The 288,358-nt window shown below is 36.3% G+C and overlaps 1 protein-coding gene across 2 annotated transcripts; it reads left to right on the top strand.

Annotated features, from left to right (window-relative positions):
- Window positions 1-150,345: 150,345 nt before the first annotated feature.
- PGR (progesterone receptor) lies at window positions 150,346-263,149 on the top strand. Of its 2 annotated transcripts, XM_040489703.1 has the most exons (9): window positions 150,346-152,376; window positions 153,620-153,771; window positions 189,162-189,278; window positions 216,216-216,302; window positions 226,838-227,143; window positions 243,383-243,527; window positions 244,942-245,072; window positions 259,024-259,181; window positions 261,648-263,149. In XM_040489703.1, the coding sequence occupies exons 1-9, from the start codon at window positions 150,743-150,745 to the stop codon at window positions 261,801-261,803; spliced, it is 2,886 nt and encodes a 961-aa protein (XP_040345637.1). In that variant the 5' UTR covers window positions 150,346-150,742; the 3' UTR covers window positions 261,804-263,149. The 2 variants fall into 2 exon arrangements, with proteins under 2 accessions (XP_040345637.1, XP_040345638.1); XM_040489704.1 differs by lacking the exon at window positions 216,216-216,302.
- Window positions 263,150-288,358: the final 25,209 nt, after the last annotated feature.

Raw genomic sequence — 288,358 nt, 5'->3', positions numbered from 1 at the left:
TATGTTAAATTTGAAATGTCTGTGTAAAACTCAACTGGAGACATTCAGTAGGAAATTGGATATAACAAGTTTAGGACTAAAAGAGTGTCTTCCAATGGAAGTATAGCTCTAGGAGTTTTCCATGGTGTTAAGCCAAAACAAAAACAAGTGAAACTAAACTTAAAAGTTCTCTGAGTAGAGAAGTTTCAAAGACTGGGCCCAAAATTTCATGCCTGCAGTGAAGAATCGGTGAGATAAGTTTATCATGAGGTTTTACTATGCCAACCTAAAAAAGGAAATGTGTTGAATGGGAATTGGCTCATGAGAGATAAAGCTTTGTGTTGGCTGACCTAGCTTCTCAGGCAGTCCTTGGACTGTGCAGCTTTTCCTTTCTTTGGATTATGAACTTCTCAGAGAATTTCATGAAAGCTATAAATCCTTCCCCAGAGAAAAGCAGAAACACACTTCAGAGTGTCATTTCAGAGTTTATATAACCTCTAATGGTCCCCAGTTTATTTTTTTAAAAATTTTTTAACATTTATTTATTTATTTAAAAAAAAAACTTTTTTTTCAACGTTTATTTATTTTTGGGACAGAGAGAGACAGAGCATGAACGGGGGAGGGGCAGAGAGAGAGGGAGACACAGAATCGGAAACAGGCTCCAGGCTCTGAGCCATCAGCCCAGAGCCTGATGCCGGGCTCGAACTCACGGACCGTGAGATCGTGACCTGGCTGAAGTCGGACGCTTAACTGACTGCGCCACCCAGGCGCCCCAACGTTTATTTATTTTTGAGACAGGGAGAGAGAGAGCATGAACAGGGGAGGGGCAGAGAGAGAGGGAGACACAAAATCTGAAACGGGCTCCAGGCTCTGAGCTGTCAGCACAGAGCCCGATGCGGGGCTCAAACTCATGCACCGTGAGATCATGACCTGAGCCGAAGTCGGATGCTTAACCGACTGAGGCACCCAGGCACCCCGATGGTCCCCAGTTTAAAAATAATTTGGAAAGATTAATTATAATTATGACTCTTTTTCATTTCTTTCCTTTTCATCTAATCAGGTTTTTCATAATCTATCAACTAGTGACAATGGAGTTCATTGAAGACTGTAGGAAAGATTATCTTGGCATTAAGGTTGATTCCACTGTAGCATACACTCATGGTTATCCTAGACTGTCTCATTAGGTTTAGAGTAAAAAGGAAAAACTTGATTCTGTTCCTATTCCTGGGCCTAAATATTAAAAAGGCCTAAATTCCCTCTTTTTCATTTTCTTGTCTTGGCATTTATATGATGTGTTAGACTGCTATTTATAAAGCTAAGATGTCTTCCAGACTCCACTTCAGAGGCCAAGTGGCTTATTAATAGTGACAAAGAAACCAAATTTGTGTCTCTTGGATAAGGGAATTAAATGCCTATCGAGAAAAATTACCTGCTAGATTTAATCCCATGGACTGGATGACTTCCATTTCAAGTAATGAAACAATTAAAAAAAATACTAAAACCTTGGAATGGTGAAAAGTCTCTAGATAAAAAGTACATTCCTCCTCCATAGAATTATTAAATATGATAGGAAATCATGCTTAATCCAATGCATTTGTTCACTGTTAGTATGTTACTATTATTTAAACTATATTATTTTTTGTTTTTGGTCTAAAATAATGGCTTTTTCATTTTCCCCCCATAGAGTGGTAGGGGGTGGGGGCTACTCCAGATAACAGCTATGTATCCTTGAACAAATCCTTATACTTTTCTGATTTTCTGATTTGTAAACTGAGGACAATAATTTTCCTGCCTATCTGCTAAGGTTGTTTCAGGGATCAATGAGGTAAGGTACATACAAAACATTTTTGTTGAGTTTAAGGCTCAATTTTTAAACAAAGAAACTGACGGTTAGTTAAATTGTCTTAAGGAACAGTGTTTTTACAGGGTTGGCCCAAGACTTTGACTCAAATTTACTGTGGTGGAATATTGGAGCTTCTTTGTTTTATTAAATGAGTACATGGATAAACTGATTAAAGGGTGTGTGTGCAAGGATGGAGTGTGAAATGCTGCCTGTGTCCTCAAGGGACCACATGGATTAAGATTAGATGGTTGTTCTTACATGGTTGAGTAATATTCCATTGTGTGTGTGTGTGTGTGTGTGTGTGTGTGTGTGTGTATTTACACCACTTCTGCTTTATCCATTCATTGATCAATGGACACATGGGTTGTTTCTATAATTGGGCTATAATAATGCTGCAATAAACATAGGGGTGTAGATATGTTTTCCAATTAGTGTTTTCATATTCTTTGGATAAATAGAGTAGTGGAATTACTGGATCATATGGTAATTCTATTTTTAACTTTTTAAGGAATCTCCATATTGTTTTCCACAGTGACTGTACCAGTTTGCATTCCCACCAACAGTGCAAGAGGGTTCCTTTTTCTCTACATCCAGTTACCGTTTCTTGTGTTTTTTATTTTAGCCATTCTGAAAGACTTGGGGAGATATCTCATTGTAGTTTTCATTACGTTTTCCTGATGAGTAGTGATGTTGAGCATCTTTTCATGTGTCTGTTATCTAACTGTATGTCTTCTTTGGAAAAATGTCTGTTCATGTCTTCTGTCCATTTGTAATTGGATTATTTGATTTTTTGGTGTTGACTTGTATAAGTTCTTTGGCATTTGAAAAAAACATGGATGAATGCTAGCGGGTAAAATTCTAAGTGAAATAAGTCAGTTAGAGAAAGGTAAATACCATATTATTTCACACATATGTGGAATTTAAGAAATAAAAAAATTAAAAAGAAAAAGGAGACAAACAAATGAAAGCAGACTCTTAAATGTAGAGAACAAACTTGTGGTTACTAGAGGAGAGGTGGGTGTGGGGATGGGTGAAATAGGTGAAGAGGACTAAGTACGCTTATCATCATGAGTGCTGAGTAATGCATAGAAATGTTGAATCACTATATTGTACCTGAAACTAATACAACATTGTACATTAATTAGATTGGCATTGACAAAAAAAAAAAAAAAGGTTAGATGGTTGTTGAACCACTGTATAAAAGGAGAGGACCCTAATCCTAACAAATACAGGGATTTTGCTTTGTTTGTTTCATTTGTTTGTTTTTGCAAAGCATTGTTTACAAATTTGAAGACAGACCTGGGTTGCTTGACACAATGGCAGAGATATGAAAGGCAGGAGAAGGAGAGAAACCCTAATGTTTGGTCGTTAAATAAGTGCCTTTGGATGAAAACAAAAAATCAAGTGGGAAATTGTAATAAATTGTGCCATTCTGTGGTGTGAGATATAAACTTTTCTTCTCAGTCCCACATGAAATCTTTATTACAATCTCTCTTGCTCAGTGTTTCGTGGAGGTTTGCTTTAGGGGGCAATGCTACAAAGCCCTGCATTCTACATCAGGGCAGAGGCAGAACTAAACCAGAAGCTGTCCCTTGGAGGGCAGCCAGATAAGAAAGAGCTACATGAGCACTAACAGAAATAAAAAGTTAAACACAGAGGTCCATAAGTATTAGCAATTATTTTATTATTGTAACGAGCTAGTTCCCAAGTCTAACAGAGAAAAAGTAACAAATTAGCTTTTCAGAGAAGAGAGGAGTGTCTGTTATAATATATTGTCTTTCAACTCCTCACCATGGTTACAATGACTATTTGGCTCTTTAAACCTACATGGGAAAAAAGGGGACACATTCATTCAATGTGTTCTGTTTCCATCATTAAACTTTGTTTTCCCTCTATATCATTTCTCAGTCAAAATATATATCAGCCACCTCAGAATTAACTTTATAGAAACCATTCCTTCTCCTTGTTATGATTAGTTATTCATTCTAACATACCATAGCAGTAAATATCTTTCTTTGATCAGAAAATCAAAATGAGTCTATGAAGTCAGTTTAAGATAAACAACAACATAAGCATGTGAAAGATTCATCTATCAAAGCCCTTGACAGTTTTTGTGAATTTTATTTAAAAATAAATATGAATTTAGTTTTGATTATCCTTAGGATATCCAACTTTATCCACCATTCAACCAGAGTTGATGTTTGCTTTTACTTCCGTATTCCTGATAAAAATCTTAAACTAGATGTGTCAATTGGTTCATGAGGCATCCTACACATATCTTTGAGAGAACGATTATTGACCTAACACAACACTTCCTTTTTGTTATGTCTCTAACACAGATATGAAAGTTGTTGAACTTTTGGATTTTTTACAGAGACTGAGGAATACTAGGTTTAGAGGATAAGAGCTGGGAGAGACTTATGGTGATATGAGTAACAGTATTGTACAAAAAGGAATTGTCATCTCCAAATGCCAGCATGCCCTCATTGAGAGACACTCCTCTATTCTACTGAAAGTCTCACAGATACATGGGAAGAGAATTTGAACATATTAGTTTTTGACTCAGCTATGTGAAGGGCTGCAAAGATTAAACTACTATGGTCATTATGCAACCCTACTTCACTTCATAGGTGATTAGTAGGGAGTCAAATAGGATATTACCTAATCTATTGCAACCAATCATACATCATACATGATGCTGGTTCATTTATCAGGGCAACTAAATATGCCAAGACCCACATCCAACTTTATTACCAAATGAGGTAGAAACTGAGGGTCATTAACTACTTATCTTTAAAAATTTGATTGAGTTTTACTTTGAAATATTAAACCATTAAAATAACAGAAAAAGAAGAAAATTATTTTATATTGAAAGATTAAAAACAGTTAAAGCCAGTATTGTAGATTTCCTAATTACTGAAGAAAGAATACTAAAGAAAATATTTTTACAAAAATTGTTTGATGATATCCAGGGTCAGCAAGAAAGAAGTTATTTGATCAATTGTCAATGACCACTATGGATGTAGAAGGGGCACTCAGGCCTCATATTTACTATTTGATGTATTTTAAAGGTTATTACATTTCTTACAGTATGTGTTATAATCTTAATTATAGTGAATCAATAAATATATCTATAATACTATCAGATATTGCATATTATGTCTATAATAAGTGATGAATCCATTATTAAGGTAATTTTAACAGTTAATTAAATATATGATGGTAAAAATAAAACTATAAAGGATTAATTGGGATCCAAAGAGAGAGATAGGGAGGGAGAGAGGGGGAGAGAGAGAGAGAGAGAGAGAGAGAGAGAGAGAGAGAGATTTTTTGGTTGATTTAATTATTTTGGAGTAGGGAGCACAATGCCCTGGAAACAAAGAGTATTATTCTTAACCTCTGATCCATGACTTACGACTTCAGGGGAAAAAATTCTTTGCTTACAACATATATTTTCATTGATTCTTATCTTCCCAGTATTGTAGATGAAGCTTTAAAAGTAGTCACTTTAATGTTTTCAAAACCTGATTTAAAAATCCAGGATGAGTTGAAGACTTTTGGCTTAGTGAATTATTTCTGGATTTCCAGGGATCTGGAAATCTGATATTTCTGAATTTACCAGAAATACTTCTCTGATTCTTTAAAGCCTGAAATTACACTAACTTTTCTTACAGTTTAAGTAAATGCTTAATTAGACACAGTATCTTGATATTAAATACCATAAAGTTTCTCACTGGACCTCTCTGATATCCAGTAAGTTTGTTAGTTCTACTGATGCTGAATAGATAGTGAAGGAATACCCCAAAATATAATAAACAGTGAATAAGGGCAATTATACTATGAAAATATGGAATTGGTTGGCATTCCTACATTGAGATCTAGAAGCAGGTTAGTTTGAATTAAAAAAAAAAGACAATTCAATTTTATTCTAAAATTAAACTAAATATATTGGCCATTACAAAACTTAGCATTGTGATTAGGCTTACTATCTCTTACTTAGGAGTAGTTAGTATTCATTGTAAGAATGGTGAACCAAGAACATCAATTACCCAGTTAGTGAGATAAAAATGTCATTACTCTTATTTATTATCACTTGAGTGTTGACCACATACTTACCATACCTCTGAACCACTTCTAATTTATTCCCTTTCCTTTACAATTTATAATCTTTTTTTAGCCAACCTGATTCTTTTTGTCTAAGATGAGAACACTGGATCTTCAAGAGACCAAAAAAGATCTTATTAAGTGATCATCATAGGACAAATAATAAATCAGAGTCATACTAAAAACAACTATCTAAGAATGAGAAAATATGATTTTTTTTGGAAAAAAATGTAATATATCTTGGAAGTTATCTTATAGTATAAGAAAAAAATTATTAAGGTTTCCAGAGACTCTCTAATTTTAAAAATTATAAAAATTTGGGAGTAGATTTTTAACTAAAAGAATGTACAAAATGAAATTTGAAAAATTCTAAACCTGAACCAAAATACAGAATATGCTGTACTATAAATCTCATGGAAGCATTGCTTGTTATAAAATATTTTAGACATAAAGTATAAAAATAAAGTAACATACTTCTATATATTTATATTAAATAACAAAATATTATATATACAGAATACACTACATTAATTTTCCAAATCTCAAGTTCAATGTTGTTATTACTGATCTATAAAATTAATCAGAGAGTTTAAAGGAAAAGAAAAAATATATGAATTAAAATATTAATAAGATGAATCAAATCTAAATTCTGGGTGTTTATCAGAATATTCTTCCAATCAAATGGTGATTACTTTTAATTCCAGCCCCTACATGGTACTTTTAGAAGGTAGTTGGTCACAACACAACTAGACTGGTCACAATATAGGTTTTCCAGCATTTAATCACATGCCTTTGCTAAGTAGTATAAACAAAATACTATTGCTAAGATGCATTTTTATGTCTCTCAATTTATAGACTACTTCTTCTTATCTCCCTTACTTTTTCCTAAAAATATCCCTATGAGATTGCACTTGGAAAGTGAGAATCCAAGCTGTTAAGTGACTTGCCCAAGAATACAAAGTACTGTTAGGCAATAGATGAAGATCAAATAGATAATCTGCTTCTGGTTCTCATACACTCTCCACCTTATCACTCTCATCTTTGATACCTCTCATTAGCTGAGGATGCCCTGATGAGAATATTGCAATTTTTAGCGTAATGAAACAAAGCAATAAATAGAAGGTATTCTAATTCTCAGGATTCCTGTATATATTGTGGGGGTATTCATTCATTCAGTGCCTACCTGATGGCGCCTACTATTTGTCTGGTACTGTTCTTGATATTGAGGGTATACAGTATCAGCAATGAACAAAACAGACACACATTTCAGTCTTCATTTTAGTGTGAAGAGATAGATATACAATAAAAATAATAGTATAATATGTAATAAGTTAAAAAGTAGTAAGTTCTCTGAAGGAAAAAAAAATTTAAAAAGTAAAGAAGGAAATGGAAAATGTCAGGAAGGTGGGAGGTTGGAAGGTGTGAACAAAGAAGGTAAGAACCTTGAGGATATCTTGGGAATGGAATTCAAAGTAAAGCAAACAGGAAATGCAAAGACACTGAGACAAGAATATACATGGAGAGGTTAAGGAATGGCCAAAAAAACCCTATCATGATAACAAATAAAAGTTATGGTAACAGTGGGGTACTAGATAGAATGAAGCATTGTAGATTATTTTAAGAACTTTGGCATTTCAGGGCATCTTGGTGGATCAATTGGTTAAGCGTCCAACTCGGTTTCAGCTTAGGTCATGATCTCACTGTCATGGGATTGAGTCCCATGTCAGGTTCTGCACTGAGTGTGAAACCAGCTTAATATTTTCTTTCTCCCTCTCCCTCTGCCCTTCTCCCACTCATGCACTTTCTCTCTTTCTCTCTCTCTCTCTCAATCTCTCTCTCCCCCCTTCCCCTCCAAAAGAAAGAATACTTACATTTAAATGGAGTAACCTCAGAGAGAAAGGGAAACCCTCTTGCACTGTTGGTGGGAATACAAACTGGTGCAGACACTCTGAAAAACAGTATAGAGGTTCCTCCAAAAACTAAAAACTACCCTACAATCCAGTAACTTCACTATTAGGTATTAACCCAAAGTATACAAAAATAAAGATTTGAAGGGGTACATGCACCCCAATGTTTATAGCAGGATTATCAACAATAGCCAAACAGGAGAGAGCCCAAATGTCCATTGACTGATCAATGGATAAACAATATGTGGCTGGCATACACACACACACACACACACACACACACACACACACTGGAATATTACTCAGCCATCGAGAAGAATGAAATCTTGGCATTTGCAACAACATGGATGGAGCTAGAAGGTATTATGCTAAGTGAAACAAGTCAATCAGAGAAAGACAAATGCCTTACAAATTCACTCATATATAGAATTTAAGAGACAAAACATATTAACATATGGGAAGGTGGGGAAGAGGAGAGAGGGAAACAAACCACAAAAGACTCTTTACAATAGAGAACAAACTGAGAGTTGACAGAGGGAGGTGGGTGGAAGATTGGCTAAATGGGTGATAGGTATTAAGGAGAGCACTTGTTATGAAGAGCACTGAGTGTGGTATGTAAGTGATGAATCACCGAATTCTACTCCTGAAACTAACTGAAATTGACTAACTAAAATTTAAACAAAAAATTAAAATAAATGGAGTAACCTTAGAAGGAAAAAAATTATTGTCAATTAGTTATAGATATAGATATAGATATAGATATAGATATAGATAGATATATAGATCTATATCAGTTTGGTTAAAAATTCTAAGAAATGTTATGCTCCTATTCTACATTCCTAAGCTTTAAAAAGGAAGGATGCACAAGACATTATAAACATAACTCAATTAAAGGCTGAATTATAATTTAGTAGTGGTTCTAAATATGGTAATTTAATAACTTTGACTTGTAAAACAATTCTTAGTTCTAAGAATTTAGTTTAGTTAACTAAAATTTAGTTCAGCTAAGTTTATATCTCTTGAAAATAATTGATCCTCAGTAGTCAAGATGAATTACACACTAGAGGAAGCAATAAATAGAATGGATTCATTGAAATATAGAATTTATATAAGTTCATATGTGATGAAAGATAAATCAAAAGATATGGTTCAAGTCCAAGTTTAGACATATGTGTGATTCAAATCACAAAACTGAATCTAAATTCCTTCTGTTTTGTCTCACTCCAAAGAATGTCATGAAGATTAAATGAGACTCTGTGTATATGATTGTTTATGTGTGTGTAAGCACTACAAATCACTGTAGATATAAATTATTGTAAATATAGTAGTAATAATACAATTTTAAAATAAATGACAAGAAATTGGATTTATATGAATAAAGTAATTGGGATTGTTTACTCTGGCGGACTTCTCTTCCTTCTTTTTTTTTAATTTTTTTTTTTAACGTTTATTTTTTTGGGGACAGAGAGAGACAGAGCATGAACGGGGGAGGGGCAGAGAGAGAGGGAGACACAGAATCAGAAACAGGCTCCAGGCTCTGAGCCATCAGCCCAGAGCCCGACGCGGGGCTCCAACTCACGGACCGCGAGATCGTGACCTGGCTGAAGTCGGACGCTTAACCGACTGCGCCACCCAGGCGCCCCTCTTCCTTCTTCTTAATAGAGGATGTTGCCCAGAATCCTATCTAGAATTCCACCCAATCTTGCTCTCTTCTTCTCTTGTTCAGCTTACATGTTTCCCCTGAGCTCAAGACCCATACTTCGAGGAGCTTATTGAATATATCCATAAGTATATAATCAAACTAATTTCATTATCTTTCTCCCAGGCTACCTCTCCCCATGTAGTCCTACTCTTAATAAATAGAATTGTCATCTACTCAATTTCTCAAGTTCCAAATCTTGTACTTTTCCCAATCACTCAAATCCTCCATCAATTTGAAAGTACTTACTGTACACTTAGTGCTTAATGGCATGATATAGTCTTGGCTCTGCCATTTACTAGCAGTGAGACATCAGCAAAAATCATTTAACCTCAATTTCTTACCTATAAATGGTTATTAAATTTGCTACTCCACAGGGAGCTTTTGAGAATTAAATACACCCATGTGTGTGCACATGCATACAAACACCCCCCAAAAAGCTTAGAACAGTGCTATAAATCTGTTCTCTATTATGGGTATTATTATTAAATCTTATAGGTTCTACTTCAGGATGATATACTAGCTCTAACTTTACTCTCTTCACCCATTGTCATAACTTTACTGCAGGCTTTCATCATCATCTATTTGAATGACACTTGGCCTATTTTTTTCATAAGTTTTGCCACTCAATAGTGGTGGATTAATTTATTTACCTCCCTTTCTGGACAATAGGCTCACTGAGTATAGAAGCTATATTTTACTCATTTTTGTAACCTCAAAGCCTAGTACTGGGTCTAGCACAAGGTGGCTACTCAATGGATATTTCCTAGAAGGAAGAAAGAAAAGAAGAAAGAAGGGAGGGGAGGAGAAAATAAAAGAGAAAAGAAGGAAGGAATAAATCAGGGAATAAATCTTTTCTCCAAAGAAAAGTAGATAGAAAGAAAAGAAAGGAAAAGAAAAGAGTGAGAGAAGAAGAAACATGAGCTGGCTTTCTTTTCAACAGTGTTTCACTCCTGAGTCCCTCTTCCATAGTGCTATGAGAGTACCACCTTAAAAGCAGAATTATCATGTTAAAACATACATTAAGAAACTCAATTGACTCCCCATCAAAATAAACAACCAATTTATAGCAAGAAGCTTCTGTTTATTAATTATCTTTTCAAACTCAACTTCTGCTACCTCTCCCTACCCATTCATTCCATACTCTAGCCACCCTAAATATCCTGCCATTCCCTAGACCCATCAGAAACTTCCACCACTCAATGTTATTGGCAAATTTTTATTCATTATCTGCTAAATCCCAGCTCAAATATTTTCTCTGTTTTAAAGCTAGAGTTCCTTAAACCTAAGGTTTTCACCGAATTTTATCCATCCCTCTACTTTACAGTTATCCAGATTGAGTAATTTTTAATATATTAACATATATAGTCTAGTGCTTCTTGAGATCAGGAATTGTGCCTTGTTCATTTCCCCATCTTCTGACACAAAAGGAGAGCTATGTGGCTGACTTCTTGAATGGATGGATGGATGGATGGATGGATGGATGGATGGATGGATGGATGTGCTTTGGAAACTGGTCTGGATTCCCCAGGGGAAGAACCAAGCAGAACTTGGAGATCTTGGAAGAGAGAGGGTCAGGTCTCAGAGGAGATCACTCTGCAGAGGTCTGGGTCCTGAGCACAAGCATGGGGGACAATTTATATTCTGTTATTTCTTAATTCCTCATTAATAGTAATTTGGTGCCCATGGCAAGTGGGGCAGGAAGAAGAATCCGGGGGTCTTTGGGCGGGGACTGAATTTCCCTATCAATCCTGTCCGCTGTCGTATAACAGATTTTTCCTATCAGATGGATGGATGGATGAACAAACAAATGATGAAGGCACTGATTTTTCCACTTTGTTTCTATAAAGAAAAGTGACTCCCAAATCTCATTCTCTGGACAATGCAATGCTGATTCCAGATTTAATACACTTTATTATAGGTTCTAACCGTCAGAGATTCTAAATCACTAGGTCTCACATGCAGCCCAATAATCTGTCTTTTAACAAGTCTTTCGTGTAAGACCAAATGTACACATTTTTCCCTGCAGAGATGTCAGGCTAAAGAGATGGGAGCTGAAATTTACCTCAGGCTCCATTCTGTAAGCCAATTTTGTGTTACCTGGGAGAAAAGCGCATAGCTTTCACTATGTATGCAATACAGTACTGTGGACACTAGTATGGCCCTTCTCAGAGGATACTGAATTTCTACAGAGAAGAATCTATCAATTATATAAGTGATTAACCTATAACAGTATAAAAGGCAAGTTTTGGAGTTTTTTTTTAAGACAGCATTTGAGGATATTTTAAAACAGCTGCTTAAAGACAAGGTTTAAAAAAGATGTTTTTAACACATCCTGACTTCTAATATACAACTAAGTATTAATTCCACGAAACAATTATAATCTTTTTTATGTTTATGTATTTTATGTTGAGAGACAGAGAGAGAGAGATAGAGAGAGAGAGAATCCCAAGCAGACTCCATGCTGTCAGCACAGAGCCTGATGGGGGCTCTCAATCTCACAAATTGTGAAATCATGATCTGAGCTGAAATCAAGAGTCTGACACTTAACCAACTGAGCCCCCCAGGCACTCCATGTAATCTTTTTTCCTAAGGAAAAAAAAATTTATTTCACATTCACTTATTTCTCTTTTTTATTACTTATTTTTAATTTTCATTCCAGTATAGTTAACATAAAGTGTTATATTAGCTTGAGATGTATAATATGGTGATTCAATCATTCTATACATCCCCCAGGGCCCATCGTGACAAGTGCATTCCTTAAACCCATCACTTCTATCACCCATTCCCCCACCCACCTTCCCTCTGATAACCATAAGTTTGTTCTCTATATTTAAGAGTCTCTTCATTGGTTTGTCTTTTTTTCTGTCCTTATTTTTTCTTTTCTTATTTGTTTTGCATCTTAAATTCCACATAGGAGTGAAATCATATAGTATTTGTCTTTCTTTGACTGATTTATTTCACTTAGCATTATAGTATCTAGCTCCATCTATGTCATTGTAAATGGCAAGATTTCATTCTTTTTATGGTTGAATAATATTCCATTGTGTGTGACTGTGTGTGTGTGTGTGTGTGTGTGTGTGTGTGTGTGTATACCACTTCTGCTTTATCCACTCATCTACCAATGGATATTTGGACTTCTTCCATAATTTGGCTATTGTAAATAATGCTTCTATAAACATAGGGGTGCATATATTCCTTTGACTTAGACTTTTTGTACTTTTTTGGGTTAATATCTAGTAGTGTGATTACTGGATCTTAGGATGATTCTACTTTTAAATTGTGGAGGAACCTCTATAGTGGTTTCTAAAGTGGCTGCACCAGTTTGCATTCCCACCAACAGTGCAAGAGAGATCTTTTTCTCCACATCCTTAAGAACACTTGTGATTCTTGTATTTTTTATTCTAGCGATTCTCACAGGTGTTGAGGTGATATATTGTTTTGATTTGTATTTTCCTAATGATGAGTGATGTTGAACATCTTTCCATGTGTCTGTTTGCCATCTGGATGTCTTCTTTGGAGCTGTCTCTTGCTGTTTGTTGCCCATTTTTAATTGGATTATTTGGATTTTGGGTGTTGAGTTTTATAAGTTCTTTGTATATTTTTGATACCAACCCTTTATCAGATATGTTATTTGCAAGTGTCTTCTCCCATTCAGTAGGATGCCCTTAAGTTTTGTTGATTGTTTCCTTCACTGTGCAGAAGCTTTTATTTGGATGTAGTGTCAATAGTTTATTTTTGATTTTATTTCCCTTGCTTCAGATGACAGATCTAGAAAAATATTTCTATGGCCAACGCCAGAAAGAAAAACTACTACCTGTATTCTCTTCTAAGATTTTGATAGTTTTAGGTCTCACATTCAGGTCTTTAATGCATTTTTTTTTTTATTTATTTTTGGGACAGAGAGAGACAGAGCATGAACGGGGGAGGGGCAGAGAGAGAGGGAGACACAGAATCGGAAACAGGCTCCAGGCTCCGATCCATCAGCCCAGAGCCTGACGCAGGGCTCGAACTCACGGACCGCGAGATCGTGACCTGGCTGAAGTCGGACGCTCAACCGACTGAGCCACCCAGGCGCCCCTTTAATGCATTTTGAATCTATTTTTGTGTATGGTGTAAGGAAGTGGTCTAGTTTCATTCTTTTGCATGTTGTTTTCCAGTTTTCCCAGAACCATTTATTGAAGAAGCTACTTATTGATGTACTTAGATTCCTTTCTCTTTACTTTTTGCATATCTATTACTGGTTTTTGATTTGTGGTTATCATGGGGTTTGTATATAATAAATTCTGCATATAGCAGTCTATATTAAGTTGATGATCACTTATGTTTGAACTCATTCTTAATTCATTCCTCTACTTCCCCATGTTTTAGATACATCCTTTTATTTTGTGAATCCCTTGACTTGTTTTTACAGATATTTTTCATACTGTTATTTATATTTCCTTTCGCTCAAATCAAAGAGTCCCCTTTAATATTTCTTGTAGAGCAGGTTTAGTGGCCATGAACTCCTTTAGTGTTTCTTTGTCTGAGAAACTCTTTATCACTCCTATGCTGAATGATAGCCTTGCTGGATAGAGTATTCTTGGCTCAAGATTTTTCCAATTCAGCACCCAATGGCTTGTATCATGCTATTCCCTTGTGACCTGAAAAGTGTCTGCTGGAAACTCTGCTCATAGCCTTATGGGGTTTCCCTTGTATATAACTTTTCTTTCCTCTTCCTGTTTCTAGTTTTTTTTATCACATTTTTTGCCATTTTCACTACTATGTGTCTTGGGTGGACCTTCTTGGGTTGAATTTGTTGCGAAATCTCTGTGCTTCCTGGATCTGGATATTTGTTTTCTTCTTCATATTAGGGAAGGTTTTTTTGCTATTATTTCTTCAATAAATTTTCTGTCCCTCTTCCTCTCTCTTCTCCCAGAATCCCTATAGCATAACATGTATGTTATTATGCTTGATGGAATCACTGACCCTAACTATATTCTTGTTTTATATAATTATTTTTTCCTTCATTTGCTCAGCTTGATTAATTTCCATTACTCTGTCTTCAAGGTCATTAATTCATTCCTCTGCTTCCTCTAAGTTGCTGTTTATTCCATCAAGTGTATTTTTTATTTCATTTATTATGTTCTTCATCTCTGATTAGTTGTTCTTTGTTTTCCACCACTTCGTTAAGGGTCTCACTGATGTTTCCCACTCTTTTCTCAAGTCCTGTGAGTATCTTTATAATCATCACTTTAAATTATCTATCAGGCACATTACTTATATCTGTTTCATTTAGGTCTCTTGATGTGGTTTGTCCTACTCTTTCATTTGGGATATGTTCTTCTGTCTCTTCATTTTGTCTAACTCTGTATTTGTTTCTCTGTGTTAGGGAAGACAGCTACATCTTCTGCACTGGAAAGGAGAGGCCTTATGAAGAAAAGTTCCTGAAGTCTCCTTCCATGTAGTCACCCCTATTCACAAGAACTGAAGCTTCAAAGGTGTCTCCTATGTGTGATTCATGTGCCTTGCTTTTGTAAATGACCTGTTTTTTTCTTCATTCCAGTCACAATGGCTCTCTCTGCTTATTGTTGGCAGCATTTGGTCCCTGTGGTGTTAGTGGACCAGTCTGGGAATGCTATGGGCTTGAGTTGAGTCAGATCAGGTATTTGCCAGAGATGCAGTAGCACCAAATTTCAGGGTACTTTCCCTGTAATATCCCTGAAAAGCTTTCATTGGTGGGTGGGGCCTGCAGTCAGATCAGTTCTCTGCCTCTAGCCTATTACTGGGGCCTCTGTCTGAGTTTTGTGTTTGGTTATATTTCCCTCCTCCAGGGCAGGAGTCACTTTTGAGGGTCTATTTGCACACTGCCAGGCTTATGACACCACACTTTATGGGCTCTGGCTAAGAGTGTACTGGAGAAGGTAGAACTCTCAAAGCACAGTCTGGTGGCTGTGTGATGGGGCAGGAGTGCTAGCAAGCTTTGAGTGCCAAGGGATAGGCCTTGCACCAATGGAACTGAAGCGGCCCATCTGGTTCTGTGACAGGGCAGTAGTATTAGCAAGCTTAGTGCACCCTTAGTCCTCTGAGGGAGGGACATGCAGCACTGGATTGAGGCTTCCCACTGAAAGGGTGGATTGGTTGAAGCACAGAGTGTGTGGATAGGGTGGCAGTGCTAGCAACTTAGGTAGCCAATCGTCAGATGCCCATGTATTTACACTGGGGGGTGGGGTAGGGAAATGGTGCCTTCCAGTTCCTTTGTTCCTGGAGGAGTTCCTTAGCAATATCTGTTCTTCTAGGACAGGCTCGGAGAAGAATAAATAACTCTCCCTTCTGTATCCCCCAGGCACCTTTCAAATGGCTACTTATATACTGTATCTCCAGGGGCTGTTTGTTGTTGTGTCTTTTAAGGGCAGGGACTCAGTTTCCTCTCATCCTTATGACTCCTATAGCCACACCTAGTGATTTTTTTTTTTAATTTCTGCTTTTAAATCCCATCGGTTGTAAGAACTCATGAAATTTGGCCCCTCTGATTTTTAAAGCCAAATGTTATGAGAATTCATCTCCCCCTTGTGGGTGCCCTGTGTAAGGGTCTATTTCTCTTCCATCTCTGGGTGCATGGCATCCTGAGGGCCCATGAGACATCTTGCCCCACAGAAAGTCTTGTGAGTCCATTTATTTCCCAATCACGTCTTTGCCCTTCCTACATTTTTTTATGTGGCCTCTTCTCTACATTTAGTTGTGGAGTTTAATCTGCCAGTCTTTGGGTCATTTTCTGAGTTATTTGCATCACTGTGAGTGCTCTCTAGTTGTATCTGTGGGATGTGGAGACCTTAGCATCTTCCTGCTCTGCCATCTTCCCCCTCTCCCTTATATGTAATCTTCTGCTTAACACAACTCAGTTAAAATTCAGTTGTATCAGAACACCAGAACTTGAATTATAATGATTTTGAGTTTCAAAATGAAGGTTGTATGAGAATCTTTTTAAACATTAACTGAGATCAATTAATCTTCTAGGCTTCAAGTCAATTTCTCAAAATGAGACTTTCCTTTTTACTTATCTTAAGTGATTCATCAAAGTATTACTCAATTTATAACAGAAAAGCCAAGAAATGTTTTTAGAAGCTTCACATATTTAGACATATCTGAACCTATCTATCTATCATCTATCTAATCTATATTTTTGTATATCTGAACACATCAGGTGTTTCCATATGTCAATGCCTTCATAACACATTATTTACTTTGCCTAGTCAGTTCATTCTTTCCCTCTTCACCTGACAACATTTTAGTCATCCTTCAAATCCAGTTCAAATATGCAGTTAACTTTTAAAATACATGTGGCAGTAGCTTATTGATATTATTTAACAAAGTAAAAATAAATCTCTGAGAGTAGGGAGAAAGAGAAAGACAGAGGGACAAAGAAGGAGGAAGTAGAAGAGAATGGGAAAGAGAGAAAGCAAGCAATCTTCTTTAAAGTTTAAGAGCTTAAACACCTAGATCAATGAATTTTACCATGCTAAACTGTATTTTGTTAAAAAGAAAATACAGTATTATGGAGATGACTACATAGGAGCTGGACTGGATGTATAATTCCAAGTTTAATATGCTATGATTGGAAGCTGGACTTTGGAGCTCAATGATCTGCAGGAGAAGAATCTAGGGCCTGACATTTATGAATTGTGGAAGCTCAAGCAACTCACATCATATCTCTCCATTTTAGTTTCCTTAAACTTAAAATAGCATTCATATGGACCTCATTTTACATGATTGAAGGTTAAATTAGGCAATAAATGTGAAAGGGTGGTCTATGTAATACTGGATGCAAAATGGTTAAGAAATAGTCAGTGGGATGGGGCGCCTGGGTGGCACAGTCGGTTAAGCGTCCGACTTCAGCCAGGTCACGATCTCACGGTCTGTGAGTTCGAGCCCCGCGTCAGGCTCTGGGCTGATGGCTCAGAGCCTGGAGCCTGTTTCCGATTCTGTGTGTGTCTCTCTCTCTGCCCCTCCCCCGTTCATGCTCTGTCTCTCTCTGTCCCAAAAATAAATAAATGTTCAAAAAAAAGAAAATTAAAAAAATAATAATAATAAAAAAGAAATAGTCAGTGGGAGATATTTAATAATGTTAACCAGGAAGTGCCATGACATTCAGACTTTTCTTGAATTAGGAGCAATCTATTTTCAATTTTGACTTCAATAATTAAGTTACTTTTCCCACCAAAAAATATCCCAGGCAGAATGCAGAATACAGAATGCTGATCAATTGTAATGCACAGAGCACTCATGTCAGACAGTATAATGTGGAACAAGCATAAAAAGGCCATTTCTGAATAATTAATGCCAGATATGCAGAGTGGAATGAAGAAAGCAAATTTTTCCTGTTGATAAAATGAATAAGGTTTTTAAAATGAAATTGGAAAATATGCAAAAGCTCAGAATGAGTTCTTTGGAAAACAAAATCTATAACAAAACATAACTATCCTAGCACAAGTACTAAATATTCAACCTGCATTTACTGAACTCCAATTGGTACAAGACTTTGCTATACTAATGGGAAAGACCCAAGACACTTGTGGCCAAGGCAAGCCTGGAATATACAAAAAAGAAATGACAGAATCTGAATAACCAGAAAAAAAAAAAGATTGGATCCATACATCTTCTAATATGTTAGATACAACCACTTCAGTTAGACATAGCTTGTCTCATGGAGATAGAAGGAAACTTGAAATTAATAGCAACATAGTTTGTTATATATAATTTACTTTTTAATTGTCTGGTAATAGTCTGACTAGTGTTGAAACAGTTCTTCTTGATCCTTTTTCACCTTTTCCACAAAGTTCAAAGTGCAAAAATCTCCTCAAGTATTGTTATGTATTGCTCTCTGAACTAAATATTCACTATATATCTATTACAGTAACATTTTTGGTATCCAGAATAGACCTACAAGCTAAGAAATGTACAGTTAAAGAATATGGTCTGGGAAAGAAATTCTCATAACAGCATATGTGTGAAGGTCCTTCATGCAATTTGGGGAAACATATAAATTATCAAGGAATATTAATTAGCCTCATTCATTCACATCTATTCTATTACTATAGATCATATATTTTGCCCCAATTCCCAAGTTCCTTAGAGTGAGATAAATAATGGCTTAATACAAAGTTTCTAACATAGGCTGTATATAATTGACTAAAGATTGAAAAATATTTCTACCAGAATCTGGGCCCAAAAAATGTGGTTAAGAAAACAATTTGGAAGTTTCTTTGTAGCATGGCTGAAATCACTCATAGAACACCATGACCCAGGGCATTGAAAGACAGAAATACTTTAGGCAATTCCTGTTTTAAAAATATCACCAGTCTGTTTGGTTTGAAGAAGTTGCTGTTCTAACCCTTCTTCATACATATAAATAGCACAGAAAAATAAAAGATTGCAAAGTAAATTAGAAGAAGGCCCAAATGACCTTTAATATAATATTATGTGCCCAAACCACAAGGTGTTTAAATTAGTAGCTTAAAATGTTCCATTTGACACATATCATGGGAAGTAAAATCTTTTTTTTTTTTTTTTTACTTGCTTCAGCTACATTCCTCCAAATTCTTGACCAGCTGAACTGTTTGTTCCAGGTCATCAAATCCCTTAATAATTTAAATTCCCAAATCAGACTTACAAAGGATATGGCTAGGTACATACTGCTGTCGGTTCACTTAGCAGGAAAAGAATGCTACACATATATACTTGTATGTACACAATTTCCTTCAGAAGCATGCAGTAAGTTAATATTTCCACAAAGTTAAGTATAAATAGGAATTTTACTATGTAAACCAACATATGACACCTATGTCAAAGCCTGGTTTAATTTTCAAAGTCTAAGTTCTTTACAGTCTTTTCCAGGTGAGGCCAAGCTGTATCATCTCCCCTCAGTTCTCTGGAAGGCACATGGCTTTGCACCTCCACAAGCCTTAGATAAAATTACATAAGCCAGGCTTTCTCAAAATGAAATAAAAATAATCAGTTCTATAAGATGTGAGCTGTTGTCACTCATCAGGGAATAGAGCTCATGGTCAAACTGGGCAATACTTAGCTCAATAAAGCTAAATAGGTTTTCATTTCTTGTTTGCTGAGTGGTAGGTTTTCTCACAAATGTTAATGCTCGTTTTTCATAATGCTATTGTACACCGTAAAAGGAAGTAGGTGAAGAATCAATGTTAAATGTGGTGTAGCCTTTCCCAAAGTTATTTGAACATCTCATGGGAGTGGTGTTATGAAGCAAACCTGGTTGGAAAATACTTCTTCTTTGCAGGAAGCACCTCTCAGTCTTTCCCTTTGGGAATCCTTTAACCTAACCCCACTTCCCCAAATATCAGTCCTCCCACAACTCCAACAGGTTCTCTATGCCCTCATGCTGTTCTGGACATTCCTATTAGGAAAAGCTAATTCTCTTCCAAATGTAGGCAATTATTAAACTTAACTCTCTGAAGATAGAGCCTGCTGGCCTTGGCCCTGAGCTCAGTGCAATTTTTATTAATGCTGTATGCCCTGCCCAGCTACTGACTCTGTGTACCATGCCCCTGGCTGCCACCATGCTTGGGGGTGATCACCTACAATTAGCGACGACTTTTAGTACAAATTTTGCTAACACCATGTGTGTGGGCTGCCACACACATACACCAAAAGCCCCTGGCCACCACTACCACCCCAGTGTGCTATGGCCCTAACAGTCACCTGGCTGTGGGAGATCTGGCCTAGGCTTAATGCAAATTTATCTAACACCACAGACCTGCCCGGAGCCCTTCTGCTGCCATGTCTCCCTCCCCCAGCAGGCCTGCCTGGATCTCACTAATATTACAGAGATCAAGCACAGCACACAACAGGCAAACTCAGTGCAGATGTCTGGACAGAAATGAAAAGTGACTCAGACATGGTAGCAGGATGCAAGCAATTTACACAGGAGACTCCTCTGAAGTATCAGGTTCTGGTGAACAAGGGATACTGCATTACAGGAACTACAGGATCTCCTTTTCATAAAGCAACTGCTTTCAAGAGCAGAAGACATAGCTAACTTTCTCAACACACAAAAACAGACACAGAGAAGTAGACAAACTAAGGATACAGAGATATATATCCCAAATGTAAGAACAAGAAAAAAATCACAGCAGGAAATCTAAGTGAAAGAGAAATAATTAATATGTCTGATATATAATTTAAAGTAGTTATCATCAAGATACTCACTGTACTTCAGACAAGAGTAGAGGACATCAGTGAGACCCTGTACAAAGAGATAAAAAACAACATGTCAGAGACGAATAACTCAATAAATGAAATTAAAGATGCGATAGAATAAACATTAGTCTACAGGAAGCAGAGGAATGTGTCAGTGACTTGGAGGATAGAGTAATGGAAGCAAATAAAGTTGAAAAGGTGAGAGACTAATACTGTATAATGATAATAGACTTAGAGAACTCAGTGACTCCATTAAGTATGTAAACATACCCATTATAGGGATCCCAGAAGGAGAAGTGAGAGAAAAGGGGCAGAAAATATATTTAAATAAATAATAGCTGAAAATTTCCAAAATCTGGGGAGAGAAACAGATCCAGATGCAGGAGGCACAAAGATCCCCCAACAAATTCAATACAAGAAGGTCCACACCAAGACACATAGTAATTAAAATGGCAAAAAGTAGAGATAAAGAAATAATTTTAAAGATTGTAAGAGAAGACACTTACATACAAAGGAAATTCCCTAAGGCTGTGAGCTGATTTTTCAGCAGAAACTATGCAGTCCACAAGGGAGTGGCATGATGTATTCAAAATGTTGAAAGGGAAAAATCTGCAGCCAAGAATACTTTACACAGCAAGTCTATCATTCATAATAGAAGAAAAGATAAAATTTCCCAGAAAAACAAAAGCTAAAAGAATTCAGGAACACTAAACTCTTCAAGAAATGTTAAGGGAAACTCTGTGAATGGAAAATAAAGACCATAAGTAAAGTAAGAAAAATAGAAAGCACAAATTAAAAGGTTGTAAAAGATGATGCCAAATATCTTATATGTGGAGGGAAGTGGAGTAAAGAATGAATTCAAACTTAAGCCACCATCAGCTTAATATAGAGTGCTCTATGCAGATGTTATATATAAACGAACTGGTAAATACAAATCAAAAACTATAACAGATATGCAAAAATTGAAGAGTAAGAAACCCAACTTTGGTAAGATAACTTACCAAAGAAAACCAGTAAACAGCAAAAGATAAGAAAAGATCAGAGAAAAACTATAGGAATAACCATAAAAATATGACAATATGTCAATAAATACATATCTATCAATAATTATTTTGATGGGAACCTGGGTGCTTAGTTGGTTGAACATCAGACTCTTGATTTTGGCTCAAGTCATGATCCCTGGATCATAGGATTGAACACTGGGCTCTATGCTAAACATGGAGCCTGCTTTTGATTCTCTCTCTCTTTCTTTCTCCCTCTGCCATACCCCCTGTTCACACTCTTTCTAATAATAATAATAATAATAATAATAATAATAATAATATCTTTAATGTAAATGGAGTAAATGCTCCAATAAAAAGACATGGGGTGACAGAATAGATTAAAAAAAAAAAAGATCTATCTATATGCTGCCTACAAGAGACTCATTTCAGACCCAAAGACACATGCAGATTGAATGTGAGGGGATGGAGAAATATTTATTATGCAAATAGATGCCCAAAGAGCCAGAGTAGTAATTCTAACTTCAAACTAAAGGGACTTTTAAACAAAGTCTGTAAAAAGAGACAAAGAAGGACACCATATAATAATAAAGGGGGCAACTACATTGTTGTTGGGAATGCAAACTGGCACAGCCACTCTGGAAAACAGTATGGAATTTCCTCAAAAATTTAAAAATAGAACTACTCTGTGATCAGCAATTGCACTACTAGGTATTTACCCAAAGGATATAAAAACAATAATTCAAAGAGATGTATGCACTCTGATGTTTATGGCAGCATTATCAATAATACCCAAATTATGGAAAGAGTCAAATGTCCATTAACTGATGAATGGATAAAGAAGATGTAGTATAAATATACAATACAATATTACTCAACCATAAAAAATAATGGACTCTTGACATTTGCAAGGACATAGATGGAACTAGAGAGTATTATGCTATGTGAAATAAGTCAGAGAAAGGCAAATACTATATGATTTCACTCTTATGTGGAATTTAAGAAATAAAACAAATGAACATGGGTGAGAGGGAAATGAAGCAAACCAGGAAACAGCCTCTTAACTATAGAGAACAAACTGATGGTTACTGAAGGGGAGGTGCGCAGATGTTGGGTGAAACAGGTGATGGGTATAAGGTAGTAAGGAAGGCACTCATGATGAGCATCAGGTGTTTCATGTAAGTGATGAATCACTAAATCTATATCTGAAACTAATATTGCACTGTATGTAAACTAGCTGGAATTTAAATTAAAACTTGAAAGGAAAAAAAAAGGGTACAATCAAACAAGAAGATGTAACAATTGGAAAATTTATGCACCCAACATAGAATTACCTAAATACAGAAAACAGTTAATAACAAGCATAAAAGAAATAATTGATAGTAATATAATAATAATAGGGGATTTTAAACCACACTTACATTGATGATCATTCAAACAGATCATTCAAACAAATTCAACAAAGAAGCAGTGACTTTGAATGAAACACTAGACCAGATGATTTCACAGATATATTCAGAACATTCCATCCTAAAACAGAAGAATATACATTCTTTTCAAGTGCATGTAGAACATTCTCCATGATAGATCCCATGTTAGGCCACAGAACAATCCTCAACAGATTCAAATTGATATAAGTCATACCATGCATCTTTTCTGACCACAACACTATGAAATGAGAAATCAACCACAAGAAAAAATCAGGAAAGAGCACAAATACACGGAGGTTAAATAACATGCTACTAAACAATTAATGGGTCAACAAAGAAATTAAAGAAGAAATCAAAAAGTACATGGAAACAAATAAAAATGAAAATGCAATGGTACAAAATCTTTGGGATGCAGCAAAAGCGGTTCTAAATAGTAATACAGGCCTAACCCAGAAAGCAAAAAATTTTCAAATAAACAAAGTGACTTTACACATAAAGGGGATAGGAAAAGAACAACAAACAAAACAAACCCCAAACCAGTAGAAGGAAGGAAATAAAAAGATTAGAGCAGAAACAAATGATATAGAAAATAAAAACACAATAGAAAAGATCCGTGAAACCAGGTCTTTAAAACCTGAACAGAATTAGTAAATCTTTAGCCAGTCTCATAAAAAAAGAGGATTCAAAAAAAATGAAATCACAAATGAGAGAGAAGTAACAAATAACACCACAGAACTACAAAGAATTGTAAAAGAATATTATGAAAAACTGTATGCCAAAAAAAGTAGATGATCTAGGATAAATGGATAAATTCCTAGATATATCATGTACCAAAACTAAAGCAGAAAGAAATAAAAATTCGAACAGACCATTTACCAGCAAGGAGATTAAATTTATCAAAACACTCTCAACAAACAAAAGTCCAGGAGGAGATGGCTTCACAAACAAATTCTACCAAATATTTAAAGAGTTAATACCTATTCTACTCAAACTATTCCAAAAAGTGCAAGAAGAAAAATTTCCAAATTCATTCTGTGAGACAAGTATCAGATTACCAGATTCTGTGAGGCAAGTACCAAAACCAGATTAAGACACTACGAGAGAGAGAGAGAGAGAGAGAGAGAGAGAGAGAGAGAACCATAGGCCAAATTCTCTGATGAACATATAAAAATTCCTCAAAAAATACTGGTAAGCAGAATCCAGCAATATAGTAAAAAAATCATTCACCACGACCAAGTGGAATTTATTCCCAGGATGCAGGGGTGGTTCAATATTGACAAATCAATCAACATGATACATCACATCAATAAGAGAAAGGATAAAAACCAAATTATCATCCCAAAGATGCAGAAAAAGCATTTGACAAAGTACTACATCCTTTAAATAAAAACCTCAATATAACAGGTTTAGAGGAGACATACCTCAACATAATAAGGGCCATATATGAAAAACCCCAAATGAACATCATATTAAATGGGTAAAAACGGAGAGCTTTATCCCTAAGTTCAGGAACAAGACAAGGATGTCCACTCTCAACATTTCTATTCAAAATAGTACTGGAAGCCCTGGCAACAGCAATCAGACAACAAAAAGAATTAAAAGGCATCCAAATCGGCAAGGAGGAAGTAAAAGTTTCACTACTTGCAGATGTCATGATACTGTATACAGAAAACCCTAAAGGCTCCATGAAAAAACTACTAGAATTCATAAATGAATTCAGAAAAGTTGCAGGATACAAAATCAATGTCCAGAAATCTACTGCATTTTTATACACTAATAATGAAGCAGCAGAAAGATAAATCAATAATCCCATTTAAAATTGATCCAAAAATATGGGAATGCAATTTGGGGCAGCCACTCTGCAAAACAGTATGGAGGTTCCTCAAAAAACTAAAAATAGAACTACCCTATGACCCAGCAATTTCACTACTAGGCATTTACCCATGGGATACTGGTGTGCTGTTTCGAAGGGACACATGCACCCCCATGTTTATAGCAGCACCATCAACAATAGCCAAAGTATGGAAAGAGCCCAAATGTCCATCAGTGGATGAGTGGATAAAGAAATGGTATATATATATATATATATATATATATATATATATATATATACAATGGAGTATTACTCAGGAATCAGAAAGAATGAAATCTTGCCATTTGCAACTACGTGGATGGAACTGGAGGGTATTATGCTAAGTGAAATTAGTCAGTCAGAGAAAGACAAAAGTCATATGACTTCACTCATATGAGGACTTTAAGACACAAAACAGATGAACATAAGGGAAGGGAAACAAAAATAATATAAAACCAGGGAGGGAGACAAAACAGAAGAGACTCATAAATATGGAGAACAAACTGAGGGTTACTGAAGGGAGTATGGGAGTATGCATAGCCAAGGGCTAATTCAACCATATGCCATGAGAGATGTCCCTAACACTGATGGCATAAGAATATATGAGCAAAATAGAAGCGACAGAGCTGAGGGCGGAGGTGCTTGTGCATGCAGCTGCCTGGGACTCAGAGTCGGCTGTCTCCCTTTTACAGCCGCCTTTTACAGTGTTGTGGTTTTTAAAGTGGTTTCTCTTGGGCTGTGCTCTTTGGCGTTCCTCTCCGCTTGGCCCGTGTTAGCGGATGGGACTCTAACTCTCCTCAGCCCGCAATCCAGGCCGTGAGCCCAGAATGGCAGACGTCTGCAATCAACGTTGGGTGTGGGGTTCGTGTCTGAACTGCGCTAGTCCTGGCCTTTCCAGCTCCTCGACCTGCTTGTGGAAGTGAACGAAGACGCCTTGAAAGGGGCTAGCCCCGCTAAAGCGAGGGAGTCTGCCACCATCCTGTGCCTTTGGTGGAGACGTGAACGCAGGCAGGGAAAGCTTTTTAGCGACGAGCAGGAGAGGCCTCGGATGAGCCTTGGATGCACTTTGGGGAGTGTGGATGTTGGGGACGGACTAACTAAGCGGGTCATCCTGTCTGGGATGGCTTAGGGAGTATTTTGGCTTTCTCCAGTTGGCCCTAAGTGGGCCAGGGACAAAAATATACGTAAGCCGGCAGTTAGTGACCAAGTCTTGAATGTGGGGGCCTGTAGCTGGAGAGGTTGTGGGTCTGCTCTATTACATAAGGTGGGTCTGCCGGTTGTTGTGTATGCAGTCTCACTGCGTGGTAGGGCTCAGAGTCTGAGATACTCCACCTGCTGACCTACCACAGGAACCTTCCCAGGCCAGCCTGCTGGCGAGAGCCACTCTGGCCCTGCTCGAGTGTCAAAAGCTCCTGAATTGTTCCCTCATGTCTGAATTGTTCCCTCGTGTCTGGGGGTACTCCTGTGACCAGCTGTCCTTGCTTGGACTCTTCTAGGGCTAACCTCATTGGTTGCTTTACCCAACAGCCATCATCTTCTTACTTGTGTATTTCATACTTGTTAACATGACCCTGCAATTTGTAGATTCTTCCAGGAAGTCTGGAATCTGACTTCCAAAAGGAGAGTCTTGATGGAATGGGCTCGTGCCTCTTGCTGTGTTACTGAATTAGACAAAAGCCTTCTGGCCAAGGAGAAATGACAGGTCTGCAGGGCGCTTCTGGGGAAGTTTCCCTCTCAGTAATTGACATAGACCCTAGTGTGTCTCCTTTTATTGTCTCTGAACAGTGTTGTCTGCACATAATGTGTAGAACAGTACTGCCATGCCAGCACCTTGAAGAGACCAGCCCAAGGGGCAAAGTCAACATGCTGAGAATGGCAGAGCAGAAAGATCTAAAGAACCAGAGTTACCGAATCAACTAATATTGCCTGTGCCCATCTTGGGACTTTTCCTTATAAACGACCTTGTTTGTTTTTATTATGGAAAACTTCAAACATATAAGAGTAAGGTGAATAGTGTGATGAAAACCCATTCTTCCCTCCATGCATTTACTCAACTTCATTTACCCACCTCATTCTGTTTTTTTAAATTCATCCCCACTTACTCCCAGCCTCCACTGGATTGTTTGAAGCAAATTCCATATCATTTCACTCATAAATACCTAAGATTATCTGTAAAAGATAATGATTTTTGGCAGAATAGGAAAATCCATACAGAAAGTAAATTAGTGGTTGCCTAGGACTGGGGAAGTCTGAGGGGAAATGAGTAACTGCTAAATGGATATCAGTTTCTTTTGGGGGTGATGAAAATGTTCTAAAGTTGATTGTAGTGATAATTGTGAAACAGTAAAATAAAACCATTGAATTGTAAAAAAAAAAAAAAGACAAAGACTATATGAGCAAAATAAAGAGAACCCCTGACCCCCAAACTAAGCCATTAGCCAAATAAAAGAAAAAAGAAAAGAAGAAAGAAAGCGAGGGAAGGAAGGGAGGGGAGTTGAGAGGAAGAAAGAAAAAGAAAAATAAGTAAAGAAACCTGTATACTGGGGGAGGAGGTGAACAACAACAGCAACAAAAAACTGAAACAGATACACAATTTGACACAATTAGATACCAAATATTTACTATAAGAATATATATATAAAATAAGAAGATAATAGAGCACTGATAGGTTTCTGCACTTTGATAACATGGGTTCTAAATTAATTTTAATATCTGCTGACATGCACAATTAGCAAACATTTATGGCCTTAATACTGTGGCCCAAATTACACTTATATCGGGGTTCCACTAGATTTAAACAAGGTATCCCCTGTAATCTTAGGAGAATAAAATAGAGAACAAAGAAATATGCCTATTTTAATCATTAAAACTATTGCCTTGTCTAAATTTCCCATGGACATAAGCACCCATTGCCTTAAAATATCCTATAGTAGGCATGAATGCTCAATGAGTAATAAATTAAATAATTAATAACGAATAATAAATTAAAATTAAATTAAATCTTTCACTGTTACAAATGAGGTTGACAAAATGGGACCCCAGGGACAATCCTTCCCTAGTTAAAATAATTAATAGTGCCTAATAATTTAAAACAGAACCTTCAAGGCACTCCTGGGTGGCTCAGTCAGTTGAACCTCCGACTTTGGCTCAGGTCGTGATCTCACAGTTCATGAATTCAAGCCCCACATTGGGCTCTACACTGACAGTGTGGAGCCTGCTTTGGATTCTCTCTCTCTCCTCTCTGCCCTTCCTTCACTCATGCTTTCTCTCTCTCTCTCTCTCTCAAAATAAATAAATAAATTTTTTAAAAACACAGAGCCTTCAAGAATTAAAACCCATTATATAAGACTTATTTGGAGAAGAAGTAATTATCTCCACTGCTTCTCCTTTTAACAGCTATATTTGGGCTTTCTAAAACTTGGAAAAAAATGAATGGTGTGTCACAATGTTTTAGCACAAATTTAATGCTGTAGTCCCATGCATTAACGCCCTCATAACAAATATAACTGAAGTTACTGATTCCATCTCATCAGCCATTGGCATATATTTTGCTATTATAGATTTGGCTTGTATGTTCTATTCAGTGACTATTTCAACAGCCTCTCACTACAGTTTGCCTTTACCTTCAAAGTCTCTTATGGTCTAAACTGTGTCCCTCTAAAATTCATATATTGAAGTCTTATACCCCTTAGTACTTAGCATTTGACTATATTTGGAGATAAGACCTTTAAAGATGTAATTAAAGGGTTGCCTGGGTGGCTCAGTCAGTTGAGCATCCAACTCTTGGTTTTGGCTCAGGTCAAGGTCTCGTGGTTCATGGGATTGAGCAGCACGTGGGGGCTCTGTGCTGGCAGCATTGAGCCTTCTTGGGATTCTCTCTCTCTCTCTGCCCTTACCCTGCTCATGCTTACTCTCTCTAAATAAATAAATAGGTAATTAAGGTTTAAAAAAGGCCATGTGGATGGGTCCTAATCCAATATGACCAGTGTCCTTACAAGAAGAGGTTAGGACATGGACAATACACAAAGGGGTGACAACATGAGGACACAGCAAAGAGGCAGTCATCTACAAGGCAAGGAGAAAGCCCTCAGAAGAATCCAAACCTGAGGCACCTGGGTGGTTGCTCAGTTGGTTGAACATCTGACTCTTGATCTAGGTTCAGGTCATGATTTTGCAGTTTGTGAGTTCAAGCCCCATATTGGGCTCTGTGCTGACAGCTTGGAGCCTACTTGGAATTCTCAGTCTCTTTCTCTCTCTGCCCCTCCCCTCATCGCATGCAGGTGCATGTTTTCTGCCTCTCCCTCTCTGTCTCAAAAATAAATAAACTTAAAAATAAAGAAGAAACCAAACATATTGACAACTTGACCTTGGAATTCTAGCCTTCAGAACTGTGAGAAAGTACATTTCTGTTGTTTAAGCCAATCAGTCTTTTGTTATGGTAGTGCTAGCAGACTAATGCAACACTTTTACTGAATTTTTCAATAACCTTTCCTTGTACACAGTCTTTGCAGGTAAGATCTTACTGGCATGTAACTTTCTCCTGGAACACAGATATGAAATGAAAGTGATGCCATCCTCCTCTAAGAGATTTATTTGACACATTCATTAAAGACACAAATGCATACAAAGTAGCTACAAAAAGGTGAAGAACCATTGTCCCACCACTTCACTTAAATTCCGGAAAATTATTTGGTAATCTGTGAGAAGCTCCATCCCCGGCACTGTCAAGAAACAGCTATTTACTTTCTTAGCAACCATGATAGTAAACAAGCCAACATGTTTGAGGTCTTTTGGGGTTTTGAAGGCAACACATTCTTTATATGCCAGTATTTATTTAAGTTGCAAATTGACCTACCTATAATGAGACCCCTCCAACAAAAGGCTCCATAATTTGTTCAAATTGCAATATAATGGGCATTCCCAATAGTGCTTTCCAGAGACTCCCTCACTGTAAAGGCTTTAGAAACTTCTATTCATGCCTCCTAGAGACTCTGGCCACCCATAATGACCTTAAGTTTCCCATGTACTTCTGATGCAAGAAACTGCCCTCTCTAGCTCCCTTCTATATCATTAGAGTGGCAACTGCTGGCTACATTCTGGGCTTTCCTAAAAATACAGACTTTCACAGGCCCTGGGTCCATGACCCCCATGACCTATAGGTAGTTTCCTGGGTTACAAAAGCAGCACCCTATAAACTTAACAAGGGCACTGAAGCTGCCTTGCTAGAGTATGGAGTCAAACTTGGGTCTCCTGGCATATCCCACTTGTGAGATGACCTCCCCTATACTCAGTCTCTTGTCATGGTGCTAGAGGAGATGACTTGTCTCACAGATCCCTTGGCTACCTAGGGAGCCCTTTGGTTTTAACTGAGTGAACAGCAAAGGGAGTCCATCTTTATACATAACATATTTAGAGTTCAATGGAGAGTTACTGCTTTTCATATATCAGCTGGGATGTCAGCACGATTGGTCAAACTTCAGGCAGTTATCTTGGCACCAAATGACCTGAACAACAATTAGCTCCAGTTGCACATTTTTACAGATTCTGCCATTGTCAATGGTTTGGCTGTCTGGACCAAGAAATTGAAGAATCAAAAATTCCTTATACAAGGTTTTACCCTTTTAGGTAAAGAATCCTGGGAATCTCTTGCCTTAGATATCTAAAATATAAATTAACATTACATATGTCTCTTCACATACTAGAAACACAATACAAGGCATCAACAAGACACTCCTTATTCTGTTCAGAGTTCCAGAGTTCACTGACAGTGACCAATACACTCATTTTACACAAAACAGACAATGCTACTCTCTTGAATAAGGCTTTCAATGGAAACTCCCTTACCAGGCACACATAGCATTATAATGGCTCACTTCAGTTAAAAATCAATTAAATGAAACATGGCACATTTCAGTCATTAGTCATACAATGACTGGGGTGAATTGTAATAAAGATTCTGACTCTATTTTTTTTTTACATTTTGCTGCCGATAGCTTTTAAGCCTCGCTCCACTCTTTTCCCCTTCTGCCATACATCTGAACAACAGAATAAGAAAGCCCAGGTACTTCTTCCTGTGCCACCTGCAAGAAGTTCAAAATCATGCATAAGAAACCTCATCTATGCTACCCATAACCGACCTAAAATCTCTAAGCTAGTTTCCTTTTCTGGCTCTCTCAAGTCATTTTTAGAATGCTTGGCAGCTGTCCTGCTCTTTCCAAAAAGCCTCATTGTATAAATAATAGGCCTTCCCATACCCTCTTGGTGGTGTGTGGCATCATGATCTCAATGTCTCCACCAAATTTTTGGTGAAAGTATAATCTACTTCAGAGTGACTACAACCTCCACTAAATGAGAATATACTTATTTTTAACTATCCTCAGATAAATAAAGCTTGAAGCACAGCTCTAGAACACTTTAATAACACTCTTCCCAACTATTCTTTTGTTCTGTTCCTTTTTTAACCTATGAATAAAACAGTACTATTTTTTATTATTTCATACAGGCAATGTTTATCTACATGTCTACAACTTAAGTGCCATTTCTTTTTCAATTTCCTACCTTCTGTCTAGGGTCATTTCTTTCCTTCTTCCCTTTAGCATTATCTTTATGGCTTTATCTTTCCTTTATCTTATGGCTTCCTTTGTTGTCCTTTCTTTGTAGATAATGCACCTTGTTTTTGTGGATGCTTTGAAGAACTTCTCTTCAGTTTTATGCTGTTTCATCACACTCAAAATGTGCAGATGTAGATTTTTTTCTAATTTATCTTGTTTGGTATTTACTTTGTTCCTCTTAAGTGTGGATGCCCATATTTAATGAAATTATTTTCAGCCATTGTCTCTGCATATACAGTGACCACTTAGACAACATGAGTTTGAGCTGCACAGGTCCACTTATATTTGGATTTTTTAAATAAATACAGTGCTGTAAATGTATTTTTCTCTTATAAGTTTAATAATGTTTTTATTTTCTCTAGCTTACTTTATTGTAAGAATACAGTATGTGATACATATAAAAAATATGTTTTAACTGACTATATTATCAGTAAGGCTTCTGTCACCACTAGGCTATATAGTAGATAAGTTTTTGGGGAAATCAAAAGTTACACGCATAGGGGTTGTAACTCTTAACACCTATGTTGTTCAAGAGTCAGCTGTATTGCCTCTTTCCATTTTATCTCTTCTCATTTTTTGGCAGTTCCTTTAACTTATATTACACCTTATTCTGTCCTCCATATTTCTAAAACTTTCTTTTATATTTCCATCTTTTTGTCTTTCTCTGTACTACATTCTGAATAATTTATTTCAGTTCACTAATTACTTCTTCAATGGTGTCTGATATGCTCTTTAAACTACACACTGATTTAAAAAAAATTAACAATTATATTCCTTTCTCTGTTTTGTTCTATTTTTAAAAGCTTTCATTTAAACTCATTAGTTAACATACAGTGTAATATTAGTTTCAGGTGTATGATATACCTACAATTATATTTGATTTCTTATCAAATATTGCTGGTAATTTTTGAAATTTCTCTGTGCTTTTGTGTTTTTTACTCTTTTAAAAATATATTTAAATATTTCATTTATAGTTATATTGACAATTTCAATATCTGACATCCTTGGGGAAATCTCTCTGTGGTTTTGCTAAATTTCGGTCATGAAGGCTTGAGTGTAATCTAAAAAAATACTGCAGTCTTAACAGAATTTGCTATATTTCAGAGAGGATTTACATCAGTTTCTAACAAAAGCCAAGGTTTGATGTCAACCTGGAATCAATAGAGTTAATGATAAAGATTCTAATGAGTGAATATAAGATTTTCCATCTTGCAATGGACAGATAATTTAACTCCTTATTGCTTCACTAGCATAAGCATTTTCTTTCAAACCAACCTCCTTTTCCAATTTGTTCTCCAGTTACTGCTCACTGCTGCTACTTAAGCGTAAACTCAAAAATTTATTAAAATATTTGTCTGTCTAGGGAAAGTGCTCTGCAGTTCCATGCCACCCCAAAGACAACCCAAAATGATAAAATGGAAGAACTCTCCTCAAAATAAACTCCAGGAAGTAGCAACAGCTAATGAATTGATCAAAAATGATTTAAGCAATATAATCGAACAAGAATTTAGAATAATAGTCATAAAATTAATTTCTGGGCTTGAAAAAGGTATAGAGGACAGCAGAGAATGTATTGCCACAGAGATCAACAGACTAGGAAATAGTCATGAGGAGCTAAAATATGCTATAAATGAGATGCAAAATAAAATGGAGGTGACCACAGCTCGGATTAAAGAGGCAGAGGAGAGAATAGATGCATTAGAATATAAAATTATGGAAATGGAGGAAGCTGAGAAAAAGAGGCATAAAAAATCCAGGAGTATGAGGGGAGAATTAGAGAATTAAGTGATGCAATCAAATGGACCAATATCCGTATCATAGGAATTACAGAAGAGGAAGAAAGAGAGAGAAAGGGGCTGAAAGTGTACTTGAACAAATCATAGCTGAGAACTTCCCTGATCTGGGGAAGGAAAAGGCATTGAAATCCAAGAGGCACAGAGAACTCCCTTCAGATGTAACTTAAATTGATCTTCTGCATGACATATCATAGTGAAACTGGAAAAATACAACAGTAAAGAGAAAAATCTGAAAGTAGCTAGGGATAAACAGGCTCTAACTTATAAAGGGAGACACATAAGACTAGTAGCAGATCTATCTAATGAAACGTGGCAGGCCAGAAAGGAATGGCAGGAAATCTTTTATGTGCTGAACAGAAAAAAAGTGCAGCTGAGAATCCTTTATCCAGCAAGTCTGTCATTCAGAATAGAAGGAGAGATAAAGGACTTCCCAAACAAACAAAAACTGAAGGAATTCATCACCACTAAACCAGCCCTACAAGAGCTCCTAAGGGAAATTCTGTGACTGAAATGTTTCAAGGACCACAAAGTACCAGAGACATCACTACAAGCATGAAACCTACAGACATCACAATGACTCTAAACCGATATCTTTCTATAATAACACTGAAGGTAAATGCACTAAATGCTCCAACCAAAAGACATAGGGTATCAGAATGGATAAAAAAACAAGACCCATCTATTTGCTGTCTCTTATAAGAGACTCATTTTAGACCTGAGGACACCTTCAGATTGAAAGTGAGGGATGAAGAACTATCTATCATGCTTCTGGAACTCAAAAGAAAGCTGGAGTAGCCATACTTATATCACACAAACTAGACTTTAAATTAAAGGCTGCAACAGAGATGAAGAAGGGCATTATATAATCATTATAGGGTTTATCCATCAGGAAGAGGTAACAATTATAAATTTCTATGCACCGAATATGGAAGGCCCCAAATATATAAAACAATTAATCACAAACATAAGCAACCTTATTGATAAGAATGGGATAATTGCAGGGGACTTTAATACTCCACTTACAACACTGGATAGATCATCTAAACACAGGATCAATAAAGAAACAAGTGCCCTGAATGATACATTGGATCAGATGGACTTGACAGATATATTTAGAACTCTGCATTCCAAAGCAACACAATATACTTTCTTCTTGAGTGCACATGCAACATTCTCCAAGATAGATCACTTACTGAGTCACAAAACAGCCCTTCATAAGTATACAAGAATTGAAATCATACCATGCACACTTTCAGACCATAATGCTATGAAACTTGAAATCAACCACAGAAAAAGCTGGAAAACCTCCAAAAGCATGGAGGTTAAAGAACACCCTACTAGGGATGCCTGAGTGGCACAGTCGGTTGGGCGTCTGACTTTGGCTCATGTAGTGATCTCACAGCTCGTGGGTTAGATCCCCTCATCGGGCTCTGTGCTGACAGCTCAGAACCTGGAGCCCACTTTGGATTTTGTGTCTCCCTCTCTCTCTGCCCCTCCCCCACTCACACTCGGTCTCTCTCTCCTTCAAAAATAAATAAACATTAAAAAAAAAAACAAAAGAACACCCTACTAAAGAATGAATGGGTCAACCAGGCAATTAGAGAAGAAATTTAAAAATATATGGAAACAAATGAAGATGAAAATACACCAATCCAAATGCTTTGGGATGCAACAAAGGCAGTCCTGAGAGGAAAATACATTGCAATCCAGGCCTATCTCCAGAAACAAGAAAAATCCCAAATACAAAATCTAACAGCACACCTAAAGGAAATAGAAGCAGAACAGCACAGACACCCCAAACCCAGCAGAAGAAGAGAAATAATAAAGACCAAAGCAGAAGTAAACAATATACAATCTAAAAAAAACTGTAGAGCAGATCAATGAAACCAAGAGTTGGTTTCTTGAAAAAATAAACAAAATTGATAAACCTCTAGCCAGGCTTCTCAAAAAGAAAAGGGAGATGACTCAAATACATAAAATCATGAGTGAAAATGGAATTCTTACAACCAATCCCTCAGAAATATAAGCAATTATCAGGGAACACTATGAAAGATTATATGCCAGCAAACTGGACTACCTGGAAGAAATGGACAAATTCCTAAGCACCCACACACTTCCAAAACTCAAACAGGAAGAAATAGAAAACTTGAACAGACCCATAACCAGCAAAGAAATGAAATCAGTTATCAAAAATCTCCCAACAAATAAGAGACCAGGACCACATAGCTTCCCTGGGGAATTCTACCAGATATTTAAAGCAGAGATAGGGGCGCCTGGGTGGCGCAGTCAGTTAGCGTCCGACTTCAGCCAGGTCACGATCTCGCGGTCCGTGAGTTCGAGCCCCGCGTCGGGCTCTGGGCTGATGGCTTGGAGCCTGGAGCCTGTTTCCAATTCTGTGTCTCCCTCTCTCTCTGCCCCTCCCCCGTTCATGCTCTGTCTCTCTCTGTCCCAAAATTAAATAAAAAACGTTGAAAAAAAATTAAAAAAAAATAAAGCAGAGATAATACCTATCCTTCTCAAGCTATTCCAAAAAATAGAAAGGGAAGGAAAACTTCCAGACTCATTCTATGAAGCCAGCATTACTTTGATTCCCAAACCAGACAGAGACCCAGTAATAAAAGAGAACTACAGGCCAATATGCCTGATGAATATGGATGCAAAAATTCTCAATAAGATACTAGCAAATCGAATTCAACAGCATATAAAAAGAATTATTCATCATGATCAAGTGGGATTAATTCCTGGGCTGCAGGCTGGTTCAATATTCACAAATCAATCAGTGTGATACGTCAAATTAATCGAAGACAAGAAAAGAATCATAAGATCCTGTCAATCAATGCAGAAAAAGCATATGACAAAATTCAGCATTCTTTCTTAATAAAAACCGTCGAGAAAGTTGGGATCGAAGGAACATACTTAAACATCATAAAAGCCATTTATGAAAAGCCCACAGCTAATATCATCCTCAATGGGGAAAAACTGAGCGTTTTCTCCCTGAGATTAGAAACACGACATGGATGTCCACTCTCACTGCTGTTGTTTAACATAGTGTTGGAAGTGCTAGCATCAGCAATCAGACAACAAAAGGAAATCAAAGGCATCAAAATTGGCAAAGATGAAGTCAACCTTTCACTTTTTGCAGATGATATGATAATATACATGGAAAACCCTATAGACTCCACCAAAAGTCTGCTAGAACTGATACATGAATTCAGCAAAGTTTCAGGATACAAAATCAACGTACAGAAATCAGTTGCAATCTTATACACTAACAATGAAGCAACAGAAAGACAAATAAAGAAACTGATCCCATTCACAATTGCACCAAGAATCATAAAATACCTAGGAACAAACCTAACCAATGTTGTAAAAGATCTGTATGCTGAAAACGATAGAAAGCTTTGAAGGAAATTGAAGAAGATATGAAGAAATGGAAAAACATCCCATGCTCATGGATTGGAAGAATAAATATTGTCAAAATGTCAATACTACCCAAAGCTATCTACATAATCAATGCAATCCCAATCAAAATTGCACCAGCATTCTTCTTGAAGCTAGAACAAGCAATCCTAAAATTTGTATGGAACCACAAAAGGCCCCGAATAGCCAAAGTAATTTTGAAGAAGAAGACCAAAGCAGGAGGCATCACAATCCCAGACTTTAGCCTCTACTACAAAGCTGTCATTATCAAGACAGCATGGTATTGGCACAAAAACAGACACATAGACCAATGCAATAGGATAGAAACCCCAGAACCAGACTCAAAAAAGTACGGCCAACTAGTCTTTGACAAAGCAGGAAAGAATATCCAATGGAAAAAAGACAGTCTTTAACAATTGTGCTGGAAGAGCTGGACAGCAACATGCACAAGAATGAAACTAGACCACTTTGTTACACCATTCACAAAAATAAACTCAAAATGGATGAAGGACCTGAATGTGAGACAGGAAACCATCAAAACCCTAGAGGAGAAAGCAGGAAAAGACCTCTCTGACCTCAGCTGTAGCAATCTCTTACTCGACACATCTCCAAAGGCAAGGGAATTAAAAGCAAAAATGAATTACTGGGACCTTATGAAGATAAAAAGCTTCTGCACTGCCAAGGAAACAATCAACAAAACTAAAAGGCAACTGACATAATGGGAAAAGATATTTGCCCATGACATATCAGACAAAGAGCTAGTATCCAAAATCTATAAGAACTCACCAAATTCCACAACTGAAAAACAAATAATCCAGCGAAGAAATGGGCAGAAAACATGAATAGACACTTCTTTAAAGAAGACATCCAGATGGCCAACTGGTACATGAAAAGACACTCAACGTTGCTCCTCATCAGGGAAATACAAATCAAAAGCACAGTGAGTTACCACCTCAGGCCGGTCAGAGTGACTAAAATGAACAAATCAGGAGATTACAGATGCTGGTGAGGATATGCAGAAATGGCAACCCTCTTGCACTGTTGGTGGTAATGCAAACTGGTGCAGCCACTCTGGAAAACAGTGTGGAGGTTTCTCAAAAAATTAAAAATAGATCTACCCTAGGTCGAAGCAGTAGCACTGCTAGGAATTTACCCAAGGGATACAGGAGTGCTGATGCATAGGGGCCCTTGTACCCCAATGTTTATAGCAGCACTCTCAACATAGCTAAATTATGGAAAGAGCCTAAATGTCCATCCACTGGTGAATGGATAAAGAAATTGTGGTTTATATACACAATGGAATAATATGTGGCAATGAGAAAGGATGAAATATGACCTTTTGTAGCAACGTGGATGGAGCTGGAGAGTGTTATGCTAAGTGAAATAAGTCATACAGAGAGAGACAGATACCATATGTTTTCACTTGTATGTGGATTCTGAAAAACTTAACAGAAGACCATGGGGGAGGGAAAGGGAAAAAAAAGGTTAGAGAAGGAGGGAGCCAAAACATTAGAAACTCAAAAACTGAGAACAGACTGAAGGTTGATGGAGGGTGGTAAGGAGGGGAAGGTGGGTGAGGGGTATTGAGGAGGGCACCTGTTGGGATGGGCACAGGGTGCTGTATGGAAACCAATTTGACAATAAGTTTCATATAAAAAATAAGTAAGTAAATAAATAAATAAATATTTGTCTATTTAGAAAATGATTCTTGGATATTTTCCTTAACTCCTTTAAGTCAAGCAATTCATTAGAAAAGTATTTTTTTATTTAAGATATAGTTGGTTTGTAGTAGATGGGCCTTCAGAATTTACCTTACTCCTAGAAGCAGGTGTTTAATGATTAGAAATCCAGCCCCATTCACTGGAGAGGTTTTCAGGCACATAGGCCAGATGTGTCTCATAACTAGCACCCCAGAAGCAATTGCCTCATCCACGTATACATCATAGAAGTAGTCCTGTAACATTTAAGCAGAAATAGGAGATTCATTATGTAGGTCTTCTGGACTCCATTCTTTGCATTTTCTATTATATTTCTTTTAAAAAGTATTATTTTTAGTTTTATGTGACTGGTTATCTCTTGACTCTTTTATTTGCTTTTTCTTTCATTTTTAGGGCATTTAGTACTATTTTTTAAAATGCATCAGTATGCTGGTAATAATTACTAAAGAGATACTTTATTCAAGTTGTATGTCATGATGACAAACTAAAAACATTTTACACTCTTTGCCTGGTCTTCTCAATCTGAAAATTTCATGGACACATTGAATAAAATGGTTACTTTTGACTCAGATTTTAATTATAACTAAATTTTTATTTAATGGCTCATCTTTATGAGCTACAATTTCCAACTAGCAAAATTGTACAGAATTTAGAGTGGCTGTGTGCCACCTTGGTTGTTTAGGATATAACTAGGTTACAATTATGACAGCAAACCAGTTCTAAAAAGCAAAATTAGTTTAGTAGCAATTAAATTCAGAGAGCCATTCCAAAGAAAGCTAAGCAATAACTTTAATTGAGTTGTATATAAAATGAAAAGGGTTCCAAGCAAATGTTTCTAAATATTTTGTAGAAAAGTGACACTAATCTATAATTTTTTCATCCTTCTTTAGCCACAGAGATAAAAAACTATATATTGAAATTTTACATGAAAAGATCATAAATTGTTAAGTAGCTCACAAAAATGTCAAGGTGAACTTCATTTGTTAGTAAACTCTCAAAATACAGTTTTTCACATCTCTTAAGGGGAAAAATTAATTTCCACATTCTATATATTGCAACTTTTCAAGAGTGAAGCAAGATGAAAAAAATTTTTATGTGATTAAAATTACCAACAACTATTTCTTACAGTCTCCTGTAATAATTAAAAAGACTCCATGGAATAACTATTTTTCTCCCAGAAGGTGTTTTCTGTCTTTGAATTTTATCTTCATTAAAGTAAATGAATGCTTTATGAATTTGTTTTCATAAAAGCCCCACTTCCTGTCATAGTGGAATAACAAATAGTGAACTCACATTCCTGCTGTACACAACTCTAAAAAACGCAGGGTTTTGATTTGTGAGAAAAAAAAGAGGCACATGGCAGCACCATATTTGCCCACACATTCTCTATGAAGCTATATTCACAATATGGCATTTGGAGGTTAAGCCAAACAGACCAGTATGATCTCTGAGCTGAGACATAGAGACTGAAGTTCAGAGTAATTAAGCAGTTGGAATTAACAGGGTATATTACTTTGCTCACAAATCTGCAATGTGGGCAGAACTCAGTGTAGATATCTAATTTCCACTCCACTCAGTCATTTGGGGGAGGTCAAAAGCTACTGGTTGGAATCATCTGAAGATTTTGTTCACTTACATGCCTGGTGGTTGACACTGGAAAGATTCAAACTATTGGAGGCTGGAACAGCTGGAGCTTCTTGGGCATCTCCATCTCTGTGACTGCTATATATGTTCTATCCAGAAACTTCATGTAGTCAGGCTTCTCATATGTCAATTCAGAGCTTCCAAGACCTGTGTCTCAAGAAAGGGAAATAGGCAGAAGCTGAATTGCCTTTTCTAACCTAGCTTTAGAAGTTATTCTGCTTCTCACCTAACATATTAGAAGTGAATCACAAAGAGTGCCCAAATTCAAGGAGAGGGGAATCTTTGTAGGAGGAATATCAAAACATTTGCAGACATGTTTTAAAACTACTTCAAGATCCAGAATCACGAGATTAGTCTTAGATGGAGACAGAAATGACATTTCATGCAGAAGAAATAAATTGATAGATTGAGGTAGGGAGAGGAAGCAGTAAGAGATGGTGGTTGTCAGAAATAGATAATTGCTGGAATATAAAATTACACTGAATGCAAAATGCAGACCAAATTTCATACTGTCAGAGTTGAAGAAGCCAAAATTTCTTGAAGAGCAGGGCCTTTGGGCTATGCCTTAAGAAGGAATGATGCACAACATCTTAAGGAGAAATTAGAAAGATGAGTAAGAATATCAAATTGGGCCTTAGTGTAGCTCGAATGGTTAAGGGAGAGGGTGCAGGTAGCCACAGTGTAGTGAGAAATTAAAGCTCAGAGGTTAACTATAAAAACAGAGCACAGACAAATTTTGAAAATGGAAACATCTGGTTTTGGGTGATTTCAGTCTAGAAGGACAGTTTGAATAATGACAATACATTTGTGTAACTTTTTTTAATTTTAAGGAAATTTTTAAGGAAAATAATGCAATGCTAAAGGGCAAAAGTAGATAAATTGATTTAAAAAGTCCTATAAAATGTCTGTTTTGGTATAGAAACAAAAGAAAACAGTATAGAAAACTAAGCATGAAAGGACACAAGGAAGTGATAGAATAGGGGACAGTGACAAAGCAAAGAAAAAGAGTAGAAGTGAAGTATGATTCTCATAACCAATAAAAATAGTGAATCCTTGGGGGAAAGGAAGGAGAAATTTTATCATCAAAATATTCCACCTAAAGAGGTGTAAGAGGAAATATAAAAGGAAAAAATTTAGACAAAGTGCTCTGTTTTAATAAGCAAGGTTTTAAGGTCATCAAACTTAAATTCATAATAAATATAAAACTACAGATTCTATCAGAAATTAGTAGTTACTTGTGGGAAATACAAGGCCTTTTTCTAGTATGCAATAACAATATTCCAATACATGATATTATGCTAGGATTTCAGCATAGCTATTGGTTAATAAGATTTGCTATATATTTTTACAAATTATACTATATTTGTAAGCTAAATGCAAGAGACCGTAAACCAACATATAAGAGATTATGGGTTGAATAGATTTCTGAAAGCATATTTTGAAGTAAGCTTTAACATTTTTTACTATATCAGGGAGCCTGGGTGGCTCAGTCCGTTGAATGTTTGACTTTGGCTCAGGTTATGATCTCACAGTTTGTGGGTTTGAGCCCCACGTTGGGCTCTGTGCTGACAGCTCAGAACCTGGAGCCTGTTTCACATTCTGTGTTTCCCTCTCTCTCTGCCCCTCCCCTGTTCACGCTTTATCTCTGTCTCAAAAAAAAATTTTTTACTCTATGTTTATCATACTCTCAAATAGAATTGATTAATGAATTTTGTAGATAGATCTGTTTCTTGTTTTATGTAGAAAATAAGGGTTTCTTTTTCAGTTGCTTGTTCTGGCTTGATAATGAATTTAAAAAAACATGTAGGCACTGTGTAAAACAATTTACATGTATTATTTCTAGCCCGAACAATAACCATTCAAATAAGTGTTAATTTTATCCCTGTTTAAATCCCTATTTCGTTGAATTTTGTGGAGATTAACTGACTACCAAGACTGCATAGTTTTTAAGTGTCAGGACAAAACCTTGAACACAGCTCTGGATACTAATGATGCACTTCATCACATTAAGGATCTAAGCAAAATATGAAGTTAAGGATAAATTTAAAACCATATCTAATTAGAGACTTCTGGGAAGATGGCAGGGTAGGAGGATCCTGGGCTCACTTTATCCCACAGATATACTGAGATAACAGCCACATCAGTGCAACTATCTCTAAAAACAACCCAAAGACTGGCAGAGCAGGCATTCCACAGTTAATAGCAAAAATGAAGCCGCATTGAAAAGGATAGGAATGGCAGAGACATCGTTGGGAACCAATGAGATTAACCACAAACAGGAGAAATACCAAATCACGGAGAAGGGAAAAGTCTACCTGTCATGCCAGGCACAAGGGACTGTACTGGGAAGATGAGTCCCCATAACATCTGACTTTAAAAAGTGGTTGGGCTTGGGACATAAGGCTAGGTACTTTAGAAATTAGCAGGCTTAGCTCTGGGAGAAGCAGAGGGCAACAGGTAACTGATTCCCTGTCCTTATAGAGCCAGCATAATAAATAACCTCACCACATAAGCATAGCAGCAACAGTTTGAAAAGTGCCAGGGTATACATGAAGATTTATTTACTAATCTCAGAATGTGTGCTGGAGGGGGAGAGATCTTTAGGAGACTTCTGTAAGAAAAATAGAGTTGACAGGTATCTTTCTCCTCTCAACCTTCCAACCTAGGTAGTCAAACACTTGAAGGAACCACTGTGAACACTTCCGTTCTAACCTGCTAACACAGCCTGCTCCACCCACACATTCTCCTGTGGATCCATTCCATCCACCCCTGTCACTTAGCAGGTATTCCCCCAAAGCAGGTCCGGGCCTGACACATCCTGAAAGGATCCTGACACATCCTGGGCAAGGACATACACCATTCAAAAGTGAACACTGCCCTGGGAATAATGGGAGATAACCACATGCACCTGTGTGTCCACAATCCTAGCAAGTGACCCTTGTAGCAAGCACTGCCCATTAGTGCATCTGCAGCCCAGCAGGCATCTGGTCAGAATTCTGATTCTGCCAACAAACAAAATTCTCTCATGGGACAAGGTAAGGAGAGCACCCTACATTTTGGAGCAACTGCAGCCCTGGAAAAAGAGCTGAGGGCAGGCATCTGGTCTGCTTGCTGACAGTGCCTAACTATAAGCCTGAGGCAACCCAATACTGACCTCTTAACAGCACAGGAATCCAACCCTGTCTGGGCTAAAATGGGCCACTGCAGCTGACTGGACTTAAGGCAAACACAGCTCAGCCACAACTGTACGACACAAACAACCCACATGGGAGACACCCCTGAAGCACCTGGTGCTGGTGAACAGGGGGCATTGTGCTACAGGGCACCATAGTATCTCTTCTTCATAAGGCCACTACTTTCAAGATCAGGAGATATAACTGATTTTCCCAGTACATAGAAACAAACACCAAGTGAGACAAAATAAAAATACAGAAATATGTCTCAAATGAAAAACCAAGGAAAAAACAAAGACTAAATTAAATGGAGATAAGCAATATGCCTCATAAAAAAATAAAGCAATGGCCATAAAGATGATCACTGGACTTATGAAAAGAGTGGATGATCTCAGTGAGATCATCAAGATAGAGATTAAAAATATAAAAAGGAACCAGTCAGAGATAAAGATCAACAACTGAAATAAAAAATACACTATAAAAAATCAACAGGAAATTAGAGAAGGCAGAAAATGATTCAGCAACCTGGAAGACAGGGTAATGGAAAACAACCAAATGGAACAGGAAAAAGAAAAAAAAAAAGAATAATAAAAATATGAGAATAGGTTAAGGGAATTCAACAACATCATCAACCTAAATAACATTTGCATTATAGGGATCCTAGAAGGAGAAAATGAGATAAGAGGAAATAAAAATTAAAGAAATGATAGCAAAAAACTGCCCTAACTGGGGGTAGGAAACAGATGTCTAGATTCAGGAAGCACATGGAGCCTCCAACAAAATCAACCCCAGGAGGTCCACACCAAGAAACATAATAATAAAAGTGGCAAAAAGTAGTGATAAAGAGAGAATTTTAAAAGCAGCAAGATACAGGGTGCCTGGGTGGCTCAGTTGGTTAAGCATCTGACTTCGGCTGAGATCAAGAACTCACTGTGGGCTCAAACCCCGTGTCGGGCTCTGTGCTTACAGTTCAGGGTCTGGAGCCTGCTTTGGACTCTGCGTCTCACTCTCTCTCTCTGTTCCTCCCCTTCTGTCACTCTCTCTGCCTGTCTCTGTTCTCTCATGTTCTCTTTCAAAAATAAATAAATATTAAAAAAAATTTTTAAATAAAAAAAGCAGCAAGAAAAAACAAAACATTCACTTACAAAAGTAACCACATTAGGGTATCAGCAGAATTTTTTCAGCAGAAACACTACAGACCAGAAGGGAATGACATGATATACTCAAAGAATTCAAAGGAAAAATCCTGCAACCAAGAATACTCTACCTGGAACAATTACCATTCAGTATACAGGAAGAGATAGAGTTAACCAGAAAAACAAAAGTTGAAGAGTTCATCACCACCAAGCCAGTCTTATAAGAACCATTAAAGGGAATTCTTTGAGCAGAAAGAAAAGGCCATGAAGAGGAATAAGAAAATTATAAAAGGAAAAAAAATTTGACAAGTAAATACAAACATATACTAAGTAGTAGATAAATCACTTATAAAGCTAGTATGGAGGAAAAGCACAAAGGCAGTAAAATCAATTATATCTATAAAAATTGGTCAAAGGTTTACAAAATAAAAGCATGTAAAGTATGACATCAAAACATAATATGTAGGGGGTATAATAGCTAATTTAGTGCTTTAGTATGGGTCCAAACTTAGGTGACCATCAATTTATGTAGACTGCTATATTCATAGGATGTAATTTGAACCTAATGATAACCACAAATCAAAACAGATACACAAAAAAATAAAGAGAAAGGAATCCAGCATAACACTAAAGAAAACCATCAAACCACAAAGGAAGGAGACAAGAGAAGAAAGGAATAAAGAACTACAAACACAACCAGAAAATAACTCACAAATGACAATAACTACATACATCTCAATAATTACTTTAAATGTGAATGTGCTAAATAATCAAAAGACATAGGGAGACTGAATGGATAAAAAAGTAAGACCCACTTGCATGCTACCTACAATAAACTCACTCCATACCTAAAAAGACATGCAGATTAAAAAAGAAGGGACAAAAAATCACTTACCATGCAAATGTCAAAAGAAAGCTGGGTACCAACAACTTATGTCAGACAAAATAGACTTTAAAACAAAGACTTTAACAAGTGACACTGAAGGACACTATGTAATCATAAAGGAACAATCCAACAGGAAGATGTAACAATTGCAAATATTTACACACCCAATATGGTGGCATCTAAATACATAAAGTTACTATTAACAGTCCTAAAGAAAAAAACTGACAGTAACATAACAGTGATAGGGACCTTAACACCACATTTACATCAATGGACAGATGATTCAGACAGAAAATCAAGAAATAGTGGCTTTGAGTGACACATTGGACGAGATGGACCTGACAGATATATACAGAAAATTTCACCCAAAAATAGATGGGAAAGTTAAAATAGTGGAGTACAAGTAGGACCCTATGCTTGCCTCATGCCTTGAACACAGCTATATAAATATCAAATCATTCTGAACACCCAACAAATAGATCTCAAGACTGAGAAAACAAACAGAACAACTAGAGGGAGAGGAGAAGCCATATCATGAAAGGTAGGAGGAGTAGAGATGTGATTTGGAGAAGGAAAGGATCATGGGTGCTATGGAGGGCAGGGAGCCCTGATCACAGAGAGTGGAGAGAGAGACACATACACAGAGACAGAGAAACCCACAGGCGATCACAGAAGTGAAAGATTTCACCAAAAATATTGACTGGGAAAATAAGAGGGTCTCATTATTTTATTTTATTATTTTATTTTTTTAATTTATATCCAAGTTAGTTAGCATATAGTGAAACAATGATTTCAGGAGTATATTCCTTAATGCCCCTTACCCATTTAGCCAATTCCCCTCCCACAACCCCTCCAGTAACCCTCTGTTTGCTCTCTGTATTTAAGAGTCTCTAATGTTTTGTCCCCCTTCCTGTTTTTATGTTATTTTTGCTTCCCTTCTTTTATGTTCATCTGTTTTGTGTCTTAAATTCCTCACATTAGTGAAGCCATATGATATTTGTCTTTCTCTGACTAATTTCACTTAGCATAATACCCTCTAGTTCCATCCATGTAGTTGTAAATGGCAATATTTCATTCTTTTTGATCGCTGAGTAATGCTCCACTATATATGTACCACATCTTCTTTATCCATCCACCCATCAATGGACATTTGGGTTCTTTCCAAACATTGGGGCACATGTGCCCCTTCAAAACAGCACACCTGAATCCCTTGGATAGATACCTAGTAGTGCAATTGTTGGGTCGTTGGGTAGTTCTACTTTTAATTTTTTGAGGAACCTCCATACTGTTTTACAGAGTGGCTGCAACAGCTTGCATTCTTACAAGCAGTGCAAAAGAGATCCTCTTTCTCTGCATTCTTGCCAACATCTGTTGTTTCCTGGGCTGTTAATGTTAGCCATTCTGACAGGTGTAAGGTGGCATCTCGTTGTGGTTTTGATTTGTATTTCCCTGATGATGAGTGATGTTGAGCATTTTTTCATGTGTCGGTTGGCCATCTGTATGTCTTCTTTGGAGAAGTGTCTATTCATGTCTTTTGCCCATTTCATCACTGGATTATTTGTTTTTTGGGTGTTGATTTTGATAAGTTATCTGTAGATTTTGGATACTAACCCTTCATCTGATACGTCATTTGCAAATATCTTCTTCAATTCCATTGGTTGCCTTTAGGTTTGCTGATTGTTTCCTTCACTGTGCAGAAACTTTTTATTTTGATGAGATCCCAGTAGTTCATTCTGGCTTTTGTTCCCTTGCCTCCAGAAATATGTTGAGAAAGAAGTTGCTGTGGCTGAGGTCAAAGAGGTTTTTACCTGCTTTCTCCTCTAGGATTTTGATGGCTTACTGTCTTACATTTAGATCTTTCATCCATTTTGAATTTATTTTTGCGTATGGTGTAATAAAGTAGTCCAGGTTTGTAGGCACATGGATGGCTCAGTCGGTTGAGCATCTGATTTCGGCTCAGGTCATAATCTCACTTCTTGAATTGAGCCCCAGGTCAGGTTCTGTGCTGACAGCTTGGAGCCTACTTCAGACTCTGTCTTCCTCGTTTTTTGCCCCTCCCCCACTCACACTCTATCTGTCTCTCAAAAATGAATAAACCTTAAAATAAAGTGGTCCAGGTTCATTTTTTTTCCATGTTGCTGTCCAGCACCATTGGCTGAAGAGACTATCTTTATTCCATTGGGTATTCTTTCCTGCTTTGTCAAAGACTAGTTGGCCATATGTTTGTGTGTCCATTTCTGGGTTCTCTATTCTGTTCTGTTGATCTGAGTGTTTGTTCTTGTGACAGTACCATACTGTCTTGATGATTACAGTTTTGTAAAACAGCTTGAAGTGCGGGATTGTGATGCCTCCAGCTTTGGTTTTCTTTCTCAAGATTGCTTTGGCTATTCGGGGTCTTTTCTGGTTCCATACAGATTTTAGGATTATTTGTTCTAGCTCCGTGAAGAATGCTGGTGTTATTTTGATAGGGATTTCATCGAATATGTAGATTGCTTTGGGTAGTATTGCCATTTTAACAATATTTGTTCTTCCTATCCAGGAACATGGAATATTTTCCCCTTTTTTGTGTATTTTTCAATTTCTTTCACAAGGTTTCTATAGTTTTCAGTGTATAGATTTTTCACTTCTTTGGTTAGATTTATTCCTAGGTATTTTATGGTTTTTGGTGCAATTGAAAATGGGATCTATTCTTGATTTCTCTTTCTGTTGCTTCACTGTTGGTGTATAGGAATGCAACCGATTTCTGTGCATTGACTTTATATCCTGCAACTTTCCTGAATTCATGAATCAGTTCTAGCAGTTTTTTGGTGGAATCTTCTGGGTTTTCCATATAAAGTATCATGTCATCTGTGAAGAGTGAAATTTTGACCTCCTCCTGATTTGGATGTCTTTTATTCCTTTGTGTTGTCTCACTGCTGAGGCTAAGACTTCCAATACTATGTTGGATAACAGTGGTGAAAGTGGACATCCCTGTCTCGTTCCTGACCTTAGGGGGAAAGTGCTCAGTTTTTCCCCATTGAGGATGATATTATTGGTGGGTCTTACATTTATGGCCTTTATGATCTTGAGGTATGATCTTTCTATCCCTACTTTATTGAGGGTTTTTATCAAGAAAGAATGCTGTGTTTTGTCAAATGCTTTCTCTGCATCTATTCAGAAGATCATGTGGTTCTTGTCCTTTTTTTACTGATGTAACATATCACACTGATTGTTTTATGAATATTGAACCAGCCCTGCATCCCAGGTATAAGTCCCACTTGGTCGTGGTGAATAGTTTTTTTTAATGTATTGTTGGATCCAGTTGGCTAATAACTTGTTGAGGATTTTTGCATCCATGTTCATCAGGGAAATTGGTCTTTAGTTCTCCTTTTTAGTGGGATCTTTGTCTGGTTTTGGAATCAAGGTAATGCTGGGTTCCTAGAAAGACTTTGGAAGTTTTCTTTCCATTTCTATTTTTTGGAGCAACTTCAAGAGAATAGGTGTTACCTCTTTAAATGTTTTGTAGGATTCCCCTTGAAAGCCATCTGGCCCTAGACTCTTGTTTTTTGGGAGTTTTTAAATTACTAATTTGATTTCTTTATTGGTTATGGGTCTGTTCAAATTTCCCATTTTCCCTTTTCAATTGTGGTAGTGTATATGTTTCTAAGAACTTGTCCATTTCTTCCAGATTTCCCATTTTATTGGCGTATAATTTCTTATAATATTCTCTTATTATTGTTTGTATTTCTGCTGTGTTGGTTGTGGCCTCTCATGTTTCATTCTTGATTTCATTAACTTGGGTCCTTTCCTTTTTTTTTTGATCAATCTGGCTGGGCTTATCAATTTTGTTAATTCTTTTAAAGAAACAGTTTATAGCTTCATTGATTTGTTCTACTGGTTTTTTCTTTTGTTTTGATATCATTAATTTCTGCTCTAATCTTTATTATTTCCTGTATTCTACTGGTTTTGGGTTTTATTTGCTGTTCTTTTTCAGCTATTTAAGGTATAAAGTTAGTTTGCGTATCTGAGACCTTTCTTCCGTCTTTAGGGAGGCCTGTATTGCTATATATTTCCCTCTTATGACCGCCTTTGCTGAATTACAGATATTTGGGGCTGTGGTGTTATCATTTTCATTGGTTTCCATATACCTCTTAATTGCCTCTTTAACTTCTTGGTTAACCCCTTCCTTCTTTAGTAGGATGTTCTTTAGTCTCCAGGTATTTTTTTATCTTTCCAAATATTTTCTTGTGGTTGACTTTGAGTTGCATAGCATTGTGGTCTGAAAATATGTAAGGTATGATCTCAATATTTTTGTACTCTTGAGGGCTGATTTATGTCCCAGTATGTGATCTATTGTGGAGACCATTCTATGTCCACTGTAGAAGAATGTGTATTCTGCTGCTTTAGGATGAAATGTTCTGAATACATCTATTTAGTTTATCTGTTCCAGTGTGTCACATTGTTTTCTTTTTGATTTTCTGATTAGATGATCTGTCCATTGCTGTAAGTGGGGTGTTGATGTCCCCTACCATTATGGTAGTATTGTCAATGAGTTTCTTTATGTTTGTGATTAATTGATTTATATATTTGTGTACTTCCATATTTGGAGCATAAATGTTCACAATTGTTAGGAGTTCTTGGTGGATAGACCCCTTAATTATGATATAATGCCCTTCTTCACCACTTGTTACAGTCTTTATTTTAAAGTCTAGATTATCTGATATAAGTATGGCTACTACAGCTTTCTTTTGTCGACCATTAACATGATAGATGGTTCTCCATCCTCTTTCCATCTGAAGGTGTCTTTAGGTCTAAATGGGGCTCTTGTAAACAGCATATAGATGGATCTTGTTTTCTTTTCCATTCTGTTACCCTGTCTTTTGATTGGAGTATTTAATCCATGATGTTTAGAGTGAGTACTGAAAGATATGAATTTATTGCCATTATGTTGCTTGTAAAGTTGGAGTTTCTGGTGGTGTTTTCTGGTCCTTTCTATTTTTTGCTGCTTTTGGTCTTTTTGTTTGTTTTCTTGTTGGTTTGTTTGTTTTCGTCTTTTCCCTCCTCAGAGAGTCCCCCTAAATGTTTCTTCCGGACTGGCTTAGTGGTCATGAACTTCTTTAATTTTTTTTTTGTCAGGGAAACTTTTTATCTCCCCTTCTATTTTGAATGACAGGTTTGCTGGATGAAGAATTCTTGTGTGCATATTTTTCTGATTCAGCACATTGAAAAAATCCTGCCACTCCTTTCTGGCCTGCCAAGTTTCTGTGCATAGGTGTGCTGTGATCCTGATCTGTCTTCCATTGGAGGTTAAGGACTTTTTTTCCCTTGCTGCTTTCATGATTCTTTCCTTACCTCAGTATTTTTTGAATTTGACTCTTATACATCTTGTTCATGGTCAGTTTTTGTTGAATCTAATTGGAGTCCTCTGTGTTTCCTGGATTTTGATGTCTGTGTCTTTGCCCAGATTAGGAAAATTTTCTGGTATGGGTTGCTCACAGTACCCTTCTCCCCCTTTTTCTCTCTCTTCCTCTTCTGGGACCCTTATGATTCTGATGTTGTCCCTTTTTAATGAGTCACTAATTTCTCTAGTTCTTAAATCATGCTGTTTTGCCTTATGTCCCTTTTATTTCTGCTTCACTGTTCTCCATAAGTTTGTCCTCTATCTCAATGATTCGCTGCTCTGCTTCATCCATCCTTGCCGCCGTGGCATCCATTTGAGATTGCAGCTCAGTTATAGCATTTTTTATTTCATCCTTACTAGCTTTTACTTGTTTTGTCTCCACAGAAAGGGATTCTAATCTATTTCAACCCCAGCTAGTATTTTTATTACCATGATTATAAATTCTGGTTCAGGCATCATCTTGTATCTGTGTTGATTAAATCCTGGCTATCATTTCTTCCTGTTCTTTCTTTTGGGGTGAATTCCTTTGTTTCATCATTTTGAAGGAAGAAAAGAAGCTAATAAGGTACAAAAAATTAAAAATTAAAAACAACACAACAAAATCAAATAAAGGATGCTAGTTCCTAGGTGTGTTTTATTCTGGTTGCTGAAAGGAACTTGATAGATTATAGAAAAAAGGGAAAGATAAAAAAAGGAAAAAAAGAAAAAAGAAGGAAAACGTTTGAAAATTTGAAAAAAATAAATACACTAAAATAAAATAAAATGAAATGGCAGAAGTAAAATAGAATTATGATTATTTACAAAAAAGTAAAAATATAGTGGAAACAAAATTAAAGAAAACTTTTTTACCAAAAATAGAAAATAAAAATACACATTTTATCTTTCTGCATTTAAGAGTAAGAAAATAAAAGAAAAAAAGTGAGTATATGCACCGGCGAACAGAATGAAATATGATGAAATTACATCCATTTCCCCCTAGAAGTCAAACTACGAAGCACTTTATAGTCCACAAACTAAGCAGGCAGAGAGACTTATGTTCCTGAAGAATGAGGTTGGCCCAGTTAGGTGGAGTTTAGTGTAATGGCTCCGTTATTCACTAGATGGCCCTGCTTAGTTTACTGGGGTGGATTTTGTGGCATATGTAGCTGTGTATGAGCATGTGCAGAAAGGGTGAAAATAGCATCACCCAGCTATGCAGTCTCTAGTATCAGAACTCTGTGCTCTCCCACCAGCAATTGTCACCCTCTTTTGTTTGTGGCTTCCATCCACTCCCCACTTTTACACTGTCTGTGACCAGGCCATCAGGCTGCTAGGTGGCACCTCTCTCCTGAGTTCATCCCAGATGTGGCTGTGTTCCCAAACCCTCACTTCTGAGGGATTGTGGCTTTGACTCATTCTGTCCCTCTGAGGGAAGGTCTCACAGAGCAATGGCTGAGTGCCTGCCTGCCCCCAGAACATTTGTGAGCCCACACTGCTTGCAATGTGCAGAGACTGGAGCTAGGTGCCAGCCTGCTCCAGAAAAATTCATGGAATCATGTAGCAGCAGTGTTTCAGGGAGTAAGGTAAATCACAACACACATCTGGCACCAGGCTTCCCCCTTAATGTCCTTGTTCCAGCACCAGTGAATTTGGTTGTTCTCCAGGTTCTGCTGGGACTTTGCCTGTGGGGTGGCCACACAGCCTCTACCAAATGTCCTCCCAGCAGGGGAACTGTCTTTCCTGTGTGGCCCAAGGACCCTTCAGACCTTGCTCTCTGCTCTTGGTGATTTGCCCTTCCCACCAGAGTACTTCCAGGTATTGAGCTGCAGAGTTTCAGACTCTGTGCTTCCACTGTTTATAGAATCTTAATGGAATTTAAACCCTCTCTTTTCTCCTTTCTTACTTTTTTGTTCAGTCCCTTGTGAACTCTTTCTTTTCTCTCCTGCCACTTTTGGGGGGGAGGTTTTCCCACCCTCTCTCCCTGTAACCATCCTCTCTCCACAAGCAAAAACAGCTCCCTACCCATCGTGGCTTCTCTCTCCCCCAGTTCACCTCTCTGAACAATGTACCTGTCAAGTTCTGTGATTCACGTTGTGTAGATTGTTGTGTTAATCCTCAAATCAGTTTTCTAGCTGTGCAAGATGGTTTAGTGTTGATCTAGCTGAATTTCAGGGATGAGAGATGCAAAAAAAAAAAAAAACAAAACAAAACACTTCCATGTTGTTCCACCATCTTGGTTCCTCCAAAAGAGGGGCTCATTATTATGAGTTTTTACAACTAGCAGAGCTCAGAGACTGGAGATTTAGGAATCCAGTCTGTGGCCAGTGTAGAGCCTGGCATGTGTGGTGCTGTTCCTGTGGAGAAGGAGGGCAGTGGCCTGGGAGAAGATGGTGTGATCTGAGGATCCCCTGGGACACACTGAGAGAGGTGTTTCCTCCGTGTTGGAGTGCATCAGAGAGGGGAATCATTGCTTCTCAGAGGACAAAATACCCGGTGGGTATCATTGCACTCCCTCACTCATTAAGCACAGGTATAGAGATACATGCTTGTTGCTGTGCCTTACTCTAAAATCCAAGATCCTATGTATTGGTGTGACTGCCCTTCTTGGACAAACCAGCCATAGTGCAGTGAGACCCTACCCTAGAGGACCAGCACAGTCCATGCCATGCTGGTTATCTAAAGTTCAGAGTTTTGAAACTCCGCTGGTGTGACTGAGTTAAAAGACAGGTACACTGAATGGCCAGGTAGGCAGACAGCCCCCACACAGACAAGGTGAAGGCAGGGATCAGAGGGATACTGGAGACACACGTGGAGATATTGTTTGCTCTTCTGTGAGGGTTTCCTAGACACTGGCAGGTGTGAACTCTCATCTCTGGGGGTGACAGAGAGAGCTGATGCCTCACTCAGTACGGACTGAGTTCAGTGAGTAGAACATCAACAACAGTGGAGCCACGTACAACAAGCCCCACCCTTCTGCACTTTTAAGGTGCTTTTTAACTAGAACAAATATGCCTGAGTACCAGACCATCAAGGCCATTCCACAGAAGACCAACACAAACCTCCCTGCACATACCAAGTTTACTAACCATAGAGTGCTGAAAAGCTTCAGCTCTAATGGAAATAATATCAGATCTCTTTTAGTAAGCAGACCAGATAACACCTAGTTAAAACTTGCCACACTATGGACAAGGTTCAAACACTTTCCACTTCAGCCAAGGAGAAACTCTGAAGAGGACTGATGTGAAGGAAAGAGCAGCCAAAACACAGTAGCAGAGTGCACACAGCATACAAAAGAGACACTCCTGAAGTGCCAGGCCCTGGACAGTATATGACCTCTTCTCCATAAAACCATTACTCTCAGTAGCAGGAAACATAATACACTTTCATAACACAGAGAAGAAGACAGAGACATAAACAAAAGGCTAAGATGAAAGAGAGAACAAGAGAGAGAGAGAGAACAAGAAAAGGTCATGGCCAGGGATCTAATGTAAACATATAAGCAATATGCCTAATCCAGAATTTAAAACAGTCAGAAGGATACTTGCTGGACTTAAGAAAACCATAAAAGACACCAAGGAGTCCCTTAATGCAGAGATAAAAGTCCTAAAATCTAGTCAGACCTAAATAAAAAATGCTATAACCAAGATGCAAAAGCCACTTGCTGTAATGACCACAAGGATGGAAGAAACAAAGGAGTGAATACGTGATATAGAAGATAAAATTATGAAAATAGGGAAACTGAATAGAGAGAGGGAAAGAAAAAATCATGGATCATGAATGTAGACTCAGAGGATTCAGCAACTCCATAAACCATAATAACATTCATATCATAGGAGTCCCAGAAGAAAAACAAAGGGAAAGGGGGCAGAAGGTTTATATGAACAAAGTATAGCTGAAAATATTCCTAATCAAGGGGAAGAAGCCGACATTCAAATCTCAGAGGCAGAGAGAACTCCTATCAAAATTAACCGGAACAGACCAACACCAAGACATATCACAGTAAAATTTGAAAAAATACAGAGATAAGGAAAAAAATCCTAAAAACAACAAGGGAAAGGAATTCCCTAACCTACAAGGGAAGACAAATAAAGTTAGAAGTAGACCTCTATCAGAAATTTGGCAGGCCTAAAGGGAGTGACATGATATATTCAACATGCTGAATGGGAAAACATGTTGCCAAGAATACATTAACTAGCAAGGCTGTCACTCAGAATAGAAGGATAGATAAAGAGTTTCTCAGACAAACAAATACTAAAGGAGTTCATGGCCACTAATACAGCCCTACGGGAAATATTAAAGAGGACTATTTGAGTGGGAAAGAAAGACCAAAAATGATAAAGACTAGAAAGGAACAGAGAAAATTTCGAGAAACTACAACTTAAAGGTAATACAAAGGCACCAAGATCATAGCTATCTATGATCACTCTGAATGTAAATGGACTAAATGCTCCATCAAAATACATAAGATATCAGAATGGATTCAAAAAAATCAAGACTAATCTATATGCACCTACAAGAGACTCATCTTAGACGCAAAGACACCTACAGATTGAAAGTGAGGGGATGGAAAAGCAATTATCACACTAATGGACATCAAAGAAAGCCGGAGTAGCCATACTTATATCAAACAAACTAGACTTTAAAACAAAGACTGTAACAAAAGATGAATAAGGACACTATATCATAATATATCATAATAAAGGCATCTATCCAACAAGATCTCACATTTGTAAACATTTATGCCCCCAAATGGAAAACACCCAAATATATAAAACAATTAATAAAAACCATAAAGGAACTCATTGATAATAACACAATAATAGCAGGGGATTTAACACCACACTTGCAACAATGGACAGATCATCTAAGAATAAAATCAAAAAGGAAACAATGGCTTTGAATGACACACTGGACTAGATGGACTTAAAAGCTATATTTAGGGGACGCCTGGGTGGCGCAGTCGGTTAAGCGTCCGACTTCAGCCAGGTCACGATCTCGCGGTCCGTGAGTTCGAGCCCCGCGTCGGGCTCTGGGCTGATGGCTCAGAGCCTGAAGCCTGTTTCCGATTCTGTGTCTCCCTCTCTCTCTGCCCCTCCCCTGTTCATGCTCTGTCTCTCTCTGTCCCAAAAATAAATAAACATTGAAAAATTAAAAAAAAAAAGCTATATTTAGAACATTTCATCCTAAATTAACAGAATTCACATTCTTTTGAAGTACACATGGGACATTCTCCAGAATAGATCACATATCACAATATTTGACAATAAGTCACAAATCAAGCCTCAACAAGTACAAAAAGATTAAGATCATATCATGCATATTTGATGACCACAATGCTGTGAAACTTGAAGTCAACCAGAAGAAAAAATTTGGAAATACCACAAATACATGGAGGTTAAAAACCATCCTACAACAGAATGGGTGGGTTAACCAGGAAATTAAAGAATAAATTAAAAAATACATAGAAACATATGAAATATTTAAAAATACACAGAAAGAAAGAGGGGCACCTGGGTGGCTCAGTCAGTTAAGTGTCCAACTTTGGCTCAGGTCATGAATTTGAAAACTGTGGGTTCAGGCCCCACGTTGGGCTCTGTGCTGACATCTCAGAGCCTGATCCTGCTTCAGATTCTCTGTCCCTCTTTCTCTCTGCCTCTTACACCCTCTGTCTTCCTCTCTCAAAAATAAATAAATATTTTAAAAAAATGTTTATGACATAGAAACATATGAAACAGTATGGTCCAAAACCTTTGGGGTACAGCAAAAGCAGTCATAAGAGGGAAGTATATAGAATACAGGTCTACCTCAAAAAGGTAGAAAAATCTCAAAACTCTCAAACACAATGTAACCTTAAACTTAAAGGAGCAAGAAAAAGAATAGTAAATGAAACCTAAAGCCAGAAGAAGGAAAATAATAAAGATTAGAGCAGAAACAAATGATAGAAAAACAAACAAAAACAGTAGAACAGACCAATGAAACTAGGAGCTGGTTTATTGAAAGAATTAAAAACTTTATAAACCCCTAGCTGGACTTATCAAAAATAAAAGAGAAAGAATCCAAATAAATAAAATAAAAAATGAAAGGGGAGATATCACAATCTACATCACAGGAAAAAATTATAAGAGAATATTATGAAAAATTATATGCCAACAAATTGGGCAATCTGGAAGAAATGGATGAATTCCTATGAACATATAAGCTCCCAAAACTGAAACAGGAAGAAATATAAAATTTGAACAGACTGATAAACAGAAAAGAAGTTGAATTAATAATCAAAAATCTCCCAAAAAACAAAAGTCCAACGCCAGATGACTTCCCAGGGGAATTCTACTAAACATTTAGAGAAAACTTAATACCTATTCTTCTCAAACTTTTCCAAAAAATATAAATGGAAGGAAAACTTCCAAACTCATTTGACAAGGCCAAAATTATCTTGATTCCAACACCAAAAAAAAAAAAAAAAAAAAAAGACCCCCCGCTAAAAGGGAAAAATTGCAGGCCAATATCCCAAATGAACATGGATGACAAATTTCTCAGCAAAATACTAGCAAATTGAATCCAACAATACATTAAAAGAATCATTCACCACAGTCTAGTGGGATTTATTCCTGGGCTGCAGGAGTGGTTCAATATTTTCAAATCAGTCAATGTGATACACCACATTAATAAAACGATGATCTGTCAATAGATGTAGAAAAAGTGACAAAGTACTGCATCAATTCTTAATAAAAACCCTCAACAAAGTAGGGATAGAAGGAACATACCTCAAAATCATAAAGGACATATGAAAAACCCATAGCTACTTTCATCCTCAGTGGGGAGAAACTGAAAGCTTTTTCTCTACAGTCAGAAACACGACAGGGATATCCACTCTCACCATTGTCATTCAATATAGTACTTGAAGTCCTAACCTCAGCAATCAGAAAACAAAAAGAAATAAAAGTCATCCAAATTAGCAAGAAGTCAAACTTTCACTCTTCATAGATGACGTGATATCCTACACACACACATACACACACACACACACACACACACACACAACACAAAATCTCTAGAACTGATACAGAAATTCAGTAAAGTAACAGGATACAAAATCAACATACAGAAATCTGTCCATTTCGATACAATATTGAAGTGGCAGAAAGAGAAATATAGGAATCACTCCCAGTTACTATTGTACCAAAACCCATAAGATACCTAGGAATAAACCTAACTAAAGAAGTAAAAGATCTGTACTCTGAAAACTATAGAATGCTTATGAGAGAAATTGAAGAAGACACAAAGAAATTTTTTAAAAAATCATGTTCATGGGTTAGAAGAAAAAACACTGTTAGAATGTGTATACTATCCAAAGCAATCTACACATTCAATGCAATCCCTGCAAAAATACTACAAGTATTTTTAACAGAGCTATACAAACAATCCTAAAATTTACATGGAACCACAAAAGAGTCTGAATAGTGAAAGCAATCTTAAAAAAGAAAGGCAAAGCTGGAGGTATCACAATTCTGGATTTTAAGCTATATTACAAAAGCTGTAGTCATCAAGCACAAACACAGACATAGACCAATGGAACAGAATAGAAAACACAGAGGGGTGCCTGGGTGACTGTCAGTTAAGGGTTTGATTCTTTATTTCAGCCCAAGTCATTCATGAGATCAAGCCCAGACAGCTCAGAGCCTGCTTGGGATTTTCTCTCTACCTCTCTCTCTGCCCCTTCCCAGTACTCTCTTTCTCTCCTTTCAAAATAAATAAACATTAATGAAAAAACACAAATGGACCTATAAGGCCAACTCTTCTTTGAAAATGCAGGAAAGAATATCCAATGGAAAAAAGACAGTCTCTTCAACAAATAGTGTTTGGAAAACTGGACAACAAAATGCAGAAGAATGAAACCATACAACTTTCTTACACCATACACAAAAATACATTCAGAATGTAGAAGAATGAAACTGGACAACTTTCTTACACCATACACAAAAATATACTCAAAATGAATGAAAGACCTAAATGTGATACAGAGAACCACCAAAATCCTGGAGGAGAAAAAAGGCAGTAAACACTTTGACATTGGCTATAACAACTTCTTGGCAGGCACATCCCCTGAGGCAAGGGAAACAAAAGCAAAAATAAACTTTGAGACTTCATCAAGAGAAAAAGCTTCTGCAATCATGAAGGGAACAATCAACAAAACTAAAATACAACTTTCAGAAAAGGAGAAGATATTTGCAAATGGCATATCTGATAGTTAGTATCCAAAATATATAAAGAACTGATGCAACTCAATACCCAAAAACAAATAATCCAGTTAAGAAATGGGCAGAAGACATGATTAGGTGTTTTTCCAAAGAATGCATACAAATGGCTAAGAGACACATGAAAAAATGCTCAACATCAGTCATCTCAGGGAAATATAAATTAAAACTACGATGAGATACCACCTCACAAATCAGAGGGCTGAAATTAACAACACAAGGAAGAACAGATGTTGGAGGGTGCAGAGAAACACACTGTTGGTGGGAATGCAAACTTGTGCCGCCACTGTGGAAAACAGTATGGAGGTTCCTCAAAATGTTAAAAATAGAACTATCCTATGATCTAGCAATTGCATTACTAGGTATTTACCCAAAGAATTAAAAAAAATAGTGATTTGAAGGGATATATGCACCTCTATGTTTATAGCAGCATTATCAACAATATCTAAATTATGGAAAGAGACCAAATGTCCACTGACTAATGACTGTATAAATAAGATTTGGTATATATACACACACAATAGAATATTACCCCGCCATAACAAAAAGAAGGAAATATTGCCATTTTCAAGAACATGGTTGGAGGTGGAGTGTATTATGCTAAGCAAAATGTCAGTCAGAGAAATATAAACACCATATGATTTCACTTATATGTGGAATTTAAGAGACAAAACCGATAAACATAGGGGAAAGAAAATAAAAGACACAGACAAACCATAAAAGAGACTCTCAACAATAGAGAACAAACTGAGGGTTACTGGAGGGAAGTGGGCTGGGGGATGGCCTAAATGGGTGATGAGTATTTATGAGGGCACATGTGATGAGCACTGGGTGTTGTAGGTAAGTGACGAATCACTAAATTCTGTTATTGAAACTAGTATTATACTGTAAGGTAACTAAATAGAATTTAAATAAAAACTTGAAACAAAATACAAAAATAGTTATTCTTTGGAGTTGTTTTCTGAAGACCCCTGATACAGATGTAGCCACATCAATGTGCAAATTTTGTTTGTTGATGAGTTAGTTTATATCTAAAGCTGAGTGGGGAGAACTTTTTGGTTTCTTGTTTTCACATTAGCTTTATAGTGATTTCAATAAAAATATTTTCAGGCCCTTGAACCTTTTTTTTTTTTTAATTTTTTTTTCAACGTTTATTGATTTTTGGGACAGAGAGAGACAGAGCATGAACGGGGGAGGGGCAGAGAGAGAGGGAGACACAGAATCGGAAACAGGCTCCAGGCTCTGAGCTATCAGCCCAGAGCCCGACATGGGGCTCGAACTCACGGACCGCAAGATCGTGACCTGGCTGAAGTCAGACGCTTAACCGACTGCGCCACCCAGGCGCCCCTTGGCCCTTGAACCTTTAAAAAATTGTGAAAATGCTCATAATTAACTGTATGAAAAACACTCCTGTTATAAGATCATGTGAAAAGTCAGCATCTTAATAATTTAAAATAAATATAAAGAGAAAAGGGAAAAAAAACAACACAGAAAAATACACATTCTCTTCATGTGGACATGGAACATTTTCCAGAATAGATCACACATTACTCCACAAAATAAGCCTCAACAGATTAAAAAATATCAAAGTCAACCAAGAAATCAAATAGGAAATAAAAAAATACATGAGACAAATGAAAACAAAAACACAACTGCCTGAAATCTTTGGGATGCAAAAAAGACAGTTCAAAGAGGGAAGTTTATAGCAATACACGCTTACCTCAATAAACAAACACAAATTTCAAATAAACAACCTAATCTTACACCTAAAGGAGCTAGAAAAAGAACAAAGCCCAAATCTAGTAGTAGAAGGAAGGAAATAATAAAGATTAGAGCAGAACTAAATGAAATAGAGACTTAAAAAGCCCCTATACAACAGATCAATGTAGCCAGGAGCTTGTTCTTTGAAAATATCAATAAAATGAATAAACCTTTAGCCAAACTCATAAAGAAAAATAGAGACAAAAGTCAAATAAATTAAATCAGAACTGAAAGAAGAGAAATAACAACCAACACCACAGTAATACAAAGAATTAAAGGAGAATATTATGAAAAACTATATGCCCACAAAACGATCAGCCTAAATGAAATGAATAAATTCTTAGAAACACATAACCTTCCAAAGTGAACCAGGAAGAAATAGAAAGTTTGAACAATTACTAGCAATGAAATTAAATCAGTCATAAAAAAACAACAACAACAAACAAACAAAAAAAACTACCCATGCCCCCAAAAAAGGTCCAGGACAAGATGGCTTCAAGGCAAATTCTAGTAAACATTTAAAAAAGAGTTAATACAGGGGCACCTGGGTAGCTCATTCGGTTGAGCATCTGACTCAGCTCAGATCATGATCCCAGGGTTGTGGGATTGATTAAGCCCCGGTTAAGATTCTCTCTCTCTCTCCCTTTGCCCTGCTCCCATTCTCTGTCTCTCTCTCTCTCTTTCTCTCTCTCTCTCTCTCTCTCTCTCAAATAATAAATAGAATAGAATAGAATAGAATAGAATAGAATAGAATAGAATTAGAATTAATACAGGGAAAAAGAAGGATGGGATGATAGCAGAGGAGGAGGACCCTAGGCTCACCTCATCCCAAGAGTACAACTTGATAACACTCCCATCAGTATCAGTAACTCAGCAAATGACCCAAAGACTGGCAGAACAAACTCCACAACTAAATATGTAGAAGTCACATCAAAGAAGGTAGGGAGTGTAAGGAAGCAGTGGAAAGGTAAATAGATCACAGGGCTCTCTGCTGGAGGAAGGGACTGGCAGGCACAGAGAATGGAGAAAACCAGACTATCACACCAAGGAGCTTGCATTGGGAAGACAAATTCCCATAACAATTGGCTTTGAAAACTAGAGGAGCTGAGTTTCAAGTTTCCTGAGTTCTTACAACCAGCAGGACTTAAATCAGTGGGCTCAGTTTGGGGAGAGTCTGGAGGACAATAGGAAACTGAGTCCTTCCTTCTTTAAAGAGATGACACAGCAAACAGTCTATGAGCAAACAGCTTAGAAGTAGCAGTATGAAAAATGTCTCGGGCATGCAGAGGAGTTATTTACCAATTTCAGAATGTGTCCAGGATAGACCGAGATCTGGGAGACTCCTCCAGAAACAAAAGAGCTGGTAGGTGCCATTTCTCTACCCCACGCTTCAGCTTAAACACAGGACCATCTACGGGAACCAGCGTGGTGCTGACATTAATTATCTAACTTGCTTGTACCAAGCCCAGTCTCTCCCCCCGAGACTTTGGTGGATTTTCCCTTTCCAGTCACACTTACCTCAGTCCCAGTGCTGTTGGGTCCCTCTCCTGGAATACAGGGCATACCTTGCCAACACCACATCTCCTGACCCACCTGCTTTGTGGGACCTTGGTCCCAGTGGTGGTGATGGTGGAACCCCTCTAAGGAAGAACCAGCATACACCTTGTTCAAACTGTGTGCCCTACCCACACATGTTTTGCAGATCCTAAGTTCACCCTTCCCACATTTACAACTATGTATCACTCATATCTGAGTAAAAATAAATAAATAAATAAAACAGGGAGTAATCCAAATACTGGCAGAGGAAACTCCACTAATAAATGTAGAGAAGAAGTCACATCAAAGATATTAGAAAGGTCAGAAATAGGTGGTCTGGCGCTGCACACAGGAAGGAAGAATCTCCAGTTGAAGAGAGGGGAAAGCCCCAAATGGAACAGGAAAAAGAAAAAAATTATAAAAATTGAGAAGAAGTTAAGGGAACTGATCAACATCATCAAATAATAATTGCATTATAGGGATACTAGAAGAACAAAGAGAAAAAAGGGAAGAAAATGTTTTTAAAGAAATAATAGCTGAAAACTGCCTTAATTGGGAGTAGGAAACAGACATCTACATCCAGGAAGCACAGACACCTTCCATCAAAATCAACCCAAGGGGGTCCACACCAGGAATCCCCATAATTTCTGTCTTTGAAAACCATCGGGCCTGAATTCTATGAGTTTGTATATCAGCAGAACTTGGAACCTGGAGCTTTAAGTCAGCTGAGTCAGCTAACTTAGCCCTGGGCAAGCTGGGAGCACAGGAGGACCACTGATAGCCAGATCCCCACCCTTAAAGAGACAACAGCATGAAAAGATGCAATATAAAAGTGACAGCTTACACAACAGAAGGGTAATCCATTTATACTTATTTTTTGGGTGGACTTTTCTGAGAACAAAAGAGCTGGCAGGTGCCATTTTCCTCCCCTGACCCCCAGCATAAACACGGAGCTTTGTGGTACTGAGGAGGCAGCACTGTACAGACACATGATACCTAATCCGCTAGCAGTGTGTCCTGTACACAAGTTCTCCTGAAGATTCACCTACTCCAAGCCTGCTGGCCTTGACCCTGGGCTAAGCACAAATTTTGTTAACTCTATGCATGTCCTGCCCAGCTGATGTCTCTGTGCACCTTTCCACAGTAGACGCCTCATTTCAAGGCGTGGGATCTGGCTTGGGACTAGTGACTCAGCACAAATTTCCCTAACACCACATATGCCCAGACCAGCTGCTGCATGCACAGACATCTCACACTCCAGCCACAATGTTCCACACAGAGCTGTTGAATACACAGACACCCTGCCCTATGCACAGACACTGAACATGCCTAGCTACTGCCACTGCTATGTGCCACACTTCTGGCTGTTGCTGCACTTCCAGGGATCAGCCTAGGACTAGTTGCTCAGTGCAAATTTTGCTAACTCTGATCCCACACCCACAATTACTCCCATTACTCTGAATGGATCTCACCCATTCGGAACCACCCTGTCTGGGTTTCACTAACATCACAGAAAGCAAGGAGAGCCCACAATAGGCAAAGAGTCAATCTAGACATCTGGACTAAAAGGAAAGGCAACTCAGGTATAATAGCAGGAGTTAAGCAACACAAATAGGAGATTTCCCTGAAATGCCAGGTTCTGGTGAATAGGGGACACTGCTCTGTGGGTGCTAAAGGACCTTGTCTGCATAAAACCACTACTTTTAAGAGCAGAAAACATAGCTGACTTTCCTAACATACAGAAACAGACACAGAGAGGTAAACAAACAAACAAAAAAGAGACAGAGAATTATGTCCCAAATGAAAAAATAAGACAAAATCACAACAAGAGATCTAAGTGGAAGAGAAATAAATAATATGCCTGGCAGAGAATTTAAAGGAATGAATATAAAGATACTCACTGGACTTCAGAAAAGTGTAGAGGACATCAGTTAGACTCTGAAAAAAGAGATAAAAAATTATATCAGAGATGAAGCACTGAACAAATGAAATTAAAAATACAATAGACAAAATAAACAGGCTACAGGAAACAGAGGAATATTTCAGTGACCTGGAAGACAGTAATGGAAATGAATCAAGCTGAACAAATGAGAGATAAATAAATACTGCGTAATGAGAATAGACTTAGAGAACTCAGTGACTCCATCAAACATAAGGACAATTGCATTATAGGGAGTTCAGAAGGAGAAGAGAGAGAGGGGGGAGCAGAAAATGTACTTGAAGAAATAATAGCTTAAAACTTCCTGAACGTGTGGAGGAAAACAGATCCAGATTCAGGAGGCACAAAGATCTCCCAACAAATTCAACCCAAGGAGTTCCATACCAACACACATAATTAAAATGGCAAAAAGTGGAGATAAAGAAAGAATTTTAAAAATTGCAAGAGGAAAAAAGACACTTACATACAAAGGAAATCCCCTAAGATTATGAGCTTATCTTTCAGCAAAAACTTTCAGGCCACAAGGGAGTGGCTTTATGTATTCAAAGTATTGGAAAGGAAAACTCTGAAGCCAAGAATACTTTACCCAGCAAGGTTATCATTCAGAATAGAAGGAGAGATAAGGAGTTTCCCAGACAAATAAAGTTAAAAGAATACATGACCACTAAACCAACCCTCCAAGAAATGTCAATGGCGACAATGTGAGCAGAAAACAAAATCTATAAGTAAGAGTAGGGAAAATAGCACAAAACCAAAAGAAAGGTATATCTGTAAAATCAGTCAAGAGAAGTACAAAATAAAAGGATGTACAAAATAATACCAATGAATTCAAAATTAAGTGACAATCAGCTTAATACAGAATGCTATATGCAGAAGATGTTATATTTGAACCTAAGGGTAATCACAAATCAAAAACAAATAATAAATATACAAACAATAAAGTAAGGAATCTAAGTATATCACTAAAGAGAACCAGGAAACAATGAAAGAGAGACAGGAAAGAATCAGAGAAAAATTATGAAAACAACCACGAAACAAGTAACAAAATGGCAATAAATACATAACTATCAATAATTACTTTGAATTAAAATGGGCTGAATGCTCCAATAAAAAGATGTAGGGTAACAGAGTGGATGAAAAATCAAGAGCCATCTGTATGCTGCTTACACAAGACTCATTTCAGACCTAAAGACACCTGCAGATGGAAGGTGAGGGGATGGGATATTTATCAGGCAAATGGATGTCAAAAGAAAGCAGTAGAAATACTTATATTAAAAAAAAATAGACTTTAAAACAAGGTTTGTAAAGAGAGACAAAGGATACTACAAAATAATAAATGGGACAACCCAAAAAGAAGATATAACAATTGTAAATATATACGCACCCAACAAGCACCTGAATACATAAAACATTTAATAATAAACATATAGTGTTGGAGAAGTGGATAAAGTACGCCAAAGATGGCTGATTGGACTAAAACAAACTCTGGTCTCTAGCTTAGATACCCCTCCTCCGGTTTCTTCTTCCTTTGTTTGCTGTGTGGGTGAAAACCTCCACAGATATGGAGGCTGTCGGCTATAAATTACCCTCCCCACTTGCATTCCGGGCTCACACCTTTGGAGAAACAGTCTCCTCTGAGTCTGCCAGTGTAAAATAAGTCTCCAGTTCACCAAGATATCCAAGTGCTGCTTGTTTTTTCCACCAGTGTTCCAGCCTGGTTCCGTAACATACTTGGTTTCCTGACCAGGAAACCCAACTGTGCTGGCCCATTGTTGCCACTGGTTTGGGAGAACAGTGAAGCGGTGATGGAATGAAGGATCACAAGGGAGAGTGTGCACCCTGCCTAAATTTTGGCAGTCTCCTTCTCTGTCCCCTTCAGGCCAGCCCAGCTCTGCTGTTCCCGCTGGACTCGAGGAGACTTGGCAGGTGAGGACCTGAACCTGACGTTGGAACCGGTAAGGCTGCAGCCCAATCTAGTCAGGCCCACTCGCAAGAGTGGAGAGGGGACCTGATCACTCCCCAGGACTTCAGACGTCTGACAGGTAGGGATTCTATGGTAAGGAATATAATAACCTCTGGTGTGTATGTGAATGTGAATGTGTGACTCAGTCTAGCTTGCCTGCCGAGTTTGGTTCTGTGGCTCCACAAGCAGGCACCCTTGGGGTCCCCAGGGGTCCACAGAGTCTGAGTGGGCCCATCTGCGATTCCATGATTGATGGCGCTCGGTCTGTGGCAATATCAGAATGTTTCTGATCATGGGTCGCAGGGCTGGTACCTGTGGGCTGATCCTCACCTGAGTTCCTTCAGGACACTGCCAGGCAGGCATCTGGCTGGTCTCCTCATTGGGAAGGGGTGCCCCTGTCCCTCTGTCTTTGTGACTCCACCTCATGGGAGCATTGTCGGGTCAGAATGGAGCCACGAGAGCCAGGCAAAGGTTTTAGTCATTTCATCCAGAGACTCACGCAGGGAGCCAAAGAAGCCACCCACCGCTCCCCTAATGTTCCCCTTTTCATGGCTCTTTAGACTCCCTCCCCTCTCCCCTGAGCTTGAAACTCCTCTCCTGGTGGACTCACTGCTGCCACCGCTGATGCTGTCACCAGCCTCGCAGCCAAGATGCTGCTGGGGCAGCCGCCCATTTCTCCTCCCCTTCCAGGCCAGAAAACCCTCCCCCACAAGGCTCCCCAGCCAGATTGCGCCCTCGGCCAGGCACAGGAACTCTACAGATGCCAGTCCACATCTGCTGATTTCAAGAGGCTTTAAGGGGGATCAGAGCAGGGGGCTGAGAAGGCCATAAATATGCCTAGCTGCAAGGGGAAAAGACATTAAAAAGAATAAATGTCCCAACCAGGGAAAGTCCCAGAAACCTAGTGGAAATCAGGAGGAACCTCGAGAAGGGGACCTTATTGGTCTAGCCAAGATAGAACCAGACTAAAAGGGGACACTGACTCTCTCTCCCTGTTCCTCTGCTTAACTGATGTGAGGGATTCTCTCTCATTTTTCAGGTTAACAGCTATAATTGGAGCCAACTTTGGTTAGTCTACCTCAGGACAGGGAATTTAAGGAATATTCCCAAGAAGTTGCTGCTTCTGCCTTCCCCTCCCCGTCATGTTTCTGCACCAACTTGGGTGTGGTCCTATACCATCCTCAGTGTCTCAGGCACCATTGGTTCCTCCTTCCACCCTCCAAGTCAAGTAGCAAAGTGCACCCTCCTTGGACCACCCATTTCAGATACCTCCACTGGTGCCCCAAATGAAAATTGACACTGGGAAAAAAATTGATTGATTTTTAGGTGGATGCAGGTGAAACATATTCGAAGTTTAAACTAATTTAAGTTTATTGGAACTGTCTTAAAGTTATCAGCAAAGTCAAATAAGCTCATGTTATTTCTGTTGCAATTTGTTAATGATAGTTAATTTTGTCTGTCTCAAAGTTTTCATGGGTAATTGTTAAGTTTCAAGGTCCTTGGTAACCTGAAACTTTTCCAATAGGATGGAATGCTAAAGCTTTGAATACTGAACATAGGTTTGTGTTTTTAACTTCTTATTGCTGAGAAATTAAGGCTATTCGGACCTATTGGAAAACATGCTTTGTACTTAATTCGTTCATGAATTTACCATCCAAAAAAATTCTGATGTAAACACCTCTCAATTGGTTACTAAGTCCTCAATTGGAGACTAAGGTTTCCTAAGAGTTAAAATTCTGCTAAATGTACTTAAGACTGATGAAAATAAAGAAAGTAACTCTGTATGTAGGAAAATAGGAGGTATATAAGAAAGATATAAAGAATAGAAATACAGTTTCATTGTAGGTAGAAGAAAGTAATTTTGTCCTAAATGAGACTGGTTATTTGGATAGAAATGGCTTTGGGACAAAATTTAGAAGCAAAAGAAAGTTATAAAAGGTTGAGATGAATGGAATCTTAAAAGCACACTAGTATAAGGTTGAAATCCTGCTTTTCTCTCCGCTCAAATGACAAAGTTTTCTTGAACTGTTAATCTGCTCTTGATAATATAATGCAAACAAAGGTTTACCCTCCAGGAGAATCAAAGTTTTAGGTCTCATCTCTATCAGGTCTTTGATAACTTAGTTAAAACTTCTGAATGTTAAAGGAGCTAGGTTTTGATAACAACTGTATAATGCTATACATTCACCTTTGGGATTTTTTATTGCCACTTTAGTTGAATATATAAAATTGTAAGATTTGTAATGATCTGTAATCCTATTTAGGATGAACTTATGACTTCTGGGGTTTTAACAAACTTCTCAGGATTTAAATGGTAAATGAAGCATTCTTGACCAATTAGGTCCTTTTATTTGGGATGTTAAGTTATTTGGAAAAGCTCTGTCATACAATGGTAAACCTTAGATTGTATTGCACAGGTGAATGCTGTAACTGCCTGAATATATGCAATTCCTAAAATTTTAATGTTTTGATATAAGGTCATCACTTAATATTCTGATTACTTGAGATGTTATGTGTCACAGAAATAACCAAATTTCTTTGTCAATTGCATCATAATGAACTCTCATCATCTTTAATGATGTCTATTTCTGAGATTTTGTCATTTATGATTGTTCTTATTCTCTCACAAAATGTGTTTCCTCTTCAAGGAGATTTATAAAAAGGACTTTGGGGATAAATACAGGTATTTGACATCTTTAAGATTAATATTAAAATGGGTAAAAATTTCCAGAACTAAAAAGCTGCATTCAAATTGAACAAGAAGTAAGAACATGGGATTAAATGAACTGAGGAAGCTTATAGTTTTGTGATTCTTGTTGAAAATATTGCTGGTTCTCTAATGTTTCATCTTCCAGATTAAGGAAACTTTCTCTTAAGATATCTATAATATACAAAAATGTCATAAAGCATGCATATGTAAACTGAAGCATTTATCTTTTCTCTCTACATAATTCCCCTGAAATTCAAAACTCTCAATGAGTATTCTTTCTTTCATGGCAATTACAATCATTTGCATAAGGTCAATAAGAATCTGTTCATCTTATAACAGGTCACCATTTGGAAATACTGGTTATTTTACCAAGGCTTTGACTGGAATGTCATATTTGAGGATGACATTCATAGACTCAGATATGACCAGACAACTTTAAGGAATTAGGGTTGGCTTTATAAAACATGGAGCCATAAAGCCCCTTGGAAATCCTGCCTGGTGCCTTGCTTACAGAGTTCCCAGCAGCCTCACCAGATAAATAAAGAAGGCCACTTCCCGGCAAGTGCAGGAACCCCAGGATATCTTGGGGACCTCATGAAGAGGAATTCACCCAATTCTACAGGTGTTGCAGGCTTGTCTGATGGCAAGTATTTGGCTTGGCTTCTGGTCTGGAGAGGCTACTAACAATTCAACCTGGAGATTCCTTATAAAATGTTCCAACAAAGCAAACTTTAAAAGATCCTCATGATCAATCGTTATTCTTGATGAGTTTATGTAAATAATTAGGCCAGATTTGTGAAGACTGGATTTGTTCTACAAATGCATTGGTCTCAATTTGGCTATCTCTGGAAAGGTGGGGGAGGTTAGAGAGAACAACTATGTTTCAACAATGCACCATTATGGATGTTAAATTCTAGTTATGATTGCCTTTAAATGTTTGTTGTTTGCCTAAACTGGACAACTTGAGGTAAACTTCAGAATATCGTCACAGTATTTCATGTATATGCAATCTTCTATGCTTGTTATTCTATGGGGATAATAATAAGACCCATGGACATATGATTATTAAACAACTGAAAAACAGGATGGATCTCTAAATATGCAAACCATATCTTCCATAAACCTGATCTGACAGTTATCAGAAACCTGCCCCTTTCAAAGACTTGGAGGTGGACTTTACAGACATACAGCCAAAGAGAGGATTCAGTTTCAGGTATCACCCCATGGGTCCATCACTCCAGAGCTAAGAAGGCCAACTCAGAGGAACCCTCAAACTGGTGAAGTGATCCAGACCCCGTCAAACTGCTTAAACTGACCCTCAAAAAGACACTGGCCCCTGAGATCTCCAGCCTTGCTCCAGCCACACCCCAGAAGCTGGCTGGCCTGCACATGGCAGAAGCGCAGAAGCTTGAGGAATCAACACATGGACTGAGCCCAGGAGTTTGGATGCAACTCTGCCAGCCTTTGTCCCTTACTGGTGTCATAGCCCTGATCTTACTTCTTGCTATTGGGCTGATAGAGACTGCACCAACAAGCTGGGCATGGGACAAAAGATGCATGCCAGGTCTCACATACCTCCTCTGGATTGGAGGATTACTAAGTATTGCCTGTATATTATGATAACCTCTCTCACCCTCACAACTGCTGCTTACCCACTTTGTCCCCAGGATTGTTACATGACAATAAGGGGAGGTCAAGGGCATTCAGTGCCTTCACTTCCCTCCACAAAGAGTGCTACAATGGAAAAACACCCACTCTCTGTCAGTCACCTGGTGCCCCAAGGACTAAGTATTGGACTGTAGAGATTACCCCAAATGTTAGGAACCCATGTCACAAAAGGACCTTCAGAGGGCTTGCTACACTTACATTCCTCAATGGGGGATCTCGGGGGATCTTGGATGGGGGAGGAATGCAAGACAGGGCCCTTCAAAAGGTTATAAAGGATACCCAGGGCAGGGTAATACAAGCCATAGAGGTGACCACTCCCCTGGCAGCTTACCAGGGTTTGAACCTTTCAGCTCTAAATCAGATGCTTACCAATTCCCCACTCCAGTGTTGGGCCAACACTACAAGTCCTCCATAAAATAGATAATCACACCCAAACCTGCTGGATGTGCTTGCCCCTTAGTCAGAGGGCTTACTTAGCCACTCCCCTCCCTTTGACCGGGAACCTCCTGAAAATCTCAAAACCAACACCTCTGTCCTAATTGGACCCCTGGCCACTGGGATCCGTCTCACAAATGCCAACAATCTAATCTGTACAGGCCCAGAAGGTATAAATGCTATGTCTCTATACAGAAGAAATATAATCTTCAAGAGGAGTACAACCCTATGTTCCACCCCTGGGGTGTCCTATCTATGTTCTAATTTGGCCTACCAATGCTTAGAGGCCAACTGGACTCAGATATGTTATTCCATCTTCCTAACCCAAGAGATATCTGTATACACTGAAGATCAGCTACTAACAACCTTTAGACCCACCTCCTGGGCTAAATGGGCAATCCTGCTACCCATTCTGATAGGAGCATGAATTGCAACAGGAATAGGAACTGGAATAGGAGGCATGGGTTCATCCATAAGACTATACCATAGACTATCTCAAGAGCTAAATGAAGGCATGGAACAGGTGGCAGATTCTCTGATAAATTTACAAAGCCAAATAAACTCTCTGGCAGCAGTGACCCTCCAAAATAGGTGAGCCCTCAACCTCCTCACTTCAGAGAAAGGAGGGACTTGCATCTTTCTGGGGGATGAATATTGCTATTTCATAAACCAGTCAGGAATAATTACAACTAAGGTTAAGGAACTCAAGGAAACAATTCAACATAGCAGGAAAATATCAATCAATGAAAAGGATGGATCTCACAGATTGGGCATCCTGCCTTCCTGCCCTGGTGGGGCCCCTCCTCTCCATAATTTTACTTGTATCCATTGGCCCCTGTATACTGAATGCTATGGTATGTTTTATTGAAAACACTGTTCCTTGCCAAACTACTGCACATATCTTAACCTTCCGAGAGTACCAACCTATAAAACTGAAAGATGATGCCTACTAAAAGTTTTTTTTTTTTTAAGGCATCAAAGGGGGGAATGTTGGAGAAGTGGATAAAGTATGCCAAAGATGGCTGATTGGACTGAAACAAACTCTGGTCTCTAGTTTAGAGATTCCTCCTCTGGTTTCTTCTTCTTTTGTTTGCTGTGCGCGCAAAATCCCCCACAGATATGGAGGCAGTCAGCTATAAATTACCCTCTCCACTTGCATTCCAGGCTCAGACCTTTGGAGAGACAGTCTCCTCTGAGCCTGCCAGTGTAAAATAAATCTCCAGTCGACCAAGATCTCTGAGTGCCGCTTGGTTTTTCTGCCAGCGTTCCAGCCTGGTTCCGTAACAATAGGAACATATCAGTAGTAATACAACATTGTAGGGGATTTAAACACCCCACTTACAGCAATGGACAGATTATCTAAGAAGAAAATAAAAAACAATGACTTTGAATGACACACTGGACCAGATGGATTTAACAGATATATTCAGAACGTTCCATCCTAAAACAGCAGAATTTACATTATTTTCAAGTTCATATAAAACATTATCCATAATAGATGACATATTAGGCCACAAAACAAACCTCAACAGATTAAAAAAGATAGAAGTTATATCATGCATCTTTTCTGACCACAATGTTGTGAAATTAGAAACCAACCACAAGAAAAAATGTAAAAAGACCACAAATGCATGGATATTAAATAACATGCTACTAAAGAACAAATGGATCAACCAAGGACTCAAAGAAGAAATAAAAAAAAGTACACAGTATGGAGAGGGCCAACATGGAAGAGAAGTAGGGGGATCCATGTGTCCTGCATCTCTCAATCAAAGAAATGTAGAAGCCAAAGGACTTTGAACACAAGAGCCTTGGAGGAAAAGAGACTGAATCTACTAGGAAGAAAATGGGAAAGCTGGAAAAAAGATAGGTGGGTAACTGTGAACTGGGGGAGATAAAAAAAAGTCCACGTGGGCATGGAGGGGAGGGACCCCCTTCTGTGGAGAGACAAAAGGAATAGAAAGAGTGGCTAGGGAAGTGCAGGACTGTAGCTGGACAGGAGAAAGATCTCAGACTGAGACTGAGAGATCCGATGTCTAACTGCGGGGCTTTCTTTGGACTGGGGCCAGCTCCCTGTTCGAGCACCTAGGGAGGAAGGGAGCCAGCCCTGGGTGCGGTGGTAGGTCAGATGTTCAGTCCACAGCTGGAGAAAGTGGTTCCCTCCCTGGAGGGCTGCATGATAGCACAGAATCTGCCTGCATCCACCACCCCTGGGCACAGTGGCTAGGCTGAGAGTTCAGTATGCAGGAGGATAAGGCAGCCATTTCCCTGGAGTGCTGTGGGAAAAGACAAAGCTTGCCTGTATCTGCCACCCCAGGGGCTCCTGGCAAGGGCAGCGGCTCTCAGTCTGCAATAGGAGAAGTCGGTCCTTCCTAAAGTGCCGCAGCACAGACAAAGCCTGACAAGACCACATATCACCACACTGAGAGGCGCTTCCTCAGTGCCAGAGTGCACGGAGCTGGGATTTGAATCCTAGCCAAGCACAGGATCAGGGGAGTAGGTGGAGCAAGAACGGCCCTGTCTGCACCCACGGCACAGGGAGGATGACTCAAATGGAATCCACTGGGTCTGGCTCCATGGAGAAGAGACTGGGAGATCACCATCCACCCCTCCCCCTCTCACCAAGGCGGGTCCTCATGGATCACTCCCAGGCCAATAGTGAAGGCGGGTTCAGAATATGCCAAACCACGCCCCCTTGCACTGGGTAAATGGTATCCATCTGAGCGCCACAGACCCTGTGGACAGCTCCTCCTAACAAGCGATGCATCATTGCTTGGATTAACTATAGGTCAATTATGGATATATAGATATATTCCCCACCCCATTTCTCTTCCTTATCTCTTCCCACCCCTAGGCTGGCTACTCTGGTTATTGTCTGTCTAAACAGGCATATTTAATCCATTGTCTTGATACATGTTCTACACCTCCGTCTTTACAGTCCTTTCTCTCTCTCTCTGGAATAATCACCATATAGTTTCTCTGTCTGGGTAATTTTATCTTTGTTTCATTTTCCCTGCCTCCTTTATTTTCCTTTCTCTTTCTCTGGACTAAGCCTTTTAGTCACTCTGCCTAATCAATGTTCATTCCCACCCCCCACCTACCCCCCACTCCTGTCATTTCTCTCCTTGTATATGCTCTTCCATCAGCACCACATACACCCTCTTCTTTACTTGTAGTCGGTGTTTTTGGGTTTTTTGCTTTTAGTTTTCAGGTTTTTGTTTTTGTTTATTTGTTTGTTTGTGTTATTTGTTTGTGTGTTTGCATGCTTTTGTGTCCTGTTTGTCTGTTTTCCTTTACAGGGCTACTCCAAGGAACAAATCAAAGCACACCTGGTAGAGGGTACAAAATATTACTACAAGTAGGGTAATAAAATAACCAAAGCCACAACAGAGAGCAAGTAACAATACCTGAAAAAAACACCTCCTGAAGGGCTAGGCCCTGGACAGTGTATGACTTTCCTTTAATATAGGAGTGCTTGCAGGTGCAGAGCACACAAGCTTTTAAAACACATTAGGGACAGAAAACTAGCCAAAATGACTGAACGGAAGAATTCTCCTCAAAAGAAACTCCAGGAAGTAGCGACAGCTAACGAATTGATCAAAACCAATTTAAGCAATATAATGAAACAAGAATTTAGAATAACAGTCATAAAATTAATTGCTGGGCTTAAGGAAAGCATAGAGGACAGCAGAGAATCTATTGCTACAGAGATCAAGGGACTAAAAAACAGTCATGATGAATTAAAAAATGCTATAAATGAGGTGCAAAATAAAATTGATGCAGCCATAGCATGGATTGAAGAGGCAGAGGAGAGAATAGGTGAATTAGAAGATAAAATTATGGAAAAAGAAGAAGCTGAGAAAAAGAGAGATAAAAAAAAATCCAGGAGTAAGAGGGGAGTTTTAGAGAACTAAATGATGCAACCAAATGGAATAATATCCATATCATAGGATTTCCAGAAGAAGAGAGAGAGAAAGGGGCTAAAGGTGTAATTGAACAAATCATAACTGAGAAATTCCCTGAAATGGGGAAGGAAACAAGCGTTTAAATCCAAGAGCCACAGAGAACTCCCTTCAGACGTAACTTGAATCAATCTTCTGCATGACATATCAGAGTGGAACTGGCAAAATACAAGGATAAAGAGAAAATTCTGAAAGCAACTAGGGATAAACAGGCCCTAACATACAAAGTAGACACATAAAGGTAGTAGCAGATCTATCTACTGAAACTTGGCGAGCCAGAAAAAATGGCAAGAAATCTTCAATGTGAGGAATAGGAAAAATATGCAGCCAAGAATCCTTTATCCAGCAAGCCTGTCATTCAGAATAGAAGGAGAGATATAGGTTGTCCCAAAGAAACAAACAAACAAACAAAAAACTGAAGGAATTCATCACCATTAAACCAGCCCTACAAGAGATCCTAACGGGGCTCTGTGAGTGAAATGTTGCAAGGACCACAAAGTACCAGAGACACAACTAGAAGCATGAAACCTACAGATAACACAATGACTCTAAACCCAAATGTTTCTATAATAACACTGAAAGTAAATGGGCTAAATGCTCCAACCAAAAGACATAGGGTATCAGAATGGATAAAAAAACAAGACCTATCTATTTGCTGTCTACAAAAGACTCATTTTAGCCCTGAGGACACCTTCAGACTGAAAGTGAGGGGATGGAGAATTATCATGTTACTGGAAATAAAAAAAAAAGCTGCAGTAGCCATACTTATATCAGACAAACTGGACTTTAAATTAAAGGCTGTAACAAGAGATGAAGAAGGGAATTACATAATAATTACAGTGTTTATCCATCAAGAAGAGCTAACAATTATAAATGTCTATGCACCAAAAATGGAGCCCCTAAGTATATAAAATAATTAATCACAAACATAAGCAACCTTATGGATAAGAATGTGGTAATTGCAGGGGACTTTAATACTCCACTAACAGAAATGTATTGAATCTCTAGACAGAGAATACATAAAGAAACAAGGGCCCTGAATGATATATTGGATCAGATGGACTTGACAGATATATTTAGGACTCTGCATCACAACGGAACAGAATATACTTTCTTCTCTGGTGCACATAAAACATTCTCCGAGATAGATCACATACTGTGTCATAAAACAGCCCTTAATAAGTATAAAAGAATTGATATCATACCATGCACACTTTCAGACCATAATGCTATGAAACTTGAAATCAACCACAGGAAAAAGTCTGGAAAACCTCCCAAAGCATGGAGGTTAAAAAACACCCTACTAAAGAATGAACGGGTCAACCAGGCAATAAGAAAATAAATTTAAAAATATATGGAAAAAAATGAAGATGAAAATACAACAATTCAAACACTTTGGGATATAGCAAAGGCAGGCCTGAGAGAAAAATACATTGCAATCCAGGCCTATCTCAAGGAACAAGAAAAACCCCAGATACAAAATCTAACAGCATACCTAAAGGATCTAGAAATGGAACAGTAAAGACACTCCAAACCTAGCAGAAGAAGAGAAATGATAAAGATCAGAACAGAAATAAACAGTATAGAATCTTAAAAAACCGTAGAGCAGAACAATGAAACCAAGAGTTGGTTTTTTGAAAAAAATAAACAAAATTGATAAACCTCTAGCCAGACTTCTCAAAAAGAAAAGGGAGATGACCCAAATACATTAAATCATGAATGAAAATGGAATTATTACAACCAATCCCTCAGAAATACAATTATTAGGAAATACTATGAAAAATTATATGCCAACAAACTGGACAACCTGGCAGAAATGTACAAATTCCTAAGCACCCACAAACTTCCAAAACTCAAACAGGAAGAAATAGAAAACTTGAACAGACCCATAACCAGCAAAGAAATGGAATCAGTTATCAAAAATCTCCCAACAAATAAGAGTCCAGGACCAGATGGCTTCCCTGGGGAATTCTACCAGATATTTAAAGCAGAGATAATACCTATCCTTCTCAAGCTGTTCCAAAAAATAGGAAGGGAAGGAAAACTTCCAGACTCATTCTATGAAGCCAGCATTACTTTGATTCCCAAACCAGAGACCCAGAAAAAAAAAAAAAAAGAGAGAGAACTACAGGCCAATATCTCTGATGAATATGGAGGTAAAAATTCTCAACAAGATACTAGCAAATCGAATTCAGCAGCATATAAAAAGAATTATTCACCATGATCAAGTGGGATTCATTCCTGGGCTGCAGGGCTGGTTCAATATTCACAAATCAATCAGTGTGATACATCACATTAATAAAAGAAAAGAAAAGAACCATATGATCCTGTCAAGCGATGCAGAAAAAGAACTTGACAAAATTCAGCATCCTTCCTTAAAAAAAAAACCCTCAAGAGGGTCGGGATAGAAGAAACACACTTAAACATCTTAAAAGCCATATGAAAAGCCCACAGATAACATTATCCTCAATGGGGAAAAACTGAGAACTTTCCCCCTGAGATCAGGAGCATGACAGGGATGTCCACTCTCAACGCTGTTGTTTAACATAGTGTTGGAAGTGCTAGCATCTGTAATCAGACAACAAAAGGAAATCAAAGGAGGGGCGCCTGGGTGGCGCAGTCGGTTGGGCGTCCGACTTCAGCCAGGTCACGATCTCGCGGTCCGTGAGTTCGAGCCCCGCATCAGGCTCTGGGCTGATGGCTCAGAGCCTGGAGCCTGTTTCCGATTCTGTGTCTCTCTCTCTCTCTGCCCCTCCCCCGTTCATGCTCTGTCTCTCTCTGTCCTAAAAATAAATAAACGTTGAAAAAAAAATTAAAAAAAAAAAAAAAAAGGAAATCAAAGGCATCAAAATTGGCAAAGATGAAGGCAAGCTTTTACTTTTTGCAGGTGACATGACACTATATGTGGAAAACCCGATAGACTCCACCAAAAGTCTGCTAAAACTGATACATGAATTCAGCAAAGTTGCAGGATACAAAATTAATGTACAGAAATCATTTGCATTCTTATACACTAATAATGAAGCAACAGAAAAACAAATAAAGAAACTTCCCATTCACAATTGCACCAAGAATTATAAAATACCTAGGAATAAACCTAACCAAAGATGTAAATGATCTGTATGCCAAAAACTATAGAGAGCTTATGAAGGAATTTGAAGATGATATAAAGAAATGGAAAGACATCCCGTGCTCATGGATTGGAAGAATAAATACTGTTAAAATGTCAATACTACCCAAAGCTATCCACACATTCAATACAATCCCAATGAAAATTGCACCAGCATTCTTCTTGAAGCTAGAACAAGCAATCCTAAAATTTGTATGGAACCACAAGAGACCCTGAATAGCCAAAGTAATATTGAAGAAGAAGACCAAAGCATGAAGCCTCATAATCCCAGACTTTAGCCTCTACTACAAAGCTCTAATCATCAAGACAGCATATTATTGGCACAAAACAGACACATAGATCATGGAATAGAATAGAGCCTCCAGAATTGGACCCACAAAAGTATGGCCAACTAATCTTTGACAAAGCAGGAAAGAATATCCAATGGAAAAAAGACAGTCTCTTTAACAAATGGTCCTGGGGGAACTAGACAGCAACATGCAGAAGAATGAAACTAGACCACTTTCTTACACCATTCACAAAAACAAACTCAAAATGGATAAAGAACCTGAATGTGAGACAGGAAACCATCAAAACCCTAGAGGAGAAAGCAGGAAAAAACCTCTCTGACCTCAACCGCAGCAATTTCTTACTTGATACATGCCCAAAGGCAAGGGGATTGAAAGCAAAAATGAACTACGGGACCTAATGAAGATAAAAAGCTTCTGCACTGCAAAGGAAACAATCAACAAAACTAAAAGGTAACCAACAGAATGGGAAAAGATATTTGCACATGACATATTGGACAAAGGTCTCGTATCCAAAATCTATAAAGAACTCACCAAACTCCACAACTGAAAAACAAATAATCCAGTGAAGAAATGGGCAGAAGATACGAATAGACACTTCTCTAAAGAAGACATCCAGATGGCCAACAGGCACTTGAAAAGATGCTCAACATCGCTCCTCCTCAGGGAAATACAAATCCAAACTACACTGATATACCACCTCACGCCAGTTACAGTAGCTAAAATGAACAAATCAAGAGATTATAGATGCTGGCAAGGATGTGGACAAATGGGAACCCTCTTGCACCATTGGTGGGAATGCAAACTGGTGCAGCCACTCTGGAAAACAGTGTGGATTTTCCTCAAAAAATTAAAAATAGATCTTCCCTATGACCCAGGAATATCACTGCTAGGAATTTACCCAAGGGATACAGGAGTGCTGATGCATAAGGGCCCTTGTACCTCAATGTTTATAGCAGCACTTTCAATAATAGCCAAATTATGGAAGGAGCCTAAGTGTCCATCAAGTGATGAATGGATAAAGAAGTTATGGTTTATGTATACAATAGACTACTACTTGGCAATGAGAAAGAATAAAATATGACTTTTTGTAGCAACATGTATGTAACTGGAGAGTGTTATGCTAAGGGAAATAAGTCATACAGAGAACGATAGATACCATGTGTTTTCACTCTAATGTGGATCTTGAAAAACTTAACAGAAGACCATGGAGAGGGGAAGGGGGAAAAAAGTTACACAGAGGGAAGGAGGCAAACCATAAGAGACTCTTAAATACTGAGAATAAACTAGGGGTTGAAGGCAGGTGGGGGGGAAGTGGGTGATGGGCATTGAGGAGGGCACCTGTTGGGATGAGCACTGGGTGTTGTACGGAAATCAAAATGCCAATAAATTTCATATTTTAAAAAAAGTACATGGAAACAAATGAAAATTAAAACATAACAGTCCAAATACTTTGGGTTCAGGAAAACCTCTTCCAAGAGGGACATTTATAGCATTACAGGCCTACCTCAAGAAGCAAGAAAAATCTCAAGTAAACAACCTAATCTTACATCTAACAGGGTTAGAAAAAGAACAACAAAGTAAACCAAAAACTAGCAGAAGGAATGAAATAATAAAGATTAGAGCAGAAATAAATGATATAGAAATTAAAAACACAGTAGAACAAATCAATGAAACCAGGAGCTGGTTCTTTGAAATGATCAACTAAATTGATAAACTCTAGGCAAACTCATCCAAAAAAAGTAGAGAAAGAACTCAAACAAATGAAATCACAAGTGAAAGAAGGTAAATAACAACCGACACCACAGAAATACAAACAATATAAGAAAATATTATGTAAAATTTCAACAAATAGACAACCTAAAAGAAAGTGGGTAAATTGCTAGAAACATATAATCTACCAAAACTGAATGAGGAAGAATTAGAAAACCTGAACAGACAAATTATCAGCAGAGAGATTTAGTCAATAATTTATAAACTCCCGAGAAACAAAAGTCCAGGACCAGTTGGTTTCACAGGTGAATTCTACCAGGCATTTAAAAAAGAGTTAATACCTATGCCATTCAAACTACTTTAAAAAATAGCATAAGAAGGAAAACTTCCAAGTTCATTCTATGAGGTATCACCGTGATACCAAAAACAGATAAAGACACCACAAAAAAAGAGAATTACAGGCCCATATTTCCGATGAATATAGATGCATAAATACTAAAAAAAAAAACAACAAACAAACAAACAAAAAACACTAGCAAACAGAATCCAACAATACATTAAAAAAAATCTTTCAGCATAATAAAGTGAGATTTATTCACTGAATTTAAGGGTGGTTCAATATCACAAATCAATCAACATGATATATCACATAAATAAGAGAAAGGCTAAAAAACCACATGATCATCCCAATAGATGCAGAACAAACATTTGACAAAGTACAACCATCCATTCATGACAAAAGTCCATAACAAAGTTTTAGAGAAAACATATCTCAACATAATAAAGGCCATATATGAAAAACCCACAATAAACATCATACTCAGTGGGTAAAACTGAGAACTTTCCCCCTAAGGTCAGGAATGAAATAAGGACGTCTGCTCTCAAAACTTTTATTCAATATAATACTGGCCATAATAATTAGACAACAAAAAGAAATAAAAGGCATCCAAATTGGTAAGGAGAAGAAAAATGCTCACTATTTACAGATGACATGATATTCTATATAGAAAACCCTAAAGACCATCAAAAAACTACTAGAACTGATAAATTCAGTAAAGTCACAGGAAACAAAACCAATGTACATAAATCTGTTGTATTTTGATACACTAATAATGAAGCAGCACAAAGAGAAACCAAGAAAACAATCCCCTTTAAAATTGCACCAAAAATAATAAGATACCTAGGACTGAACCCAACCAAAGAAGCCAAAGACCTGTACTTTGAAAACTATAAAATATTCAAGAAAAAATTGAAGAGGCCACAAACAAATGGAAAGATGCTCCATGTTTATGGAATGGAAGAATAGATAGTATTAAAATGTCCATACTACCCAAAGAAATCTACACATTTAATGCAATCCCTATCAAAATATCAATAGCATTTTTCATAGAATTAGAAGACAAAATCCTAAAATATGTATATATACAGAACCACAGAAGACCCTGAATGGCAAAGCATTTGTGAAAAAGAAAAGAAAAGCTGGAATTATCCCAATTGCAGACTTCAGTTATATTATAAATCTGTAATCATGAAAACATCATGGTACTGGCACAAAAATAGACACATAGATCTGTAGAACAGAATAGAAAACTCAAAAATAAACCCACAATTAACATCTTTTCTTCAACAGATGGCATTGGGAAAACTGGACAACATGCAAAAGAATAAAATTAGACCACTTTCTTTCACTATATGCAAAATAAAGTCAAAATGAATTAAAGACCTAAATGTGAAACCTGAAACCATAAAAATCCTTGAAGAAAGCACAGGCAGTAATCTCTCTGACATTGGCCATAGCAACATTTTCTAGATATGTCTCCTAAGACAAGAGAACCAAAATCAAAAATACACTATTAAAATAAAAATCTTTTGTACAGTGAAGGAAACAATCAACAAAACTAAAAAGCAATAAATACAATATATATCAATATTACTATAAAAGAGTGAGGTTATAAGAAGAAGCATCAGAAACTAATAGTCCCAAAATAGGCAACCTATGGAATGGGAGAAGATATTTTGCAACCTGTTGAATAGGAGAAGATATTTTACAAATGACATATCCAATAAAGGGTTAGTATCTCAAGCATATAAATAACTCATAAAACACCAAAAAAATAATAATCCAAATAAAAAATTTGCAGAAGACATGAATAGATATTTTTCCAAAGAAGACATACAGATGACCAACAAACACATGAAAAGATATTCAACATCACAAATCATCAGGAAAATCATCACCTCATACCTGCCAGAATGGCTAAAATCAAAAACACAAGAAATGAGTGTTGGTAAGGATGTGGAGGAAAAGGAATCCTTGTGCACTGTTGGTGGGAATGCAAACTCTTGCAGCCACTGTGGAAAACAGTGTGGAGGTTTCTCAAAAAGTTAAAAATAGAACTATCCTGGGGCACCTGGGTGGCTCAGTAGGTTAAACCTCTGACTCTTGATTTTGGTTCAGGTCATGATCTCATGATTTATGGCTTGTGAGATTGAGCCCCACTTCTGGCTCTATGCTGACAGCACGGGATTCTCTCTCTCTCTCTCTCTCTCTCTCTCTCTCTCTCTCCCTCTCCTACTCTCTCTCTGCTCCTCCCACATTTGTGTCCCCCCCCCCAAAATAAATGAATAAACTTAAAAAAAAAAGAACTATCCTGTGATCCAGTAATCTTACTATGGGGTATGTACTGTAAAAATACAAAAACACCAATTCAAAGGGAAGCATGCATTCTTATGTTTATAGTAGCATTATTTACAATAGTCAAAATATGGAAGCAGCCCAAGTGTCCACTGATAAATGAATTGATAAAGAAGTGATCTATCTAGATATTTATGTATGTATATGTATATGTATATCTAGAGATAGAGATAGATACCTAGATATCTAGATAGAGATAGATATAGATACATATGTATGTATATACATATGTATATACATATATATGTATGTACATATATAGATATATATGTATATATAATGGAATATTTTAACCAGAAAAAAAGAATGAAATCTTGCCATTTGCAATAACATGGATGAAGCTAGAGAGTATAATGCAAAGCAAAATAAGTCAGTCAGAGAAAGAAAAATACCATATGTTTTCACTTATATGTGGAATTTAAGAAGCAAAACAATAATGATAAAAAGAGACAAACAAAAAACCCATAACCTTAAATACAGAGAACAAACTGGTGTTTACCAGAGGGAGGGTTGGTTATGGGATGGATGAAATAGAAAGGGGTTTAAGAGTACACTTATTTTGATGAGTGCTCAGTAATGCATAGAATTGTTAGACCATAATATTGCATACCTGAAACTAATACAACACTATGTTAGTTATACTTTAATAAAAAAGACAAAAAATAGAATTAGATAGTGGTGATGGTTACATAAGTGTAAATATGCAAAAAATCACTTAATTTGACACTTTCAATGAGTGAATTTTATACTATGTGAATTATATCTCAATAAAGCTCTTTAAAAAAACATACCTAATAATGGCTCTAATCTCTCTCTTTTATTTCACACAGGAACACACACAAAAGCATACTAGCAATCCAAGAGGATCAATGTTTGATAATTAGGTCAGAAAGACCCAATTAGGAGAATAAATTTACAATGTCATTTTTTTTTATGAATACAGGTGAGCTGATTTTTTAATTTGCTTGTATTTACTGTTATTCATTCTTGAAAATTCTTCCAATAGCTAATATTGACTAATATAAAGCATACACTTATAATCTAGACTGTTTCCATATATCCATGTTTCTCTCTCAGAACATTGTATATATGTATATATGTGTATCTATCAGTACATCTCTACTTGTAACTATCCAGTTATAGATTATCTATTTATCTCTACATATAGATAGATAGATATACACTCATTCAGAAATAGGTATCATTGTGAGAAAATATTCAGCAGTCTCATATTACTTTGAGAGTCATCTTTCAAGAAATATTGGTTTGTTCCATAATAGCCATCTATTATTTGAAAATTCTTATTCTGATTAAAGGTAATTGGTATGGTATATATCTGTAAAAGAGTGTATGTCTTAGGTTTACATTAAAGTAAATTCTTAGAATCAATTTAATTTTCCACTTTGCAATACACTTTCAAAATAGGCTAATAAATATGCAATTATTATCTGAGTTCATAGTAAGAAACAACTATGGCATACAATTTTTATATGTCACACACTAAGAAAGGGCTTCTAAGTGTCCCAAGAGCACATGTAGTCCAGGAAACCATAAGATGTTATTGGTTGCAAATATGAATTCTGAGTAAGTTCATGACTAGGGAAAAATGGGACCCTATTTTAAGACTAACACTTTCTAATGCTTCTTTTTACAACCCCTGCCATCATGATATAGCAGCAGAGAAAAGTAAAGCAATATTTTCTCATCTTACTTCTATTCTTTCAAAAGGATAGAGTAGGGGAAAATTGTAAGGTGATTTCTCACACTGAGTGAGAGCTAGCACTGCTCACTGAATATACCTTAATGTAATTAAGTTGGTGATGTTTTCTGAAAATAAAATCCTATTTTTCTTAAGCTGACAATGGAGGCAAGAAAGCTGTTTTGAAGCTTCACAGATTCTTGCTCACTAGACATACATATTTCCCATAATTATGAAACCAAATTCACAATGCTTCCCTCTGGCACAACAGTAGAGCATGGAAATCAGTATGAAATTTGGCATCTGATCAAAAAAATTATCATTAAAAGTGGAAGAATCATTTTGATATGGTCATAAGTAGTGCTGCTAATCACAGCCAAAGCTCCTCAACTCAGGAAATTTTTTTGAATCCTCATTCAATGCATATGACAGTGTTAGGTGGATCTACAGGTTACAATTGCATGTCATATAAAAACCCTGAAGTTCTTTGAGTTTGTAATTGTTAATTCTATGTACCATAAAATTAGGTATGTTGTACTTAAGCAGGAAATAACTCTCTAATGCCAAAAAAAATGTAAAGGAAAATATATTAAACTATTTTATTACTCTAATATATACACTGTGAGGGAAACAAAAGAGGTGGAAAGGAAACAGTCTTTCTGGTGAAACTGATGGACTTTATCATGTCCCACGTTTGTTATATAATAGCTATGAGACCTTGGTTAGTATCTGTGAGGCTCTCATATGTAAAATGGAATAATTCATATTTTATAAGACTATTGGGAGGATCATAATGACTCAGGCCAAATTCCTAAGATATAATGGGTGTACTAGAAAAGTGCAGCTATTAAATTAGATGAAATAGGGCTTATAGTTGATTTTACATTTTAAAACAGAACTTAAGGGATGCCTGCCTGGCTCAGTCCATAGAGCTGTGTTACCCTTGATCTCAGGGTTGTAAGTTCAAGGCCCATGTTGGCATGGAGCCTGCTTTTTAAAAAAACAAAAAACAGAATTTAATATATACATGGTCATTGTGTGTGTGTGTGTGTGTGTGTGTGTGTGTGTGTGTGTATAATTTCCAAATAATTATGGAAACCTTGGATTACATGTGATTTATATGTCATAAAGCTGAATTCTCTGCTTAATGCAAAATCTGATATACAACTTTCTTGAAATGAATTCATTCAGCTTCGCTTAAAGATTTTCAGTTGCTGACTTCCAAAAGGCTGCCTTTGTTTTCAAGGCAGGGATAACATTGAATTAAACATAGCTGCTTCCTGGTAGCTTTTCTATTGGTTCCAACACTTTTCTCCTTCCTTAGCTGCTACTTGAGGTCATTTTTTGCTGCATTGCTTTCCTATTTGCCTTCCAATAGAAATATTCAAGCTCATCAGTCCTGCTCTGAACCTAGCTCTGAGGACTAAATGCAATATAGATGTGGGTTGGGTCACATCACAGTTCAAGACAATTGTTAGTTAACTCTCTTTTTTTAAACATATTCTTTGTTTAAAAAAATGTTTTTTGTGTAACTGAAGGGACATTAACAATTCGAGGAACTCCTTCTTATTGTTGGTTCATGTTAAATTCCATTAACTGTATTTCTTAGTTCTTAATAGATTCTTTACTTGATTCTCTGATCATTGCCAGGTGGCAGAGAATAGAGTCATGACAGTCACTTGAGATTCCTCAAGCTCATAGTGCTTGGTATTCCTGATGCAACTCCTTCCTCCTTGAAAACAAAACTATAAAACTCTCCAGGCACAATTTGTAACAGAATGTAGTTAAATCTGCACCATAAATGTACTCTATGTCAGTGTAATTTACTCACATCACCTCTATGTAATTCAATCTTAAAGTCACTAAAATCTCAAAGATGATTCAAATGCTGGTTTGAGGAATAATTCATTACTCATTTGTGTTTTTAAAGATGTAGATGGTTATGTTATCTCCAAATGAAATTAACACATTCAATAAGCAATACAATATTAAATATCAAAGGTTTTGCCATTATGGCAAGGTCAAATGTGGTATTTTCTACTCTATTGATTCACACTTATGACCCAAATGAGGTTACTGCTTATGCACAAATGAGATTACTTTAATGCACAATTAAATCAAGGTTAGACAGAAAGACTTCTCTGGTACAAGACAGAGCACCAAGAAATTATATAGTACTCTTGAAATTTGGATTAGGATCACTCTTAATAATACATTATCTGTTTTTCTTAAATATTAACAGAGTAAAATCTTATCCCTACTATTGAGTCTAATTTCTAAACTATACATATTGATAATGTGATAATTTTAAGTTACACTTAACTGTAGCTATGTAGCGATTCACTTTTTAGAATGGACAAATGCTCTTTTGTACATTTAATTGAGATATGTAAAAAAATGAGCCTTATCAGAAAACTTCCTAATTTTTCTCTTAAAAGCCAAAATTCTGTTTAAAAATATGCTTACATTGGGGCGCCTGGGTGGCTCAGTCGGTTAAGCGTCCAACTTCAGCTCAGGTCATGATCTCACACTCTGTGAGTTCGAGCCCCGCGTCGGGCTCTGTGCTGACAGCTCAGAGCCTGGAGCCTGCTTCAGAATCTGTGTCTCCCCCCTCTCTCTGCCCCTTCCCTGCTCATGCTCTGTCTCTCTCTGTCTCAAAAATAAATAAAAACGTTAAAAAAATAAAAAAATAAAAATATGCTTACATTAAAGTGCTCATATCCTAAATTAGTTAAATATGATAAATAATATCACTAAAATATGCTTTAAAGGATAAACTATTTATACAGTAATAGATTTCAATAGATTTATATTTTTGAAAAAATAGGTATCTTACTATTTAAGTTATAATGAAATACAAACAAATATATCAAACAGTAATTTGTAAATTGTGTCATAGTGAATCAAGGATGTTTTTGTTATCTGACACTTATGTGTACATTAAAAAATAATTTTGCATATTGTTTTCCCATTATTTTGAAGCATACCTACAAAAATTACACAACTGGATTTGATGTTTAATGAATAATAGTAGTTGATCTTCCTGAATCTATATTTTGTGTTATAGTGAGATAAGTATATTGGAGTGAGCTAATCTAATTGCACTCATAGTGACCTCATTTGTAAAAAAAAAAAAAAAAGCAGCCACAGAATCATATGACACACACTGAACAATTTCATTATTGTTTCCAAATCCTGGGTTTTCTGGACAGATATGTGTCATTAGAATGGCTATGATGCATGGTGTATGCAACTGCTTATCTTAGTGTCAGCTTTCAAATGAAAAATTATTATACAAATTCCACCATTATCAGTATGACTCAGTGTAAAAATTCAAACACCTGGGAAATTTTTGCTACAGATTTGGAAATGGTAAGGAACATTTCCTTCAAGATATGCTGTCTTTTAATTCTCTCTAATCTTAGAAAATTTGCGATTTCTGTATAATGATTCTCCAATCTACATGGCCACCATTAATCTCCTCCTTAAGCTCAAGGTCTGTTGCTTGGATATTGCCACTCTGTCCATTGCCAAACCAAATTCTGTTTATTAGAAACACTAATACTTCTGTGCAAAGCTATCTTCCCTCATTCCCCCCCACCTTTTCTTTCTTTCTTTTTTTTTTTTTTACATAGACACCATTTTTCCAATCCTCCAGGTTCAAAAGTAATCATTACTTTCCTGTATTTTCTAAAATCCACTTTGTCCACAAGTGTAGTCAAAGCTTCCTCTCCAATATACAACTTGTTCTCCTTTTTCATTGCCATTTCCCTATACACGACTTTCACTAATTTACGTGCAGACATGAAGTTCCATGAGAAAAATCCAAACCTTAATTTTAAAACTTAGATCCTAATCCTGTCCAAGTTCCCAATCACAGCCTAAAAATCTTAACCTTCAAACTCAGGTACATGATGAATAATCCTTCAAAATTGTAATTAGCTCAAATAAAAGGATATTCTGAAAATAGTCAAACAAATACATGCAAATTAATTTATTTTTTCAAAGACAGTATTAGTTTGTCTTCCTAATGTGTTGTGTTAAATGTCAAACAGGGCAAAATTAGGGGAGGAATGAATAATATGGAAGTTAGATAACAGGATACATGCATTTTTAATTCTTTCTGGAAGAAGATACAGCAAAAATGAAAGAAGGGAGAAAGGAAATTAGGGATAACTAACTTTGTGAAGTTTTTATATACACTATTTATAGTATTATATAAGTGTGATATATAATATATGCAATATAGAGTATTGCAATAGCCTTATAAATCACCTTTCTACCTGTTTTCACTTCCTTCTACAATTTGTCTTGATAAATCTTCCAAAACAATGCACCGCACACATTATTCTCATGCTCAGCGTCCTTCATTGGTTTCTCATTGCCTGAAATGAAAATCTTCCTGCAAATAAAATACACAAACCTGGGTTTGGAACTTTTAAGGCTGTAATAGATCTACCCTTAATCCATCTTCCTTGTTAAATTGGTCCTAAACTGAATTAATCTTTTGGCTGCACTAACTCTTCTTTCCATAACCATAACCAGAATCACAAGGCTTAATACTTCTGTGTTATTTGCTCCTCCATAATCCATGACTATCCAATAGTAATCATGTCACTTGAATCTATTTCTTTGTTTGTATTTCCATTGGAATAGCATGCGTTATTTCCTGTGTTAAGTAGCCTCTCCCTGACTCCTGTCTCTTAACTTTCATTTTCCTATACTCAGTTTTAAGATTCATTTTCTACTCTTGGCTAGACCTTCACCTGGGCCTGTAAGAATCTCTATTTCTTCCAGTTATCTACCTTAGATTCTTGTGGTAGCTCAACCTTGGCAGAACTAGGAGTCTCTTATCTGTGTATATTCATCCTCATTGCCTTGGTGGTTCTTCTTAGATGTAATCTTTTGCTTTTCTAAGTCTATGTCACTGGCTTGCTTCCCTTCACCTAAAAAAACCTTACTGGATAGCACATTTGACCCACTTAACCCAGTACCTACAGATTCTCTCCAGAACCATTCTTCTGGCTCTTTCTTCTAGTTTTCCTCACATTATTTCTTTAGCATGAATATATGAAGCTGATCAACACTCTACAAGGTTCAAATCATCTATAAATACAATAGCTCTTTGATATCAATGACAGATTTATAATAGACAAGATGTGATCATTACTAAATTTCTTTGGAAAATCAGCTAAACCCAATTACAAATATCATGTGCTTTACCAACAAACTAAGTTTTAAAATCTCTCTCAAACTCATCCATTCTTCCTTCTATATCAATCTAAGTATGTTGAAACCTTTCTGGATCAAGTAGATTTTACTTCATCCTAACTAATTATAAAAAAACAAACAAATAAACAAAGCAAAACAAACAAAGAAAAAACAAGAAAGGGGGGCCTAGGTGGCTCAGTCAATTGAGTGTCCCACTTCGGCACAGGTCATGATCTCACAGTTCGTGAGTTCAAGTCCCGCATTGGGCTCTGTGCTGACAGATCAGAGCCTGGAGCCTGCTTCAGATTCTGTGTATCCCTCTCTCTCTGCTCCTCCCCTGCTTGCACTCTGTTTCTCTCTCAAAAATAAATAAACATTAAAAAACTGAAAATAAAAACAACAAGAAAAATAGCACTTTAAAGGATTCTGAGTTCAAAGAAAATATTGAGACAGCTTTATTACAGAGGTAGGTAACTAGGCCTGATGAGTGCTTCTGACATGCAAAGTAAGTTAATTGAATACCTACATTAAAATCTAGGCATTTCAATGTGTATATTTCCAAAAAAGGGTTGAAGTGGTGGTTATGGTAGTAGTAGTGGTGTTAATGATAGAATATTGACTTTCCTATAATTTTAATTATCTCTCATTATTTAAGCCATCATTCTATTACTTTCTAACCAGGTTCAATATATAAATATAAATATAAATATATAAATATAAAACACATATGAATATGAATATGAATACACATACTATTTTTAAAATAACATATAAGTCCTAGTTGTGACTAGATTCCTGGTGCCTTCCTTTTTCTTGGTTAAAGTAACATTTAGTGACCTTAGTAACCATGGTTACATACCTGGCTCTGGATTTGATTCTCCAGTTTCTGAAATTCTTTTCTTTCCTGATATTCAGTAAACAATCTGTCACTTTTTATATGCCTGATACCTATCTGAGAACATGTATATGTTCTATTTCACCTTTCTCCTCTCATGTTTACATCCCCCTCTTACTGCTAGTTTTACCCTAACAAAATATAGATCACCCATACTTTTTATTTGTTGTTATATAGTGATGTTTCTATATAAACTTAATTTCCCCACGCATAAAATGGACAAAAAGTGTTAAAGACTTCATGTATTTTCCAGATGAATAAATTAAAAGCATAAAAATATTTCACTAAAATTGCAATGCAGCAAGCATTGCACAGGAACTGAAATACTGAAAGAGATTAATAAGTATTTTGGGAAATTGCACTTAGGAATTGAAACAATATGGCATATTAATAATATCAAATCTTAGACAAAATACTTCTGGAAGAACAGCAAATACATTGTTTGCATATGTTCTTGGTCAATCAGATAGTAAATTTAAAATCCATATGGAATGACTTTATCTGCATAGAAGAGCTTTCTCTGTTTTGCTTACATGGGTCACATCTAAAGTTATCCAAAATTTCCTTGATTAATCAAAACAAGGAATTTTCAGGGCTAGTTTTTGGTTCTCAATCTACCTTAAAGAGACTTTTAGCATTGAACAATATCATTTTGAACACATGTATCCAACAGAGCTCATTAGATGGTAAGAGAGGTTGTTAAGGATGTGTTAAGGCTCTTACAGTGCTGTATTATTGTTGTAAGGGCATAGTAAATTTCAATCCCATCTAAAGAATTCCTGTGATGATATTGACATAAATTTTAAAGGCTTTTTCTTAGATTGACTCCAAGCCATTATTATTATTATTATTATTATTATTATTATTACTACTAAATAAACTGATCACTTACAATTTATTCATATGATGATATCATTGGCAAAGAGTTAAAAGTATCAGTTATTCTTACCACATCTAGCAAGGAGGTGAATTGAAGTAGCACAACATTCATGTAGACAAGAGGCTAAAGATACATCTTTCGAATTTTTGGTTTTATCTTTTGGGGTCTATTAGATCTTAGACTTTGAGGGGTAACTGAGTTATAACTCTGTCTCTATACCATGAGATCAGGGTGGATGACTCATTTGCTTACTTCTATATCTGTAGTTTGTAACACAATGCTTGGTGCGTAAAAGGAACTTAGTGAATAATTGTTGGAGGAGTACAGAGGAGTACATGAATGAAGGTTCATGTAGCTAGCCACAATGACCTAATTAAAAAGAGACTTCATGAAGCATTTGGCTTAAACTTCAGGCAATAAAGTTTGCTAGATTTAAAAAATTATAACTAACAAAAAGAGACACTTTACCTCTAAGGCTTTGTTTCCTCTCTCACTAACCCTTACTTATTTTTGAAGACCTCTCCAATGTGTCTTCCTCTCCAGAAATTTTTCTCTGATTCCTTCTCCAGTCTAAGCTAAGAGTTTGTCTGCTGTAAAAATATAAATCATGGTGTATATGAAGAATTAAAATCAGTTTGGTATTATTTGAAAATAAGAGAGAGTGACATGAATTGAAGTTAGAGAGTTAGAAGGAGGCCTGGCCGCAGAGGGCCTTGTCCTAATGCTAACAGGCTTAAAGATCATCCTGTGGGTGATGTAAAGTCATTGATGGGATTTACCAAGTAGAGGCACTGACATATTTTAATTCAAGATTTGGGGAAATGGTAAAAGTGGGAGAGGAAGGCGGAGACAAGATGGGCTGCTGAGATTATTTTAAGAGTCTAGATAAGCTGATAAGGGCCTGAGTAGAACAAGAGTAATAAGAGAGAACAGATTCAGTATCTATCTAGAGGGTAAAATGAAAAGTACTTGATAATGGTTTAGATTTAGGGAAAAGAGAAGGGTCATTCTAATTCATTAATTCAAGTATTTATTGACTATCTCCTATATTTTAAGTACAGTACTAGGTAGAAGAAATAGATGGTAAACAAGCACTATCCCTACTTTCAAGAAGCTTATAGTCTAGTGGGAGAGATACTAGTATTAGGTTGAGCAAGAGGATAGATAATGATGACTTTTAAGTTTCTGGCTTAGACCACTGAATGGATGATAGTGCTATCAAATGTGAAAGAAAATATAGGAGAGCAAGTAGGGAAACAGATATCAAATATTAAGAAATCAACTTCAAGGCAATGCATAAGTATATAATGTAAACTATAATCATAGAATCTCATTTATTTAAAATTAGTATTTAAAACTAAATTATCTCCTAAAACTAACTTTCTATCATTCCATACTCTTTATTTATAGGAAAATTCAAATCCAAAGCTTCAAATTAACAGAAAAAATTTTTTCATCTTTAATGGGCCCCTTTAATATCAAATGATATAATTTCTAGGAAATTTTTTAATTAATTTTTTATTTTTTTGTTCTCCAGTTAGTTAACATACATTATAGTCTTGGCTTCAGGAGTAGAAACCAGTAATTCATCTCTTACGTATGACACCCAGTGCTCAACCTGAAAAATGCCCTCCTCAATGTCCATATCCCATTTAACCCACTCCCATAAACCCTCAGTTTGTTCTCTGTATTTGAGTCTCTTATGGTTAGCCTCTTTCTCTGCTTTTATCTTATTTTTCCTTCTCTTCCCCTATGTTAATCTGTTAAGTTTCTCAAATTTCACATATGAGTGAAATCATATGATATCTATCTAGGAAAATTATTTTAAACTTTGAGCTCCCTCTAGTGAATTAAAAATGTGATTTGCCTTGTGAATTTTAGAACCCCAAAAATATTTTCAGAAATTCAACTCTCCCTTAGCTACTGCTAAATACTGAGAGAGCACAGAACAAGGAGATGATTAAAATGGAATGCATTAAACATGACTGAGACTATTGAAAGTGGAAACAAGTTCAGAAATTTAAAGAAAAATGATTGGCTAGGAACCAAGAGCTCATGAGCAACGATAAACAATGAAGTAGAATGGTCTTGAGGTGACCTCTTGATAGAGGGCTCAGAAGTGCAGACTGAGAAACTCAGATTTGATTTAATATGAAAGAAGACATTTCTATAATAATCAAGAAGATGATCTAAGCATAATGTTGGAAAAAAATTATCATGGCAGCTATACAGAAGATAGAGTAGAACTCAGAAGAATGGAAGCAGGGACACCAATGTTGTGATATAGGCAATTAGTTGACAGGATCGTGAAGTGAATAGCCAGTGCAGCAGAGGCAGTTTCAGTGACTCATTCCATGCAGGAAATGTCATCTAGAAAAAATGGGTAAGAAGGGAGTAATTTGTTGCAGAAATGTGCTTACATTTTATAGAGCTCTTGTAAGGTTATTTGGAAAATGTCACACTTGAGAGATGCTCTTCCACAAGGAAGGCATAGCAAAATCTTGGTATGTAGAATTAACATGAACAGCTTCACTGATCTCAGCCCTAGAAAACAACATATTTGTAGAAGGAAGAACAAGTGAAAAATCTTATATCTGAAAGTACTGTGAGAGTATAAAGGACTTAGTAAGATCATCTGGAATGATGTCACATTCACTGCAGAAATGTTGAGGAATCAGAAAACGATGATTACATTATTGACATAGTCACTGATTGCATCAAGAAATGCCAGGTTTTCCAGATTACTAATGGCGGAAGTAGGAACAAAAGCACAAAACATACCCTATAAATGACAACATACTTCAATGGCAAAATGTCAAGACACTAAAGTTTATGAGGTTAAGCCAAGTTTCCCATTTAATTCAACTATGCTTGATGAAGAAAAAATGGTCGTCTGGCAAATAGAATTTTAGAAAAATATATAATGTCGACTTAAATAGGGCCTGGGCACTCAATGTTAGACTGTAGTCTGAAAAACTCCTTTTCCAAAAGTTTTATCTTTTTCAATGGTGCAGAAGAAAGTGTAGATGACTTATAAGGTATCTATATGAATTCTGGTCAACTTTTTAAAAAAAAATTTTTTTTTCAACATTTATTTATTTTTGGGACAGAGCGAGACAGAGCATGAACGGGGGAGGGGCAGAGAGAGAGGGAGACACAGAATCGGAAGCAGGCTCCAGGCTCTGAGCCATCAGCCCAGAGCCTGACGCGGGGCTCGAACTCACGGACCGCGAGATCGTGACCTGGCTGAAGTCGGACGCTTAGCCGACTGCGCCACCCAGGCGCCCCTCTGGTCAACTTTTTTAGAACAAGAGTAAATAAAGCCATATTGATATTAGCTATGCTGTTAATACAAGCAACGCTGAAGTGAAACAGCTCTATTGGCCTCAGGACAGATGGGTTCTGTGTTGGCCAGATTTATACAGTGCATAACATATGGCAAGATAAGGATGCTTTTCATATTTTTAGAGTAGAAATATGATCATATAAAAATATTTATTGTATCAACAAGTAGAAAAATACCCACTTCACATGTATGCTTATATAGATTTAATTTAATATTCAAAGTGTAGCATGTAGTTTATTTACAATTAAAGAACTCCAAGTAAATTAATAAACTCAAGAGGTCAGATAGAAAAATACTATCCAGTGACTATGGAGAAACATGTAATAAGCACCCTGCTGAGTATCTGGAATTATATCAAAAAGTTTAGATATGGATAATTATCTTAAAATTGTAACAAATGTCACAGCTGGACTGACTGTACGGCCATTTGGGAACATTTTAAAAAGCCAGACAACTTGGTCCTAAGATTCAGTAGGTCTGGAGAAGGGCATAGCAATCTGTATTTTTTTAATCCCCAGTTTATTTTTATGTTCAGCCATGTCTGGCAGTCACAGGACTAGAGACCTGACTGAATAAACCAATTAAAGCTCATTAGAAGAGGTGGGCCTTGACTAGCAATTCACTCACACAATAGTCTACCAAGTATTATTCACTTAATAGTAGTTATTTGCCAGGTGCTAGGAATATAAAAATAAAAGGACAGTTGCAATAATTTACTATTAGAGCAATTGAAATGATTTATATAAAAGAGGTATACACCAGTGGTCAGGGAACTCATGAGAGAAACATTCATATCAAGCAGGATATTCAGAATCATTTCCTGGAGGAAGTGAAGCTGCAGTTGAAGCTTGAAAGACAGAGAAAAGAAAAGGGTTTAGAGAAGAGAAAGGAAATTAATGGAACAGCAAGTATGAAGAGAGCAACACTAAAAAGAAAGCTTAGAGGCAGATGTTTATTAAAATTAATAGTTTCATAATTATTAAAAATTTTAAATATATAAATCATTTCATAATTATTCAGGTACATTTTTCAAATGAAATCACATCTATTTTCATAATAGAATAGTCCCCAGAATATGTTAATGTTATTTTTGTCTTTTCTATTTTTTGGAACATTTGGGGAAATGAAAAAAATATAGTATAAAGATCTGAATCCCAACTTCACCATTTACTAACTATATATCTTCAGGGAAAACATTTACCCTCAGACTCAATTTCTGCTTTTACAAAATGAGCTTATTATTACTTCTTAACGTTTTTAAAATATGGATTTTTGCATTCACTATTTCCTCTGCACTGCCATCTCTGTTCCCAGTATCAGCAAATGGTGCCACACATAATCTAATTATCCAAACTGGAAACTGTGACATTATGGTTGATTATTACTCAGGGCAACTGATAGTCCATATGGCACCCTGTGTGATTTAGGAAAGCTCCTCCTTCCTCCTGGCAGACACAGGCCATGTCAAGCACATAATCAGGTGAGCTGGGCTCATATTAGTCTTCAACATCCACTCATCTCCTAGGCTGTCACTCTTGTGCAAGGACTCTTGTGCAAGGACCTGCAGAACTGAGTACAGCATTCATATCCCTCTTTTGCCTCAATGTCACATCCTACCATTCCCCCTAGTACTATCTTTATTGCTTTCCCAAGTTGTACACTTCTTGCTATGCCCCCAAAGCTCCCCTGCTCCAAAATACAAACCACTAATACATGGATAATTTTCACAGCCTCCTCAATACCTTTCCTCTTGCTTCTTCTGTAACCTACAATGCAGCCAGAATAAGTTTTTCAAAATCAAATACAATCAATCATCAATCTCTCTAATAAAAATCTGGCAATGATTTCCCATTGCCCCAGGAAACAGTAGAAGGCCATTTCCTGGGCATTTCAAGAGTATACAAATCCTTCATTTCTGGCTGGTTCTCTGCTTACTTCTCTGGACACCTTTACTGCCACTCCCCCTTAACTACAATTTTTGCCAGCTTCATGGAAATTGTTCTGGTTTTTCTGCTTCTTTCTTCATGCTGCTCCTTCTCTGAAGCCTTCTATCTCTTAACTTAGCCAACCTCTTCTCTTTTTCTTTTCTTTTCTTTTTTTAAAATTTACATTCAAGTTAGCATATACTGCAACAATGATTTCAGGAGTAGATTCCTTAATTCCCCTTACCCATTTAGCCCATACCCTCTCTCACAACCCCTCCAGTAACCCTCTGTTTGTTCTCCATATTTAGGAGTCTCTTGTTTTGTCCCCCTTCCTGTTTTTATATTATTTTTTTCTTCCCTTCCCTTGTGTTCATCTGTTTTGTGTCTTAAAGTTCTCAGATGAGTGAAGTCATATGATATTTGTCTTTCTTTGACTGCCTAATTTTGCTTAGCCTAATACCCTCTAGTTCCATCTATGTAATTGCAAATGGCAAGATTTAATTCTTTCTGATTGCTAAGTAATACTCCATTGTGTGTGTGTGTGTGTGTGTGTGTGTGTGTGTGTATATATATAAGTGTGTGTGTGTATATATATATATATATATATATATATATATATATATATATAATACTACATCTTCTTTACCCATTCATCTGTAGATGGACATTTGGGCTCTTTCCATACTTTGGCTATTGTCGATAACGGTGCTATAAACACTGGGGTGCCTGTGTCCCTTCGAAACAGCATACCTGTAACCCTTGGATAAATACCTAATAGTGCAATTGCTGGGTTGTAGGGTAGTTCTATTTTTAGTTTTTTGAGGAACTTCCGTACTGTTTTCCAGAGTGGCTGCACCAGTTTGCATTCCCACAAGCAGTGCAAAAGAGGTCCTCTTTCTCTGCATCCTTGCCAACATCTGTTGCCTGAGTTGTTAATGTTAGCCATTCTAAGAGGTGTAAGGTGGTATCTCATTGTGGTTTTGATTTGTATTTCCCTGATGATGAGTGATGTTGAGCATTTTTTCATGTGTCAGTTGGCCATCTGGATGTCTTCTTTGGAGAAGCATCTATTCATGTGTTTTGTCCATTTCTTCAGTGGATTATTTGTTTTTTGGGTGTTAGTTTGATAAGCTGTCTATAGATTTGGGATACTAACCCTTTAACTGATATGTCGTTTGCAAATATCTTCCCCCATTCCATCAGTTGCCTTTTAGTTTTGCTGATTGTCTCCTTCGCTGTGCAGAAGATTTTTATTTTGATGAGGTCACAATAGTTAATTTTTGCTTTTGTTTCCCTTGTCTCTGGAGACATGTTGAGTAACAAGTTGCTGCAGACAAGATCAAAGAGGTTTTTTCCTGCTTTCTCCTTGAGGATTTTGATGGCTTCCTGTCTTACCTTTAGGTCTTTCATCCATTTTGAGTTTATTTTTGTGTATAGTATAAGAAAGTGGTCCAGGTTCATTCTTCTGTATGTAGCTATCCAGTTTTCCCAGCACCACTTGCTGAAAAGACTGTATTCCATTGGATATTCTTTCCTGCTTTGTCAAAGATTACTTGGCCATATATTTGTGGGTCCATTTCTGGGTTCTCTATTCTATTCCATTGATCTGAGTGTCTGTTCTTGTGCCAGTACCATACTGTCTTGATGATTACAGCTTTGTAAGACAGCTTGAAGTCCGGGATTGTGATGCCTCCAGCTTTGGTTTTCTTTTTTCAAGATTGCTTTGGCTATCCGGGGTCTTTTCTGGTTCCATACAAATTTTCGGATTATTTGTTCTAGCTCCGTGAAGAATGCTGGTGTTATTTTGATAGGGATTACATTGAATATGTAGATTGCATTGGGTAGTATCGCCATTTTAACAATATTTGTTCTTCCTATCCAGGAACATGGAATATTTTCCCCTTTTTTTGTGTGTATTTTTTAATTTATTTCATAAGCTTTCTATAGTTTTAATTGTATAGATTTTTCACCTCTTTGGTTACATTTATTCCTAGGTATGTTATGGTTTTTGGTGCAACGGTACATGGGATTGATTCCCTTATTTGTCTTTCTGTTGCTTCACTGTTGGTGTATAGGAATGCAACCGATTTCTGTGCATTGATTTTATATCCTGAAACTTTGCTGAATTCATGATTCAATTCTAGCAGTTTTTTTGTGGAATCTTTTGGGTTTTCCATATGAGTATCATGTCATCTGCAAAGAGTGAAAGTTTGACCTCCTGGCCGATTTAGATGCCTTTTATTTCTTTGTGTCGTCTGATTGAAAAGGCTGACTTCCAATACTATGTTGAATAACAGTGGTGAGAGTCGACATCCCTGTCTTGTTCCTGATCTTAGGGAGAAAGCTCTCAGTTTTACCTTATTGAGGAAGATATTAGTGTTGGGTCATTCATATATGGCTTTTATGATCTTGAGGTATGATCCTCTACCCCTACTTTCTTGAGGGTTTTTGTCAAAAAAGGATACTGTGTTTTGTCAAATGCTTTCTCTGCATCTATTGAGAGGATCATATGGTTCTTGTCCTTTCTTTTATTGATGTGATGAATCACATTGTTTTGTGGATATTGAACAAGCGCTGCATCCCAGGTATAAAGCCCACTTGGTCGTGGTGAATATATTTTTTTTATGTATTGTTGGATCTGGTTGGCTAATCTCTTATTGAGGATTTTTGCATCCATGTTCATCAGGGAAATTTGTCTATAGTTCTCCTTTTTAGTGGGGTCTCTGTCTGGTTTTGGAATCAAGGAAATGCTGGCTTCCCAGAAAGACATTGGAAGTTTTCCTTCCATTTCTATTTTGCTTTAACAGCTTTCTATTTTGCTTTAACTAGGTGTTAACTCGTCCTTAAATGTTTTGTAGAATTCCCCTGAAAAGCCATCTGGCCTGGACCCTTCTTTCTGGAGAGATTTTTGATTACTAATTTGATTTCCTTACTGGTTATGGGTCTGTTCTAATTATCTGTTTTTTCTTATTTCAGTTTTGGTAGTGTACATGTTTCTAGGAATTTGTCCATTTCTTCCAGATTGCCCATTTCATTGGCATATAATTGCTCATAATATTCTCTTATTTTTGTTTTTATTTCTACTGTGTTGGTTGTGATCTCTCTTTAATTCTTGATTCCATTTATTTGGGTCCTTTCCTTTTTCTTCTTGATCAAACTGGCTAGTGGTTTATCAGTTTTGTTAATATTTTCAAAGAACCAGCTTCTGGTTTCATTGATCTCTTCTGTTTTTTTGGGGGGGGGGTTCAATAGCATTAATTTCTGCTCTAATCTTTATTATTTCCTGTCTTCTGCTGTTTTGGGGTTTTATTTGCTGTCCTTTTGCAGCTCTTTAAGGCATAAGGTTAGGTTGTACATCTGAGATCTTTCTTCATTCTTTAGGAAGACCTGGATTGCTATATACTTTCCTCTTATGACCGCCTTTGCTGTGTCCCAGAGGTTTTGGGTTGTGGTATTATCATTTTCATTGACTCCTTTCTGACCTGCCAAGTTTCTGTGGATAGGTCTGCTGGAAACCTGATCTGTCTTCCCTTGTAGGTAAAGGACTTTTTGCCCCTTGCTGCTTTCATGATTCTCTGCTTGCCTGAGTATTTTGTGAATTTGATTATGATATGCCTTGTTGATGGTTGGTTTTTGTTGACTCTGAAGGGAGTCCTCTGCACTTCCTGGATTTTGATGTCTGTGTCTTTCCCCAGGTGAGGAAAGTTTTCTGCTACGATTTGCTCACATAACTCTTCTACCCCTTTTCTCTCTCTCCATCTTCTGGAACCCCTATTATTCTGTTGTTGTTCCTTTTTATTGAGACACTGATTTCTCTAATTCTTAAATCGTGCTCTTTTGCCTTATCTTCCTCTTCTTTTCTGCTTCATTATTCTCCATAAGTGTGTCCTCTATATCACTGATTCTCTGCTCTGCCTCATCCATCTTTCCTGCCATGGCATCCATCCGTGATTGCAGCTCAGTTATAGCATTTTTTATTTCATCCTGACTAGTTTTTACCTCTTTTATCTCTGCAGAAATGGATTTTAATCTATTTTGGACTCCAGCTAGTATTCTTATCGTTATTCTAAATTCTGGTTCAGACATCTTGCTTTTATCTGTGTTGGTTAAATCTCTGGCTGTCGTTTCTTCCTGCTCTTTCTTTTGGGGTGAATTCCTTCGTTTCTTCATTTTGAAGGGAGAAAAGGATTTAATGAGGTAGAAAAAAATTAAGATTAAAGAATATTAAAATTAAAAAAAATTAAAAACATACACACACACAAAATAGAATAAATTGATGCTAGATCCTAGGTGTGTTTTGGTCTGGGTGTTGAAAGTGGCTTGATTGATTAGAGAAAAAAAGGGGAAAAATGGAAATCATTTTAAAATTTGAAAAAATGAATACAGTGAAGCAGACTAAAATGAAATGTTAGAAGTAAAATAGAATTTGAGAAAATTACACAAAAGTAAAGAATATAGTAGAAAAAAGTTAAAGAAAAAAGTTTTAGTAAAAATTAAAAATAAAACTGATTTTTTTCTCTTTCTGTATTCAAGAAAAAGAAAAGAAATGAAAAAGAGGAAAATTTTAAACAGGAAACCGTTTAAAAATTTGACAAAGTGAATACACTGTAGTAGACTAAAATAAAATGATGGAAGTAAAATACAATTTTAAAAATTTACATAGAGTAAATAATACAGTAAAAATAATTAAAGAAAAACATCTTTAATAAAAATTGAAAATAAAATGAATTTTTCTCCTTCTGTATTCAAGAAAAAGAAAAGAAACAAAAAAGAGAAATAAGAAAAAGAAAAAACCTAAATCATTTGAAAATTTGAAAAAGTGAATACACTGAAGTATAATAAAATAAAATTATGGAAGTAAAATAGAATTTGAACAAATTTACACAAAAGTAAACAATATAGAAAAAATATAATGAAAATTTTTTTAATAAAAATTGAAAATAAAAATGAATTTTTTCTCTTTCTGTATTCAAGAAAAAGTAAAGAAATAAAAAAGAGAAAAAATGAAAAAAGAAAAAGAAAGAAAGACAATTCAATAGATGGACCTGCTTACAGACTGAAACATCACAGAAATTACTTCGTTTTCCCCTAGAAGTGCGACTATGAAGTGCTTTATTGTCCATTAACTAAGCAGGAGGTGAGACTTCAGTTCTTGAAGAGCAAGGCTGGCCTAGTTGTATGGGGATAGTGTAACGGCTCTGTTCTCTACTAGATGGTGCTGCTAGCCTACTGGGGTGGATTGTTGTGGCTCTTGTGGGTGTGTATGTGCATGCACGGGAGTGGTGAAAATGAGATCACCCAGCTACCCAGTCTCTAGTATCAGAACACTGTTCTCCCCAATCACCAATCGCGCATCTGTCCTCTGTCTTCAGCTTTCCTCCATTCCCCTCTGTCCATGACCAAGCCCCAGGTAGTACCTCTCTTCCTAGTTTTGTCTCAGATGTGGCTGTTTTCCCTGGCCCCTTACTTCTGAGGGACTGCTGCTTTGACTATTCTGCCCCTCTGTGGAGGGTCTCACCGAGCAATAGCCGAGTACCACCTGCACCCAGGAATGTTTGTGGGATTGTGCTGCTGCCAAAGCCTGATATTGTGGCCAGGTGCCAGCCTGCCCCAGAAAAAGTTCATGAGACAGTGTAGCAGCAGTGTTTCAGGAATTATGAAAAATCACAATACACATCTGGCACCAGGCTTCATCCTAGTGACCTTGTTCCAGGACCAGTGAATGCCCCAGGTTGCCTCACAGCCTCTACCAAATCTGCTTCCAGCAGTGGAACCATTTCTCCCTGTGTGGCCCAAGAACCTTCCAGACCCCACTGTGCTCCTGGGGATTCACCCTTCCCACCAGAGCACCACCAGATATCGAGCTGCAGAGTTGCAGACTCTGTGCTCCCCCTGTTTACAGTCTTAATGGAATTTAAACCCTCTCCTTTCTCCATTATCCCTTTTTTAGTTCAGTTCCTACACCTATTTCCAATTTTCCACTTTCCCTCAGCTGCTTTTGGGGAGGGCTGCTTTTCCTGTATTCTCCCCACTGTCTCTGTTCTCTCTTCACACCTCCCTGCCCTCTGTACCTTCTCTTTCCCCAAGTTCACCTCTCCGTGCCACATACCTGCTGAATTCTGTGGTTCAGATTGTGCAGATTGTTGTGTTAATCCTCAGATCAGTTTTCTAGGTGTGCAGGATGGTTTAGTGTTGGTCTGGCTGTATTTCATGGATGTGAGAGACACACAAAAAACTTGTATGCTGTTCCACCATCTTGGCTCCCTCCCCTTGTTACAGCCTTTAATTTAAAGTCTAGTTTGTCTGATATAAGTATGGCTACTCCAGCTTTCTTTTGACTTCCAGTAGCATGATAGATATTTCTCCCTCCTCTCACTTTCATTCTGAAGATGTCCTCAAGTCTAAAATGGGTTTCTTTTAGACAGCAAATAGATGGATCTTATTTTTTTATCCATTCTGATACTCTATGTCTTTTGATTGGAGCATTTAGCCCATTTTCATTTGGTGTTATTATTGAAAAATATGGGTTTACAGTCACTGTGTTATCTGTAGGTTTCATAGGTTTAGTCATGTCTCTGGTACTGTGTGGTTCTTGCCACATTTCTCACACAGAGTCCCCCTTAGGATCTCCTGTAAGGCTGGTTTAGTGGTGATGAATTCCTCCAATTTTTGTTTATTTGGTAAAAATTTTATCACTCCTATTCTGAAAGACAGGCTTGCTGGATAAAAGATGTGTCATGTCATCAATTTAAGTTATGTCTGAAGGGAGTTCTCTGTGCCTCTTGGATATCAATGTCTGTTTCCTTCCCCAGATTGGGGAACTTCTCAGCTACAATTTGTTCAAGTACACCTTTAGCCCCTTTCTCTCTCTTCTTCTCGAATTCCTATGATACAGATATTGTTCTGTTTGATTGCATCACTTAGTTCTCTAATTCTCCCCTGGTGATCCTGGATTTTTTTTTTTTTGTCTATTTATCAGCTTCCTCTTTTTCCATCATTTTTTTCTAATTCACCTATTCTCCCTTCTGCCTCTTCAATCTATGCTATGGCTGCCTCCATTTTATTGTGCACCTCACTTATAGCATTTTTTAATTCATCATGACTATTTTTTAGTTCCTTGATCTCTACAGCAATAGATTCTCTGCTGTCTTCTATGCTTTTTTTCAAGCATAGCGATTAACCTTATGACTATTATTCTACATTCTTGCTCAGCTATATTGCTAATATCTGTTTTGATCAATTCTTTAACTGTCACTTCTTCCTGGAATTTCCTTTGAGGAGAACTCTTCCGTTTCATCATTTTGTCTAGTTTTCTGTCCCTGATGAGTTTTAAAACCTTGTTAGTGCTCTGCACATGTTAGCACTGCTATATTAAATGGGGGTCATACAGTCTCCAGGGCCTGGCCCTTCAGGAGGTGTTTTTTGGAGAGTGTTACTTGCTCTCTGTTGTTGTGACTTTAGTTATTTTATTTCCCTACTCGTAGTGATGTTTTGTACCCTCCACCAGGTGTGATTTGATTTGTTCCTTGAAATAGCCCTGGAAAAGAAAACAAACAGAAAAACAAACAGAAAATAAAAACACACAAACACACAACCAACCAACCAAACAAACAAAAATCCAAAAGCAAAAAACCAGAAACAGCAGCTACAAGTGAAGATCAGGGTGGAGGCGGTGCTGATGGAAGAGCACATACAAAGAAAAAAATGACAGGGGCGGGGAAAAAGAAAAAATAAACATTGACCAGGCAGAGAGACTAAAGGGTTTAATCCAAAGAGAGAGAAAGGAAAATAAAGAAGGAGGTGGGGAAAAAGCAAGGAAGATAAAGTTACCCAGACAGAGAAACTATATGGCTTGGTTATTCCAGAGAGAGAGAAAGGAAAGTAAAGAAGGAGGTGCAGAACATGTATCAAGAGAATGGATTAAATATATCTGCTTAAACAAATCAACAACCAGAGTAACCAGCCTAGAGGAGAGAAGAGATAAAAAGGGAGAATATATGTAAATAACAAGAGATGTCCTGGAATTTACACAATGGAATCTATTCAGCCATTAAAAAGAATGAAATCTTGCCATTTTCAACAACATGGATAGAGCTGGAAAGTATAATTCTAAGCAAAATAAGTCAGTCAGAGAAAGACGAATACCATATGATTTCACTCATATGTAGAATTTAAGAAACAAAACAAATGAGAAGAGAGAGAGAGAGAGAGAGAGAGAGAGAGAGAGAGAGAGAGAGAAACCAAGAAACAAACTGTTAACTAAAGATAACAAACTGATGGTTACCAGAGGGGAGGTGAGTAGGGGGTTGGGTGAAATAGGCGATAGGAATTAAAGAGTACACACACATAAATAAGGATAGTCCCTTTTGTGACCACAGTAAAGTTACTAACTTCAATAAGTTTAAAATATATTTAGCACTTTTAGCTAATATATCACACATAGTCAATTTTGCAAGTTGACCCAAAATGTCCTTTAGAGCATCTCTCTCTCCTTCAGTACCCTATACAGTCCACTATCAGGTATTGTGTTTATTTGTCATGTTTCTCTAGATTTATTTAAATGTACACACATACACATACACACACACACACACACACACACACACACACACACATATATATATATATATATATATATATCTTCTTTATCCATTCATTCCATTCATCTATCGATGGACACTTGGGATCCTTCCATAGTTTGGCTACTATAAATAATGCTGCAGTTTGATGGAGGGTGAGTGGGAAGGGAAGTGGGTGATGGGCGTTGGGGAGGGCACCTGTTGGGATGAGCCCTGGGTGTTGCATGGAAACCAATTTGACAATAAATTTCATTAAAAAAGAAAAAAATAATAATGCTGGAGTAAACATAGGGGTGCATATATCTCTTCAAGTTAGTGTTTCTGCATTCTTTGGATAAATATCCAGTGGTGTGATAGCTGGATTGTAAGGTAGTTAGTTATACTTTTAAGTTTTTGAGGAACTTCCATACTGTTTTCCACTGTTGCTGCACCAGTTTGTATTCCCAGCAACAGCTCATGAGAGTTCTTTTTTCTCCACATCCATGACAATACTTATTGCTTCTTGTGTTTTTTATTTTAGCTATTCTGGTAGGTATGAGGTGATATTTAATTGTAGTTTGACTTGCATTTCCTTGATTGTCAGTGATATTGAATATTTCTTCATGTGTCTATTGGCCATCTGGATGTCTTCTTTGGAGAAATGTCTATTCATGTCTTCTGTCCATTTTTTAATTGGGTTATTTTTTGGTGTTGAGTTGTTATCAGTTCTTTAAGTGTTTTGGATACTAACCCTTTAATGTATGTCATTTGCAAATATATTCTCCCATTCAGTAAGTTGTCTTTTAGTTGTTTTGAATGTTTCCTTCACTGTGTAGAAAATTTCTATTTTGATGTAGTCCCAAGAGTTTATTTTTACATTTGTTTCCTTTGTCTCAAGAGATAAATCTGGAAAGAAGTTGCTATGGCCAGTGTCACAGAAATTACTGCCTGTGCTCTCTTATAGGCTTTTTATGATTTCAGGTCTCACATTTAGGTCCTTAATCTATTTTGTTTGTTTTTGTGTATGGTGTAAGAAAGTGGTCCAGTTTCATTCTTTAGCATGTCCAGTTTTCTCAACAGAAGAGAGACTGCCTTTTCCCCTTGGATATTATTTCTGCTTTGTCAAAAATTGCTTGACCATATACTTGTGGATTTATTTCTGGGTCATCTGTTCAATTGACCTATGTGCTTGTTTTTGTGCCACTATGATACTGTTTTGATAACTATAGTTTTGTAGTATAATATCAAGTCTAGAATTGTGATACCTCCAGTTTTTTTCTTTTACAAGATTGCTTTGGCTATTTGGTTTTTTTCCTTTTGTGGTTCCATACAAATTTTAGGATTGTTTGTTCTACTACTGTGAAAAATGTTAGTATTTTGATAGGGACTGCATTAAGGAATATCTTTATTCTTAAGAAACCCTCATTAAAATATTTCAGAATAAAGATACATAATGCATGTAACTTATTCTCAAATGGTTGAGAAAAAGAAACCTAGAGTGCAAATGATAAAGCAAGTGGGGGTAATCATACAACATTCTCTATTAGTTTCAGACACAATTTCTAGTACTCATAGTTGAAACCATCTAACAAGTTTCCTAATAACAAATATTATCACCAGAGAAGCTGGCTGAGAGTCATAATATACAAAGTTTAAAAAGATAATATAGATTCTCTATTCCATTTGTTTAATGACTTGAAAGGCCAAGGAGAAAACAAAAATGACTGGAATGGAGTGTGTACACAGAAAAAAGTGATCAAAGACATCTGTCCACCTATGATTTCAATTCTATCTTCTTCCTGTATTCTCCAGGATCATACTCCCTCTTCTCCCTATATTTTCAATCTCTCCAATTTCAATGGCTCCTTCCCCTCATCCTATACACATTTAAAGTTTCTCTAGTCTTACAAGAAAAGTAAAATGAAATCTTTCTTTTATCTTGTGTTTTTAACTGCTTTCTTCCCTTTGCAATGAAAATTCTTGAGTGATCTGCTTATCCTTACTTTCTTTCTTCCAGAGTAGATGTTAAATGCCTACAATGTGTTTGGCTGTGATAAGATAAATGATAGAACCATAGATGATAGATATATAGATAGGTTATATAGATAGGTAATATTTGTATACATATATGTGTGTATATAATTAGATAAATATATAAAACATGTTATCTATATCTTTATAAATTTATATCTATGTATATCTCTCAAAGAAAGTCTTCAAACACAATGTTGTGTTAGTTTCTAAATTTATGTAATTGATATAAATCAACTTTTATAGGTGCTCACAAGTTAATAGCATCAGAGAAATGTTCTAAGTGTTGAAAATTCTTCACTGAACTTATTATTTAGAAGAAATTATGTGACTTTGCTGATTTCATAAAATTAAAGGGACAAGGTCCTAATAACAGTGATTTGATGAATCAATGGTAGGTGAGGAAATGTTTTCCCATATTTCTTTGTATCTCCCTTGTCATGCACTTAATTTTTATTTCTTATTTAATTGTTCTCATCTTCCCTGCTAGATGAAAAGCTTCATGAGAGAAGTTACTGTGCTCTTAGCACATGGCCAAACACAGCATAAGCACTTAACATCTACATTGGGAGAAATAAAGGACAACAAACAGGCCACCCAAGAGATTCAATAGGTGAAAAGATGGACTTTGGTCAAAAGAGATATATATTGCTAAGGTTAAATAAAGCAGACAATGAAATCATCACTCAAAGCTCAATTAATGCATTTACTGAACTTAATGTGTGTTCAGGACTTTGTTAAATGCTGGGGCAAGTGGAAATGGGGATAGAGACTAAAATATGTACCAAACACAGTTCTCAATAATGATGCATTAGGTTATAAAGTATGATTAGATTTTAATTACTTATTGTCTCAGAAGAGAAAAGAAAAACCTTGAAGGTATGAAAGGCTAACATATATAAGCATAATAATTCTCAGTTTCATATATATAAAGAATAATTAAATTAATAATAAATTTATTATTATATTGTATATTACAAATATAATATATTATTATAATATAATATAATAATTAATTAATTAAATTTAAATATTTAAATTAAATAAATTAAATATTAAAATAAAAAATTTTAAATATATTTAAAATATACTTTTAAAATTCAAGTAGTGATTCAAATCAGTTTATCCAAGTATTTTTTGCTCATATAAAAATGTTATTATTTTAATAACTTTTGAAGTAAAATTGACACAAAATATCCCATTTGTTTCAAGTATACATCATAGTGATTTGATACTTTTATATATTATGAAATTATCACCATGATAATTCTAGTTGCTATCTGTCCTCATACAAAGTAATTATGATATTATTGATTACATTCCTTATGCTGTACATTATGTCCCTATGATTTATTTATAACCGGAAGATTGTACCTTTTTAAAATAATGTTTATTTATTTTGAGAGTAAAGGGAGAGTGGAAGAGGAGCAGAGAGAGGGAGAGAGAGAAGGCTCCATGCTGTCAGTGCAGAGCCTGATGCAGGGCTCTATCTCACAAGCTGTGAAATCATGACCTGAGCCAAAATCCAGAGTCAGACACTTAACCGACAGAGCCACACAGGCACCTAAGAAGTTTATACCTCTTACTCCCCTTCACCTATTTTACCTGTCTCCTCAACCTCTCCCCTCTCTAATAACCAACAGTTTGTTTCCTATATCTATAACCTCGCTTATATTTTGTTTTGTTTTAGATTTTGCATATAACCAAAATCATATGGCATTTGTTTTTTTGTCTTATTTCACTTAACATAATACCCTCTAGTTCCATTCATGTTGTCACAAATGGCAAGATTCCACTCTTTTTATGGTTGAGTAATATTCCATTGTATACATATACCACATCTTTATATATTTGTCTATTGATGGACACTTAGCTTGCTCCTGTATCTTGGCTATTGTAAACAATGTTGCTATGAACATAGGGGTTCATATATCATTTTGAATTGATATTTTCATTTTCTTCAGATAAATATCTAGAAGTGGGATTGCTAGATCATGCAGTGGTCCTATTTTTATTTTTAAGGGAACACCACACTCTTTTCATAATGGGTGCATCAGTTTACATTCCCACAAACAGTGTACAAAGGTTTCCTTTTTTCCTACATCCTATAAATTGTTATTATCTTTGTGATAATAACCAATCTGAAAGGTGTGAGTTGATATTTCATTGTGGTTTTGATTTGCCTTTCCCTGATGATTAGTGATGTTGAGCATATTTTCCTGTACCTGCTGGCCGTCCATCTTTGGAAAAAATGTCTATTCAAATCCTCTGCTGTGGGGAATAAGTTTAGGAATTCCTGAGTTTGCACCAATGAGTTAACAAGGTTTAGGATGAAAGAATCCAAGATTAGGTAAACAGGGCGAAAATGCCTCTAGCATAATACAAAAGCATAGGAATTGGAAGCCAGGGGATGAAAGCATCCAAGATTAAGTAAACAGGGAGGAAGCACCCCCAGCATAGTACAAAAGCAGAAAGCTGCTTTCACAGGACAGAAGGTCCAGAATAGGTAAACAGGTAAACTGGGCTATAGACCTCTACAGCAGGGTGAAATTGCCTGGAGTGGAGCTAATTAGCAAAAGAAAGGTGCCTTGTTGACCCTGAGGTAGACTGCTCTGTCTTATCCCCTAGGTAAGTTAAGGTAAACAGACTTGGGCGCCTGGTGCCTATAGTAAACAACCATCTGCTCAGCACTGAGATTTTGTTTTGTATTGACCAAAACCCCTTACACTGCATATCTTTGAAACCCCCTTTCTCTCATACACATGAGTTAAAGGCCACTGTTTCATTGTCTCTTTCTGCACATCCATCACGTTTGTAAGACTTCTGATTGTAATAAAAATGGAGCAAGAACCCTTACTCAGGTCTCTTGCCTCCTCCCAAACATTAGCCTCTCTCACATTTAATTGTGTGTCCACTCTCTTGCTGGACAAGAGAGAACTTCAAACTCAAGGTCTGAGACACTCTGCCCATTAATTTTTTTTTATATTTCTTTTAAAGTATTTTCTTTTAGAATATTTAAAAAATGTTTTATTTCTTTTTTGAGAGAGAGACAGAGTGTGAACTGGGGAGGGGCAGAGAGAGAGAGGGAGACACAGAATATGAAGCAGGCTCCAGGCTCTGAGCTGTCATCACAGAGCCCAAGGCAAGGCTTGAACTCACAAACCATGAGTTCATTACCTGAGCTAAAGTCAGACGTTTGACTGACTAAGCCACTCAGGCGCTCCTGCATATTTTTTTTTTTCAACGTTTATTTATTTTTGGGACAGAGAGAGGCAGAGCATGAACGGGGGAGGAGCAGAGAGAGAGGGAGACACAGAATCGGAAACAGGCTCCAGGCTCTGAGCCATCAGCCCAGAGCCTGATGCGGGGCTCGAACTCACGGACCGCGAGATCGTGACCTGGCTGAAGTCGGACGCTTAACCGACTGCGCCACCCAGGCGCCCCTCCTCCTGCATATTTTTTAATTGGGTTGTTTCGTTTTCTGATATTAAGTTCTGTAAGTTCTTTATATGTTTTGGATATTAAACTCTTATCAGATACATCATTTGCAAATATCTTCTCCCATTCAGTAATTTGCCATTTTGTTTTGTTGATGGTTTTCTTTACTGTGCAAAAGCTTTTTAAAAGTTTAATGTAATTCCATTTGTTTATTTTTGTCTGTGTTGCTCTTGCCTGAGAAAGTTCTGAAAAATATTGCTAAAACCAATGTCCAAGAGCTTACTATCTATATTTTCTTTCAGTTTTATGGTTTAATGTCTTACATTCAAGTCTTTAATCCATTTTGAGCTTATTTTTTAATTAACTGATTAATTATCTTTTTAATTTATATCCAAGTTAGTTAGCATATAGTGCAAAAATGATTTCAGAAGTAGAATCCAGTGATTCATCCTCTATGTATAACACTGAGTGCGTATACCAACAAGTGTCTTCCTTAATGCCCCTTGCCCATTTAGCCCATCCCTCCACACACAACCCCTCCAGCAACCTTCAGTTTGTTCTCTATATTTAAGAGTCTCTTATGTTTTGTCCCCTCCCTGTTTTTTTTAATCATTTTTGCTTCCCTTCTCTTATGTTCATCTGTTTTGTATCTTAAATCCTACATATGAATGAAGTCATATGATATTTGTCTTTCTCTGATTCATTTTGCCTAGCATAATATACTCTAGTTTCATCCACATTGTTGCAAATGGCAAGATTTCATTCTTTTTGATTGCTGAGCAATAATCCATTGTATATATATGCCACATCTCCTTTATCCATTGATCTGTTGAAGGACATTTGGGCTATTTCCAAACTTTGGCTATTGTCAATAGTTCTGCTATAAACATTGGGTGCATGTGTCCTTGAGTTTATTTTTGTATATGGTGTAAGTTAGCAATCCAGTTTCATTCTTTTGTATTAATTGACTATATAGGAATGGTTTATTTATGTACTCTATATTCTATTTCATTGATCTGTGTGTCTGTTTTCATGCCAGTACCATACTGTTTTGATTACTACAGTTTTATAGTATAGTTTGAAATCTGAGATCATGATACCTCAACACCTTAGTTCTTTCTTCTCAGGACTGCTTTGGTTATTTATGGTCTTTTGTAGTTCCATACATATTTCAGGATTCTTTGTTCCAGTTCTATGAAAAATGCCATTGGTATTTTGATGGAGATTGCATTAAAACTGTAGATTAATTTGGATTGTATAGACATTTTAACAATTTAAATTCATCCAGTCCATAAACACAGTATAACTTTGCTTTGTTTTCTAATGTCTTCAATTTCTTTCATCAATGGCTTATAGTTTTCAGAGTACAGATCTAACAGTTAAAATTATTTCTAGGTATTTTTATGCAATTGTTAATGGCATTGTTTTCTTAATTTCTCTGATAGCTCATCGAGTGTACAGAAATGCAACAGATTTCTGTATGTTAATTTTTAATCCTGCCACTTTAATGAATTCATTTTTTACTTCTAATAGTTTTTGGTAGAATCTTTAGTGTTTTCTATATATAGTACAATGTCATCTGCAAATAGTGACAGTTTTAGCTCTTCCTTTCCAATTTGGATGCCTCTTATTTATCTTTTTAAGTTTATTTATTTTGAGACAGAGAGACAGACAGACAGACAGAGAGATTGGGAATCCCAAGCAGTCTCCATGCTGTCAGTGCAGAGCCCAATTCAGGGATCAATCCCACCACTGTGAGATCATGACATGAGCCGAAATCAAGAGTTGGATGCTCATTGACTGACCCACTCAGGTACCCCTGATGGCTTTTGTTTCTTTTCTTTGTCTGATTGCTGTGGCTAGGACTTCCAGTCCTAACTTGAACGAAAGGAGTGAGAGCGGGCATCCTTGCCTTGTTCCTAACCTTAGACAAAAGGTTTTCAGCTTCTCACAATTAAGTATATACCCACCAAAACCGCTTTTTAAAATACATACACTCCTATACCCCCTTGTTGAGAGTTTTTATTATAAATGGCTGTTGAATTTTGTCAAATACCTTTTGTTTATATATTGAGATGATCATATGATTTTTATCCTTTGTTTTTTGTTAATGTGGTTTATCACATTGATTGATTAGCAAGTGTTGAACCATCCTTGCCTCCCTGAGATAAATCTCGTTTGATCACAGTGTATGATCCTTTTAATGTAGTGTTAAATTTAGTCTCCTAATATTTTGTTGAGTATTTCAGCAATTATATTCATCAGGGATATTGGCCTTTAATTTTTGTTTATTTATTTTTTGATGGTGTTTGCCTGGTTTTGGTATCAAGGTTATGTTGGCTTCCTAAAATGAGTCCGGAAGTGTTTCTTCCTCTTTGTGTTTTTTGTTTTTGTTTTTGTTTTGGGGTGGGGGGATAATTTGAAAACAATAGTTACTGACTCTGCTTTAAGTCTTTGGTAGAATTCACTTGTGAAGCTATGTGGTCCTAGACTTTTTCTGGGGGGGGGGAGGGAGTTTTTAAATTACTGATTCAATTACATTATTTGCTATAAGTCTATTTAGATTTTCTACTTCTTCATCATTCAGTCTTGAAAGGTTGTGTGTTTCTAGGTATTTATCCATTTCTTCTAGGTTTTCCAGTTTGTTCATAGTAGTCTCTAACGAGCCTTTGTATTTCTGTGGTGTTAGTTGTAACTCCTTTTTCATTTTGGATTTTATTTATTCAGGGCCTCCCTCTTTTTTTCATGATGGGTATGACTAGAGGTTTATCAATTTTATGTTTCCAAAAAACTGACTCAGTCTCAGTAATCTTTTCTATTGTTTTTAGTCTGTATGTCATTTATTTCCACTTTGATCTTTATTATTTCCTTCCTTCTACTAACTTTGGGCTTTGTTCTTTTTCTAGCTTCTTTAGAAAGTTACATTGTTTATTTGGAATTTTTCTTATTTCTTGAGTTAGGTCTGTATCACTATGAATTTACCTCTTAGAACTACTTACGCTATGTCCCATAGATTTTGGAAAGTTGTGTTTCCATCTTTATTTGTTCCAAGGTATTTTTTACTTCTTTTTAAATTTCCTCATTGACCCATCAGTGGTTTAGTAGCATGTTGTTCAGTCTCTGAAGATGGTGTAGGCATGGACAGAAGTCCTGAGTCTCACTGCACCAGGGCCACCTTGGTGGGTGGACAGGAGCTGGTGTAGGCATGGTCTGAAGGGTTCCAAGGCACAGTGCTCCAGGGTCACTCTGGGACAGTTGGAGCTGGAGTTGATGCAGTCCAGAGAACCCTGAAATGCTGTACATGGGGGGATGCTTTGGCAGGATGGCTGGAGTTAAAGTGGGCATAGGCTATGGGTTCCCAGGGTTCACCAAGCCAGGTTTGCCTTGGCAAGAGGGCCGGAGTGGGTATGAGTCAGAGGTGTCCTAGAGTATACTCCACCAGGACCATTTTGGGGGTTGGTTGGAACTGGCACAGGGGTCTGAAGTGTACAGGGCAGCCCTAGTAGGCATTGCTCCCATCCATACTATCAAGGTGGAATGGAAACATAAAAAAATAGCACTTACCAGTGCCAACCACAGAGAGTGTTCCAGTAATCTCCCATCCATTTAGTGGATGCCCCAGGGTTAATGTTTATTCCCTTCACTTATAGTCTAGTACTTTAAATGGCTTTTTTTTCTGGACCCCACGATAGGCAAAGTCTGCATGTTATAGTTAGTTGTAGTGTCAGAGGTGGGGTTCATTACTATGTCTCTGTCTCTCCTACTCTTCTCTACTGATTCTTCTGTCATTTATTGCAGAGAAGCTGTTTAATCAGCCCTATGTTTAATCTATGTAGGTATAGATTCAATGTTTCCTGGGAGGAGGTGAGTTCAAGGTCTTCCTACCCAACTCTTTTAGATCACCTCCCTCTTAACAAGTTTTTTTTTTACCTCTACAGTATATTGTATCAGATTTTTTTTGAAAGTCACAAAAGTAATGCGTGTTCCTGAAAATAATACAAAAAAATCAGATTTGTATGAAGAAAAATTTATAATCCTTTCCACCACCATGCCACTCTGACCCCTTAAGTAACCTAACCTAACATCATTATCATAACCTAAATTAACATCATTCCATCATTCTGTGTTAATTTAACATATAACATGTTTGTAGAAGCACTTTCAACAATAGCCAAATTATGGAAAGAGCCTAAATGTCCATCAACTGATGAATGGACAAAGAAATTGTGGTTTATATACACAATGGAATACTACATGGCAATGATAAAGAATGAAATATGGCCCTTTGTAGCAACGTGGATGGAACTGGAGAGTGTTATGCTAAGTGAAATAAGTTATACAGAGAAAGACAGACACCATATGTTTTAACTCTTATGTGGATCCTGAGAAACTTAACAGAAGACCATGGGGGAGGGGAAGGAAAAAACCAAAAAGGTTAGAGAGGGAGGGAGCCAAGACATAAGAGACTCTTAAAAACTGAGAACAAACTGAGGGTTGATGGAGGGTGGGTGATGGGTATTGAGGAGGGCACCTTTTGGGATGAGCACTGGGTGTTGTATGGAAACCAATTTGACAGTAAATTTCATATGTAAAAAAAACCATAACATATATATGTATATATGGTTATTTTCAATTTTTATGAAAGTAGGATCAATATGAACATTATATTAGAATTTGATTTTAAATAAATAGTATAATGTGAACATTTAGAAAGTATTTACCTGAAAAAATATAAATATATTTTCCAACATTTCATGATAATATTTACAGATAAACCCCAAATTGAAAGACTTATACAGTAAAGATCCATATATTTACTGCCTAGGTTCAAGTACTAAAATTTTACTATATTTGCTTGATCAAATACTATCCACCTACCAATTCTTTATCCATCTCTGAAACATCTCATTTTTTGATACATTTCAAAGTAAATGACAGACATCAATATACTTTCCCCTAAGTTTTTCCACATGTATATCATTAATTAGAGTTCAGTATTTGAATACAATTCTTATTTTTTGTTCTAAGCTTATATACAAGAACTGCACAAAGTACCAATTTTGACTCCCCCCCCAGATTAGTTTTGCCTGTTATAGACTTTTATATAAATGGAATCATACTACATGTATTCTTATGTATAGGACTTCTTTTATGCATAATATTTTAGATAGTCAATCATGCTGTTATATAAATTAGTAATTTCTTACTAACTAATATTGTATCAAGTTAAACTTCAGTTTTTCATCAGACAACAGGCTGTGTTGAGCTTTTGGCTAGAATAAATAGGCTCTTGTGAACACAATTTCCAAAAACATCATTTAATGATTCTTTTTCATTTATTTATTTAAATTCAAGTTAGTTAACATACAATGTAGTATTGGCTTTAGGACTAGAACCCAGTGATTCATCACTTACATATAATACCCAATGCTCTTTCAAACAAGTGTCCTCTTTAATGTCTATAACCCATTTAATCCATCCTCCCACCCACCTCCCCTCCAGCAACACACAGGTTATTCTCTGTATTTAAGAGTTTCTTATGATTTGCCTCCCTCTCTGTTTTTATCTTATGTTTCCTTCCATTCCCCTATGTTCATCTGTTTTGTTGCTTAAATTCCACATACGGATGAAAACATATGATATCTGTCTTTCTATGACTGACTCATTTTGCTCAGCATAACACACTCTAGTTCCATCTATATTGTTGTAGATGGCAAGATTTCATTCTTTTTGATCACCAGGTAATATTCTATTCTATATATTTACCACATCTTCTTTATCCATTCATCAGTTGATAGACATTTGGGCTCCTTCCATAATTTGGCTATTGTTGATAGTGCTGCTCTAAACTTTGGGATACATGTGCCCCTTTGAATCAGCATTTTTGTATCCTTTGGATAATACCTAGTAGTGCAATTTCTGGGTTGTAGGATAGGTCTATTTTTAACTTTTTGAGGAACTTCCATACTGTTTTCCAGAGTGGCTGCACTAGGTTGCATTCCCAACAAGAGTGCAAAATTGTTTGCCTTTCTCTACATCCTCGCCAACATCTGTTGTTGCCTGAGTTGTTAATTTTAGACATTCTGACAAGTGTGAGGTGGTTATCTCATTGTGATTTTGATTTGTATTTCCCTGCTGATAAGTGATATTGAGTATCTTTGCAGGTGTCTGCTAGCCATCTGGATGTATTCTTTGGAAAAATGTCTATTCATGTCTTCTGACCATTTCTTCACTGGATAATTTATTTTTTGGGTGTTGAGCTTGGTAAGTTCTTTGTAGATTTTGGATACCAACCCTTTATCCAATATGTCATTTATGAATATTTTCTCCCATTCCATTGTTGCCTTTTTTTTAAATTTTTTTCCCCTTCACTGCCTAGAAGCTTTTATCTTGATGAGGTCCCAATAGTTCATTTTTGTTTTTATTTCCCTTTCCTCCAGACACATGTCTAGTAACAAGCTGGTGCAGCCAAGGTCAAAGAGGTTGTTCCTGTTTTCTCCTCTAGGATTTTAATGGCTTCCTGTTTCACATTTAGATGTTTTATCTATTTTGAATTTATTTTTGTGTATGGTGTAAGAAAGTGGTCCATTTTCATTCTTCTGCATGCTGCTATCCAGTTCTGCCAGCACCATTTGCTGAGGAGACTGTCTTTTTTCCATTGGATACTCTTTCCTGCTTTGTCAGATTAGACGGCCATACATTTGTGGGTCCATTTCTGGGTTCTCTATTCTTTTCCATTGATCTATGTGTCTGTTTTGTGCCAGTACTATTCTGTATTAAGGATTATAGCTTTGTAATACAACTTGAAGTCCAGAATCGTGATGCCTCCAGCTTTTCTTTTCTTTTTCAACATTACTTTGACTATTTGTGGGCTTTAAGATTGTTTGCTCTAGCTCTGTGAATAATGCTGGTATTATTTTGATAGGGATTGCATTGAATGTGTAGATTATTTGGGTAGTATAGACACATGAAAAGATGCTCAACATCACTCATCATATACATATCAAAGCCACAATGAGATACATACCTGTCAGAATGGCTAAAATTAACAACACAAGAAACAACAGGTGTTGGTGAGGATGCAAAGAGGGGAAACCTCTTGCACTGTTGGTGGGAATGTAAACTAGTGCAGCCACTTTGCAGAAAAGTATGGAAGTTCCTCAAAAAACTAAAAATAGAACTACCAAATGATCCAGCAATTGCAGTTAGGTATTTACTCAAAGCATACAAAAATATAGATTTGAAGAGGTACACGCACCCCAATGTTTATAGCAGCATTATCAACAATAGCCAAACTATGGAAAGAGCCCAAAATTCCCATTGACTGATGAATGGATAAAGAAGATGTGGTGTGTGTGCATGTGTGTGTAATGGAATACCACTCATCCATCAAAAATAATGAAATCTTGCCTTTTGCAACTATGTGGATGGAGCTACAATGTATTAACTAACTGAAATAAGTCAGAGAAAGACAAATATATGATTTCACTCATATGTGGAATTTAAGAAACAAAAGAGACGAGCATATGGAAAGGAGGGGAAAAGAGAAGAGATGGAAACAAACCACTAGAGACTCTTAATGATAGAGAACAGACTGAGGGTTGATGGAGGTAAGTGGGTAGGAAATGGGCTAGATAAGTGATGGATATTAAGAAGGGCACTTATTGTAATGAGCACTGGGTGTTGTATGTAAGTGATGCATCACTGAATTCTACTTCTGAAACCAATATTGCACTATATATTAACTAACTAAATATAAATTAAAATAAATAAATATCTCTGCTTTAAAAAAAGAATGAAAATAAGCTGGGGACTTTGAAGTTTTGGTGAATGTTTTGGTGGAAGAGATTAGCAGTCATCTTAGTAGGAAAGAAAGCAATTTTCTTTGTTCATGTATCCAAATCATTATGAACCGGAGATTAAAAAAAAAGTTGTAATAAAGGTAGCCACAGAAATCTCATTGTTTTCGCACTTAATTATAAAAAGGCAAATATCAGGGCGCCTGAGTGGCTCAGTCAGTTAAGCACCCAACTCTTGGTTTGGGCTCACGTCACAATCTCACAGTTCATGAGTTCTAACCCTGCACTGGGTTCCATGTTGACAGTGTGGAATCTGCTTGGGATTCTATCTCTGCCCCTCCCCCATGCATGCTCGCTTTCTCTCTGTCTCTCAAAATAAATAAAAATTAAAAAAAAATTTTTTAAAAAGGCAAATATAATTGGAGTTGAGCCAAATGAGGGGACATAAACAGGTCAAGTTTAGAACTACAATCAAGTATATAATGAAATTAAGAACACGTAACTAATAATATACTTATCTGTTATATTTCTTCATGCTAATTAGCCACAAATATTAAATAGTTATATGTGTGATGATTTATAGCATTAATTTTATCCAATCAAACCAAGTATTTCTAGATCTATTTAATGAAAGGAAATAGCAGAGCAGAAAGTTCATAATGTTTCTAAAATCTCCATATTAATTCAAACCAGGCCTTCCATTCCTCTATCAGTATCTACAGACTTGTACTTCCAGGATCATCATCACCACCATCATCATCACTTACAATCTTATAAGCATTTACCACATACCATATTTTATACCAACTTTAGTATCTCAATGTATTCCTACATGAATCTTACTAGGTATTATATAATCCACTTTGAAGATGAGAGAACTGTGCAAAGAATTTATTTTTATTTTTATTTTTTGTTTATTTATTAATGAGAGACAGAGAGAGACAAAGCATGGGAGGGACAGAGAGAGGAGGAGACACAGAATCCGAAGCAGGCTCCAGGCTTTGAGCTGTCAGCACAGAGCCGGACGCGGGGCTCTAACCCACAAACCGTGAGATCATGACCTGAGCCAAAGTCGGATGGTCAACCGACTGAGCCACCCAGGCGCCCCAGGTGCAAAGAATTTAAATAACTGGTAAGGAGTCATATGACAAGTAAAATGGAAAAATATAAAATAGTTTGCAACTTCCAGCAAAACTTTGTTGGCAGCTTACTTACAAATCATTCCACTTCTCCAGCAGGTCATAAGGAAATAAGGACACTAAGAAAAAAGCAAATTCCATTTTCAACAAAAGTAGAAGACAGAAGAAACACCTCCAAATTAAATTTGCATATAAATGCTGCCCAACACAGAACTGGTAGCAGAACCTTGCAGAAAACTGTGATGGGAGGGCAAATGGGGCACCTGGGTAGCTCAGCCAGTTAAGCGTCTAACTTTGGCTGAGGTCATGATATCATGGTTCATGAGTTCAAGCACTGTGTCAGTCTCTGTGCTGACATGAAAGAGCCTGTAACCTGCTTGGATTCTGTGTCTCCCTCTCTCTCTGCCCATCCCTCTCTCACACTATGTCTCTCTCTCTCTCTCTCTCTCTCTCTCTCAAAAGTAAATAAACATAAAAAAAAAAGAAAACTGTGATGGGGTATGATAAAAGTCAAATGGAAAAAGTAGGGAGAGCAGTGAGAAAATAAACTAGCAGATCTCAAAAGACATCAACATATAAACTCTGAAGAGGGACCCACTCTGAGTGGAAACTGCTATAAGAATGGTTGAGGAGCATGGGAAGAGGGAGAAAGGGAGAGGATTCAGCAGTTACCCAGTGAAAGATCAGAAAATCATTAAAAAAATCTTCTGAATTTAAGGGAGTCCCTGAAGAGACAAGTGCTGTCCTTTGGTGGCAAGGGCAGAGTAGAAAGAACCTATAGAAGTTTAGCTATAGCAATAGGAATATCCCTGATCCAGGTCAGGTTCAAAAGGTAGAGGGCATCTGATGGTTTCACAGAGCTCCAAGGCTATAACAGAGGTGGCAGCCTTTGAGTTGTAAAAGTGCCAGATTACCCTAGTCTTTCTCCTTCCCAACATGAGCTTCTCAAAAATAGCTGGCTGATAAAAATAAAACTTAAGTATGAGAAACAGATACAGTATCCACACAACACCATGTTTTTAAAATGGAAAAGAGTAACAAAACATTCCAGAAAAAAAAAATCAACAGAGCATATTATCATACTTCCCTGATGATAACTAATGTTGAGCATCTTTTCATGTGTCTGTTGGCCATCTGGATGTCTTCTTTGGAGAATGTCTTTTCATGTGTTCTTCCCATTTTTAAATTGCATTAGCTGGGTTTTGGGTGTTGAGTTGTGTAAGTTCTTTATATATTTTGGGTTTTAACACTTCAGCAGGTATGTCATTTGCAAATATCTTATCGCATTCTGAAGGTTGCTTTTTAGTTTTGCTCAATGTTTCCTCTGCTGTGCAGAAGCTTTTTATTTTTATGTAGTCCCAATAGTTTTTGTTTTTTGTTTCCCTTGTCTCAGGAGATATATCTAGAGAAAAGTTGGTGTGGCTAATGTCAAAGAAGTTCCTGCCTGTGTTCTCTTCTAGGATTTTTATGGTTTGAGTTTTCACAAATGTCTTTAATCCATTTTGAATTTATTTTTGTGTATACGAAAGTGGTCCAGTTTTCCCAACACCATTTGTTGAGGAGACATTCTTTACCCATTGGATATTTTTTCCTGCTTTGTCAAAAATTAGTTGACCATAAGGGGTGGGTTTATTTCTGAGTTTTTTATTCTGTTCTATTGACCTATGTATCTATTTTTGTGTCAATACCATATTGTTTTGATTCCTATAGTTGTCCAATATAAGGTGAGGTCCAGAATTGTGATGCCTCCAGCTTTGCTCTTCTTTTATTTTTTTTCGATATATGAAATTTATTGTCAAATTGGTTTCCATACAACACCCAGTGCTCATCCCAAAAGGTGCCCTCCTCAATACCCATCATCCACCCTTCCCTCCCTCCCACCCCCCATCAACCCTCAGTTTGTTCTCAGTTTTTAAGAGTCTCTTATGCTTTGGCTCTCTCCCACTCTAACCTCTTTTTTTTTCCTGCCCCTCCCCCATGGGTTTCTGTTAAGTTTCTCAGGGTCCACATAGGAGTGAAAACATATGGTATCTGTCTTTCTCTGTATGGCTGGTTTCACCTAGCATCACGCTCTCCAGTTCCATCCACGTTGCTACAAAGGGCCAGATTTCATTCTTTCTCATTGCCACATAGTACTCCATTGTGTATATAAACCACAATTTCTTTATCCATTCATCCGTTGATGGACATTTAGGCTCTTTCCATAATTTGGCTATTGTTGAGAGTGCTGCTATGAATATTGGGGTACAAGGGCCCCTATGATCAGCACTCCTGTATCCCTTGGGTAAATTCCTAGCAGTGCTATTGCTAGGTCATAGGGTAGGCCTATTTTTAATTTTCTGAGGAACCTCCACACTGTTTTCCAGAGTGGCTGCACCAATTTGCATTCCCACCAACAGTGCAAGAGGGTGCCCATTTCTCCACATCCTCTCCAGCATCTATAGTCTCCTGATTTGTTCATTTTGGCCACTCTGACTGGAGTGAGGTGATACCTGAGTGTGGGTTTGATTTGTATTTCCCTGATAAGGAGTGACGCTGAACATCTTTTCATGTGCCTGTTGGCCATCCGGATGTCTTCTTTAGAGAAGTGTCTATTCATGTTTTCTGCCCATTTCTTCACTGGGTTATTTGTTTTTCGGGTGTGGAGTTTGGTGAGCTCTTTATAAATTTTGGATACTAGCTCTTTGTCCGATATGTCATTTGCAAATATCTTTTCCCATTCCGTTGGTTGCCTTTTAGTTTTGTTGGTTGTTTCCTTTGCTGTGCAGAAGCTTTTTATCTTCATAAGGTCCCAGTAATTCATTTTTGCTTTTAATTCCCTTGCCTTTGGGGATGTGTCGAGTAAGAGATTGCTACGGCTGAGGTCAGAGAGGTCTTTTCCTGCTTTCTCCTCTAGGGTTTTGATGGTTTCCTGTCTCACATTCAGGTCCTTTATCCATTTTGAGTTTACTTTTGTGAATGGTGTGAGAAAGTGGTCTAGTTTCAACCTTCTGCATGTTGCTGTCCAGTTCTCCCAACACCATTTGTTAAAGAGACTGTCTTTTTCCCATTAGATGTTCTTTCCTGCTTTGTCAAAGATGAGTTGGCCATACGTTTGTGGGTCTAGTTCTGGGGTTTCTATTCTATTCCATTGGTCTATGTGTCTGTTTTTGTGCCCATACAGTGCTGTGTTGATGATTACAGCTTTGTAGTATAGGCTAAAGTCTTGGATTGTGATGCCTCCTGCTTTGGACTTCTTCTTCAAAATTACTTTGGCTATTCGGGGTCTTCTGTGGTTCCATATGAATTTTAGGATTGTTTGTTCTAGCTTTGAGAAGGATGCTGGTGCAATTTTGATTGGGATTGCACTGAATGTGTAGATAGCTTTGGGTAGTATTGACATTTTGACAATATTTATTCTTCCAATCCATGAGCAGGGAATGTCTTTCCATTTCTTTAAATCTTCTTCAATTACCTTCATAGGCTTTCTATAGTTTTCAGCATACAGATAGATCCTTTACATCTTTGGTTAGATTTATTCCTAGGTATTTTATGCTTCTTGGTGCAATTGTGAATGGGATCAGTTTCTTTATTTGTCTTTCTGTTGCTTCATTGTTAGTGTATAAGAATACAACTGATTTCTGTACATTGATTTTGTATCCTGCAACTTTGCTGAATTCATGTATCAGTTAAGCAGACTTTTGGTGGAGTCTATCGGATTTTCCATATATAGTATCATGTCATCTGCAAAAAGTGAAAGCTTGACCTCATCTTTGCCATTTTTGATGCCTTTGATTTCCTTTTGTTGTCTGATTGCTGATGCTAGCACTTTTAACACTATGTTAAACAACAGCAGTGAGAGTGGGCATCCTTATCGTGTTCCTGATCTCAGGGTAAAAAGCTCTCAGTTTTTCCCCATTGAGGATGATGTTAGCTGTGGGCTTTTCACAAATGGCTTTTATGATGTTTAAGTATGTTCCTTCTATCCCGACTTTCTGAAGGGTTTTTATTAAGAAAAGGTGCTGAATTTTGTCAAATGCCTTTTGTTCATCGATTGACAGGATCATATGGTTCTTATTTTTTCTTTTATTAATGTGATGTATCACATTGGTTGATTTGCGAATGTTGAACCAGCCTTGCATCCCAGGACTGAATCCCACTTGATCATGGTGGATAATTCTTTTTATATGCTGTTGAATTCGAGTTGCTAGGATCTTATTGAGAATTTTTGCATCCATATTCATCAGGGATATTGGCCTGTAGTTCTCTTTTTTACTGGGTCTCTGTCTGGTTTAGGAATCAAAGTAATACTGGTTTCATAGAATGAGTCTGGAAGTTTTCCTTCCCTTTCTATTTCTTGGAATAGCTTGAGAAGGATAGGTATTATCTCTGCTTTAAACGTCTGGTAGAACTCCCCTGGGAAGCCATCTGGTCATGGACTCTTATTTGTTGGGAGATTTTTGATAACTGATTCAATTTCTTCGCTGGTTATGGGTCTGTTCAAGCTTTCTATTTCCTCCTGATTGAGTTCTGGAAGCGTGTGGGTGTTTAGGAATTTGTCCATTTCTTCCAGGTTGTCCAATTTGTTGGCATATAATTTTTCATAGTATTCCCTGATAATTGTTTGTATCTCTGAGGGATTGGTTGTCATAATTCCATTTTCATTCATGATTTTATCTGTTGGGGTCATCTCCCTTTTCTTTTTGAGAAGCCTGGCTAGAGGTTTGTCAATTTTGTTTATTTTTTCAAAAAACCAACTCTTGGTTTCATTGATCTGCTCTACAGTTTTTTTAGATTCTATATTGTTTATTTCTGCTCTGATCTTTATTATTTCTCTTCTTCTGCTGGGTTTAGGCTGCCTTTGCTGTTCTGCTTCTATTTCCTTTAGGTGTGCTGTTAGATTTTGTATTTGGGATTTTTCTTGTTTCTTGAGATAGGCCTGGATTGCAATGTATTTTCCTCTCAGGACTGCCTTCGCTGCGTCCCAAAGCGTTTGGATTGTTGTATTTTCATTTTCGTTTGTTTCCATATATTTTTAAATTTCTTCTCTAATTGCCTGGTTGACCCACTCATTCTTTAGTAGGGTGTTCTTTAACCTCCATGCTTTTGGAGGTTTTCCAGCCTTTTTCCTGTGGTTGATTTCAAGCTTCATACCATTGTGGTCTGAAAGTATGCATGGTATGCATAATGGTCTGAAAGTATGCATAATTTCAATTCTTGTATACTTATGAAGGGCTGATTTGTGACCCAGTATATGATCTATGTTGGAGAATGTTCCATGTGCACTCGAGAAGAAAGTATATTCTGTTGCTTTGGGATACAGCGTTCTAAATATATCTGTCAAGTCCATCTGATCCAATGTGTCATTCAGGTCCCTTGTTTCTTTATTGACCATGTGTCTAGATGATCTATCCATTTCTGTAAGTGGAGTGTTAAAGTCCCCTGCAATTACCACATTCTTATCAATAAGGTTGCTTATGTTTGTGAGTAATTGTTTTATATATTTGGGGGCTCCCGTATTTGGCACATAGACATTTATAATTGTTAGCTCTTCCTGATGGATAGACCCTGTAATTATTATATAATGCTCTTCTTCATCTCTTTTACAGCCTTTAAATTTTTTTTTCAATGTTTATTAATTTTGGGACAGAGAGAGACAGAGCATGAACGGGCGAGGGGCAGAGAGAGAAGGAGACACAGAATCGGAAACAGGCTCCAGGCTCTGAGCCATCAGCCCAGAGCCCGACGCGGGGCTCGAACTCACGGACCGTGAGATCGTGACCTGGTTGAAGTCGGACGCTTAACCGACTGCGCCACCCAGGCGCCCCTCTTTTACAGCCTTTAACTTAAAGTCTAGTTTGTCTGATATAAGTATGGCTACTCCAGCTTTCTTTTGGCTTCCAGTAGCATGATAAATAGTTCTCCATCCCCTCACTCTCAATCTGAAGGTGTCCTCAGGTCTAAAATGAGTCTCTTGTAGACAGACAGCAAATAGATGGGTCTTGTTTTTTTTATCCATTCTGATACCCTATGTCTTTTGGTTGGCACATTTAGTCCATTTACATTCAGTGTTATAGAAAGATATGGGTTTAGAGTCATTGTGATATCTGTATGTTTTATGCTTGTAGCGATGTCTCTGGTACTTTGTCTCACAGGATCCCCCTTAGGATCTCTTGTAGGGCTGGTTTGGTGGTGACGAATTCCTTCAGTTTTTGTTCGTTTGGGAAGACCTTTATCTCTCCTTCTATTCTAAATGGCAGACTTGCTGGATAAAGCATTCTCGGCTGCAAGTTTTTTCTGTTCATCACATTGGAGATCTCCTGCCATTCCTTTCTGGCCTGCCAAGTTTCAGAAGAGAGATTAGTCACGAGTCTTATAGGTCTCCCTTTATATGTTAGGGCACGTTTATCCCTTGCTGCTTTCAGAATTTTCTCTTTATCCTTGTATTTTGCCAGTTTCACTATGATATGTCATGCAGAAGATCGATTCAAGTTACGTCTGAAAGGAGTTCTCTGTGCCTCTTGGATTTCAATGCCTTTTTCCTTCCTGAGATCAGGGAAGTTCTCAGCTATTATTTCTTCAAGTACACCTTCAGCACCTTTCCCTCTCTCTTCCTCCTCTGGGATACCAATTATGCGTATATTATTTCTTTTTAGTGTATCACTTAGTTCTCTAATTTTTCCCTCAAACTCCTGGATTTTTTTTATCTCTCTTTTTCTCAGCTTCCTCTTTTTCCATAATTTTATCTTCTAGTTCACCTAATCTCTCCTCCGCCTCTTCAATCTGAGCCATGGTCGTTTCCATTTTATTTTGCATCTCGTTTAAAGCGTTTTTCAGCTCCTCCTGACTATTCCTTATTCCCTTGATCTCTGTAGGAATAGATTCTCTGCTGTACTCTATACTGTTTTCAAGCCCAGCAATTAATTTTATGACTATTATTCTAAATTCACTTTCTGTTATATTATTTAAATGCTTTTTGATCAGTTCATTAGCTGTTGTTATATCCTGGAGATTCTTTTGAGGGAAATTCTTCTGTTTGGTCATTTTGGATAGTCCCTGGAGTGGTGCGGACCTGCAGGGCACTTCCCCTGTGCTGTGGTGTACAACTGGAGTTGGTGGGTGGGGCTGCAGTCAGACCTGATGTCTGCCCCCAGCCCACCGCTGGGGCCACAGTCAGACTGGTGTGTGCCTTCTCTTCCCCTTTCCTAGGGGTGGGATTCACTGTGGGATTTTGTGGCCCATCTGGGCTACTTGCACACTGCCAGGCTTGTGGTGTGGGGATCTGGTGTATTAGCTGGGGTGGGTAGGCAAAGTGCAAGGGGGCAGGAGGGGCAGGCTTAGCTCACTTCTCCTTCAGTGATCCACTTCAGGAGGGGCCCTGTGGCAGCACGAGGGAGTCAGACCCGCTGTGTAGGGGTGCCTCCGCAGAAGCACAGCATTGGGTGTTTGCGCAGAACAAGGAAGTTCCCTGGCAGGAACTGGTTCCCTTTGGGATTATGACTGGGGGATGGGCGAGGGTGTGTGCCCTGGCAAGGGGATGGCGCTGGCAAGTGCCTTTGTTCCCCACCAAACTGAGCTCTGTCCTCCCGGGGCTCAGCAACTCTCCCTCCCATTTTCCTCCAGCCTTCCCGCTTTCCCAGCCAAGCTGTTAGCTTATAACCTTCCTGATGTCAAGTCCCGTTTGCTGTTGGAACACACTTTGTCCAGCCCCTCTGCTTTTGCAAGCCAGATTCAGGGGCTCTGCTTGGCCAGCAGGCCTCCCCTCCACCCTGGCTCCCTCCCGCCAGTCCGTGTAACGTGCACCGCCTCGCCGCCCTTCCTACCCTCTTCCGTGGGCCTCTCGTCTGCGCTTGGCTCTGGAGACTCCATTCTGCTAGGCTTCTGGTGGTTTTCTGGGTTATTTAGGCAGGTGTAGGTGGAATCTAAGTGATCAGCAGGACGCGCGGTGAGCCCAGCGTCCTCCTCCGCCGCCATCTTCCCTAGCTTTGCTCTTCTTTTTAAGATTCCTTTAGCTAATCAGAACCTTTTTGGTTCCATACGAATTTTAGGATTACTTGTTCTAGTTCTGTGAAAAATGCTATTGGTATTTTGATAGGGATTGCACTGAGTGTGAAGACTCTTTGAGTAGTATAGACATTTTCACAATATTTGTACTTCCAACACATGAGTATGGAATGTCTTTCCATTTCTTTGTGTTGTCTTTAATTTCTTTAATCAGTGTTTTATAATTTTTAGAGTAAAGGTCTTTCACTTATTTGGTTAGGTTTATTCTTAGGTATCTTATTATTTTTGGTTTAGTTGTAAGGAGATTATTTTCTTAATTTCTCTTTCTGTGGCATCATTATTGGTGTATAGAGATGCAACAGATTTTTGTATATTGATTTTGTATCCTACAACATTACCAAACTACTAGAAATCACTACTAGAAATTTTTTTTTTTTTTTTTTTTGTGGAGCCCTTAGGGTTTTATATACACAGTATCATGCCATCTGCAAATAGTGAGTTTCACCTCTTCCTTGCCCATTTGGGTTCCTTTTATTTCTTTTGTGTCTGCTTACTATGGCTAGGACTTCCAGTACTATATTGAATAAAAGTGGTGAGGGTGGACACCCTTGTCTTGTTCTTGACTTTACAGGAAAAGCTCTTAATTTTTTTGCATTAAGAATGATGTCGCTATGGGTTTTTGGTATATGGCTTTTATGATGTTCCCTCCAAACCTACTTTGTTGAGGGTTTTTTATCATGAATGGATATTGTACTTTGTCAAGTGCTTTTCCTGTGTCTCTTGAAATGATGATATGGTTCTTAACTTTACTCTTATTGCTGTGGTATATCATGTTGATTGATCTATGAATGTTGAACCACCCTTGCAGTGCAGGAATAAATTCCACTTGACCGTGGTGAATAATTTTTAGTTTATTGTTGTGTTCTGTTTGCTAGTATTTTGTTGAGGAATTTTTTGCATGTATATTCATAAGGGATATTGGCTTGTAGTTCTGTTTTTAGTGGTGCCTTTATCTGGTTTTGGTATCAGGGTAATTCTGAACTCACAGAATCAATGTGGAAGTTTTCCTTCCTCTTCTATGTTTTTGCAAAGGTTGAGTAAAATAGGCATAACTCTTCTTTAAATGTTTGGTAGAATTCACCTGTGAAGCAATCTGGTCCCGGACATTTGTTTGTTGGGAATTTCTTGATTACTGATTCGATCTCCTTGCTGATAATTGGTCTATTCAAATTTTCTATTTTTTCCTATTTCAGTTTTGGTAGTATATATGTTTGTAGGAAATTACCCATTTCTTCTAGTTGTCCAGCTTTTGGGCATATAGTTTTTCATGGCATTCTCTTATAATATATATTGTATTTATATAATATATTTTATTATATATATATGTATTTCTGTGGTGTTTGTTGTGATTTCTCCTCTCACATTTGTGATTTTATTTATTTGGGTCCTTCCTCTTTTTTTCTTGATAAGTTGTGCTACAGGTTTTCAATTTTATTGATTATTTTTCAAATAACCAGCTCCTGGTTTCATTGTTTTCTTCTATTTTTTTTATTTCTATATCATTTATTTCCTCTCTAATTTTTATTATTACCTTCCTTCTACTAGTTTGGGGTTTTGTTTGTTGTTCTTTTTCCAGCTCCATTAAGTGTAGAGTTATTTAAATTTTTCTTGCTTCTTGAGGTAAACCTGTATTGCTATAAAATTCCCTCTTAGAAGAGGTTTTGCTGCACCCAAAGATTTTGGACTGTTGTGTTTTCATTTTCATTTGTTTCCATGTACTTCTTACTTCATTTTTCATTTCCTGGTTGACCCATTCATCATTTAGTAGCATGTTTTTTAACTGCCATATATTTGTGGCCTTTCCAGATTTTTCTTATAGTTGACCTCTATATTCATGGCTTTGTGGTTAGAAAAGATGGATGGTATTACTTCAATCTTGAATTTGTTGAGGGTTTGTGTGTGTGTGTGTGTGTGTGTGTGTGTGTGTGTGTGTGGCCTAATATGTCATCTATTCAGGAGAATGTTCCATGTGCACTTGAAAAAAATATGTATTTTGCTGAATATGTATTTGCTGAACTCACAAACCGCAAGCCAAAGTCAGACACTTAACTGACTAAGCCACCCAGGTGCCCTGTTTTGTGGTTGGTTTTGAAGATTTTCTCTGATCCTTTCTTGTCTTTCTCTCTTCCATGGTGTGCTGATTTTCTTTAGTAATATATTTGGTTTCTTTCTCATTATTCTTTGCCTACTAATTAGTGTTTTTTGATATATGGTTACCCTTAGGTTTCTATACAACCTCTTTTGCATGTAGCAGTCTACATTAAGTTGATGGTCATTTATTTTTGAACCCATTCTTTACTCCTCTCCTTCCTATGTTTTAGGTTTATGTTGTTATATTTTATATCACTTTGTTTCATGACTTTCATTACTCTTTTTTAACAGAAATATTCATTCTTAACTCCTTTTGTGTTTCCTACTTTCATACCATCATTTTTGGTTTCTCCTCTCCATTCAAAGATACCCCCTTTGTATCTCTTACAGGGTTGGTTTAGTGGTCATAAGTTCCTTCAGTTTTTGTTTGTCTGGGAAACTCTACCTCTCCTTCTATTCTGAAGGACAGACTGGATAGAGTATTCTTTCTTGCAGGGTGTTTCCTATTCAGCTCTTTGAATATATCATGCCATTCCCTTCTGGCTTGGAAAGTTTCTGCTGAAAAATTCCCTGCTAGTCTTATGGATTTTCCCTTGAAGTTACTCTCTTGTCTTTCTGCTTTAAAATTGTTTTATTTATCAATATATTTTGCCAATTTAATTACAGTATGTCTTGGTGAGGCTCTGCTTTGTTGATTTTGATGGAAGTTCTCTGTACTTCCTGGGTCTGGATATCTACTTCCTTTCCCAGATTAGGGAGGTTTTCAGCTATTGTTTCTTCAGATAAATTTTGTCCCCTTTTCTCTATCTTCTTTTGGGACTCCTATATTACAGATGTCAAAGATGTTATTACATTTGATGGAGCCACTGAATTCCCTAAGTCTATTCTCATTTTGCATAATCATTTTCTTTTCTTGATTACTTTCCATTACTCTTCCACGTCATTAATTTGTTCCTCTTCTCCTAGTCTGATGTTCATTCTAACAACTGTGTTTCTCTTTTGTTTACTGAACTCTTTATGTTATTCCTTACCTTTGTGTTAAGGGTCTCACTCATGTCTTCCATTATTTTCTCAAGTCCAGTGAATACCCTTATGATTATTGCTTTAAATTATCAGCCATGTTACCTATAGCTGTTTCACTTAGATTTCTGGCCATGTCCTTTTCCTGTTTTTTTATTTGGGATAAATTTCTCTGTCTTCTCATTTTGTCTACATCTCTGTGCCTGTTTCTCTGTGTTAAGAGAGTCAGATATGTCTCCTATTCATGAGAGTAATGGCCTTATGAAGAAGCAATCCAATAGTGGCCTACATGTAGTGCCTCCTGTTCCCCACAGCCCAGTGCTTCCAGGAGTGTCTCTAATGTGTGCTGTGTGTGCTCTGATGTTTTATCCTGTCTGCTTTATCCTTCAGGGCAGTTGTCTGAAGAGGCTTTCTTTGCCTGTTGTGGGCAGTGTTTGGTCCCTAGCATGAATGTGGTGAGTTTTAATTAGGAGTGCTCTGGTCTGTTTATGAAATGAGATCTGTTGCCACCACTGCCAGAACCAAGACTCTGAAAAACTCCTGAATCAGGAGATGGGATGGTCAGTGAACAGGGGTTTGGGCTGATCTGGAGGAAGGCACCCACTAAGCTGGGATGGAGGCATGCATGACTGGAAGGGGTGGTTCCACTGGAGCATGGGTAGGTGGGGAGGAGCAGAGCTTGTTGTAAGCAAGTTATGTAGCAAGTATCAGCACTGAGCTAGTTCCCACAGATGACCCTGTGCTTATGCTGAGGGAAAGGGAATGGAAATTGTGTCGGCCAGTCTCTTTGTTCCCAGAAGTGTCTCTTGTCGAACACTGTCTCCCTGGGACACTCTGCACGATGAGCAAGTGACCTCCCCTCTGTTGTCCCAGGTACTCTTCAGATTATGTCTCCATGCTCTATGTCTGTGAGTTGTTTGCCTGCCTTTTCTGAAAAAGAAGTCCAATGTCCTCCAGGGTCTAAGCCCAAGCCCACTGAACTTTAAAACTCCAAGCTTTAATCCCTGCTGGTTGCAAGAACTTAAAAAATTTGGGCCTCCTCACTTTTCAAGCAAATTGCTATGGTGATTCACTTCCCCCACATGCTGCCCTGTGTGATAGTCTGTCTCCTGCCCTTCTTCACGACTGTGTCTTCCACCCCACCTTGGTGGCCATAATCCATTTATCTCCCAAACCACATGTCCACACTTTGTGCCTTCTTCAATGTGGCCTCTTCTCTACCTTTAGTTGTGGTGTGTTTCTTCCAGTCTTCAGATCAATTCTTGGTTATTTAGGATGATTTGCTAGTCATCTAGTTGTGTTTGTGGGATGAGGCAAGCGTAGGGTCCTTTTACTCCACCACCATCTTCCTACCTCTTGAAGCAATTGCTATTCTGAAGGAAGACCACAAAGCAAAAGTACAAATATTTGGGTAAGAAATGGCCAGAAAACAGTAGGTTATGAGGTGACAACAGTGGATAAATCAAGAACTTGGAAAAACCAAGTAAAAATGGGGGGTGGGGATTTTTTTTCAGAAATAAAGATTTAATTTGAAGGACAACAGATACTGAAAAACCCTTTGAGAAAATTCAAAGTCATTCATGTATCAATCAATAGGATATTGTCTGAGTAAACTATAGTTTATATGCACATAATGCAGTACTATGCAGTTATAAATATTAATGAGAAAGATCTGTATGGACTTACACGAAATAATTTCCAAGATGTATTAAATGAAGAGAGCTACTTTTTATATGGTAAATAAGTAGAAAAAGAAAAGCAAACTTATCTGTTTATACAAAAGGAACACAGGAAGAATAAACCAGAAAACAACAAAACTGATCACCCACGGGGGTTGGGGTAAAGATGAAAGGGAAAGAGGAAGGCATGAAATTTCTCTGAGAAAGTATAATTTTTTGTAGCTACCACTTCTAGAAGCATGTTCTATATGTTATAGAAATAAAAATAAATCACCAGGAGGTAAAGGAACAAAAATATTGAAAAGAAACTGAAACAAATGTATACAACTCTATTTTACATGAATAACATAATAGTGGAAATAAAATAAAAATACAAAGCTAAAAAAAAACCCCTAACATGCTATTTACCTATATCTCTTCAGTTGGGGTGGAGAAATGAAAAAGAACAGAAAAAAAGTTTAATTTTTTATAGGTATTTTTTAATAGTAATATGGGTGAAACAATTCTGGAGTTATTTAGGTATACTGTTGAATTGAGGAAATAAAATAAGTGCTTTTGAATGTTTCAATGTGAGAAGCCAGTGTTCTCACTGTGGAAGAGGAAAATACAAACAGAATGGGGGGAAGGCAATGCAAACTATGGAGATGATTTTATTTGAAGGTATCAATAAAGAACTAATGACATCTAGTATCTTCATAGATAATTAGATTACAGAAGTTATACATACATGTTATACAGATTATATACGTATAATAGATTATAGGTGCACATACACACATGCACACATTTCTTAGCTCTGTCTACTGAAAGGGGCTAGAAACAGAGATGATACTCCAGTGAGCACATTGACTGCCTGGGTATGGGTTTCTAATTATATTTTTCACTAAAATGAACGTTTCCTCAGAACAACAACAACAAAAAAGAATGATTCAATGGCTGGGACAGGATGCAAAATGATCCTAGAATATATTAAGTCAAAAAATAAGAAAGTGTTAAGAACAAGTGATTAGAGCATGTTAAAAGGACAAAGAACCCAGTGTACAGGAACTCCCATTGGCAGAACTAGTTCAATTTGAGTACTGGGATAAAAATAGTATTGAAAAATAAACATTTTGAACTTAAAAAACTGAAATCCATGAATCCATTTTGTTAATGACTGGGTACATACATACATACATACATACATACATAAATGAGGTAGAACTTTTCCTTGCAGAAGTATGCTGACTGATAAAGGTAGAGGGAAAATTGGAGCAGGAAAATAAAAAAAAAATTCAACTATAATAATAAAGATTGGAAAGAGAAAGGAGAAATTACATGATGAATAAACTGAACAATATCTTGACCAACTAAACAAAATCATGGGAGTTTACTGTATACCAACTAAAATTTTTCTCTACATTTGAAATTATTTTCTTTTTTTTTCTTTTTTTTTTATTTAAAAAAAAAATTTTTTTCCAACGTTTATTTATTTTTGGGACAGAGAGAGACAGAGCATGAACGGGCGAGGGGCAGAGAGAGAGGGAGACACAGAATCGGAAACAGGCTCCAGGCTCTGAGCCATCAGCCCAGAGCCCAACGCGGGGCTCGAACTCACGGACTGCGAGATGGTGACCTGGCTGAAGTCGGACGCTTAACCGACTGCGCCACCCAGGCGCCCCTGAAATTATTTTCAAATAAGAAGGTTTTCTTTTTCATTGGAGGAGAACAAAGAACATAGACACCAGATATAGTAGGTTGAATTGTGTCCCTCCAAAAGACATGTTCAAGTCCTAGCCTCTGGTACATGTAAAGATGACCTCATTCAGAAATAAGGTCCTTGCAAAAGTAATTAGATAAAGATCTTGAGATGAAATCACAAGGATTAGGGTGGGCCCTAAATCTAATGCCTGGTATCCTTATAAGAAAAGGAGAGAATACAGAGACACACAGAGAAAAAGGACACATGAAAACAGAAGCAGATATTGGAGTGATACAGATAAAAGGCAAGGAGTACCAAGGATTTCTGGGTGCTACCAGAAACTAGGAAGAGGCAAGGAAGGATTCTATCCTAGAGCCTTCAGATGGAGCATAATCTTGTTGACACCTTGATTTCAGACTTGTAGACTTCAGAGCTGTGAGAGAATAAATTTGTGGTTTTGAGACACAAAATTTGTTACAGCAGCCCTAGGAAATTAATATATCATGAAAAATACTAGGGCTATAGAAGATATATACCAAAAATAAAAAAGAAAGAAAAGAATTAGAAAGAAAATAAATATATAAAGCAGGCAAAAGAGAACCAATTCTTACATGAATGAAGTCTCCAAAGAGGAAAATAAAAATGGAACAGAATAAATATTTTAAACTATAATTCAAAATAGAAAATATTTTCATAAAATAAACTGAATCTATATATGGAAACAGCACATCATAAAATAAACTGAATCTACATATGGAAACAGCACATCATATAACAAAAAAAGACAATGGAATCAAACATCTCTACAGTCAGGAAATAGAGTAGAAACATTTATAAGATACACAAGAAGAGTAAGTACCCAGGATTTTGCATTCACCTAAGCACTCCTTCAAAAAGAGAGAAAACCAACAAATTTGAACATATAGGAACTTCATTAAGTTCTTTTGGAAACTACTAAAGAAACAAGGATATGGTGGAATCTTAAGTGAGTGATAGATATTTTTAACCAATGAAAATCTAAAATGAAAACAAACATTGGGAAAAGAGATAGAATATAGTATTTATGAATGATATAAATTTAAATCAAAAGAGAATGGGGAGAAAAGGGACAAAGTAGAAAATGCCTTGTGATTGATTCATTTGTATAAGTGGAAGTCAAAGAATATAAAATCAAAAATCAAATAAAAGTACAAGCATATTAAAAAATATGGGAAATATTAGAGAAGGTAACACTATTGATTAAATTGAGTTGTAGAGAAAAGGGGAGACAGAAAAAGAAGATACAACTATCTTGAAATGATGTATTATTTGAATTCTAAAATTAAAATTACTTTTAAGTACTTTTATCCCCATTTCCTCACAGAGAAACTCTGTGGCTAAATCCATGGTTACAGTATTTTTAATTCTTAAAAATTTTTTATTACTAAAATTTATTTTAAAGCCTGTCTCATGTCATTTTTTATAAGTATGGTATTTACTAATAAACATCATTTCTTTCATTTCTTCATGGACAAGAATAAAAATTTGGGGAAGAGATAAGAAGAACATGCAGAAGAATGAAAACTGGCAGAGGGCCAAAGTCATTTGAAGATAACTACCAAGGAGAGTAGAATAGAAGATTTCCTTGATGAAGAACAACAAAACTGCAGACACCAGGTTGAGAAGCAGCACAGGGGCAGAGAAAGTAAAAGAGCAGGAGTAGGATTCCTCATAGCAATACAAAATAAATGACTGTTCTTGTTTGAGACTTTTCTTCTCTTTAATTTCCATTTACTAAAATTGGTACATTTGGGTAGCTATTTATGATAAGGAATATTACTGTGTTTTATATTTTCTAAATTTAGCTATGCCATTTATCTTGTGTTTTCACAATAATTGGTGCTGTGAAAAGATAATGGCTTCCTCTAAGCCTGGATTTCCTCATTTTCAATGAATTGGTTAGTTTTTTTAAGAAGTCAAAATAATGGACTAATGAAGTTTGTGAGGAATGACTTTGGCTTATAACTGAAAAAAAATGTCTGCAGTTCAAGATATGGTCTGTCATCAAGTAGGAATTTTCTATTTCTGCACACAATTTTGCACCTTATAAGTTTTATTTTTTTGCTGTATATTTTGCAAGTTATAAGGATTATATGGATTATATGAATATATTTTGGGAGGATCCACTCCAATGCATGTAGTATAACTACAAAACTAATAGTATAACCACAAAAGTTTTGTTTCCTGTATTATAACTTTAAACTTAAAATTATCATAGTTCCTTATTTTAAGCTCCAGTATACAATTACTACTGATCTTATCAACTTCACCAGGAAAGTATTGTTCCTGGTGTTTAACCTAGCAGAGACATAGCTACTATTTTATATAGCATATATACTCTTATTCCCCTTCCTAGATAGATAAATTTGAAATTTATATCATTAAAAATTTTAAGATAAATAGCTGGTGCTTATGACCCCTGCTCCAAAAGATCTGATTGCAGAATGTAGTAAAATAACTACCTTCTGATTCTTGATTTTGATTATCCTTCCCAATATCATAGTAGTGTTTTCTTAATAGCACAAATAATGAATGACTCATATTAAGCAGTGTCAACTATAGATTAACTGTGACAGGTCTTTATTTTTACTACTGTTATTTGCCAATCTTTCTTAATTCTATAATACTTCACGTAAATATAGACTTAATAATAATTTGGAAAAATTCCTAAAAATCACGTTACATTAAGGAGAGAATGCCAGACTATAGAATTAAAAATGAGATTTTTCAAAACTAAATAAAAGCCATCTATTTAAGTGTATGAAGCCCTAAGAACAAAAAAAAGTAACAAATGCAAAATGTGTAAGCTTTGGATAATTATATGCTAAATTGAAGAGCCAAAGAAATGAGAACTATAGCCATAATTAGTGCACAAAGTTGAAATTAGTAATTAGTACATAACATTGAAGAATAATACAAGGCACATAAAAGGATATTTTAAGTTGACAGTCATTTTAAAGAGAATCACAAGTACATATTAAGTATGTATGAAAAGTAATTATCTTTAAGGAACATTTTAAAGATTTATAAAATTACACAGGCTATTGAATTCATTCATACATTAGTGTGAATTTATTTTTTTTAATTTAGATTGTCATTTAGGATTCTGCAGGAAATGAGACTTTGGAAAAATATCAGATACAATTTCTTGAATTCCAATCATCCATCTTCCTACTTCTATTCTTTTCTAACAGAACCCCAATTTTGTTCACATTTTGGTAGCAAAGTACTCAGAGTGGAGGAATCACAATTAACCTAATCAAATTTCCCATTGAGTATCTGGTTTAGTGGTGGGCAGATTACCCAGTTGTAGCCAATAAGTCTTGATAGGATGTCTACAGGGTCAGCTTTTGGATAAGGTTTCTTTCTGGATCAAAAAAAAAAAAAAAAAAAAGAGGAATGGGGAGGAGGAGAAAGGAGGAGGAGGAAGAAGAGGAAAACGAAGAGGAAGAAGAAAAGGAGGAAAATGAGAGAAGGGGGAGGGGGAAGGAGAGGAGGAGGAGAAAAGGAAAAACATGACAGTAGAAACACTGTATTAACTTTGGATGCAGTTATGTGAGACTGATACCTGCAGCTTCAATAGCCATCTTTGGACACTAGGGGACAAGAAGAAGACAAAACCTAAGCCTATGACACTAGCTGACTGGCAAGATGGGGAGTTTGGGACCTAGAAGATATTACTGAGCCACTGATTAACCAACCCTAGAACTACGTTCCTCTAGAATTTGTTATGTGAGATAACATCTGTTATATGTCACATTTGCTCAATGACCCTGTTTTGTGGACCCTGTTACATGGAGCCAAAATACACTCTACCTGGTATGGCTATAAAAAGCAGTATAAGGGGCACCTGGGTGGCTCAGTCACGGTGAAACATCTGACTCTTGTTTTCGGCTCAGGTCATGATTTCATGGTTTGTGGGCTTGAGCCCTGCATTGGGCTCCATGCTGACAGCCCGGAGCCTGCTTGAGATTCTTTCTCTCCCTCTCTCTCTCTGTCCCTCCCCTGCTCACTCTCTCTGTCTCTCTTTCAAAATAAATAAATAAACTTCAAAAAAAGCAGCATATGGCCAGGCACATACCCTAACCCTAACCCTACCACTAAACTTTAATCCCTAACTCCTAACCCTAACCCTTACCCCAAACCTAACCCTCTGGAGAGCTCTTTGAACTGCAGGATACTGGGCACACACCATCACCTTAACCCTAACCCTAACTCTAATTCTAAACCTATAACTGGATCCAAAAAAGCAGGTTCATGAACACATGATTAAAAAAAAAAACAAAAAAACAAAAAAACAAAAAAAACAAAAAAAAAACAAAAAAACCTGAGAAGCAGCCTATTTATTCTGTAGAAGACCTCAAACATTTAAATATTGGTAATATTTCTAAAAATGGATGTGAAAGTAGAGATAAAAACAAAAGGAACAATTGAACAATTTTTTAAAGAATATTTATAGATCCAAACCCCATCCTTGCCTCAGCTCAGTAGATGCTGTCATGTCTGTTCTCATCCCAGCAGAAGTCTGGGGTTTTATTCTCTGGATAGGTCTCTGAACTGCAGGCTGCCAGGTACATACCCTCACCCTAGCCCTAACCCTAACCCTAACTTTAGATTTGAGAAAAAACAAAAAGATCACACACATACCCCCCCACACCCCCCACACGAATATTACTCAGCCATAAAAAGAATGAAATCTTGCCATTTGCACTGATGTGAATGGAACGTCTTCTCTCTCTCTTCTCCTCCCCCATTTGTATTCTCAATCTCTCTCTCTCTCTCTCTCTCTCTCTCTCTCTCTCTCTCTTTCTCAAAATAAATGAATAAACTTAAAAAAAAAAGAACTATCCTATGATCCAGTAATCTCACTACTGTGTATATACTGAAAAAATACAAAACACTAATTCAAAGGGAAGCATGCATTCTTATGGCAGCATTATTTATAATAGCCAAAATATGGAAGCCCAAATGTCCATTGATAGATAAATTGATAAAGAAGTGACATATATATGAATATTTTTCACCAGAAAAAAGAATGAAATCTTGCCATTTGCAATGACATGAATGGAGCTAAAAAGTATTATGCTAAGCAAAGTAAGTCCATCAGAGAAACACAAATACCATATGATTTCACTCATAGGTGGAATTTAATAAACAAAACAAATGAGAAAAGGGGAGGAAAAAAAGAGGTAAACCAAGAAGCAGACTGCTCACTACAGAGAACAAAGTGATGTTTACCAGAGGGAGATTGGTAGAGGATAGGTTAAATAGGTGATGGGGATTAAGGAGTGCACTTGTTTTGATAAGCACCAGGTGTTGTATAGAATTGTTGAATCATTATACCATATACGTGAAGCTAATACTATACTGTATGTTAACTAATTGGAATTTAAATTGAAACTTGAAAAAAGCAGTATTCATTATGGGTGGTCAGTGCATCTGTGGATAATAATCCAAAAGTTATGTGGGGCACTGTATTCAGAACCCATGGGAGTATGTTCAAGCAGGTCAGAGAGCGACCTTTGTATATTCACATCAAATGCCAGCTCTCACTTACAATTATCACTTTGTAAATACAGAAGACTTCCAGCTCTCAAAGTTGTATAAATAATAAAGAAAAATCCAAAGTAACCAAATCATAGGTCAGGATGGCCCAACATGCCTTTCTGAAAAGGGTCTCAGATCAAGTAAATGTTTCTACACTATTCCATATACACCTTGTCAACTACCAAACATTTTGCATTGTAAAAAATAGAGCAACACAATGTGTAAAGTGAAAATAGCTCTTTATTGAAACCAGAAACCTTAGTAGTGAGTTCTGGCTCTACTAATTATTAGGTCTAAGACTTTAAGCTTCACTTTTCTCATTTGCGAAATTGAGATAATACTTATATCATGAATTTTTATGAGCATTATATGTGATAATATAAAAAATGTTTTATCTATTGTAAAATAACATGCAAAGCAAATTATTTAGTGACATACTGTAGGTAGATGTTTGTAAAATGAGAGAAAGTTTCCTTTATTCACTGTAAAACTGGATAGACTTGACAAAAGTTAATCACCTTTTCAAGTTTAAGGCAACTTTATGGGTTTCTTTTCATCTGATGTCCACTGCCAAGATAGAGAGGCAACACCAAAGAACAGCTCATGCCAAAATACATGTATTTATGAAGACCCTAAATTGTAATTTTTATTTTATTTTATTAATATAAAAATATGCCATTTATTTCTTGTAATTCATGATACAAAAGCCAGACAAAATCATTACAAGAAAAGAGAATAGCTAGTAGTGCAATTGCTGGATGGTAAGGGAGTTCTATTTTTAACTTTCTGAGGAACGTCCATACTGTTTTCCAGAGTGGTTACACCAGTTTGCATTCCCACCAACAGTGTAAGAGGGTTCCCTTTCTCTGCATCCTTGCCAACATCGGTCATTTCCTGTGTTGTTAATTTTATTCATTCTTACAGATGTGAGGTGATATCTCATTGTAACTTTGATTTGTAGTTCCCTGCTGATGAGTGATGTTGATCATCTTTTCACTTGTCTATAAAACATCTGGATGTCTCCTTTGGAAAAATGTCTATTCATGTCTTCTGCCCATTTTTTAACTGGATAATTTTTTTTTGTGGGGGGTGTTGAGTTTGATTGTTCTTTATAGATTTTAGATTCGAACCCTTAATCAGATATGTCATTTGCAAATATCTTCTTCCATTCTGAAAACTGCCTTTTAGTTTTGTTGATTTTTTTTCCTTCACTGTCCAGAAGCTTTTTATTTTGAATAAGTCTCCATAGTTCACTTTTGGTTTTGTTCCCCTGGCCTCAGGGAACATATCTAGTGAGAAATTGCTACAGCCAGTATCAAAGAGATTAATGTCTGTGTTCTTCTCTGGGACTTTGACTGTTTCCTGTCTTACATTTAGGTCATTCATCCATTTTAAATTTATTTTTGTGTATGGTGTAAGAAAGTGGTCTAGTTTCATTCTTTAGCATCTTGCTGTCATTCCCAACACCATTTGTTGAAGAGACTGCCTTTTTTTTCCATTGGCTATTCTTTTTTGCTTTGCCAAAGGTTACTTGACCTTATAGTTATGGGTCCATTTCTGGGTTTTCTGTTTTATTGATCCAAGTGTCTGTTTTTGTGCCAGTACCATACTGCTTGATCTACAGCTTTGTAATATAACTTGAAGTTCGGAATTGTGATGCTTTTCTTTTTCAAGATTGCTTTAGCTATTCAGGGTCTCTCGTGGTTGCATACAAATTTTAGGATTGTTTGTTCTAGCTCTGTGAAAAATGCTGTTGGTATTTTGATAGGGATTGCATTGAATGTGTAGATTGCTTTGGGTAGCATAGACATATTAACAACATTTGTTCTTCCTTTTTTTAGAAGAAGAAAAACTTTATTTATAGATGTCAATGGTTTGCTTACAAAATCCTATATAATCCATAAAACAGGAACTAGCACTTGTAAGTAAATTTAGCAAAATTTCTGGATATAAAGTTGTTATGTAGTAATTAACTAATTTTATATACTAGCATGAAACAGTTGAAGAGTGAAATTTAAAAAAAAAAAAGGGCATAACAGATACAGTTAAAGTTCCCTGCCTTTATCAGCCCTCACTCAACTGAGTTCTGTCTTCTTGACAACCCTCTCAACCTTCTTCCCTTGCTCCAATAGGCGGCCACAACAGCCCATAAGAAATAAATAAGAAGTGATATATAAATACTTATCAGAATTAAAACAAATTCTGTAAAACACTTTGAGAATTAAATTTCTAATGACCTATAGGCAAAAATGAAAGACTTCAGAGAAAGGTATGGGGATTGAAAGAAATTTAGGGTTACTCTAGAGTGACCAAAGAATCACAAAGAATAGATGGATGAGAGAGTCAAAGAAAGGTCTTATTTTGGGGCACTGGGTGGCTCAGTGGGTTGAGCAACCGACTTTGACTTAGGTCATGATCTCGCAGTTCATAGGTTCAAGCCCTGCACTGGGTTCTGTGGTTACAGCTCAGAGCCTGAAGCCTGTTTCAGATTCTGTCTCCCTCTTTCTCTGCCCCTCCCCCACTTGTGCTCTGTCTCTCTGTCTCAAAAATAAACATTAAAAATTTTTTTTAAAAAGGTCTTATTTTATTTAACTCCAGACTGGCTCTTTGTCTTAAGAAGCAAAGAGTAAAGTTAAATATAAAGAGAACTGTATTAGCTATGATTATCATATTTTTGTTTGTTAATTGGTAAGAGGAAAACTGGAACTTTTTGAAATATTCATTTATTTAGCAGTCTAGAAAGAATATTTCTAGATAAATTAAAAGTTCACATATTGTAACTTTCAATGACAGAGTAGGTATAGGATAATTTTTGTTACAGGAAATTAATGTGTTCACTTTATTATTTTTTTTAATATTTATTTTTGAGAGAGAGAACAGGGAAGGGGCAGAGACAGAGAAAGACACAAAATCTGAAGCAAGCTCCAGGCTCTGAGCTGTCAGCACAGAGCCTGACATGGGGCCCAAACCCAGGAGCCAAGATCATGACACAAGCCAAAGTCAGATGCTTAACTGAGTGAGCCACACTGGCACCCTCACTTTATATTTAAATAAGTTACTTTGTTTCAGTCCATCACCATGTAAATTGTAGAGATTATTTTGATAATCAGTATAAACGAGGATTTTTCATCTATTCTTCCAATTAATGAGCATGGAATATTTTTCCATGCCTTTGTGTCATCTTCAATTTCTTTCATAAGTGTTCTCTGGTTTTCAGAGTACAGATCTCTTACCTCTTTGGCTAGATTTATTCCTAGGTATTTTATTATTTTTGGTGCAATTGTAAATGGGATCAATTCCTTGATTTCTCTTTCTGCTTCTTCATTATTGGTGTATAGAAATACAACAGATTTATGTATGTTGATTTTCTATCCTGCAACTTTACTGAATTTGTGTATTGGTTCTAGCAATTTTTTTCATGGAGTCTTTTGGGTTTTCTATATAGAGTATCATGTCACCTGCAAATAGTGAAAATTTGACTTCTTCCTTGCCAATTTTGATACCTTTTATTTCTTTATGTTGCCTGATTGCTGAGGCCAGGACTTGTTGAATAAAAGTAGTGAGAGAGAGTAGTGAGACTGTCTTGTTCCTAACCTTAGGGGAAAAGCTCTTAGTTTTTGCCCATTTAGGATGACTAGCTGTGGGTTTTTCATATATCACCTTTATTATGTTGTGGTATGCTCCCTCTATCCCTACTTAGTTGAGAACAGAACAATATTGGAGATTTAAAAATTCTAAACAAGTACTTAACAAATCAAATATAATATATTAAATGTTACATCATATTTAAGTAGATTTATTCCAGGAATACAAGGTTGGCTTAATATTAACTAATTCATGAAACTCATATTAACAAACTAAAAGAGAAACACCATATGATAACTTCAAAAGGTACAGAAATATTATTTGACAAAAACCCACATCTACTCCTAATAAACCTCTCAGCAAACTAGGAATAGAAGGGTACTTCCTCAATCTGATTAGGAGAACCTATGAAAAAATGTGCAGCTAACATCATACTTATTAATAAAAGATTGAATGTTTTCTCCTAAAGTCAGGGAACCACCAAGGACCCCTACTCTTATCATTCCAATTAAAAAATCAATTCTATTTATAATCACTAGAAATGTACAATATAAAACAAAAATTAGGCATAATTATAAGATGGCCTTCAAAATTTCTTCCCCACAGTATACATGATTTGTATAATTTCGTCTCCTTGAATGTGGATGAGACTGTCAAAATGATAGCAATATATTTTACTTCCATGATTATGTAACATTTATGGCAAAAGGAAATTTGCAGATGTAATTAAGATCCCAAATCAGATTATTTTGAATTAATCAAAATGAGGATTTCTGGGTTGGCCTGACCTAATTTGGCAGAAGCCCTTAAAAAGCGTGAGTAAATTTCTCCTGCTGACCTCAAAGACAGAAACATCCATGAGTTCAAAAGCTGCAAGGAACTGAATTCTGCCACCAACCTGAATAAACCTGGAAGAACACCCGGAGCCTCAGATGAGAATGCAGTCGTGGCTGATCCATAGATTGTAGCCATTAAGAGCCCTAAGCAGTGGATGCAACCAACATGCCCAATTTCCTGACCCATGGAAACGGATAATAACTGGGTGGTGTTTGAGCCACTAATTTTGTGGTGATTTATTTGTAAGCAAGAGAACACTTACACAGATACCATTTACAATAGTATCAAAACATATGAAATAATTGGAGATAAATATGACAAAATATGTGAAAGACCTATACAATGAAATCTTCAAAACATTGCTGAGAGAAATCAGGCCTACAGAAATAGTGATACATGTCTTCTTCACAGAAAGATGGAGAATTAATGTTGATGAGTCATCAATTCCTCTCCAAATTTATCTGTTTTGATTCATTCCCAATTATTATCAAAGCAGTCTTATTTTGAGAAATAAGCTGATTCTAAAATTTATATGAAATGCAAAAGATCTAGAATAACAAAATTTTTAATGAATAATAAAGTAGGAGCAGTAACACTTCAAGTACCAAAGAACTACTATACAGCTACAGCAATCAAGACACTATAATACTGACCTAAAGATTGCCAAATAGCACAGTGAAACAAAATGGAGAGTCCAGAAATAGACCCCTATATATATGAATAACATTTTCAACAATGGTGCAAAGGCAACTAAGAAAGCATATTCTTTTCAGCAAGTGGTGCTGGAACAACTGGATATCCATATTGAAAACAAATAAAAACTCTGATCTATACTTCATGCCATATTAAAAAGTAGCTTAAAATGATTCATAGATATAAATGTACACACAAAAACTATAAAAACTGAAGAATCACAAGAGTAGACTTTTGTGACCTTGGGTTTTTTGCAACATCATTTAAAGCATAATTCATAAAAGTATAAATTGATGAACTACACTTTACCAATTTTAAAAACATCTGCTCTTCAAAGTACAGTTAAGAGAACTTAAAGATAAGGCACAGACTAGGAGAAAATATTTTCAAATCACAGATATGACAGTGGACATGCATGAGAATTCATAAAGAACTCTCAAAACTCATAATACGGAAATTAATGCAATTTTTAAAAAAGCAAAGCATTTGAACAGACACACCAAAGAAGATACACAAATGGCAAATAAGTATGTGAAAGATGAGTAATATCATGTGATTAGGGAAATGCAATAAAGCCACAATGAGATGCCACCTATGTATCTATCAGAATGGCTAAAATTAAAAATACTGACCATACCAATTTTTGTCTAGGATAGGGAAGAATTAGGACTGTAATATATTTCTGGTTGGAATGTAACTATTCCTAGGTAACCATTCATTTCTAGGTGTATATATATATACCCAGGAGAAGGTAAAACATATATCCATACAAAGACTTGTGCACATATTTCATAGTAGTTTTATTTGTAATACCAAAACACTGGAAACAATCAAAATGTTCATCAACAGGTAAATGGATAAACAAAGTATGGTATATCCCCACAATGAATTACTACTCATCAATAAAAAGAATGAACTAATGATACATATCACAATATAGATGAGTCTTAAAATAATTATGCCGAGTAAAAGAGGGTAGATGAAAAAAAGCATATACTGCATTATACTAAATTCTAAGAAATAAAAATGAATGTAGAACACATTTGCATCTAGATCCTTCATTGCTAATATGACTTTCCAGTAAATTACTGATTCTAGGACTGGGGAGGAAATAGACAAGATGAGTCTGGAGCATCTTTTAATGACAGAAAGTAAGAAAGTGCTAACACACACACACACACACACACACACACACACACCACAACACAAACTCTTCCAATGCCCAAAGCTGGAACAACTTGAGCAACAAAATAAAATAGTATTGAATTATAACCCAAAGTATAAAATAAATATCCATGAGCTCATACTGATATAAATACAAGATTAAAGAAATTAGTAAATGGGGAAGAAGGGGGTAAATCTCCTATGCAGAAGATTTCCAAATAAATTATGTAGACACTCCACCCTAAAGAAGGAAGAACAGAACACCCTATTCCCCCATACTCCCTTAAGTGTGGGCTTCTCATAATGACTTCCCTCTAAAGTTCACAGCATGGAAAGAGGGAAAAAAGAGTAACTGTGCAATGGAGAAACCTGACAAATACTACTTCATCCAGTTGATTAAGGTTAACATTAAGAGTGTTAGGTCTGATTGACAGTATGTACGATGTGACCAATATGGTATTTTACTGCTGTGATTTTCCTCCTCAAAACCCATAAACCCAGTATAATCATGAGAACAACATAACATTCCAATAAAAGGGCATCCTGCAATATGCCTACCAGACTCCTTAGGACTGTTAACATCATCAAAATAGGGAAAGTCTCAGAAACTGTCATAACCAAGAGGAGCCTAAGGAGACATGACAGCAATGTAATATAGTGTCCTAGAAAAAAACCCTGGAAATAAAAGAACATTAGGTAGAAACTAAGGAAATCTGAATAAACTATGTGTGTTAGTTAATAGTAATGTATCAATATTCATCCCATAATTGCAACAAATATACCATATTAACATAAGATGTTAATTGGAGAAATTGTATACAAAGGATATAGGGGAACTCTGTATTATCTGCTTAATTTCTCTGTAAATCTAACACTGTTCTAAAAAGGTAAAGCTTTGGGGTGCCTGGGTGGCTCAATTGGTTGAGGGTGCAACTCTTGATTTCGTCTCAGGTCATGGTCCCAGCGTCGGGATCACACTGAGCATGGATTCTGCTTAAGATTCTCTCTCTCCCTCTGACCCACTCCCTCGCTCCCTCTCTAAAACAAACAAACAAATAAACAAACAAACAAACAAACAAACAAACAAACAGTAAAGGCTACCAGTAAAAAAACTGAAGGAGACAGTCCCAAAGCATATATGTAGGTGTATAATTTAACATGTTTAATAAATCAGATATGAATTAAAAAGAAAAACTAATGTATAGTGACAGAAAACAGGTAAATGGTTGCCTAGGGACAGGTGGGAAATGGCAGGGACAGGAGGAGATAAGAAAAGAGCAGTAGGAAAGGATTGAAAAGCGGTGTGAATAAACTTTTGGTGCAAAAGCGTATATTTATCATCTATCTTGTTTATGGAGATGGTGTCACAGATACGCAGATATGTCAAAACTTCATGAAACATACATTTTAAATATATGCAGCTTATTGTATGACAGCTATACCTTAATAAAGCTTTTCTTTTCAAAGTATAAACAAACTGACTTCCAAACTTGAATTCTCTTCCCCAAAAATAGTCTTCAAGAATATTTGGAGTTAGTCCTGTCACATCTGAATTTGATAGTAAATTTTGTTTCACTCAAAGATTCATATATTTGGGAAACCCATGCCAACAATGCTAATCACCCAGCATTAAATTCCATGGCGTCATGGTGATTTAGGCCATGCTGGGCTTCTTTATTACTGTTTTCCCACTTCAAAATTTTAAATCTTATAGAAACAAAGTAGTCAGTCTGGCTGGCTTGAGGGAATTTTTATAACCAATCAAAATCGAGCCAAATATAGTTTGTCATTTAAAATGAAACCCAGCACCAATTTTATGGCTATAGCAATATGAAAACCAAATTCCAAACCATCTGCTATTTAAAAATTACACCCCAAAGAAGGTTGCCATTTTGATTACCTGGGTTTAAATCTAACTAGGCTACTACTACCTTTATAATGTTGGGTTACTCTATGCCTCAGTTTTCTCAACTATGAAATGGAGATAATAGTATCCACTTTACATGATTGTTAAAGGATTAAATACATTAACACATGTAAAGGTCTTAGAAGGCTACCTGGCAGTTCTATACAGAGTGTACAAATTCTACAGATTCTATGGCATAAAATGTAAATGAAAATATATGTTGGCACAAAAACTTGTACACAAATGTTCATAGCGACATTATTCATAATAACTTAAAAGTGGAAACAACCCAATGTCCAACAAGTGATAAATGGATAAATAAAGTGTGGTACATCCACACAAATTAAATATTATTTGGAAAGGAATTTAAGTATTGATACATACTACAACATGGCTGAATTTTTAAAACATTATGCTAAGTTTAAGAAGCCAGGATAAAAACACCACATATAGTATGATTCCATTTATATGATATGAAATGTCCAGAAAAGGCAAATTCACAGCGAAGGAAAGTAGATTGTGACTGCTGGGAGATTTGTGGTGGGGAGAATGAGGTGTGATTACTAATGGGAATGAGGTTTATTTTGGGGGTAATGTAAATGTTCTAAAATTGATAGTGGTGATGGCTATTCAACTGAATATGCTTAAAAAACATGAGATAGTATGCTTTATAATGGGTGAAATATATGGTATGTAAATTATATCTCAATAAAGCATGTGAAGTGGTTTAAAATAGATTGAAAAGAGAAAAGCCTGAAAGCAACAATGAAAGTATTAATAATAATAAACTGGTTCACCTCTCTAGTCTCATTTTCTTCCATTCTCATATTTATTCTAAGATTAATCCATAATGGATGGCCTCCTGGCAGTTCCCATATTATGTCTTCCTATTTGATGTTCCATGAACATACTCTCTGTTTCCTGGAATTCACTTTACCCCTCCTCTACCTCCCTAACTCCTTTATATCCAAAATTTGTTAGAATAAGCTAATTGCTAGAACAACCAATTCCAAAATCCAGTGGCCTACAGGTTTCTCATTCATGTAGACCTGCCCCAGGTGATTTAGGGATCCAAGATCCCTAAATGGGTTTTGCCTCAGGTGATTCAGGGATCCAAGATCCCTAAATGGGTTTTGCCCCTCCTGGAGTCTTGGAGTCTTCCACTGTATTCTCTATATCTGAAAGAATCTGTGGGGCATCGGCACAGACAGGATATTGAGGAACTTTCCAAATGATTGATTCAGTTTTGAATATGGTATTTAGGATGACATCAAGATACCCAATGGTCATGGGTTCAGCAGATTGTTACTTTATAACTCTGTATCTCAAATATATTGCAATACTCTCCCCTTTGTCTACCATATCTTATGAAGTAAGAAGTGATCTACTTAAAAAATAAACCTCAAAGATAATTATTTTTAAGAATAAGTATGTTGAGGAACTCTATTGAAGAACTTATGATGTAGCCCAGAATATAAGAATATAAGAATATAAACTAAGGAAAACTTTCCTAAAATACTATTAGAAGTTGGAATGAATTCCTTAGGACAAATCAAACTATGGTACCCAACATCTAAACTTCCAGAACAGGTCAAAAGGTATTATCAATATCTTCCACTCCCAAATTTCTCTGCCACATTGAGGACTGTTTGAGAGAAGCAAGACACCTTGGATGTATTGAGAGAAATTTGAAAGTACTCGCTTTCACGGAAGTCGTGAGAGAGGATCTCTTTTGTATTATTTAGGATCATCCTTGATGCATTCACTCTAAAACATAATAAAGCCAAATATCTTCCTCGATGTTAAATCTTTACAAAACCGAAATCCTGAAAGAATCCATTCACTTTTCCAGTTAGATTGGGCATGATTCTTAATTGGTACTAAAACATCTAATATGTGTATAAAGTTCCATCCCACAGCACCTGCCATTCAGAGTGGAATCAGACTAGCGGTTGGGAATAACAACTCCAGAATTTCAGCTCAGGCCTGTAATTGGTGTAGGAGAGGCTTTGGGCGGGGCATCTCGATAGGGAGGAGACGTCATTAGAAACCTGTGGGGCCAGTCTACAGCTGTCACTACTCGAGTTAAGCTTTATAATATTTGAGTATTCGAAGTTCTGGAGCGTAAGCAACATTCTCAGTACGTACTAGTTTCACTTGGCATTTGAATGAAATAGGTAAACCAATGGCGTTTCGTCCTCCTAGACTGCGGAAAAATCAAGTAGTCCCAGGGTTTTAATGAGAAGGAAAGTAGGACGGCGTCAGGGATTGGGAGCTACAAGGCACGCACTGGGTTGAAGCCAGAGAAAAGGTCGGAAGATAGAGCTGCGCCTGTAATTGCTTTCGAAGCCGCAGCCACTCGAGTGCCGGACTTGTAAGTACTCTGCGCCTTCCATCCTCGGACTGAAGTCGGAGAACTCTCCCAGCTAGGCGACGAGATCCTGCACAACTACCTTCTTTTGCTCTCCCCACCAGACTAAGGGACAGAACAACTGCCACCCTTCCTCTGCCTACCAGATGGGGGGGCAAAAGCAGTAGCTGACCAGCACCGCCTCCTTCCGACCCGGGAGGTGGGGATCTCCCCACCCCGCCCCGCCGGGTCCAGCCAAATTCAACATTAATTTTCTCCTCCCGCTGCTCCTATATTCCCTACACCCCCACCTCCTTCCCCTATCCCTCCTCCTTACAAACAGGGGAGGAGATAAGGGGAGTCCAGGTCGTCATGACAGAGCTGAAGGCAAAGGAACCCCAGGCTCCCCACGTGGCGGGCGCCGCGCCCTCCTCCACACTGCTCGGAGCGCCTCTGCTGGGACTCCGGGACGCTGGCCCTTTCCAGGAGAGTCAGACCTCGAACTCCTCGCCTGTAGTCTCAGCTATACCTATCTCTCTGGACCCGTTGCTCTTCCCTAGGCCTTGCCAGGGACAAGACCCGGACCCGAAGACACAGGACCAGCAGCCGCTGTCAGACGTGGAGGGGGCGTATCCCAGAGTTGAAGCCACAAGCAGTGCAGGAGCTGGCAGCTCTAGACCCCCAGAAAAGGACAGAGGGCTGCTGCACAGTGTCTTGGACACTTTACTGGAGCCTTCAGCTTCCGGGCAGACCCACGCCAGCTCTCCTGCCTGTGAGGCCGCCAGCCCTTGGTGCCTGTTTGGCTCTGAGCTTCCTGAAGACCCCCGGGTTGCCCCCACCACCCAGGGGGGGTTGTCTTCGCTCATGAGCCGGCCAGAGGGCAAGGCTAGCGACAGCTCCGGAACGGCAACTGCCCACAAAGTGCTGCCCAGGGGTCTGTCACCGCCCCGACAGCTGCTGCCCCTGACCTCTGGGAGCCACCATTGGTCTGGGGCCTCAGTGAAACCAGCTCCGCAGCCTGCTGTGGTAGACGTAGAGCAGGAGGATGGCTTGGAGTCCGAAGGCTCCGTGGGTCCACTTCTGAAGGGCAAATCCCGGCCTCTGGGAGGCACGGCAGCTGGAGGAGGAGCTGCAGCCACCGCTCCTGGGGTGGCCGCAGGAAGCGTCACCCTGGTCCCCAAAGAAGATTCCCGTTTCTTGGCGCCCAAGGTCGCCCTGGCGGAGCAGGACGCGCCAGCGGCGCCCGGGTGCTCCCCGCTGGCCACCACGATGATGGATTTTATCCACGTGCCCATTCTGCCCCTCAACTCGGCCTTCCTGGCCGCCCGCACCCGTCAACTGCTGGAAGGGGAGAATTATGACGGCGGGGCCGCGGTTGTCAGCGCCTTTGCCCCGCCGCGGGGCTCACCCTCGGCTTCTTCCACCCAGGTCGCTGCTGGCGACTTCTCCGACTGTGCGTACCCGCCCGACGCCGAGCCCAAGGATGATGCGTTCCCGCTCTACGGCGACTTCCAGCCGCCAGCCCTGAAGATCAAGGAGGAGGAGGAAGGCACCGAAGCCGCTGCCCGCTCCCCGCGGCCGTACCTGGTGGCGGGTCCCAACCCCGCAGTCTTTCCGGATTTGCCGCTGGCGCTGCCGCCGCTCCCTCCGCGAGCGCCGTCGTCCAGACCCGGGGAGGCCGCGGGGGCGTCTGCCGCACCCGCCAGTGCCACAGTCTCGTCCACGTCCTCGTCTGGGTCGACCCTGGAGTGCATCCTGTACAAAGCGGAGGGCGCGCCGCCCCAGCAAGGCCCGTTTGCTCCGCCGCCTTGCAAGGCGCCGGGCGCAGGCGCCTGCATGCTGCCGCGGGACGGTGCCTCCACCTCAGCTTCTGTTGCTTCCGCCGGGGCGGCCCCTGCGCTCTACCCGCAGCTCAGTCTCAACGGGCTCCCGCAGCTCGGCTACCAGGCCGCAGTGCTCAAAGAGGGCCTGCCGCAGGTCTACCAGCCCTATCTCAACTACCTGAGGTGAGGGTCGCGGGCGGGGCGCGGAGTGCCGTACGCATCCCGCGAGTAGCAGCCCGGCGCCTTCGTCGCCGCTCGCTCCAGGTCCCAGGGTCCTGCTCACCCAAGTGGCCGCAAGGGGGTGGGTGGCCGGGGCGGGGCACAAGGGTAGTTTGGTTTCCTTTTTCTTCCCTCCTCTCCTCACTATTTTGGGGACACAAGGGGGGCGCATAATATGCCGTTTTTGGAGCGTGCCTCCTCGAAAATATCTTCTGAATTTTACAAATCTGCGAGATTTCGAGGCGAGATCAACCCTAATTTAAAATGTGCAGCGTCACTATAGGTGCGCAGTAATCCAGTGGAGCCGGGGGGAGGGGGGGGGAGGGGAAGCGGCGAGTTGGGGGCTTTACAAAATGGTTCTTTTCTTTGAAGGATGTTTACTGGGAATGTCTTTAGTAGAGACTTTAAGGCACAATTCCTCCGGGAGGGGTGGTACTTAATGTATGGTAGCTAGCCAGAACCGAAAGCAGAACCTGACGGGTTTTGGACCTTCAATGGCTGTATTATCATACAAATTTCAAGACTCCAGTTATGTGTAATATAGTTACATTATGGATTTAAACATCAATCTCTCCAGTGCACTGTATTCTAATATTGTTTCGGATTCGCTACAACTTTTTTCACACAGGTTTTCAAAAACATTTCAATTTACATACCGAAGGAGTGGGATTTTAAAATCCCATAATGTTCGGTTTAGACTCTTCTGTGTTGTGAAAGGTAAAACAGTGTCAGTATATTGAACAATTCTTTAAAATGGCAAACACATACTCGTTTAAGTAAACAGCCATTACGGGGTGTTTTAAAAACTGAAAACAAAAGCAGTGTTGAGTACGATTGAACTAAAACAAAAACACGTTTACTGTTACGATGTGCACAGGAAGGGCATAACATTTCATTTGTCAAAGAATAAGTTGATTATTCTATATAAGGAGTTTTGTAGAAAGATTTAAAAAAATGGACCTTAGCTTTTCTGAACATTAAATTATATATTATTCTTTTAAGTTGGTGCTGCTGATGAATGACTAATAATTTACAAATGCGATGGATCCTGTAAAGGTACACCTAGTTTGCATGCCTTTCAAGGGTGTGTATACATATGGTGCTATATTAAAATCCTCTTTCACTCTGTCAATTTTCTTAAGAAAACTTTAATATTAGACAGTGGTGCACCCAAAAATAAATGGAGTACTTTGTTTTGCATTTCAAGGCCCGATTCAGATGCCAACCAGAGCCCACAGTACAGCTTCGAGTCCTTACCTCAGAAGATTTGCTTAATCTGTGGGGATGAAGCATCAGGCTGTCATTATGGCGTCCTCACCTGTGGGAGCTGTAAGGTCTTCTTTAAAAGGGCAATGGAAGGTAGGCTCTTTATTTTTGGTTTAATTGTAGACCAAGATTTATTAGATTGTAAATCTGATATTTTTTATATTTTAATTGTCCCTTCTAAGAAATGGTGATATTTCCATATAATTTAAAATATATGACTGTGTTTTAACAGTATGTTTTTATTTATAATACTCAAAATTGAATGTGGTTTGAACATTCCATACTCTTGACTAATGCTTTTGATATTAGACTCAAGTTATACTAATCTTGGGGACAGTGCTGCTATTGTTCATTACCCATTTAGCTTTAAAGAAATAGCTTGGCTGTAATTGTATTTTCATATTTCTATTATATATTATATGAAATATGTACTAAGCTTAAAATTTTGATCAAAAGAAAAATGGTAAAAATCATCAAAATTATGTATATGTACTATGTGTATTTGTATATATATATAATGCAGTTACAAATTTTCTACATGATTTTGTCTTTTCTCTACATGCATATTTATTAATACTTATATAATGGTAATTCTAAACAAATTTTTAAAAATTCTCATTTTGTTTGGTATATCTTTATAAATAAGTATATAAGGGGATAGGAGTAAACAGTTTAAAGCAAAAGAAAATTGTGGACATCGAAGTAACAATTTCTGTTACTTTGCAACAAGACTTTCATGTTTTTAAAATTGTCTAAATTACATATTTATCTAATGATTTTGGATTTGAGCTCTAATAGAAAATATTTTTAAATTTCTCTATCAACACTAAATTCTAAGCAAATACATTTCTATTTGAAGATAAAAATACACTTAAAGATCATTTCACATTTAAATTCTAACAATCAGTATATATTATAAGGAGCCGAAATGAGTTTAAAGTTCCCTCTGGAGTGCTGAGATCACACCTAGACAAGGAACCAAAGATCTGAATGCTTGCTTTTTTGCTTCCTGTTTGTGAGTTTTCTGATTTCAAGAGTTTTCTACTTATAAATAGGAAAGGAGGGAATGGGAAATTTTTACCTTAAGGGAACTTTCAAAGGAGTTTGATATGTATATTTAAAATGCACCAAGAGAATAAAATCTAAAAGGCATTTTAAATTCACTATTTTTGTAGATGCCTAACAGATGATTCTTTACAACTATTAAGCCTTTTTTGATAAAAATGATTCCCAACTATTTATTAGTAGTATTTGCAATAATTCTACTTAAATTAATTGTTCTTAAAGAATATTTGCTTTGTATATATCTAGAATATGATTTTTTTTCCACAAAAGATGAATGTATTTAACTGTTACTGAACATATGTATTCAGCTTCAGGGGGTTTTAATTGCATTTTAAATTAATTGAAGCACTGTGTGAAAAGAGGCTACATGAGAAAATGGACACAACTGAGAGTGGCCTTAAGTTTCCTTTGGACATTATTTAGTCATAGTTACAAGTTGAATTTCTTTGTATGAATGAGTTGATTCTCCAGTGCATAATTGGAGTTACTACTCTCATCGGACTTTGGTTAATTTCTTGAATGCTTCTTTCAACATTAATATGATTTCCTTCATTCTTACTGTCTCCTTAGAGTAGTCTAATTTTGTAAGTGAATGACTCCCATAGAATCCCCTGAAGACCAGTTTTTTCTAGCCCAGCTCCATCTCTTTATAGATAAGCAGGTCCCAAAGACATAAATTTCAGTTTCCAAGAATCGTACAACTAGTTAGTAACTAATTGTTGGTTACCATAGGTTAGATACTCTTTCATTGCAGTGCTTATAAATCAGAGATGGTGTGCACAAGAAGGTATATGACAAATGTTACTTAATTTTCAGAAGTTACTTCAGAATGTGCATATAGAACCAAAAGCACCCTAACTTAAATACAAATTCTTTTATAATATTATAATAGCATCTAAAACCACATAAAATGTCTTTCCAGATTTACTCTTAGAAAGCATTTGTTGAACAACTATTATTGACATGGTCCTCTTTTAGTCCTGAGTAGTAAAAATGAAGCACCTTTATTTGGCAATGTTTATGAAAAAAACTCAAGGTATATGTTTATAAATCATTCACGAAACTAGAACAAGATTACAAAACTATATGAGTAAGTTCATTCAGCAGTTATTTTATACCTCTTATATTTAGATCTGTGCTTTAGATATTCTTCCCCTGACTTCACTTCTCCCTGCCTTACATATAAAATGAAGATAACAGTAGCTACTCCTCAATGTTGTTATGAAGATTAAATGGGTATATACATGCAAAGTATTGAAATAAATGTGTAGCATATTGTCAGTTTCAATTGGACTACAGCTTCTGTAGTCAAGAAGTTTATAATAGAGTTTAAGAGGTAACATATATGCATGTAAGTCCTTTTTGCATGTAAAATAGAGATTGACTAAATGCGCAGATAAGCAAATCTGTAAAATGGTTAAGATTTGTGTGGTTTGTGAGTTGGTGTGTTTGGTCAGGGGGAAGTTAGTTGTAGGATGGAATGTACATGTTGTATAATGATGGGAGAAGATTTAATGGAAAATATGAACTTCATTTGATTATTAAAGGACAAGTAAGATTATTGATCTCTGGACATTGAGTAGTGCTTTTAAGTGTGTATGTTCAAAGAGGAGTAAAGAGATTAAGATTAGACTGAGTAAGACTTGAAGAGTTATATGAGGAAATCATTAAAATTAAAGGATGGGAAGTTTAAGTGCTGGTGTTTGGATGAATTTGGAGAAAATCAGTGGTGTAAGGCAAGATAATAGAAGTTTCTGGGAATTTTCATAAGTAAAAAGATGAGTAAAAGGATTTAATAATTGTAGAGGTATAGCCAATGTGAAATCTTAAAGTAGGGCTGTGTGATCAGCTAGTTCAAGGTAGACTATGTGTGGATGCCAGTATGTCCAGAAGTTGAAAGTCAGTGGTCAAAAAATAGATATTGTTACCAGGAATAATAATGATAACAGCATTTTAGAGCGCTTTCTATGCAGCAGTGACTATTTAAGTGTTTTATGGGTGTTTTAATTCATTTAATCCTTATAATATACATATTATTTATTATTTTTAGTTTCCAAACAGGTAACTAAACCCCAAAGGTGTTAAATTGCCTTAATCACAATTAGGAATTCAAACCCAGAACTCAGGATACAAACCCAAGTAGTGTGACTCCAGAATCTGTGCTCTCTACCAACTACACTACATTTCTCTTAATAGGAAATTCTGTTTAAATTTCAAAGAAAAACAATAGAGCATTGTAAGAAAAAATGTGAGCCAAATGATAAAACATCTAGGAAGGTAAAAGTGGAAGTAAAGGAGATTGCAAGATGAAGGGTGATTAAAAGTGTGTGATATATATGGATGGATGATACTAATTTCACCAAGAACCAGTTTCCCTACCTCTCTTCCAAGTCGGGAGCGAGAGACAATAAAGCCTGTAAAGAAATCACCCGGGAAAACTGGGTTTCTCTTGGTATAAGATAGAAGAGAGAAGAGGCAGGGAAAAAAAATCACTTAGGAAGTGGGTACACAGGGATCTGAAGAGATGACCTCTCTTACCCTAAGAAAATGAATTAGCCAAAAGCAATTGGTTGAATAGCTCATTGCATTCCTTTACTAAAGGTTGGAATGGACCAGAAAGTTGTCGGGAATTGCTCTAATACCTTTCAAGGAGATGAAGTCATAATGACCCACCAGTTCTATAAATGCAGGTCTGTGATTTTGTATTAAGAAGGAAAAGATAATTTTTCATTGGCTTACCTCTGTATGTACTGTGACTAACTCAGTGTTAGGAATACATTAGATATTCAGTAAATTTTGTTCTAAATGAACCAGTCATCATAACTGATGATGCCAGCCTCTTATTCTTTGGATACTTTTTACTGTGACATTATTTGTAGTGAATAAATTTGATGTAATATGGGTAAACAAATATTGTAATACAGTAAAATACTATTTAGAAGACAATAGTTACGTAGATAATGGTGGATTTTTAGTTGTACTACATTATTAGCCTGATTTTTATTCTAGTTATATTGAGGTATAATTGACAAATAAAATTGTAAGATATTTAAAGTGTACAGTATGATGATTTAATATATATGGTGAAAAGATTCTCCCTGTCAAGTTAAGGAACACTTCCATCCCCTCACATATATATTTTTTTCTTTTTGGCAAGAACATTTAAGTTATACTCTCTTAGCAAATTTTGATTATATAATACAATGTTCTCAACTAGTCACCATGTTACACATTACATCCTCAGACTTTATTCATCTTTAACGTTTGTATGCTTTTACCAACCTCTCCCTACTTCCATTTCCCAGCCCCTGGCAACCATTTTTCTACTTTCTATGAATTTGATTTTTTTTATTCCATGTGTAAATGATACCATGTGGCATTTGTCTTTCTCTCTCTGGTTATTTCATGCATAATGTCCTCAAGATTTAACTATTTATTTTGTTCATGTATTAATAACCAAATACTTATTGAGCACCTGCCATATGCCAGGCACTATGCTAGGTGCTAGCTGAAAAAATAGTAAAACAGGGCAGACCTGGGTCGCTGCAGCCCTCGTGGTTTGTACTGTAGTGGAGGCAGGAAACATTCTACCAATTAGCATTTATATAATGAATTATAGATGTACTGAGTTGAATAGTTTAAGCAATATCTGGAAAACTAGAGAATTGACCCCTCTGTCAGAAGCTGGAGATGATGGAAAATGCCTTTTAGATTTGGAGAGACACCATCAGACCACAGAGGAAACTGAACAGAAATGAAATATTTTTATAACTAATGCATTTCTTTCGAAAGTTGAATATAATTGGTATCAGAGACTAAAAATGAAACTGATTTGGTGATACATTCTCTCTGCTATGGCTTTCAAAAGAGAAATAACACTCAAATTCATTTAAAGATTTTATTATTTTTAAGAGAAAAATCAAGAGGGAGGTACATAGATTTTCCATATACTTCTTCCCCTGGCATAACCTCCCCTATTACTGACATCATCCACTAGAGAGGAACATTTGGTACAATTGATGAACCTACATAGACATATCATAATCACCCCAAATCCATAGTTTGCAGTAGGGTTTGCTTTTGATATTGTACCTGTGGGTTTGGATAAATGTACCATAAAATATGTCCATAATTATGGTATCATACAAAGTAGTTTCACTGCCCTAAAAATTCTGTGTTCCATTTACTCATTCTCTGCCCCCTTATCCTTGGAAACCACTGATCTTTTTATTGTCTCTATAGTTTTGCCTTTTCCAGAATGCCATACAGTTTCACTTACTGATATGCATGTGTTTCCTCCATGTCTTTTCATGGCTTGATATCTCATTTCCTTTTAGTGCTGAATAATATTCCATTGTCTAGATGTAGCACAGTTTATCCATTCACCTGCTGAAGGGTATTTTGGTTGCTTCCAAGTTTGGGAAATTATGAAGAAAACTATTGTAATGATCCATGAGTAGGTTTTTGTATGGACATATGTTTTTTATTTCTTTGGGTAAACACCAAGCAGTGCAATTGCTACATTGTATGGATGTTTAGTTTTATAAGAGACCTCCAAACTGTCTTCTAAAATGGCTATGCTATTTTGCATTCCCATCAGCAATGAATAAAAATTCTTGCTGCTCTCCATCTTTGCTAGCATTTGGTATTGTCTATGTTCTGGATTTTAGCCATTCTAATAGGTGTATAGTGGTATCTCATTGTTTTAATTTGCATTTCCCTGATGACATATGATGTGTAGCATGTTTTCATATGCTTATTTGTCATCCATGTATCCTTGGTGAGATGCCTTTTAAGGTTCTTGGCTTGTTTTTTAATTATCTTATTTTCTTATTGTTGAGCCTCAACAGCTCTTGTATGTTTTGGACAATAGTTCTTTATTAGATGTGTCTTTTGCAGATATTTCCTCCTACTCTGTCTTTTTACTCTATTGGAAATATCTTTTGCATAGCAGAAAATTTTGCTTTTAATGAAATCCAGTTTCTCAGTTCTTTCTTTTATGGATCATGACTTTAATGTTGTATCTAAAGAGTCATTACCAAATTCAAGGTCATCTAGATTTGCTCCTATGTTATCTTTTAGGACTTTTATAATTTTGTGTTTTACATTTAGGTCCGTGATCTGTTTTGAATTAATTTTTATGAAGAGTGTAAGGTCTGTGTCTAATTTAACTTTTTTTCCATGTAGATGCTCAGTTGTTCCACACTATTTGTTGAAGAGATAGTTTTGTTCCACTGCAACGCCTTTATTATTATGTCAGATATCAGTTGACTATATTTATTTGGGTCTATTTCTAGGTTTTCTGTTCTGTTACATTGATCTATTTGTCTGTTCTTTCACCAATACCACTTTTCACCACTGTTTTGATTACTGTATATTTATAGTAAGTCTTGAAGTCAGGTAGTGTCAATCCTCCAACTTCAATAATGTGTTGATAGTCTGTCTGGGTCTTTGACCTCTGCTTATTAACTATAAATCAGTTTGTCAGTAACCATGAAGTAATTTTCTGGGGTTGTAGTGAGATTGCATTGAATCTGTAGATCATAGTGGGAAGACCTTACATGTTGACAATATTGAATCTTCCTATCCATGAACATTCCTTTATTTACTTCTTTTATTTAATTAATGTGAGTTTTGCGATTTTCCTCCTATAGGTCTTGTACATATTTGGTTACATTTATGTTGAGTACTTCATTTTTGGGTGCTAATGTAAATGACATTGTGTTTTAAATTACAAATGCCACTTGTTCATTGCTAGATTTAAGAAAATGACATTTATATATTAGCCTTGCATCCTGCCACTTTCCTATAGGTGCTTATTAGTTCTAGGAGTTGTTTTGTCAGGTTTTTTACACATTTATTTTCCACATAATAAGATCATGTCACCTGCAAACAAAGACAGTTTTATTTCTTTCTTCCTAATGAGTATACCTTTTATTTCCTCTTTTTGTCTTATTGCATTAGTAGGACTTCCACTACAGTGTTGAAGATGAGTGGTGAGAGGAGATACCCTTGTTTTGTTCCTAGTCTAATGGGAAAGCTTCTAGTTTCTTACTAGTAAGTAGGACATCATTTGTAGGGTTTTTTGTAGATATTTTTTACAAAGTTGAGGACATTCACTTCTATTGCTATTTCATGAATGAGTGCTGGATCTTTTCAAGTGCTTTTTCTGCATCTATTGATATGATCATGTGATATTGTCTTTTTAGTTTGTTGATGTGATGGAATACATTAATTTTCAAATGTTGAACCATTCTTACATACCTAGGATAAATCCCATTTAGTCGTGTTGTAGACTTCTTATTAAATTTTTTTAATTCAGTTTGCTAAGGTTTTTCTTGAGGATTTTTGCATCTATGTTCATGAGAGATATCAGTCTGTAGTTTTTTGGTACTGTCTTTGGTTTTATATTAGCATAATACTTGCTCATAGATTGAGTTAGGAAGCATTCCCTCATTTTCTAAGAGATAGTGGTGAATTGGGATAATCTCTTCCTTAAATGTTTGGCAGAATTTATCAGTGAACTCCTTTGGGCATGGTGCTTCCTGTTTTGGAAAGTTATTAATTGCTGATTCAATTTCATTAATAGATATAGGCCTGTTCAGATTGTCTATTTCTTCTTGTGTGAGTTTTGGCAGATTGTGTATCTCAAGACATTGGTCCATTTCATTTAGGTTCCTTTCATTTAGATTTGTGGGCATAGAGTTGTTCATAGTATTCCTTTATTATCTGTTTAATGTATATAGGATCTATAGTGATATCCCCCTCTTTCATTTTTGATATTAGTAATTTGTGTTCTCTCTTCTTAATTAGGTTTGTTAGAGGCTTATACTGATTTTATTGATCTTTTCAAAGAACTAGCTTTGGTTGTTTTTTTCTTTACTGATTTGCTGTTTCTAGTTTCATTGATTTCTGACCTAATTTTTATTTCTTTTTTTTTCTTTAAATGGATTACTTTGCTCTTCTTCTAGTTTGCTAAGGAGAAAGCTTTGATGATTGTAAATTTTGGATCTTCTTTTCTAAAATATCTAGTTAATGCTATAAATTTCCCTATGAGCACTGCTTTTGCTATGTGTATGCACAGATTTTGGTAATTTGTGCTTTCATTTTTACTTCAGAATACTTTTAAATTGCTCAAGATTTTTTTTTTCTTTGAATCATGTGATAATTAAAAGTATGTTGTAAAATCTACATGTGTTTTTTAATTTTCAGGTGTGTTCTTTTGAAGGCTTAATCCCATTGTGGTCTAAGAGCAGACATTTTATAATTTCCATTTTTCTATTCTTCAGATTTGTTAAGGTGTGTTTTATTTTGATGAATGTTCGTAGTGAGCTTGAGAATGTGCATTCTGCTGCTGCTGAATGAAATAGCCTATAGATGTCAATTATAACCAGTTGAATGATGTTGTTGAGTTTAACTGGGTCCTCATTAATTTTTTTTTCTGGTAGATCTGTCCATTTCTGTTAGAGAGGTGTTGAGGTGTCCAACTATAGTAGTGGATTCATCTCTTTCTCCTTGTAGTTCTATCAGCTTTTGCCATACAAAAAATTAATGCTCAACTGGTAGATGCATGCACATTAATTAATGATTGTTATGTCTTCTTGGAAAATCAACTCCTTTATCATTATGTTATATACCTCTTTACCCCCAATAAGTTTCCTTGTTTTGAAGTCTACTCTAATTATACGTTCAAATTTTCATTGGCCAACTCATGAATTATTTTCCCTGTCTTTAGAGCTCTATAGTGCTTTCTCTATATTTTGTAGTCCATAAAATTATCCAACAGTCGCTTCCACCATAATTTCTTTGATTAAAATTTGGGCTCTTGGGGTACTGGGTGGCTCAATTGGTTAAGTGTAGGACTCTTGATTTCAGCTCAGGTCATGATCTCCCTGTTCATGATATCCAGCTTCTTATTGTGCTTTGTGCTGACAGTGCAGAGCATGCTTAGGATTCCCTCTCTCTCTCTCTCTCTCTCTCTCTCACCCACCCTCTCAACCTCTCTGTCTCTCTTCCATTCATGTGCGTGCATGTTCTCTCTCTTTTAAAATAAATAAAATGAATAAACTTAAAGTGTTTTTTTTAATTGGGGCTCTTGAGAAGGTAATTTACCAATAATCTTATTTAATTTTCTCTCTGGTGCAGTCTACCCTGTGACAGTTTTTCTGTTATCTTAAAAATAAACATATAGTAATGCAATGGATTGGGCTTTTTTTTTTTTTTTTTTTTTTTTGTAAGAGAAAGAGAGCATGTGCATGTGCAAATGGGGAGGGGTGGAGGCAGGGGGTGGGGAGAGAGAAAGAGAGAAAGAAGGAGAGAGAATCCCAAGTAGGCTCCACGCTCGGTGCAGAGCCCAATGTGGGGCTTGATCCTGCAAGAATCTGAAGGCAAGGCATTGGTATTAAGACCTACCTGTTAATGCTAACAGCTAGTGCTTCTGCTTCAGCCTTTGAGATATTATACCTTAATTAGTCAAGTAACACAATAATACATTCTCCTTTAAAAAGGTAAAGTATTACCAGTAAGGCTTAAGTCCTCTTTGATCAATACTTCTAATGCCCTTCCCTACCATTATTCCCTACCTCTATCTTAGTTTTTAATGTGTGTATGATATGTTCATATATAAATGATATCCTATATATATATAATTTGTGTATTATCCTTCATCATGTTTTCATGCAACAGTGACTTGAAGCTCTGTATATTTATTTATAGTCCTAGCTTGTTCTTTTAACTATTGTATAATAGTTCATAGTATAAAAATCCTTTTATTAAGGCATCACTATCACACCGTTACTTGAGTAAACTTTTTTGTGTCTTCTTGAGTACATGCTTTGTTCCTCTTTCTAGAACATAATTATTTTGATACAGCTCTAAATGAACTATATGATTAGCTTCCTTCATGCTGCTAAAGTGGTTTAAGCCATTAATTTTTTTTACATACTACATTTAAAAGTTGCTTATGCTAGAACTAGAAAGATGAAAGTGTACATAGTCCCTATCTTTGACATGTACAAAGCCATAAAGAAGAAGAAAAACAAAACAAAAAAACCTTCTGTACAATTAGTGAACACGAGAATAATACTTTGACATGAATTATGCCAAAGCCATGGTGACACACCATAGTATTCAATTAGACAAATTGAGAAGAATTGCATTTTGTTCCACTAACATATCCTGATGTTGTGTAAGAGGCTTATTCATTTATACTTAACTACGCTTGAGCATCATGTAATCCTTCTAAGAGTCTATCAGGTGGAGACATCACAGATGAGTAGCTCACTACAAGGTATAAGGGTCAAGATTCAAACCCAGGACATCTGACTCCAACTTCTGTGTTTGTGTGCCTCTCTGCTATTTCTCCACAATGTTTTGTATTTGAATAAATATTAATTGCTTTATAATTTTTCAGAAAAAAAATGATCTCTTCCAGAGGATTGGTTTTCAAATTGTGCTCCTTAACTCGGTCCCATTCCTTTTTCAAACTAGAACAACTCTGCTTTTGTCTGTTTATTTGCTTTATTCTTCCACTTAAGATTTTATTTGAACAAAGGATTTTCTGCCAACTTTTTCTTTTACATACCATTTCATCATGACAGGAAACCCTTAGGCCTCGAACAAATGTTTATTCAGGTTACTTGAATGAATCCTAAACGGTTCCTTGACTTTATCTGCTGATGCCTTTTTTGACATCTCTGCAAAGGTAGGGTGAATGTTTGGTCAAGATTTCAAATCCAACTATTTAATATTTGAACAGAATATCAACGTTATCATCTGAAAATCACATATGAGTTATAGAGCTCTGTCTTTATCAGCAAAACAAAGTAACTCCAGGGAATCTTTTATCAATCACTTTTTTAAAGGACAGATTGAAATAATTGATACTTAAGACAGTGACTCTAATGATTTACTTCCCTGGATTTTTAAACTTTATCTTCATTTAGAATATTCGAAAGCCACATACTCTATAGATCTTCCATATCTGCCTAATTTGTATAAGGGTAGATAAACACAATATCCTTCTTATTGCTGAATGACCCTCATATAATAAACTACATAGTGCATAATTCACATAATTTATCAGCCTATTGTGTTTTCCTTTTTATGTTAACTCCTACAAAGTAAAGAAGTAAATTTTCATGCTCAATTTTTTTAATGTAATAAACTTAGGTGTTTGGTTCTCTACTGCTGCTACAGCCTTTTGTGTTATGTACTTTATATAAAATTTTAATAAATTATAATGTTTTTGAAGCATAATACTCAATCGTATCATTTCTTCGAAAAAAGTAATTTCAATGTTATTTTCTCTTCTGTGATAAAGTGATTTATGAGATTGAATAAACAAGTGGTAAGTATGGACCAAGACTGAATTCCTTTGAAAATGTCTTAAGAGCAGTCACTCCAGAAAAGCACATGAAAATGTTATATATAATTATAAGGTATTCTCGGATCCTGGACCATGTCCCATGCTTTAGCTAAGTTGTACTTGTGCTCATTCCATTCTTTCTGTTTAGAACAGCCATTATTACAACTCTTTATGTTAAAATCATGTATTCTCAACAGTCCATCTAACATGCTCCGTTCCCCACAAAAACATTATTATTTTTTTTTTTGGTCTCCCTAATTAATATGATTTTTTTTTACCCTCAAGATCCAAACCACATTTAGTTTATTACCTATGTTGTATTTATGGTTATTTATCTTCTGTAATCTTCTACAGAACCCAACATGGTAGTAAATGTACAGGAAGGACAAATAACAATAATTGTTCCCTAAATATTTATTGTAATTTTCAGGGCTGCTACATTGCAAAACTACAGCAGCATCATGTTCAGTATAATCAATAAGTTTATTTCTTAATACATGTCCAGAATCTCTAAGCTAAATCTTTTGGGCTAGATATGTTTCAGAATTCAGAATTGTATAGATTTTTAAAAAATTATCTAGAACAAAACTTCATAATGAAACACATTAATATTTATGCAGCAAAATGTATGAATGAAGCCTATAAAATGTGAGTTTGGGCCAGGTTCAGCTAGCAAATGAAGTCAGGTCAAATAAAGTACCATTGACAAATAACTACAGCAAAACTTTTGTTAGCATGTCTTTGTATATTGAAATTGTGAATGAGTAATTGTGATGAGCACTGGTGTTGTATATAAGCGATGAATTTACTCCCGAAGCCAAGAGCACACTGTATACACTGTATGTTAGCTATGTTGACAACAAATTGTATTTTTAAAAAAAGATGTTTAGCAGAAGGACACTTCATCTGCCTTTTCAAGCAGAAAGTGATGTTAGAAAAGCAATGTAACTCCCTTTTGCAAGACATCCCTTTGTGATGTAAAGAGCATTTTGAAAAACAGTTATGTGCAGATAATTGTTGTTATTTGATTTTGTTGTGCAGGCATTATAAATACATTACAAGTAAAAAATTTTACAACTACATACTTAAACACTTGGAAATAGAATTTTCTAATTTAAAAAATCTAGAGGGTTTCAATGGGTAGGTTCTAAATATGTTTAATAATAAGAGTGGTATTTATGTAACATTTATTACATGCTGGGAACTTGGCTCTATGTATTACATGAGCACAAAAAGGTTAAATCACTTGCACAGGTAAATAGCAAATAGAGCAGAGAATGGAACCCAGTGAACTTTCTCTCTTATCCATTACATCTTATCCATTATCTATTGTCTCTTTGTCCTAATTATTTGTAATGAAAACTGATTTACTTCAGGGAGGGCAGAAATTTTCTAGCTGAATTTCAGAGGAAAATAAACTTTGCATAATTAATAGGTGGGATTGAAAAAATGAGTATAATCACTAAATATTCAGCCCTGCAAATAGTCCCATTCACTGTCCATGTCTTCTGGATGGCTACCTTCCACCTTCCTCTTAGCCTTCCAACACTCCCACCTTCACTTTCAACTGATGATGTTGCTTCATAATTTTCTGAAAAAACTTTCTGAAAATGCTACTACCACATATACTCATGTAGCATCTAACCTATAATCAACTTTTCCTCTTGTTACTAAAGATCTGCATTGCTTGTCAAGATCAGCCTTCTCCCCTTGTGTACCAGATTCAGTCTCCTGCTGTTGACCCAAGAGCAGCCTCCCAAAAGTTTTCCCCCTCTCTGCTTAAATCATAATTTCCCCCTTTCTGGTATATCAGCATGTAAACTTGCTATTATTTCTCCCATATTAAAGCCAAAATATTTCTGTTGGCTTTATTCTTCTGTCTACTATTTCTCTATTCCTTTTGCAGCTAAACTCCTCCAATGAATTTTCTTCCCCCATTCTCTCATAAACCTAATCCAGTCAGTCTTTTGTCTCAGCCAATCACCCCACCAAAATTTCTCTTGTCAAGGTTACCAGATGGCAAAAATCTGATGGGTAATTCTCAGTCCCATCTTACTTGATCTATCAGTAGCATTTGACAGTTGATTGCTCCAGCTTCCTGAAAATACTTTTTTTTTTCCTCTTGGCTCTCAGGACACAACACTCTCTTGATTTTTTCCCCTCTTGGTTCCTCTTCAGTCTCCTCTTCTTTAGCTTTTAACTTTAGAGGGCCCAGTGCTCAGTATTTTGACACCTTAGACATTCTGTTTATATATTTCCTTGGATATGTAATCTGGTCTCATGATTTTAGAAAACCATCCTGATCTCTCTTAAATTTCTATCTCTAGCCCAGACCTCTCCCCTGAATTCTATATTTCTCCCCTGAATTCCAGACTTATATATCTAACTGCTGACTTGAGATCTTCATAGATAACTACTGAATATCTCAAACTAACAAGTCCAAAAGTTAGCTCCTATTCTACTGCATTTCAATACCTATTCAGCTGTTTCTTATGCATAATGAAGTACTGCTTTACTCATAGGGGAGCCAGAGTCCTTAAACTGGGAGGTGACATGGTCAGCTGTGTTTTTGAGAAGTTTTGATTTAAAACAGTAAATAAGATGGACAGAAGATGATGCTAGGGAGCCAGTTTTAAGATTATTTAAAATATTATTTGATCTAGATTAGGGGCCTTTGGTCCTTTGCTGAGAAGCTACTTTTAACTCCTGAAAACAGTGAAGTTAAATTGTAGGAAGCATATACTAGGCAGTTGCCCCTACTAAGAATGCTCCCTTTTCCAGAGAGAATTCTAAAAAATGTGACAGCATAGGGAGGGAGGATGGAGACTCTGTTTTTTGTGTTTTTATTATATACCAGGTACCATGGTAGACACATGGTGCTCTATTCATTATATCCTTTAATTCTCAGGAGTTGCTGGAGAAGTTATTACCATTCTCTTTCTGCAAGTGTAAGAATTGACAGGGAGAGAAGGTAACTTGCCTAAGGTCACACAGCCAGAAGAACCCAGTTCTTCCAGACTCCAAAGACTAAACTACTTTTATTATACCATACCATTTAGCACTGTGTTTGAAATAAAACATGGTAGGACCTGGGAAGATGGAGGTGTAGGAGGATGCTGGGCTCATATTGTCCTTATCACTTAGATTCCACCCATATCTGGCTAAATAACCCAGAAAAACACCTGAAGACTAGCAGAATGGACTCTCTGGAGCCAAGTGTAGACAAGAGGCCCACGGAAGAGGGTAGAAAGGGCAGAGAGGTGGTGCGCACTACACAGAATTGCGGGAGGGAGCCAGGGTGGTGGAGGGGCAGCCTACAGGGCAAGGCAGAGCCTCCAAAGTCTGGTTTGCAAAAGCGGAGGGGCCGGACTCCATGAGTTCTGACAGCCAGCAGGACTTAACATCTGGAATGTTGAAAGTCAACAGCTCTGCTCTTGGAGAGCTGGGAGGGCTAAAGGACACCAGGAAGGAGGGTTGTTGAGCCCTGGAAGACAGAGCTGAGCTCAGTGGGGGAACAAGGTACTGGGAAGCGCCATCTCCCTCTCCCACCCCCCAAGCTGAAATTCCAAAGGGAAACAGTACCTGTCACCGAACTTGCTTGCACTGTGCAAACACCCAACACTGTGTTTCTGTGGATCCATCCCTCCAACAGGCTTGCCTCCCTCCCGGTGCTGCAGGGCCCCTTCCCCAGGGGACCACCATCAGCAAAGCTAGCTAAGCCTGCGCCTCCCGCCCACCTTACAGATCCACCCTGGCTAATACATCCGTGGCCAGATCCCATCTAAGCAGCACCATAAGCCTGGCAGTGTGCAAGTAGCCCAGACAGGGGCCACATCTCTCCACAGTGATTCCTGTCCCTGGGAAAAGGGAAGGTAAGGTACACCCAGTCTGACTGTGGCTCCAGTGGTGAGCTGGGGACAGACAGCAGGTCTCATTGCAGCCCCATCCACAAACACAAATTACTCTGGACAGCACAGGGGAAGTGCCTTGCACTTTGGAGCTACTGCAGAAACTAGCCAAAATGATGAAACAGAAGAATTATCCTCAAAAGAAATTCCAGGACGTAGCGACAGCTAACGAATTGATCAAAAACTATTTCAGCAATATAACAGAACAAGAATTTAGAATAAGAGTCATAAAATTAAATGCTGAGCTTGAAAAAAGCATAGAGGACAGCAGAGAATCTATTGCTACAGACATCAAGGGACTAAGAAATAGTCATGAGGAGCTAAAATATGATATAAATGAGGTGCAAAATAAAATGGAGGTGGCCATAGCACAGATTGAAGAGGCACAGGAGAGAATACGTGAATTAGAAGATAAAATTATGGAAAAGAGGAAGCTGAGAAAAAGATAAAAAATATCCAGGAGTATGAGGGGAGAATTAGAGAACTAAGTGATGCAATCAAACGGAACAATATCTGTATCATAGGAATTCCAGAAGAAGGAGAAGAAGAAGAAGAAGAAGAAGAAGAAGAAGAAGAAGAAGAAGAAGAGAGAGAAAGGGGCTGAAGGTGTACTTGAACAAATCATAGCTGAAAAATTCCCTGATCTGGGGAAGGAAGAAGGCATTGAAATTCAAGAGGCACAGAGAACTCCCTTCAGACATAACTTGAATCAATCTTCTGCACAACATATAGTGAAACTGGCAAAATACAAGGATAAAGAGAGAATTCTGAAAGCAGCAAGGGATAAATGGGCCTTAACATACAAAGGTAGACACATAAAGGTAGTAGAAGACCTATCTACTGAAACGTGGCAGGCCAGAAAGGAATGGCAGGAAATCTTCAATGTGATGAACAGAGAAAATATGCAGCCGAGAATCCTTTGTCCAGCAAGTCTGTCATTCAGAATAGAAGGAGAAATAAAGGTTTTCCCAAATAAACAAAAACTGAAGGAATTCATCACCACTAAACCAGCCCTACGAGACATCCTAAGAGGGATTCTGTGCATGAAATGTTGCAAGGACCACAAAGTACCAGAGACATCCTACAAGCATGAAACCTACAGACATCACGATGACTCTAAACCCATATCTTTCAATAATAACACTGAATGTAATGGACTAAATGCTCTAACCAAAAGACACAGAGTATCAGAATGGATAAAAAATAGGACCCATCTATTTGCTGTCTACAAGAGACTCATTTTAGCCCTGAGGACACCTTCAGATTGAAAGTGAGGGGATGGAGAACTATCTATCATGCTACTGGAAGTCAAAAGAAAGCTGGAGTAGCCATACTTATATCAGACAAACTAGACTTTAATTAAAGGTTGTAACAAGAGATAATAGATGAATTAAAGGTTGTAACAAGAGAATAATGACAGGGTCTATCCATCAGAAAGAGCTAACAATTATAAATGTCTATGCAATGAATACGGGAGCCCCCAAATATATAAAACAATCAAAATATAAGCAACCTTATTGATAAGAATGTGGTAATTGCAGGGGAGTTTAATACCCCACTTACAACAATGGATAGATCATCTAGACACAGGATCAATAAAGAAACAAGGGCCCTGAATGATACATTTGATCAGATGGACTTGACAGATCTATTTAGAACTCTGCATCCCAAAGCAACAGAATATACTTTCTTCTCGAGTGCACATGGAACATTCTCCAAGATAGATCACATACTGGATCACAACACAGCCCTTAATAAGTATAAAAGAATTGAGATCATACCATGCACACTTTCATATCACAATGCTATGAAACTTGAAATCAACCACAGGAAAAAGTCTGGAAAACCTCAAAAGCATGGAGATGAAAGAACACCTTACTAAAGAATGAATGCATCAACCAAGCAATTATAGATGAAATTAAAAACTATATGGGAACAAATGAAAATGAAAATACAACAATCCAAATGCTTTGGGATGCAGTGAAGGGAGTCCTGAGAGGAAAATACATTGCAATCCAGGAGTATCTCAAGGAACAAGAAAAACCCCAAATACAAAATCTAACAGCACACCTAAAGGAACTAGAAGCAGAAAGCACAGCACCCCAAACCCAGCAGAAGAAGAGAAATAATAAAGATCAGAGCAGAAATAAATAATATAGAATCTAAAAAAACTGTAGAGCAGATCATTGAAACCAAGAGTTTGTTTCTTGAAAAAATAAACAAAATTGATAAACCTCTGACCAGGCTTCTCAAAAAGAAAAGGGAGAGGACCAAAATAGATAAAATCATGAATGAAAATGGAATTATTACAACCAATACTTCCAAATTACAAGCAATTATCAGGGAATACTATGAAAAATTATAAGCCAACAAACTGGACTACCTGGAAGAAATGGAAAAATTCCTAAGCACCCACACACTTCCAAAACTCAAACAGGAAGAAATAGAAAACTTGAACAGGCCCATAATCAGCAAAGAAATGGAATCAGTTATCAAACATCTTCCAACAAATAAGAGTCCAGGACCAGATGGCTTCCCAGGGGAGTTCTACCAGACGTTTAAAGCAGAGATAATACCTATCCTTCTCAAGCTATTCCAAGAAATAGAAAGGGAAGGAAAACTTCCAGACTCATTCTATGAAGCCAGTATTACTTTGATTCCCAAACCAGACAGAGACCCAGTAAAAAAAGAGAACTACAGGCCAATATCCCTGATGAATATGGATGCAAAAATTCTCAATAAGATACTAGCAAATCGAATTCAATGGCATATAAAAAGAATTATTCACCACGATCAAGTGGGATTCATTCCTGGCCTGCAGGGCTGGTTCAATGTCCACAAATCAACCAATGTGATACATCACATTAATAAAAGAAAATATAAGAACCATATGATCCTGTCAATTGATGCAGAAAAAGCATTTGACAAAATTCAGCATCCTTTCTTAATAAAATCCCTTGAGAGGGTCGGGATAGAAGGAACACACTTAAACATCATAAAAGCCATTTATAAACACCCCACAGCTAACATCATCCTCAATGGCGAAAAACTGAGAGCTTTCCCTCCTGAGATCTGGAACACGACAGGGATGTCCACTCTCACCGCTGTTATTTAACATAGTGTTGGAAGTGCTAGCATCAGCAAGCAGACAACAAAAGGAAATCAAAGACATCAAAATTGGCAAAGATGAAGTTAAGCTTTCACTTTTTGCAGATGACATGATAGTATACATGAAAAACACGATAGACTCCACCAAATCTGCTAGAAGTGATACATGAATTCAGCAGAGTCACAGGATACAAAATTAATGTACAGAAATCAGTTGCATTCTTATACACTAATAATGAAGCAACAGAAAGACAGATAAAGAAACGGATCCCATTCACAATTGCACCAAGAACCATAAAATACCTAGGAATAAACGTAACCAAAGAAGTAAAAGATCTGCATGCTGAAAACTACAGAAAGCTTATGAATGAAATTGAAAAAAATGGAAAGTAATGGAAAAACATTCCAGGCTCATGGATTGGAAGAATAAATATGGTTAAAATGTCAATACTACCCAAAGCAATCTACACATTCAATGCAATCACAATCAAAATTGCACCAGCATTCTTCTCGAAGCTAGAACAAGCAATCCTAAAATTTGTATGGAACCACAAGAGACCCCGAACAGCCAAAGTAATATTGAAGAAGAAGACCAAAGCATGAAGCATCACAATCCCAGACTTTAGCCTCTACTACAAAGCTCTAATCATCAAGACAGCATATTATTGGCACAAAAACAGACACATAGACCATGGAATAGAATAGAGCTTCCAAAATTGGACCCACAAAAGTATGGCCAACTAATCTTTGACAAAGCAGGAAAGCATATCCAATGGAAAAAAGACAGTCTCTTTAACAAATGGTGCTGGGAGAACTGGACAGCAACATGCAGAAGAATGAAACTAGACCACTTTCTTAACACCATTCACAATAATAAACTCAAAATGGATAAAGAACCTGAATGTGAGACAGGAAACCATCAAAACCCTAGAGGAGAAAGCAGGAAAAAACCTCTCTGACCTCAGCTGCAGCAATTTCTTACTTGACACATCTCCAAAGGCAAGGGAATTAAAAGCAAAAATGAACTATTGGGACTTCATGAAGATAAAAAGCTTCTGCACTGCAAAGGATACAATCAACAAAACTAAAAGGCAACTGATGGAATGGGAAAAGATTTTTGCAAATGACATGGGATAAAGGGCTAATATCTAAAATCTATAAAGAACTCACCGACTCCTCACCCAAAAAACAAATAATCCAGGGAAGAAATGGCCAGAAGACATGAATTTATACTTTTCCAAAGAAGACATCCAGATGGCCAACAGGTACATGGAAAGATGCTCAATGTCACTCCTCATCAGGGAAATACAAATCAAAACCACACTGAGATACCACCTCACGCTGGTCAGAGTGGCTAAAATGAACATATCAGGAGACTATAGATGCTGGAGAGGATGTGGAGAGATGGAACCCTCTTGCACTGTTGGTGGGAATGCAAACTGGTGCAGCCACTCTGGAAAACAGTGTGGAGGTTTCTCAAAAAATTAAAAATAGATCTACCCTATGTCCTAGCAGTAGCACTGCTAGGAATTTACCCAAGGGATACAGGAGTGCTGATGCATAGGGGCACTTGTACCCCAATGTTTATAGCAGCATATTCAACAATAGCCAATTCATGGAAGAGCCTAAAGTCCAATAACCAATGAATGGATAAAGAAATTGTGGTTTATGTACACATTGGAATTCTACGTGGCAATGAGAAAGAATGAAATATGGCCCTTTGTAGCAACGTGGATGAAACTGGAGAGTGTGATGCTAAGTGAAATAAGCCATACAGAGAAAGACAGATACCATATGTTTTCACTCTTATGGGATCCTGAGAAACTTAACAGAAGTGCATGGGGCAGGGGAAGGGAAAAAAACTTAGAGAGGGAGGGAGCCAAACCATAATAGACTCTTAAAAACTGAGAATAAACTAAGGATTGATGGGGGGTGGGAGGGAGAGGAAAGTGGGTGATGGGCACTGAGTAAGGCACCTGTTGGGATGATCACTGGGTGTTGTATGGAAACCAATTTGACAATAAATTTCATATTTAAAAAAAGAATTAAACATAATAATAACAATTGTTTAAGAAATTTATCAGGGTGCCTGGGTGGCTCAGTCGGTTGAGCGTCCGACTTCGGCTCAGGTCATGATCTCACGATCTGTGAGTTCAAGCCCCTCGTCAGCCTCTGTGCTGACAACTCAGAGCCTGGAGCCTGCTTTCGATTCTGTGTCTCCCTCTCTCTCTGCCCCTCCCCTGCTCATTCTCTCTCTCTCTCTCTCTCTCTCTCTCTCTTTCTCTCTCTCTCTCTCTCTGTCAAAAATAAATAAACATTAAAAAATTATTTTTTAAAAGAAATTTATCATAAAAGGCTTAAAAATATGATGATAGTATAATCTTATATATTTGGGAGACTAGACCTAAATAATGGGTAGGAAAATGCTAATTTTTTGGTCATAGAATTCTGGTTTTTTGCAAAGCCAATTTCAGGTGAAGCCAGAGTGCCTCTAGAGAATTATAACAGAATCTTAAGTCACCTGGTGTTCTAAAGCAGAGTTTGAAGAAAATAAGGAAGTTAAATGTTGATAAATTCAGGATTGCAATCTCAAAAGGAAAAATAAATTCATAGATATGAGAGAAAGAACAGTTTATATATGTGTAAAAAGTCATAAGCTTGGGGTGCCTGGGTGGCTCATTTGGTTAAGCATCCTACTCTTGATTTTGGCTCAGGTCATGATCTCACAGTTCTTGAGATTGAGACCCACTTTGGGCTCTGTGCTGACAACACAGAGACTGCTTGGGAGTCTAGCCCCCCCCCCCCCCCCCACCGCCCCCGGCCCCACTAGTGTACATGCACGAACTTTGTCTCAAAATAAACAAAATTTTAAAAAGGTCATAATGTTGAATCAGAGTACCATAGTCTCGCATCAGAGTACCACAATGATTTAAACAACCTTGTTGACATATAATTTTGTAATTTTTTTCTGATTATTTTGTAGATATCTTAAATACTTCATCTCTCAGTAGTATGTGAACTTTTCTTAAGGTAATATGGTTGTGTGGGTTTTTAAAGTCTGTGTGCAATTTCTTCCCTAAATGCCTCCTGGTTAGCTAAATAAATAACTGAAAGTATCAGGTGTAAGTAGATAGATAATACATACAATTCGTTGTTTTAAAAGTTAAAAGATGTGTAGATAATTAGGAAAGAGATCAGAAGAGATCCAGCGGCATTGTTTCATTTATAAAGAGAGGAGTAAGACTAGCCTCAGGAAGGAGCAACTGGTCTACGGTCAGAAAGAAAGTAAAGGGAAATAAAGAGAAGAAATAAGAGGAAAAATTTTTGAATAGTAACATTGAGGACTTAAGAAAGTTAAATATTGGAATGTCACCTGTAACATTCTGTATCCTACTTGATTCCTCCTTTAGAATATATCTAGAATATGACCTCTTAATCACCATGATTATTCTCCTTTGGATTTATTATGATAGACTCTTAACTGTTCTCATTTATACACTTGCCCTCCTAGAATCTATACTTCAATTAGAAGCCAAAATGATGCTGTTAAAATATAAGCCAGATTATGTCACTCCTCTCTGCTCTAAACTCTGCAACAGCATTTTATTTCCTTCAGAGAAAAATTAAAATTCTTACAGTGATCTCCAAGGCCCTATTGAGTCTTTCCCTGTTATAGTCTGACCTTCCTTTCCACTACCATTCCCTCTGGCTCAGTCAGCTCTAACGTTACTAGCATAACCAAACCCAAGTTCATATGCCAGATGTGCAACAAAGCCAATCACTGAGACATCGAGTATGCAGCAAGGAAGGTTTTTTTGTTTTTGTTTTTGTTTTGTTTTGTTTTGTTTTTTCAGTAAGCCAGCCAAATGAGGAGACAGGAGTCTGTTTCAAATCTGTCTCCCTGAAGGGAGAGTAAGAGATATTTAATGGCAAATGGGAAAGGATCTGGGTACAGGAGAAAGGAACTTCAAAATAGGGATGGGTTTAAGTCATTTTGTTGTCTCTGCCTGCACAGATCTTCTAAATACAATCTTCCTATGACTCATGACCATAAAATGACATCCTTAGCATGATCCAAGCATGGAGTTTTAGGGCCTTTCTATGCTAAAAGTTTGTCCATTGGACACTTGTACATGCTCAAAGAGGTCAGTGGTCCTGATCAGCTCTGGCAGTTTCTTGTTGAAGAATGAGTCTCTGTAAAAGAATTATATCAACATTTTGGTATCATGGTGTCAAGCAAGAATGTTATCTATAGAAGCATGGTGACAGGCTACATTCCAAGAGCAGGTATATTTGGGTAAAAAGTTGCAGTTGTACTTATTAGTCCTATCAGCCCTCTGGTTACTGATTTCACTAGTTCCCTGGCAATCCAGACCATCTCTCTCAGGGTCTTGGCAATTGGCTCTTTTCTTTCTAATTCCATTTCCTGACATTCCTTATTCATCCAGCTCATTCTAATGTACAGGAACGAATTATAAGATTAAAATATAGCTGGATGAGGTAAGATCCAAAAATGTTATAGGAGAGTTAAAATCTATATTAGAAACTATGAAGAGAATAAAATAAGTTGTGTAGAGTTCATATTTAAGGCATTACTTCACAATGAAGGAAAAGGACATATTGATGAAAATTTTAAGCTATGATTTTTTATGTTTACTATGTACCAGTGTGCTAAGTAATTTCTCTAACTAATTCATTTAATCCATATAACAGCCTTAGATAGTGTTTATCTTCATTTCCATTTTATAAATGGGAAAACTAAGATAATTTTCTCAAGGTACTAGTGGTAGGACTAGAATTTGAGTCAGAGTCTATTTTACTATAAAGCATTTGGTCTTACAACTGTGCTGTTGAATAAGAGATATGATTAATAGAGAACATATATTCAACACATAATCAGTGTTTCTGAAGAATAAACTAAAAAACAACTTAAGCAAAAGTATTAACTAATTATGGAAAGTAAGCTCCTGGGATCTTATCATCAGCACCTAGAACAATGTCAGGACATGGAAGATATTCAATAAATGTTTGTTTATTGAACTGTCCTAGCTACTAGCTGTTAATTATTAATTATTGCCCATTATTATTGCCTATTATTATTATTCTATGTAATAGTGCTACATATTTTAACACATTATTTTATTTAACTCTCAAACAACTTTTGAACTCTTATTTCAACTCTTATTATAAGGAAAATGAAGCACCAAGAAGTTAAATGATTTATTCAAGGTCTAATAATAGTTGGTAGAATTTGGATAACAGAAGTAAATTTAAAAGTTAAATAAAAACTGTACTGCAAATAATTCTATCAGAATAAGTTGTTATTCTTAGATGAACGTAACACATATTCTCACTTATGTGTAATAGCTTAAGAATATCCCCAACTTCTACTGAAGTACATGTTTTCCTGATACTTGAGAGAAATTGGATTCTTAAGGTAGCCTCTGGTTCAGGATGAAGCTTAACAGCATTCTTGTGTAAGAGATGGAAGGTGCCATTCTCTATGCCCTTGATACCTGCCAGTGTGATGTAACTCTCAAGCAGCCCTCTTTCATGTGTCACATGCTCATGTCTGATGCCCAGTGCCCACATCTCTGTTCCTGACAGACATATTTGTGCCCTCTTTGTTCTCAGCCCAAGACTCTTTATGTCTAATTTATTTTTAGGTAGTTTCATTACCTGACTAGTCATTTTCCCCTTGGGAAAATTAAATACCTATGTAGTATCTATTTTGTTGTAAGGATTACATGGAATAAGCCAGTTAAGTTCCTAATATATTGGCGCATAATATACTCAATAAAATTTTGTTTTATTCCTTCTCTCCCTCCCCACACACCTTTTCCTTCACTTTAATAAACAAAAAAAACAAACAAACAAAACACTTTGGATCTTATATGAAGATACTTTTAAACTTACTACTTCATTATTGTCTGGCTCCCTTTCACACTCAGTCAAATAGTCATTGTTCCCTCTCTCTCCTTTCCAGTTTTACATACGCATCCCCAGATTGGCTAATGTGAAAAACTAGTCCAAGCCTTTATCTCACTCTGCTGTGTCTTCAGAAAACTTTGGCTTCTAGAAAACATCCAGAAAATTTGAAAGAATAGTATGAGGAATATCTATATATAACTATTTGAAAGTAAGTTGCAGATATATTTCACCTCTCAAGATTTTAGAGCATATCTTCTAAGGACAAGAACATTCTTCAATGTAACCTTGATATTATCACAATGGAAAATTTAATACTGATATAATAATTGTATATAATATATAATCAATGTTCAGATTTCCCAAACTATTCCCAAAATGTGCTGTATAGGTTGTTTTTCTTCATGTAGGATCTAATCAAGAATTATGTACTTCATTTGGTTAACAAATCTCTCTCATCTCCTTTAATCTAAAAGGATCCACCTACCTCTTTTTGTCTTTCAGGACATTGACACTTTTGAGGAGTCCGGGCCAGCTGTTTTGTAGAAATTCCCACAATCTGGATTTGTCTGGTTTCTTTTCCCCACATGATTAGATTCAGGTTAAATGTTTTGACAAAAATCATATGCAGGCCAGGGTTGTATGGCCCTTTCTTTTATATGCTTGAAAATTATTGAGAACCCAGAGTTTTTGTTTATGTGGATTATATCAATATTTATCATATTATAAATTTAAAATATTTTTTTAACTTATTAGCTCATTTGAGAAATAGCAAACCCATTTGATATTAATTTTCCAGACCTAAAATTTTAATGAAAAAACTTGACATTGTTTTACATTTTTACAAGTCATTTTAATGTCTGCCTTAATGAAATGCAGCTGCATCTCTTATCTGTGCCTACATTCAGCCTGTTGCAACATGTTGTTTTGATTGAAGCATATGAAGAAAATGTGGCATCACACAGACACATAGTTGAAAAACAGAGGAGTATTTTAACTGTCCTCTCAGACTTGACAAGTGGTCGTCATTTCCTTAGGGATTGCAAAAGGATTATTTTCTGCTTCTATTATTCTTTCTTATTTTATCAGTTATAAATCTTTTTTTTATATTTCTTTGTATAAATTAGTAATCTTAAAATACTGGAAGGCCTAGTAGATGCTCAGTTACTTCCCTTTAATTATCAATTTTCAAAGTAATCAATTTGTACCTTAGCATCCTCCAGTAGTTTCCAGTGAGTATATTTTATTTCTCTTCTTCTTTCTTTTCTTACATGTCATCATGTAGTAATGACTTTTTATGAAGTCAATATATTTTAATCACTTGAACTAGATTCCTTCTGATGTTCAAATTGTCTTTGGTCTGTGTGGCTTTGACACAGTTTCATTAACCCTCAATAACATCAAACTCTGTCACAACAAAGCACCACAGGCTCAACTTGTACATTTCCAGCCACAACCTAGATCAGCCATTTCTCCAAGGATCTCTGGTTTCTTTCAGATAAAAATGATATTAGATACAGCAATCTGGATCCCAGTGTTGATTGCTGCTACAGTTGTGTTTGCTTATAGGCAATTTTAGGTGACTGACCTAGAAAACATCTTTTTTAAAAAGTGAGGCAATAATGAGTTTATTCTAAAGTTTCTCAGAGGGCACTGTTGACATTGGGGTCAGCTAATTCTTTGTTGTTGGGATGTCCTGTGCATTGTAGGAGGTTTAACAGTATCCCTGGCCTGTCCTTAGTAGCACCTGCTTCGTCAGTTGTCTGAACCAAAATTGTCCCAAGGCATTGCAAAATGTCCCAGAGGTAGATTAGAGAAGGGGGCAAAAATACCTCTAGCCGAGAAGCACTGTTTTGCAATTTTATTTATAGCAATATTAAAATAATTCTATTATTTTATCCATATGTTTATGTATTTGTGTGTGTGTGTGTGTGTGTGTGTGTGTGTGTGTGTATACATATTTCACAATGCCAACATCAACATGACCTCTAACGACAGTGGGCTTGTTGTTCCATCTTCTGTATGAAATTATGAAATCTTGGTCCATTCCCATAGTTTTTAATCAAAAGAACAGTCTCATTTTAATAACCACAGTGCACAGGTCAGCATGATACTAAAATCATAAAAATTCCAAACTCTCACCTAATTTAAGGTTTCTCCTTTGCCAAAGTTTAGCAATGCTTGGGGCCTGAAGTTGCATAGAAGAATCAACAAGATCACCTTTTTCTGTTTACCATGTTCATATTCCTAAGACCCCTTAACAGCTGATTTTCACCTTTCAATGTAAAAGGCATAGGAAGAGAGGGGTTAAAAGGAGGGGCACAGTTGTACTTGGCACGTACATATATGACTATCAGTGGAGTTCTCTGTTTGGTGGATGATTATAACTGTTTCTCTAGCAGGATACTTGGTGGGATTGTTGGGATATTTCACCGGAAACTTCAGCTATAATCCTGTAATGTAGGTGATACCTCTCTTCTCTCTGGACACTCCTTCTGTCCTCAGTCTCTGGACTTCAAATGGTTGGCCTTACACAGACTCCCTCTGTGTTGGATCACAGTATCCTCTAGTCTGTCCTCTTAGGTGGAACTATTTTTATTTTTATTTTTTAATTTTTTTTTCAACGTTTATTTATTTTTGGGACAGAGAGAGACAGAGCATGAACGGGGGAGGGGCAGAGAGAGAGGGAGATACAGAATCGGAAACAGGCTCCAGGCTCTGAGCCATCAGCCCAGAGCCCGACGCGGGGCTCGAACTCACGGACCGCGAGATCATGACCTGGCTGAAGTCGGACGCTTAACGACTGCGCCACCCAGGCGCCCCTGGTGGAACTATTTTTAAAAAGAAAGTACAAACTTTTTATTGGCATGAATAATTTTAGAAAAGTGCTCAAATTAAAGGTGTAGAGCTTAATGATTTATTATTGAGTAAATGAAACTAGGATGTCATCACCCAAATTAAACCACTTACAAATCATTAGCTTCCCAGAAGCCTTCTTACACCCCTTCCAGTCACTCTCCACAGGTAACCACCTCTCAACTTTTAACATTATATATGGTTTTGACTGTCTGAGAACTTTATATTAATGGAATCATAGAGCATTTTTCTGTGTCTACTTATTTTACGCATTATACTTATGGAATTCATCCACATCTCTGCACAGACTAGATATTTTTTTTCATTGCTGTATAATAATGTATTGAATAAGTAAAACAGAGTTTGTTTATACATTATGCTGTAGATGATCATTTGGGTTTTCCGTTTGGGACTAATTATAAACACTACTTCTATAAATATTCTCGTACAGATCTCTCTTTTTTTGGCAAATATGCATACCTGCTTTTATAGATGAGTTTTGCAAAGTCCTGGCTTTCCCAGGACTCTAGGAGTTTTACTGGTCTTAGACCAGTATTTGTTCCTTGGCACAGGTTCATACATCATGTGGTAGTGAAAATCACCTCTTGTAAAGGCCAAGATTTTTGTATGTTTTATTGTTAGTTATGGGTGACTCCTCTCCCCACCCAAAGTTTTGGGCAGATTCCTGGCTTCATCAGCATAGTCTGTGTAGTGTTTTCTAGCCCTATTTTCATGGATAAGACAGCCTTCAGATTCTCCATTTTATGCAGGGTTCAGTTCCCATGCTCTTCTTCTGGTGGGCCTGAGGCCACAAATCCTGGCCCCTTGTGACTGTTAAACTCCAGTTCTTGGCTCCTAGGTCCTATATCTACACCTGAAACTTTTTTTGAACATTCCAGTTTCCCCTCTGCTTATCTTTTTTAATTTCTGGCTTATTGGGATACCCCCATTTTTTGTTCTAGACTATAATTAAACAACATTATTTCCATGACGTTTTATTCAGCATGTTTGTGTTTGTGGTGGAAGGAATGCCCCCATAAGTACCAGGTCATGTTGTCTCAACCCTATGCTTCACAAGTGATACAATACCAACTTCCTCTTCTTTGTTCTTTATCTGTTAAATATATATATTCATTCTTCCTGCCATTTTACTACATATTTCCCCCTCCTTTTCAAAGGAAGACGTGAAAAAGTTGTGACTTCTCTCAAATCAAAGGGAAATGCGTTCACTTGTGCTTATAAGGCAACAAAAATAATACAGAAGTCTTATTTTAAAGGTAAATCTCTTTTTAGCTTATAATAGATTTCATTTCAATCAAAATGGAATTTTATCGTGTATCCGAAATTCTTATGCCATTAGGCATATAAAATGATCTAGTCACATTTTATTTTTTTTATTATTTTTTTTTAATTTTTTTTTCAACTTTTTTTTTAATTTATTTTTGGGACAGAGAGAGACAGAGCATGAACGGGGGAGGGGCAAAGAGAGAGGGAGACACAGAATCGGAAACAGGCCCCAGGCTCTGAGCCGTCAGCCCAGAGCCCTACGCGGGGCTGGAACTCACGGACCGCGAGATCGTGACCTGGCTGAAGTTGGACGCTTAACTGACTGCGCCACCCAGGCGCCCCTAGTCACATTTTAATAATGCCTTTATTTTCACAAAATATGATCCTTTTAATGATAGTAACACTTAAAGTTGTATTAATATATTAAATTAAAGTTCTATAAATATAATATATTAAATTAAAGTTATATAAATATATATTAAATAAGTATATATATGTTATATATATAATTATGATATATTATAATATATATCATATATTTATTTATAAATAAGTATAGATATATAGATAGGGAGCAGTTAGAAGTAACATAAATATAGCCATTCAATAATCTGTTTTTTCAGATAAATATAAAAATTTCAGAAATAATAAAAACTTATGTCTTTACAAAGGTAGATGTTAAAAATAAATTTGCAATAAATGAACAAAGAAAAAAAGATATAAACAGATGCTTAAGTATAGAGGAAAAACTGGTGGTTATCAGAGGGGAGATGGGAGGCGGGTTAGGTGAAATAGAAGGGGTTAAGAGTATCGTGATGAGCACTGAGTGGTGTATAGAATTGTTGATTTACTACATTGTACACCTGAAACTAACACTGTTAATTATATTGAAATTTAAAAATTAAAAAAAAACTATAAAAATAAGCTTGTTAAGACTCTACTTATAACTCATGGTCTATTAATATAAAAAGGCAGGAAATTCGTTGAAACAATAGGCATTGTGTATAAAAATGTTGAAAGATGTTAAATACAAATCTGGAGCAAGACATTTTTAAAATTTACCATATATGACAATAAGTGAAATACTACTGTAGAGCCTATATCATTGAGTACACCATAGTTATGGCTATAAGTGAAACAAAAAATATAGTTATGTGTACATATATTCAACAAATATTTATTGCAGTCTTATTTAACACAAAACTTACAAAAGACCTAGTTTTTACCTTCACAAAACCTAGGGAAGGCAGGCAAACAGTATTTATAGTAGATACATATTGAATATTTAGTTGGTTACGTAGAAGAAATGTCTAGGCCTTTGTAGGATCAGTTAGACCAGTTAAGAGTTTGTTCAACAGGTAAACTTAGAAAAGGGAGGAGAGTCATAAAGGTATGAGAGACTTTGGGGAAATGTAAGGATGTTAGTACACCTAGAACATAAAACAGAATATGAAATTCAAAAGAAAAGATGTAATAGTAATTACCCCTTGCTCTTCCCACCCTGAAATATATGAGATTTTCTAAGGAGAAAGAGAAAATGTGGTGTTCTATTACAGACTTTTGGTAACATTGCCCCAGGTTTCAGAAGGGGCAGATGATGTATATATTAAAAGGGGAGATTTAGACAGTATCTCCTGTTTGGGTGAATTCTCCTATTATTTAACATTGTGCCATTCATTCTGTTTGTGGTGGCCCATAGCTTCTAAATACTCCTGGATGTCTTGTAACTCCTGGTGGTGAAGGTATGGGTAGATAGCAAGGATATTAGAACGTACTAAGTAATTTGAAGACTGACTTTTTGTAAATTGTTTTAGAGTGACAATGTTGTGTTGGACTGAGGAGCAGCAACAATTGAGCCTAAATCTGTGATTTATGAGGAATGAGCAAGTGGATCTGTTTTTCAAAACCAGAATGTAAATTGTCTAAAGAAAAGTGGTAGCACTACACACTATGCTGGATTCACAACCCCCACAATTCAATGTTTTGAAGATGTCCTGGATAAAGTTTTGACAGAGCCAATGCATTGGGCATGAACTTTCTTCACTTGCATGTACAGCCAGGTACCTGATGGAGTGACAAATATGACAGAGTGGTCCTTTCTGTATTCCTTGCCTTCTCGGTGGCTCTGAGTCCTGGCCAAGCTTTCTGGTTGCAGAGGCAGTGCCTGGGCCCCATGCCAAATTATCTTAGCTCTAGTTGGAACTGGTTGGGTGAAACATTTCTTAAGCCAAAAGGTCTCCTGGAAAAGGTTAACCTCTAATTTTACCCCCTAAATTCTGCTTGCATGATTTTGCAAGCAGTTTTGATAGCAGTTTTGATTGCAGTTTTGATAGCCTAACATTAGTGTTAAAGTTGACCATAGTGTAACTTTCAGATTTCTTTAAGCCTTTCCATTTTGTTACAGGCAGCCCATGATGATATGAATCATGCCTACCCCTCAAGATGGTGCCTTCATGCCAATAGCCTTTATTATCAGAAATTTTCCTCCTTTTCAAACGTCAAATCTTGGAATGCTTAGCTCTCCCCTCCCCCACCACCAAGAGTTATAAGAATTGCATTCTATTTGATAACTATAATTTTCTCATTTATACTTAAATCTATGTTTAACTTTATTTAGTACTCATCAACAATCTTTCATGCCAGATTTCCCTCCTCGTGCATTCTCTATTGTAACTCGTCCATTATTGGTTAAGTTATATCTTTAGGAATCTCTTTAGAGTGTGTACTGGGCTCTCATTTCCTGATTTTATGCATATCTGAGAATGTCTTTCAATTGCCTTTCAAACCGAAGAACTTCACTAAGTATAGAATTTTTGGGCTAGATCTAGAACAGATCCAGTACTGTATTTGGTATTTAGAGATGTGACAATAATCATAGTTGTAGCAGACATTCATTAATTACTTGCTATTTGACAGACTCTTACATGAGATTGTTTAATCCTTAGATCCAATTCTGGGTACTAATATTATTTCATTTTACTTGTCAAAGTCATCTAGCTACTAAGTAAGGAGTTTGAAATTTGAACTTAAGCAGTAATGCTCCAAAATCCTTACTCTTGGGGCACCTGGCTGGCTCAGTTGGTTAAGCGTCAGACTCTTGATTTCGGCTAAGGTCATGATCTCGCCATTGGGTTCTGTGCTGGACGTGGCGCCTGCTTAAGATTCTCTCTCTCCCTCTCTCTCTTCCCCTCCTCACCTCTCTCTCTCTCTCTCTCTCTCTGTCTCTCAAAACAAAAAATCATGACAACAACAACGAAAAAAACCAAAGTCCACACTCTTAATTTTCTATACTACCTTTCAGATTAATAATAATAAATTTCAGGTTAATAATAATAAATTTCTATACTACCTTTCAGGTTAATTAAGCTCAAATGTCTAGCTGTGTGACTTTAGAAATGTTACTTCTCTGTGCTTCAGCTAACTCTATAAAATGGGACTAATGTTAATAATAAGGATGCTATGATGATAAATGAGTTGATACATGCAAATAATTTATAACAGTGCCTAGCAGATAGTAAATACTTGATAGTGGCCTGCTGCTGTTGTTATTACCTTATAGATAGTAAGATCCAGATCCAAACTTTGAATAATCAATCTTATTTAAAGTAACTCTGCTGTTTAACACTCTAATATAGTATCAAAAGTTAGGTGGAAATTAGGCATGGAAATTAGGCATTTACATTTAGTGGGGAAAAGTGAGTATTCAAACAGTATTGGGACATACATGATAAGCAATAAATGCTTGTTGAATGTATGAGGGTTTTATAAGAGTGTATATGTATTCACTTAATGAATATTAACAAGTAAGTATTAAGTATCCTCCAGGTCTGTATAGGCCAACTAGAACGAAACACAAAAATGATAGGGCATGATAATGAAATTGTAGATGATTTTTCTCTTTTGAATTTCCTTAATTTGTTCCACAATTTTGCGAATAATACAATTTATAAAATTAACAATTTGACCAGATAATCACTATATTATTTTTTGTATATGTTGAGTGAGTTTGAAGTAACTACAAATAAGTGGTTGGAAGGGCAGAGCTCAGAGTGAGGTTGTGGAGCCATGAGAAGATAATGAAACTACCCATATGGTGTGTACAGTGGAGTAAAACATATAAGAAATAGGCAAAGGACAAGGTGTTGGCAAATGGAACTTAAAGGAACCATTAGAAAGACACATGAAGAGTCAGAAGAGACATGCCCCCCAAAACAAAGCAGGAGACAGGTGGGGAGAGAAATTATCAGTGCCAAATTATACATAAGGTCAAGAAAGAATCCACAGTATTTAGGAATGAAGAAATCTTTGTTAAGCCATTTTATAAGAACAGTGAATATATATAAGCCATATTATAGTATGCTGAGGAGTAAAGGAAGTTGGGTAGTTAGAGACTGAAAATGTAGATGATTTTTTCAACAAGTTAGATGACCAAGGGATGGATCCTGGAAGAATTTAGAGTGAGACAGAATTCCTTTTATTTTTTCCTTATTGCTGCTAGAATTTTTTGGCATGGAAACACTTGTGAAAGGAGGATATCATTGGAGAGGAAGAGTCTAAAGATTTTAGGAGAGAAAGGGCAAGATTTGAAAGCAGGTAGGAAACAATGGTTACAAGAGCATAGACTGAGAACCTTGGTAAGAAGAACTCCCTTTGAGCACTGAAAGAGAAGGTGCCATCGTAAATCATTTAAGAAATTGAAATACTATAATCAGCAGTATCCCAGATGCTGGTGTTTTTTTTTGGGCTTTTGGTTTTTCCTAAATATTTGTGACCTAGGGGTAGAAGGCAGGAGAGCCTCCCTTCAAAAAAACAATTACATCCATGTGCACTGTTAAAGGTTTCCTCTGTATAGGATGGAAAATCTTGCTCCCTACTTCCTGTTCTCTCTTCTTGTGAGAAATCAGTGTAGGGTCCAGATGAATGACGGATGGATAGGTTAATTGACTGATTGATTGATTTACACATACTTTATTCCCACAGTCACTCCTGTAGCCTGCAAATATAACTTGTGGTAAAAAAATGAGCAGAGTCAATTCAAAAAGTAGCATGTATTGTACACTCTACTAATCTGATGGACATGAGTGTGAAACTTCATAACCATCCTTTGTTAGGAGGAAAGCCCTAAGTCTATGCCTAAGACTCCTAAACAAGAGAATGAACATTAGTAGGAGAGAGTACATGGACATAAGTTTGTGGGGGAATATATATTTAAGAAAAGACCGGGGCGCCTGGGTGGCGCAGTCTGTTAAGCGTCCGACTTCAGCCAGGTCACGATCTCGCGGTCCGTGAGTTCGAGACCCGCGTCGGGCTCTGGGCTGATGGCTCAGAGCCTGGAGCCTGTTTCCAATTCTGTGTCTCCCTCTCTCTCTGCCCCTCCCCCGTTCATGCTCTGTCTCTCTCTATCCCAAAAATAAATAAACGTTGAAAAAAAAAATTAAAAAAAAAAAAAAAAAGAAAAGACCATCTGTGCTTATCCCAAAATGCCCCAGGCCAAGACCATTTTGTTGCTAGCTGTCTGACAGACCTGGCCTTTTTTCCCATTGTGCTTTGTTCACATACTTCCCCTGCTTGATAAAGCAAATGTTTAAGGTACCTCTGTGTTCCTTTACCACAAACTTTGGCCAGAAGAGTGAATCTGATTTTAATGCTAATATAAAATATTAAAGGAAATTCCATAATCTTTTAAAATTACTTTTCATACTTCCAAAATATAAGTAAGCTGAAGAGGTTAAAAAGACTCAGTCTGTGTTACAGGAATTTATTGGAAAATGAGTGCCAAAAAGTAAATTTTTCAGTTAATTAATGTTTCCATGCTTAAGCTGAATATTTTAAATTCGATCTAATTAAGTTAGATTGTTCCATGCTTTATTAAATGGAACACGTTTGTGGTTTAAAAGGATCATGGTTGTTATGTTTTCATTCATACGTGTATCTTGAGAAACTTAAGACCATGGGGGAAGTGAAGGGGAAAAAAAAGTTACAAAGAGGAAGGGAGGCAAACCATAAGAGACTCTTAAATATAGAAGGCAAACTGAGGGTTGATGGGGGGTGGGAGAGAGGGGAAAGTGGGTGATGGGCATTGAGGGGGGAACTTGGGATGAGCACTGGGTGTTGCATGGAAGCCAATTTGACAATAAATTATATTAAAAATAAAATAAATAAAATAAAATCATCATGGTTGAATATTAAATTCATATCCCAGACCTTTTGAAGGAAACTCCACAAATGATCCCATGGTCACACATAGTATCTGCATTTCTTCTACAATTCTTCTGTCTTTTCCTTCATTCAGTACTTCTCAGTGTTTTAAATTTTTCTCATTTATCATTATTTCCATTTATTGTGTTTTCTAATTTGCAGCCAAAATAACCTAGGCAGTAAAGTCAGCACAATCAGTGACATCTTTTTTTTTTTTTTAATGTGCTATTCACAATCATTTGACCCTGTAAGTAAGATAGCTCCAGGAATTTCCAATAGAATTAAGTGTATAGATTTTATAAAATGTTTATTTCAGAGACTTCTTTAGTTCTTTAGTCTGTTTATTGAACGTTTAGATGTCAGAAAGAAAAAAAAGTTTTACTATAATTTGACTATCTTACATAACTAAAGCTTATCAACAACATGTAGATAACCTTGAAATGAGAAAGGGCTAAGGGCAATCTGATACTGACACCGTTAAGAAGATGAACAGAAATATTATACAAAACATTTTTAAAGGAGTCATAAAATTAATTTATATGCTGTGTGCACCTCATTAAGGCTCATGAAGACACGGGTAAACTATTAAACAGGGTTTGGAGCATCCCCAACATTCACTTATGCCAGGCAAGAGGCGGAGAGAGACAGTAATGCACTTGCTGATGTGCATTTGTTGTTGTTGTTGTTGTTGTTGTTTTTTCTATGCATAAAATTTCCAAAGGTCTTTAGATATCATATGTAACTTTTGTTTTTGTTTTGTTTTCTAGGGCAGCATAATTATTTATGTGCTGGAAGAAATGATTGCATTGTTGATAAAATCCGCAGAAAAAACTGCCCTGCATGTCGCCTTAGAAAGTGTTGCCAGGCTGGCATGGTCCTTGGAGGTAATACTGATGTTTTCATCAGTAATATGCTGTTGAATATTTACACTCTAAAACTGTGGGCCAGGAAATCCTAGTTTTCTTATTCATCTTTGTTCTTGTTTTGCTTTTCCTGTCATGATTATTGGTGTCTGAATGAAACAACCATTAATATCATATTAACTATGGATTCTCATCTTTTTTAGGTATGTTATGAAAAGTAATAAGCCTTCATTTGTCTATATTGCCTATACGGAGATGCTATGAGAAGTTCACCAGCCTCTTATTAAGTAACATAGGTTGGATCTAGTCTCTGCCACTCACTGTCTGGGTAGCCTTGGATAAGTCACTACTCCTTCTGGGCATCAGTCTCCTTATTTGTAAAATGAGAGTACTGAGGTTCTTTTCAGAATCAAGAATTGATTCTGTGAATTGGTCAAGTATATTGGTCTTTATCCATCTCCCTCTCTCTCTCCATCAATCCCCTCCCACCCTACTTCCCTTCCTCATTCTCTTTTTTTTTTTAATTGTTTTAATGTTTATTATTTTTTTTCTATTTATATATGAAATTTATTGTCAAATTGGTTTCCATACAACACCCAGTGCTCATCCCAAAAGGTGCCCTCTTCAATACCCATCACCCACCCTCTCCTCCCTCCCACCCCCCATCAACCCTTAGTTTGTTCTCAGTTCTCAACAGTCTCTTATGCTTTGGCTCTCTCCCACTCTAACCTCTTTTTTTTTTTTTTCCTTCCCCTCCCCCATGGGTTCCTGTTAAGTTTCTCGGGATCCACATTGAGTGAAACCTTATGGTATCTGTCTTTCTCTGTATGGCTTATTTCACTTAGCATCACACTCTCCAGGTCCATCCACGTTGCTACAAAAGGCCATATTTCATTTTTTCTCATTGCCACGTAGTATTCCATAGTGTATATAAACCACAATTTCTTTATCCATTCATCAGTTGATGGACATTTAGGCTCTTTCCATAATTTGGCTATTGTTGAGAGTGCTGCTATGAACATTGGGGTACAAGTGCCCCTATGCATCAGTACTCCTGTGTCCCTTGGATAAATTCCTAGCAGTGCTATTGCTGGGTCATAGGGTAGGTCTATTTTTAATTTTCTGAGGAACCTCCACACTGTTTTCCAGAGAGGCTGCACCAATTTGCATTCCCACCAACACTGCAAAAGGGTGCCCGTTTCTCCACATCCTCTCCAGCATCTATAGTCTCCTGATTTGTTCATTTTGGCCACTCTGACTGGCGTGAGGTGATACCTGAGTGTGGTTTTGATTTGTATTTCCCTGATAAGGAGCGACGCTGAACATCTTTTCATGTGCCTGTTGGCCATCCGGATGTCTTCTTTAGAGAAGTGTCTATTCATGTTTTCTGCCCATTTCTTCACTGGGTTATTTGTTTTTCGGGTGTGGAGTTTGGTGAGCTCTTTATAGATTTTGGATACTAGCCGTTTGTCCGATATGTCATTTGCAAATATCTTTTCCCATTCCGTTGGTTGCCTTTTAGTTTTGTTGGTTGTTTCCTTTGCTGTGCAGAAGCTTTTTATCTTCATAATGTCCCAGTAATTCACTTTTGCTTTTAATTCCCTTGCCTTTGGGGATGTGTCGAGTAAGAGATTGCTACGGCTGAGGTCAGAGAGGTCTTTTCCTGCTTTCTCCTCTAAGGTTTTGATGGTTTCCTGTCTCACATTCAGGTCCTTGATCCATTTTGAGTTTACTTTTGTGAATGGTGTGAGAAAGTGGTCTAGTTTCAACCTTCTGCATGTTGCTGTCCAGTTCTCCCAACACCATTTGTTAAAGAGACTGTCTTTTTTCCATTGGATGTTCTTTCCTGCTTTGTCAAAGATGAGTTGGCCATACGTTTGTGGGTCTAGTTCTGGGGTTTCTATTCTATTCCATTGGTCTATGTGTCTGTTTTTGTGCCAATACCATGCTGTCTTGATGATGACAGCTTTGTAGTAGAGGCTAAAGTCTGGGACTGTGATGCCTGCTTTGGTCTTCTTCTTCAAAATTACTTTGGCTATTCGGGGCCTTTTGTGGTTCCATATGAATTTTAGGATTGCTTGTTCTAGTTTCGAGAAGAATGCTGGTGCAATTTTGATTGGGATTGCATTGAATGTGTAGATAGCTTTGGGTAGTATTGACATTTTGACAATATTTATTCTTCCAATCCATGAGCAGTGAATGTCTTTCCATTTCTTTAAATCTTCTTCAATTACCTTCATAAGCTTTCTATAGTTTTCAGCATACAGATCCTTTACATCTTTGGTTAGATTTATTCCTAGGTATTTTATGCTTCTTGGTGCAATTGTGAATGGGATCAGTTTCTTTATTTGTCTTTCTGTTGCTTCATTGTTAGTGTATAAGAATGCAACTGATTTCTGTACATTGATTTTGTATCCTGCAACTTTGCTGAATTCATGTATCAGTTCTAGCAGACTTTTGGTGGAGTCTATCAGATTTTCCATGTATAATATCATGTCATCTGCAAAAAGCGAAAGCTTGACTTCATCTTTGCCAATTTTGATGCCTTTGATTTCCTTTTGTTGTCTGATTGCTGATGCTAGAACTTCCAGCACTATGTTAAACAACAGCGGTGAGAGTGGTCATCCCTGTCGTGTTCCTGATCTCAGGGAAAAAGCTCTCAGTTTTTCCCCATTGAGGATGATGTTAGCTGTGGGCTTTTCATAAATGGCTTTTATGATCTTTAAGTATGTTCCTTCTATCCCGACTTTCTCAAGGGTTTGTATTAAGAAAGGGTGCTGGATTTTGTCAAAGGCCTTTTCTGCATCGATTGACAGGATCATATGGTTTTTCTCTTTTTTTTTGTTAATGTGATGTATCACGTTGTTGATTTGCGAATGTTGAACCAGCCCTGCATCCCAGGAATGAATCCCACTTGATCATGGTGAATAATTCTTTTTATATGCCATTGAATTCGATTTGCTAGTATCTTATTGAGAATTTTTGCATCCATATTCATCAGGGATATTGGCCTGTAGTTCTCTTTTTTTACTGGGTCTCTGTCTGGTTTAGGAATCAAAGTAATACTGGCTCATAGAATGAGTCTGGAAGTTTTCCTTCCCTTTCTATTTCTTGGAATAGCTTGAGAAGGATAGGTATTATCTCTGCTTTAAACGTCTGGTAGAACTCCCCTGGGAAGCCATCTGGTCCTGGACTCTTATTTGTTGGGAGATTTTTGATAACCGATTCAATTTCTTCGCTGGTTATGGGTCTGTTCAAGCTTTCTATTTCCTCCTGATTGAGTTTTGGAAGAGTGTGGGTGTTCGGGAATTTGTCCATTTCTTCCAGGTTGTCCAATTTGTTGGCATATAATTTTTCATAGTATTCCCTGATAATTGTTTTTATCTCTGAGGGATTGGTTGTAATAATTCCATTTTCATTCATGATTTTATCTATTTGGGTCATCTCCCTTTTCTTTTTGAGAAGCCTGGCTAGAGGTTTGTCAATTTTGTTTATTTTTTCAAAAAACCAACTCTTGGTTTCGTTCATCTGCTCTACAGTTTTTTTAGATTCTATATTGTTTATTTCTGCTCTGATCTTTATTATTTCTCTTCTTCTGCTGGGTTTAGGCTGCCTTTGCTGTACTGCTTCTATTTCCTTTAGGTGTGCTGTTAGATTTTGTATTTGGGATTTTTCTTGTTTCTTGAGATAGGCCTGGATTGCAATGTATTTTCCTCTCAGGACTGCCTTTGCTGTGTCCCAAAGCATTTGGATTGTTGTATTTTCATTTTCATTTGTTTCCATATATTTTTTAATTTCTTCTTGAATTGCCTGGTTGACCCACTCATTCGTTAGTAGGGTGTTCTTTAACCTCCATGCTTTTGGAGGTTTTCCAGACTTTTTTCTGTGGTTGATTTCAGGCTTCATAGCATTGTGGTCTGAAAGTATGCATGCTTTGATTTCAATTCTTGTAAACTTATGAAGGGCTGTTTTGTGACCCAGTATATGATCTATGTTGGAGAATGTTCCATGTGCACCCGAGAAGAAAGTATATTCTGTTGATTTGGGATGCAGAGTTCTAAATATATCTGTCAAGTCCATCTGATCCAATGTCTCATTCAGGGCCCTTGTTTCTTTATTGACCGTGTGTCTAGATGATCTATCCATTTCTGTAAGTGGGGCGTTAAAGTCCCCTGCAATTACCACATTCTTATCAATAAGGTTGCTTATGTTTATGAGTAATTGTTTTATATATTTGGGCGCTCCGGTATTCGGCGCATAGACATTTATAATTGTTAGCTCTTCCTGATGGATAGACCCTGTCACTATTATATAATGTCCTTCTTCATCTTATGTTACAGCCTCTAATTTAAAGTCTAGTTTGTCTGATATAAGTATGGCTACTCCAGCTTTCTTTTGGCTTCCAGTAGCATGATAAATAGTTCTCCATCCCCTCACTCTCAATCTAAAGGTGTCCTCAGGTCTAAAATGAGTCTCTTGTAGACAGCAAATAGATGGGTCTTGTTTTTTTATCCATTCTGATACCCTATGTCTTTTGGTTGGCGCATTTAATCCATTTACATTCAGTGTTATTATAGAAAGATATGGGTTTAGAGTCATTGTGATGTCTGTATGTTTTATGCTTGTAGTGATGTCTCTGGTACTTTGTCTCACAGGGCCCCCCTTAGGATCTCTTGTAGGGCTGGTTTAGTGGTGACAAATTCCTTCAGTTTTTGTTTGTTTGGGAAGACCTTTATCTCTCCTTCTATTCTAAATGACAGGCTTGCTGGATAAAGGATTCTCGGCTGCATATTTTTTCTGTCTAGCACACTGAAAATCTCGTGCCAATTCTTTCTGGCCTGCCAAGTTTCAAAAGAGAGATCAGTCACGAGTCTTATAGGTCTCCCTTTATATGTGAGGGCACGTTTACCCCTTGCTGCTTTCAGAATTTTCTCTTTATCTTTGTATTTTGCCAGTTTCCCTATGATATGTTGTGCAGAAGATCGATTCAAGTTCCGTCTGAAGGGAGTTCTCTGTGCCTCTTGGATTTCAATGCCTTTTTCCTTCCCCACTTCAGGGAAGTTCTCAGCTATAATTTCTTCAAGTACCCCTTCAGCACCTTTCCCTCTCTCTTCCTCCTCTGGGATACCAATTATGCGTATATTATTTCTTTTTAGTGTATCACTGAGTTCTCTAATTTTCCCCTCATACTCCTGGATTTTTTTATCTCTCTTTTTCTCAGCTTCCTCTTTTTCCATAACTTTATCTTCTAGTTCACCTATTCTCTCCTATGCCTCTTCAACCCGAGCCGTGGTGGTTTCCATTTTGTTATGCATTTCGTTTAAAGCGTTTTTCAGCTCCTCGTGACTGTTCCTTAGTCCCTTGATCTCTGTAGCAAGAGATTCTCTGCTGTCAGCTGTACTGTTTTCAAGCCCAGCGATTAATTTTATGACTATTATTCTAAATTCATTTTCTGTTATATTATTTAAATCCTTTTTGATCAGCTCATTAGCTGTTGTTATTTCCTGGAGATTCTTCTGAGGGAATTCTTCCGCTTGGTCATTTTGGATAGTCCCTGGCGTGGTGAGGACCTGCAGGGCACTTCCCCTGTGCTGTGGTGTATAACTGGAGTTGGTGGGCGGAGCCGCAGTCAGACCTGATGTCTGCCCCCAGCCCACCGCTGTGTTCACAGTGAGACTGGTGTGTGCCTTCTCTTCCCCTCTCCTAGGGGCGGGATTCACTGTGGGGTGGGGTGGCCTGTCTGGGCTACTTGCACACTGCCAGGCTTGTGATGCTGGGGATCTGGCGTCTTAGCCGGGGTGGGTAGGCAAGGTGCACAGGGGCAGGAGGGGTAGGCTTAGCTTGCTTCTCCTTAGGTGATCCACTTCAGGAGGGGCCCTGTGGCAGCAGGAGGGAGTCAGATCCGCTGTCGGAGGTTTGGCTCCGCAGAAGCGCAGAGTTGGGTGGTTGCGCAGAGCAAGCAAGTTCCCTGGCAGGAACTGGTTCTCTTTGGGATTTTGGCTGGGGGATGGGTGGGGGAGATGGTGCTGGCGAGCGCCTTTGTTCCCCACCAAACTGAGCTCTGTCGTCCGGGGGCTCAGCAGCTCTCCTTCCCTTTGTCCTCCAGCCTTCTCACTTTCTGAGCAGAGCTGTTAATTTATGACCTCCCAGACGCTAAGTCGCGCTTGCTGTCGGAACACAGTCCGTCAGGCCCCTCCGCTTTTTGCAAGTCAGACTCGGGGGCTCTGCTTGGCCGGCGAGCCACCCCTCCGCCCCGGCTCCCTCCCACCAGTCCATGGAGCGCGCACCGCCTCGCTGCCCTTCCTACCCTCTTCCGTGGGCCTCTCGTCTGCGCTTGGCTCCGGCGACTCAGTTCTGCTAATCCTCTGGCGTTTTTCTGGGTTATTTAGGCAGGTGTAGGTGGAATCTAAGTGATCAGCAGGATGCGCGGTGAGCCCAGCGTCCTCCTACGCCGCCATCTTCCCTCCCATCCTCATTCTCTTTAAGTAACTATATATGGAGCCCTTACCACTTACCAGGTACTCTTCTAAATTCCGGGGGTATAGCAGCGCGCGCACACACACACACACACACACACACACACACACACAACAGAAACAGAAACAAATCTCTACCCTAATGGAGCTTACATTTTGGGTAGAGGAACAATAAGTATGTATGTCAAATTATTATAAGTGTTATCAAAAATATTAAGCCGGATGAATTAATAGGAAGTATCAGGGAGAAGAGTCACTTCTGAATCCTTTAATTAATATTTTCATTTCACTTGGCCATTTCTTTTCCTTCCCCCTTCTAAGTATATTTTCTTTTTCCCTCTTTAAGTTTTTATTTATTGTTTTTCAAATTTTATTTTTTATGGTTCCAAGTTTTTATTTAAATTACAGTTAGTTAACATATAGTATATTAATTTCAGGTATAGAATTGAGTGATTCATTGCTTACATACAACACCCAGTGCTCATCACAAGTTCCCTCCAAGATAACCACCATCTACTTCTCCTATCCCCCTTCCCACCTCCCCTCTGGTAACCATTGTTTGTTCACTATAGTTAAGAGTCTGTTTCTTGGTTTTTGCTTCTCTCTTTTTATCCCTCTCTATTTTCATTTGTTTTGTTCTTAAATTCCACATATGAGTAAACTCATATGGTATTTGTCTTTCTCTGACTTACTTCACTTAGCATAATACTCTCTAGCTCCATCCACGTCATTGCAAATGGCAATAGTTCATTTTTTTTAAGGCTGAGTAATATCCCATCATGTATACATACCACTTCTTCTTTATCCATTTATCAGTCATGGACATTTGGGTTCTTTCCATAATTTGGGTATTGTTGATAATGCCTCTATAAACATCAGGGTGCATGTATCTCTTTCAAATTAGTATTTTTGTTTCCTTTGGGTAAATACCTAGTAGTGCAGTTGCTGGTTCATAGGGTATCTCTATTTTTAACTTTTGAGCAACATCCATACTGTTTTCCAGAGTGGCTGTGTCAGTTTACATTCCCACCAACAGTACAGAAGGGTTCCCATTTCTTCATATCCTTGCCATCATCTGTGGTTTTCTGAGTTGTTAATTTTACCTACTCTGACCCATGTGAGGTGGTATCTCAATGTGGTTTTGATTTGTATTTCCCTGATGATGAGTGATCTTTTCATGTGTCTGTTGGCCATCTGGATGTCTTCTTTGGAAAATTGTCTATTCCTGTCTTCTGCCCATTTTTTTAAATGGATTATTTGTTTTTCAGGTGTTGAGTTTTATAAGTTCTTTGTATATTTCGGATACTAAACCTTTATCTGACATCATTTGCACATATCTTCTCCCATTCCCTCAGTTGCCTTTCAGTTTTGTTGATTGTTTCCTTCGCTGTGCAGATGGTTTTACTTTGATAAGGTCCCAACAGTTTATTTTTGCTTTTATCTCCCTTGCCTCAGGAGATATATCTAGTAAGAATTTGCTATGGCCAATGTCAAAGAGGTTACTGCCTGTGTTCTTCTCTACGATTTTAATGTTTTCCTGTTTCACATTTAAGTCTTTTATCCAATTTGAATTTATTTTTGTTTATGGTATAATAAAGTGGTTCAGTTTCATTCTTTTGCATGTTGCTGTCCAGTTTTCCTGACACGCTTGTTGAAAAGACTGTCTTTTTTTCCATTGGATAGTCTTTCCTAGCCTCTTGAAGATTAATTGACCATATATAGTTGTGGGTTCATTTCTGAGTTTTCTGTTCTGTTCCACTGATGTGTCTGTTTTTGCACCAGTAACATACTGTCTTGATCATTACAGCTTTGTAATATGACTTGAAGTTGAGAATTGTGATGCTTCCATCAGTTAACCATTTCTTAAGCAATATCTCTGGCATCATGAGTTTGATGTAATGGTTATAATTTTTCTAAAATACATTAAAATGAACTCATAACCTTTTTGTAGTATATATATATGTATATATGTGTGTGTTTATATATATATATGTGTGTATATATATATATATATATACACACATATATATATTATAGAGATATAGTTAACCTAAAAGTTACCTTAGTTTCAGGTGTAAAACAGTGATTTGACAGGTCTATGTGCTGTGCTCACCACAAGTTTTGCTACCTTCTGTCTTCATACAATGCTATTACAATACCAATGATTTAATTCCCTATGCTGTAGCTTTCATCTCCATGACTTGTACATTCCATGAATGGATAACCTGTACCTCTCACTCTCTTTCACCTATTTTGCCAATCTCCCCAGCTCCCTCCACTCTGGTGACCATGTTTGGTCTCTGCATTTATGGGTCTATTTCTGCTTTTCTGTTTGTTTCTTTAGATTTCACGTGTAAGTGAAATCATATGTTATTTGTCTTTGATGTATTTCACTTAGCATAATAGCCCCTAAGACTATGTATGTTGTTGCAAATGGCAAGATCTCATGCTTTTTCATGACTAAGTCAATTGCACATATATATCACATCTTCTTTATCCATCTATCTACTTATGGACACTTGGGTTGCTTCCCTAATTTGGTTGTTGTTTATAATGCTGCAATAAACATAGGGGTGCACATATCTTTTTGAATTAGTGTTTTTGTTTTCTTTGAGACCCTGTAGTTTAATTACTGAATCATGTGGTATTTCTATTTTTAACTTTTTGAGGAACCTCCATACTGTTTTCCATAGTAGCTACAACAATTTTCATTCCCACCAGCAGTGCACAAGGGTTCCTTTTTCTTCATATCCTTTTCAGCACTTGTTATTCATTGTCTTTTCAATTCTTGCTATTCTGACAGGGATAAGGTAATACCTCACTGTAATTTTGGTTTGCATTTCCCCGATGTTTAGTGAGTTTGACCATCTTTCATATGCTGGTTGGCCATGTATGTCTTCTTTGGAAAAATGTCTATTCAGGTCCACTGGCCATTAAATTTTTTTTTAATGTTTGCTTATTTTTGAGAGACAGAGACAGAGAGTATGAGCAGAGGAGGGACAGAGAGAGAGGGAGACACAGAATGCAAAGCAGGCTCCAGGCTCTGAGCTGTCAGCACAGAGCCTGACGCAGAGCTCAAGCTCCCAAACCTGGAGATCATGACCTGAGCTGAAGTTGGACACAACCAACCTGACCAGGAGCCACCCAGGAGCCCCTGTGCCAATTTTTAATCAGATTTTTTTTGGTGTTGAGTCATATAAGTCATTTATAAATTTTGGATATTAATGCCTTGTCAGATATATAATTTGCAAAAATCTTCCATTCAGTAAGTTGCCTTTTTGTTTTGATGATAATTTCCTTCACTGTACAGAGGCTTTTTATTTTGGTTTGGTCCCAATAGTTTAATTTTGCTTTTATTTATCTTGCCTGAAGAGACATATCTAGAAAAACGTTGCTAAGAACAATGGCAAGATATTATTGCATGTGTTTTCTTCTAGGAGTTTTATGGTTTCCAGTTTCACATTTAGGTGTTTAATCCATTTTGAGTTTATTTTTGTATATAGTTTAAGTAAGTGATCCAATATCATTCTTTTGCTTAATGCTGTCCAGTTTTCCCAGCACCATTAAAGAGACTGTCTTTTCCCCCCTGCATATTGTTGTCATAGATTAATTGATCATAAAAGCATTAGTTTATTACTGGGCTCTCTATCCTATTACATTGATCTGTGTCTGTGTTGGTGCCAGTACATGGTGTTTTTATTACTACAGCTTTGTAGTATATCTTGAAATCTGGAATTGTTATACCTCCAGCTTTGTTCTTCTTTCTCAAGATTGCTTTGGCTATTTGAGGTCTTTTGTAGTTCCATACAAATTTTAGTATTACTTTTTCTAGTTCTATGACAAATGCTATTGATATTTTGGTAGGGATTTCACTGAATCTGTAGATTGCTTTGGATAGCATGGACATTTCAATGATACTGAACTTCCAATCCATGAGCCTGCTATACGTATTTGCATTTGTGTCCTCTTCAATTTGTTTTGTTAATGTCTTATAGTTTTTTTTTTTTATTTAAATCCAAGTTAGTTAGCATATAGTGTAATATTGGTTCCAGGAGTAGATTTTAGTCATTTATCACTTACATATAGCACCCAGTGCTCATCCCAACAAGTGCCCTCCTTAATGCCCTTTGCCCATGTAGTCTATCACCCCACCCACCTACCCTCCAGCAACCCTAAGTTTGTTCTTTGTATTTAAGAGTCTCTTATGGTTTGCTTCCTCTGTTTTTATCTTATTTTTCTTTCCCTTCTCCTATGTTCATCTGTTTTGTTCTTTAAATTCCACATATGAATGAAGTCATATGATATTTATCTTTCTCTGGCTGACTTATTTCGCTTAGCATAATATGCTGTAGTTCCGTCCATGTTGTTGCAAATGGCAAGATTTCATTCTTTTTGATTGCCGAGTAATATTCCAGTGTGTGTGTGTGTGTGTGTGTGTGTGTGTGTGTGTGTGTACATACATACCATATCTTCTTTATCCATTTGTTAGTCAATGGACATTTGGGCTCTTTCCATAATTTTGCTATTGTTGATATTGCTACTATAAACATTGGGGCACATGTGCCCCTTCAAATCAGCACTTTTGTATCCTTTGGATAAATACCTAGTAGTGCAGTTGCTGGGTTATAAGGTAGCTCTATTTTTAATTTTTTCAGGAACAAAAACACTGTTTTGCAGAGTGGCTGCACCAGTTTGTATTCCTAACAACAGTGCAAAAGGGTTCTCCTTTCTCTGCATCCTCAGCAACATCTGTTGTTTCCTGATTTGTTAATTTTAGCTATTCTGACAGGTGTGAGGTGGTTATCTCATTAGAACCTATAATTGAAAATCTGTCCCAAGCCAAAAATAGTCATTCACATAATATAACCATTTTAATATTTTTCCCATTAGAGTTTGTTTAATGATTCTCCATAATATAACAACTTGCTGTATTATGTAATTATAAAATATATTAAGCCTACCAAATTAATAAAAATAAACAAGTAAATACCTATATATCTGTCACTCAATTTTTAATTGATATGATCATTTTTCATATATTCTTCATTCTAAGGAATAATATATTAACAGATATTTTAAAGCTTTTGATATGTTCTTTCCCTAAACTCATTAGATTAGTTTCTTATAAAATTTCCTTGTCTCTCTTTTTTTAAAATCAGGTAGTCTCTACAAACCTTCCAAACTACCCCTGAAGTTATTTCAAGTTAATTTGTCTTCCCCAAACACCATATTGTCATTCAAAATAATTTAGGGAGTTTCATAGTGTTAGATGGCTCATAGGACTAATATATAATGCAGTATCTTTGATTCTGAGGGATATCTGGGATATAAAAAAAAGAAAGAAGAAAGAAAACCTTACTGTATTTCAGGCATATTTGAAGGAAAGATTGATTGAATTCTAATGTTATCTTGTGGTCAGTATCGCAAACTGAGAAATATGGTTTGTGCATTTAAATATCTCATAAGTAGATCTGCACAGAGGTTTATTAGAAAGAAGTGGCACCACACTCTGATATGTCATAGTCCTGGTATTGGTCTGCCTGGCAGAATTAATAGCAAAAGTCTGTGGAGTCAACAGTGCAGTTCTTATAAATCAGAAAGGTATGCAATTTCTGGATCAGATTCTAACTGCTAGTCCTGTATTAAATTTCTGGAGTAAGGGTAAGTGTACTTGTATTCTACTGAGAATGTGAGAGCTTCCTCTTGAATGATAATCAGGGTTGCTTCTAGTTGGATTCTTTCATAATTAGAAGAGTTTCACTTAAGTAATAATCGTCTACATACTACTAAAAATGGAGATATATCCTTTCTTTCCTTCCTACATGTTTACCACTCCTTGAGGTTTCTCATTTCTGATATAGAGACGATTTAAATAACAAAAGATGAAACAAAGAGTAAACCTTGAAAATTTTTTTAAAGATTTAATAAAATATATGCAAGAATTTCAGAAGCCAGAAATATTAATGTTTTCACAGGTCATGACATAGATATCGCAGGTTGTAATACCAGCTTTAGTGGCTGTGTGCTGATTATAAGAATTGTGTTTGAGTTATTGGGTCTCTTAGTTGCATATAAGTCTTATTTTTAATAAACCACTTTCCTTGCCTTCACCAGGTCACAATAAACTCTTGCATTTTGTTATTGCTATACAGTACTGAGTAGGAAAGATAGTTACATGCTGAAGTATGGTAATATATCTTCTAATTTAGGTGTTCTGCTTCCAACTTCTTTCCTTTGGAAAACATTTTTGTGTAATGACTCACAAAAAATTCTAAAATGAATACAGCTCTGTGTTTTGCATTTGTGGTAAAAATGATGAATTATTATAAAGGTAATTAGCTCTTACAAATATAAGTAACTTTCTACATAAAGGAATGATTATTATTATTTTTTTTAATTTTTTTTCAACGTTTATTTATTTTTGGGACAGAGAGAGACAGAGCATGAACGGGCGAGGGGTAGAGAGAGAGGGAGACACAGAATCGGAAACAGGCTCCAGGCTCTGAGCCATCAGCCCAGAGCCCGACGCGGGGCTCGAACTCACGGACCGCGAGATCGTGACCTGGCTGAAGTCGGACGCTTAACCGACTGCGCCACCCAGGCGCCCCCATAAAGGAATGATTAAATACATAGTTAATGTTAGCTGAAATTTTTTTAAAGCTGGAGACTATTTTTATAGGGTTGTTATTTATTTATTTATTTATTTATTTATTTATTTATTTATTTATTTTGGTAGAAAGCCTTTTCTTCAGATTTTAAAGGGTTATGCTAGAAAGCTAGTTTCTTTCCTACCCCCTTCTGCCCCTATATTCACCCCCCATGTCTCTTAGCAAAGGGAATAACTTTCTGGGCTACAGAATATGGGTTGTGTAGTAAAGTGTTGTTGTTTTTTTCTCCTCCTATACTTGAAAGCCAGAAAGCCTCTTTTTTTTTTTTTTTTTGAAGAATTTCTGAACAGTACCTTCTTTGGAAGTATAGAAACTTAGTCTGTGCCTTTAATTACTATAAAAACTGAAATCATCTGTCTTCTCTTTGATGCAGGAATTGCTTTGGGTGATGCCTGCCACCTACCTTTTTGGACTATCTTCCTCTTATGAGCATTTCCTTTTCTACCCAAACCCTGGTCTTTGAATGAGCAACCCCCATACCAAGATAATACTTCTCACACTATTTCCTCAGTTCACTAAATTGAATGAAACCTACAGCCAAATAGTGTCTTCTGGTCACTTCCTGATTGTTCACCCTAAACCCCCTTTCACACATACGGGATAAGGATATTCCTTAGAATATTCATTCTCATTTCTTTGTGTTTTTTGTTTGTTTTGGGGGTGTTTTTTGGTGGTTTGGTTTTTTGTTTGTTTGTTTGTTTTCAATTAGGGACTGCTTTTATGGCTGCCAGCTAAAACTGTTCAAGAGCATCTAGCAGTATTTACTATTTTTAGACCCCCTTAAAAAGTTAGGATTGAGGGATATAAAGATTCTCCTCCATTTGTAGTCTAACTTTATTTGGATAATTGAGACATTTACTATTTAAAACAATTCTAGTATAGTTTGGGGTTATTTTTGAAAATATTCACTTTAATTTTATATTTCCTGTTATCTAGCATTTGTATTTTTTTAAGTATAAATGCAAGCATGTTGTTTTAATCTGGGAAGTAGAAAAGCAAGCTAAATCTGTGCCAAAAGAGGTTGTTAGAGCATAGTCCCAATGTACTGATCCCAGCAATATCATCCTTTTGATAATTTGAAGTAAAACACAGATCTAGACATGATTTCTCACAGCTACTATTGGGATAATTGCCTATAAATCCAACTAAACAAGAGCAAAGCTTATTATGATCCTCATAATATCAAAGGATTTGCACTATTCCCTGTCTGCTGATCTTTACCCTCTATTTTCTCATCCAATTCCCAGAAAGCTTTCCAGCTTCCATAAAATTTACATTTTAATATCCAATATATTCTGCCTCTATGCAACGTGCCCAGCATTATCACATGAACACCTTGTGTCATCCACAAAATAAAAAATATAACATTTTTTGGCCAGAAATAAAAACAAATAGAGAGGCCATGGAAAAGTAAACATTCACTTTAGAACTTAGTCCATAATTAGTAATCTATATTACTTTATTCAGTCTGAAAGATTTATGTATATGTTTACCTATTTGGTTTTTTTTCCAACTCAGTCCTGCATTCAGTTTACTTGTTTTTGAGATAAAATTTTTATAAGTTCTTTATGTAGGAAATTATTAATGATAATTTCATTTATCCATTTAAAATATCTTTCTTTACCCTTCACTTTCAAAAGATGATTTTGGTGATTTAAAAATTTTAGGTTGACTTTGTTTTTCTCCACGCTGTAAAGATGCTCATCTACTACCTTCTGGGAGTATCATTTTTTTCTGAGAATTCTCCCATTTATCTAACAGCTGTTTCTTTGAGGCAATATTTTATCTATATTTATGTAAAATGTTTTTTATACTTTTTCTACAAATTCACTGTAACAACCAGTAATAAGTTAGCTTCATTTGTTCTACTTGTAAATCATGATTTCTAAATTTGTGTCTTTTGTACATACCAGGAGGATCAATACCATCCCAGTATTCTTCAAATATTGCTTCCCTCCACATTGCCTTTTTCTACCTCTAGAACACTTACTAGACATATATTAGCACATTCTCTCTTCCAGATATCCTTACCCTATAAAATATTTCTCATATTGTTATCTATGCTATATTCTGTGAAATTTAGTCAGTTATATCTTCAAGTTTACCATCTCTTAACTTTAGTGGTGGTATTTTTTTAAACATTATACTTGTTTCTTTTATAAATTTGTCTTATTTTTACTAAAATAAAAAAGCTTTTACTTTTTTGTGTTTCCATTCTTTTTTCATATAACTTTAATAAGTTGTAAACACATTTGCCACAAATATTTGTATTCACTAATTCCAAAGTCCCATAACTCCGAATCTAATTATGCCACTGTAGCATGATGGTTTAAAAAAAAGCCGTTATTATTTATAGAATTCCCCCATGATTGTAGTATAAATACTCCTTTATAGCAAATTTCAGGCTACCAGAGTTTTAAAAACTGGCTCTCAGTATTCCTGAATATTTAATAAGTTTTCATAGGCCATTATGAGCCAGTTCCAGTTCCAGCACCCTGCTTATTATCTCTGTTACTTCTTACTCATTGTGCCTTTTGTAATTTTGGATTATAAATTCATGTCTGGCACAGCTTAATTTTATTTTCTTTCTCTTTCTTTCTTTCTTTCTTTCTTTCTTTCTTTCTTTCTTTCTTTCATTATTTAATTCCCTAATTCTTTAATTCTTTAATTCTGTGTGGCCTTAATTGAGGGAGTTTCTGTCCAAAGAATTCTTGTTTTATTCTTCCAGGCACTTTAAGGATTTCATTAATGCTCTAGGATTCCTATACCATGCAGGTAGAATAATTTCAAGCTGCCGATCTGGCTGAAGAAGGCCTTTGATTAAGAGTGATCAAAGGAGAGATGTTTTATACTGAATTAATAAGGATGAAACAGACATGCTGTCTTCTCATGTCCCCTTTGTCAGTGGATAGAAATAGTCTTCATTTTGGACTCCTTGATACTTTGCTGACTTTGTGAGTTTAACTATGCATTTAAAAGTATGCTAGTTATATTTTATCCATCATATTAGGTGTTCTGGAGAAGGGATTTATAAGCTACCTAATTTTCTACATTTCCAGAAGAGTTTATATAGAATTTTATGCCAGTTTCAATCAAATATATTAACTCTGCTTTAAAATTTTAAAATTTGTCAATAGGTTAAAAAAGAATTTTTTATGAATATAATTTATTGTCAAATTGGCTTACATACAACATCCAGTGCTCATCCCAACAAGTGCCCTCCTCAATGCCCATCACCTACTTTTCCCTGTCTCCCAACCCCCATCAACCCTCAGTTTGTTCTCTGTATTTAAGAGTCTCTTAGGGTTTGCCTCCCTCCCTTTCTGTTTGTATCTATTTTTTTCCCCTTCCTTTCTGCCATGGTCTTCTGTTTGTAAAAAAGAATTTTTAAAACACCTCTGTAGGCGATGGTATAGCATTATACAAGTATGAGGATGTACAGTCAGCACAAGTAGGGTTTGACTTAAACTTCCCCACCAATAGCTGCAGGATGCACTGCAACCTTTACACATCTCTGCTTTCTTTTCCATTAAGATCACATAATGAGGTGGGTGCTTGGGTGGCTCAGTCAGTTAAACATCAGACTCTTGACTTTGGCTCAGATCATGATCTCACAGTTTCTGAGTTCAAGCCCACATTGGGCTCCTCCATGCTAACAGAGTTTGTTTGGGACTCTGTCTCCTTCTCTCTCTGCTCCTCCCCCATGCACGTACACACACTCTCTCTCTCAAAATAAATAAAACTTAGAAAAAAAAAAGATTACATAATGAGAGTTATTATGAGGGCAAATTAAATGATACATCTAAAGCATGTAGCATGGCGTCTGGCCTATAAAAAAGTTTAGTAAATAGTAGCTTAAAATATCTTTCATATCATGGAGTCATTTGTGCAAATATTGTCATTGTTAAAATAATATTTAACTTTAATGCAGAATATTTATTGTATCTTCTAAAAGTTTTTAATAATTTATCTGTACGAACCATTAAAAAAATCAATGCAGGTATCTTGGAATTGCATTAATTTACCGAATCATAGATAGTAGAGGGTATTTAATTAGTGTAAAGTTATTGAATATTGTCATATCTATTTATGTTTTCAAACAATGTTTTTCCCATGGAAACATAATCTTGAAAGAAAATGTATATATTTTTATGTGGTAGGAAATTTTTCTAAATGATTGCAAATATTTCTCAGTTAATTTTTTTTTTTAGCTTTATAGAAAATGTCCTACTTGTTTTGATTTTTAGAAATGCTTTTAAAACTGTTTGGGATAGAGCCTGTGACTCCAGGAACATGTTGAAGTTACAAAAGATATTCATCAATTTGATCTACCAAAGGCAAAAGAGAATCTGTGTTGCTTAGGATGGGACTGAGGGAAGTAGGAGGAGTGAGATGAAAAAGGAAGTGAGTGGGATGTTACTGCATGTACTACTTCCCTTGGCCAACCAAATCTTTACTAAAATTCTATTAAAACATGGAAAATGTATGGAATGGGCCCCTTCTCACTTAAATATATATACATTGCCATTGTTTTTAGGCATGTAATATAATTGAAAGAAAATGAGATTCTTATATTTTTCCTTTGTTGATGACCTGTGTCTTCTCCCTCTGTTTCTTAATCCTTTAATTTCAGTAATTTCATCAATATTTAGCTCTATCTTAATCTATTATTTTTTCCTGAAACAGAATAAGCCCTTTTTGATTTGAAATTTCAAGTCTTCTTATATATTAGCAAAGTATTCTGTATTACCTCCAAAATTTTTTTTTCAGAGAGAGAGGTGTGGGAGGGCGGGGAGGAAGAGAGACTGCATGAGCAGGGGTGAGGGACAGAGGGAGAGAGAATCCCAAGCAGGCTTCATGCTCAGCACAGAGCCCGATGCAGCACTCTATCCCACAGTCTTGGAGATCATCACCTGAGCTGAAATCAAGAGTTGGATGCTCAAGCAACTGAGCCACCCAAGTGCCCCAGAGACTTTTTGTTTCATATTTTCTTTCCTTTTTTTCATAGTCCTCAATAATAATTGGTACCTGAGCTCTTTTCTTTGTCTTCCACACCTGCCATCCTTTCTCTACTCAGTTTCATTTTAGTTATTTTATACTTTATTTGGTGATTTTTCTTAAAATCTCAGGGTCTGAACGTCATGTCTCTGGTTACTTTTTGATTTACCCTGGAAGGTCTCCTCCTTTATTCTCCTAATAAGGTTTTTTTCATCAATAATGGCCTTATTTCTTCATTTTTTTCTCTTCCGTCTCCCATTTTAACTTACTGTTTTGTAATTTATTTCATCTTTTATTTCTCTTCTTTGGATTCTTGAAACTTAGATGCCATTTTATTTTTGAAATATAGTGAAAGTTTTGCTTAAGTCCCTTTCCTACAGTAATTCTTCCTCCAATTTGTATTCATCTGATTCTTGATTTTTACATTTTCTTTTTATCATTTCTAAAATTAATTTTTATTAAATTTCATATGATATGTCTGTTACTACACAGTTAAGTCTATGTAATTCTATCTTTGCCTGGTAATTTACTTAGTATCTGATAGTGATTTCCCCTTGGCTTTCTCTTGTTTTGATTAAACCTTTATAATTTGAGCCAGAAGACTTGATATCTTAGCTATTTGGTTTGATATGGAAGACAGGGAAACAGTGGTTGGGGACATAAATGTAATAATGTCAACAGCTGAAGTTTAACTTTTGTTGTGATAGAATATTATTTTCCATTTTTAAAACAATAATTTTTAGAACTGGTAAACATAATGATTTTTTCTTTCCTGGCACCTAAATTTAGTTATTATATTTTAATTTTAATCTTTTTAAGCTTAATTAACATAAAATATTATATTAGTTTTGGGTGTATAACATATTTATTCCTCAGTTCTATACATTACTCAGTGCTCACCACAATAAGTGTAGCTACCATCTGTCACCATACAGTATTAAAATATTATTGATTATATTCCCTATGTTATCTTTTTCATCTCCATGACTTATTTATTTTATAACTAGAAGTTTGTACCTCTTAATACCCTTTATCTATTTCACACACCCCCTTATCCACCTTCCCTCTGGAAAGTTCTCTATATATAAGAGTCTGTGTTTAGATTCCCATGTAAATGAAATCATATGGTATTTGTCTTTCTCTGTCTGACTTATTTCACTTAGCATATTAATGGTCCATCTATGTTATTGCAAATGGCAAGATCTTATGTTATTTTATGGCTAAGTAATATTCCTGTGTGTCTATGTCTGTGTATATCACATCACCTTTATCCATTCATCTATCAATGGACACTTGTATTGTTTCCATATTTTGGCTATAGTAAATAATGCTGCTATTAATGTAGGGGTGCTTATATATTTTCAAATTAGTGTTTCTTTTCTTTGAGTAAAAACCCAGTAGTTGAATTACTGGATCATATGGTATATCTATTTTTAATGTTTTAAGGAACATTCATGTTGTTTTCCACAGCAGTTGCACCAATTTACATTCCCACCAACAGTACACAAGGATTCCCATTTCTCCACTTTCTTGCCAAGACTTTTTATTTATCATTCTTCTGATTCTAGCCATTTTGAATGGTGCGAAGTGATATCTTGTGACTTTGATTTATGTTTCCCTGATGACTGGTGATGAGCATCTTTTCATGTGTCTGTTGTACATGTCTGTGTCTTCTTTGAAAAAAAATGTGTATTCAGGTACTCTGCCTATTTTTTTTTCAACGTTTATTTTATTTTTGGGACAGAGAGAGACAGAGCGTGAACGGGGGAGGGGCAGAGAGAGAGGGAGACACAGAATCGGAAACAGGCTCCAGGCTCTGAGCCATCAGCCCAGAGCCCGATGCGGGGCTCAAACTCACGGACCGCGAGATCGTGACCTGGCTGAAGTCGGACGCTTAACCGATTGCGCCACCCAGGCGCCCCATATTTTTTAATCAAAATTGTTTTGTGTTAGGTTGCATAAGTTCTTTATATATCTTGGATATTAAGCCCTTGTCAGATAGATCATTTACAGATATCTTCTTCAATTCAGTAGTTTGCCTTTTTGTTTTGTTGATGGTTTCCTTTACCATGAAAAAACTTTATTTTGCTGTAGTCCTAATTTAATTTTGCTTTTGTTTCCCATGCCTCATGAGACATATCTAGAAAATGTTTCTATGGCTGATGTCAAAGAGATTATTGTGTGTGCTTTCTTCTAGGAGTTTTATTGTTTCAGGTCTTACATTTAGGCCTTTAATCTTTGTATATGATGTAATAAAGTGGTCCAGTTTTATTCTTTGCATGTAGCTGTCTAGTTTTGTCAACACCATTTATTGAAAAGACTGTCTTTTCCCCTATTGTATATTATTGCCTTCTTTGTTTTAGATTAATTGGCCATATAAGTATGGGTTTATTTCTGAGCTCTCTATCCTGTTACATTGATCTATATATCTGTTTTTGTGCCATACTGTTTTGATTGCTATAGCTTTGTAATAAAGTTTGAAATTCCAGGGCATGGTATCTCCAGCTTGTTTTTCTTCCTCAAGTTTGCTTTGTCTGTTCAAGGTCTTTTGTTGTTCCATACAAATTTTACAATAATTTGTATTATTTGTGTGAAAAATTTTGTTGGTATTTTGGTAGGGATTGCACTGAATCTAGATTTCTTTGGATAACATGGACATTTTAATGATACTAATTCTCCCAAGCCATAAATGTGGTATACATTTCCATTTGTTTTCTTTTATCAGTGTTTTATAGTTTCAGAGGATATGTCTTTTACCTCCTTGTTTAAATTTATTCCTAGGTGTTTTATTCTTTTTGGTGTAGTTATAAATGGTATTGTTCTCTTAATTTCTCCTTCTGCTACTTTGTTATTAGTTTATAAAAATGTGATATATTTCTGTATATTAACTTTGTAGCCTTCAACTTTACTGAATTCATTTATCAATTAATAGTTTTTGGTGGAGTCTTTCAGGTTTCTGTATATAGTTTCATTGCTTCATAGCATTTTCATTAAGATCGAGTGTAATATCTGTGCATAGTATCATGTCAATGCGATAATAACTGTTTTACTTCTTCTTCTCCATTTTGGATGCCTTTTATTTCTTTTTCTTGTCCAATTGCTACAGTTAGGACTTTCAGTACTGTGTTGAATAAAAGTGGTGAGTGTAGAATCCTTGCTTTATTTCCTAATCTTAATCTTACAAGAAAATCAGTTTTTCACCATTGAGTATGATTTTAAGTGTGGGGTTTTCATATATGGTTTTTAATATGGTGAGTCCTGTTCCTTCTAAACCCAGTTTGTTGAGAGGTTTTATCGTGAGTAGTTGTTGTATTTTGTTAAATGATTTTCTGCATCTTTTGAGATAATCATATGATTTTTAACCTTTCTCTTATTAATGTGATGTATAACACTGATTTGCAAATATTGAACCACCTTTGGTCTCTGGAATAAGTCCTGCTTGATCGTGGTAAATAATTTTTTTTAGTATTGTTGAATTTGGTTTGCTCATACTTTGTTGAGGATATTTGCATCTATGTTCATCAGAGATATTAGCCTACAGTTTTGGAGTCTTTGTCTGGTTTTGCTATCAGGGTAATTCTGGTCTCACAAAACAATTTTGGAAGTTTTTCTTGCTCTTTGATTTTTCAGAATAGTTTGAGAAGAATAGGTATTAACTCTTCTTTAAAAATTTATAGAATTCGCCCATGAAGCCATCTTGTCCTAGACTTTGTTTGTTGGGAGCGTTTTGATTCCCGATTCAAGTTTCATTACTAGTAATCAATCTGTTCAAATTTTCCTTTTCTTCCTGATTCAGTTTTGGAAGAGTGATTGTTTCTAGGGATTTAGCCATTTATTCTAGGTTGTCCAATCTGTTGGCATATAATTTTTCATTATATTCTTTTATAATCCTTTGTATTTCTCTGGTGTTGGTTGTTATTTCTCCTCCTTAATTTCTGATTTTATTTCAGTCCTCTCTTTTTTTTTCTTGATGAATATGGCTAAAGTTTTATCAATTTTGCTCATTTTTCAGAGAACCACCTCCTGGTTTCAATGATCTTTCCCATTGTTTTTTAAGTTGCAGTCTCATTTATTTTTGCTCTCATCTTTATTATTTCCTTCCTTCTACTATATCTGGCTTTGTTCTTTTTTTTAGCCCATTAAGGTGTAAGGTTAGGTTGTTTATTTGACATTTTTCCTTTTTCTCTGGAAGTTGTCAGGTATCGCTCTAACTTTTCTCTAAGAACTGCTTTTGCATCTTCTGAAAGACTTGAGATGTTGTGTTTTCATTTTCATTTGTCTGAAGGTATGTTTTCATTTCTTCTGATTTCTTGGTTGATCCATTTATTGTTTAGTAGAATTTGCTTAGCCTCCATATATTTGTGTTCTTTCCAGATTTTTTCTCATAATTGATTTTTAGTTTCATAACATTGTGCTCAGAAAAGATGCATGGTATAATTTCTACCTTCTTGAATTTATTGAGACTTGTTTTGTGATCTAACATGTGATCTATTATGGAGATTGTTCCATGTGCACTTGAAAAGAATATGTATTCTGCTATTTGAGGATAGAATGTTTTGTATATATCTATTAGATTCATCTGGTATAATGTGTCATTTAAAGCCACTGTTTCCTTGTTGATTTTCTGTCTGGATGATCTGTTCATTAATGTAATGGGGTGTTAGCCCCTACTGTTGTATTACTATTAATTTCTCTCTTTATGTTGTTAATATTGGCTTTATATATTTAGGTGCTTCTACACTGGGTACATAAATATTTGTAATTCTTGTATCCCCTTGTTGGGTTTTTCTGCTTGTCATTATGTAGTGCCCTTCTTTGTCTGTTGCTACAGTCCTTGCAGAGTTTATTTTGTCTGAAAGAAATATTATTACCCCAGCTTTTTTCGGCTTCCATTTTCATAGTATATATTTTTCTATCCTTTCACTTTCAATCTGCATATATCTTTAATTCTGAAATGAGTTTCTTTTAGGCAGCATATAGATGGGTCTTTTTTTTTTTTTTTCGTTTTTTTTTTCCCCATTCAGTCACCCTGTCTTTTGATTGGAGCATTTAGTCCATTTACACTTAAAGTAATTAGTGATAAGTATATACTTTTTGCCATTTTGTTAATCATTTTCTCATTGTTTTGTAGTTTTTCTCTGTTCCTTCCTTCTCATGCTCTTTCCCCCTGTGGTTTGATGGCTTTCTTTAGCATTATGCTTGGATTCCTTGCTCTTTATTTTTTGTGTATCTACTATAGATTTTTGATTTGTGGTTAGCACTGGTTTCAGATCTAACATCTTGGGTATGTAGTAGTCTATATTAAGTTGATGGTCTCAAGTCAAACACATTCTAAAAGGACTGAATTTTTATTCCCCTCTCAATGTTTTATGTGTATGAATGATATCATATTTTACATTTTTTTCTTTGGTCATTCCCTTGACTGATTTTTGTAGATAAAATTGATTTTGCTACTTTCGTGTATTAACCTCATTACTGGCTTTATAAGTGATTAATCTACTACCTTCTAATTATTAAAAGTGATATATCTAGAGATTTTTATAGATGTATCTTCTTTCTGGTCATATAACTAAATTATCTTAATATTTTTATAGAATTATATTGTAATCCCTTGAATTTTCTAGCTATAATATTATCTTCAAATAAACTAGTTATTAATATGTTCGCTGTTGGGTTTTGGTAAATAGTGTTTATATCTTTCTACCTGTTCTTTACTTTGAGGTTTTTATTTGTGTGTTTTAGTAGTGGCTCTTGGATCTTAACAAAAAGCTTTTGCATTAGTTTCCTACTGCTGTAACAAATTACCACAATTTAATGATTTAAAACAACACACATTTATTATCTTAAATTTCTGGTGGTCAGAAGTCTGAAATGGGTTTTACTAGGCTAAAATCAAGGCATTAGCAGTACTGCATTTCATTTGTAGACTCCAGTCGAAAATCTCTATCCTTGCAGGTTTCAGCTTCTAGGGCTGCACAATTCTTTGACTTGTGGTGCCAGTTCATCTTTAAAGCGAACAATAGTTCAGTCTTTGTCAAGACATCATCTCTTTTGACTCTGCTGTCTCCCTTTTCCCCATTTAAGAAACTTGAGTATCACACGGTCCTGAGTCCACCTGGGTGTTCCAAGCTGCTCTTCTTAATGTCAGCTGGTTAGCAATCTTAATTCTATCTGCAATTTTAATTGTCTCTTATTCCTGCCATCTCTAAAGAACCACAATTCTGCCTTTCAAAGCCTCTTGTCATTTGTTGATAAAAATTGTGTGATTTTCTCCTTTGATCTGATATAATGAATTTTGGTGGTAGATTTTCCAGGATCGAACCATCCTTTTCTTCTCAGAACAAGCTCTAATAGAGTAAGGTATAGTGTTCTATTTTTAATTCTGCAGAATTCAAGTTTTTAGCTCATTTTAAAATTTTACCTATAAAATCATGACAGCTTAATCTTTATTTCTGGGATGATGCTTTTAAGGATAAGTTTGCTTTATAAAATGTATAGGGAAGGTTTTGACTTTTCTCTTTAGATAGTATAAGAGAGGGGCGCCTGGGTGGCCCAGTCAGTTGAGCATCTGACTTCCACTCAGGTCATGATCTCCCGGTTTGTGAGTTCAAACCCCTTGTTGGACTCTGTGCCGACAGCTCGGAACCTGGGGCCTGCTTTTGGTTCTGTGTCTCCCTCTCTCTCTGTTCCTCCCCTGTTCACACTCTGTCTCTCTCTCTCTCTCTCAAAAATAAATAAACATTAAAAAAAATTTTAAAAGATAGTATAGGGGCGCTTGAGTGGCTCAGTCAGTTAGGCGGTCGACTTTGGCTCAGGTCATGATCTTGCAGTTCGTGAGTTCGAGCCCCGTGTCAGGCTCTGGGCTGACAGCTCATAGCCTGGAGCCTGCTTCGGATTCTGTGTCTCCCTCTGTCTGCCCCTCCACTGCTTGCACTCTGTCTCTTGCATTGTCTCAAAAATAAACATTTTTAAAAAATTAAAAAAAGATATTATAAGAGAAATGTCTGCCATAGAGAAGATAAGACTTAGGGTGTGACATTATCAGAGTCAATTTTAATAATTTATATACTAGGGGCACCTGAGTGGCTCAGTCGGTTGAGTATTCCACTTCGGCCCAGGTCATGATCTCCCGGTTTGTGGGTTTGAGCCCTGCATCCGGCTCTGTGCTGATGGCTCAGAGCCTGGAGCCTGCTTTGGATACCGTGTGTGTGTGTCTCTCTCTCTCTCAAAAATAAACATTAAAATTTAAAAAAATTGTATTCTATAAAACTCTCCATTTTCTAAATTATCAAATTTATTTAGGAGTGTTTCATTTAGTATTTTCTAAGTCTTGGAATTCTTCTAGTGTCTTTAAAGTTCCTTTACCAAACATTATATGATACATTTTTCCTCCTTTTCTTTATTGTTTGACTTTCTTTTTTTTGACTAATGTCTTAATTGAATGCTTAACTCATTTTTTCATTCATTTTCCACAACAAAACTGTATAATTCTTTCTATATATGTTTTTGCATTTAGTATATCTCATGAGTTTTGATTTGAAATGTCTTTTGTTGTTAATGTCCAGAGTAATAACAATTTTTTTTTTTACATAAATTTCCTCTTTGGTCAAAGACTACTTAACTAGAAAAATGTGTCAAGTGCCAAGTTAACTTTGATTTTTAATAAAATAATGTTATGAAAGGATATAATGTTTATTTTTTCAGAATTTATTAAAGATTTCTTGTACTGTATCAGTTTTAAGTTCTCTATCTGTATTATTAATTGTGTATTTGATGTGTAAAATATGAAAGAAATATAGGAATATTCCTACTCTGGGTATTTTTTTTAAGGATTTTCCTGTTTTCAGTGTTTGGTTGCTGTGTTTGCTTTATAGAGGCTTATGCTTATGTTTTCTTTGAGGAGGCTACAATTTATCCTTAATATCCTCACTTTGTCTCACTTTAATGTCTTTGGACTTTAATTCTGTTTTTATGTGTTACTAATATTGCTTCCTCTGCTTTTCACATATTGTATTTGCCTTGTTAACTTCTTTTCATCTTTTAATTTTCAACTTATTTTCCTGTTTTTATTATTTTTCTTGTAAGCTACAAATAGATATTTTTTAACCCAGCCTTTCTTTGACACTGACATTTGTTAGGATAATCAGTATATAAGCTTTTATTTCTTCCAATACATTTTATGTGTTTACTTAAGTATATTTGTTAAATATTCCTTTTCTTAATTTTCTGGGTTGGTCAATTTTTCCTTCATTTTCTTTTCCCCATTCAATCCTCAGTCATCCATTGTTAATTTCAATGTGTTTTTCCATTTTGCTAGTGCTTACATGCTCCTTCTGATGAGTCATAATTAAATCTATATTACCCTTTAATTGTATCAAAATTAATAAGTATGCCTATAACATTTTACCAACCTTTTTAAATAATGCATACTAAATAAGTTCAGAACCTTTTTCTCTGCCCTCTCAACTCCCTACAATTTTTTGTAAAACAGTTCAGAATTTTTACTACTAGGCTACATGTAAGCTATCATTTTCCCAGGAAACCTCTATCTTGAATATTGAGTTTATCATTCCCTTGTATCATTTTATAAGTTTTCTGAATATATATTTACATCAACATTATATTCCTTAGTTTTGAAGGTTTTCTCCCCCACTTTATAGAAATAATATCATATGGCATATATATTTCTGTAACTTGAATTATTTGCCTAACATTAGTGAAGTTCTTTATTCTGATGTGTATTCTGGTTTATTCATTTTTACTGAATTATATTATTACATCCTATGACTATCATTAACCTATTCTCATTTTGATAGACATTTGTATCCACTTTGAAGGCTATTACATACAGTGCAGCTGTGAAACTTTTGCACATTCCATCCCTCAGAATAAAATTCATCAGGGTGAGTAAGAGATCCTATTAAGTCATTCTTTCTGTCTTTTCTTATGTTCTCATGTCTACTCCCTAGTATCTGATCCCAGGTCTTCTCTCCCTCCAGGAAAACAATGAAAGCTCCCATACATATCATCTCCTAAAGATAGACACAGTAGTTGGGAAAAATAGTACAGTGGAAGGTCGTTACTGTACCTATACCACTATTGTCTAATTAGCTTACCCAAACCTGCAGATGCTATTATTTTTCAAAGTACATAAATAGTTTTGTAATTAATACAAAGGCATTCTATGTTGTTATTTAATACTGATTACTTTTTGCCATTATTTTCTCAACGAAAAGCTAGAGGTACAATTATATGAAGTTCTATAGATTTTTTTTTCATTTTTGTTTTTGAAGTATAGCTGTGTATGTTATATTAGTTTCAGGTGTGCATCATAGTGATTCAACAATTCTATACACTACTTACTTCTCATAACAATAAGTGTAGTCACCATCTCTCACCATAGAAAGTTATTACAATATTATTTACGAAATACCCTATGCTGTACTTTTAATGTGTGTGACTTAATTATCTTATAACTGGATGTTTATACCTACCTATGTAGCCCATGCCCCAACCCACCTCTTGCATTCTTTTTTTTTAATTGAAGTATAGTGGACACACAATGTTACATTAGTTTCAGGTGTACAACATAGTGATTCCACATTATGTTATACTATGTTCACAAGTGTAGCTACATCTATCACCAAACAGTGTTGTTACAATACTACTGATTACGATAAATATGCTATAACTTTTATCCTGGTGAAATATTCATTCCAAAAGTACAACCCTGTGTTTCCCACTCTCCTCCTTCCATTTTTCCCATCCCCCCATCCACCTTCCCTCTGGCAACCATCAATTTCATTTGTGTATTTTTATGGGTCTTTTTCTGCTTTTTGTTTGTTTATTCATTATTTTTTGTTGTTAGATTTCACATATAAGTGAAATCATACAAGTCTTTCACTTAGCACAAATCCTTTAGGTCCGTCCATGTTGTCATAAATAGCAAAATCTCATTATTTCTTATGGCTGAGTACTATTCCATTGTGTGTGTGTGTGTGTGTGTGTGTGTGTGTGTGTGGTGTGTCACACATCTTCTTTATCTATTCATTTATCACTGGATACTTGGTTTGTTTCCATATCTTGGCTATCATTAATAATGCTTCAGTATACATAGAGGTGCATATATCTTTCCAAATTAGTGTTTTCATTTCCTTCGGGTAAATATCCAATAGTGGATTACTGGATCATATGGTAATTGTTTCTAATTGTTTCTAATCGTTTGAGTACCCTCCATACTGTTTTCCATAATGGTTGCACCAGTTTACATTTCTACCAACAATGCATGAGGGTTTCCTTTTCTCCACATCCTCACTAACACTTACTTCTTGTCTTTTTTATTCTAGCTATTCTGGTGTAAGGTGTAATATTACATTTTCTTGTGGTTTTTATTTGCTTTTCCCTGATGATTAGTGATGTTGAGCACCTTTTCATGATTCTGTTGGCCATTTGTATATCTTTGAAAAAACTCCCTGTTCAGATTCTCTGCCCATTTTTAAATCAGATTGTTTCTTTTGCTGAGTTGTATATGGTCTTTTTTTTTTTTTTTTAGATATTAACCCTTTACTAGATTATATCATTTTCTAATATCTTCTACCAGTCAGTAGGTTGCCTTTTTGGTTTGTTGAGTTTCCTTCACTGTGCAAAAGCTTTTTTATTTTAATGTAGTCCCAATAGTTTAATTTCATTTTTTTCCATTGCTTTAGGGGATATATCTAAATATGATGCTAAGACTGATGACCAAGTGATTACTGTCTAAACACAGCATTCTTTCTTGATAAAAACCCTCAAAAAGTAGGGATAGAAGGAACATACCTCAACATCATAAAGGCCATATATGAAAGGCCCACAGCTAATCAACCTCAATGGGAGAAAACTGAGAACTTTTCCCCTAAGGTCAGGGACACGAGAGGGATGTCCACTCTCAACAGTATTGTTCAACATAGTACTTGGAAGTCCTAGCCTTAGCAATAAGACAACAAAAAGAAATAAAAGGCATACAAATAGGCAGGGAATAAGTCAAACATTCACTCTTCACAGACAACATGTGATACTTTGTGTGGAAAACCCAAAAGACTCCACACACCACACACACACACAAACTGCTAGAACTGATTCATGAATTCAGCAAAGGTGCAGGATATAAAATCAAAGTACAGAAGTAGGTTGCATTTCTAGGCACCAATAATGAGGCAGCCAAAAGAAATCAATTCATTGATCCCATTTACAATTTCACCAAAATCCATAAGATACCTAGGAATAAACCTAACCAAAGAGGTAAAAGATCTGTACATGGAACACTATAGAAAGCTTATGAAAGAAATTGAAGAAGACACAAATAAATGGAAAAACATTCCATGCTTATGGTTGGGAAGAACAAATATTGTTAAAATGTCAATACTACCCAAAGCAATCTACACATTCAGTGCAATCTCTATCAAAATAACACCAGCATTCTTCACAGAGCTAGAACAAACAATACTAAAATGTGTATGGAACAACGGAGGACCCTGTATAGCCAAAGTAATGTTGAAAAAAAAAAAAAAAGCAAAGCTGGAGGCATCACAATTCCAGACTTCAAACTGTATTACAAAGCTGTAATCATCAAAACAGTATGGTACTGGCACAAAACCAGACACATAGATCAATGGAACAAAATAGAGAACCCACAACTGGACCCACAAATGTATGACCAACTAATATTCATGAAGCAGGAAAGAATATACAGTGGAAAAAAGACAGTTTCTAGAGGCAAATGGCGTTGAGAAAACTGGAGGGTGACATGCAGAAGAATGAAACTGGGCCACTTTCTTACACCATACATAAAAATAAATTCAAAATGGCTGAAAGACCAAACTGTAAGACAGGAAACAATCAAAATCCTGGAGGAGGAAAGAGGCAGCAACCTCTTTGACCTCAGCCGCAGCAACTTCTTACTAGACATGGCTCTGGAGGCAAGGGAAACTAAAGCAAAAATGAACTATTGGGACCACATCAAGATAAAAATCTTCTGCACAGCAAAGGAAACAATCAGTAAAACTAAAAGGCAGCCTATGTAATGGGAGAAGATATTTGCAAATGACATATCTGGTAAAGGGTTAGTATCCAAAATCTATGAAGAACTTATCAAACTCAACACCCAAAAAACAAATAGCCAGTGAAGTAATGGGCAGAAGACATGAACATAGACATTTTTCCAAAGGACATCCATATGGCTAATAGACACATGAAAAGATAGTCAACATCACTCATCAGCAGGGCAATACAAATCAAAACCATGATGAGATACCACCTCACACTTGTCATAATGGCTAAAATTAACAACACAAGAAACAACAGGTGTTGGCAAGGATGTGAAGGGGGAACCCTCTTACACTGATTTTGGAATGCAAACTGGTGCAGCCACTCTGGGAAACAGTATGGAGGTTCATCAAAAAACTGAAAATACCGCTACCATATGACCCACCATGTGCACTACTAGGTATTTATACAAAGGATGCAAAAGTGCTGATTGAAAGGGGAATGTGCACCCCAATGTTTACAGCAGCACTATCAACAATAGGCAAATTATGGAAAGAGCCCAAATGTCCATTGACTGTTGAATGGATCAAGAAGATGTGGAAAATATATACAATGGAATATTACTTCGTTATCAAAAGGAATGACATCTTGCCATTTGTAACTGCATGGATGGAACTAGAATGTATTATGTTAAGGGAAATAAGTCAGAGAAAGACATCATGATTTCACTCATATGTGGAATTCAAGAAATAAAACAGAGGAACATTGGTGTAGGAAAGGAAAAATAATATAAAAACAGGGAGGCAAATCATAAAAGACTCCTAAATACAAAGAACAAACTGAGGGCTGCTGGAGGGGCTTGAAGTGGGGGGATGGGCTAAATGGGCGATGGACATTAAAGAAGGCACTTGCTGGGATGAGCACTGGGTGATACATATAAAGTGATGAATCACTAAATTCTACTCCTGAAACCATTATTACACTATGTTAACTAACTTGGATTTAAATTTTTAAAAATAAGGGGCGCCTGGGTGGCGCAGTCGGTTAAGCGTCCGACTTCAGCCAGGTCACGATCTCGCGGTCCGTGAGTTCGAGCCCCGCGTGGGGCTCTGGGCTGATGGCTCAGAGCCTGGAGCCTGTTTCTGATTCTGTGTCTCACTCTCTCTCTGCCCCTCGCCCGTTCATGCTCTGTCTCTCTCTGTCCCAAAAATAAATAAACGTTGAAAAAAATTTTTTTAAATAAATTTTTAAAAATAATAATAAAGAAATAAAATTTTACTTTAAAAATTCTTTGGGATTCTCTAAAATGTCTGTGAAAGCCACATATTACTTTGGAATTAGAAAGAAAAACAATAAATTGTATTTATTAAATAAGATTACTGTCTATATTTTCTTATAGCAATTTTGTGGTTTCATGTCTCACATTTAGGTCTTTAATCCATTTTGAGTTTATTTTTGTATATGGTATAAGTGGTCCAGTTCCTTTGCATGTAGCTGTCCAGTTTTCCCAGCACTGTTTATTGAAGAGACTGAATTTTCCCCATTGTATATTTTTACCTCCTATATGGTAGATCAATTGACTATAGGTGTGGCTTTATTTCTGTACTCTACTGTGTTTCATTGATGAGTGTAGTTTATTTATGTGCCAGTACCATAATATTTTCATTAGGCTAGCTTTCTAGGATATCCTGAAATCTGGAATTGATATATCTCTAGCTTTGTTCTTTGTCAACATTTCTTTGACTATTTAGGGCATTTTGTGTTTCCATACAAATTATAAGATTATTTGTTCTAGTTCTGTGAAAAATACTATTGCTGTTTTGGTAGAGATTGCATCAAATCAGTAAGTTGTTTTAGGTTGTTTGGACATTTTAACAATATTAATTCTTCAAATCCATAAGCATTATGTTTCTATTTGTTTTTGTCATCATTTTTTTTGAACAATGCTGTATAATTTCAGAGTTCAGGTCTTTCATCTGTTTCATTAAATTTTTTCCTAAGTATTTTATTCTTTTTGATATGATTGTAAATGGAATTGTTTTCTACATTTCTCCTCCTGCTACTTCATTACCAGTATATACAAATGTAACAGATTCCTGTATGTTAATTATGAATTCTAAAACTTTACTGAATTAATTTATTACTTCTAATAGTTTTTAGTGGAATCCTGAGGGTTTCCTATAAATAGTATCATGTCATCTAAATTTGTGACAGTCTTACTTCTTCCTTACCCATTTAGATGCCTTTTGCTTCTTTTTCTTGTCTGATTGCTGTTGCTAGGATTTCCAGTACTATGTTGAATAACACTGATGAGACAGGACATCCTCGTCTTGATCCTGATCATAGAGGAAATGTTCTGTGTTTTTCATGGGTATGATGTTAGCTGTGGGTTTTTCATATATGACCTTTATTATATTGAAGTACATTCCTTCTAAATCCACTTTTTTGAAAGTTTTTAACATGAATATATGCTATATATTTTGTCAGATGCTTTTCCTGTACCCACTGAGGTCATTATATAGTTTTTATCCTTGGTTATTTGAAGTTATCATTTTGATTGATTTGTGAATATTGAACCACCCTTGTATCCCTGGAATAAATCTCACTTGATTGTGGTGAATAATTTTTAATGTATCCTTGAATTCTGCTTGCTAATATTTTGTTGAGAATTTTTGCATCTATGTTCATAGCCCTTAGTTTTCTTTCCTTGTAGTACCTCTTTTGGTTTTGGTATCAGGTTAATGCTGGCCTCATTGAATGAATTTGTAAGTTTTTCTCCCTCTTTAATTTTTTGGAATAATTTGAAAATAATAGGTATTCAATTTTCTTTAAATGTTTCATAGAATTCATTGGCCATCTGGTCCTGGACTTTTGTTTGTTAGGAGCTTTTTAGATCACTTATTCAGTTTCATTGCTATTAATGTCTGTTCTACTTTCCTTTTCTTCCTGATTCAGTTTGGGAGATTGTTTATGTTTCCAGATATTTATCGATTTCTACTAGGTTGTACAATTTGTTAGCATATAATTTTTTGTAGCAGTCTTATACTCTGTTGTATTTCCCTGGTGTCAATTGTTACTTCTCCTCTTTTATTTCTGCTTCTATTTATTTAAATCCTCTCTCTTTTTCCTTGATGATTCTGGATAAAGTTTTAGAAATTTTGTTTACTTTTCTAAAAATAAGCTCTTAGTTTCATTGATCTTTACTCTTGTTTGGTTTTTTAGTCTGATTTTTTTTTTATTCTGCTACAATCTTTATTATTTCTTTCCTTCTACTAGCATAGGGATCTGTTTGTTCTTCTTTTTCTAGTTCCTTCAATTGTAAGGTTGTGTTGTTTACTTGTAATTTTTCTTGTTTCTTGAGGTAAGCCTGTATTGCTATAAACTTTCCTCTTAGAACTGCTTTACATGCATCCCAAAGATTTTGGGTCATTCTGTTTTCATTTTCATTTCTCTCCATGTATTGTTTTTATTTCCTCTGTGATTTTTTTGGTTGCCCTATAAATTGTTTAGCCTCCATGTGTTTGTGTTCTTTCCAGTTTTATCTTGTTACTGATTTCTAGTTCTATATTATTGTGGTCATAAAAGACACTTGATATTTCAGTCTTTTCAAATTTATTGAGAATTGTTTTGTGGTCTAACATGTGATCTCTTCTGGAGAATATTCCATGTGTATGTGAAAAGTATGTGTATTTTGCTGTGTTTGGGTGGACTGTTCTGTGTATATCTATTAGGTCCATCTGGGCTGTGTGTCATTCAGAATCACTATTTCTGTGTTAATTTTATGCCTGAATGATCTATCCATTGATATAAATGGGATACTATGTCCCCTAATGTTATTGTATTGCTGTTAATCTCTTTGAGTCTGCTAATATTTGCTTTATATATTTAGGTGCTTCTATGTTGGGTGAATAGATATTTACAGTTTTTGTATCTTCTCACTGAATGGATTCCTTTATTGAAATGTAGTGTCCTTCTTTTTGTTTTGAAGTCTATTTTGTCTGATATAAATATTGCTGCCCTTTTTTTTTCCGACTCCTTTTGCATGATACATGTTTTTCCCTTTTATGTTTAGTTGGTATGTGTCTTTAGGTCTGATGTGAGTCTCTTCTAGGCAGAATAGAGTTGGGTGTTGTTGTTTTTTTATCCATTCATTCACCCTGTGTATTTTGATTGGAGCATTTAGTCCATTTATACTTATTGATAGGTATGTAATTTTTGCCATTTTGTTCATTGTTTTCAGGTTTGTTTTACATTTCTTTTGTGTTCCTTTCTTCTTACCTTATGATTTGATGTCTGTCTTTAGTGTAATGCTTGGATTTCTTTCTTTTTTGCGTATATCTGTGATAGTTTTTTTTTAATTTGTAAGGTTATCATTGGTTTCAGATATAACATTAGAGCAGTCTATATTAAGTTGATGGTCACTTAAATTTGAACACATTCTACAAGCACTAAATTATACTTCCTCATCCATGTTTTACGTATATGATGCCATATATTACATATTTTTGTGTATCCCTTGACTGATTATTATAGATATGTTATTTTACTACTTTTGTATTTTAGTCTTCATATTGGTTTTATAAGTGATTAATAACCTTTACTGTATGTTTGCTTATACCTGTGAATTTTTTCTTTCATAATTTTCTTATAGCTCTGACCTTTTCTTTCCACTCAAAAAATTACCTTCAGCATTTCTTATAAGGTTAGTTTTGTGTGATGAACTCCTTTGACTTATGTTTGTCTGTGAAACACTTTATCTCTCCTTCAATTCTGAATTATAATCTACCAGTAGAATATTCTTGATAGTAGGTCTTTTTCTTTCACTACTTTGAATACATCACATCATTCCCTTCTGTCTTGCAAAGTTTCTATTTGAAAATCAACTTATAGCCTTATGGAATTTCCCTCACATGTAACTGTTTTCTGTTTCTGCTTTTAAAATTTTGCTTTACCATTAATTTTTTACCATTATAATTACCTATCTTGGTGTGGACTTCTTTAGGTTCATCTTGTTAGGGAATCTCTGTTTTCCTGGACTTGGATGTATTCTTTTGCTCAGATTAAGGTGATTTTCAGCTATTATTTATTGAAGTAACTTTTCTGCCCTTTTTATTTTCTCATTTCCTTTAGTGATTATTATAATGCAAATATTATCACTCTTGATAATGCCACTGAGTTTCCTTAACCTCTTCTCATTTTTTATTCCTTTTTCCCTTTCTTGTTAAGCCTGGTTGCTTTCCATTACACTGTCTTCCAGATCTCTGATGTGTTATTCTGCATCCTCCAATCTGTTGTTGATTTCCTCTAGTGTATTTTTTATTTCAGTTATGAATTCTTTATTTATGACTGTTTCTTTTTGTATTTTCCATCTCTTTGTTGAAGATCTAACAAATCATCTACACTCTTCTCAAGTCCAGTGAGTATGTTTGTGGCCAATAATTGAATTATTTATCAGACATATTGGTTATTTTCATTTCATTTAGATGTTTTGCTGTGCTTTTGTCTTGTTCCTTCATTTGGAAGGTATTTCTCTATCTCGTAATTTTGCCTCTCTGTGTTTGTTTATGTGTATTAGGTAGGTCATGTATGTTTTCTGGTATTAAGTAATGGCCTTGTGAAGAAGAGGTCCTGTGGTACCCTATAGTATAAACCATCCTGGTCACCAAAACCAAGTGCTCCAGGGATGCCCCTGTAAGAGCTGTGTATACCCTACTGTTGTGGATGATTTGCAGTTACTTTCAGCCCAACCAGCTGCAATGACCTGCTGTGGGCATACTGAACAGGGTTCGGTCTTTGATCTTTGATGGTCTTGTCTGAGGTCATAATGGGCTTATTAGTGGATGGGGCCAGCAGTCAGACCAAATGTCTATAATTAGCCACTCTGACACAGTTTCAGGTATATAAGGGGTAAGGCTTGTTTCCTGTGCAGGTAGCCAAGAGGCTGGGCTGCTAGGACTGTGGACATGCTGGTATATGAAGTTATCTTCCTTCTGCTTCCCAGAGCCAGATGGATTGATGGATGCCTACTGAGGCAGGTGGGGTTAGGTGGAGTGAGTCTCTACAGGGAAACTCAGCAGTTGAGTACACAGTTTTAGCAAGGCAGATGGAGAATATTTGCACTAGTTCCCACAAGGATGGGCTTTAAGCCCACTGATTTTTAAAGCTCTTCATGTTAAACCATGCTGATATTGAAAGCCCAATGTTATATGGACTCATCTTCCTGGCACAGGTGCCCAATGCAGGTGGTGCCTAGTGTGGGGTCAGATCCTCTTGCTTTTCCATGCTTGTGATGTCCCTCCCATTTGTGTCAATACCACGAAATATTTAGTTCCCAGCTGTGTTTCCACTCCTCCTACACTTTTATTTTTTTTTTTAATTTTTTTAATGTTTATTTTTGATATAGAGAGAGACAGAGCATGAATGGGGGAGGGTCAGAGAGAGAGGGAAACACAGAATCTGAAGCAGGCTCCAGGCTCTGAGCTGTCAGCACAGATCCCGATGCGGGGCTTGAACTCACGGACCAGGAGATCATGACCTGAGCCGAAGTCAGACGCTTAACCGACTGAGCCACCCAGGCGCCCCCCTCCTACACTTTTCAATGTGCCCTCCTCTCCACGAACAACTGTGGAAGTTCTGTTCTGCCAGTCTTCAGATCATTTTCAGAGTTAGTTGAATAAATGTAGCTGTTATCTTGGTATATCTGGAGGACAAAGTGAGTCCAAGATCCTCCTAACCCATCCATCATCTTATATTACTCTCAACACATTCCTAAAGGAATGAAACCCAAAACAAGATTCGGTATTTACTGAAAATTATATTTTAAGTAATGGAGGCTGTAGCATTAACTTTTGGAAGGCAATCCTGTCAGAATATTTACCAATAATGAGCTTAGTCTTTACTAAAAGCCATTTGTCTTTTCATGTTGCTGCAAAACTTCATAATCCTCCATTGGATACTGGTGTAAATATTTCACACCACACCCACCTGCCAAATGGCGGTGTAATTATTTTTTTTAAGTTTATTTATTTTGAGGGTGTGTGAGAAAGAGAGCATGCAAGTGGAGTAGGGGCAGAGAGAGAAGAAGAGAGAGTCCCAAGCAGGCCTCATGCCATCAACACACACCCAACACAGGGCTCAAATCCACAAACCATGAGATCATGACCTGATCCAAAATGAGGGGTCAGATGCTTGACTGAGCCACCCAGGTGCCCCTGGTGTAATTAATTCTTTAATCCAAATCTGAGACCTAACATTTTATTTATTCAATTTCATCTTATTAGATTGATGCTAAAACCTCCTAAACTATAATTCTAATTATAGAATTATAATTCTAATTTCTGTTAAGAAAAATAACAGTCTGCTGAAAGATTTGGATGATATGTATTTATATGATCTTTTCTTTTTTTCTTTTGTGTAGGTCGAAAGTTTAAAAAGTTCAATAAAGTCAGAGTTATGAGAGCATTGGATGCTGTTGCTCTCCCACAGCCTGTGGGCATTCCAAATGAAAGCCAAGCCCTAAGCCAGAGAATCGCTTTTTCACCAAATCAAGACATACAGTTGATCCCCCCATTGATTAACCTGCTAATGAGCATTGAACCAGATGTGATCTATGCAGGACATGACAACACCAAACCTGATACCTCCAGTTCTTTGCTGACAAGTCTTAATCAACTAGGCGAGAGACAACTTCTTTCAGTAGTCAAGTGGTCTAAATCATTGCCAGGTAATAATAATTTGTATATAATAGCATGAAATGGAAATTTTACAAAATTTGTTGTACTAGGAAAACTGTTAAGGCCTGTTCAGTAAATTAAGTATTGTCTAAACAGCATGTTATAGTATGCATTTCAGCAGTGTGAAATACTTATCTAGGATCCTAAATAATATGTTGCTTGTCTAGGACCCTACTGTGTGCTATGGAAATACAATAGTCATAGATAATACTTTGAGTCTTGATGATTCAAGAATTACGTGATTGAAACAATTAAGGAAGAGCATAAGTTTGTATGTTAAAGCACAGATGTTATAGTAGTTCAGAGAAAGACAAATTGTGTGTAAAAGTGTGTCTTCCATTCTAAGTGCTAATTTAACCAAATTTAACAAACTTCAAATGGTTGAAAATAAAACCGGATGTTTCTATTCATATAATATGTCAAAATAGTATTCAGAGTACAGTGGGGTGCTTAAAGTTAATTAAGAAACATAATTGATAAACATATGTAAATAATTTGGACATAGAGAAATGAATTTCTTCCAGTCACTATTTTCTCTAATTTATACTCAGAAAAAGCAGATAACAGAATTTGGGTTGTACCATCATGAAGGGATTTAAGTCATTTTTTTTTTTAATTTTTTTTTCAACGTTTATTCATTTTTGGGACAGAGAGAGACAGAGCATGAACGGGGGAGGGGCAGAGAGAGAGGGAGACACAGAATCAGAAACAGGCTCCAGGCTCTGAGCCATCAGCCCAGAGCCCGACGCGGGGCTCGAACTCACGGACCGCGAGATCGTGACCTGGTTGAAGTCGGACGCTTAACCGACTGCGCCACCCAGGCGCCCCTAAGTCATTTTATTTAATAACTAGTTTGCTTCCTTAGCACAGCTCCATAGGAGCCTAGAGGTTGAAAGAATTACAAGGATGCATTTTTCACTTGGCTAAATCTGAGACTGCAGAGCCAGGAGAACACATGGGTAGCCATTACTTGTGGAAGCATTAATCCCATAAGTAAAAATAAAGCAGTTTTTTAAATTACAATCTCTTCACACCAAAAATATCCTTATGCTTTTTTAGACCAGTTTATTTTACCAGTATCTAATCAAGAATTGAACATATGCTTTTGGTCTGCAAGTAAATTCAACAGCCTTTTTTAAAGAATTTTTTTTCTCAATTTGCCTTAATATATTTGTTATTATTTTACCTGAAATGTTTGAAATACTTGTTACTGAAAATTCAAGGTTATGTGAAACAGAAAGAAAAATAGGTTCCTGTTTGTTGAATCTTTTAAAAAATGCACTTTGATAAAAATTAATAAAATTCACTATTCTAATGGAGATAAAGTAATTTTATAGAAAATTCCAAATAACCAGGTTCTTATTAGCTCCATTGTTACTGAAAGTCTTGGACAGGTAATTTTTTTCTGTTAGAAAACTTCTGAATTTTTAAAACTTGCTGTAAAGTGGTTATCAAATTTGATAGATCTCTATTAAATTATTGCAATAGCATTGAACTTCTTCTGTTTAAAAATAAGAGTAATATGTGTTTAACTTTTCTTAGTTTTTATATTATTTGGAAAAGCAATTTCTTTGATTTTGGTTGATACAGTTTATATTTTTTGCATTTTGGAGGTTCTTTACTATTTAAAAACATTCTACTATCAGTTGGCAAATTTAGAAAATAACCAGTTATAGCTTAAAATATAATTTATTCACTTTGGGTAAAAGCTAGTGTACATTTTAAGTTGAAACACTTCTCTGTGAAGCTATTTCATCCTCACATTTCCAAAAACAGTGAGAGAAAATTTTTACACTGAATTTAGTGGCAACTTTTTTAATAATTCCAAAATGTAATTTGTGTGTAAGTAAAAAAGAATGATGGCATCTACCAGTATTACAGGTACTGTTTCTATTACCTGTAACAATAAGGGAAGCTTATTTGATAATCTATTTTGATAATTTCGATTAGCAAATGATTGTGCGGCCTGTGCTCTTTTAAACTATATTTGCATGGTCTACATAGTGTGTGAATGATGAAAATGGTCAGTGAACCATATATATTGATCTTTTTGAAAGGACTCATGTATATAAAGTAATCTGGTATCATTAGCTACTCAAAACCTTTCAGTTGACTTTTAGCCAGAATAGTTTTTATTCACTTGATTCACTCAGTAAGTGTCTATAGCATGCTGTATGCATGATGTAACAATTAAACAGTAGTGTTAGAAAGAAAAGCCCAAAGTCTGAGCTCATAGTGTGAACACATTTGGATGCAACATATCCTAGCATTTGGTGATCAATTTTTCATGAGAGAAACTTATTTTATCCATTCACTCATACGGTACTTGGTTAAATGAAGCCTGTTAATAAGTCAGGATGTCAGTTTACTTATTTACAGTGCAAGAATGATGCTGCTAGTAAAACACGTTGACAGATCAGGTGATTCTTTCACAATAGGAAAGAGTATTTTGGAAGTCAGATTAAGATCAAATGTAAAACAACAACAACAACAACTAAAGTAACAGTATGCCTAAGGGCTCCATGGTGTATATCTACAGGTCCCTGAGAGAATGCTTGTTGCCTGGTCAGGACTTCCTCATTTTTTCTTTATTTGTGCTCTTCTATTATATTGGACCCATTAGGGTAATTGCATCCTATCCAATATCTCTCTCATATTTCAGAGATATCATTGCTCCTGTGTAATGGAGACTTGCAAGATGCTTTAGCTTCATGATAACACATTTAAAATATCTCTTAAGATATATTACATCTGACATATTGTATCAGTTATGTGAATGATTTTACATTGACATTTAGCCGTAACATCAGTAGGTAATATTTTCTTATTTGGAACTTGAAGCAACACAATATTTGCAAATTTTAGAAAAATGAACAAGACAGAGGTCAGGAGGATAGAAGAATAGGAGAATCTTGAGCTCACCTCATCCCAGAGACACGCTGAAATAACAGCTGTATCTGTGAAACTAACTCTGAAAATGATGTGAATATTGGCAGAACAAACCTTCCACAATTAATCATGGAGAGGAGACCACATTGAAAGGAAGAAAAGGGGCAGGGACATGGTTGGGAACCAAAGCCCCGTAAGACTAACCACAAATGGAAGGGACACTGTAGCATGGTGAAGCAATAGGATCAGACCCTACACCAGGCACCTGAAGCACTGGGGATGTGCACTGGGAAGACAAGTCCTCCTAACATCTGACTTTGAAAACCAACGGAGCTTAACTTGGCAAGCTTTGAAAATCTGGAGGGCCTAACTCTGGGTACATTGAAAATCAGTGGACTTAGCTTCAGGGAGACCAAAGGGCCATAGGAAACTGAGACCTCCTCTACTTAAAGAGCTAGCATAATAAGTAACCCTACTGACTCAACACAACATATAGCGCAGTTTGAATAGTGCCTGGAATATACATGGAGAGTTATTGACTAATCTTAGAACATGGGCTGGAGGGACATGCATCAATAGGAAATTTCCTCAGGAACAGAAGTGTTGGCAGACATCATTTCTCTTCCCCTCCCCCAACCTAGCTGGACACTTGTGGATATCAGCAGGAACACCTGCTATCTTGCCAGCACCATGCACCCCAAGTCACGTTTCCATGCAGACCCACTTCATCTCTTCCACTTCAGCAGGCATTCCTCAAAAGGAGCTCCTGCCCTTATATACTGTGCAAACAGCCCAGCAGGGACCAATGCCACTCCTAAGTCACTCCTGCCCTGGGGATAGCAGGGAATAACCCTCAACACCAGCACATGGGCACTTCCAGTACCTGAGCATTTTAGCTGGCCACTCAAAGAGAGCCCCCTGTTTACTGTGCCTGTTGCTGTGACAGCCATCCTGGATGGAAAATTTGATCTGACTGCCAGCCCCAACTACCAACAAAAGCTACTCAGGGGGCCACATAAGGAGAATACTCTGCCAATTGGTGTGTACATAGTTGCAGAAAACAGAGTACTGACAGCTAGCCTGACTGCCAACACCAACTGTCAAGAAACCCATGATTATCTCAGATATGCCTTACAAAAGCACAGGGACCAAACCCTGTCCTGTGAAACCACAGCAGGTAAAGCCAGTCATTGCAGCTAACTGGACTGAAAGTTCAGTCAGCTAGTGGGTTAGCCACAACAGCAGTGCTCACCCAGCCAATATCCAGGAGACACCCCAGGAGCACATGGTTCTGGTGAACAGGGGACATTAACTACCAGGCACCACAAAACCTCTTCTTAACATGACCACTACTTTTAATACCAGGAGACATAGCTGTCCATCCTAATACCTATAAACAAACAGAGGCAAAATGGGGCAGAGGACTATGTCCCAAATGAAAGAACTGAACAAAAGCATAGTAAAAGATCTAAATGAAATAGAAATAATATGCCTGATAAATAATTCAAAGTAATGGTCATAAAGATATTCACTGGACTTGAAAAAATAGTGGTGGATCTCAACAAAGAATTATAAAATAAACAAATAACCAGTCAGAGATGAATAATACAATTACTGAAATAAAAGTATACAGGAGAACTAACAGCAGATTAGAGAATGCTGAACAAATCAGCATCTGGATGACAGAGTAATGGAAAGCAAACAAGATGAACTTAAAAAAGAAAAACTGAATCATAAAAATTAAAGCATGGTTAAGGGAACTCAGTAACATCATTAAGTATAATAACATTCATGTTATAGGGGGTACAGAAGGAGAAAATAGAGAAAAGAGGAATAAAACTTATTTGAAGAATTAAAAGCTGAAAACTTCCCTTCCCGGACAAGGAAATAGCATTCAAGTCCAGGAAGCACAGAGAGCCCCTAAGAAGATGAACACATGGAGGTCCACACCAAGATCGATAATAATTAAAATGGCAAAAAGTAATGAGAAAGCAAAAATTTTAAAGCAACAAGACAAAACAGTTACATACAAGGGAAATCAGTTGTATTTCTATACACTTATAATGAAATAGCAGATACCATGCTGTCTTGATGATGACAGCTTTGTAGTAGAGGCTAAAGTCTGGGAATGTGATGCCTCCTGCTTTGGTCTTCTTCTTCAAAATTACTTTGGCTATTCGGGGCCTTTTGTGGTTCCATATGAATTTTAGGATTGCTTGTTCTAGTTTCGAGAAGAATGCTGGTGCAATTTTGATTGGGATTGCATTGAATGTGTAGATAGCTTTGGGTAGTATTGACATTTTGACAATATTTATTCTTCCAATCCATGAGCAGGGAATGTCTTTCCATTTCTTTAAATCTTCTTCAATTACCTTCATAAGCTTTCTATAGTTTTCAGCATACAGATCCTTTACATCTTTGGTTAGATTTATTCCTAGGTATTTTATGCTTCTTGGTGCAATTGTGAATGGGATCAGTTTCCTTATTTGTCTTTCTGTTACTTCATTGTTAGTGTATAAGAATGCAACTGATTTCTGTACATTGATTTTGTATCCTGCAACTTTGCTGAATTCATGTGGCAGAAAACATGAATAGACACTTCTCTAAAGAAGACATCCGGATGGCCAACAGGCACATGAAAAGATGTTCAGCGTCGCTCCTTATCAGGGAAATACAAATCAAAACCACACTCAGGTATCACCTCACGCCAGTCAGAGTGGCCAAAATGAACAAATCAGGAGACTATAGATGCTGGAGAGGATGTGGAGAAACGGGAACCCTCTTGCACTGTTGGTGGGAATGCAAATTGGTGCAGCCGCTCTGGAAAGCAGTGTGGAGGTTCCTCAGAAAATTAAAAATAGACCTACCCTATGACCCAGCAATAGCACTGCTAGGAATTTATCCAAGGGACACAGGAGTACTGATGCATAGGGGCACTTGTACCCCAATGTTCATAGCAGCACTCTCAACAATAGCCAAATTATGGAAAGAGCCTAAATGTCCATCAACTGATGAATGGATAAAGAAATTGTGGTTTATATACACTATGGAATACTACGTGGCAATGAGAAAAAATGAAATATGGCCTTTTGTAGCAACGTGGATGGAACTGGAGAGTGTGATGCTAAGTGAAATAAGCCATACAGAGAAAGACAGATACCATATGGTTTCACTCTTATGTGGATCCTGAGAAACTTAACAGGAACCCATGGGGGAGTGGAAGGAAAAAAAAAAAAGAAAGGAGGTTAGAGTGGGAGAGAGCCAAAGCATAAGAGACTGTTGAGAACTGAGAGCAAACTGAGGGTTGATGGGGGGTGGGAGGGAGGAGAGGGTGGGTGATGGGTATTGAGGAGGGCACCTTTTGGGATGAACACTGGGTGTTGTATGGAAACCAATTTGACAATAAATTTCATATATAAATAAAAAAAATAAAAAAAAAAAAGAAATAGCAGAAAGAGAAATTAAGAAAACATAACCATTTACAACTGCATCAAAAACAATAAAATATCTGAGTAAACTTAACCAAGTAATATGAAAGACCTGTACTCTGAAAACTATAAAATATCAGTGAGGGAAATTGAAGACAACACAAACAAATGGAAAGATATTCCATGATCAAGGATTGGAAGAACTGATATTGTTAAAATGTCCATATTACACAAAGCAATATACAGATTTAATTCAATCCCTATTAAAATACCAACAGCATTTTCCACTGCACTTGAACAAACACTCCTAAAATTTGTTTGGAGCCACAAGAACCCAAAGAGCCAAAGCGATCTTGAAAAAGAACAAGGCCGAAGGTCACAATCCCAGACTTCAAGAAATACTACGAAGTTGTAGCAATCTAAACAGTATGGTACTGCCATGGAATCAGACATATAGATCAAAGGAACAGAATAGAAAACCCAGAAGTAAACCCACAACTATATGGCCAATTAATCTTCAACAAAGGGGAAAGAATATCCAATGGGAAAAAGACACTCTTTTCAACAAATGGATTGGGAAAACTGGATAGCAACACGCAAAAGAAAGAAACTAGATCAGTTTTCATACTATACACAAAAATAAATTCAAAATGGAGGAAAGACCTAAATGTAGACCTGAAACCATAAAAATCCTAGAAGAGAGCACAGGCGGTAATTTCTCTGAGAGGAGCTGTAACATCTTCCTAGATATGTCTCCTGAGGCATGGGAAACAAAAGCAAAAATAAACTATTGGGACTACCTCAAAATAAAAAGCTTCTGCAGTGCAAAGGAAACAACCAACAAAACTAAAAGTCTGCTGAATGGGAGAAGATATTTGCAAATGGCATATCTAATAAAGTTTTAGTATCCAAAGTGTATAAAGAACTTATGCAACTCAACACCAAAAAAAAAAGCCTAATTTAAAAATGGACAGAAGACATGAACAGGCATTTCTCCAAAGAAGACATATAGATAGCCAATAGACACATGAAAAGATGCTCAACATCACTCATCTTTGAGGAAATGTAAATCAAAACCACAATGAGATATCACCTCACACCTGTCAGAATGGCCAGAATGAAAAAGATAATAAATAACAAATATTGGCAAAGATACAGAGAAAAAGGAACCCTTGTGCACTGTTGGTGGGCATGTAAATTTGTGCAATTACACCAATTTATGGAAGTTCCTCAAAAAGTTGGAAATATCATATGATCCAGTCATCGAAATTCTGGACATTTATCCAAAAAATACAAGACATCAAGTCAAAAGGATATATGTTTATTGCAGCACTATTTATAATAGCCAAATTATAGAAGTAGTCCAAGTGTCCATTAACAGATGAATGGATAAAGAAGATACGGTTCCCGCTCTCTCTCTCTCTCTCTCTCTCTCACACACACACACACACAGAAATACTATTCAGCCATAAAAAAGAATGAAATCTTGCTATTTGCAACAACACAGATGGAGCTAGAGAGTATTATGCTAAGTGAAATAAGTCAGTCAGAGAAAGACAAATTATCATATGATTTCACTCATATGTGGAAGTTAAGAAACAAAACAAATAAGAAAAGGGGGGGGGAAGACACAAACCAAGAAACAGACTCTTCACTATAGAGAACAAACTGATGGTTACCAGCAGGGAGGTGGGCAGGGGAATGGGTGAAACAGGTGATGGGGACTAAAGAGTACATTTATCATGACAAGCACTGAGTAACATATGGAATTGTTGAATCACTGTATGGTACAGCTGAACACTACTGGAGTTAAAATAAAACTTAAAATGAAAACACTAATTGAAAAGATACATGCACCCCAGTGTTTACTGCAGCATTATTCATAGAAAAGATATGGAAGCAACCCAAGTGCTTATTAATAAATGAATGGATAAAGAAGATGTGGTATAAATATATAATGGAATATTACCAGTGATTTAAAAAGTGAGATCATACCATTTGAAACAAAACCTTCAGGTGGACATGTTTCTCTCAATTTACACATTTTGTTTCCTTTTTGGATTTGTTCTTCCATTCACACCGTAAATTTGGCATTTCCTGAGTTCCATCTTCTACTCCAGTAGTTTCTCATCCTACACAGACTGGATGAGCCCATTCATCCAGTGTACCTAAAAGGTATTAAGCCAGAGAAAGACATAACATATGATTTCACTTATATGTGGAATTTTAAAAAAAGAAGAAATAAAGACACCAAAAAAAAAGACTTAAATACAGAGAACAAATTGGTTGTTGCCAGAGAGGAGTGGGGGGGGAGGGGGATGTATGAAATAGATACAAGAGTCTAAAAGATACAAACTTGCAGTTATGAAATAAGTCATGGAGATGAAAAGTATACTGTAGAGAGTAAAGTCATTAATAATGTAAAACATTGTTTTGGTTGCAGGTGGTGACTACACCTGCAACAGTGTAGTGATGAGCACTGTGTAATTACAGTGATGATCACTGTGTAATTTATAGAAATGTTGAATCATTATGTTGTACACCTGAAACTAATACAACACTATGTTAGTTATAATTTTTTTAATGAATAAGACATATTCCTTCTGTTAAGGAATTTTCAATCCAGTGGAATAAATAAGATACACAAACAACTATAGTGGTATGTGAAAGTGACATAAGATACAGATATAAAGAAAAGAGAGACAGAAGACATTTTTATCTTCAGGGACTAGAGAAAGGCTTCAGAGTCAAGGTGTCAGTTACATTGTACCTTGAAGAAGTGAGACTTTGGAATAGTGTGGCTTATGATGTAAAATAAGGAAAGCATGAGGTATGTTTGGTGAATTATTCTCAATCTTTTCTATTCATAACACAAAAAAAATGTTATCATACCTTCCCCCACAGCATAGTAATGATAACATTTAATACCTGCTAATTGAGAAAATACAATTATATATATGGTTTTCAAACACTACTACAGTATTGGCCTCCTGGGGGGGCTCATCACCCAAGTATTAAGAAGCCACTGACAATAAATTTACGTTGGAGAGAGTAGTAGAAGGAAATTTAGAGTCATAGTTATGATTTGATCAAGGAGGGTCTTGAAAGTCAGGGTAGGCTTTGGAAATTAAATTAATAAGTCCTCATTCCCAATTCAGGTTCACCTTGAAATATTCTTTATCCTATATATCAATACATTGTAGCAGACTTTATGTGACAGAGGGGTTTGGGGAAAATATTGGCTTTTTAGAAATTTTGTCCTGATTTTTCTGTTTATTTTGTGAAAAAATCTATTAGGGTTAATGCTTTAACATTTTTAAATATTGCATTTTTGAAAACATATCTTGCTCCTTAATCTCAGTTGGCCAGACTACTTGCAATTAACAGTATCAGAAGACTGCAACAGTCTTTGCCTTGTTTTCTGCCTTGAAGCATGCCAAAATATTTTTGAGTCAGGGACAGCCATTGCATATGTGACAAAGGATTTTTTCTTTCATCTCAATTAAAGTAAATAAATCAACTTACTGCCCGCCCCCACAAGTGGTGGGAAAGAAATGAGATTAGCCTAGGAGTGAAGTCAAGGTTTGAGAATACTGTTATAAAGCCTTTCAAAAAATGATTTTTCTAACATCCTATTCCACTGAAATTAATATTGTTGATGTCAACAAATTTTTTTTTTTTATCAAATCTAATGAATACTTTCAGCCATTACCATGTTTTGCATGCCTCTGGAGACACTAATGAAATAACCATTTCTGGCTGATACTCGTACTTTGGCATTTATCATTTCCCCTTGAGGTGGATATGTTTTTTACAAATTTTGTTTCCTTTGTGGATTTGTTCTTCCATTCACACCATAAACTTGGCATTTCCTGAGTTCCATCTTCTACTCCAGTAGTTTCTCATTCTGCACAGACTGGATGAGCCCATTCATAGCCTTGTCTTCAACTAACACTATATTCTGATGACTCCTAAATACATACTATAAACCCAGACCCTGTAATGAACTATTGGACCACCTATTTCAACTATTTATGTATTTCCACATGGATGCATTTCCAAGTCAATATGACCTTCTACTCCATAAACCTAAAACCTGTATCTTGAAATGGTGCCTCAGACAGAATCTTGGGTATCCTGAGCTCACTTTTCTCCTTCACCTCCTATCCAATTAGTTATCAAATTTTGTCAACTCTATTTATTAAATATAGGATTCATTATACATGCTACATCCACTGCTACTGTCATGATTCAGTTTAGGTCCTTGTCCTTTTTTCCTAGATTTCAGTTGTAGCTCTTTGACTAACCCGATTACCAGTTTCACCCTGCCCCCAAACAATCCTTTTCTGCCATCAGAATCATCTTTCTAAAAACAATTATAATCAATTATATCATTCCTTTTCCTTTCCATAACAAAGTCCAAACTTACTAGCCTTAACATTCAAGAACCTTTTGTGATTTGGCTCCTGAATTTACAATGTTATCTCTCATTCTTCCTCTTCAAGCAACTCTAAAGTTCCCACAATGCTCTTTGTTTAATATCCTGCCTTCTTACATATCGTTTCTCTACCTGAAGATTCTTCCCTTTTCCCACATTTCCCCCGTGCTGGTCTCTAACTAGCCCTCAGGATTCTAATCATCTGCCACTTGAAGTGTTCCCTGAGCCTTCCCAGACTGAGCCAAAGGCCACTTTGCTCTACCACATCATTCTTGCCTTTATCAACCATACTACTATCACTCTGAATTATAATTATGTTCTCATTTTTTTTCTGTCTCCAGACTGCAAGTATTAGTCTTTCTAGTCTCTATGCCTAATTGCAACCATAAAGCTTCATCCCAAAGGGGTGCTTAAAGGGTATTTATAGAAATTTGAATTACAGAATTGATATGAAAGGAACTATGCTACTTTAAATCATTAGCCATCAAGTCCTTATTCATTAAAAACAATCATATATCGGGGCGCCTGGGTGGCGCAGTCGGTTAAGCGTTCGACTTCAACCAGGTCACGATCTCGCGGTCCGTGAGTTCGAGCCCCGTCAGGCTCTGGGCTGATGGCTCAGAGCCTGGAGCCTGTTTCCGATTATGTGTCTCCCTCTCAATCTGCCCCTCCCCCGTTCATGCTCTGTCTCTCTCTGTCCCAAAAATAAATAAACGTTGGAAAAAAAAATAAAAACAATCATATATCTGTTGGTGATTATACTTACGGTGCTGTAGCTTTTCTATGCTCCTCAGAGTTCATTCATACTTTGTGTCAGAATGTGCTGAGGCATTTAATGCTCTGCCTTTGTTGTGGATAAAATGTTTCAATGCAAGACAGCTTTTACAGGAGCACAATCTATATATTTTATCAAAACCCTGGAAGTAACACAGGAGAATTTAGAAGATCATACATGCCATGTGTTACCACATAGTTGTTTTGTTTGTTTTTTTTTTTTAATCATTAAAGATTGAACAGCTTGTAACAGGGCTTTTGTCAGAAACTATCAGGTCAAGTCACTTAAAAGGAAAGGGTATTTTTCTTTACTACTTGTTAAACACAATTAAGAATCATCCATCACTTCTCTATGTGTAGTTTCTTATTTTGATCATCACTGCAAATGTACTGACTTTACCTGATCATTATCATCAATGGGAATTTGATCTCAGTGTTCTCTTCTTTGTTTCAGTATAAAGTAATGAATGATATTACAGTTAATGGGGGGGGGAGGGGAAATTATACTTCTGTACCAAGCATGTTCAAGTCAATTTAACAGTGTACATTTATCACAGGTAAGCCCTCTAAAAGGTGGCTATTTTAAAAAGCTGTTTTCTGAGTTCTTTTTCATCCTGTTAAATGGAAATAATACACTTTCTGCTATAAATATTGGTAATTTCAAAAGTTTTATTTCAGCAAGATTTGCCTTTTATATTATAATCTACTAAAAATTTTCCTTTATTTTTACTTCTTAGTAATTTATTTTTACTTCTTAGTAATCCCAGAATGCAAAAAGAAAAGTAAGCAACTTCTACAAAATAAAGGACAGGATAAAGTAGACATAAACCTGTAAATATAAGTGGAATCTGTTTTTTAATAAGAACAAATTATTTAACTGTTATGATGTAAAAATTTTCCAATTAGAGATTAACATCTCTAAGGCCTAGAGTGAAAAAAATGTAGCATAGTAACTCAAATATTTAAGTAGTATTAAACACTTTTTTAAAAAAGTTATGGAACTAAGAAAGGAATAAAGAATAAAAATATGTTTCTGAAGATGATAGTGAAAAATTTGTTAATGTTTTAATACATGTGACTAATTGAACCTAATTTCTATGAGACTGTCATTTTTCATATGTAAATATGTAATTTGTTATATATATATATCTAATAATATATATATAAAATATATAGTCTGGAAAAATAAATACATATATGAAATATGTGTTCTGGAAAATGTATATTCCAGATAGAACACTTGCTTTTGCTTTGAATTTTGTTGCTATTAATAATATTTACCCTTTAATGTTATCACATAGGTTCCATAATATATAAATAAAATATATAAGTATATATTTATAGATATTAAATTTATAATATATAATAAAATATCTCTTAATATGTAATATATCACAAATATATTAGCAAATTTATGTATGTTAATAAATATGAATACATACATATACAGTTATTTTTATATATTTACTAATATATAAAATGCCTTCTGGATCTTATTGTTTTAATATTAGAGATACCCCATCAGACTGATCGGTGCCTTCTTAAAGCCATTTCTCCATCAGCAATTCTATTACAGGATCCATTGGTAGAATACTAATAAGCATCTTACTAGTGCTCCAAAATATGCATAATTATCCCATTTGAGTGTCATAGCCACTCTGTGAACTTTCTTTATCATTTTGATTTTACTTATGAAGAAATATAGATATAGTAATATTAACGGACTTAAACAAGCTGACATTCAGTAAGAGGTAGACCCAAAACTGGAACTTGAGCCTTCTCTCCAGAACTCCTAATTTAAGGAGATAGACCAGCAATAGGAAGATCTACATATGTGTCTCTTTAAAGAGTTTTGCTTTGCAAAAAATTTAGGAAAACTTCTTAATCTCTTATGAAATGATTTTAAATTCATAAAATTACCCATTTTCATAAAGCCTATAAAATATTATTTATAAGCACTCTTTCTATGCATTTCTTTAGTTTCTATAGGTCTATTGTATTAAAAGTGATTCATAATTGTTTTGAAAGAGAAATAATATATAGACATGAACTTGAAGATACATATATGTCATATGAAAATAAAGAATTATGAAAATTGCATGCCACATTTTTCTTGGTTAGTTGTTTAGGGAGTTTTTCTGCACCTGAATAAATCAGGATGTAAGCAAAAAAAAGCCAACTCTGTTAATTTTAGCAAACACTTCTGGCTATCAGAAACAGAACACAAAGTAAAAATAATTTCCTAGAAGGACCCCAGAAATTCAATGAATAGAAACTGGAATAAGTTTGGAAAATAGGCAGAAACCAAGCTGTCCCTGCAGAAACAAAAAAAACAAACATCACAAATGCCCCCACTGGATTATGCCCTCACTGGGTACCACTGCCATCCAACCACTGCCATCCAGAATAGAGCCTAAGCATACATTTGTCTTTGTTTTACTTTTTTTTTTATTCAAAGTCTAGGTAGTACGTGTTCAGTGGGTCAAATCCAGATCACAAGCTCAGGGAAGTAGAGTCCTTAGCCAGTTTCACTGGAGACACTTGCTCTCACCAAAATACAACCAATGGGAAACTCTATCCACCTAGAGGAAGAAAGGAAGACTGAGAGGGAGGGAAGACAGAAAGTTAGATACTAAAGAGTTGACACCCCTCACCACCACCCCCGAAAAAAAGAGGCAGATGTCTACTGTGGCATTCCTAATTATGAATTTGCATGAGAGTTGTTTTTGGTTGTGTGAGGCTAAGATTTTAAAGAAGGGAATAGCAGTCTTCTATTCACAGGAAGATGGGACTATCAGGAGTGTATGGAGAAAAGATAACCTTCTTTTCTACCTACCTTGAGATGATTCACAGAATCAGGAAATACATTTGTTTTAACCTGTAAGGAATCAAGTTTTGTTTGGGTTTTACTTTTGAAATAGGTCATTTGTAAGTAGATTTCAACAAATTCTTAGGCAGAACAGATGTTATTAAAGTAGCTTTGTGGAAAATAGTTGATGTTCCCACCAAAACACTTGATTTTTATGTACCTTTAATAAAAGATTTCATCTACTCTCATTGTTTCAGCATACTCAAAAACAAAGAATTTCCAAGTTCATACTTACAGTTCATCTATCCATATTTATTTTTAAAATTTATTATTAATGTTTTTTAATTTTTTAATATTTTAATGTTTGTTTTTTAATGTTTTAATGTTTTTTTTTTTGAGAGAGACAGAGCACAAGCGAGAGAGGAGCGGAGACAGAGGGAGACACAGAATCTGAAATAGGCTCCATGCTCCAAGCTGTCAGCACAGAGCCTGTCGCCTTGCTCAAACTCACAAACCTCAAGATCATGACCTGAGCTGAAGTCAGATGGTCAACTGACTGAGCCACCCAAAGCCCCTCTATATTTCTAATTCATTTGTTTAACTGCTATCTAGACATTTCAAAAGTCGCTCCAACGTATCAAAACTTACGATTTTGTCCCTAGCCTATTTCTTCTCTATTTTGTCTCAGTAATGCTGTTTTCCTCCACCATTCCTGTAAAAATACTGAAATATCTACTAGGCTCCTTCTTTCTCCTACCTATATACAATCAGTTACCAAATCTCTTGGATTTTACCCTTTAAATATTTCCCTGATGTACTCCCTGCTCCGTATTCCTACCTGTTGGCTTATCTCAGACTTTTATCATCTCTCATCTGGCCTTTGGCAATAGCTCCCAACTTTTTTCTGTAACTCCAGACTTACTCCCTTGAATATGTCTTCCACATGGCTACCAAGGATGCCTCCACAACACAAATAAGGCTATTGTTGCTCCTTAATAGATATATCTGACCACAGCCTCCATCTCCAAATTTACCTCTTTGCCTCTCCCTCCTTTAAGTTCATCAGCGCTGGGCTGGTGATCTTCTGCAAAGCAGGCAAAAAGAATTGAAAAGAGATGAAAAGAAGGTTTTGACCACTTAAGTCAATGCATTTGCCCTCTCCCTGCTGTCTTCCCTCTGCCACCAACACCAGAGAAGGATGCACTCTCTCTTTTTCTCTCCCTAAACCTTTTAAACCACATGATAGTTTAAAGTGAGACTGGGTTAAGTTCCAAAAAACAAAAGTGACCATAAACTATGGAATCTACCTAAGAGATAATTAAAGGATGTTAAATAAAAATAAAGCACGATTGAAAGCAGTGGTTTTACAAAATAAAACCAGTTTTTTTTTTAAAAGTCCAAAGACTCAAGATTCTTTAACAAACTGATTATACTCTGCTTGAGCATGATCTCTTTGGGAGTTTTTCCTGACCTGCTTCCCAATTCCTGGTGCACATAAGTATGTGCTTGTCTCTCCTGTCAACTTACGAGTTTCTTTTAAGGGTAAGGGTTGGGTCTTCCATTTTCCTAACCCTGCCATTTTAACACAGTGCCTAACAGACAAGTGATTCTCAATAAATGAATATTGTATGTGTCAATGATGGATGACCATCAATCAGTGAATTCCCAGAAATGCTAAAACATAGTGACCATTTTTAATGACTTCCAATGTTATTCCTTTTTAATTTCTCAGGTATTATTTATTAATATTTCCTCATTTGTAGTATAAAATATATTAAAATTAAAAACAACATATTACCCTACTTACATCTATTTTCAAATTTCTATGTATTTTCAGCATTTTAACACAAGTGATTTTGGGGATCATTTTATTTTTTAATTTGTTTTGTAGGTTTTAGAAACTTACATATTGATGACCAGATAACTCTCATCCAGTATTCTTGGATGAGCTTAATGGTGTTTGGACTAGGATGGAGATCTTATAAACATGTCAGTGGGCAGATGCTGTATTTTGCACCTGATCTAATACTAAATGAGTAAGTAGTAACTTGATTTTTGTTCTTATTATTACAGTGTATATGTAGGATAATCTTAGAAATTACATTTCAATAGATGATTATACTATTGGTATCCTAAATAAAAGAATTTTCCTGAAAACTTTATCAGAATTATCTCAGGATATAGCTTGATATAATAAAATTAATAAAATTGTTATCATTATATTAGTAATTTGATATTTGGAGATTTCCCCTTTTGTTTCAATGTGTCAAGAAACATACTTAAAGATAAAATGAAATTTTTAGTTTATCAAATTAAAATTTTATACCTTTGTACTGATGAAGATAATTATGTAAATTAGAAATAATTTTGCTTGAAAGTATTGACTTACCTTCAGAAAATAAAGACATTATCTCTCCTTCTAGAGGAAAATCGCTAATAATTTATTTTAGAAATTAAAAGATAAATATTTCAATTTTCTTGGCTGTATTTAAATTACTATAATTAATTTTCTATGTATAACCTTAAACTGAATAAGAATCTTTCGTGGAAATACTTATACCATTCTAATGATGAATGCTGACTCAGAATTTTATAGCATATAAGTTACTTGTATAAGTCTTTATAGGTAATGGATAATTTTCATATATTTTAATTCCATTTTGCCCTATAATCCCTTGAAATAGGTAGGAATCAGCATCCTCCATTTTACAGTTCAGGAAATAAGCTTAGAGGAATTGCATATCCTGCCAAAGAATCTGAGTGGCAGGATTAATGTTAGTTCTTCTGAGTCAAAATCTAGTTTTCTTTTCACTATTTGTGTTAGCTGCATGTGACTAATGTAGATATTGCAGAACACATGGTTGAGAAAATACCTTTAAAAAATGTCCCCAACCTTCAGAATTAGTGTTTGGCCTTGTCAATTGTTTAATCCTTTGTAATGTTCTCTTTTCTTGATCACCATACATTTCCCCTAGAATAGTTCACAGTATAACTGTTCTACACTGAATACTCTCAACTGAATACACTGAACTATTCTATACTCTTCAATTTCTGTGAACTGAATCCATTCTCCCATTGGATTACATACAAAATTTTATATATTTTTAACAGAAAAAAATCATAAATAAATGATTTCCTCAGCTCCACATTCTCAACTCCTTAGGTTTTTAAAATGTAATAATAAAAGTGAGAAGCAACATGTGTATTTAATATGATTTTCTAACTTTAAAATTTCTTAACTTCAAAAAATTCAGCATTGTGAATGATTTACTTTATTGGTTTATTTTGCTTAAACTTCAAAATATTGAGTGTGTTTACAAAAAGACATTTTTAATAATATATAAATTACCAAATGCCATTTTCTCTGGTAAATCACACAAACTGGCTAAGACACCATGTGTATGTTTTTTCCTTCTTGCTTTCTCTTGTGTGTGTTGTGTGTGATATAAGACAGAGGATGAAGGAATCATCATTCTATTCACTATGCCTCACCATGTGGCAGATTCCACAGGAGTTTGTCAAGCTTCAAGTTAGCCAAGAAGAGTTCCTGTGTATGAAAGTATTGCTACTTCTTAATACAAGTGAGTGACTACAAGCAATTTTTATAAGATATTTACTTTCTTAATTTTTAATTCAACGGGAAAGTCTCAAATAACAATATGATCATATCCTTATACATGAGGTATGAATCTTAGATTGTGACTGCAAAGGAGAACCACCTAATATACCTCCATAGACATTAATAAACTTACTTCACACTTGTCAGGTTTTACATGAGAGTAAAATAGTCCACCAATTCAGCCAATTATATATATTTTTTCAGATAAAACATGATTAAATGACATTTTCATATTCACCTAATTAGGTTTATGAACTAGATAATATTACATAAACACAAACGATCTTCCTTCCACTCCCACTCCATAAAGGACTTACTATATAAAATACACAATTTTGTTTGGAACTATTCTCTTCATATCAGAATAGGCTGTTATAACATATATCTACAAAGATCAGTGGCATAACACAATAGTTTATTTGTCACTCATATTCACAGTCCAGTGGGTTAGCAAGAAAACCCACATTCCTTCCGTCTAGGGACTCCACTCTTACATAGCAGCTTGGAGTCCTCCATTTGATCTGAATAGAAGGTAAGCACCTAGTGATAAAAGATATGGAAGTGAGGCCTGAAAGTGTTATATGTCACTTTTACCCACATTCCTTGACCCATATTAACTGTAGGAGAGGCTAGAAAATGCACTTTAGCTATACACCCCAAGAAACATGAAACATAGATTGGTCACCAGAAGGACAGGCAAATATCCATCTCACTCTCTCGTACACAAAGAACACACATACCTCTGCCTCAGTGGATTCCTAAAGATCTGGGTGAGAAAATTTTTAAAAACTGCTTTCACTTTCCACCTTTTTCTGTGTCCTTGGAACATGCACAGGTAGGCTCAGCCTTTGAATTTCTGAACTGATCCTTCTGTCACTCGTAGTGATTTGAAAGAGAACCACTGAGAGCTAAGACCTTAGGTAGAAGGTGAGCCAAGGGTCTTTCTCAGTAGCATCTTTTCAAGTACTTCTTATAGCACAAATCTCAAATAGTAGAGGGGTGGGGGTATACATCAGGAGAAAAGGCACAAAAAGCACTAATGCCTTAAAAAGAAAGTTTTCCTCATGAAAATCTGTCAAAACACAAGGACAAATACAGGATCTAAGGATCCATAGCCCTATCCCCCTACCTTGAAAACACTATTTTGAGCAGAGGCCTTCAAGTCTAATTTGATAAAATATCATAAAGGGGACTAAAGTATTGATATGGAACTAGCCAAGAGAGTCAACTGAAATAAACTTAATATTACAGTATTTAACCCCTTTCTTGACAGTAATGAATCCTATAGCAGTTATGTTATAGATAATCCTAGATTTCCGAAATTAGTTGATATCATTAACATAATTCTATATTATAGATAGGCTACATTGTGCTGGAGGTCCAAACAGCCCTAAAATCTCAGTAGCTGAACAAAAAAAAAGGTTAAGTATATATTTTTCCCACTATATGTCCAATGCAGATCAACAGGGAGGCTCTGCTCATTGTTGTCCCTCAGGTGCCCAGGTACATGGGAGTTATATCTTGACATGCATTTCTCCAATCGCTAGAGCATTGGTAAGGAAGGAAGTGGTGAGGAAAGGAAGTGACATACCTATAACTTCCATTCACACACCATAGAAAGCAAGATTCTTGGCCACTTGCAGCTTCAACAAAAGGGAAAAACAGCAATATTTACTGAATAGTACTTATGATTTCTACAAATTCTAATAAAAATCGTAATGGGATTTTTGAGGAGAGACTTGGCAAAGCTTTTGGGAAGTCATATTTAAATCTTAAAAAATAAGTATATAAGTATTACAAAAATTTTGAAGTGGAGACGAGAGTTAGAAATCTACACTAATTAACACAGCATGGGAGAATAAATATACTGAATTGTTAGTAAAGTCAGACTTGTATATATTAGAACTTAATATACTGTAGTGGAAATATCACAAATCAATGAGTATGGAGCAAATAAATATTGTTAGGAAAAATCAGTTTTATGTTTGAGGAAAACTCAGTTTGGATATTTAGCTCAAGTTATATCCTAAAATAAATACCAGATAATTGAGTTATATGTTCACACTTTAAAAGTTAAAAACACACTGTAAGGAATACAAATGATTTTGAGATTTCAAATAAGGAATACCTTTTTAAAAATAAATGCAATTTATTTGGAGAGTTGACAAAAGAAAAGTTCAATGATTTGATACATAAGTATTTAAACCTCCAATGTGCCACTAAAAATTAAAATAAAATCTCCCAAGGAAGTATGGCAAGTTGAACACACCACTGTTCACTCTAAAATTACACTAAAATATTACCAAAGCGATTTTTTAAGAACTAAAAGTAAAAGAGAATGAGAAGCTCAATAGCTATGACATTCTACAAGCCAGCAAACAGAACTAATTTAGCATACCTGAGAAAGTTGGATTCTAGGCCAGAAATAAGAAAAACCAAGAGGTTTAATTTGAAATATCAAATCTTTGGCATGGTTCTCGGTGACAACAATGATTTTTTGAGATGAGAGTGAAGGTAGAGTTGAAAACACAAAGCTCTTTTTAAAATCTGGGTCCAAAAATCATTTAACCACAAAATTGTCCCTCTCCAACTCAGGCAGAGACCTTAGGTTATCCTCCTGAAGAGGATATAACAGAGGGCAAATGAACTGATGAAACTGTAGGCACTGTTGAGGGTGAGGGGTCTTATAATGACAACAGATTAATTATACACCAAATGTTGAGACACCGTCCTCCTGCATACTCTTACCCACCATCTCTCAGAACATTGTCTTCCAGGTTTATATCCTCTAGACAGGAGAATGAAAGACTCTTCTCTGCAGAATCTGTTAATAGCAGGTGTTTCTCTTTGAAATTGCTCAGCCATATTGCCCCGAACTAAAGCTAACAGTCAATAAGTGCTACCCACTGAAACAGAACTATGAATCAGCCTTTTAGTTTTGTACTCTTGAATATAAATAACCAAGGCATCTGAGGGAGGCCTTGACATCAAAGACAAAGACAAAACAGAAAGAAAAAAAAACAAATTTGGAGAAAACAGAGGTGATGTAGGAAGATGAAAACCTCAAAAAAAATTAAAAAATCATCCCTTTTTAGAAAGATAATAGAACATATTGCACCCAAGAAACAAGTATTTGGAAACAGAATTTACGGTACAGGCATTGGTAGACAAAGTTAGAAAACCTCTCAAAAGTAGAGCAAAACCCCCAAAAATATAGAAAATCAGAATCAAGGAGGCCCAATACCCACTTAGTTGGAGGACTAGAAAGAGTGAACAGGAAAATACATAGGAGAAATCATAAAGGAAATTGTCTTTTCAACAAAAGGTATTTGGAAAACTTCATTTAAAAATAAAAGAAGCTGGACTCTTATTAACTTAAAATATATCAAGACACAAATCTAAGAGATAAAACTATGAAACTATTAAAAGAAAACATAGGAGTGCCTGGGTAGCCCAGTCAGTTAAACGTCCGACTCTTGACTTTGGCTCAGGGCATGATTTTGAGGTTCATGAGTTTGAGCACCACATCAGGAATTCTTGCCTGGGAGTCTCTGTCTCCTGTCTCTCTGCCCCTCCCCCACTCATGGTCGCTCTCTCTCGCTCTCTCAAAAATAAATGAACCCTAAAAAAAATAAAATAGAGGAAAAGCTTCATGATGTTGACTTTGGCAATGATTTCTTGGATTTGCCACCCAAAACACCGGAATTAAAAGAAAAAACAGATAAATGGACTTCATCAGATTTAAAACTTTGGTGCATCAAAGGTCACAATCAACAGAATAAAAAGGCAACCCACTTTATGGGAGAAAAAAAATTGGAAATCATGTATCTGATAAAGAAAAAGTATTAACATCCAGAATATGTAAAAAATTACAATTTAACAATTAAAAAATTTTAATGGGCAAAGGCTTAGACATTTCTCCTATGAAGGTATACAGATAGAAATTAAGGAACAACATCATTAGGGAAATACAAATCAAAACCACAGTGAGATGCCACTTCACACACCCATTAAGATGATTATTTACTGTCACTAAAACAAAAAGTTCTACTAGAAATCATAATATATACTATGTGACTCAACTGTGGTAGGATTTTACATGACTAATAAACACTGAATTTTTATATGACTAATATTATGAAAATGATATTAGGAAGATGAGAAATAGGATGTTGTGTGTGTGTGTGTGTGTGTGTGTGTGTGTGTGTGTACATGTGTATGCGCTAATGATGTAGAGATGATGGTAGATCTGAAAGATGGAAATAGAGTTACAGCCTCATTTTCCGTAGTGGAAAATCAAAAGTTAAAAATAAAAAATCAAGAATCAACTCTACAGGGCAAGATGGTGGAGCAGAATGCAAGTTCTCAGCTTGTTTAATCCTTGAAATGCAGCTACATCAGCACCAAACCATTTTGCATACCTAGGACATTGATCTGAGGATTAACCCAACAGTCTGCATAACTTGAGCCACAGAACTCAGCAGGTACTCTGCAGAGAGATAAACTGGGGGAGAGAAAAGCTGTGGAGGGCAGGGAGCTGTTTTTGTGGACAGAAGACAGAGAAGGGTGGTGGTGGGGGAATGTGGCATACCAGGGGAGTGCAGAAAATGCACTCCCCCAAAAGTAGCTGGAGGGAAAGAGTGAAAACACAAGGGACTGGACAAGAAATCTGTTCCCCAAAACCCCTGATGGGGAGAAAGTTGAGGGTTTCAATACCATTAGGATTCTATAAACAGTGGAGCACAGAGTCGGAAATTCCAGAGCTCAGTACCTGGTGGTGCTCTGGTGAGGAAAGAGGGCAAATCCCCAGGAGCAGGCAGCAGGGTCTGAGGGGTCCTTGTGCCATAAGGGACAATCAGCAGTTCCCCTGATTGGAGAGAATTTGGTAGAGGCCATACGGCTTACCCACAAGCAAAGATCCTAGAAGACCCCAGAGAGCAGCCACGTTTGATGGTATTGGGACAAAGATGCCAAGCGGTGAAACCTGGCACCATCTGTTATGATTTGCCATAGCCTCTGAACCTCTGCCACTGCCCAATTGCACAAATGTTTTCTAGGGCAAGCTGGCACCTGGCCACTGCTCAGCAAGACCCTCCCCCAGAGACTAGGTGTGGGTCCAAGCCACAGGGTTCTCTGAAGTGAGGGGCCTTGAAACACTGTCCATCTCAGATAAAACTATGGAGGGAGGTGCCACCTGGCAGGCTGATGGCTTGGACACAGGCTGGAAGTGGGGTGTGGATGGAAGTCTGAGAAAAAGTAGGGGTGCTTCATTGTGGGTCAGTGAGAGTGTAAAGTTCCTATGCCAGAGACTAGGAAGCTGGGTGAAGCCATTTCCACCCCTCCTGCATACACACATACACGTACATGCACGTGAGCACCACCCAGATCGACCCCAGTAAACTAAACAGCGCCACCTAGTGGAGAATGAAACCATTACACCAAGCCCTGCCCAGCAGAGCCCTCCAAGCACACCCCCTAGAAGACCAACACAAGTCTCTCTGCCTGCTTAGTGTACAGACCATATAGAGTGCTTCATAGTTTGAGTTCCAGGGGAAACTGGATATAACTTCATTCAGGTTTCATTCTGTTTGCTGGTTCATCTATTCATTTTTTATTTTGTTTTTCTTTTTACTTCTATCTTTGTTTAATTTGGGTTTTTTTTTTCTTTCTTTTTTTTTTTTTTGGACACAGAGGAAAACTTATTTTTATTTTCATTTAAAAATTTAAAATTTTTTTACTATGTTTTTCATTGTTTGTTAATTTTTTATTCTATTTCACTTTATTTCATTGTATTCTACTTTATTCTATTCTTTTTTAATTTTAAAATATTTTAGTATATTTTTTCTTTTTTCCTTTTCTTTCCATTATTTCCCTGTTTTCTCTATTCTATCAAGCTTCTTTCAACAAGCAGATGAAAACACACCTAGGATTTAGCTTCTTTTATTTGATTTTTTTGTGTTTTTTAATTTTTATTTTTTTATTAATTTTGTTATTCCTCCAAGATGACAAAACAAAGGAATTCACCACAAAAGAAAGAACAGTAAGAAATGACAGCCAGGATAGAATAATAAACACAGATAGAAGCAAGATTTCTGAACTAGAATTTAGAACCACAATAATAAGAAGCTAGCTGCAGTTGAAAAAGCATAGAATCCCTTTCTGCATAGATCAAAGAAGTAAAATATAGTCAGGAGAAGTTAAAAATGCTAATACGTAGGGGCGCCTGGGTGCCTCAGTTGGTTAAGCGTCCAACTTTGGCTCAGGTCATGATCTCGCAGTTTTCGAGTTCGAGCCCCGCATCAGGCTCTGTGCTGACAGCTCAGAGCCTGGAATCTGCTTCAGATTCTGTGTCTTCCTCTCCCTCTGCCCCTCCCCTGCTCATGCTCTGTCTCTCTCTGTCTCTCAATAATAAATTAACGTTAAAAAAAATTTTAAAAATGCTACAACCTAGATGCAGTCTCAAATGGATGCCACAGCAGCAAGGATGGACAAAGCAGAGCAGTGAATTAGCAATATAGAAGACAGAATATGGAGAATAATGAAGCAGAAAAAAGAGGGAAACTAAAGCAAAAGAACACAACACAAGACTTAGAGAACTCAGTGATTTATTAAGAAGGAATAACATCCAAATTACAGTAGTCCCCAAAGATGAAGATAGAGAAAAAGGGTCAGAAGGTTTATGTGAGCAAATTATAGCAGAAAACTTTCCTAATCTGGGAAAAGACACAGACATCAAAATCCAAGAAGCATAGGGAACTCACATTAGATTAAAAAAAAACTGACCATCACTACAACATATCATAGTCAAATTCATTAAATACACAGTTAGGACTGAATTATGAAAGCAGCAAGGGAAAAAAGTCCTTAACCTAAAAGGAAAGATAGATGAGGTTTGCGACAGACCTAGCCACAAAAACCTGGCAGTCCAGAAAGGAGTGCAGAATATAGTCAACGTGCTGAATTGGAAAACTAGGCAACCAAAAATTCTTTATCTAGCAAGGCTGTCATTCAAAATTGAAGGAGACATAGAGTTGCCCAAACAAAACCTAAAGGAGTTCATGACTACTAAACCAGCCCTGCAAGAATTTTAAGGGGAACTCTTTGAGTGGATAAAAGATGAAACAAAACAAAAAATACTAAAAGCAACAAAAACTAGAAAGGACAAGAGAAAATCACTAGAAACTCCAACTCTGTAGATGACACAATGGCACTAAATTCATATATTTCAGTACTCACTCTAAATGTCAATGAATTAAATGTACCAATCAAAAGAGATAAGGTATCAGAATGGATAAGAAAACAAGGACCATCTATATGCTGCTGACAAGAGACCAATTTTAGACCTAAAGACACCTACCGATTAAAAAAAAGTAAGGGAGTGGAGAGCTATCTATCATGCTAATGGTCACCAAAAGAAAGCTGGTGTAGCCATACTTATATCAGACAAACTAGATTTTAAAATAAAAACTGTAGTGAAGTGAAGAAGGGCATTATATCAAAATTAAAGGGTCTATCCACCAAAAAGAGCTAACAATTTTAAATATTTATGCCCCAACCTGGAAGAACCCAAACATGTATGTCAGTTAATTACAAACATAAAGAAACTCATTGATAATACCATAATAGCAGGAGACTTCAACACCCCACTTATAGCAATGGACAGATCATCTGAGTAGAAAATCAGCAAGCAAACAATGGTTTTGAATGACAAACTGGACCAGATGGACTTAAAAAATATATTCAGAACATTTCATCCTAAAGCAGCAGAATACACATTCTTCTCAAGTGCACATGGGGCATTCTCCAGAATAGATCACATACTGGGACACAAATCAGCCCTCAACATGTACACAAGATCAAGATCTTACATTGCATAGTTTCAGACCACAATGCTATGAAACTTGAAAGCAACCACAAGAAAAAGTTGGGAAAGACCATGAATATTTGGAGATTAAAGAACATCCTACTAAACAATGAATGGGTTAACCAAGAAATTAAAGAGAAATTAAAAAGTACATGGAAGCCAATGAAAATGAAAACATGACAGCCCAAAACCTCTGAGATGCAGCAAAGGTGCTCATAAGAGGAAAGTATATAGCAACCCAGGCCTTCCTAAATAAGGAGGAAATGTCTCACATATACAACCTAACCTTACACCCTAAGAGCTGGAAAAATAATAGCAAAGAAAGCCCACAACCAGCAGATGATGAGAAATAATAAAGATTAGAGCAGAAATCAATGATACCAAATTAAAAAAAAAAAAAAACAGTAGAACAGATCAGTGAAACCAGGAGTTGGTTCTTTGAAAGAATTAACATAATTGATAAACCACTAGCCAGATTGATCAAAAAGAAAAAGGAAAGGATCCAAATAAATAAAATCATGAATAAAAGAGGAGAGATCACAACCAACACTGCAGAAATACAATAATAAGAGAATGTTATGAGCAATTATATGCCAGTAAAACTGGCAATCTGGAAGAAATGGACAAATTCCTGGAAACATATACACTTCTAAAACTAAAAAAAGAAAAAACACAAAATTTGAACAGAAGAAATTGAATCCATAATCAAAAATCTCCCAAAAAACAAGAGTCCATGGCTAGATGGCTTTCCAGGAGAATTCTACCATTTAAAGAAGAGTTCACACCTATTCTTTTGAAACTATTCCAAAAATAGAAAGGGAAGGAAAACTTCCAAACTATTCTACAAGGCCAGCATTACCTTGATTCCAAAACCAGACAGAGACCCTACTGAAAAGAAAAACTACAGACCAATTTCCCTGATGAACATGGATGCAGAGATTCTCAACAAGATACACAACAACCAGATCCAACAATATATTAAAAGAATTATTCACCACAACCAAGTGAGTTTTGTACCTGGATGCAGGGCTGGTTCAATATCTGCAAATCAATCAATGTGACACATCACATTAATAAAAGAAAGGACAAGTACCACACGATCCTCTCAATAGATGCAGAAAAAGCATTTTACAAAATATAGCATCCTTTCTTGATAAAAACCCTCAAGAAGGTAGGGATAGAAGGATCATACCTCAAGATATAAAAGTCATATATGAAAGAACCACTGCTATTATCATCCTCAATGGGGAAAACCTTAAGCTTTCTCCTTAAGGTCAGGAACATGACAAGGATGTCCACTCTCACCGTTGTTAGTCAATATAGGGTTGGAAGTCCTAGCCTCAACTATCAGACAAATAAAATGTATGCAAATCAGCAAGGAGGAAGTCAAACTTTCACTTTTTGCAGATGACATGATATTCTATGTGGAAAACTCAAAAGACTCCCCCCCAAAAATGGCTAGAACTGATCCATGAATTCAGCAAAGACACAGGATATAAAATCAATGAACAGAAATTGGTTTCATTCCTATACACCAATATTGAAGCAACAGAAAAAGAAATCAAGAAACTGATCCCATTTACAATTGCATCAAAAACCATAAAATACTGAAGAACAAACCTAACCAAAGAGGTGAAAAATCTATATGCTGAAAACTATAGAGAGCTTATGAAAGAAATTGAAGAAGACACAAAAAAATGGAAAAACATTCCATGCTCATGAATTGGAAGAACAAATGTTAAAATGTCAATACTACACAAAGCAATCTACATATTCAATTCAATCCCCATGAAAATAACACCAGCATTCTTCACAGAGTTAGAAAAACAATGCTAAAATTTGTATGGAACCAGAAAAGACCCCAAATAGCTAAAGCAATCAAGAAAAAGAAAAACAAAGCTGGAGTTGTCACAATTCTGTACTTCAAGATGTATTACAAAGCTGTAATCATCAAGACAATATGGTACTGGCACAAAACCAGACAGATGGATCAATGGAACAGAATAAAGAACCCAGATATGGCCAACTAATCTGTGACAAAGCAGGAAAGAATATCAAATGGAAAAAAGACAGTCTCTTCAGCAAATTGTGTTGGGAAAATTGGACAGCAACATGCAGAAGAATGAACATAGACCACTTTCTTACACCATTCACAAAAATACTCAAAATGGATGAAAGACCTAAATGTAACACAGGAAGCTATCAAATTCTAAGAGGAGAAAACAGGCAGCAAGCTCTTTGACCTCAGCCACAGCAAGTTCTTACTTGACATGTCTCTGGAAGCAAGGAAAACAAAAGCAAAAATGAACTATTAGGACCTCATCAAGATAAAAAGCTTCTGCACAGCAAAGGAAACAACCAACAGAACTAAAAGGCAACCAAAAGAATGGGAGAATATATTTGCAAATGACATATCAGATAAAGGGTTAGTATCCAAAATCTAAAAGGAACGTATCAAACTTATCACCCCCCCCAAAATAATCCAGAGAATGGGAAAAAGACATGAATAGACACTTTTCCAAAGAAGACATTAAAATGGCTAACAGACACATGAAAAGATTCTCAACATCATCATCAGGGAAATACAAATCAAAACCACAATGAGATAGCACCTCACACCTGTCAGAATGGCTAAAATGAACAACTCAGGCAGCAACAGGTGTTGGCAAGGATATGGAGAAAGGACTTACACTGCTTACACTGCTGGTGGGAATGAAAATTGGTGCAGCTGCTCTGGAAAACAGTATGTAGGTTCCTCAGAAAAATTAAAAATAGAACTACAATATGACCTAACAATTGCACTGCTAGGTATTTATGCAAAGGATACAGGAATGCTGTTTTGAAGGGCGCATGCACCCCAATGTTTATAGCAGCTCTATGGACAATAGCCAAAGTATAGAAAGAACCCAAATGTTCATTGACTCATCAATGGATAAAGAAGATGTAGTACTTGTGTGTGTGTGTGTGTGTGTGTGTGTGTGTGTGTGTGTATACACACACATGTACATATAATGGAATATTACTTGGCATTCACAAAGAATGAAATCTTGCCATTTGTAACAATGTGAATGGAACTAGAGTGTATTATAAGTGAAATAAGTCAGTCAGAGAAAGACAAATATCACATGACTTCACTAATATGTGGAATTTAATACATAAAACAGATGAACATGAAGGAAAGGAAAAAAAAATATAAAAACAGTGAGGGAGGCAAATTATAAAAGACTCTTAAATACAGAAAACAAACAGGGTTGCTGGTGGGGTTTGGGGTAGGGGGATAGGCTAAATGGCAAGGGGCATTCAGGAGGACACTTGTTGGGATGAGCACTGGGTGTTATGTAAAGTGATGAATCAATAAATTCTGTTTTTGAAATCATCATTACACTATATGTTAACTAAGTTGGATTTAAATTTAAAAAGTAATAATAAATGTTCTGGAACCAAATAATGGTGATGGTTGCACAACTCTGTGAATATACTAAAACCACTGAACCGTATTCTTTGAAAAGGTGAATTTTATGGCATATGCATAATATCTCAATAAAAATTATACTCTGTGGAAAAAAAAAAAGAAAAAGGGAGTCAACACTACAATGATGCTATTTAAATCTGTGGAAGGAAAAGAATAGCTGAAAGAGTTAAACACATTTGCTTCTTGAGCATGAGAAATGTTGGGTTGCCTGGGCACTATTCTTTGGCCTAATAAGGTTGCAAAACTGTGCTAATATATAAAATATTTAAAAATTAAGCAACAAACTTCAAAAAACATTTGAAATATATTTTAAGCCCCTATAGATAAATGAGTACAAAATAGAAAAGTTTTTAAAAATTACTAATATGCATAAGAATATTGTTCAGCCTACTAATAATTTAAGAAATGAAAATGAGATTTTATTTTCATATGTAAAAAGCAAAGATTACCTAAAATTAAGATACTCAAAACTAGTCACAAAACAGTTAAATACTAAGAAGTTTAGCAATGTATATTATGAGTGTTAAGAAAGTTAATATCTTTTACTGTAATAATTCCATGTCTAAGGATATATCCTTTTAAAAAATAAAAAAAATTAAATTTATCATAAACATCGTTTGGTAAAATATATCAAATATCAAATGATAAGACAATTAAATAAATTGTAATCCTACAATTTTGTGAGGTCAAATTATATGTGAGAATTAAAACATTCATTTTTAAAGAATTCTAAGAGATGTAAGTAAATGTTCTCAATATAATGTTAGGAAATATCCTAAAATATTGGATTGTAGGATCTGGTGAATTGTAATTTTATATGTACTTTCTGTACTTTCTAAAAGTTTTCCAATGATTATGGTATTTTTAAGTTAGCTAAATCAAAAATAAAGATCCTTGCTTTTTTTTTAAAAAGTGTTCTTATCTAAAATAGCACCTGGCTAACTGCCCATGACTCACCCTCTCCCATTTTGCCACTATTGTATTTGCAAGAAATCCTAAAAGTCACTTGTGGAATCAACAAGAATCTGAGAGAAAATTCTCCAATCATATATTACTGGATGTAATAAATTAAGGAAACAATGAATTAAGGTAAGGAGCTCAAAGCAAAGAGAAATATTTATGAGAGCTGGTTCAACATAGATCTGAAATGTAGGAAAATGAGTAGGAGAGGAGAAAAAAATTGAGAATATCTCAGAAGCATAGGATGAGAGCGTAACGATTAGATTATCATATCCCCAGAACTTGTTAGTGGTTGATACTAAAAGTATGTGAGGCTAGCTGGGATTAGGCCTGATTTTCTCTTAAAGAGAATAATTGGTTCAAGTGCCAGTTCTAAATACTTAGATGGATAGAGTGAAGGCTCTGGGTTACTAGTTTTCATTCTTGAGTGCCCAACAGGAAAATAGTACTTCAAGAATCAGAAGAAAAATTATTTTTTAAGTGTTTAGTTAAATTCCAGTTAACATAGAGTTATAGTAATCTAAGAGATTATGTGGTTTTTCTTTCAGCAATCTAGATATAGTTGCAAGAAAAGGCAGCTGTTTCACTTAAATTTGAAGATTTGTTTGTAAGATAAATACAACCAAAGAAAAAGAAAACAAGAAAATTGGGAGTTCTGATGATAATTTCCTGAAGATATCAACCAGGGCATCTCAAATAAGTGATAACAGAAGGAACTAAAATATTAAGGAAAAAAAGCTGTTGGTAAATTGACAATGTAGAGGAACTAGCAATAAGAATAGGAAGCTGTGCCTAAAATTTGGTGATCAGAATTAAAGATTACAGAGGTAAATGTCTGAATTACCAGTTAACATCACCATGGGAATAAGAGGCATTCCCAATAAAATAAGCACCAAAATAGGAATATTTGCCATAGTTACCATTTTTTAATATTGTTCTGGATGTCCTAACAATGCACTGAATCATGAAGCAGAAACAAGAGCTACAACTATTGGGAAGGGGGAAATGAGGATATTTTTAATATAGTATTGTTGTATACCAAGAAAAAAAAAGGAAAAGAAAAAGACAATCTACCAAAACTACTTGAATTAAAAATAGAAATTAAAAGAAATAAATAAAAATAGAGTATCACAAAGAGAAGTATTGTGGTATCAATAGCTTTCTCCTATCAGCAGGAAGGAGTTAGGAAATTTAATAAAGCAATGTTAAAATTACAAAAAAAAATAAATTATCCATGAATAATCTCAATGAGAAATGCTTCAGATTTATAAGACTTAAACTTTACAGAGTGATCCAAGTATTTGTTACAATACCTCTTCTTTAAAAAAGACCCAGAATACATGTAATTGTAAACTAAATCAAACCATTCCTGACAAGGATGTGGAATAAGCAAATGCTAAGTTAAGTGCATAAGCATTGATACAGCTCTAAAATAAGTAAGCTAAAAATTTCCTTTAATTTATTTAGTTGTTTTTATCATATTCTTCAAGACAATTATGTTTATATGTCCTAAAACTATCAGTAACACTCCTATTTAAGGTGTTCATATTTTGAGTTGTTTATCCAAAGAATTCATCTTTTTAAGCATAACTATTACTTGTAATTATCTTCTTACAGTTCCTTTGGAAGGGCTAAGAAGTCAAAACCAGTTTGAAGAGATGAGATCAAGCTACATTAGAGAGCTCATCAAGGCAATTGGTCTGAGGCAAAAAGGAGTTGTCTCTAGCTCACAGCGTTTCTACCAACTTACAAAACTTCTTGATAACTTGCATGATGTAAGTATTTTGTCTTCTAGGAAATAAATGATTGTTTTCTGAATTTCTGTAATATTTTAAATATTAAATCTACATTTTACTTTATATGGTTTCTTCAAGGTCATATTTGTACTTATATCTTAAAACAGTATTTACATCACACTGCTCAGAATTTATATTGTGCTTTTTTTTCATTTTCACTATAGATCATCCAAATATCCTTTTACTAGTATTTGTATAATTTGAGAGTAATTTAATGATTTATAGGAATTATACACCTTCCTGAGCATATTCTAAAATAAATTTGCCTTATGTTAGAAAATTTAAATATACAAGACAAGCAAAGGTATAGGTGTGGAAAATAAGACTCATATCATTTTGGATGGAATTATAAGTTAATAACAGTGCTAGTGGACAATTTCACAATCTACTCATCAGGTCAAATTTGAAACCTTATTCCTGAATATGGACAGATAGCTAAGGATTGTTAGCTGTATGGGTAAAGCCTCTGTAATGAAAGGCAGAAAGCAAATAAACAGAGAGAAAGTAATGAAGGAAAAGGCACCAGAGCAGAGAACACAAAAGATATTCAAAAAGAATTAAGATATTTAGAAATGTATGATATTGCATCCATGAAACAAGAATAAAAAATAGTTGAAAAGGAACATTTAGCAAGAAAATACTTTTGGATAATTTAATATAGAAGAGCAGAAATTTAAATTTTAATAGAAGGGCTGACATATACATCAGGAAAACTCAAAAGAAATAACAAAAAAGATAAAGATGAAAAATTAGAAGAGATAGAAAATTTAGGGGATTAATTGCAGGGAGTTCATTCTTAATTAAAAGGAATTTATAAAAGAATAGATAAAATCAAGCAGAGAAAATTTTATAAAAAATCATAGAATAAAAGTTGCTAGACCTTAATTTTCTGACTGTAAAGCCCCAGTGTACAAAGCACAGCACAATTGAACAAAGGCACATTAATGTAGAATTTTAGAATACCAGAAATAAAGAGAATATCCTAAAATATACCAATGAGAAAAGAAACAAATCACATAAAAATTATCAGGATTCAGAATGATGTTGTACTTCTCAATGCAATATTAGAACCCAGAAAACAATGCCTTCGGAATTTTGAAGGAAAGGAAAATATTCAAAGAATTTTATACCCAGGCCAGCCATCAAACAAATATGATGGCATCATAAAGGTATTTTCAGACATGCAAGGTCTCAGAGAACTTATCTCAAATATAACCTTTCTCAAGGACATCTACATGATGTTTTAACAACAAACACTGGGGTAAGCCAGTGAAGTAGAAAATCAAATACAGGAGAGATGCAAAGGGATATTTTAGCATAGCAATCATTAGCCTAGCTTGAAGCAGTAATGCACAGGGTTTCGGAATACTAGTGTTGGGGAAAAAAAGATGGAACTGAGGGATTACCAGTAGGTGTGAACATACTGAGGTGAGTTTTTACAAATTGTGTCAGAGAATTTGACTGTGGCTTTGTGATAAATATACAGGAAACAAAGCAAAACAGAAACACAAGGTTATTAACTCTAGCAAAATAAAAATAAGTCATATAATAAAGGAAATTTAATCCAGCAGGAAACAATAAAAATATTTATAATATAATTGCTAGATATTGATTTGGTCAAAAACTGAGATACAACTATACAGAGAATGAGGAGAAAAGAAAGTGTGCATAGTTGGGAGGGGTGTCTCATATAAGGGAGCTAAGTCTCATTTTCCATAATAGAAAATCAATAACATCACATTTTAAAAACAAAATTTGTTAGAAATACAGAGATAAGTATTTAGAGACATGGGCTAAAGAAGTTAAAAGTGGTTGCATCTTGGGAACTAGAATAAGGATGGGAAGAATTCTATAAGGAAACTGCTGGATTTTGTTGTTGCTGCTGGGTTCTATCTGACTTTTAAAATTACTTACATTAATTACTTTGCCAAAAGTTAAATTAGATTAAAATAAATTATGCTGGGTTCCTTGTATTGATAGAGGCAGAGTCAATATATTGTTATGTGAAAAATCCAGTCCATTAACAAATAGACTTTATTAAATAATTGCATTTTTGGAAATATATATGCATTGTGTATATTGTATATATACCTGGGTATGTTTGTATACATGTATAAAGAGAAAAAAGAATTTGAAAGACACCAAAATGTTCATATCACTTATCCTGTGGGATTATGAATGACTTTCATTTCTTTAAATCTTTCTGTACTATCAGAATGTTTCACTGTATGTAATATTTTCATATTACTGTAGAGAGTGAAGGGAGTTATTTTATCAAGAAAACATCTTGATAGGTATTTATATTGTTAGAAAAATAAGTTGCCATGTTTGATTAATATATGAATGTATTATTTTTCTTATACATGTTTTTTATCCATTTGTGAAACCAACCAATATGAATGTATTATTTTTTACATGTTTTTTATCCATTTGTGAAACCAACAGCTTGTCAAGCAGCTTCATCTGTACTGCTTGAATACATTTATCCAGTCCCGAGCACTGAGTGTTGAATTTCCAGAAATGATGTCTGAAGTGATTGCTGCACAGTTACCCAAGATCTTGGCAGGGATGGTGAAACCTCTGCTCTTTCATAAAAAGTGAATGCCATTTTTATCTTTAAAAATTAAATTTTGTGGTATGTCTATTTTTCTTTTAGTCTGGATTGTGAGGTCTTGATTTTTACAATGTTCTTCTCAAAGCCTTACATTTATAACGTATCATATTGTGTAAATTTCAGAGAGAATTGTGAACTTTTAATTGTTTTTCTTTATAAAGCATAACTAGAATTTTTAAAGTGTTTTGTGTAGCCATATATTCTTTAAGTGTTTACAAGATTGAAAAAGTACTAAAAGTGATTGCTAACATAAACTTAATCATATTCATAGTATTTCATACCATTTAGATGAAGATTTTTAACTTTTGCATCTAACAAATCTTCTACTTTAAAGGAAAAAAATCTTACACATAAAAATAAAAATTTATTGTATATGTTCCTTCTAGGTAGCTCCATTTGTCTCCTTGATCATATTTACAAAAATGAGCCTTTAAATAATGGTATGCAAAATTTTGCCTACGTGAACATATATATACATTTTTGTGAGGAGGAAATTTATAACCTTTATCAGGTTTTCTAAAGGGTTTTTAGTGCAAAAAATATAGAGAAAAAGAGTTTAAAATCCCTGAAGTAGATTGAGGGTTTGATATTAGGAAAAACAGCTCATATATATAGACTCTGACTGTTTCCCAGATTGGAAACACAGACTCTAAGGAAGTTATTAAGGAAAGCCATATAATTATGACAACAGTATTAGCGGTTTTGTAGTTTTTTACTAACCTTTTTTGGGACTTGTCCTTTAATGAGGCTTGTGAATCAAAATAGGAAGTCTGAAGAGTCTGTGGCCTAATGCTACTCCTTACCATCTGGAGCAGGTAGAAAGTCACTTAACCTTACTGATTTTCAATTTCCTCACCCTTACCACTGGTATAATATATTTCCTGCAAAATGTTCCTTTTGGTCAAAGCTTCTTATTCACTTCTTAATCAAAAAAGAAAAGAAGGGGAGGGAGGAAAGGAAGAGGAAAAAAATAAATATTCTCTTTCTTCATTCAGAAAGTCATAATGATAAATCACAGATTGAAAATTTTTGAGTGCCTCTGATCCAATTCTAAGATAGGTATTTCAAGAAATACTAGATACTGGATTAAAATAATACAACCAATTATAATAACTAGAAAACACAGAATTCACACTGTTATATGAACTTAAAAAATATTGCATTAGAATATGGACAAGAGTATTTTTATGAGATGAGTCACTGGAGAGCCATTTATTTTTTAAAGATCTATGTATATATCTGTATATGTAAATACATATAAATATATAAAAAATAACAGGAAGAACTAAGTTCATACCACTGATAAAATTCAATAAAAATAATCATTGTTTTATTTTCTGTTTCTTTTATCTCTATTATATATATATATGTGTGTGTGTGTGTATGTGTGTGTGTGTGTGTGTGTGTGTATTTTAACAGCTCAGAGTAACTAGTAGGCCAAATTATTTTTCTGAAATTTTAAAAATTGGACATTATCTTACAAATAAGATGTATCACCATATGCAAATTAATGGTTGTTAATAAGAAAAAGTAACTTTGAAAACAATATAGAAAACATTTACTGACTTCTCTGATTTCTTAATACATTTTGGGCTACCCATTCTCTTTAACTGATAAATTTTTGCAGTTTACCAAGGGACAATAACATCTCTTAATGAATACTAATGTGATCCCCCAAACGAGGTAAAGTGGTTTCATCTGAAAAAAAATTGGCATGACAGTGTTTTCAGAACTGTTTTTTACCAGCTAATTCTCTATTTATAAAAAGAATTAGCTATGGCATGTCTATAAATAGTGAATTCACATAAGACATTTGAAGTAGGGATTAAAATAAACTCCAACCAAGGCTCTTGGCTTGGGTTCATTACATCTATGTGACAAATATAGTCAATAATATACAAATTTTATAATATTTGGTTATAACATTCAGTAAGAGTTTGAACCAAGTATTCCAAATAGTGTTAGCTTTGATATAAAAACAGTCTCTTCCTTGGTAAGACTAACTACATGTCTTTTTCTGTGAATACATATGTATAACCATAGACTATAGCTATTCAGTTTTTCAAAATCTTTATACACACAAACTCATACTCTTGCTATCTTCAGTCCAAAGTTAACTTCCTAAAAAGGATATAATCTTGCCATTTCCTCACATTAAAAATGTTCATTGACTTCCGGTCACCCATTACAGTGATTATCAACTATAGCTTCATGTTACAGTCTCAAAGTGAGCTTTTTAAAAATACCTTTGCCTGGGCTCCATCCTCAGTGATTTTATTTTAATTGCTTTACTCTTATTAATTCAGTGACACAGTAGTTATTCTGAAATGATGTTCAAACATCAATTTCTATAACTTTACTGTCTTCGTCCTCTACTATCTTATATTTATCTTATGTTCCAGCTATACAAATCTTTTTACCATCAACTTTTCTGCCTGAATTTTCCCCCTTTGATACTAGTCACATTCATATCTCAATTTTCAAGAGTCAGTGAAGCATTATTTTGTAATGTTCTTCCCTGCATCTTCCAGGTAGTGGTTTGCTTCCTCCTAAGGTTTACCAGGTATTTTGTGCACATCTGATTTATAGTAGTGTGTTCTATAATTCTGACTGTAGTACAAGACTGGGAGCCAGTTTGAGATAGGGCAATAGTGTCTCTTGACTGGGAGTTGCATGGCATGTTCTCATTTTTGGTATCACCATGATCTGTATCATTCTTTTGTTACATCATTATATGTCCATATTCATGATTTTATGGCTTTCTCTTCCCATACTCCTTATCTACATTTCTGCATTTCTCTTCATCGCTAAAAATTTTCCACTTCTTCCTACTTTGTGAGATCTTTCCTCATACTGATTATACCTTAGGAGAATATAAGTATGTTTTATATTTATTAAAAACACTGACTGACTTTCACAAATATCCAGTGACAAAGATTTTATGGAAGTTTGCATAATTTAGTTCTAAAAGCAGAGGCACCTTTGAGGCAAAATGGCTGTTAGTACTCCCTGAAAAGTCTCAATTTTGGACCTCATTTATCTGATGTAATTGGGATTTTTGAGATTTAGAGTGAACTATGGAAGTCTTGTTTTTCTTGGTCTGAAAAATTGACTAAATAGATATCTTGTTTAGGCATGAGTAAGAAGAGATATTATATTTTTTCATGAAATAGACTGGCTTCTGAAAAGTAATGGTGTTATTACCTGAGATAAAGGTGGTTGATATATTCTTATCAATGAAATAATTGAAGTAAATTCCAAGGACCAGTTCTTTTCAATGATTTCCATAATTATGAACTTGAAAGTCGAGCCTCTGACAGTGTACATCGTAATTCGCTTCTAAGAGATTATTTTTAAATGGAAAGTTGTTAGAGACTTTTTAATTTCTTATATAATTTTAATAGTAAAATATTTTACTTCTTACCTGAAAACTAAGGATATATAGAATATATGGTGAAAAACAGCTGTAATTGTATAATTCAGAAATAAAAAGTTGCACTTTGGGGGAAATGAACACTTCATGCTCCCTGTTTTAAATTTCAAAACTGAATGAGTGGAGTATTATTTCCTTTCCTAAGAAAGATTACACAAATGCAAACTCAATATATAGTCCTAACTCAATATACAATTTTTTCTCATTTCTGATTTCACTCAACAAATATTGAGTACCTGTTATTAACAGAAGAAAATGTGCTAAAAAGCATTATGGGAATTTACAGCTGAAGGAAGACTATAACTCAACAAAGTTAAAGCCTAGCAGTAGGTATAAATCACAGTGTCTGGTAAATAGTAGGCACTCAAATATTTGTTGAGTACACAAATGAAAATACAGTTTGGATGTGATAAGTGCAAAGCATTATTTATGTATAACTTCACTGAGACAAATAATTCAGCTAAAGATATTAACTTTAAAATACATATCAGTGGCACCTGTGTGGCTCAGTTAAGCATCAGACTCTTGATTTCAGCTTAGGCCATGCTGCATCAGGTGTGGAGTCTGCTTAAGATTCTCTCTCTCCTTCTGCCCCTCCACCTCTCTCTCTCTCTCTCTCTCTCTCTCTCTCTCTCAAAAAATAAAATTAAAAAAATAAAACCTAAAATAAATTTCAAATAACCCCTTAATTTGTGTCAGTAATTCATTTGCATTAAATCTGAATGTACATTTGCTGAAAAGGTTTCAATATGTTTTCCCTCCACAAATGTCATCCCAATAAATACATTTAAAAAATTTCCCCAACACAATAAAGGCAATCTGCCACTGGGAATAGTACCTCTCAGAATGTATTACATTGATAAGTAAGAAAATGTAGACATACCCCCCCCCAAAAAAATGTCATTAGCCTTTCACATTCAAGTAAGACTCAGAGAACAGTTGATGATGTGATCATTTTATCTGATTCTTGTTACTTTAAAACAATATTTGGATGACACAAATCCTTTTCTACCTACACATATTTAATTTCTAACATAATTTAAATTTTTAAAATTTCATTCAACTATGGGGTGAAAATGTGGTGGCCAAAAGGGTTGGATTTTGCTGTTGTGGTTATTGTTGTGCAACCTCCTAATAATGTTTGATGTTCTTGATGTTGATATTGATTCACAGTGTAGATGTCAAAATACTGGATTTAAAATTTCAGGCTAAACTTTAAAAAATAAAGTTTTTGAAAAAGAACATAACATCACCAAACGGAAGATATCTAGTTTCTAAATCTTCCTTTACTTCCATTCCTATGCAGTCATCATAACCTTTATCTTCATTTTGCAGGTCATGTTCTTTCTACTCGCTCTAAAATGAAATTAATCATAATAAGACAGGTCATATATCAGAAAATACTTTAAGATTGCTGAAATAGATTATTGAGTTAAAAATAGTTCCCTTAAAAAGGTTTGAGAAGCCATTTGAATTTGGATCAATTATACCTCCAGTATCAGTTGTTATGTGGCTAATTTTTTGTTTTTATTAAAAACATTGCACTTTTTAATTAGGCAGTGCTCTAATTTTTTACATTTAACATTAAAATGTTACACAAATTATATGCAAATATGTTGTTTTCTGCTAAAACAGTGGCTTTCATGGCATATCAACCTGTAACTTCTAAATTATCCATTACAGTGATATATTTCATGATGGGTACTGTGGAAGAACTGACCCAGGCCTGTGCCCCTTCTCTGTCATTTTTACTAAATGAATGAGATTGAGCAAGTCATTTAACCTCTCTCATTAAACCTGACTTTGACAAGTTGTTTTGCAATTAATAGAAATGAAAACAAAAAGTATACAGGTGTTCAGAAATAGTAATTGCTATTATTGTGTTTTTGTTAAACACAATATAATTGTGTTATACACACAATTTTATAATTTTATCACACAATGAATTTTATCAAATTCATCTGGCATATTCTATGGTGAAAACAAGGAATCTAGAAAATGCAGTTGCTTCATTGCTATCTCCATGTACACACAAATATTTGATGGATTTCATTTGAAATTAGAGCTAGAAGTATTGTTTCTTTGCCCAAAAAGAAAAAGTCTTTTGAGTTTGAGGCCTATATTATTAGAAATTTAAAGAACCTATCACCCTTTCAATATAATATTAAGAACAATGGTACTGATTTTGTCATTTTTAAAGTTATCTCTAAAATATTGAGATCTTGACTAGAATACAGACCCTCCAAATATCTATGTGATATACTATATGCTCAGATAATTTTTATTGTAATAATTTCACAGAAGGGAAGAAGGGGTCTAGAAATCATAGTGAAATTATCAACCCCAAAAATAACATTACTATCCTTAAGAAGGTTAGATACAAATTGCCCGAAGAGATCTTGTCTGCCTTGGTCCGATATCTTGCATTCCTTTGGGTGAGATGGCTATTAGATTTCTAAAGGTTTTGTTCTGAATATCTAAGCAATTTCTATAATCTACATGTAGTCTTTAAAACACCAGATTTTAGGAAGAATATATATCCTTTTAAATATCTTTACAATCTACATGACATTGAGGATAAGTACTTAAAACTTGAAATTTTTTCTCAAATTAGAAGATAATTCATTTTTGTATTAGAGCATTCAACAACCATGTCTCCACTGATAAAGTAAAATGGACAACCAGACAACCCAAGGAAGGGCATAACTTTCTTTTTTCTAAAGTATGCCTTTTAAATAGCCATTAGATGTGGGGAATTTCTACAACTCTTAAATTTTATAGGAAATACGTAACCAGATAATCTAGTAAGAGTTTGCCAAGTTCTAACTTGCTTATTCTCACTAGACTAAGCCATGTAATGATTTTAGTGAAAAAAAAATATATCACCCAGCCTCTGTAGTTTCACTGTATTTTCCTTAGTCAAGTTTTGGTGAAAAGGACAGTTTCTGTCTCTACCTAGAATCTGCAGTCTATTTAATGTACCAGTATTCCACACTCCCTGCTCTTTCTCAAATCCAAAAGTTGAATAAAAAGCAGTAAAATAAATGATTCACCCTGTATTATGGAAATCTAGCCTGGATAGGTCTACATCCATAACATGAATTCATAATATGAACTGGGCCTTAGGTAATTGCATTTAAGTTGGATCACATCCCTATTTAAGCTCAGGAAAACATCCCTACAGACCATCATGTACCTGGGGACAATAGAATCTGTACTTCCAGAGTTAGGCCTGAAACAATGCGGCCTTAAAATTTTGTCCTCCCTGTCATTGGAGAAAATTTAAGAATTTGGGAGTTTTGGTGGTACGTAAAAAAGCAGTTCATAATAGCAATGACGTATACTTTAAATATCCTGTAGCCAAAGAAAAATACAAATCTGTTCTCCTTGAAGTTGATCACATTTCAAGGCTGAGCTCTGGGCAAATGCCTGGAGGCTGCGCCCAGGCTTGTCCACAGCTTTATGCAGCTGTGTAGTTGGAAGACTGTTGCAGAACTGCTGGATTAGTCCCAGAATGTCAAGCTCATGTTGAATTTACTGGCTTTTGTTGCTTTTATGTCATGCTGACCTTACCGTGAAACATGCTTTTGTTTGCTCTTTTTCCACTCACGGAGAAATAGGGAAAGCATTACTTTTAAGCTAGTTGAAAGCTTTAACTGACAAAGCACTTTCAGAGATATCTGAATTAAGTCACTACGAAAGCATACCCCATTCCATTTTACTGTTTGAGGAAAAAACATACCCATAATTGCTTTAAAGAAGATGCATGGTATTTTGCAATGTTACATCAGCATCATGGTCAATATTTAGATATATATGAGCAAAATATTTAAATGGTATTGTAAATAGTTGTCAAGGCCTGTTTTATAATCTTCTGAAATTTCTCTTATTACATCAAATCTGACTCATCAATTTAACAAACAGAAATTACTCCAAATGAAGCCTACTTAAAAATGTTTTTCCTTAGTCAGTTGCATATAAAACTTAACATCTCTTTTTCTGTGATATTTACTTAACTGTGAAGGGTTTTTTGTTGTTGTTGTTATAATTTATAGAAAGCAGTGGTTTTAAAATTTTTGCCACTAAAGATACCTTTTACTGTCCACCTCCTAGAAAAGCTTGTATTTTAAAGTACATCTCTAGCAAACTATATTCCAATTAAGAAATAGTTGCTTTGTTTTCTTCATGTTTTATTATTCAAACACCTCAATTTGAGCTGCTGAGCAGCATGACAATTATGTCCACACTGATTTGATGCAGTTTTAACTTGGTAAATACAAAAAAAAAAATTTATAATGGCCAAATAGTCAATGGATATATCTATCATAGTTTCCCTAAAATAGGTTAAGAACTGAAGATATCAGGTCATAATATATTATACAAAAGTAAACCTCCTTCTGAGGGCTTCGAAATTCATGAGCAAGACCAAAATGATTTATGGAAATTTATTACAAACATACTATATTCTTGCCAAAATAGAATATGCAGCTCTACAACATGAAGACACAAGAGGTATATTCTCCATAGGGTAAAGATACTATTCAGATTTACTTAAAATGGTAAGCCCTATATTTGATATAACTAGAAAGAGATTTTCACATGGCAGGCTTTAAAACTCATCACTTTAACCAATAAAGTATCTCCTTATGACCTGAGTATTCTGTGCATTTTGACTTTTTTGATATGTGCATATTCACAAGAAAAATCAGAGTGAAAAGTTTTTTAAAAAGCTTTTCACTGTTATTTGGAAGAAACAGAAGAAAAATATAAAATTTCTTACTTTGAAAGTAGTAAATATGTCTCACAAAAGTGCAATGGAGAACTCCTCCAAATAATATCTTAAATATTTTTCCTTATTGAGCAAGCCATTATGCTAATGGCACAATCCCATAGGCGATTATGTCACAGGATAACAATGCTAAATGTTAGGGAAATTATCACTCGCTATCCCAAGTATATAAAACATAAATATGCCCATAAGCTTGCTTTTTAAGTTCTTCATTTTTTAATGAGGTGTAGAAAAAAAAATACTGATTTCTAACACTGCTTGGCTCTCAATTAGTTGGGTGTCTTAATGCTTAAAAAGAAAGCAGTGGGGAGTCGGGATAGGGTGAAAATGAAGGAAGAAAGAGACAAAGATATGGAAAAGGCTAGGACCAAATTATTCCTTTCAACTCTGAAACTACAAATTTCCTGTTAATAGTTTATATCAACATAAAGCATCCAACTTTAAGTTATTTATGTTAATAGAAGAAAAGCCCTTAAACACAAGGGGAAAAATGGATTTTGTTTGCAGTGTTGAAGAATCTTGCCTTAGGCATCATTTTATTCTTCAATAACTAGTTATGAAGCATTTACTATGTTTGTGCAACTCTGCCAGACTGTGGAGGTAACCAATGAATACATCAAACACAGTTCCTACCTTCTTTGAACTCACAGTTGGATGGAGACTAGATAAATAGATAGTTACTGTGTGGTAAGTGCAATGATGGAGGAGGTACAGGGAGCTATTGGAGCATCTATGAGGGGCACCTAGTTTGATTTAAGAATGGGCAAAGGCATTTGGGATAGAAGATATAAGCCCTGGTCTAAAAGTGGCTTAGGAATTAGCTGAGCATGCAGTCAGAAGATGCCACAGGCAGGAAAAGAAAAGTATTCCAAATAGGACATAACAGTATATGCAGAGACCTGATGGTGAGAGAGAGTATAAGGTGGGGCTGACAGAGGCTGAAGAAGAAAACAAGGTCCAGATGATCAGTGGTCTTGTACTTGGTATTCAGTTGTGTAGTCTTGATTCTGATGTAAGCAGGAGAGCAGCATAATTCAGATTGGCATATAAGAAAACTCACTCTTATTGCAATATGGAGAATAGAATTGGAGATAGATAATTAGCCTGGAGGCAAAGAGAACATTTTTGAGGAAGTTGCAATATTTTGGTGAAAAATGGTGGTCATAAACATGAAAAGTTGGAAATGATCATGACCTCTTCCCTAATTTTCCAGAGGTTTTAAAGAAACATAACTTAGAAGCATTGGCAGCTTTGGGAAAGTAGGTGAAACACCCCATATAAATTGTCAAACACAAGTTCAGATGTCTATTTATTCTGCTGTGTTGAAATCTCAAATTTGTCATCAAGAAAGACAATGAAAATTAAGAACTTCAACTTACCAATTTCTAGAATTCTATCTATCCAAACATCTCCATCCCTCTACCAATATTCTTACCTTCGCATGTCTATTGAACTTCAAGATCACCTGGGCTGTGCACAAAGGTAAGATTAAAACAGTTCAAGACTCAGCAAATAGGGAAGGGAAACTAAGCTGTGTTAAAATGAAAAACACATCACTTGTATGGATCCTTCTTCAGATGTCATTATTCAGTATAATTATAAAAAGGCACCTGCAAAAAATGCTTAATTCTCTGTAGGGGGTCTGATGTCTTCTTTATGAAAATTTATTCATGATTTCTTCACCAAGTGTGGGGAGTAAAGGAAGGAAGGCTGGTGAGTACATACAATGTGGAGCAAACTTGGCAGTTAAGAAAATATATCCATCCATCTCTTAGTTTCAAAGAGCCTTATAGGGATTACCTCATTCGGTTTCCATCAAGGGCTGTTCTTTCTTTTTACTACCACTAACCAGCTAGAAAGAAGAAGAAGCTTGTTTATGCAAACAGTGGTTATGGGAAGGGTTTTTTCAGTTTTTTTGTTTTTTTCTCATGGTACTCACTGGCCTCACTACTCCCTTGCCATTCCTGGTTATAGAGCCCACTTCTATCACGTCTATGGTTCATAGATTGATCTGCTCTCTCTTCCCAGTACTGCAGGATGCTGTGACTTATCTGACTTGATACCTTCCATTTGCTAGTTCCACATATCCTTAGGCCCAGCTGCCTTCCCCATCTGGCCTCTGTATGCAGTTGCCTTGCCCCTTCAGGAAAGTCATAGCTCACTACTACCTGCTGAGCTCCCACCCAGCTGGCACTATGCTGAATCCAGGCTTCTCTGAGATGCTTGTAGACTTTACACCCATACACAAAATTCACAATTTTCTTGGACTTTTACCTGTCTGGATGTTCTGTTGCCCATCCCACCTTCTTCAAAAGTAAGACATTGTCATCTGACCTCCCTGACCCACCTCTTCCTTCTGAATCACAGAAACCTCTCACTTCCTCTTCCTATTTGTCAGAGGCTTCCTGTGAGTCTTCATTTGAGTTCTCTTCACTTATTTCTAGTAACTCCCTGTTTGAGTCTACCTCTTAAGGATACTTTTGAGATTTAGAAAACCTCTTTCTTTAGTGGGGGTTGAAACCCAATTCTCCACACTTGCTCTGTCTTTCAAAGAATAATTGTGGAAATCAGAAGCTCATCATTGACTTTCTTTAAGCATCTGCTGTAATAATCCTAATTCTTGGAGCAACATGGCTGCTTCCAAATGGCCAGGAAATAGGTCAGATGCCAAAAAGAAAAAAAAAGCAAAGATTAATATATTTCAATAAATATAAACTTTAGATGTACTTTGGAAAATCATATGAGATTTTCTGTCAAGAGGGTGAGACTCTCCATCTGGATATGCCTAACAGTTCTGGCACTGGCTGGTGACAAATGCATAGCCGTAAATATTACATGATGGTAGACTCATAAAAACATCACACACTTATTTTCAATCTAATGCCTTAGAACCCACCTGAAATATTTAGCAGACTTCTTTGCACATGAATTTTTTATATTTTGTTATGTTGAAATTGATGAAATATTCAGTTATCCACTCTGTTCCTTGTTAGTAAAACTAGTGTAATATTTGGCAAGAGATGCAGGGAATCATCATTTCCCTCTCACATGACTCACACCCCTTTTTGTTCCATTGTTACTACCTTATTTTGAGTAAATAGTAGGGGACTAAGCACATACGCCAGACTTATACTTTTAAGGATATTTAACTCCTGTATACTTCTTGTATCCAGTTTCACACATTTAGCTCCTCATTTCTTTTTTTTTTTTTTAATTATTAAGGGCAGATTTTATTCCCATTTCACAGATAAATAAAGATGGGTCTACATAGCAATCAATTAGAAAGGACAGGATTCAAATATTAGTTTTCAAATTCTTAGGTCAGTTTCCTTCCAGAGATACCACAAAGTCATTCTGAAACCATATCAACATCAAGGTGTTACAAACACATAGAAAAATGCACTGACAAAACTCAGGTATGATATAAATGAAAAAACTCAGGTATGATATAACTAGGAAGTGATGTGGATTTCCAATATACAAACATGTATGTGTGTGTACATCCCATTCATTATGCTACTGGCTTATCAATGTACTCCTCAGAATATCAATGTACTAATGAGAAGCTTTCAAAGAAGATGAACTTCAATTATATTAATACCTTTAACACTGAGAGAAGATGATTCACTAGCATCAAAATCATATGTCTTGTAGTTCTTCAAACCGATTTATGATGTGATTCTAGCCCGTGGTTCACTATATCTGGACACTTCTATTCATGCCATCAAATCAGGGTTATTGAAAAAAGAGGCAGAGTATCATCTAAAGCTGAAGTATCCAAACTTCAAACTGCTTCTTACATTTTTCCCAAAGCATAATATCTTTAAATTTTCTTTTTTTTTATTTATATATGAAATTTATTGTCAAACTGGTTTCCATACAACACCCAGTGCTCATCCCAAAAGGTGCCCTCTTCAATACCCATCACCCACCCTCTCCTCCATCCCACCCCCCATCAACCCTTAGTTTGTTCTCAGTTCCCAACAGTCTCTTATGCTTTGGCTCTCTCCCACTCTAACCTCTTTTTTTTTTTTCCTTCCCCTCCCCCATGGGTTCCTGTTAAGTTTCTCAGGCTCCACATAAGAGTGAAACCATATGGTTTCTGTCTTTCTCTGTCTGGCTTATTTCACTTAGCATCACACTCTCCAGTTCCATCCACGTTGCTACAAAAGGCCATATTTCATTTTTTCTCATTGCCACGTAGTATTCCATAGTGTATATAAACCACAATTTCTTTATCCATTCATCAGTTGATGGACATTTAGGCTCTTTCCATAATTTGGCTATTGTTGAGAGTGCTGCTATGAACATTGGGGTACAAGTGCCCCTATGCATCAGTACTCCTGTGTCCCTTGGATAAATTCCTAGCAGTGCTATTGCTGGGTCATAGGGTAGGTCTATTTTTAATTTTCTGAGGAACCTCCACACTGTTTTCCAGAGAGGCTGCACCAATTTGCATTCCCACCAACACTGCAAAAGGGTGCCCGTTTCTCCACATCCTCTCCTTCATCTATAGTCTCCTGATTTGTTCATTTTGGCCACTCTGACTGGCGTGAGGTGATACCTGAGTGTGGTTTTGATTTGTATTTCCCTGATAAGGAGCGATGCTGAACATCTTTTCATGTGCCTGTTGGCCATCCGGATGTCTTCTTTAGAGAAGTGTCTATTCATGTTTTCTGCCCATTTATTCACTGGATTATTTGCTTTTTGGGTGTGGAGTTTGGTGAGCTCTTTATAGATTTTGGAGACTAGCCGTTTGTCCGATATGTCATTTGCAAATATCTTTTCCCATTCCGTTGGTTGCCTTTTAGTTTTGCTGGTTATTTCCTTTGCTGTGCAGAAGCTTTTTATCTTCATAAGGTCCCAGTAATTCACTTTTGCTTTTAATTCCCTTGCCTTTGGGGATGTGTCGAGTAAGAGATCGCTACAGCTGAGGTCAGAGAGCTCCTTTCCTGCCCCCTCCTCTAAGGTCCCGATGGTTTCCCATCTCACATTCAGGTCCCCCATCCACCCTGAGTCCATTTTTGTGAATGGTGTGAGAAAGTGGTCTAGTTTCAACCTTCTGCATGTTGCTGTCCAGTTCTCCCAGCACCATTTGTTAAAGAGACTGTCTTTTTTCCATTGGATGTTCTTTCCTGCTTTGTCAAAGATGAGTTGGCCATACGTTTGTGGGTCTAGTTCTGGGGTTTCTATTCTATTCCATTGGTCTATGTGTCTGTTTTTGTGCCAATACCATGCTGTCTTGATGATGACAGCTTTGTAGTAGAGGCTAAAGTCTGGGATTGTGATGCCTCCTGCTTTGGTCTTCTTCTTCAAAATTACTTTGGCTATTCGGGGCCTTTTGTGGTTCCATATGAATTTTAGGATTGCTTGTTCTAGTTTCGAGAAGAATGCTGGTGCAATTTTGATTGGGATTGCATTGAATGTGTAGATAGCTTTGGGTAGTATTGACATTTTGACAATATTTATTCTTCCAATCCATGAGCAGGGAATGTCTTTCCATTTCTGTAAATCTTCTTCAATTACCTTCATAAGCTTTCTATAGTTTTCAGCATACAGATCCTTTACATCTTTGGTTAGATTTATTCCTAGGTATTTTACGCTTCTTGGTGCAATTGTGAATGGGATCAGTTTCTTTATTTGTCTTTCTGTTGCTTCATTGTTAGTGTATAAGAATGCAACTGATTTCTACAGTGATTTTGTATCCTGCAACTTTGCTGAATTCATGTATCAGTTCTAGCAGACTTTTGGTGGAGTCTATCGGATTTTCCATGTATAATATCATGTCATCTGCAAAAAGCGAAAGCTTGACTTCATCTTTACCAATTTTGATGCCCTTGATTTCCTTTTGTTGTCTGATTGCTGATGCTAGAACTTCCAGCACTATGTTAAACAACAGCGGTGAGAGTGGTCATCCCTGTCGTGTTCCTGATCTCAGGGAAAAAGCTCTCAGTTTTTCCCCGTTGAGGATGATGTTAGCTGTGGGCTTTTCATAAATGGCTTTTATGATCTTTAAGTATGTTCCTTCTATCCCGACTTTCTCAAGGGTTTGTATTAAGAAAAGGTGCTGGATTTTGTCAAAGGCCTTTTCTGCATCGATTGACAGGATCATATGGTTTTTCTCTTTTTTTTGTTGTTAATGTGATGTATCACGTTGATTGATTTGCGAATGTTGAACCAGCCCTGCATCCCAGGAATGAATCCCACTTGATCATGGTGAATAATTATTTTTATATGCCATTGAATTCGATTTGCTAGTATCTTATTGAGAATTTTTGCATCCATATTCATCAGGGATATTGGCCTGTAGTTCTCTTTTTTTACTGGGTCTCTGTCTGGTTTAGGAATCAAAGTAATACTGGCTTCATAGAATGAGTCTGGAAGTTTTCCTTCCCTTTCTATTTCTTGGAATAGCTTGAGAAGGATAGGTATTATCTCTGCTTTAAACGTCTGGTAGAACTCCCCTGGGAAGCCATCTGGTCCTGGACTCTTATTTGTTGGGAGATTTTTCATAACCGATTCAATTTCTTCGCTGGTTATGGGTCTGTTCAAGCTTTCTATTTCCTCCTGATTGAGTTTTGGAAGAGTGTGGGTGTTTAGGAATTTGTCCATTTCTTCCAGGTTGTCCAATTTCTTGGCATATAATTTTTCATAGTATTCCCTGATAATTGTTTGTATCTCTGAGGGATTGGATGTCATAATTCCATTTTCATTCATGATTTTATCTATTTGGGTCATCTCCCTTTTCTTTTTGAGAAGCCTGGCTAGAGGTTTGTCAATTTTGTTTGTTTTTTCAAAAAAACAACTCTTGGTTTCTTTGATCTGCTCTACAGTTTTTTTAGATTCTATATTGTTTATTTCTGCTCTGATATTTATTATTTCTCTTCTTCTGCTGGGTTTAGACTGCCTTTGCTGTTCTGCTTCTATTTCCTTTCGGTGTGCTGTTAGATTTTGTATTTGGGATTTTTCTTGTTTCTTGAGATAGGCCTGGATTGCAATGTATTTTCCTCTCAGGACTGCCTTTGCTGTGTCCCAAAGCATTTGGATTGTTGTATTTTCATTTTCGTTTGTTTCCATATATTTTTTAATTTCTTCTCGAATTGCCTGGTTGACCCACTCATTCGTTAGTAGGGTGTTCTTTAACCTCCATGCTTTTGGAGGTTTTCCAGACTTTTTTCTGTGGTTGATTTCAGGCTTCATAGCATTGTGGTCTGAAAGTATGCATGGTATGATTTCAATTCTTGTAAACTTATGAAGGGCTGTTTTGTGACCCAGTATATGATCTATCTTGGAGAATGTTCCATGTGCACTCGAGAAGAAAGTATATTCTGTTGCTTTGGGATGCAGAGCTCTAAATATATCTGTCAAGTCCATCTGATCCAATGTCTCATTCAGGGCCCTTGTTTCTTTATTGACCATGTGTCTAGATGATCTATCCATTTCTGTAAGTGGGGTGTTAAAGTCCCCTGCAATTACCACATTCTTATGAATAAGGTTGCTTGTGTTTATGAGTAATTGTTTTATATATTTGGGCGCTCCGGTATTCGGCGCATAGACATTTATAATTGTTAGCTCTTCCTGATGGATAGACCCTGTCACTATTATATAATGTCCTTCTTCATCTCTTGTTACAGCCTTTAATTTAAAGTCTAGTTTGTCTGATATAAGTATGGCTACTCCAGCTTTCTTTTGGCTTCCAGTAGCATGATAAATAGTTCTCCATCCCCTCACTCTCAATCTAAAGGTGTCCTCAGGTCTAAAATGAGTCTCTTGTAGACAGCAAATAGATGGGTCTTGTTTTTTTATCCCTTCTGATACCCTATGTCTTTTGGTTGGCGCATTTAATCCATTTACATTCAGTGTTATTATAGAAAGATATGGGTTTAGAGTCATTGTGATGTCTGTATGTTTTATGCTTGTAGTGATGTCTCTGGTACTTTGTCTCACAGGGCCCCCCTTAGGATCTCTTGTAGGGCTGGTTTAGTGGTGACAAATTCCTTCAGTTTTTGTTTGTTTGGGAAGACCTTTATCTCTCCTTCTATTCTAAATGACAGACTTGCTGGATAAAGGATTCTCGGCTGCATATTTTTTCTGTCTAGCACACTGAAAATCTCGTGCCAATTCTTTCTGGCCTGCCAAGTTTCAAAAGAGAGATCAGTCACGAGTCTTATAGGTCTCCCTTTATATGTGAGGGCACGTTTACCCCTTGCTGCTTTCAGAATTTTCTCTTTATCCTTGTATTTTGCCAGTTTCACTATGATATGTCGTGCAGAAGATCGATTCAAGTTCCGTCTGAAGGGAGTTCTCTGTGCCTCTTGGATTTCAATGCCTTTTTCCTTCCCCACTTCAGGGAAGTTCTCAGCTATAATTTCTTCAAGTACCCCTTCAGCACCTTTCCCTCTCTCTCCCTCCTCTGGGATACCAATTATGCGTATATTATTTCTTTTTAGTGTATCACTTAGTTCTCTAATTTTCCCCTCATCCTCCTGGATTTTTTTATCTCTCTTTTTCTCAGCTTCCTCTTTTTCCATAACTTTATCTTCTAGTTCACCTATTCTCTCCTCTGCCTCTTCAATGCGAGCCGTGGTGGTTTCCATTTTGTTATGCATTTCGTTTGAAGCATTTTTCAGCTCCTCGTGACTGTTCCTTAGTCCCTTGATCTCTGTAGCAAGAGATTCTCTGCTGTCAGCTATACTGTTTTCAAGCCCAGCGATTAATTTTATGACTATTGTTCTAAGTTCACTTTCTGTTATATTATTTAAATCCTTTTTTATCAGCTCATTAGCTGTTGTTATTTCCTGGAGATTCTTCTGAGGGGAATTCTTCCACTTGGTCATTTTGGATAGTCCCTGGCGTGGTGAGGACCTGCAGGGCACTTCCCCTGTGCTGTGGTGTATAACTGGAGTTGGTGGGCAGAGCCGCAGTCAGACCTGATGTCTGCCCCCAGCCCACTGCTGTGTCCACGGTCAGACTGGTTTGTGCCTTCTCTTCCCCTCTCCTAGGGGCGGGATTCACTGTGGGGTGGGGTGGCCTGTCTGGGCTACTTGCACACTGCCAGGCTTGTGATGCTGGGGATCTGGCGTCTTGGCTGGGGTGGGTAGGCAAGGTGCACAGGGGCAGGAGGGGCAGGCTTAGCTTGCTTCTCCTTAGGTGATCCACTTCAGGAGGGGCCCTGTGGCAGCAGGAGGGAGTCAGATCCGCTGCCGGAGGGTTGGCTCCGCAGAAGCGCAGAGTTAGGTGTTTGCGCAGAGCGAGCAAGTTCCCTGGCAGGAACTGGCTCTCTTTGGGATTTTGGCTGGGGGATGGGCAGGGGAGATGGCGCTGGCGAGCGCCTTTGTTCCCCACCAAACTGAGCCCTGTCGTCCGGGGGCTCAGCAGCTCTCCTTCCCTTTGTCCTCCAGCCTTCCCGCTTTCTGAGCAGAGCTGTTAACTTCTGACCTCCCAGACGCTAAGTCGCGCTTGCTGTGGGAACACAGTCCGTCAGGCCCCTCCGCTTTTTGCAAGTCAGACTCGGGGGCTCTGCTTGGCAGGCGAGCCGCCCCTCTGCCCCGGCTCCCTCCCGCCAGTCCGTGGAGCGCGCACCGCCTCGCCGCCCTTCCTACCCTCTTCTGTGGGCCTCTCGTCTGCGCTTGGCTCCGGCGACTCTGTTCTGCTAATCCTCTGGTGGTTTTCTGGGTTATTTAGGCAGGTGTAGGTGGAATCTAAGTGATCAGCAGGACGCGCGGTGAGCCCAGCGTCCTCCTACGCCGCCATCTTCCCTCTGAATCAGACTTTTAATGAGACAGAGAAACATGGGGTTCTGGCAGCAGCTTATACACAAAAATAAACTCAAAGTGGACGAAAGACCTAAACGTAAGACAGGAAGTCATCAAAATCCTCAGGGAGAAAGCAGAAAGAAACCTCCCCGATGTTGGCCACAGCAACCTCTAACTCAACACACCCCTTTTGTGGCACAGGCTGCCCCAGATATCCGACGAAAACTCCAGAAGTTGGAGGGCATTGCCAGATGAATATCACTCAGCTGTTAGAGGTCGTCAATACAGTTTTCACGAACAGATATTTGCAGCGCAAATAAGAATCCCACGTTGCCGGCCTCCCACAGAGGAAACAGAGTTAGCTCTCATTTCTGAGTGGGGAAGCCAATATTTCAAATTACATTGGAAGTTCACCCGAGGCTTTTGCTGAGAAAGTGAGACTCTCTCTCCATCTATGTATGTCTGGCACTGGTTCCCAAGCAACGGTTGGATGACAAATGCAAAGCTATAAAAATTAGATGATAGTGGACACCTAAAACCATCATCACATATTTATTTTCAGTCTAATCTCTCTATTTTAACTACAGGTGGATTTTGAAGGAAATATTTTTTTGATTCACATGAAAAAACGGATATTTGACAAGTGTCTTACATTAAATTGGCTGACAGTTTGAAATGAATCATCTTTAAATATGTTTTCTTAAAAATAACTACAACTAATTTTTATTATTCTAACTATTCTCTGTGATAATAAAGAATAACTCGTGTCTATATATCTCTTTATTGATGAATTAGAGCGCCAAAAAAACCTCAATACAATTATATAAAGTTATATACAAGGTGCATAAGAATCTTCAGTACATTCTTCTTTACCAGTCACTTTAAATTTATAATCATTTCAGTTTGTTCAACAGTGTACATGGAATAAGGTGAGATATTAATATGGATGGTTTGGTATATGTAGACAATACCCATGACTGTGTGTATATTTTAATGAAGCAAAGAGTGATTCTCAGATAATTAAATTGAATCCAACTAGTTCATGATGGCAAAATATACATTCAGCTGGTATCTAGTAAAATTGATAATGCACTATTTTGGCTACTCACATTGGTAAAGTAAAAAGTTTGATACTTATTATACAAATATTAAGAATTTTCACATGAAATTTGATACACTTAACATTAAACTGAAAGGGAATATAATCTGATTGTTACTAACAAAGCACTTTAAACTAGTATCATGCATTGGTTTCACTACTAGAAATATAATTTAATATAATATTGGAAATATGCAAATATACTTATTTAATAAACTAAGTGTCTAGAGAGTATAAGTAATTGTGATAGGCCTTTGGAAACACAAAAATAAAAGTTGAATAGATTTCTTGCTTTTAAGTTTCAGGTGATAAGAGGCTAGATATAATTTGAAACTTAAACATACTTCTTTTTATTTAACCAGCCACATTTGAAATAGAATGTAGAAACCAGGAAGTTTTATTGGATTATTTGGCCATGAAAATATTCCTTCTACATTAAAAATATTATTCATTTATTATTGTTTAACACTATGTTTTCAGTTTTTAAATTAAACATGTCTCCACATTCAGATTTATAAATGAAAATGAAAAACATTTAAATGAAAGTTAAATGCTAATTTAAGTGAAAGTTAACTTAAATGAAAGTTTTAAATGAAAAACTTCATATTTGTGTATAAAAATACACTGTTTTTTATAGATATCTGATTTTGATAGTTGGTATTTTTCTAATTTTACATTTAGCTATTTAATGAATAAAGAGAAAACATGGTAAACGACCATGGGTGTCAATGGGACACTTTATTCCCTGGTGTCAGAGTTACTGTAACAACTAAAGAGTATACAGATCACTCTACTTGCTTTTATTTTTTATTTTTTTTAAATTTTTTTTTCAACGTTTATTTATTTTTGGGACAGAGAGAGACAGAGCATGAACGGGGAAGGGGCAGAGAGAGAGGGAGACACAGAATCGGAAACAGGCTCCAGGCTCTGAGCCATCAGCCCAGAGCCTGACGCGGGGCTCTAACTCACTGACCGCGAGATCGTGACCTGGCTGAAGTCGGACGCTTAACCGACTGCGCCACCCAGGCGCCCCCCCTACTTGCTTTTAAAAAGCAACATTTTATTTAAATGGTAGGATGTTAATTTTACCTAATCAGATGAAGTTAAATTTTGTCTTACAAGTGATCTACTTCAATTATTATAGATGAGTAATCAATATGCATTCACTAAGTATTACCATTTTTTTTAGCTGTCACTTATTTGAGTAGCTACTATGCACCAGGCCTTGTAATAGGGAGTTTTACCTATATTATCTCTCTTACTGTAATTCTTGCAAGCTAAATATGAGTTCCATTTTACAGAGGTGTAAATAGAGGTTCAGAGTACTTCATTAAATTTGAAAATCTATTTCTTGCAAAAAGAAAAAAGCTTCTGTCATATTTTTCCAAATTAAATTATTTTTCCTGGCATATGCACTAAGTCTTTTGTAATAGTTTTACTTGATACATGAAGAAACTTAATAAATGTGCTGCCTGTTTAAACCTCATCAAGATGAATATCTTTGGAATTTTTTATTTTTTAATTAAAAACTTTTTTATTTTAATTCTAGTATAGTTAAAATACAGTGTTATATTAATTTTAGGTGTACAATATAGTGATTCAACAATTCTATATGTCACTCACCGCTCATCATGATAAATGTATTCTTTAATGGTATAGAAACCATGGTGGGCTCTACCCAGTGCACGAGGGTTCCTTTTTCTCCACATCCTTGCCAACACGTGCTTTGTTGTGTTTTTTATTTTAACCATTCTGACAGGAGTGAGGGTGATATCTCATTGAAGTTTTCTTTTAATTTTTTATTTAAATACCAGTTAGTTGACAGTGTAATATTAGTTTCAGGTGTACACCACCATAATACTTCCACACTTTCTAACAACACTTGGTGTTCATCACAAGTGTACTCCTTAATCCCCGTCCCCTATTTAACCCTCCCACCCCCACCACCTTCCTTCTTATAACTGTCAGTTTGTTCTTTATAGATAAGAATCTGTTTCTTGGTTTGCCTCTCTTTTTTCCCCCATGCTCTTTTGCTTTTTTTTCTTAAATTCCACATATGAGTGAAATCATGTTTTTGTCTTTTTCTGACTGACTGCTTTAACTTAGCATAATACTCTGTAGCTCCACCCATGTCACTGCAAATGGCAAGATTTCATGTTTTTCATGGCTAATATTCTATTGTATATCTATACTACCTCTTCTTTATCCATTCATCAATGGACACTTGGTCTGTTTCCATAGTTTGGCTATTCTAGATAATGCTGCAATAAAAACCTCACACCTGTCAGAATGGCAAAAATCAACAATACAAGAAACAACAGGTGTTGGTGAGGATGTGGAGAAAGAGAAAACCCTTCTACACTGTTGGTGGAAATGCAAACTGGTGCAGCCACTCTGGAAAACAGTTTGGAGGGTCCGCAAAAAGTTAAAAATAGAACTACCATATGATCCAGCAATTACCTTACTAGATATTTACCACCCCCCCAAAAGACAAACAAAACCCTAATTCATTGTAGTTTTATTGTGCATTCCTTTGATGAGTGATTTTGAACATCTTCTCATGTGTCTGTTGGCCATCTATATGTCTTATTTGGAGAAATGTCTGTTCATGTCTTCTCCATTTTTTTAATTGGATTATTTGGTTTTGGGTGTTTAATTGTATAAATTCTATATATATTTTAGATACCAACTCTTTATCAGATATGTCATTTGCAAATATCTTATCCCATTTCATTGGAAGTCTTTTAATGTTGTTGGTTGTTTCCTTTGCACTGCAGAAGCTTTTTATTTTCAGGTAATCCCAATAGTTTATTTTTGCTTTTGTTTCCATGCCTCAGGAGACATATCTAGAAAGATGTTGTTACAGTTAGTCTCAGAGAAATTACTGCCTGTGCTCTATTCTAGGATTTTTATGGTTTCAGCTCTCACATTTAGGCCTTTAATCCATTTTGAATTTATTTTTGTGTATGGTATAAACCTGGTCTAGTTTCTTTCTTTTGCATGTTGCTGTCTAGTTTCCCCAATGTCTTTTGCTGAATAGAGTGTCTTTTTCCCATTGGAAAATCTTTACTCCTTTGTTGAAGATTAATTTACCATATAATTGTGGATTTACTTCAGGATTTTCTGTTCTGTTCCACTGATCTATGTATCTATTTTTGTGCCACTACCATATTGCTTTTATTGCTACAACTTTGTAATATAACTTGAAGTCTGGAATTGTGATGCCTCCAGCTTTGTTCTTTTTCAAGACTGCTTTGGCTATTTGAGTCTTTTGTGGCTCCGTACAAATTTTAGGAGTGTTCCCATTCTGTGAAAAATGCTGTTGGTATTTTGATAGGGACTGCATTAAATGTGTAGATTGGGTACTATAGACATTTTAATAATATTTGTTCTTCCAATCCATAACCATGGAGTGTCTTTCCATTTCTTTGTGTCTTAAATTTCTTTCATCAGTGTTTTTAGTTTTCGGAGTACAGGTCTTTCACCTCTTTGGTTAAGTGTATTCCTTGGTATCTTATTTTTTGGTGAAATTATAAATGGGATTATTTTCTTAATTTTTCTGCTGCCTCATTATTTGCGTATAGAAATGCCACAGACTTCTGTACATTGATTTTGTATTCTGTGACTTTACTGAATTCCTTTATCAGTTCTAGTAGTTTTTTGGTGGAATTATTAGAATATTCTATGTATAGTGTCATGTCATCTACAAATAGTAAAATTTTTATGTCTTCATTATCAATTTGGATGCCTTTTATTTATTTTTATTGTTGGATTGCTGTGGCTAGTACTTCCAGTACTATGTTGAATAAAAGTGGTGAGAATGGACATCATTGTCTTGTTCCTAGCTTCTCAGTTTTTCCCCATTAAGGATGATGTTCACTGGGGATTTTTCATAAATGGCTATTATTATGCTGATGTATGTTCCCTCTAACCCTACTTTTTGAGAGTTTTTATCATGAATAGATATTGTACTTTGTCAAATGCTTTTTCTGCATCTATTAAAATGACCATATCCTTTCTCTTATTGATGTGATATATTATATTGATTGATTTGCAAGTATTGAACCACCCTTGTACCCAGGGAATAAATCCCACTTGATCATGGCGAATGATTTTTTTAATGTATTGTTGGATTCAGTTTGGTAACATTCTGTTGAGGATTATTACCTCTATGTTAATCAGAGATATTGGCTGGTCTTTCTTTCTTCTTTCTTTCTCTTTCTTTCTTTCTTTCTTTCTTTCTTTCTTTCTTTCTTTCATCTTTAATCTGTCTTTGATATCAGGGTAATGCTGTCCTCATAGAATTAATTTGGAAGTTTTCCTCTCGTATTTTTTGGAAAATTTGGGAAGAGTGTGTTAAGTCCTCTCTAAATGTTTGGTTGTTTGGTAGAATTTTCCTGGGAAGTTATCTGGTCCTGGACTTTTGTTTTTTGGGAGTTTTTTGATTACTGATTCAATTTCATTTGCTAGTAACTGGTCTGTTCAAATTTTCTATTTCTTCTTGGTTCAGTTTTGGTAAGTTACATATTTCTAGGAATTTATCCTATTCTTCTAGATAGTCCAATTTGTCGGAATATAATTTCTCATAATATCCTCTTATAATTATTCATATTTCTGTAATAATTACAATTATTAAAATTATTTCTTTGCCTTCTTTAATTTTTGGTTTTGTTTTTCTGGGTTCTCTCTGTCTCCCCCTCTCTCTCTTGTTGAGTCTGGTTGTAGGTTTATCAATTTTGTTGATGTTTTCAAAGAACCAACTCTTTGTTCCATTGAGCTGTTAAATATATATATATAAATATCATATATATATATATATATATATATATATATATATAAAACTTATTTCTGGTCTAATCTTTATTAGTTCCCTCCTTCTACTGGCTTTGGGTTTTGTTTGTTCTTTTTTTACATCCTTTAGGTGTAACCTTGGTTGTTTATTTGAATTTTTTTTTTTTTTTTTGCTTTTTGAAGTAGGCCTATATTACTATAAATTTCTTAGACTCACTTTTGCTCCATCCCAAAGATTTTGGATCATTGTGCTTTCCTGTATTTGTCTCCATGTAATTTTTAATTTCTTTGATTTCGTGGATGACCTATTCATTGTTTAGTGTCATGTATTTGTGCTCTTTACAGATTTTTCCTTTTGGTGATTTCTACTTTCATAGCACTGTGGTCAGAAAAGATGCATGGTACGACTTCAATCTTTTTGAATTTGTTGAGACTTGTTTGTGACCTGAAATGTGATCTATTCTGGAGAATGTTCTATGTGCACTTAAAAAGAATGTGTATTCTACTCTCTTAGGTTGGTATGTTCTTAATATATCTGTTAAATCTATCTGGCCCAGTGTGTCATCCAAAGCCACTGTTTGCTTGTTTATTTTCTGTTTGGATGATCTATCCATTGATGTAACTGGGTGTTAATGTTCCTGACTTGTATTACTATCAATTAGTTCCTTTATGTTCATTATTAAATGTTTTATGTATTTGAGTGCTTCCATTTGGGGCACATAAATATTTACAATTGTTATATTTTGTTGATGGACTGTCCCCTTTATCAGTATATAATGCCTTCTTCATCTCTTGTGACAGTCATTGTTTTAAAGTCTATTTTGTCCAATATAGGTATTGCTACCCTGGATTTCTTTTGACATCCACTTTCATGATACTTGTTTCTCCATCCCCTCACTTTCAATCTGTGGTTTCTTTAGGTCTGAAATGAGTCTTGTGTAGACAGCATATAGATGGCTCTTGTTTTTTTAAACCCATTGTGACACCTTATGTCTTTTGATTGGAGCATTTAGTCCATTTACATTCAAAGTAATTATTGATAGATATTTATTTTTATATTGTTACTTGGTTTGTGATAGTTTTTGTAGTTTTTTTTTTTTTCTGGTCTTTCTCTTGCTCTCTTTCATGACTTGCTGGCTTTTTTTTAGTATTATACTTGGATTCTTTTCTCTTTATTCTTTGTGTATCTATTACTATTTATGGAATTGTGGTTACCTTTAGGTTTGTATATAACATCTTCTGTAAATGCAGTCTATATGAAGCTGAGGGTCGCTTAAGTTTGAACCCATTCTGTACTCCTCGCCCCCTACAATTAGGTATGTGGTGAGACTTGTTTTATGAATACCTTGACTGATTTTTACACATATACTTATTTTTACTGCTTTTGTGTTTCCTACTTTCCATATTCCCAGTTATGGTCTTTCCTTTCCACTCAAAGAGTCCCCTTTAACATTTCTCATAGGGCAGATTTAGTGGTCATGAACTCTTTTGGTTTTTGTCTGAGGAACTCTTTATCTCTTCTTTTATTCTGAATGATAACCTTGCTGGAGAGAATATTCTTGGCTGCAGAGGTTTCCCTTTCAGCACTTTGAATATATTATGCCAGTCCTTTCTGGCCTGTAAAGTTTATGCTGAAAAATCTTCTGCTAGCCTTATGGAGTTTGCTTTGTAACAGTCTACTTTTGTATCGCTGCCTTTAAAACATTTCCTTTATCACTACTTTTAAAATTTTAATTACTATATGTCTTGGTGTGGACCTCCTTGGGTTGATTCTGTTGGGGAATCTCTGTGCCTCCTGGATCTGTATATGTTTCCTTTGCCAGATTATGAAAATTTTCAGCAACTATTTTTCGCATATATTTTCTGCCCCCCCTTCCCTCTTTTCTCCTTCTAGGATCCCTATAATGTGAATGTTATGCTTCATGGAGTCACTAAGTTTCCTGCATCTATTCTTGTTTTGCATAATTCTTTTTTTCTTTCGCTTGCTCAGTTTACTTTCCATTTCTTTGTCTTCCAGGTAACTAATTCATTCCACTGATTCACATAGCCAGCTACATATTCCATCTAATAAATTTTTTATTAACTTGTTTTATTTTTTACTTTTTAAAATTTACATCCAAATTACTTAGCATATAGTGCAACAATGATTTCAGGAGTAGATTCCTTAGTGCCCCTTACCCATTTAGCCCATCCCTCCTCCCACAACCCCTCTAGTAACCCTCAGTTTGTTCCCCATATTTATGAGTCTCTGCTGTTTTGTACCACTCCCTGTTTTTATATTATTTTTGTTTCTCTTCCCTTATGTTCATCGTTTTGTCTCTTAAAGTCCTCATATGAGAGAAGTCATATGATTTTTATCTTTTTCTGACTGACTAATTTCACTTAGCATAATATCCTCCAGTTCCATCTACATAGTTGCAAATGGCAAGATTTCATTCTTTTTGATTGCCGAGTAATACTCCATTGTATATATACACACCACATCTTCTTTATCCATTCATCTGTCGATGGACATTTGGGCTCTTTCTAGACTTTGGCTATTGTTGATAGTGCTGCTATAAACATGGGGGTGCATGTGTCCCTTCAAAACAGCACACCTGTGCGGGGCGCCTAGGTGGCTCGGTCGGTTAAGCGTCGACTTTGGCTCAGTCCGTGAGTTTGAGCCCCGCGTCGGG

Source organism: Herpailurus yagouaroundi, unplaced genomic scaffold (genome assembly GCF_014898765.1).
Source record: "Herpailurus yagouaroundi ecotype Mexico unplaced genomic scaffold, PumYag 180, whole genome shotgun sequence".
NCBI lineage: Eukaryota > Metazoa > Chordata > Mammalia > Carnivora > Felidae > Herpailurus > Herpailurus yagouaroundi.
Note: the sequence above shows the minus strand (reverse complement) of the source record. Positions and strands in the feature narration are given on the sequence as shown.

What these genes read in the sequence shown, in the direction of transcription:
- PGR (XM_040489703.1), top strand. Translation starts at nt 150,743, where the DNA reads ATGACAGAGCTGAAGGCAAAGGAACCCCAGGCTCCCCACGTGGCGGGC. An exon ending in GGCTGGCATGGTCCTTGGAG is followed by an intron (nt 189,279 to 216,215) that starts GTAATACTGATG and finishes TCATTTTGATAG; the next exon opens with ACATTTGTATCCACTTTGAA. An exon ending in TTCTTGATAACTTGCATGAT is followed by an intron (nt 259,182 to 261,647) that starts GTAAGTATTTTG and finishes TGAAACCAACAG; the next exon opens with CTTGTCAAGCAGCTTCATCT.